Here is a 248807-nt window from a genome sequence, read left to right on the forward strand (position 1 = left end):
GAAAGCTTTGACCTGTTTTACCACAGAATGCACATAAATATTTTACACAAAAAGTTGAAGAACAGAAATCTTCTGCCTCTGACAAAACAGCACCTTGACTGCTTCACTTCCCATAAATAGAGAGGAATTGAAGCTGTCATTGCCCTGACATCAAATAGCACTTGAATTGCTCTGTCTATTTGTTACAGATGAGAAAATAGCCTGATATGTTATTTCTTATGCTGAGGAGGAAGAGCCCCCCCCCCCCTGAAATGTTTAGTGTTGAGGCTGTTTGAAACTGCGTGATCTGTTCCAGTCAAACAGCAACAATAGAAACTTAGTGGAGCCGGTTATTAAAATAATCAAGCATTTTGTGATTCATGCACCAGATTTTGTAGCCAGATTTATATATGAGAGGGGCATTTTTTTTATATATAAATAAACACCCCTCTCACCCTCCGCGGGGGGTTTCTCCTCCAAGCTCGGGTCCTAGCACTGCGCTTTTCTGGACTGAGAGGTCTGAGGTCTTTCCAGGTGTCACTTTCACTTTCCAGGCTTTCTCCAGTTCTTCTCTGAGTCCCTGGTATTTCTCCAGTTTCTCGTGTTCCTTCTTCCTGATGTTCCCATCGCTTGGCACTGCCACATCCACCACAACGGCTTTCCTCTGTTCTTTGTCCACCACAATGTCTGGTTGGTTCGCCATTACCATCCTGTCAGTCTGGATCTGGAAGTCCCACAGGATCTTTGCCCTTTCATTCTCTACAACCTTCGGAGGTGTTTCCCATTTTGACCTTGGGGTTTCCAGTCCATATTCTGCACACATGTTCCTGTATATTATTCCAGCCACTTGATTGTGGCGCTCCATGTATGCTTGCCCTGCCAGCATCTTACACCCTGCAGTTATGTGCTGGATTGTTTCAGGCGCCTCTTTGCACAGCCTACACCTTGGGTCTTGTCTGTAGTAGATCTGAGGCTCTATCGCTCTGGTGCTCAGGGCTTGTTTCTGAGCGGCCAGGATGAGCGCTTCGGTGCTGTCCTGTAGGCCAGCCCTTTCTAGCCATTGGTAGGACTTCTGGATATCAGCCACTTCAGTTATGGTCCCGTGGTACATCCCATGCAGGGGCTATGAGTATTGTTCCTGATCATGTTCATCCCTTAATGACCATATTGTGCCATCTTCTGATGTCTACTCCCAGCAGGATAAGCAACCATGTCCTAAAGCTGGAATGATCTCAGACTGGTTTCTTGAACATGACAATGAGTTGACTGGACTCAAATGGCCTCCACAGTCACCAGATCTCAACCCAATAGAGAACCTTTGGGATGTGGTGGAATGGGGGGATTGGCATCAATGATGTGCAGCTGACAAATCTGCACCAACATGTTAATATGGACTAAACTCTCTGAGGAATGTTTCCAGTACCTTGCCTAATCTACGCCACCAAGGATTAAATCAGTCCTGAATGCAAAAGGGGGTCCAAGGTGTACCTACTAAAATGGCCGTTGCGTGTACATAAGTTAGTATTTTGTAGGCACCCTTCAAGTTGCATCTTTGTGCCTGAACACTCCATGTTGTTGAGAGGTGTAAATGGATACGTAATATTTTTGTTACATTTGAGTGTATGGCAGTCATCTGTACAAATATCAGAAATTCTTGAACTTTTGGGTTATGTCTTCAACCCATTTCTTGAGTTATTTATGTTGGGACTCATTTTTGCGTTCCTTTTGAAGCAAGTGCGTAGGCTCACTAATAATTTAAAGCGCATCTTTACATGTATGTCACGTTTGTTTGTTTTTTTTTGTCCAACAGAATTTACACAAGGACAAACACCAGAGCAGCAGCGCAAAAATTAATCAAAGCCCAAGGAAGGGAAAGAGCACTTAAAGGAGTGCAACTGACAATCATGAGATTTTGTGGCTGTACAGAAAAAAAAGTGAGGTGGTGTCAGCAGCTCCTGAAGGTAGAAAGGGAATCCCCTGCTATGGTGTTCTTTTTTTTTGTTTTTACAGCTTAATCCCTCCTACTTGGAAGAATATGGGATTTTAGGGTCAAAAATTTATTTCAATAACAAACGCATAAGACATTTTTGAATTAATTATAAAGTAGTGACACCAGAATACTTGTGAGTATACTCGCTCAAAATAGTTATGTACAAAACAAAGAAATGGGATCCAAAGTACTAAATCCCGTGGTACTCCTGTGGAGGACAATGAAAGGATGACTTTTCCCCTTCAAAAGGCTTGTAGAAATGATTCAAAGCTGTTTGATTGTCTTTATGATAATAAACATGCTCCATTACATCCATTACTTTTATGATTGTGTGGTAGATTGTATGTGTCGAAAACCTTTCAGTTCTAATGAACAATATTTGTTCATTCCTTATGAACTGAAAAATACTTCTGCTGATTTTAAAATAATTGACCGTAGCTGCTGCTTTAGAGTCCTAGTTAACTAATTTGAAAGACTTTTTTTTCTCTTAATAATTGAGTCATAGAACCAGATTATTAGCTTTGACCTGCTTTGACCTATTTTGAAAGGGCCTTTACTTTTTTCAAACAGTCCTCACAGGAAATGTTCCTGTATTGCTATCAGTCCTCCACAACCAGAGTGGCTACACTCAACAAAGTACCTGTCTTATAATCAACTTTTAATTAACACCTTTTTTAATGAGTGTATTTATTTTCCAATTTTTACTGCAATTTTTATTTTAATTATTTATTTCGTACTATGTTTGTTGTTTCTGTCATGTATTCTTTTCTCTGTTCTATGCTGGAGAACTGTTCTACCTGATTTGCCCACTGGGACTAATAAACTTTCTTTATCTCTCTATCTGTTATCAATCTATTTGTGAATTTGCAGCCAAATGATGTCCCAAATGTTGTAGTTCCAGAAATGACCACTGGGGACTGGTTTCAATAGCAAACCATTTTCATTTAAAGTCATTGAAAGTCTTATTCCTGTGCGTAGTCTGAATCCCCCCCCCCCGCCCTATTTTCTAAATAAAATTGGAGAGACAAAACACATCAGCTTTTTGACTTTGTGAAAGTTCACATTTGTGCACAACTAACTGTGTGTTTTTTGTATGTTTGTGCGTTTGTTTTTGAGTTTTGGGTTTATTTGGATTGCCTGTTGGGTGGACAAAACAAAAATCCCACTTTACTGTGTTCCATCCAAATGGCCATTTTTTCAAATAACTGAGTTTAGGGGAATAAAGCTGCACCATGTCAGACTTTTATCTTGACACATAAATCATTATCTATTGAGTTAATACATGTTTATGATTGCTACTAAAGTCCGAATCTGATGATCTTTTAATCTATTTTTTAAAAACGTTCCCAGTGGTGGTTAGTTATGATTATGAAGTTTTTAGGCAAAGTCAAAAAAACGTATGTCATTTTCAGAAAATAGTTTCTGCAGAGCAGCAGGAGTTCGTTAGAAATTTGTTGGGTAAGAGTAAGCCCTCCTTCCTGGCGCCAAAAATGGCGAGCAATATCGGAGCAATCCCGATGTACAGTTTTGAGGCAGGTGCCAGCTCAGGGGAGAAAAATGAAGACGTACATGGATCCATTTGTCTGCAAGTGTATGCATTTGAATGGAGCATAGCAGGGAGATAGTGGAGGAACAAAACAGTAACAACAACAGCGAAACACGTTTAAAGGATATTTATATGGAAGCATGACTTTTCAGCTCTGTGGATTTTACCACCGCAGGCTTTATTTTCTCTTTTTTATCCCCGTTGGTGTTGTTAGTCTTATTTATGTCCAACTCATAAGTTTGATAGTGTTTCTGTGGTTTGTTAGTCATATTTGGGTTTTTTGCCTACAGAACAGAATAAGGTCATTTGGACTGTAGGTACTTTTGATTTAAAACAAATGAGATGCAAAAATTAAGATGCATAAACAGTAGTTTTATGGTATAATCATTTTATTGAATGCAATTTGTTGTTTAAAGTGTAAGTCTTGTCATTATTTTTTATTTTTCAATGCCACATTAAGCTGGTGTCATTAAAACACCATAAAGTTTGAAAAACAACAAAAAGGTTGACGGTAAAAATATTAAATGTAGACATTAAGGTATGTCGAATCCCACTCTGCAGTTTACTTATGACGAGAGGCGTCCACATGAGCTCCATGAGGCATTTGTGGATAACTTTTCTGTGTTAAACCCCCCAATTTTTTCACTTTTCTTTCTCTCTAGAACAGTCCAAGGAGTTTAAATAAAATACAGCTCTGTCATTTAATGACCTGTCTAGGGCAGTGTAAAGGAGAGTTGAGTTCATTTCAGTAAACTCCTCGCGCACACACGGAAAGTTGATTACCGCTTATGCCACTTATGGTCAAGGGAAGTTATAAAAACAGCAAATTGTGACATCATTAAAGCAGCACCAGGGTTACGAGGCCTAATGGAAAATAGCATTTTGTATTTTCCTTTCATTTCCTGACAAATGCAGGGACTCTTAACATGGAAATACACTAACTGCTATAAAAGGACAAATCATGATGAAATGCTCTTTAAGAGACTGCATAGGTTCTGACATCCCTCCAATGTTTTGGCAAAAGTCAGTGTTTTTTTTTTTTGGTTCTTCTTCCAAACTTTGAATTTTATCTACACATTTAACTTAATCCTGTGTGTCCATTGATTTATTCTTCTCTTTCGTGCATTAGGAATCCACAAAAGATCATTTTGCCACATTTTCAGCTCTTGCATAGAATAGGCCAACAAGTAGAACTGTGAGAGGAAGAGACGAGGAATCCCACAGACAAAAGCACTGACAACACAGAATGGGATGAACTCAGCATCCTTGTCACAGTTAACCTTATGAGCTGGGAGTCAGGACAGCCTGAGCTTGCAGCTGATCGCGGACACCGGCAGTAGCAAGCCTACGGTGCAACCCATCTGTGCCTGGTATTACAGCAGACTTACTCCCCATGGCCAGAGCCACCATGCAGAGTAATAGCCACAATGACAGAGTCGCAGTCCTGAGGGGGGCCAACAAGTCACCCACTGGGATGAGAATGGCAGTCTGGCTAACACAAACACAGAAACACCCAAAGTTGAGAAAAGGAAACCAAAAAAAAAAATAAAATAAACATTTATAGGAATGTAAAGTGAACATGCATTCTGGCATTTGAGAAACTTTATTAGCACATATGCCTGAGCTAAAAATATTAATCCACCCCGTCATAAAAGCTGTGGGATAAACATTTGTGGGACAAGTTGTTGTAGTGTTGCAGTTTTGTGTGTACATCCCGTTGTGAGAGTGCTACAGTAGGTGAGTGGATGCAGTTTTGACTTTATGACTGAGGGTCCAATAGGAGCACAGTTATGATGTCTATTATCAAAGCTATCCAGTCTTTTCCCAGCGTGATTTCTGTTGCCTTCCGTCGAACCGGCATGCATCAAAGGCAAGAGAATAAAAAACATTTACGAAATAGCTGCAGGCAGTACCGATTCCGTTTGTGAAAGCATTTATCATACATGACATTAACTGTATGCCCAGGATGATGAAAAGAATTCCAAAACACATATTGATATGAAAATATAAAGCATCGCTTTGCTTTTGCTGTCAAGGCCTTTTGTGTTCTCAGGAGTTCCAGCCGTGCTCATTACCAAATTCTTAATTTGAATGTTATGGTAATGTAGAAAAAAGCTTTGAGTTCTTATTTTTCAAAAATGACGCAATCCTTTTTTCTGCAGAAGCATCAGCTTCCATCTCCATTTGTAACACTTGCTTTTTGCTCCTGTCTCTTTAAATCACAACCTTGGGAGAGAAAAAAAAAAGAGTAAGCTATTGTTCTTAAATGAGCGGCCCATTTTAGCAGTGATGTGCGCCACGATAAAATGTGTTTATGGAAAACCTCTCACCCTGTTATTGACTCCATATTGTTGTATTTTTGTCCCGCACCAGACTGCAGTTTTCCTTTCTTCCTGCGCCTTTAAGGGAAACCTTCGCCCCCCCACCACATCACACTCAAAGACTCACTGATCTATTTGAAAACAGTGCCACGACCCCCTCACCCTTCCCAAAGAAAAGTGATGACATCACAGCAAGAGAAACTTAGTTCAGTAGGACTAACAAAAATCCACTAAGGCAACTAAAAAACAAGTATCAGAGATATCTAAAGGAGGTTTTAAAGTTGTTATGGGATGGCCACACGGCGTACGGCTTGGCAACAATTTTGTAGCAAAGCGTGAAATTAAGCAATTTTTTCCATTGTCCCAGATTATGGTTAAAGAAAACTTTTGTTTAAGCAAGCTACACAAATTTCACACACATGGGACAAGGTTGGGTCTAAGACCACAACCAACCTTTTGTTGACCTTTTGTTAACTTTGGGAAGAGGCCACCGTTCGGAATTTTTTTTAAAAATTACCCTCAGGTCCTTCGACAAATTTAAAGTCCTCCCAGGGATTCGGATCTATCCCCGTCTAACTTCTCGACCATCAGTGAGAAACTACTTGAGGAAAAAATATTGGATATAGGAGTTGAAGATTTTTAATGGCATTAGTGTGGCGAGCTTCCAAAAGTGCAGTTTGCCACTTTTTTTTGTTATTATTTTATTTATTATTTTATTATTATTTTATTTATTATTTATTTTATTTATTATTTTATTTATTATTTTTTTACTAAGTGGCAGCAGCCACTTAGTCGGTTTGGGCGGGTCAAAGGAGGAGCGGTGAGGGTGGGTAGCACCTGCGTGCCACACAACACCGTTTACGGCTTTAATTTTCCTCGTTTTGGGACTGAAAAGTCAAGTCGTCTTAGCTCGCTTGAGAAATTTGAGAAGGTTGCAGATTTCCTGCTGCTGTCAGGTTTCTTGCTGGTTTCAAGATGCATCACCCACCTTCAAGAAAGGGCAGATATGGATTGCAGGCAGGCCAGTCAAACTCATGGAACCATTGAGTTTGAAGTGGAGAAATATGCAGCATGAGTCTGAATGATAGACTTTTCTGACCACAGAACAAGAGGTTGCTCTTTCTGTTCACGGGGAACCATGTCTAGGGATGGTGGCTGTTCTGCTGAGTCAAATCTTCTTCACTTCTTGACTAAGAGTTTCGGGTTAGGTTTCGGATGTACGCCGAGTCAAGAGAAGGTTGTTTTCAAGAGCACTTAGAACCTGTAGGATAATATTTGACATTTTACAATTCTGATTGCCTGACGCCTTGGCGTTAAATCCATTCAAACCACAATTTCCTGTTTCAGCCCTGACACAGCATCCTCAATAGTTTTACAAAAGATGGAACATTTTGTTTTGATTTGATGTTTTTTCACCTTGTTCCTTGAGATGACATCAGTATGATTTCCTGCTCTATAACCTGAATTGAAATAAATCTTTTTTTTAAATTTATTTCTATAATGTAGAATTTTCAGACGCACTGCGACAGACTGGCGACCATCCAGGATGTCCCTGGGTGTGGCCAGGATAGGCTCCAGCAGCCCCGTGACCCCAAAACTGGTTTAGAAGATGAAAAAATGAATGAAAATTTTCAGACCTCATTTTTTAAATTAGGAAAAAAAAGGAGTCAAAATATTACAAAATAATACACTCAGACCACATATTACAATACAAAAGTTGCTATTGTTGTTCACCTTACTATTTATGTTTAATGTATGTGAATAATTACCAGTCAAATTACTTTATAAAAGTAAACGATGTTATTTTAAATATACTCAGTCCTGATATCCTCATTTGTCAGAAGAATAGAATCCCATTTTATTTATTTATTTGTATATTTACCCGGAGGGATGGATTTTATTTTTATTTTTCCTATTTGATCATTTATTTTTGGTGTTATTTTCCAGCATTCAATTCATTTTACTGTAGAAAAATGAAAAAAACAACAACAGTAAAGCTTCCCCTATGTTGCAGAAGTACATGGTGAATGTTTCCCTTTTTGGGGGATAAGTTTAGGATAGTTGCAAGAAAAGAATTTGAGTAAACAAAGAGTAAATGAATAGTTATCTGAGTGGACTCCTACTAAAGGACCTTGGAGACAACTACACAAAACTTTTATTACATAATTGAACGGATATTTGAAAATAAATAAATCTATTCTGGTCTAAAATAAATAAATATAAACCTCCCCAAACGCTACTGACCGTTTTCCCAGCAGCTCCCACACTGACCACCAGAGGTCGCGTTCGAGCAGCTGTTGAGTGGACGGGAACGCATGGATGCATGAGAGCGCTCCCACATGACAAAACTGCTGCGCGTCTGGAAACCAGGAACGGAGGACGGGCGCTTTTGGAAGCAGCCGGTGACAAGTCCGCTCCTGCAGCTCTTCTTCCCGCTGATCCATCCCCCCAAAATACGGCCTGGGACGTTAGTACTGCTTTGACTCTGCGCCTGCTCATGCAGGGAGCTGTCGTCTGCTTGATCCCTCAGCCCAACTGAACTTTATAGGGATGATAGTTTCAGCGGAGCATCACCGCGCCGAACGCACAGATAGAGCAGGAACAGCAGAGAAATAAGAACCGCTTGTTTTCATCTTTTTTTTTTTGCAGTACTTTTGTTTTATTTTATTTTGTTCGGGTCGACTCTCAAAGCAGGAGGAGAGGGAGAGACTGTGCGTGCGTGTGCAGGAGAGAGAGAAAAATCGCGCAGGTTTTTTGGAGCTACGCTTTCATGCCGTCAGTCTCACGGACTCTGAGATGGACGTCAGGTTTTATCCAGCTCCCCCAGCAAGCGTGGGTTCATGTACGTTACCGACTGACTCCAGCTTGGACTATTACCACTCCAACAAGGTAAACAATTCTCTCTACTTTGTGAAAGTCGCCGGCGCGTGCCAGCTGCGACCGCGCACAATGGCCACCACCATGTCATCATGGTGATGTGCTGCTGCACTCTGACTCCCTTCGGGGCGGCTGTTGGTCGCACGAAACCTCCAACAGCAAGTTGTCATTCAACTTTCAAGCGGCTCGCCTGCGTTTGTTTGCAACGCCACCTGCTTAGCGCGTGCGCTGGAGCCAGGGTTTGCAGGATTCTGCTGGTGCGTCCAGTTCAATAGCTGTCCTGCGAACGGAGGCAGAGCGCACCTCTTACGCACACCGCTGTAGGCTTTTCCCCTCTAAACCACTCCGGACAGACACATGTAGCAGTGGGTTCTTCAATGACGGGACTCAGACCTCCAAATTGTTTGTGTTTGTTTCAAAAAATGAATGACCTCGCTTCTTAAACGCCCCAATGTGTGGTGTGCGCAAATTGGAGACGGTCAGGGCCAAACTAACCATATCCCTTACATTGCAGTTTGACTAAATATTACTGGTAAACACGAGCTAAGATAGGAATAATTTAGTTTTCTTTGTTTAGAATAAAGCATAATTTTTGTTATGTTCCTCCAAATGTGGTAACCTGCACTGCTGTGTGCCAACATAGGCTATAGCTCTCATGGACTTTACCTTTATATATATATAAAAAGTATTAAAGTTCCTAGCTTATGCCAAAAACGTGTTATTTAAACATCACTTTGATGGCTGTAACTCTTGTTTAGCGTGTGTTCAAGTGTTTCATTTGCTTAATTTACTTCAGTTAACCCTGAGGAATAGATCATCACACTACATCTATGTTGTGAGCATTATTGCATTGCAGGGAAAATCTTTAGTATGCATTAAAGGTAACGGCAAACTCAGAGCAACAAGAATGTAAAAGTCAATAAGGGCTTTTGTCTTTGTTGTGGTCAAGGTAAAACCGGAGTAAACAATTATCAGTAACCACTCAGGGCAAATGAGCTTCTCCGTCTGAGTACCTGGATAGAATCCAGCAGGCTGCTAAGTGAAGAATTATAGAAGAGTACAATATTTGAAATGTTAATCTCTCCTGTTCAAACACGCAGAAACCTCAAATAAACATATATTTGCATGGATTAACACCAACCGGAGAGGTTTGGATGTCAATACTGGCGTAGACTAGTTCCCATCTAAAATAATCTGTAATATTGCTTTTTTTTATTTTTTATTATTTGCTGCAACATAAATTATTCTGTGTTACGATGAAACATCTTGTCAGGCTTTTAGTGGTATGGGAGCAGTTTTACCCCCCTTTTAGAGCAGACGTGACACTTAAAAGCAGCTGCACAAAGCCGGGTCTTCTTTTGACCCGCAAGTTCTAATCGTCTGATATTAACAAAATGTCAACTAGTTTCACAAGCTAGTCACTTTTTGTTTCAAGGGCAATATTGTTGCTACACCTGTGACTAATATGCAAAGTAGCACATTACTTCCTCTGTACCTTTCCTCAGTCACGTCGTAACTTGGTAAAGAGACTTTACGGGACACCTTAAGAGCAGTTTTACTTCAAAAACAGGCTGAATGTTGTTGACCTCGCTGAGCAGGTTAAGAGCGCCACGTCAGTCAGAGGCATTCTGCCCTATAGGTTGAGAGACTTATGTTTGCTTTCATTCCACAGACACCATTGGCACGTTATTTCTAGAAAAAAGGGGCTGCACGTGCGCTGTGGGGGTAGGAGCAGGCACCAAAGTCTAAAACCATCCCGACAGAGGCCTCCAGCAGGGGCACATACGCTGTTATTTACACCATAGGTCAAGAAAATGAGCATAACATGAAAACAAGTGGTAAAATTATACGTCACAGAATAGGAAGTGAACACAATATGATTTTTTTTTTTTTTTTGCAAAGCATCCTGTTCTACTGGTACTAACTCTAAACAGGTATTTTCAAATAGGACTGTTGAAGTGGCTGTGAAATACATGTACAGTGTGTCCACCTGCCCCTCGCTCTTTTGTCTGACCTGAAGGGGTTAATAATGAGGAATGTTAAGAATGTGCAAGCTGAAGCTGGTTCTAGCTGATTGACCACATTCATGCTGATGGTTGATTGATGCATGGCAGCAATATGGATCACTCTGACAGAATGATTGAACACTGTGGATGTATGAATGTGCTGTGAATTTAAGTAAGGGTTTGCTTGCAGTAACGCAGTAAACAGCAAAGATAGTTGTTTATTTATTTTTTAAATCTTACACTCAAAAGCCAAAATTTATATATGTTTTTGGACAAATTATGTATTTTTGTACTTTTTCTATAATGACTTGGGTGGGTAAATGTTGATCTGACAACAAACCAGATCACTCTAAATAATAATAAGAAAAGCTTTAGATGCATAGTTATCAATATTTGAACATCAATTGATTCATAAACAAAACTGGTGTCAAAGCACATTTTTTTACACTCTACTGCAGATCGACTAGATCTACATGCATCCACGTTTCAGAAAAAGGCTAACACAGGGGGACAAAAAACAAAAAAAAACAACTGATTTGTGTTTCACTGGAGCCCCTCGGCGCTGTTGCTCTCCTTTCCACTCCATCCAACGTGCATTGTCCTGCACTTGCACAATCACAGTGACTCATCTCTACTTTTCGCCCAAGATTTCTCTTAATCTGTTTGAAGCCTCTCTGTATCTTTCCGCGCTGAGTGGGAGGCTTATTTGCTCGCCGTACACTCAGCTGTGTATACCAGCGCTGAGGGGCACTTCTTCGCAAATGCCTGTTTTAGTGGGAGACTGTTTGTCAAATGTATTATGACTTGTGCATGCCCTAAGGCAGAATCAGTTCAGTGCAATGAAGTTGGATAAATTACTGTAGATGCACCACTTTCTCCGTATCCCTCATGTATCTAGCTGCATCGTGCCCAAGAGAGAGCCTCTCATGTAGTTATGCTGTAGATACTTTGTAGGTTATAATCCGGCAGTTTGCAGACTGCCTCTACTGTATTGTTTTTGCATCCAGCTTGTACAATTGGTGATGGTGTACCCAGAGGCAATAATTGTGTCACTTATGGCTAGGATAACCTTCATATGCACAATGATCCAGGTTTTCCTGCATTTGTCTCTTTTATGCCTGACTTTGTTTTTGTACATGAGTGCAAAAATGCAACAAAAAGAAAGAGAAAAAGCAGCAGACACACGTCCACTCAAACAGCAATGAAGCTATTTTTTGCAGAGCCTGTACCACCCCTTCTCCAGTGGTTTGTTCCATTTCAAATGCTATCCAAATCAGTGTATTAGTCATGGGATACTTCAAAGTATCCCAAGTATGGACAGGCAAGAAAAAAAAGGGGGGGAAAAAAAATCCATTTTGAATTCACAGAATGTATTTTTTTCTTTTGCTCTCGTCGAAACAGGACCGTAATAGAAACCGAAAAAGGAGAGCTATTCTAGTGGAACCTCATTCTGTACACAGAGAGATGTTAATTACAAAGAGGCAAGCATTCTTGGTTCTGCAGTCCGGACTTGGGGTTTTTCATTATGCCCATTCATAACATTCTGCTGACTGGGCAGTCTGAGCTGCAATATTACAAACCCTTCTCACTGGGGGAAAAATGTTAACCCATGCGGGACTCAAACACACGTCCAGTGCAGTTCAAATTAGACAGTTACCTCCTAACAAATCAGCAATCTTAATGGAAAACACTACAAAGTTTCAATTAGAAAAGGGAATCAGTCTGGCCTGACAGTGTTCATAATCAAGCTGCTCAGTCTCTGCACTTGTCTTCCTCTCTGTGTCTCACTTGCTCTCCTTTACCTTCCCAGCAGCAATGTCAAAAGGTTGAACGGAGAAGCTGGATCGCCTGGGGCTGATTGTGTCTTTGACTTAATGATAAGTAGCTCTTCTTCGGAGCAGAGGAGTCTGGATCGTATTGGGTGTTTAAACAGTTCCTTATAGCAGGAATGAGGGGGACGGTGACAGCTGTAAAAGAAAAAAGGATTTTTATTTTTTGCAGATCTTAATTATCTTCATGATCTGGTTGTGTATTTTTAAGCCACATTACTACTACTGCTGGAAAGCTGGACTAATGTGGCATTCCATTGGAAATTTGAAAGAAAATGTTCAGTTTACAAAACAATTATTTTGTTATATTCATTTAAAGACCCACTATAATCAAAATAAATGTTTTGGGTGTTTTTAACATGTTCTTGTGGCATTTTCTCATGATGGAGGACACATATAAAGAAAATTAAGCTCAAAATGGTGCTTTTAAGTATTTCTTTATTCAAACTGTGGTGAATCAGGAGCAGACAAAAAAAAGCTGATTAAAAATAAGGTTATTTGTGGTGTAAAGGCTACAATCGGCAGGCCCTAAGCTCCCTGCTCCATTCTGATGCATTCTTTTTTGGACAATAGATCCATGGACGTCTTCTATTTCCTCATCTGAGCTGGCATCTGGCTCAAAACTGATCCAGAAATCGACACAGGTTTTGTTGATTTAGTCAAAAAAACTGCATCATCATGATTAAAAGATCACTGGGGATGCTTTTAAAATAGATTGAAGATGATCGGAGTGGATCTTACAATAAGGATTCACTTGATGTTTGCATGAAACTGCAGGTGACTTGGCTGCACGGTTCTGTTATCTCTGATCTATATACCAGACATGACTCAGAGGTGGCAAACATGTCAAAAATAGTCACAAGTCATGAAGAGGCTTAAAATAGACTCAATAGGTGATCCTGCATGATTTGTTATAATCACTAGAGGGCTGTCAGAAGTTAGTGCTCTGTCTCCCCCTCTGGTCATCGGCAGGAACCATCTCCAGAGTTCTGCATGCACTTCATCTCCCAGCAACCCCAGTGCACAGTTCCTGGATGCTGAACACCTGACTCTCATTTGCAATCACTCAGTACAATTAAGCACTGTACTGAGCCTCACTCACTGCAAAGTATTGTTTGTGCCTCTAGGCCTGCATTACTGAGCGTTAATATCCAGAGGTGATCTTCTGATTTTCTGAACCTGTTTGCTTGCCCTGAATCTCGCCTGGATGCCGACTACTCCTGTTTCATCTCTGATGCTCCCATTGACCCTTCCCTGCCTGACCCCGATTTAGCTTTGTGGGCTTTTAGCTGAGCTAATAAACCTGCTGCATGTGGAACCAGCTGTCTGGCCGTTTTGTGACGGGGGTCGGAGAAGCAGAGGGTTCTTGTGACGACTGAACTGAATCAGGACAGCTTTTTTTTTTGTTTTTTCCCCCCAGCTCTTCTCTGTGTGTTTTATGATTGACTCCGGCCTCAGTAACTGTGGTGCGCTTATCCAAATGTAATCTGTCACCCTGCAACTGTGTTACGAAATGCTGCACGGCTGCTTGTGCGCCAAACCTTAAGCCATTGTGAAACATCCCAGCGTTGCAAGGTGTCAGAGTAATTCCAAAGCTGACATTGATGGCAGCTGGGAACAGCCCCGCCCTGGCTCATGCCCATCATTAAATCACATTAACCCTAATTATCGCTCCTTGAAACCCAAATACTTCACTGGAGCTTGACTCTTGTCAGGTCAGATGTACATTGAGGGTTTCCTACACTTGTGACCCATGTAAAGTCAAGCTCGGTGTGCGAGGGCTTTTATCTTTTCTTTTAATGTCGGGGAATTTGCCCTGATTCTGGCTACCAAACCAGTCCTTCCACACACCCCCACCCCCTTTATACAGCCCAGTTTTCCTGTTTTAAATTCACTTCTTGATTGGATGGGGGATGGGTTGGTGGAGGTTAGCTGGTTAGTGCAGGGAGGGGGAAGTAGATCTAGTGTGTGCATAAAGATAGGAAAAAAATGAGAAAAAGAGAAAGATGGAGAATCAAATTGGGGAGAGATTTTTAGGGGCTCTTTATTTGTCAGCCCACGGTTGTCTGTAATGTCATTCAGCATTGACGAAACGAAAATGAGCCTTGCCACCAGATGTGCTCCAGTCCAGATAGAAACTGGAAAGACAGAGGTTTATTGTTTTAGTGCATTTGCTGTGGTTCAAACCCAAACTCCATGAAATGCTGATTGATGGATTTTACCGAAGAATGTGTGTGTTTGTGTGTGCAGCAAAGACAGATTTGCTTTATCTGGTTTATTTAAATGTTTTTAGTGTTTTGTCTGCTCATAAAAAAGCATTGACTGTGGGTTTTTCTTTCTTATTGACAGTAGCTTTGGAGAAAAATGAACTTTTTATTCACAGATTGGGCTAAAAATATTACAGCATGTTTCTGATTTGACATTTTTGCAAAGTATGTAAACAAAAGAGGCTCTGTTTATCCCGCTAACCCTGTACCTCTCTTGGGATTAGCATGTTAAAGCATCCTTTGTAACAAGACGTTTTTCACATTGTCGTCGCATTGTAGCAATACAGTCAAATATTACTGTTCAAACTGCTTTTACTTTCTTTTAGGCAGCTTGATTTTTGTTTTCTTCTTCTCTTTCCGGATCCCCTTTGGCAACAGTAAACTTATAGTTACTAACATTTAGCTTCATCCACATGCATGTGGTGGAGTCAGTAGGTCAGGAAGTGTGTTGTGTGCACTTATCTTTTTTTGCAACAGTTTTTGAATCCCGACAGTAAAGTGTGCGTCCCAAATCATTCGCAGTAATTGTTCCTATTCCTCCTTTTTGATGTTGCAACATAAACATGCAGATAAAAAAATGGACAAATGGATTTATTTATTTTTTTGTGCTAGAAAAGCTTCGAGACAGTGAATTTTCATTTGGGTAATTGCTTCACGTCACTCATAAATAAATATAGTGCAAAGTGATTCTACGAGATGATGGAGAACACTTACTAGCCATGGCAGATTTGTGCAAAGCGGGCTTTGAAGCATGAATTAGCATAACTATTGTTCACCAAAAGGAAATTTGTATGAAAAATGTGTAATTAAAACAGGTACTTCAACTTTTTGTTTCATATTCATCACTGCACAAATTTAACAGCTCATACAGCAATACGTTCGATCTGTTTCTCTAAAGCCACAGACACACAGAGCAGCTAAACTCACTAATCACTTTAATGCATGTTTAGCCTATATGGTGTTCACACTGGACATGCAGGAGGGGGCTTCTTCTTCTTTTGCAACTGTTTCCCAGCGCATGTCTGCCACCTACAGTTGGAAGAGGCTTGGTGCAAACTGTTGAAGTCCAGCCTTTTTTTTCACAGCTCTTTTCTGATATCTGAATGACTCAGTGCTGTAGAATTCCGTCTGGGCACAAACCGCTTTGATCAAATTCTCCTTCATAATCAGTTTTCACACTGTTTATGATACTACTTGAGTTAAAAGGGACGCCATCCAGACTTCACTACCAAATCCAAGTCCCTGATTGGTCAAAGTCCAACCTGGTTTAACCTGCAACGTGAGCTCAATGGCTTTATGTTTTGCACGTGTAGCCAAATAACGGTATAAGAATTTGCGTAGCTACACTTGAACACAGGAGTTTTGAATGCGGAAGGACGAAACCCGCATTTATGAGCATTTAAATAGACTTCTTCGAAAGCAGTGTGCTTGAACGTGCCTTGTCAAGGGCGTTGTGAACGTTGCTTTAGATTAACATGCTGATGACATTTTTTTCCTATCAAATTTGACCAAAAAATATGTTTTAAAAAGTCTGACGAGAAGAAAGCAAATAAAAAAAGGAAGGAAAGAATTTATGGTGTGATTTTGGGACACCTTGACACGTCAGATTTTGAAAGAAAGCATCTATGGAAATCTTTGGTCTGTTTAGAATCCAAATCACTCACCAAGCAAATTATGTTGGAGATTCCCCTTTTTGTTGTGTGACAAGGTAGACTAACAGTGGGTACTGACACAGATTGTATAAAAACCACAAAGAATTTATTTTCCTGTTAGCGCTGCAATCCTCCTCCATGCCTCCCGATGGGAACCTCCGAGGAAAAGGTCATAGAGGATGCTGCAGTCCAACAGATTCCATACGATAGATGTATAAAAACAGTGATAAACACTGTGTCTGAGCTGTTAAAGAATGCAGCTGTTGGGTGTATTAAGAAAGACTCGCAAGCCTGGGCAAACATGTTTGCACGTCCTGTGCAAACAGAGCTGGAGATGGCTGGTTCAGGTCCACAGTCCAAGTCCAAGGGGCATGCAGAACACACAATTACAGCTTGACATATGCACAGTGCAGCGGGCATAAACAAGCATATGTGTGCTGTCATAGCATACATTTATAAAAAGCACAAGCGTTCATGTGAGCACAGACCACAGACATGTTCTCATGTTGTGCAGCAACAGATTATGTTCAAGGTTGAGTGGGATCTCTGTGTCATTATAAGGTTATGATACATATATGTGCATGTTCAGACAGTTACATTTATTTATCGTTGTCTAAAGACAAATTCACTTAAGCTGTTTATTTTTTCAAAATAATTCTGTGGGATTTCATGTTTTTGGGACCAAGAGGCAATTCCTGTTTCGAAGACGAGGGGGGAGGGGTCACTCAGTCCAGTTATCATATACAGTCAATAATTTTGATATATCCCTTGTGCTATCTTGTGGGGTCCAGATGACCCCACCCTTACATTGACGTGTTATCCCTACTATGACAAAGGTGGAGAAGAGTTCATGTAAACCATGGCCATCAGTGAAGATCACAAATCATTGAAGAAAAAGGTTTAGCGCACTGTCCAGTGGGGTTCAGACAGTGCCTCCAAGGCACGTTAATGTTGGGAGTGGGGTCAAGTGGGGTCAAGATAGCACCAGGAATATAAAAGACGTTGTGTCATGTAATTCCAGACACAAACAGCAATTATTCATGTCTCATTCATGATCAATTTTTAAACAATTGGTGCTTCCGTGAATCAAATAGGACCGTACTTATTAGTCACTAACCCTGATTGATCAAAATTCAACTTTTTGAGTTTGTACGCAGAGTCCGAAAACAGTTGTAGAAACTTTAGTGGAGACTCTTGACCGTGAGAGTTTTAAACACAGAGGTCCAAAACGCACATATATGCTCATTTACATAGACTTTGCAGACATAGCAGAGGCTGCTGTGAACATAGCCTGAGCCTCTTTGAATCAAGTCTAAATGTGAGACTCCTCTGCCTCCCCTCCCTATTACTACAAACCCACAGCCCCTCTGGACCCTCCATACCTCCGTCTAGTAAATTCCCTTTGGCTCTTTTGGGCTTTGTTTATATTTTTGCCAAAGTTGTATTTTACTTTCCAGATATTTCCTTTCTTGTACATTTTTGCTCCATATTTGCTTCCCTCTTCATGACTAATAAAAAGTCATGATGCTCTGTAATTATTCAAAAAACTCAATCAGACTTTGCTTCTTCATTTTTTGTGTCCCAACGCGTGAAGGAGTTTGATGTTTACAGTGTTTCAGGCCTCAGTATGTTGGTATGTGGAGTGTGAGTGCAGCTGAATTTGAGTGTGTTGACTGTGCAAACACAGCATTGCTGGCACTCCTGGTTTCACTTAATCTTTTACACAAAGGCGCTGGCATGTGGCACAGCCCTCAGACAGATTCAGCCACAGGGGGAGAGCAAAGGACAAACGGTTGTGTACGACTTCCAAAAAGTTGATAAAGTACTTTGTATTTTAAATCATTTACATTTATTTTCTTTAAATCACCTCCTAAATGATCTCCTGGTTTGTTTTCAGAGATTTGCAGTTTTAAAAACTCCCTAAAGCAAGCATGGCGTGGTATATGAGTGATACCTTGCCGGGATCTCTGGTCGAATCAAGACCCTTTTCTGAGTTGTTTTGTACACAGACATGCTGCCAGTGTGGACGGACGATTCATTTTCCTGCCATCCCATAATTACCCACAAAGTAAATGGGAGGACCGCTTTAAGATTATAGTTTAGGGTTTTAGAAAAGAAAAAAAAATCTTGACAGGCTTCACATGATTGCCCAACAAGCTCTTTTAAAGAATCTTCTGATGTTTTAACTCTGACTTGGAATATAAATTGGAAATTTAATTACTACACAAGAATGCTGAAAAAATAAAAACCTTCATAAGTTATTTAATTTTGTACCAAACTGGCATGTTATCTGAAGTTGCTTGTGTTTTAACTGCGGCAGTTCTGCTTTTTTGTGAGAAAATATCACCTCTTGGCTCAGCAGGCCGTCATCTGCAAAGTGTGATATCTTTCAGATGCAGAAGCATTGTGTCCCAGAATGTCATGAATAAATATCCTCACTTGAAGTGAATTGTTTTTGAGCTTTTCGGAAACAGCTGGAAACCAGGAGAACGAATCAAAAACCTCAGATCGCTCACAGGATTTTGTGCAGACATCAGTCAGCATGTCTTTGGCGGGAGAAATGCATCCTTTCAGGCGTATTCCTCATAAATAACTTCAGAGAACTGGTATCAAGATTTGGAAGTGGCCATTCTATGCCGGATCTTTTGGTCTCTTATTGGTCTGGTTTGTTGCACTTCCTGCTGCTCTGGATAGTAACAAGGTCGGAGGATTCCAATTACTTAAAAAAAGTCGAGCAGCCTGTTGGAGTTCAAGACACACAACTCAAGCTGGTTTCCTATTGAGGATCGTGTCCATTTGGAATGTAATTAAATTGGTTTGGGTGCTTGCCAGTGAAAAAGTGCATTTCTTTCTTCCCAACTCAAATGAAAATGTCTTGTGTTTTGCTGGAAAATACCTGAAGGGGGCAGAAAGCTGTTGAATATTTGTAATACAGCTTACAGTGTGCAGTTGAAATGAGTTTCTGAGATGAGTTATCCGTTGTGGTTTCCCCTTTGACATTTCAAAGGTATGCAGCTTTTGAACCATGGATTTACTGTAATCAGTTTTTTTTCTGTTATTGATGTGGGGTTGAGTTATAAACTGTAGATTGGCTTCTCTGCCATTTCACTGGCTTTGCCATATCACAAACCACAAGGCCACGTTGCAGAGGCAGACTTTGTAATAATGTTTATATTTAGTCGCATGTAAACTGCAGTCGTCGCTCCGCCTCTACATATTAAACTGAGCAGAGCTGCTGCTCAGCGTATAGTGTGCGTGAATGCCTCTAAAGCCCTCTCTGTCCTCTCTGACAGAAATCAGACCATGCTGGAAAATGTAAGAGATGCAACCGAGCATTTTGATTTATGGCGCAAAGCAAATGTTGCCTCAGAAAATACAGTACAGGTTTTTGTTGGAAGCTTTAGACTGTGTTTAAAATGTATATTTCCACAGAATTTTAAAAGTAATCCCATTGGACATAGGGAAGGGTGGGTAAAATGCATTTTATTATCACATTTCTTATTTTTTAACAATAATAACTTAAAAAAAAAACCAATTTATTATTTGACCAAAAATGGTTAAAGGATGCTTCTTTAAAAAACAACAAACCACCAAAAGTCGAATTTAAATAATAAAATGATGACACAAATATATAGTTTTTCAAAAATGTATATACATATTTTCAAAATTCTATTGGCTGAAATAATAATATCTCAAAGTTTCCTCTGATGAAACAGTTTCAAGCTCAAAGAGGAAGACAGGCATGAGAGATCTCTGTTCTGGCTGATCTACAGATTGATTCGGGGTGTTTAGTAAAGTCATTCTCACTAAATCAGTCTGCTGGGTCATTATCATCACATTCCCTGGCATGGGTTCTGACAAATCAGTTGAGGCTCTGCAGGGCGCCTCTTAAGTGACCGTCACATGACTGACAGGGGAAACCAGGGTTCTGTTTTTCCACTGCTCCTGTGTCGGCGGTGCCAAAGTTCTGACTTTTGGGATCTTCGAAACTGCATTTATGAAAGGAGCTGAGAAGATGCTCTGCTTTTTAACTAGTGAGGGACTCATAAGCTTGGGTTTATTGGGTCCAGCCATGTTTGCATTATTTGGGTGTAGTCATAGCAACGTGAGCGTGAAGCATGCATCTGATTTAAAAATGAGCAATGTTTTTGCTCACTTCCTTTTTGATCTTTCAAATGTAGTGTTTTTTTTCCAGAACGTAGCTGTGAATCCATATTGAAGGAGGTTCATGATAAAGCTGTAAACACTCTCTCTGGGTTTCATTGTGCAAGCATCTGTAAACCAGACCAGAGATAGCTGAGGAGGAAGCTGAAGGTGAAAAGATGGAGGGAGAGATCATTATCTGTCAGATACAAAGAGGGAAATTGAGCAATTCTGCACACTTGAATGCAAAAATAAAAGAAGTGAATATTGTACATGTAGCTGTATATCACACACACTGCTCACAAACAAACCAAGTATCCGTCTCCCGTTTGCACGTGCTCACAACAGACAGATTCTTCACATTTGAACTTGTGCACCTGCAGAAGAAAAGAGGGCCTTGTTCTACATCGACAGCACTGTTCTTATCTTTGTTGATTTCGTAGTAAATGACAGGTTGTTGAAACAATATGAGCTGCTAAGGGAGGGTAATGTACAGTTAATATTTTACCGACACATTTGGAAAACAAAAGTTACAATGATTGCTTAGATTCTCTGCACATGTTGTCGTAGTACAGTCTGAAAGCTGTTAGAAAACGCAGAGGCCGTACGTGATCTGTGGCTGCAGTGAGGTTGGTTTGAAACCACTAAGAGAGAAACTAAAGTCAAGTTGGACTAAAACAAAAGGGTGGTGTCCAAAGAGGAGAGGAAGATGAGCTGAAAACTCACAGCTCAAGCATGTTTTCCTTGATCACATCCTGTAGATCACAATCACCTAAACAGTAAACTAAGGTTTGTATGCATGTGATTCACATTGAAATGAGGCACAAAAGGAAACAAATTGTCATGGTTTTTCTTTAATGTTACAATGGTAAAAGAAAATATTTGTGATTTTCTGCATGTCTAATTTATCACCTCCACAAGCTGTGACCTCGTTTTTAATTGGGGAACTGCTGTAATGTCACAGCATATTTTGAGAAATCCTACAAACAAGTTAAGGTTGTTCTATAAAGCAACAGAGACACTGGGCATCTAACACGCGTTCAAGAACTAAACTGGGGTTCTTTGACATACGTTTAGTCCATGGTGTTCACACTGGACAAGCAGGGAGGGGCTTCTTCTTGTTCTTTCTCTACTGTTTTCTAGCGCATGCACACTCCCTAGAGTTGGAACAGGCTAAGTGATATAAAATCTCGCAAATCTCTCTCGCTTGGTTCATAGAATTCCCACAGGACACAAACAGCACATATTGATTTCTCCCTCACGATTGATTTTTAAACGGTTGGCACTTCCATGAATCAAAAAGGACTCCATCTATTCATCACTATCAAATTCGAGTCTCTGATTGGTCAAAGATCAACCTGGTTTAACTTTCAGCGCACATTTAATGGCTGCGTGTTTCATACAGAGCCTGTAAACGGTCTTAAAAAATGAGTAGCAACGTGTAAATGCAAGGGTTTTGAACCAGAAAGCCCTAAGCCCTTTTTATTGGAAGTGTGAGTGTAGCTTTAAAGACCCACTCTGATAGAAATTGTGTTTTTGGTGTTTTTAACATGTTCTTTTTCTCATGATGAAGGACACATTTAGAGAAAATTAAGCTCAAAGTTTTACTCCCCGCTTTGCTCCATTTTGATGCATCCATGTAGACAAATAGATCCATGTACGTCTTTGTTTTCCTCGTCTGAGCTGGAATCTGGCTCAAAACGGTACGACTGCATAGCTCCAAATTTGTTTACCAATTTTGTTGCACTGGTACTGTTGTCTTGGGAGTGTGAGGGGATTTAAGATAGCAGGAGAGAAACAGACGGATGATGGGAAGTGGGGGCGAGGTTGCTCCCACAACTCAAGTGAATGAACTACTGCTGCTCTGCAGAAACTATGTCCTAGAAAACAACTTTTTTATTTTGGCTAAAATCATCATACTCGTTATTAATTTGGAACAATTTAACAGTAGACCAAAAATGATCATTGTGTGACTTTAACATGTGAGGTTATTCTGGTGTTTTTGGAAACCACAGCCAAGCTGTACAAATCAAGCTAAGCAACAATGCAGCCCAAGTGGTAAACAAGTCTCATGCATGACAGAGGTGATGGATGAGCTAATTGGGGATTAACTGTTAATAGCTGGAAGAGGGGAGACAAGTGCCAAGCCCCTTTCAGTGCCAAGCACAGAGGCAATACATATGTCTTCCTTCCGCGCTTCGTTCAGCCCTGTCTCTCACCTGTTATGCTTTTGTTTCAATCCTCCAGAATTCTCATCCTCTCTGTCTCGGCTGGATTCCCCCACCCCCCCTCTTCTCCCTAATTCCCTTTTATTCTCTCCCTCCCTCAGGATGATTCTCATCAGCTTGTATTAGTTGCAAATGCAGAGCTAAGTAGCTGTGACAACATTCTTGGATGCTCCAGCTGCCGCAGATTTATTGAGTTATTAAAGTAATGTACTGTGATTAAAAATGCTAATTTTCCCTAAATTGCATGCCAGCTTACATACTTTTTTTTCAATGGCTGATTTAATTACATGGAAAATGAAACAAGGGCTGATGATTCAATCTTAGCAGCCAAATGCCTCTCCATACAAAAATGAATTACCCCCTGATACTGAATTATTGTCTGGGCTTCAAAAATGGGATTCTTACAGGCTGAATAATCATAGTTAATTCAAACACTGGTGAGCACGAGTGCACGTGTTAGACAGTATTTGGTTCAAATAGGACACAAACAACACCATGTGTGTCGGAAAAGAAGGCCAGACATGTAAGTGTTACAAACATGTCAAAGGTAAAACTCTGCTCAGCAGATGGATGTCAGACGTGCTTGTCTTAAGTCTGTGTCGCACAGCCACTACACGCGTTTTCCACGTATAAAATGTCGGACTTTATTGTCACATGTGATGTACGTGAGTACTAAGTATTTCTTGCGTTTGTTGATGCAGATATCCGTCGAGGGTTTCAGCCGATGGGTCTTTACGTGAATTCAGTTTTGAGCTTTTTAAAACATTTTTGGTCAGTTGAGAATTACGCAGTTTACTCATATTTTTCATAGTTTATACGCAATTATTACGTACATTTTATGCAATTGTTTGTGATTTTTGTGAGATGCATACTCAAATGTGTGGCTTCCCACGGCCATTCCACATATGTCTAACAGACTATTCACGTATGTACCACCGATGTACAACTTTAATATTATGCATATGGTGCAAATAACTCATTAAATCGACAAATTAGACGCGCAAATCACTAATGAATTGTGTATAAACAGTGCCATAATCACGCAGTTCATGTTCTACATGTATTTACATGTTCTCTGCGTGGCTTATTTGTACTTCTGTGGTATTAAGGTGGGTCATTTCTGTACAAAATTAACATAATGATTAACATAATTCACATATATACACGTATGACCAATTTTTATCCAGGAAATATAAGCAAAATGTACGTAGTGTCTGAGGGATACGGCCTTTACCACTAAAGGGCGCTTAGTTCAACCCTAAAAGTTTTCTTTCCACACTTAAAGCAAAGATTTGAAATAAAGAGGGTAAAAAAGAAAGTTTTTCTTTGCGGTTTTGTTATTATTATGCATTGTGTCCTCTCTGCTCCGAATAATTTTTCCTCCCTTTGGGGGATTTGCTCAGTGCGCCTTCCTTGGCTCATTTCGGCCTCTTATCATGCATTCATGTATTCGTTTATATAAAGCACAACACTGCAGCACAAATCACAGTCTTTTATGACACCACCGTGCACAGCATTTATTCTTTGAAATCTGTTAAAAAAAAAAAAAGCAAAAAAAACTTTCACCTCAAATAGCCTGTTTTCCCCTCCTGCAGTCTCTCTGCAAAGCATGCAAACCTTCCTCAGAAAATCCCAGGATTTTATTGCTCCTTCAACTACAGAAAACTCATTTTAATTAAAATAATGAGAGAGAACTTCCTCCTTGGACTGCTTGATCTGCGCTGAAAAGCTTTTGCTGAGCATCAGTTATTCCAACCCTTATAACTGTCTTAAAAAAGACTATGAAAAGGTTTGGACTCCCTTCAAATATTTCACTGCAATTTTCCTTTTCTTCCTAATACAATCTGTGCGTGAACACGTGGGAACACCCGTGACTGTGTAAGACGTCATTTTCCTCTTGTTCCGCATAAAACAGCAGTTTTTTCAAATCTACAGAACGCCTCTAAATGGGTCAAACTGCTCTATACGTCACCATCCCATACCGACGACACACTCGCTCAGGTTGCTCATAGTTTAATTCCTGGTCAGCATTTTCTTTGGAATGACCAGAAGTAAACATAAACTGTTATTTCATTTCACTTTTATGACGTTTTAAAAGAGCGTTCAAGAAAAAAAGGAGACCTCAATCTTCTACACTGCAAAAAAAAATCTTAAGAATGTATTTTCTGTCTTGCAAGAAAATTCATATTTTTTCAGACGCACTGTGGTGAAAATGGTGACAAAAATAGACTTCTGAGTAGAGGGGTGGATTTTTAAAGAACTCCTGCCACTCTGCTGGGTTTTGGGTTTGTTTTCTGGCTAAAGACGACGTAATCATAATTAAAAGACCACTGGGAACATTTTTAAAATGGATCAAGAGATGATTAAATGGGACTTTTATAGGTTCTCTCATTATCAAGATGATCTTAGTTTGACTAATTTTATTCTTGGTGATTTGAATTTTTTTTCCTCAAGATAAGAATTGGTAAAACCATTTTTCGTTCCCTATTGGCAGATTTTTTGCCTATGTAAAGATTTTTTTTAAAAAGTTTATTCATCTTTGTCTCATTTCTATTAGGGCTATTTTGCAATGCATAAAGTAAAGGACACTTATCAAAATTGCAGTTATCAGCTGTTCTGTTGTCACGGAGCTGCTGCGCTTATAAGAAAAGGGAGAGCTGGGTGGATGTCAGCCATGTTATTTCTGATTTATTGTTTGATTACAGTATCTCCATCCTGTTGAAGTCTGACTATATTTTTATCCGTCACGTGAACTTTTTTCTTCTTCTCCCACAGCTCATCGTGCACGATCATTTGCACAAACACAAATGCACAAATTGAGGGATAAATTGGTAAAAGTTGAGCAATAACCCTCCCCTTTCCCCCAGCATGCTGTAAGCAGTTTGAATAAAATTGGCCCCTCCTGGAAAGAAATAATGATATCCATGACTGGGGTGTGAGCGCAGGTGTTTGTGGTCTGGTGTTCATATTTCACAAAACGGAATATAAATTAGTGCATTTACAGCAGCAAGAAACCAAACTGCCCTGAACTAGAATCTCTGCAGCACCAATGTTTCATGGGAAGAGGACCTTAAAAGCAGCTTTTATTTGCTTTATTTTGTAGATAGATGAAAAATATTTTTAGGACCACACCACAGTGACAAAAGAACCGAATAGCTGAGGGTACTTTGTTTTTCTTTTAGTGGTTTTAACCAGAATCGACCCACCTGCCTTCAGACCACGCTGGTGTCTGAACAGGATGAAATCCGTTGAAAAAGTCAGTCACCGATATCACGCCTCCCCCAGGGTGCTTTAAGCTGACATTTATTGTTGTCTCTTGGCCCCTTGCAGAGACTGAAGTCGATCGCATGAGTTCACCTGGTCACTCAGGTTGTTAAGAAAGCATTTGAGTCACATCAAATATTCGCCGGGGGGGGGGGCAACCCTTTATTTTTTTTTACAGAGAAAGTCGATAATTTCATCTTATAAAGATTTCAGAAATGCATGAAGTATCATTTGGATCAAGCAGCTCGCTGAAAAGTCTCAAATGAACTTTTTCAGAAAAAAAGAAGAAGAAGAAAAAAGATTAAACCAACCAGAGTGATGTCTGAGTTTGCAGCACCTCTCTGGTGTCGGCAGGTACATTTGAATATCAACAGCCCTGGCTGAAAGGTTATGACCCATAAAGATTGGGAACGATTTGAGCGAAGCGTGCCGAGGGGAGAAATGTCAGAGTGAGAATGGCAGGAAATATGTTAGTGACAAGGAAAAAGCTGCCCCTAGTTTTCTAGAGCCCAGATGAGTAAAAATAGGGCATTGGGCAAGAAGGCAGGAAACCAGCAGAGCAAGGCCTCTAGTAGGAATTTCTTCTGCGGAGCAGAGATAAGGGATTTAACTCCCTCCTGTCTGGGCCGACCAACTTCAACATGCGATCGCCAATCGCTTATGCAGAGATGGACAGAGGATGAAGAGATTGAGGAATCAAATGAAAGATTTCAAAGCTGAGTGATGTTTGTACTTCTCACCATGTACACTTTTGCGCTGGTGTTAGACAGTTAACATTTGGGCGTACACTTTATTTAGGCAAGAACCTGCATTTTATAACTAAAGATAGCATAATTACCTCATTTTCTGCTCAAAAAGTCGCTCCAGAGTTTAGGTTGCAGCAGCCAAAAACTGCTTAATGAAGAAAAAACATTTATATAAGTCACATTTTTGGGAGAAATTGAACGAAAAACAGGAACAAGAATGGACATTTCCTCTTGAAAGGCAAAACATAATAACAAAATAGAAAACACAATAGACTGGATATCTGCACTTCACTACCGTAACACACTGATGCTTATTTAGCTTCATGAAACGTTCGAGGAATCTTCTATATTAGTGCAACATATGAACATTTATTAAGATAATATCATGAAAACATGCTAACAAGTCAGCTTAAGTCTTTATTTCGCTTTAAATCACTAAATCCATTGAATTCTTCATGCTCTATGATGCTTTGAAACATTTCTGTGTAGGCAGGTGTGAAGCTATGGACACACCGGGCATGTGACGGGCGCTCTTCAACGTGCATTCAGCCCACCGTGTTCATACTGGACGAGCAGGGAGGGGCTTGCTCTATTCTGAAAGATGAAAGACGTGGTGTCATCGAATTCCGTCCAGGCACAAAAAGCAATTAGTAATGATCAATTTTTAAACGTTATGCACTCCCGTGAATTAAAAGAGACGCCATCCACACATCACTACTAAATCCGAATCCCTGATTGGTTAAAATTTCCCCTCGAGCCAGAAAAGGAAAATGTGCATAGCTAAATGTGAAAGCAAGAGCTTTTAGCACGGAAGTCCAGAAAGCGCATTTATGTGCGTTTCTGTCGACTCTTCATTAAAAGTCGTCGCTTGAATGCGCGTTGCCGAGGGTGGAGTGAACAAAGCTTCTTCTTCTACACTGCTGTCAGTAGCAAATGCTAACACGCACACCTACAGTGCCCTCTAGTGGTTGTTAATACCAAAATATCAAACACATGAGCCAATTTATTTTTAAAAAAGTGACATTTTAAGTCGCAAAAGTACTCTGTCACAAAAATACACATTTCAGCATAACACTAAGAAGTGGAGGGCAGCATATGTTTAGTAGGAGGTTCTTCAAGTTAGAGACTGGAAGTTAAACAATGAGCAGCGGCCTTATCAGGCTGACGGCAGAGCTTCCAATCTGACTGCTGGAACTATTAGAAAACAAATATGACCTCCACATGACTCATCTCAGCTGTTTGATACTATGAATAAGCAAGTTTTTATATAGAAAGCTGGCAACTTTCTCACAGCGTTGACGCATTAGCCTGATGTGTGCATTAGCCACAGCCCCCATGCTCCTTCACTGTCACTTTGTTGCACTGATCACACAGCTTTATTTGATTTGCCCTCAGTTACGTGACATCTCTGACGCGACATTTATCAGGATTTTTTGGGCTAATCACATTCAGTCCATGGTGGAGGGGGAGATTGATGGCCCGGAGGAGGGGAGGCAACATGGTGATTATCATATCATTGATTACAGTAATTTGTACATGCTGAGACAGTTGTTTAACTGGTGGGGCGTTCACTGACAGCTACACAGATGACAATGTGGCCACTTCTTATAAACTGTGGGCGGCACTGGAGTTCTTGATGTACAAGAAGAAAGCTAGAGTGTGCCAAGCAGCAGCTCAGGAAACCAAAAACTCAACAGCTCAACACTGACGTGACTGATTTTTACAATGTAGCTTTTGGTATTTATTGCTGAGAACAGTAATTAGGGGTTTTCTTACTGTTTTTGTTATATGGTTTTCATTTCTAACAGTGGAAAAAATAATCTTTTTTTCTGGTTTATTAAAAATGGGGGAAAATTGGAAAGAATTATCTCCATTATAAAGGTTTAATACCTCTATATGGAAAAGAAATGAAACTTATTTTGAAAAGCTCATCTGGGAGATTAAGGCAACCATAAAAAAAAAGAAAATATGACATAAAGGTCAAAATTTTATGAAACTAAAGTTAAAAAAAAATATGAGAAAAAGGCAAATGTTACTACAATAAAATCATAAAATAATGAAAAATAAGTTGTACAATTCTTAAAGAAATAGAACAGTTTCGTAAACTGTATAAGTCAGAATTTCAAATGGAAAATGTCACTTTTTTCCAAAAATACAATGTCAAATTTAGCATTAAAATATTTTAACAAAGACAATGAAACATGTGTTCTGTTCAAATTGCAGACAATTCAGATTAATCAGAACAACAGTCGTGTCAATGGGCTTCATACTGGTGATTGTATGATAAACACGACATCATAAACAACATAAAGTCATACAATTCAATAGTTGATGGCTAAACTAAACTAAACAGACTAAACTAAACAGACCCTCCTTTTCAGTAAGCAAAAACTCTTAAAAAGAACGGATTCCAGGAAAAAAGAAGACACCTCAGGGGTGTCCACATGAAGGAGGGATCCTCTCCCAGGACGGACATGCGTTGTACCAGAACCCTTAGAGAAGGATTAGCTTATCTAACTCTACAACTACATGCTTAAATAGTCCAACAGATCGGCTTCATCCAGATAGAGTTTTGGGACGGCTGGGGGCGCGAGACGAGCCAGAGGCGAGGTCCATGGTCAGGTACGGGAGCATGGACGAGCCAACTGGAATCTGGAACCACCCCCGCTCTCCTTTGGGGTTAGGAGGTGGGAAAGAGGGACAATACATAAATCGCACTGCAGCAAACAGAGGCATGGAGAACGAAATGATAAATAATGATCAAGACTAAAGGAGAGGAGGGGAGGCGAAGTAGATGAGAATAGAGGACAGAGAATGAGTTCAAAGAGGGTTTGCGTAGAAAACGACTGGCTTATGTAAGTGTCCCTATAAGTGTCCTTGTTGTGTCCAGTTACAGTCATAATGAGGACACATCCTTCCCTCCAGCCATACTTGCTATGTGAGACAATAACCTAAATACCTGTCAGTCTTTACCGTTTCCTCCTCTCCAGGCGTCTTTTTGGGACTCCATTTTTGCGATCTTTCTCTTCCTCACATTTGCACTGTTCTCTTTTGCTACTTATTACCCCCCACCCCCCACCTACACTCCCTCATGGTCACTCTCTTAAGTGATTGCTACATTTCATCTCATGCTAAATCGACTGTCAGCCCGGTGAGCTATCATTATGCAAATGATGGGCAATTCAATTTCAGTTGGTCGGAGGGGAATTTCTAATTAGGGTGAGGCAAAGCACTCAAGATGGAGAGAAAGATCTAAAGGCAGAATAGAGACAGCCGCGCTGTAAACCGATAGCCGAGGACGAAGAAGAGGAGGCCTGGAGAGACATGGCTCCAAGGCGAGATATATCCATCCTCAATGTTAACAGTTGCACTCTTCAGCTGACAATGAGTCTCCTTCCTCTTTTTCTCCTCTTAGCCAGGATATTTTCATTAAATGTGCTGTTGTATTTTAATAGATCCTGAAATTATATTGAAACTGGAATTTAGCAAAGAAAAAAACAAAACATTTTCAAGTCCTGCTTTGATCATCTTTTGATTTATTTTATAAGCGCTCCCAGTAGTCTTTTAATTATGATGCCGTTTAAATAAATAAAAAACTTGTGTCGACATAGTTCCTGCAGAGCGACAGAAGTTCATTACAAATTCACCTCTGAGTTGTGGGCGGGACTGTTGAGATGGAGTAAGCCCTCCCTAATTTCCCATCATCTGTTCATGCTGTGTCCCACCAGCTTTCAGCCCCTGACAGCCCCAATATAACGTTACCGGTGCAAAATAAAAACGGTGTGCAACATCAGAGTTATTTAGCCGTACAGTTTTGATCCAGATGCCAGCTCAGGTGAGGAAAACAAAGACATAAATGGATGTTTTTTACTGCAAGTGGATGCACTAAAATGGAGCAGAGCAAGGAACTTGTGGCCTACCAAATGTAGCTCGTATGTCACAGCTACAAGCTTTTTCACCAACAGAATTTTTTCATCTGCTCCTGATTCATAACAATTTGAGTCAAGAAATACTCAGAATTGCAATTTTAAGCTTAATTTTCTTCATATATCTCCAACTTTAATCGGAAGATGCCACAAGTACATGTTAAAAACAACCAAAACACAATTGGAGTGGGTCTTTAACATTAAGCTCAAAACATTATTTTATTTTCAAGAGGTTGGGATAGGCTCCGTCAGCCCCTTGACCCTGAAAGGGAAAAACGGTTTAGAAGATGAATGAATAAAAATGACACTTTTATCATTAAGTGATGAAAAAATACTGATAACTGTACATTCTAAATATGAATTATCAGCCACTCACAACATCAGTTATCTCATAACCTGCAGACAGTCACACATGCATCATATGTAAAATTGAATTCTGAGTCTTTTTTTCACAGCTCTGCATGTAATAGAAACATCCGTTTGCAAAGAGTCGGTATCATTGATAAATGAGGATTCAAACATTCAGTCATAACAATTTAACCCCAAGAAGCCTATTTCCATATCTATTGATTAACTAAACAAAAATGGCACTTTTGTTAACAAAACATGAATTATTGGAGTAAAATCTTGGATTTATTTAAATGAATCAGTAAAAATCTTTTCTTTAACTTAACTTTCACTCAAAAGAAATTCTATAGATTTACTTAAAAGCCTTGCGTTAAGAAGTTATATGCAATCACGTTGAGTAATTGTTGCAAAGCATGCTTACATATTATGAGCTACGGGATCCCACAAGGATAAATATTGTAGTATTCTGCTCAAACGTGTTGTCGAATCCCTGGCCAAAATCATTGTTTAACGCAAAATATTAAATGTATTCATTGGTATTTATGCAAGCATTTGAGAAATACATGAAAAATCAAAAGAGGTAAAAAAATAACAATGTGCACTTTAGGAAAAGTATAAACAGCCAAAGCACCAAAAGACTTAGAGTGAATAAAACATTGATTAAAATTGCTTTCTATACGATCCTCTTCTTTTTTTTTTAAGTAAAGATGTATATATATATATATATATATAATTTAAATTCATTAGAGCTTTGGCACTGGAGTACATTTGCAAATTGTTGGATTGTACGGAGGTCCACAGCACCTATTAAAAGTATCCCACCTTTTACAAGAAGTGTGAGAACAGCAGTTGTGCGTTCAGGCCAATGCATTATCACTGCGGCATGTTTATTGCTTGCACCACAGATTCCTTGCATTACATTTGAGAGAAAAACAGTAGTTAAAAGAGCTCAGGTTTGTGGTTGGACTTAACGTAATTAGACAAATGAAAGTGCGGTTTCTGCAAGTTTGTATATTAAAATTTGTAAGAGATTTTTCTTAAGTTGTTGGCCTGTCAGAGTGGACCAACGCTGTGTTCTCTCTTTATTTTGATGGAGTATCTTCTGGGGTTTTTTCTATCCCATGGTTGCACTAAAGCATGGGTTTGTCTGTGGTTTTGTTTGTTCAGCATCCCAGAGGGACGGCGTGTTTCCTGCGGAGAAAAAAAAAGAGGAGAGAAAAAGGCAGTTAGTCAAACTTTTCCGTCTTGATGAAAAAAATGTGCTAAATCCAGCAGGATGCAAAGGTTTCTGGTTTGTGCACGTGCAAACTATTGAGGAATTGATTTGTGTGGCTGTTCATTTTTGTGTTTTGCACCAGTATTTGCACACATGTAGGGGCCTGAATGTGTTAGGGATGAAGCGCGCTCACCCAGACACATGCATGTGCGTGCAAATGTGCACACTCAGAACAGAGGATTCAGCTGAGATCAGCAGCTCACCCTTGGCTGTCAAATATTCTGTCAGCACAACCTAAGAATCACAATTGGACTCTTTGGGAGGCATTAATTCAAAGCACCGTAACAATGCACTCTGAAACCAAATCAACTGTCTGTAGTCAGCATATCACCTCTCAACTAACTCCTTTGCTTTATCTCTCTTTCCCATCTCTTTTAGATGCATTTTTCTGCTGATCCTTTGTAGCAGTATTTTTCTGTGAGCTTTCACGTCTGAGTGCTGCATCAAACTGAAAATCTGGGTGTGGAAGTCAAGTATCAAATGTCCTCATTTGAGATTGCTGTCAAATTCTGATTCTCCTCTTTGACCAAGTTTGGAGTCTTGTACCTGACCGACAAGAAAGAAGCCAAAAGGGCTCAAGGTCATTAAATGTGTGATTCCCTCCACAAATGAATGCATTGTAGGTTTCTTTGCCTGTTGATTTTAGTTTTCCATCGACAATTCCTAGCCAGATGACTGCTTTTTACATGTCCATGTACATTTTTGCATGTCATAATCCCAGCAGATCAGCGGTTTCTGAAACACTCAGACCAGCTCAGCTGACACTAAGACCTGTGCCACTCAGGATTAAAATGGCAAATACTCACGTTAATATTGCATTTGAATGTGTACACTGCAAAAGACAGATGCTTAAGAAAGTATAAAGATCTTTGTTTTGGAAAAAAATTGTCTTATTTTCTGTTTAAAAAAGAAAATCCTACCAAGAAAGCAAAACACGTTGGACTTTGTTGGTTTACAAAAACAGAAATTATCATTGTAACGCAATGCATCGTGGTCTATATTTGTATTTGCGTCGTGAGAATTGATGCACAGAGACTTCTGGGATCTATATATATATGTATATATATATATATATATATATATATATATATATATATATATATATATTTAATTCGTCGTGATATTTGTCATAACATCAGCAACTCTTGTCTTTCTTAAGTGAAGCTAGTTTAAAACGAGTTTTTTTTTTTCAAAGTGAGTAAAAATGCATTTTGGGACAATTTCCTAAAGCTGTGTTGCACAGGCTCCATCTTGGTTCAGAACAGGCGCTGGATGTTGCTGTTGACAGTGGTATTTAATGCAAACAGTAATGCAAAATTTAGTACAAATATTACAAAAGAAAATGTTTGGTTTAGTGTAACAGTAGTAATTCTATCAAATCTATAAGTAATTCGATCAAATCTATATCCTACAATAATCTGAGGTTGACATGACTTTCAGTGTGTCTTCCACCATCTTAAGGCTTTAAAAAGCTCTCATCCTAGGAATGTTTCAGTCAGTGTTCCTGAGGTGTTGCATGTGTAGATCTACAAAAATCCCTCCAGCACAGTCCTGTGAAGGAAATCTGGAGACGTCACACGTTTAGTTTGTTACTTTCTTCTCTCCTCAGCAATTTGTTAAGGCACCATTCTGTCCAGCTTCTGTCTATATTAAAGTAATCTTTGCTCTTGCGTGTACGGCTCATGAATAAAAAGAGAAAATCCCCTGTTTTTTTGTATTAGCTAAAGCTTTTCCCAGCCATCTGCTTTCTTTGCCTGTGTCCAGAGCTTAGCTGCTTCTGCTGTCGGTGGTAAAATGATGCAATGTTACTCTTTTGTTCTTCAATTGCCTCTATAAAGATCAGTGTTTTTTTAAATAAGAACAAAAGCAATGAAAGAGCACTCCTAATTAATGCTCTCCATCTTTCTTGTTTGACAAAATGCAAATGGAAAACGTGTGGGAGAAGGTGATGGAATAAAGCAAACAACTACAGGAATAATTTTTCACTCTCAATAATTATTACAGTCATGATGTTTATCTTCAAAGCGATGGTTTAAGGCTGATTCATCTGATTTTATCAACCTTTTTTTCAAGATGCCCTCTACTTAAAGGGCGAAAATAATCTCTTTAATATAACGTGGATGTAAAAATGAGGCAACTGCAGTCAGTAAAGGCCATGTCACACAACCACTACGTACATTTTGCACATTTTAAACATATGTACTGTCGTTCTTTTGTGGTAGGGGCGTGATAGAAGTAACTCATAAAAGTTTCTTGCGTTTGTCATTCATCGATGTGCGCAGATGTCCATCAAGGGTTTCGGCCGATGTATCTTTACGTGAATTCAGTTTTGAGCTCTTACAATTTTTTTTACGCGTATCTTACGTAGTTTACACACAATTATTACGTAAATCTTGTATACGATTTTTGCAAGGTGCACACGCAAATTTGTGGCTGTCCACGACCATTTCACGTATGTCCAGATATCTCTGAAGGCTGATGTCTACTGGGCTGATGTCTACTATCTGCGGTGTGTCTTCGTTGCCTCTCCATTGTATTGTGTTTACACACAAATAATAGTACTTTCATTAATGGATCAGAATGTTTTCATTGCTTCTGTCACGTCTGTGTTCCACCTCCGACCCTCCGCCGAGCAAGATTTACACAGGAGTTCTATTTCTATTTCCTTTATGCATCAATTTTGCCGAAAAAAGCCAGGGAACCAGTAACACACCCGGGTTTCAAAATAAAAAACTTCTGTTGTACTTTCAGAATAAAACTTTATGAGACTTGCTTTCATAATTTAAGTGATTTGCTTACGCGACACACTTAAACACTACAGATGACACCACCATGGACGACCAAAGTTTAATTGTGGAGGTTCAAAAACACAACATTACATGTGACACAAAACATGTACTTTACAAGGACTCAGGAAGGAGATGGCATGGGGTTTGATCGTTTGGTCGTCAGGGGATCTCAAATTAAGAACTCAACATTAGACTGGGGCCAATTTTGGTGGGGGAAAAAATGGATAAACAGAAAAAGTTGTTCTTAATAACCTTAATGATCAAGTGTCATTTGTACAATTAAGCAGGCCCTCCAGATGTTTTCCCAGTTGCTGTTGGAGGTTGCTGCCCAGATCTTCTACTTGTTTAGTATTTGACAGACTTATTTCATCAAACTTTTTCTTTTGCTCTGGACAAACAATGTCAGCTACTTTCAGCATACATCCTTTTTACAAACTCCCCGTCACTTAAGGATTTGCTACGCTTGGCCATTTCCAAAGCCATAACGTAGCTAGCTTCTGTCACAGCTTCACTGGATTTAGCCATTTTCTTAAATATTATTTGCTGTGCAGCATAGCCTCGTTGAAGCTTGAAAGGGTCTTTTCTTCTCGCCAACACAACGTTTTTCCTCAAAGGAACCTGCTCTGACTCTCTTTTATTGAGGGCCACAAAAAATCTTCCCGCCGGCGCCATTGGCCCCCGGGCCACACTTTAAGAACCCCTGGTTCCACCTGGCTTAAGTCTTGAACGAGCAAAGAGAGTAGGACAAACTACTTGACACGGGGGTGACAGGACCAACCACTTACAAACGGCGGCAGTGGCTCAATGATCGAAGGGTCAGCGGTTCGATCCCCACTCCCCCCAGCCAACTGTCCTTGTGTCCTTGGGCAAGACACTTCACCCTCCTTGCCTCCAGCGTGGCTCCACTGGTGTGTGAATGCGTATGAATGATACCAGTGATGGTCAGAGGGGCCGTAGGCGCGAACTGGCAGCCACACCTCTGTCAGTCTGCCCCAGGGCAGCTGTGGCTACATCAGTAGCTTACCATCACCAAGTATGAATGAAGAGTGATTGAATAATGGACACAATGTAAGCGCTTTGAGTGACTTGAAAAGCACAGATAAATCCAATCCATTATTATTATTATTACTTCTATCCGATATCAAACTTTTATATCGCTTATATGGCTTACATACTGTATCATGTTCAAATTACGTAATTGATGCGTGAATCACCAATGAATTGCATATAAACAGTGCAATAATCACGTACGGTCCATGTTCAGCGTAGATTTACGTATTCTTTGTGTGGTATATCCATACCAATTTTGATCCGTGCAATATGTGCAAAATTTACATAGTGGCTGTGTGACATGGCCTTAAACAGTTGCGTGGAGCTGTCACCACAGTCACTAAGCTGAACTGTTTAGGTGCTGTTGACTCTCCCATCACATCTGAAAATCTGCCCTGTTATCCACTGAAAACAGTGTTCCCTCTCTCGTAGTCGCATCAAATCAACACAAATGCCAGGAAAGTTCACAGAAAGATTAAACACAACAGACGTCTTATTTCAGCTTCTGTGTGAAAGTTTATATATATCACACATATTTACTGTGTTTTATTAAAAACTCAGCTTCGCTGTTAGCCCTTCTTGTGATTTGTAATGTGGGTCACTTTTTTAGTGCTTCAGCAGGAGTCAGTTCCTGCAGGCTAACACACAATGTTTATTTTATGCCAAACATAAATGAGGTATGATATTGTATTACCTTTGCCTCTCCTCTATTTTGAAATCAGAAAGAAAATAGGAAAAGGTAATTTACAATCTTATTTGAAGAGCAGAAGAATACACACATAGAGCTATAAATAGGGAATTGCACATTTTCTCCAGCGTGTCTGCTGTATGTATTCTGTCCCAGTGTAAACTGCCATCTGTGTTGACCAATGGAACAGAAACTACTGGAGAAATGTAAACACAAGACGCAGCAGCAAGAGGAAGGGTGGAGACAATGCAGGGGATCAGAAAACACAAGCAGGCACAACCAGACAGGAAGAGCATGGCTGAGCTAGGCTGAAATAAAATGTTAAGCCTAATAAACAATCATTTAGCACTGATGTGTACGCTGATGCACATATGGAAACACACAAACTAGCAGTTTTACACTGAATATCAACAGACAGAATAGTTGTGGTTTTCCATTAGGAGCCACATTTCAACATTCAGTGTTGTTTGGGCTTTTTTACTCAGCAGTTTGAGTGTCTGCCATGGCAGGAAGCCTCCTGCTGCATGTTTGGTTTCAGCTGAACTTTCTTCTACTTAAAGACCCACTTTGATGAAAAGGCTGTTTTTAAGGTTTTTAAGTGTCTGCAAAAAATGTCGTTTGAAAAACTGCTTACTTGTGACGTAGAAAATACGCTGGGCGGACCACAAGCTCCCTGCCCCGAGTTTTAAGCAACAGGGTTGGGGACGGGGGCGGGGTTGCTCCGCACCAACACGGCCCACCCACAACCCAGAGGTGAATTTCTAAAGACCTCTTGCCGCTCTGCAGAAACTATATCTTAGAAAACAACACAAGTTTTGTCCATTTTGGCGAAGAACGGCATGATCCCAATTTAAGCACCAATAGAAACGCTTTCTTTCATCTCATTTCTTCAGAAATATCTTACTTCTTATGCAATTCTGTCAATTTATAAAGGTTTTGATTTAGTTCAAAACATGTGCTATGATTTGAAATAAAAAAAATCTCCAAGATCCATAAACCGGAACTCACAGATGGCAGCAGAGATACTGTGGATAATTTAACATCAAAAGATTGTAGTTAATCCTCCCAAATCCTTGCAGTGAGGAGCTGGTTATGTAAATGTGAGAAGTTTACTAGAAGTAAGTGTTGGTCAGATTATTGTGCACCTAACCTTTAAAAATCTGATTTATTTTTTTTGCTATTTAATATGGAAAAAGATTTTAAAAAGTCACTGATTCAGAGCGCGTATCATGTATTACCACTTGTCAGGTTGAATTACATCACAATCATCACCACATGTCTAAAGGAAAGTGATTCATCACTGTGCATTATTCAAACTGTTGTTGCAGCATGCATCTGTTTGTCAGACACCAAAGTTTCCATAAACCACTGAAAAAAGTGACTCACAGTTTGTTATTGACTGTTAAACCAGACCTCATATTGTGTTTCTGCAATATTTCCTCTGTAAAGAAAAGAAATACCTTATTGAAACAAATATTTGGATGTTTTGTGCCAATAATATTTGATAAAGCATCCATGCACTGATGAGTACAATCCTGAAAGTGTCGTGTGCGTCATTTAAAGCCTTGTTTCCACTGATCGGTCCGATCCGGTCCGGTTTAGAAGGGTCCAGGCGAGCATTTCCACTCAAAGTTGGACCGTGTATGCAAGGTGAAGCTAACAACAACAACAACAACAATGGAGGTCAACCAGCAGCTCATTTTTGTCCACTTAGCTTTTGGTACTTCGTATGTACAAAGCCTTTGATGTTGTTTGCAAAAAGATTGCGGGCAAGGAAGAGGAATACAGCCGCTTTCCTGGCGCTTTCTTTTGTTGTGATGACCTTCAGCCAATCAACAGGCTTCAAAGTAGCTCCACCCTAACCGATCCGTTCTATTACTAAATAGAATGAAAAAAGCGATTTGGAACCGCTCAAAATACCGGACTGGCCTGAATTGGACCATGCTGCTCAGTGGAAACAGGGCATGTGTGATGCCCGTGTCACACAGGAGAAAGTATCACGAATGAACGACGTTAAAACCACAGAAGACCGAATAAACCACGCAAAGAACACGTAAATCTATGTAGAACATGAACAGTCTGTGCTTATTGGTCTGTTTATACGCAATTCATTAGTGATAGGTGCATCAGAGGCAGAATCCCTCAACTGACACCTGTGCTCACCCACAAATGACCAATGCAAGAAACATAGATGGAAAATGCGCAAAATGTACATAGTGGCCCTGATCACTCTGTGTGTGCACTGAATACATTCATGCCAGCGTTTCCCTGAGCATTCTCCTCATTATTTCTAGGGTGTGATGTGTTCTGCCTTTCTGTTAATCTAAGAAGAATGCTGATTTCAGACGCACATGTGTTCACTTAAGGGCAGGTCTGCAAAAATAATAGAAGAGTTAACAGCTAACGTTACAGCAGATACAGCTGTGCCTCTGAATTTACAGGGGCCTCACAAACCAGCAAGAAAAAAGGCAAAGGCCAATGCTGCAGTCCTGAACTATATTTCAGTGCCTGCTGGGATTTAGCAGGCTTCAGATTTGTAGCGAATGTACATACAATTAAAAACCCTAAATATGTATTAGAAATTCAAGCCAGAGACTCTGGATTGGTGAATCTTGAGGGAACTGTAAAATGGAAGTTGTTTTTTTTGTTTTTTGGAAAAATGCATTTAAAAAAAAGGAAATATGCATGTAATGTGCATGCAGTTGTTCAAATGTATTTTATTTACTATGCCTGAATACCCTCCCATCTCCTTAACTGCTAAAAAAATGATCTAGTGCCCTGGATTCATCATAGATCATAGATTTCTCAAAATAAAAATCTAATAAATATGACCATTTGCCTAAGACTATTTATCATTCCATTGTGTTCTGACGATGAAAACTTGGCTAATTTATTTTAAAAAAAAAAAAAACATTTTTTTCCCCACATTTAAATTGGTACAATGTATTATTCAACAATCTAGTGGGCATTGCTGGTTTTTGCAGAGACTTCTGGGAAATTTCTAGGGCACTGGATTTTGGAATTGGACATTTAGGCAGCTCTAAAAAAAAGGTGAATGCTCTATATAGTGCACTAAGTAGTGAAGGAATTTGGACACAACCTGTGGCTGCATCATGGCAAAAATATCAATTGCTCCATAATAGGCATGGAGTTTAATTTCTGCAGAAAACATCAACAAGTGTCTCAAATTCCTGTTTTATTTAATATTTCATCATTAGGATTATACATCATTTGGAACCAATTTAGATGGAAATGTTTTGTTTCTAGTTTGACTCATTTGCTGCACCTTCTCATAACCCGAAGCAGGCAAGTAAGTCTCTGTAAAAACATGGCAGATTGTCACATGACAGGGTCTGAACCAACCTGCTGATCCCTCATTCAGTTGTTGGAAGCTCAGTGTCCAGCAGCCTCTCACTGGCTCTGGGGTTCAGAGACCTGCCTGCTCCTTGCGCACTGGTGCACAGGTCTGTGTTTTGCTTTTGTCAACTGTCTGGGGAAGTCCCTCTTCTTCTCAAACATAGCCAGCATACAGTAACTGACACAAAGTTCAGAGGATGCCAGTCTTTTCCTGATGTGGTGCTTCATCTTCCTGTTGTAGATCACCCACGCTAGCCAGAAACTGTGAGTCAGTTGTTTATTTTTCAAGAATGTGCCTTTGTTTGCCTGTTACTGATCAATATTTCTGATTGCAAAGCATAAGCAAAAAAAAAATAATTATCTCCCCCATCTCCTCCTGTGATCTGAACTGTGGGTGTAAAAAATTAGGACAGGTTAGAGAAAGCATGATGTCGAGTCAAGATGGCAAATGGCTTGGAGCATCTGCTTTGGCAGAAACATCAGAGAAACCCTGAGCTGGCTCAAAGAAAAGAGGTGACAATAGTGGGAACCAGCAAAGTGACGACTGAAAAACTAAAGCAAGGAGTCAGAGAACAAGTGTTAGCAGACAAAGCTTTTTTTTTTGCACTTGCAGGCTGGTCCAAGCCAGCGAGGAAATGCGAGGAGTTCGGCTGTTGCCGTTCTGAGTGCCAGTGCTCCTAATGAGTCTGTCAGGCCCAGTTAGCAAAGCCAGACCTGCTTGTGTCCCTTCCAGGCCGCAGACAGCTGTTATTAGCCCTGTAATGGCATGCCACAGGGCCAGATTAGCCTGGCATGCTGGAGAAATATCAAACATTCACTTACTGTGGCTCCTCCAAGCAGCTTTTCCGTGAGGCATTCATTTAGCTGTGATTCTTGCAAGCCATCTAACAAGCCTCACAAGAAAAGAAAGGGGGGAAAAAAAGTGAAGTTTCGTTTGTGTGCAGCAATAGCCTCACTGTTTCAAACCTTTAACTTGTTTGTTATCTGCGGAGAAAAAATAATCTTTAACAGTCAGTTTTACTGTTTGACGCATTGTCTTTATTAACGCTGCGTCATGCTTAGATAGTCGTGCAATCTTGTACTTCATGAGTTCAGGAAGTCAAAAGCCCACACAAGAAAAATCCACACTGCTGCAAAAAGATATAGTCTTTGCAACGAAAGCTTCCTATGAGAAAGCAAAATGTGAGAATAAGAGAGTGTGAAGGTGTCCCTGACGGACAGGGAGGGGCTTCCAGTCAATAAGGAAGTAAGGATAGAAATAAGGTGCAGTGGCGAATGAATGAGAAGGATCCTGGGAGGTGATCCTGCTGTGAGCTGACTTCTCCTTCCCTGGCAAAGGACCAAAAGTCCCCAGACTTTTGCAGCCTTTTTTTGGAGCTCTCGCTTGTTGCAGCTGCAAACCACAAGTGTAAAAGACAGGGAGGAGCTGGCCATCTCAGAAGGCTTAATTTATCATCAAAGTGAGGTGCAGAAACACGCGGTTGAACGATGCAAAGGAAGTCTAGCTATGGAACTGAAATGCAGCCAAATATGCAGCAGGTGCGCGTTCGGCATCGCCACGAAGCGGTGTGATGCAGCATGGCTACCAGTTTGCAGACTGATGAAACTGAACGGGAGCCATGAAAACAACTGAGATGACTGTTCCTCCTGCCTGTGCATGCTTTTTCTTAAAACCCACAATGCAATGTTGACTGCGGCGTGCAAAAGTACGAAAAACAGACTTGAAATCTGTCTCTTTCTGCCTCTCCAGGCCAGATACGGCACTGCGGATCGAGGGGTAAGGCTCTACAGCTCCCTGCCTATGCGCCCAAACCCCGACGGCAAGAGACTGCCCTCTACTGGAGTAAGACTTGTCTCTCATAGCCTCCCCTCCTCACCCATGCCCCCCCCCCCTATCAATCTCATTCATCTCCACATTAAGTGCTTGCAGCGTACTTCTGAGGTGAACTTCGTTGGCCCAGGAAGGCTACCAAACAGTATATGAGGAAGTAATGACTGGCACCCTAAATGGGTGAATTAGGAGGTTGTTTTTTTTTTCCATGTCAAAAAATTATATTTACTTATAGATTTGGCCCAATCCCTTATTACAAATCCATCTTTGACTCTGCAATCACTCACTAGAATATGAGCTTGATATGGGAGCTCCATGGTGGCTTCCCAAAGAGGTTATTAGGTATAAACCAACTTTGTAAAAAGCCTTGAAACCAAAAAATGTGTTTTTGTTTCTATTTTTTGTTGTTTTTATATTTAATATCCATGGCAAAACTGCAGTCTTTGGAGATCCTTTTATAATTTGGTTTTTGCAAGGTCATATGAAAAATTGTTCCTAAAGTTGCGGCACTTTGACTTTGACAAAGTATGAGAGAAGTCAGTCAGCGTGTTTGTGAAACCTCCCCTTTCATTTTTTTTCTTTTATTAAAAAAAAAAAAAATCTTTTAGCTTTGTGAAAATCATAATTAGAATCTAGTGTGCCTTTCTCTTAAGCATTTATGGAACAAAAGCGAGAAAATGAAAGAACAATAGAGCAAAAAGAGAGAATTTAATTTCCTCGTTTTTCATGTTTTACTGTGTTCAAGTTCTTTTTGAATTATCTCCTCAGTGCTCCAGGGCTCATTGAAAGGAGGGGTGGGGGAGTAAAGGGAGACTCAGGGAAAGTAAAAGCAGTGTAATATTGTTGGTACGCACCTTTTTTCTTTTTTTTTTTAATTACAGCAGAGATTGTATTGATGTCTCTAGTCCCATGTCCTAAATCATTTATCAAGAGGCAGAATGCTAACAAAGCATTTCTAAGAAAGCCATCCTCTCCTGGGGCCTGGAATCATATGTTATCTAAAGGGAACAGTGTTCATGCTTTTCAGTGGAGACACTCACTTATGCTGCATTCACTCCGGACACGATTCGCACGTCAAATATGTGTCTGCCGAGTCTTGACGGTTTGATGCCCTGGCCGTGGAACAACCATCAATGCTTTTCTGGACTTCATTTGTTGCCACATCATGGAAAACATGGATGATGTCAGCTTAGGCTAGCTTAGGTTTGGAGAGCTCTACAGAGGCGCTGGCGCCGTGTCAGGATCACCAGATCCGTCAGAGTCTCTCCCGGTGCACTTCACTACTGGGCTACGGCCATTTTATATATATATATATATATATATATATATATATATATATATATATATATATATATATATATATATATATATATATATATATATAGGCTTTCCTCTACTTAAGCCAAACACAAATTATAACTCTGCACCCGAAGCTGAAATGAAGCTTTGGATCAACATACGTCTATGGCAGCAGACATAGTTTTTTTTTCCAGCAACAGCTTGAAGGTTTAATCTTTTTGTGGATCTTTGTATTTGCAGAGACAATATGTGCTATTTTTGCCTCCTCACCCCCTCCTCCTCCTCCTCACCGAGCGCCTCCTCTGTCATTTCCTTAAGTCTGCTATTACCTGACTTTGGAGTCAGTACAGTAGCAGGGTGCAGCTACAGTGTGCACTGAGAGAGAGGGAGGGAAGGGGGGTATAAACCACTTAACATGCAGGAGGAAACCAAACGTTTTTCCATCGCACTTATCAGGTGCAGCAGTAAGAGCAAGTGTTGAGGTGCACGAGCCCCCCCCCCCCCCCCCCCCCCTTTTCAGCACACACACACGTGTTCTCCCTCCTTCCTACACACCCCTTTTATTTTCCCCTGATTACTATCTCCCCCCCCCCCCCCCCCCACTAACCACTCTCAGTTCAGTTAAAAGAGGGCTTGGCACTTCCGTACCCCTCCCCTCCCCTCCCCTCAAACTAACTTCTAACTCCTGCTTTTCACCTCTGTGTTTCCTGTCAAGGTGGGCTGCCCACCTCCACCTCACCGCCAACCGGCTCTGCCCCCACAACCCTTTCTGTTTTTGTTTTTTTCAACATCCTTAATAGTTTAAAGCTTGCGACTCTTTTTCTGAAGTATTTGGTGCAGGGAGCGTCAGCCGCACACTCCACACACACACACACACATCTTGTTGGTGCAGCGCGTTTACTGTTGGAGGGACACTTCTGCTTCATTAGTGACTTCAAATGGAGAGTGTTTCGAAGGAGTTTGACCCAAATAAAACCTGCTGGAATGCAACAAATATGGCGATTTCCCTTAAGACAGGAGACAGGCCACATTTAGAGCTATGTTAAAGGAATCTTAAAAGGAAGGTAAACTTTCTTCACTTTGAATGGACTCAAGTTCTACTTTTCACTTTTTGAAGGGTCACCATAAGTTCAAAATGGCATTCATGTATCCACATCTACATTGCATCTCCATGCACTGTCTAACAAAGTTAATATGCAGTAAAATGTAAAAGATCGGCAGCTCACCACACAACAGTGGCTCACAACACCCCCTAAAACCAGCGGCTGCAAGCCCAGCTTTTGTTCTTTGTCCTTGTAGTGTTTGGAAAAGCATGTCACAGACAAAGGCCGCATGGTGGTATGGTGGTTAGCACTGCTGCCTCATAACCAAATAGCAAATATCACTCAGAGCTTTCTGCAGTTATGTGTGTTCTACCTGTGCTTGTGAGGGTATTTTCTGGGCACTTTACCTTCCTGCAGCCTGAAAACAAGCATGTCAGAGGGATTTTAAATCGCTCAATGGAAACCAGTGTGTCTGCTTTTCCTTTGTTCCATCTAAAAGTGGCCCCATCGTTAAATTAGAGGCTGTGGAGGGCAATTCTCTGAGACAGACTAGCAGCCTGTCCAGGAAGTACCCCACCTTCGCCCAACAGTTGTCAGGATAGGCTCCAGCAACCATGTGACCCCAAAATAAATATATAAATAATGGTTTAAGAAAATGGATGGGTGGATGGATGGATGGATGGATGGATGGATGGATGGATGTATGGATGGATGGATGGATGGATGGATGGATGGATGGATGGATGGATGGATGGATGGAATGATGGAGGGTAGTTCAATGAGACTGAGTGCAAACAAACCAGGATTTTAAAAAAAAAATGTACTTTTTCCTTTTTTTTAATCATTTAACATTCAAGATGTCACAGGAGACTCCTAAATAACCCAGGCTCTTTGACATACCATAGATCTTTGACCGTTTACCCAATCAACGTGAATCAGCTGATTCTGACGTGGACAAAAGTGTTTTTTCATAGCAGCATTGCACCGATTTGCAGCACATTAGTATTGCATATCAGTGCTAAGCTCATTCACTCCATGACAAATGCCGCTGCTTAATGTTGATTGGGTGGATGGATGAAGAGTTACGCCAGTTGAAAAAAGGAAAACACTGAGGCTAAGGACAGTTGGTGAACTAAAAGTATAAAAACTTATAATGGTTGTGAAGAGATCTCTCTCACTCTGTGCAAAGACCTGAATCTGTTAGCATAAAATGTACAAAAATGTTCTTAAAGTTTTGTCTCACTTTGGAACTCCTGCTGTACAGCAATGATTCTATCTGGTTTTGTTTGATTCTGTTTGCATCACATAAGGGCCCATTGTCCTCATAAACAGAAGAAAGTTCAACTCCTGGCAGAATTTGTGTTGTGTCAGCAACCTGTGTGTCCTTTTGAATACATGTATAACAACAATACATTCAAGTCCCACTCCAATCATCTTTTGCAAAAATGTTCCTATATTGGTCTTCAATTATGAATATGGTGTTTTTAGCCCAAATCCAAAAACCTGTGTCGTTTTCCAGGAAGTTTCTGCAGACTGGCAGGAGTTTGCCAACAAATTGTAGGCGTAACCGTTGGTGCATATCACCTCTCTTCCCGTCATCCATCTGTTTACACGCTAGGTAACAGCCCCTAAAGCTAACATTACCGGTGCAACTAAAATGGCGAGCAATATTGCAGCTATCCAGCCGTACAGTTTTGAGCCAGATGTCACCCCAGATGAGGAAAGTGAAGATGTAAATGAATCTATTTGTCAGCAAGGAGATTCATCAGAAAGGGACAGAGCAGTGAGCTTGTAACATGCTCATACAGATTCTACGTCACAAGCTTTTTCCAGACATTCTTTTTTATTTGTTCCTGATTCACAGCAACTTGTATAACCCTTGTGCTATCTTATGGGGTCAAAATGACCCCACCCTTACATTGACGTGTTATCCTTACCATGAAAAAGGTGGATGTCAGTACGTCAGTACAACACAACAAATTGTGGGAACTTGCATATCCATCCATTGCTCCACAAGTGCTCAAATTTTGGATACTCTATACTTCAATTGTTTTTGGTTTTTTACCCTTTGAGATTAGGGATGTAAATAATACATGCTCTTTGACCTACCATAAATAACTTGTTGACCTTTAACGTGATCGGCATGAATCAGAGAACACTTTTCACATTGGCTTTGCATCGGTATGCAACTCTTTACTCAACAGAATCAGCTGATTTACGTTAATTGCGTAAGCGCTTAACGGAAGTCAGCACAAGGCTGCTTTTCTCTGCTTCAGAATCTGCTGAAATTACGTTGATTTCGGAAACGGTTGAAGAGCTACGTTAGTCGAAAGAACGTGAACACTGGAGCTAAAGTTCAGGCGTTGAAGGGTGGATGCAGACAAACATAAAGTAGAACACTCGTATTGTTTACAGTGACGTTAGGCGAATAAAAACCTACTGATGGGACTTTTTGGTTCAGGTTGGATTCTTTGTAGAGAGGCCTGAATGTTCTAGCTGTTGCTGTTGTTGTTGTTTTTGCTGCACTGTTGACAGTGCTACAGAGGGTAAAGGATCAGAATTTGCTGTAATGCAAAGATGACAGGAGCGTCTCAGTCAGGACTGACTTCTGCATCTCTCACTCTTTCTGTTGCTTTGTCTCTCTGTTCCCTCTTTTTTTTTTCTTCTCCCTCCAAGCTGATTTGGAGCCTTGCATAGTCAATTATATAGGGAGTGGGAGATGGAGTGGGGGCTTGGGCTTCCATATTTTGGTATGATATTAATATTGCATGAGTGCTATTCTGTAGTGAATATCTAAGAGACTGCCTATTAAGGCAGCAGCAGGAGAAGAATGTGACAGACACATGCACAAACACACACACACACACACACACACACACACACATATCCCACACACACACTGAAAGCAAAGGAGCTGGGGAGAATCAGTCGGGATCAGGCGCAGGTTGTCGTAATTAGTGCTTTTCTGATTTATTTCGGTAGAATAATAAAAACGACTCATTTTCCTGTTTAATATGTCATGTTTGTTTGTCTTGACATGGCTCACATCACACTCTGTAGCAAGTGCATTTGATGTGAGTGAGAACTGAGGGATGCTCCATTGTAATTGTGCGAGGAATGGAATATATTAGGCAATGCACTGACAAAATAAAAACAGGAAAACGAGTTCCTGCTGTACCAAAAAAAAAAAAAAAAGTTAGATTGCATATTGCAAAGCAGGATTGATCTGACAGCAGGTTATTTATTTCTTGCTGCTGGGTGGGTATCAATGATGCATGCACTGTGTGTCAACAGTGACAGGCTGAGAAGGTCCCTAGTGATGACTGAGCGGCTCAGTGTGGACACTTATGGCTCTTTGGGTGTTAAGTGGCGATGACACTGTGTGCTATGTTATAGACATCTCATTTCATGCCACCACAAATTAACTAAAGCCTCAGATTTTTAAAGGTTTTCTGATTTAAAAGAGAAAACAAATCTATAAAATACTATATTGCAACACTTACAAATTGTTTTAGTGGCTGAAAACCTGGAACAATGAGTACATATGTTTAAACAATGACTGTATTTTCCGCACTATAAGGCACACCTAAAACCTGTAATTTTTTTTTCAAAAAACAACAGTTCGCCTAATAATCCGGTTAATTGTGGTTGTGCTCACTGATGTAAAAGTGGTTTTGAGAGGTACGCGGTGCTTAAAAATAACTTGTAGCGGTGTCTGACTGTTTATTTACGTGTTAGTAACAAGTTTGGGAGTTAGCGCGGTTACGTTAATGTTTGTTTAGTGGAATCGCTCGTTTTTTTTTTACCTGTGGTGTACGATTGTGTTGTCGTTGTTTTTACGCGTTACCAACAATTTTGGGAGTTAGCGTTATCACAGGGTTTTTTAGTGGTATCAGTCTCTCTTTTTTCACTACCTGTTAAGGTTGAGAGTTATAGGTATTGTGAATTTGCTAATGTTTAGCGACGTATGACTGTTTATTTGACTAAAAAGGGTGGGAGTTAGCGTAGTAACGTTGTTTTTTTGCAATCAAGGTTAGGAGTTACAGGTAGCTTTTGTCAAAATGCTAATGGGGCTAATGCCACTAACACATACCTTGTTTTTGTTTACGTGTTACTAACAAGGTTAGTAACACACTAGTTAGTACCAATTTTCCAAAGCCACAACTTAGCTAGCGTCTGTCACAGCTTCACTAGATTTAGCCATTTTTGTAAACATCATCTGCTGTGCAGCATAGCCTCATTTTAGTTGTTGGAGCTTATTGTTGCGCTCCTCGCTAGTAAATTTGTCACAGTTTTTATGATCTGTAACATATTAACGATTTATATTGATTTCTTTGAGCATTGCATTTACCTGCTTGCAAATCTGGCACATGACTTTATCCAGCCCATGAGGTACGACAAAGTGAGGATTTGTTCACTTAGCTTGAAAGTGTCTTTTCTTCTCGCCAACACAACGTCTGGGAACCTGCTCTGGCTCTCTTTTATTAAGGGCCACAAAAAAATCTTCCCACAGGCCTCCATTGGGCCCTGGGCCGCACTTTGAGAACCCCTGCTTTAGAATAATGGGGAGTTACAATTTGGCCTTCACCTTTAACCCTCCTGAAAGTGGCTTTTCTTTACAGCAACCCCACTCTTGTTAAAGTTTTGCCATATAATGTCTTGAGTCTTAAAAAACAGCTCTTGGGTTTAACCAATCCCAAAGTCAGAGAGCTCTTGCTGAGCTCACCGTCATCACAGTGTTGAGTGACCTTACAAGTACCAGGGGGAGTTTAAAGAGATTATTTGTTTTGTTTTGTTTTAAGAGGTAAAGATTGCCGATTATGCATTTTTTTTAGTTTTACTAAAGTTGACCAAATTTCTTAAAAAATCAATTCCACTCTGGACGTGAAAAGAAGAGCAGAAGGTAATGAAACCTTGGTTTCGTAGTGCTCATTCTTAATGTGTAATATATCAATGCAATAGGCTTTCTCTGAAATTCATGTAAAAAAGAGCAGATGAAAAGATTTTTTTCTTTTTTTGGATGTGGGGGTAGGGGGTTACTAAGAAAAAGACCTGCCATCTATGTATTAGTGCTCTGTAAATATTACATGAGCTCCACATTCGCTCAGTTGTTTGGCATTACTTCCACTGGATGGGTATATTATTTTAGAAACATGCCTTGTTTATGGAGAGGCATGACCTACTTTCAGACACTCCTCTCTTTCTTTCTCTCTGGTATTTTTTTCCCCTTTTCTTTCCCTTCTTTCTCTCATTCCTTTTACCTCCATTTTCCTCCCTTGCTCTCTTATCCACTCTCTCGGTCTGCAAAATCTCAAATGCTTGTCCCTGCTGAACAATTACAAGGCAGAGAGACCCAAATGGAGATGTTTGTAGAAAACAACATGTGTATAATTAAGGTTTAATGAGCTCTTGTCAGGGTGGAATGTGCAATTAGATTGGTAATAGAAAATTCTGCCTCAACGTTCGTGACAGAGACTGGCTGTGGAGTCAGCATGGCAGCGAATGAAAGAGCAGAGAATTTTTTCAAGTCCTGTCCACAGAGGAAGACAGCACTGGATGCTGCATTTAGATTTAAATACATGCTAAGTTCCCGAATACAGATAGAGGGATTTTTTTTTTCCTTCTAGTGCTAAATTGTGTGTTTTCAACCGCAGATAATTGCCAGGATGGTTTCTTTAAAAAAAAAAAACATGTTCCTAAAAAGCTGAAGGTAGACTTCACTTGTGCAGAATAAAAGCAAAAATGTTTTGTAATTTGAAAAGGAAAAATTTGTTTCCATAAAAAACATTTGGGAAGCAGTTTTGCAATCAAAAATTGTTGTGTTTCCTGGCGATTGAGAGGGCACAATTTGCTGCTGAGGCAGGAGAACAGGAGCCCTAGAATTGGTTAAGTGAACGCATAAATACTACACTTTTTTTAGAGTGAGTCATTCTTACTGCTCAGTTAAAACTCTGACAAGACACCTGAACTCATGAATTTTTTTCTGAAAACCGTCATTTTGTTGCTCAATTCTGTTGCAATACTGTTTTAAGTTTCAATAGCTTTAATTTGTAAGCCTGTCTATATGTTTTCTCTTGTGAGGAGAGTTTTTTTTTTTTGGTTGCCATGGTGATGTGTTCAGTAACATTTATGCGATATGTCTGTGTCCTTTTTGAACATGGAATGCAGAAGAGTGCCACTGGAGATTTGGACACATTTGGTTTGCTTAAAGTGAACCAGACCAGGAACCGCTCTCGAACCCGTCTTTGGGAGGTGGTCTCGGTTCGATTCCAGTCGGACTGAGCTTCGGTTCGCTCTGAGATTCCTCAGTCTGAAAACAATCCGTCCTCAGAGCAGAACAACTGAAGCAAATGGCCACTATAGCTGGTCGTTGCGTGATGTAATCAGATCAGTAGCGAAGAAACCGATGAGCTGCGGAAAGCAACAATTGTCAAGGAACGATTGTCGTGTTGTAAAACAGAAAAAAAGGGTCCAACTGTTTATTTGTTAGAACGTTTAGTTTAACACCACTGGAAAGGCTTCTTCCATGCTTTTTTGTGTCTTGTTACGTGGCATGCGGCCGCCGTCATTCTATAAGCTACCTTGTAGTTCCGTAACAGAGTTCTCATAAACAATGCTATAACACCACAACAATGAGACACAACACCTTACTTAATTTGGTCGGATGAATGCAGGTTCATTATAACAACTTTTAAGGTGATCCACATCTCTCCTCACTGTTTTCCCAACAGGCTGCACGGTGGCACAGTGGTTAGCGCTCTTGCCTCCCAGCTGGGGGACCCGTGCATGCGTGGGTTTTCTCCGGGGACTCTGGCTTTCTCCCACTGTCCAAAAACATGCTAATTGGTGACACAAAATCATCCCTAGGTGTGAATGTGAGTATAGTTGCATATGTGATTGTGGCCCTGCGTCAGACCTGGCGGCCTGTCCAGGGTGTCCCCTGCCTTCGCCCCCAAGTGAACAGGTTAGGCTCCAGCAACCCCGTGACCCAAAAAGGGAAAACAATGGATTAGAAGATGAATGTTTTCCCAACAATCTATATGTCATAAAAACTTAATCTGAGTACCTAGTGAAGTATCTCAAAAACGATTCCATAATTTCTGCCTCTTGTTGCTTTGCTCCGCCCTCATAGTTCCTGGCCAATGCCTGAAGAGATCTTCAGTCACATGGTTTGGTTTAAAACAGGGAGGCTGCTTGACGGCAGTCTGAATACAGACCAAACGCAAGCTTCAGGACTCAATCCAAAGCTGACTTGGTCGGGACCAAATGATTTTTTCAGTCTGAATACCCCCCCAAACAAAGCTCAGCAGTGGATTTAAATCCTTTTAAAGGACAGAGGATTAACAGTTTGTTGTTAGACAAACTGATATAACAACATTTTAATGGGGTTTAAAACATTTTCTTGCATGAATTTAGCTATATTTGTTTTTCAGTTCTGCACAATTATTTCTTTTTTCAAGGCTTTATTTCTGCCATGCGCATTTTTAAATGAGGTGAGGGCCAGTGAAGCATGTGCCCCACTGCTCATCGTCTGCCCTCATCTTCTCTTTGACCGTCTTTCTCTTCACTTAGAGAAAGGAAGCCTTTGGGTCGGACAGAGAAGATCCACGCACACAAACATCGTGTTTGGCTTTTTCTGAATTACGCCTTTGTTGGCTTCTTATGGGACTGCCATTGAAAGGCTCCTATTGTGTTGTAACTACGATGATGTAATTTACTAGATTGAATGGATATACGTATATATACATATTCGACGAAGAGAAGTCTGCTAAAAGCGATCACAACCCCAGTTTCAAAGAAATCAGATCATCTCTGCAGAAGCATTGGAAGCTTTCATTTAAAGATCCTACCCGTTAAGTGTTCCATCTGTGTCTCAGAATCATTTTTGGTGGTTTCCACATTTCTGAGCTCCACCTGAGTTTGTGCTGGAAGTCAAGGTTAGGCAGAGTGTGAGAGCTGACTGTCAGCGATGTGTAAGCTTTGTTTTCATTGTGTTAACAGGAGAACAATGGTACGATTGTGCGCCCATTTGAAACCTTACACCTACCCAGAGCTTTCGGGGTTCAGGGGTGGGGGGCCATGTGTGTGTGTGTACCTTTAGCCTGATGAACTGTGCACTTTGAAAGATCCATCCAAACACTGCTGTATTTATCTCATCTTTGTTTGATTTGATGTTTAAGTTTTTTTTTTCCTCTTTAATTCTCTTCTTTATAATCAGTTAAACATTATTTAAAGGAGTCATTTAGGGAGCCGGCCACCTCTCGAAGCCCCTCACAGTGATTGACAAGACCATAAAGCCAAGCAATAAATTGAAGATGAATGTTATATCTGAACACTGATAGAGGCAATTAAGTCCATCATAAGCTATAGAGCGAACACTTTTCCCTCGGGACTCATCCACTTGCATGATTTAACATGATCCCCAGCTAAATGCTTTACTTTATTTCTTTCCTCTGCTGGCTGCTCGCTATTCTGAGTAAGAATGGAACTTTTTTCTTGTCTGTCTACACAGTTTAGTCTTTTTGTTTTCGCCCTTTTCTGTCATCATGCGGCTATCTCTTTCTCTATCTTTCAGTCCTCCCCTTTTCATTTCATTTGTCATGGTAATGCAAAAAAAAAAAAGTCAAAGAAATATCTGCCGCTCCATTTTATTTTGTGCTTTTTCAGTCGAGGGACAGGGGCATTTCTCATTTTTGTGTGCTGCTCAGGTTTTAAAGGTAATGAAGACCATATTTCATCTGCAAGGAGTTATATGACCGGGCGTGGCAGAGCAGGTCTGTTATGGGAAAATAAATATTATGGAGGGTCTAACTTTGTTATCTTTATCGCACTGGGATCAATGTGTGTTTTATTGGACAGGATACATTAAACAAACATCCAGACCGTTGTTGGATAAACATACATCCGTGCAAGCATGCAACACAATACACAAATGCTCATGGACACACACACACATATCTGTGTGTGTGTGTGTGTGTATATATTTAAGTATCCAGCATATCTGCTTCATGGCTAACCATCCCCCATGTTGCTTTGCCCTTTTCTTTCTTTATGCTCGCTAGTCTGTTTGCCTGCCAGTGAGTCATTGAATGCTCTAATGACCACAGTCCTGACACAGGTATTTTGACTGCTGCCTCTTTCCATCGGCACACTGACTGACATGCGATTAGTTACGGTGAGCTGCAAGTTAAAAAAAAAAATACTAAGGAGCCGCTTGCTGTTACCATGAAAAGACTCCAGGAGCGGGGTTAAGTCCTCCTCCCCACGGCTCTCCACTCATCGGCCCTTATATATGAGCATCCCCCTGCAGTTGCTGCTGGTTCTGTGATTTGGTAGTCAGTTCCTACAGTAAAGCCCAGCTGGGTTCATGGCATCCTCAGGAGCAAATCCTCCCCTCCAGATCAATGCTGTTTAGCGCTATTTTATCACAGGATGCTGCAAGACTTATGCTCTGGAGGAAATTGGTCAAAAAAAGGGATCCGAGCATTGTCTAGCCGTGTTTGTTGATCATGTTCTAACAAATCTGAACAAATACAACCTAAAAATAATTATGGGAAGGAGTAACATGCTTCCATACAGTAAAATCCATCTGTAGCTTTTCAAAGATTAAACTAGAGAATCTGTAATGTTTTTTGATAGGACAGCGTCTCTGGCCATCTTTTGATCTATTTTAAAAGGCTTCCCAGTGGTCTTTTATTTTTGATTGTGCAGTTTTTAGCCCAAATCCAAAGTCGTTTTCTAGGAAATAGTTTCTGCAGAGCGGCAGGGGTTCATCAGGAATTAGCCTCTAAGTTGTGGGCGGGACTTTTGTGCGAAGTGAGCCTTCCCTCATTTTCCATCATCCATCTGTTTAGAAGGTTCAGAAGGTATACAAAAGTGGACTTTGGCACAAACAATATAATGCAGCGAAATTTGACTAGAAACCGTTCCAAGGCTAAGACTCAGCAACATTTTTATCAGCTAAATATCATGTAGGTTAACAGTAACGTGGATCACCTCTGCATTCAGCTCTCTCAAAAATGTATTGCCGTCTTTTAATTCAGGAAAACCAATTGCAAAATGTTTATAATGTGTCCCATTATATATAAAAAAAAAAACTTACACCACCTCTAAAACTATAAAATATTTTGTGATCATTGATGGAATCATAAAGTTTAACCGTTATATATATCCATGGATTTCCAAACTGATAGGTAAGGTGAATCATTTTCAGACTGAGGAGGTTGAACTTTTGTTTTTTGTTTCAAGGAATAGCAAGTGTTCAAGTAGTATAGTTCATTCATATTATAAAAACAGTTGTATTGAAATTTCAATTGACAGAAGCTAAAAGCAAAAAAAAAAGATCATTGCCACTAAATGGCAAAATAAATTATGTCTAGCTTAATTTGGAAGGATTTTATTTAAACATAGTCTGTTAAACAGGAATTTATACATAAAATAAACTTTCCCTTTATGTTCTTCCACATCATTTATTAGGTTTTCATTTTTCTCTCCTCCATCCATCTCAAAAGTTCTCCCCCGTTCATTCCTTCACCCAACTTGCCCCGTCTCTTCACTCACCTTCACCCTCTCCTTCCACCCCTGCCCCCACTCTATTTTCCTTTGCTCAATTGTTTTGCTATAGATTTGACCGCCATGATTAATGACCTCGGAGCCTCCGAAAAAGCAAACATGGAGAGACACGCTGTGCTCGTTCCATTACAAGCCTCCCTTCCTCTGTCCCGTTAACTGCTTTGCACATTTGCACTAAACATATTTAGATTTGTCTGCTTTATCAGAGCTAAATTTTATGAGCATCTCTTTTTTTCTCCATCCGTCTTATGCCATATTTCTGGATAGGATCATAAAAACAATTTTTTTGCCATGGATCTGAAAGCTGTATACGCTGCATATCAAGTATTTGCCTCAGAGGTCATAATCCAACGATCATCAGACGTATTAACAGAATTCTACTGAAAGTCAGCAAGTTACTGCACCTTGGAGGTACATAGGTACAGCATTTAAAGAATTACAGCATTGGAACTTATTGTTTGATTCCTATAAAAATAAAAAAACAAAAACGATATTTATGTCCCACTGCAGTCCTGGACTGCAAGGAGCAGATTGTTTTTGCAATTCTTCTTTCTTAGAGCGCTCAAAAACACTCCTTTGAACACAGCCCCCTTAAAAAAATGATAACATCATAGCAGGCAAAACTATCCAAAAAATGAATAACTCCAAAATCTCTTACATGCTGCTGCAAAAAAAGTCAAAATCCACTAATGAAACGAAAACACACGTGAAGAAATCCAAAGGCAGTTCTGAAATTATAATGGGATGGCCGCAGTTGAATGTTTTGTTGAAGCGTGTTCAATTTGGCGATTTTCACATTATCCCATAATATGGGAAAAGAAGGGTTTTTTTTGAGCGATCTTCACAGAATTTCACACGTACATGCCACAAGGTCAAGTCTACAACCACAACCCGAGTTTCCTTGACTTTTGACCTTGGAAAGAGGCAGTCATCTTGTATTAAAAATAACAAAAAAAAACAGATTTAGTAGCTTTAACAAATTGAAACTCTTCTTGTGAATTTTGATCTATCGCCTCCTAACTCCTGCAGCATTTGAGAAAAAATATTGATTTTAAAGTTAGTAAACTTTGAACAGCCAGCTTGCAAAAGTAGCTGAAAAACAAGCTGAATGAAACCATGTGATATATATGAAATGAACAAAACAAAGTTTAACAAAAACCCTCCATCGCTAAGACAATCCAAAAATGTCCTTTTTAAAAAAGGTTGCTATGGATATAAAACCAACAGAAATGTCTACATTTAAAAAAAATAAATAAAAAGAAGTGTTTCTAATATTAAATTGTCATATGCAGCTTTGACCAGGGTGGCAAGGGCAGTAGTGGAAAGGACTGAATCAGCCGCTCAGCCAGTGAGGGAGGGGTCAAAAGGGGCCGCTGGGGGCGGTGGGTGGTTAGCGCAGGCTAACCACCCCCACTCGTGGCTTTAATTATTAATATATCTTCATTTCAGACAACTAGACATAGCTTTTCTTGCTGTAAGGAAAGACAGTTACATGCCACTTATGTTATTTAATGAGATGGTCATTTCTTACTTTTAAGTAAACAAAAAAAAGGGTAATTTTGTGCTGCATTAAATACTTTAATTTAGTACAACAAACAAGTAAACTGCTTAAAAGTCGTATCCTAATAATAGTTTTTCACTCAAATCACCTACTGTTGCTGTTTTTTATGTTTACAATGGTTAACTTAGCACTTATTAAATCTGAAAATAATAATCTAATACATTTTTCCCTTGGTGCAAATTCTGCTTGTTATTTTAACAAGTGTGCCCTGAGTGACTCGTTGCATCGTGCAGCAGAAGCGCCGCTGCCGACTGCTGACTGCTGTTTACTCTTTGACATTCGACGTAATTGTTTTGTACTTACCCTGTTTTGCTCATAGAGATGTGTTTGCAGGTGTGAAAATAACCTATTCTAACCCCATCACACATTGCACTGTTTGATTAGGGCTGCGTGTAAAATCACTTTCCAAGAGCAATAAAGTCGATGATTTCATTTTTTATTGCAGAACACAATGATTGTTCTTCTAGCAAACTAATAGTCCTATCAAGCTGAAATCGTTGCACTAGAAATAATAGCTTCATCAGGGGATGAATAATAACGATGGTTTTCTCACTGAAGAAGGTAATAAACAATATGCTTTTGTATCATAATTTACTTTATGCTATCATAGATTTAAAAAAATATATTAAAAATAGGAAAAAATAGTGATGAAATACTTGGTATCTTTGATCTTCCTGGGCAAACCTTGAGAAAAACCTTTTGTAACTTACAGAGACAAAGATCCATCCGAGGATCTGACCCAACAGCAGCACCTGTAATTCATCTTAGCCGCTACGAACTGTCTTGAGGAGTGTTTTGTTTTCTCATAAATGGTTGCTGCCAAGTAGCATCAGACGGCGAGGCAGTGAAGGCCTGCGGGAGTGTGGGTACAAGTGTGTTCGTATGCTCGTGTCTGTCAGGCTGTTGCCTCTGGCTGTGACCCCAGTGTTAATCACTCCACAGTCAGAACAACCACAGGCTCTATCATTGCTACTTGGAGGCGTCCCACTCTCCACGGCTTCCGTCTCATTCACCATTGCAGAGCTAACTCTGTTATTACTTCTCAGTCTACACCCCCCCCCCCCCCTCCTCCATGCAGTATCTTCCCAAGCTTGACCTTCCACTTACATTGAATTGCCATCTCCTTAACCATTAGCTCAGGGATGCACCCTTGTCTTTCTTTTTTCTCCCGCCATAGCCCACTGTTACTTCTTTTCTAGTTCTTTTCTTTCTTCTTTGGGGCCTTCTAAATTTCTTAAGTTCATAATTAAAAGCGGCTTCCTGCCCTGGTTTCCTAAAGAGCTGATGGCTGTTTTTCACTGATTTTGGTCTGTGTTGTCAAACCAGGACACCTGCTAATGTAGGTGGTTCTGGACCAGTTGGTTGGTTTCAAACATATGTCACTTTTCATCTAATGTGAATTTAGCTGTTGTAGCAAAAGTGATTCAGGTTAATGGAAACAAAAAAACATAAAAACATGCCTTCCCACGCCTTGAGAAGAATGCCATTTGGTCTTGAATAAAAAGTTCTGAGAGGCCTGGAAATTCCTGTTGCAGAGAAACTGCCTGGCACAGCAGATTGCTATCTGGGTCAAAGTGCCCGCTGACCTTCCTGTCATTCGCCATTTAGTTACTCTACATACGCCTGGAAGTCTGTTCATGAGTCTGCAGAATCTAGCACAGATAGCTTGACATCAGCATGCTAACAATGCAGTTTTAGTTTAGCATGCTATGCTAGTACCCCCTGATTAGCTAAAAACGTAGGTGCGGCCGAATGTTAACAAACCTTCTGTGGCACAGCAAGTAATCTAATTAGGACACAAAAAATACTACATTTAATGAAGTAATATCATATTTAATGACAAAGAGAAGTAGTTTCACTGACTAATTGACAATCAGTGGCAGGTGAAGCTCTGAATATGGGGAAAAGAAACACTGTATATTTTTTTTTCCCCAACCAAAGATTAACTAAAAAAGAAAACTTGAATGGGTATCTTTCTGGCTGAAGCTACATTCACACTGAACTCGATTCGATTATGCATCAGGATGTCCAGCTGCAATGTTACGTCATTGTACAGATGCAATCAGAGGTCCCGTGGCGTGATTTGAGCGTTGGCCGTGTTGCACAGTCTGGTAGCAGCGCGTTTTGGGTGTAGCAACATGATTTGCATGTTGTAGTTCAAATTTCAGAATTTTGGCGAAAAAGACATTTCGCCTCAACCAATTAGGGACTAAACTTTGGGTAAAGACATGTTGATGATATGACCATTGGGTGGAGTCCAAAACCAACATAGCAGAGAATCTGTTCGTTTTTCTCCTGACCTTTACGATTGAGGCAATAATAAAAATACCCTCATTTTATTTTTTCCCTCCTGGGACTATTGCGGGACAGCAAGTCATCAAACTGGGTCACAGAGATGTGGAAGTACCGCTGAAAGCGGCCGTTATTCAGTTGCAGAATGGATGATGAAGCTCAACGTACCACAAAAGTCTTTGAATGATTTCATGAACGCAGGAATGGAGACATGATTTCTGAAGCTTTTATAGACCTCTTCAAAAATAAATAAACCTGATCTCACGACACCATCCATGTCTTCCATGCACTGTAAAGGAAAAATACAGTCAAAGCTTCCATGTAGTAACTTTTGACGGTAGCCCCTCTCACACGCAGTGCCAGCGTCTAGTTTGTGAAAAAGAGGCATCTGATGCATATGACACGCAAATCTCCTTCAGTGTGAATGCGGCATTAACCCTTGTGCTATCTTAGATGACCCCACCCTTACATGGAAGTGGTCTCCCTACTATGACAAAGGTGGATAAAGGTGGAAAGATTTCATGTAATCCATGGACACCAGTGGAGATCACAAATCATTGAAGAAAAAAGGTTCAGCGCAGTGTCTAGTGGGTCTAGATGACCCAACTCCCAACATTAAAGTGCCTAGCATAGCACAAGGGTTACACTGTCTTCATACAAAGGAGAACACTTTGAACTCTGTCCCAGTGTTGTGAATCAGTTGCTTTATGATATGCCAGGAATCGCACCAGTTAGGTGTATGAGCGCTCTGGCTAACACACACTCAAGCTCCGGGCAAGCTGGGTCGAACAGAGTTTCACAGGCGTTGACAGGGCCTAATTATACATGTCTCTAATGAACTGTAATTACTGACATCCACCAGAGCATCAAGGTCTATAAGCAGATAACTTGCAGTCATTAGGACGCTGTGTGTTATACTGTCTCACTGCTGACTGACTGAAATTTGTCTTTGCTGTCCTCTGCCTCATTGCTCTCTCATTTTTCTCCTTTTAGTTTGATGGTGACAACATGTACATGAATGAAAACAACCAAGAGTTTCTCCCGCCAAACCAAGTGAGTTCAAATTGCTTTTCCCCTCATTTCATCCAGTCCTGATTTTGGTCTGACTTGTTGTGGACTCATTTTCTCGTCCACCATGGTGCATTCTTACCCAGTGACAGTGCCTAAAAGCAACCGCAGGACTTTCTGACATCTGACAAAAGCAGTTGAATCTTTCAAAACTCTTGCAGATCATTTGTCCCTGTGTTTTTCTGATGGAGAACAGCATTAGGCATGCTTCATGCTTTCAATCATCCTAATGTGAGGAGCAGTGCTTACGGTGTGGAACACACAGTTAATTTGTTTTTTTCTATTGCTTGAACATGTCATTTCAAATGATTCAGATATTGTAGCATTAAATAGTTTATCAACGTGCACTGTAAATTAAAATTATTAAAATGCATATATCTACAAAAAAAAGTAATCTACAGGAAGAGTGGAACGCCTGATTTTCACTGGTCCATCTGCGGTGCGTCTTCCTTGCGTCAAGTTGATACAATAAATAGAGCTTTAATCAATCGGAATATTTACATCGCCTCCGCCATGTCTGCGTCTGAAATCCGTTCTTCTGCAAACATTGTGTTTACGCAGGATTTCTATTTCCAGTCCATCGATGCGGCGATTTTGAGGCAAAAAGCTGGAGAGACTGAAAACTGGTCTGGGTTTGAAAATTAAAACTTTCAACATGAAAATGTAAAAAAAAATTTTTAGATTTAAGGTGACGTGCCCGGGCAATAACAAACATTAACACTGTGGACGTCCATTTTTGCAACGGACAGCAAAAGTGTAATTTTGGAAATACAAAAACATAACTTAATTCACGATACCAAAGATGCATTTTACAAGGACCCAATGGGGAAGGAGAGGGCATGGGGTCTGATTTGCAAAGTTTTGGATGTTGATGGCATGGGGGTGGAGCCAGGATGGAGAGGGGACGGACTGGAGACACAATGGATACAATGAAAATGAACTGACAGTTGTGAGATGGACTCCCCACCAAAGACATATCAATGGACAAAGCGGGTGTTACATCACCCATACACAATGTCTTACCTCTGGCTCCAGCGAAATCAAGCCAATTCAGTCGCCATTTTTGCGCAACACGGGCGCCGCCATTTGGTGCCAGTCGACAGTGACTTGTCCGAGTCAGTCTGAGTCACGTTTCTAGGGCAACTACTGCTGTCACCAATCATATATATATATATATATATATATATATATATATATATATATATATATATATATATATATATATATATATATATATATATATATATATATAGATATATATATATATATATATATATATATATATATATATATAGCTAAGGTTAAATGTATTAACCTTAGCTATCCAGACTATCTCAAACAATATCTAACTCCTTTTCAGTCTTCTTATAATTTACGTCATGCAGATCAAATTTTTTTTGCTGTTCCAAGAGTTAAAAAACAAATTGGAAAATATTCATTTAATTATAAGGCACCCTCCGACTGGAACAATCTTCCTCTATCCATTCGCTCTTTAACCTCATTCTTTGCATTTAAAAATGCCTGTTTAGTTCATCTTCAACACTCATGTAACTGTTTTTGATTTAATTTGATTTCTTTTCTGCCTTTTATTTATTATCTTAATTCCTTACCTTAAATTAATTACTAGTAGGTGCATTAAATGCCTATGTTTGTGTGTGTGGGTGTGTGTGTGTTTGCCTGCCTGTTGTCTTGTAAATTTTAAGTTCTTTTTCGTCTTGTTTTGATATATGTAAAACTTGCTCAGCTGTATCTGTCGGTTATTTATTTATTTGCTTGTTTTGTTGTATTTTGAGGACCCCCTTGAAAACGAGATGACACATCTCAAGGGGCTTATCCTCTAAACAAATAAATTGAAATTGAAATTGAATAAATACATATAGCGACGCAGCGCAGATGGACCTGTGTAAATCAGATACAAGACTCCTCAGTTATTTTCATATCCTTTGCACTATTCTACTTTTAAGTACGACTTCTTCTTAGTTATGCCAAAGGCTTTTAGGGCTTTTCTTCAAAGTTAAGCACATCACAGTGTGTTAAGTGGATAAGCAATTATGCTTCCCAATAGGGTTGGGCCCTTTGTTAGAATTTCTAACCAGAAATTGCCTCTGCATCAAGGAGAGAGTGTGGATATACTGTATTTCTCTATTGTGTGCAACTACTTGCAGTTGATGTGCACCACTCTTACAAAATGGAAAATGCCCAAAAAAACAAAAACAGAAATTAATGCAATAGCCTTTTTTTGTTTGTCTGCTATCATTTCTTTCAAAAACTAAAGATGAAGAAGAATTAATGATATCTCAACATTTAATCTACACAGGAAAAATATCTAACAGTTGCTAAATAATAGTTTTTTTTTAATATAAAATACTAGTTTCTTCCTTAACGAAAAGAGAATCTCCATCAAACAGAAAATCCCTCCCTGCAAATCCATGGGACAATGAGAAGTTGTCCCACGTGTTTTTTTTTTTCTTAATTCTTTATGTTATGTGATTAATGATGATAAGTTTAAGGTTTAAACATGTATGTATTAAATATGGTAAGATTGTGGGGGGATTAATAAGACTTTTCTTCTACTCACTCCTTTTTTGAACACTTTATCACTTAATATTTATCATATTTTTTTAACAATTTAATTTTTTGCGAGAGAAAATGAAATGAACATAAATAAAAAATTAGGATTTATAAGACAGTAATTTCCCTGCATTAGTTATAGGTTTTACTTTATTTTGAAAAAAAACACAATTTTCCCCAAGACATTTTCTTGTTAGTAAACTAAAGTCTTTTAACGAACAGCACTTTTAAATGATTACTATAAAGAAATGAAAACAATACTCTAATATTACTTCAATTTCATAAATAACAGAGATTTAATTTTTCTGCCTTTCTCCTTACAAATAGAAGTATTACTGGTTTTTAATTGAGTTTGAAACTCTATGTTCATTGAAATGTCAGATGCTGTAACACAGCTGGTTGTGAGCAACTGGGGGAGCATATGGTTGCATTTGGACAGGGGGATTTGTGGATTTTGGGAATAAGCCCATATGACACACTCAGAGGAGGGGGAAGTTTGTCCCTGTCAATTACAATTATTTGAACCAAGCCCCAGGCTACAATAGTTTGATGTGTCTGCATTTGGCGTAAGTGTAAGTGAGTTTTTTAATTTGTTGAAATATGAGTGGTGTCCCTGAGTTGCTCGTGTAGCTGCTAGTATTTCTGTTTTCTACAGATGTTGACCTAAATCCATCTGACAACTGACTTTTTCCATTAGGCTCTTTTGGCATTTAGATTTTCACAAAATTGTGAAAATACTATCTTTATTGGTCATTTTGACTCCTCACAATAATACTTTTTCACACGTCGGGGAGATTTTCAAAACCACGACTCATAGGACAGATAAAGCGTTGAATAGCCGGTGAAATAAATAGGCATAACAAGTGAGAGGGAAATAGAAGGAAGGGTTCACAGAAGCATCAAAGGCAGACAGAAGAAGAAATAGCGTGAAGGACTGTGATGGGATGAGAGACGATTTAGCTTTGCTCTGTGTTATACTTTGTTTACTCAAAATCCCCTCACATTTGACATGTGCCTTGCTCTATTCTCCGCTTCACCAAGTTTTGCCTCTTCTTCCCCCTGACAGCTGGAATGGAGGAGGCCTGAGGGCTGGACACACACTCTGACAACAAAATACACGGATTGCCGAAACACAAACATTACTGATGCAAACTTCTTGTGCGATTGGATTTGAAAAAGGACATTAAAGCATTTGTTGCAAACACGGAACATAAAGATCAACACTTAAACTAACTACTCAATGGAAAGTAGAGAACATGACTTCATCTATTTGCAATGAAATCTGAAAAATCTGCAATAGTTGCAAAGACAGATGTAGGAGTTTTTACACCCACATTTCCCTAATTAGTGTGACACCAATAACAAGTTCAGTACCAGTCATTTACAGGTCTGCGTGAACAAACAACTTAGTGTGCATATGGGGGCAAATATCTTGATGAACATGCAGTTTCCACAAACAAGACCCCATCCAGACCAGGAGAACCTGGCTGCAGACATCAATGTCCAGAACTGGAAGTCCTCCCGGATTGCCCCCAAAAAGCTTTCTTTTAACTGGCAACCCTAACAGTAACATTAGGGTTACCTTTTAAGCTCATTGTACAATTCTTAACACTTTTGTGTTAAAGTAAGTTGTATAATTTCCGCTTTTGGCCAATGATGTCAGGCGGCATCTTATCTGCGGCCAAGTTCCTCTCATCCAGATTCCTACCAAGAACCTCCATGCTGACAGGTTTTTGCAAGAACAAGCACCAAAAGGCAGCCCTATTAATCTGAGTGTTCTCTAAAAGTTCCAACTTTGTAAAGGCATTCCCAGGGGTCCTTTCATTTGCTTTTTTAGCCAAAATAGAAAATAAAAAATGTTGTTTTCTCTAAATGATTTCTGCAGAGCGGCAGTAGTTCATTAGAAATGTGCCTCTTAGTTGTGGTTTGGGATCATTGCTTAAGCCTCATTTGCCATGATTTTGTTAACGCTCTCTTCTCTCTATGCCGTTCTGAGCCAGATGCCAGCTCAGACGAGGAAAACATCGACGTACATGGACCTATTTGTCTACTAGATGCATCAGAATGTAGCAGAGCGTTACCGTAGACTCTCTGTCACAACTTCAACCTTTTTCCGACGACAATTGTTTTTCATCTGCTTCTGATTCAGTTTGAATTAAGAAATACTCGGAAATGCAATTTTACGCTTAATTTTCTTCATGTAGGTCCTCCATCATGAGAAAAATGCCACAAGAACATGACAAATACTTAATTTTCATCAGAGTGGGTCTATGACTTACTCGGTAAAACCTCCAAACCTTTTTTAAAAATGTCTCCAAAAAAAAAAGCCTGTTCAACTTGCTTAACAATGCAGGCTATATTTGGAATCACTGCATCAAGACTGATTTTATTCAAATAGCGTTCCATGTGAGCTGCCTCACCACTGTTACTTGTTCTGCTGTGGTGGCATTGTTAAGGACAATGGTTTTTTTTTTTAACCAATCGGATCATCCCATAAAACACACACTGGTCTGTTGTGTGTTCATATATGTAGACACAGCCTTCATGTAAAGTGTTGCTGAGAGGTGTTATTGAAAGAAAAAAACAGGGATTTAACTAAAGAAAAAGACTGACTTTAATAATAATAAATTATAAGGGTGTGGGATAAAAAAAATGTATATTATGTCTGAAAAGAAACTGCAATTTCATGGTCATCTAAGAAAAATAATACATTAAAATGTTAGATAAGAATATAAAGTCACCAAGACAATCCATTATAATTTTTCCTGCAGATTCTTTCCAGCATCTTCACCCTTTCTTGCACTAATTGCAATGAAGGAGACACTATTTCTCTCCTGCATTGCAACCTAAGTTTGGAGCAATTCAGCATTTGACTGACATGATCACTGCACACTTTTGTTTTCTATCACTGAATTAAATTCAGTCTCAAGCGGGTTGTTGTCGGTGCTTCACGCACCAAAGCCCCCCGTGCTTTCGAATTTTAATCGGGTCAAAATTGGGTTAAAAACACATTAGGCGAGTATAAAATCGATTTAATTTTGACTTATTTTCGAGTTTTGAGATAAAAATCAGCTTTTCTGTGGAGGTATCCGGGAGTTGCAATAGCTGCCGGGGTAATTTTTATTTATAACTCTTTTTTTCTTCTTCCACAAATGTACTGTGCAATTTGCACAGTTGCCACATTATTCTCAATGTGTTCCATCTTAGGCACAAAAAAAAAACAAATCATACTGCCTAAAGCTGACTTTTCTCTGCCACTCTATTATCTTTCTTTACTTATTTTTTTCCATATTGCTCCCCCTCTTTTTCTCATTTTGTCATCATTTTTTTTTTTTTTGCCTTCACGCCCTCTGTTGCATTTAAATGCAATTGGGTCAGCGTTTTAGCTGTGTGAAAGTGGTAGGCTGTCTCAGTTTCCTCTAGTAATTGCTCCACTTAATGGCTCACCTACCTTAAGTGTATAAAGCACACGCATGTAGTCTGCGAGCTCGTAATCGCATGTGCTCAGGAGATGAGTAAGAAGGAAAGAGGGTCAGTGCCATTCTCGCACCATTGTTCCCATGAGCAGCGTTTCTCTGACCCTGGCTGTATTGCATCTTCCACCTGCAGCAGACTGACAAAGTGTTAGCGATTCGATGACAAGGTTGTGGACTTTTGGTCTGGGAATCAACAAGGTCTATGTCTGACCCTGAGGCCGCTCACCGGTCCTCGGAACATTGTTGGAAAGAGAAACTAAAGGCTGGAAGCGCTTACATCACTGATGTCTGATCTAACAAAACTGCCACAGTGGAAATTATTAGCGCACCCTGCAAGCAGAAAGACCTTTTTTTTTTTTTTCTTTCTTCCATCAGAAAACCTTCACCTTTAGTGAGCTTTCTGGAGATGATATTAGGCAGAAGATTGACACCATCAAAAAATAAGAAGACTATAATGCACTGCTGAGATGCCTTTGCATACTTTGAGAGCAAAGTGAAAGAAGCAGCGTACTTCATCAGCACTTTCCCTCAAAGTTGCTTTCTTTTGATGTGCCTCTCCTTGACTTGAATGAATTAATTTAGCAGAACTGCTGTTTGAGAGAAATATGTCACCGAAGAAAAAGTAAAAAGGACAAGTAGGAAAAAGAGAGAGGGGATGGGGACGAGATGAAGAAACTGCACAGGGGAATAATTCGACTAATGGAGTGACTGTTTGGATATTCAGCAGAAGTAGGAATGGAGATTATGATCTTGCAATTAGCGTAACAAGGTTTTATTGATTGGCTGCTGCTGCTGCTGTAGCGTCTTTGCTGGCAAGACACTGCATGTGGTTTTAACATGCACAACGTGTGTGTGCCAGTGTGCGTTTGTGTCTGTGCGTGCAGTTCAGCCAGTCACACAGTCACAGTAACATGAGTAAAAAATCCAGCTCTGACATCCAGTTGTGCGCCTTTTCTGATCATCAAAGCTGGAATTTAGTAGAGTTAAAAAGTCTGTTCCTATGACATGATGAGGCAGAATATTTTCATTTCCCGCTTACTTTCAAAGTCCCAGTCTGGTCATCTTTTGATGTTTTGTAAAAATGTCCCCACTCGCCTTTTAACCATGATTTTGCCATTTTTTGGTAAGATTTAAAAATCTTTTAAAAATCATTTTGCAGGACATAGTGTCTGCAGAACGGCAGAAGTTTATTCAAAATTTACCTCTAAATTGTGGACAGGACTGTTGGTTTAGAGCAACCCCAACCCCTCTTTCCCTCCCTGTAGATAAGCAGTCCATATTTTATTAGATCACAAATAAGCTCTTTTTCCCACAGCATTTTTTTCCTCTGCGTCAAAATGAATTGAAGAAAACATTACCAAATTTTCCTGTTTTTGTTTTTTTCTTTTGGGGAAAATTTGGCAGGAGGTGCGGCTTAAATGTGACTTTTGAAAAAAGAAATAGCAACAACCACTAGAGGGCACTGTAGTCTAAAGGTCAGTATAGAGGTCGTGTCATTAAGCTATTATGAACATTTTGCGCATCGTTCATGTATGAAATGTTGGTCTTTCATGACACATGCGTGATACACGTAATCTTAAGCGTTTCTTGTGTTCGTCATTTGTCGATGTGCACAGATGTCCGTCGAGGGTTTTGGTCGGCGGGTCTTTACTAGAATTCTTTAACATTTTTGGTCGGTTGAGAATTAAGCAGTTTATGCGTATTTTACATAGGATATACGCAATAATTACGTAAACAGAGAAGGAATGGAGCAACGAATGAGCCGCGGACAAATATAAAGCAATGATTGTCGTGTTATCAAACAGAAAAAAAAAAGAGTCAAACTGTTTATCTGTTAGAAAATTTATTTTAAAAGAGCTGAAAACGCTTCTTACATGCTTTTCTGTGTCTCGTTACCCGACATGTGCGCGGCGCATTTGTGTTGTCATCCTATAAATGGTAAATGTCATGTGCGGGAGGCTCGAGAGCCGGTAGGACCCAGACGCAGAGACGGGAGGCCAACGGGTTCAGGACTAAAGGTTTAATTAACAAAAAAAGCTGCCGAGCAGGATGACCACACAAAACAAAAACTTACTGTGGCGTGGCAAGGGATATGGAACAAGGACGCTAGACAAGAAGACGTTAACAACATGAGCAGAAGTTAATGGACCAGCACAAGAGGTAGGCAGAGACAAGACTTATATACAGACAGGGCAGACAAGACACAGGTGAACACGATCAGGGCAGATGGGGACCAAGGAAGTACAACTCAAAACAAGACAAGACAGGAACCCTTTCAAAATAAAACAGGAAACAGAACCAAACAAGACAGAACAAGAACTTAAAGCAAAACCCAAGACAAAACAAACTCAAACCATGACAGTAAATGGCGTATAATTATATAGCGCTTTTCTACCTACAAGGCCCAAAGCGCTTTACAGTCACAGACCCATTCACCCAGTCACACACACATTCACACACTGGTGGCGGGTCCGCTGCCAAACACTGGCGCCAACCTCCCACCAGAGGCAAGGTGGGGTTCAGGGTCTTGCCCAAGGACACTTCAACTCATGGGTGTGCAAGGCAGGAATCGAACCTGCAATATTATAATCATGGGTCAACCACCCTTCCGCTGCACTTCGGCCGCTACCTTGTAGTTCCTTAACAGAATTCTCTTAAAAATAATGCCAAAAAAGCACCACGATGAGACACAGCAGCTCATTGTAATATAATCTGATGAATTCAGACTCATCAAAACAACTTTTACATTGCTCCTCACTGTTTTCCTAACAATTTATTTGTAATAAACAATTATCAGCATACCTTCTTAGGTATTTTCTTGGCAACTGCCTTGCAGCATGCCTCCACTGTACCAAAGTAATAGGTGTTGTACATGACCCGGATACAGGCGTTAAAAAATGTATCAGCAAAATATAAGGTTGAAATTAGTGAATGATCTCAAAAAGGACTGCAAAGCGCGGGAATTCCTTAATTCTTTCTCTTGTCTCTTTGCCCAACCCTCATAATTCCTGGCCAATGACTGAAGAGATCTGTAGTCACATGGTTTTGTTCATAAGCTTTGTTTCGAAACAGAAATAGCCGCTTGACGGCAGTCTGAATACAGACCAAAGGAAAAGTTCAGAACTCGGTCTGGACCAAATTATTTTCCCAGTCTAAACCCTAAAAAAGGAAACATTACATTGAACGCATTTATGCACATTTTGAAAGACTTTATATTTTTTCACTTCCTTTTTTGTCATTTCTGAAAACTAAATGAAATATTAAAACAGTATAAAAAACAAAACAAAGATTCAGCTTCCACCTAAAGTTCCACTTCCTGGCCAATGATGTTCAGCACCATGTTGTCTGCAGCCAGGCGTCGAAAAATGTGTGTTGAAAACAACAAAAAGACAATTTTGCTTAGATTGGGTCTATAAATGGATGCATTTCCTCCTTTTTCTCAGCAAAAACAATAAAATTGTAGTTTTACTTCTTGAATATTTGAACTATTTGTTTTCCTGTTGGAGGTTTATCTTCATACACTAATCCTCAAATGAAGCTTTGTTAGTATTTCTATGCAGCAGAGCATAAGGAGCTGTAATCACAGAGGACACATGTTAATAAGGAGGCCAATGAGGTTCGACTGATGTGCCAAAGCAGCCCACTAATGCACGATTTTCTTCACATTCATAAAAGGTTTATGGGAGTGGGGGCTCTTGTCAAGCGCGCAGAGCAGAAGTGTGTGACATTGTTCGAATGCCCAAACTTTCAGGAACTCCCATCTTATGAATATGATTAAGGCCATCTCCGAAGCCCCCACGTGTTTCCGATGAGCTGTTGTAGAACATGATCCGGCAGTCTTTTATGCTCAACCTTTGACAAATCTATCACCTCTTCTCTCTGTGCACTGAATTAAAGACCCATTCCACCTTTCTAGTTTGGATGAGTAATTCCTCTGTTTGGCCACAGCCCAAACCCCAGCCAGCATGTCTGGGATGGCGGTGAAGCCTGATTGGTCAGGTTTAGTCGTGTGTGACTGACAGGAAGCCTGCTGATTGGGGGAGACAGAATCTTCGGATGATTGCACTGATTAAAGCTTGGCGGCGGCGTTTGGTAAACTCCCTCCGTTCGGGGTCCCTGCACTGGTGCCCTGGCCCTGCTGGTCTGAATTACAGCTTGCACACATTAGTCTGATTTACAGCTTCCTCCCGCTGTTTAGATTGAGGCAAAGGTACTAGAGTGACAGGCTCCTCCTTCAGCGAACTGTTTCTCTGGTGATCCCTACAATTACACTTCACTATCCCTAACCGACCACCATCTACTTTTGAAACAATCATATCCTCTCTCTTTTATTTTGAAAGTTTTTAACTCATTTACTTGCTTTTTCTGTTATTCGCCCACACTTTTCTTCCATTCTTTTGGTGTTTCTCCCACCTATAACCTCCTGCAACAGCCTTTACCTTTCCTACCCCACGATCCACCTCTTTTCCCCCTCCTTTTTTTTTCTCTCTCTCTCTCTCCCACTCCCTCTTTCCATCTTTTGTGAAAAATGAAAACAAAGAGCAGCCTGACAAAATATTTCTTTAGCTGTTCGCTGACAAAGCAGGGAGCGGAGACAAAAGCAAAAAAAAGATTTGGAGGCACATTTGCGGCAGCCGAGGAGGAAAGATGAAGCGATCTCCCCGCTGGCCTTTTAGAAGCTCTCCTCCTCACCTTCTTCATCCTCTTGCCCCCGTTTAAAAGCACTCTGTTCTACTCGTCTGACATGGCGCTAGGTATAAATGCACGGCTGCATGGTTGGGTAAAGCCATCACTTTGGCAAGCTGTCCATCCTCCCGTTGCCCTGGGTGATCCGATAAATCTAACAGCAACTATAAGGTGTTTTTGAAACCTTTCACCCCGCTGGCTGAAATGGTTAGAGACCAAACACTCTTGTGCCAGATTAAAAACCAGAGTTCTCCTAAAGGCATGAACTATACAGTTTATATTAAGCCTTTTAGAGGCTTTTATTTCTATCTTTCTATCTTTTAAAGATAGAACTTGTTAAGTTGGCCTTGAATCAGGTTTTTTTTTCTTCTTGTTATCCTGAAAGAAAAGGCCTGTGGGCTATTAGGAAGAAAAAAATGTTACCCAGAATCACAATTCATTAGCAAAATACTCCTTTAATTATTGATGCGCCGTTTTTCTAGGTGTGAAAAAAGCCCCCAGCTGACAGCATTCCAAGTTGGCTCTCTTCCTTCAGAGGGATCCGAAACAACTCCTCAAATTAGTTCAACAGCGTCCAAAGATAAAAGTCTCTTATTTCATATTTAAAACACCTATGTTGCCTGTATGTTAGTGCGGCGTAATGTTAGAAAGATGGAGGATGGCGGGGCATCTGTGGCCTGCAGCTTTGTGCGGGGAAGTTTCCAGATAACATGATGGGAACCCTGACCTACATAAAGGTAAATGTGTCAGCTTTTGCCATAAATAAGTTACTTTAGCGATTAGCAACTGGCAGAGAAGTAAAAAAATAAAAAGAAATAAAGGAATGAGGAAGGAGGTCTATTCTCAGAGGATCCATATTCCCTTTAGAATACTCAACAATTTTCCATCCACTGCTTCTTGAGGTTGATTTAGATAAGTTGTCTTTATTTAGCATCTTTACTTCTAAGTAAAAAAAACTTCATAAATGTAAACAGTCTTCATCTTTCCAATGAAAACGGTGATTTTTGGGCTTTAACATTTTCTTTTAGCATTTTTATAACAATGGAGGACATTTATAAAGAAAGTTAAGCTTAAAATTGCGTTTTTGAGTATTTCTTTCTTCAAATTATTATGAATCAGGAGCAGTTGAAAAAAATGATGATTAGAAGAAAACTACAATAGGAGGACAAAAAGATCCATGTGCGTCTGAGTTAGCATCTGGTATAAAACTGTACAGTGGGTAGATCGCTCCAACATTTCTTATCTTGATTGTTGCACCAGTAGCTGTTGTGAGGGGCTGTAAGCTAGCGGGAGAGTGCGTAAACAAATGGGTAATGGGAAGTGGGGACGGGCTTACTCAACACCAACAGTCCCACCCACAACTCAGAGGCGAATTTCTAATGAACTCCTGCTGCTCTGCAGAAACTATCCCCTAGAAAAACGACACAGGGTTTTTTTTTTGCCTAAAAATTGCATAATTATAATTTTGAAAAAAGCTACTGAAAACACTTATAATTGGTCAAAAAATGATCAGAGTGGGACTTTTAATGATTTGGTCAACGTGTTGTTGATATTGAGGACAGTCGTGCATTAAGTTGCATCACAGACCCGGTGAGAGACAGACAGGGAGGTTCATTGACACTGAAGTGCCGTCTCCTCCTCTCGCCTCCACTCACAACCAGCCTCTTATTGACAATGGCACCAGGAGTACGAGGGTCCAGATGTTTGTCTCCTGCTCCCACCAGCTGTGCCAGCCTCCGATACACAGCCTCACTGACTCTCAAGCAGGGACATAAGACATGCAGAGTCCACACACACAAACGCGCACAAACATGGCAGAGAGTCACCTACTGTAGGGTTTTATTCAAAAACAACAACAAATATTTGGTATTTTTAAGCATAAATCCACTATTTCGATCAAATGAAATAAAACACTTGTGGGCTCATAAACGCACACACGGTATCCACTTTCTCCAGCCACATGCTGTATAGACCCCTACGGTTGTTTGTGGGTGACGGGGTCCTAATAATTCGGTGAATAATACACATTTGTTTGGATGACTGCACCATCAGCGCACCCTTTGTGATTTCCAACATTGTTAGAATCGGTCAGCACAGAACCTCCAGCCCTTCATCCTGACAGTTTTTCCCTTTATTTTTGCCCATTGACTTGCAGCTTTGTCATTCAGACACAGAGGTGCCATTGTCCACATGTTGGTGATGATATCTGACAGTAGGGCATAGACAGAGGACCACTGTGGGATCAGTAATTAAACAGCATTTGTCTGACTAGTTCTTTCTGGGATGCTTCTGTTGCAGACAAAAAAAAAAGCAGCAGTGTGACGATAAGCAAAGTTTGAAAAAAGGCTTCCCCCTCTTTTTTTTTGAGACATGGTTGCTTCCAACTGGAAGAGACAGGAGAGAAATAACACTCTTATTTCTGCTACATTGTAATCCAAGATTCACCCTGTCAGGCAATAAGTTTGATTATCGTCCTTATTTGAAATCCTCACACCCCATCACACCACCCCCATGTTCTTCCCTCTCCATCCTCTCCTCCTCTTCCTTCTCCACACCCCTCCCCCACCATCCACAACCATATCAACATCCCAATCACTCGACATGATTATTGGGAAACCTGAGAAATCTGCTGCTTTGTTTTCCTACCGTATCACTGGAGATCAGAGTTTTCCTTGAAACTGCAGCATCTGTGGATCATTATAGGAGCTGAACTCTCGTCTGTTGACATTTCACGTCTCCTGTGTTACATACCAAAATATCATTGTAATTATTACATATGTTATATCAATAATGGTTAAAAAATTGAACCCCTATAGGAGTGACACAAAATAGAAAGAAAAAAAAAGAATAATCCAATGTCTTTTTTCTTTCAAAAGTAGTGAAAAGAATTAAGCAAACGTGGATAAAAGACAGACTCCAAAATAAGACAACTTTTAAAGTCACCAACAAGAAGAAGGAGTAAATATTCTCTATATCAGGTGCTCAAAGTTTTGGGACGATTTAGGAACCCAACATTGGACTCAACCATTAACTTTGTTTCCATTGACTATGAAATTGTGGAAATTAGATATGCAACAGTAAATGGGCCTAGTAGAAAGACTACAGAATCGAAAAACCTCAAATTTATTTAAAAAAAAAAGGTTTTTGTGCTTGGAAGAGGTGTTTTTTAATTAAAATGGACATATTTGGAAAACTGCAACGGAAACACTTTATGTCAAATTAAATGAGTGACCAACAACGAGATGGCAAAACGCCTCTTGGTTGGAACTGGCCTCCTTGGGCACTGCACAGCAGGGGCCAAAAGAGGTCCCACAGCGTCCCACAGCTCATCAAACGTTGAGCGTGTCATGCAGAATTGTTGGATCCACAGCTCCTCCACCAACCGCGATTTCCCAAAATCACTTCATCCGTAGCTGCTCCCACGTGTGAGGAGCTCGCCGCTCCATAGCCTTAATAAGACGAAGACGCCTCCTTTGATAGATGATGATGAGTTCTTGCGCTGCGGCAGAAATTTAAATGAATCAGCTGTAAATCATTGTTCACATTCGTCGCCATACTTTTGAATGACCTATAGCGTGAGTTGGTTTGTGTTTATTTACATTTAGGATTTAATGGAAATCTAGAATTTTTCTACAATTTTAATAGAGTTTTGCGCATATGTGCATTGAAAATGCATCTTATGTCAGCCACTTTCATAATACAGTGGCACAAATTCTTCTTCGCTCATTGACTCCGCCTGGATATTTCTCCAGCTACCCTGAAACAAGCTTCTGTCACGGTCACACCCAATTTTTGAACATTGTCCACTGTACAGCACAGCAAATGTTAACTTTTTCAGATTTACTTCTCACTTGTACATTTTTTCATAATTTTAATGATTTGTAGCAAAGCGACATTTTATGTTGAACTCTTTGAGCATTGCGTTAACTTCTTTGCAGACCAGGGACGAGACTTTGGCCGCCCCTTGAATGTGTATGTTGTATGTATGTATGTATGAAGTGTATGATCGTCCACTTAGCTTGAAAAATGCCTTTTCTCCCCACCAAAGGAACTGGCTCAAACTCCGTTTTCAATGCCACAGTCCCACAGGTCCCTTCTTCTCTTTTGAATGACGTCATCATTATGTTGGTTTTATACTAGTTTCGTGGGCATCTCTCCAAAGGATTTGGGGTTTAAAATTGTGGTTCATGTTAGCATAGAAATTTTTGAATCTAGAGTTTAATCCAATGTGAATAATACCTTTACCTCTTGATGTCTGAATTTATTCCCAGCAGTGGAGGAAAAACATTTATTTTACCTACGTTTTTGCTTTCATGTGTTGGTAAATTAAGGTAAATTTGAAGCAAAACTGGTTTGATTTATGTTTATATCCATAGGTGTCAAATTTGATAAAAGTCATGGCTACACACCAGTAAAAGTTCAGGCAAAGTGACAAATTATTCCAAGAAATGCAACAAGAAAACTAATTTGAATGTGAAGAACTCTTGTATTGAATGCTGCAACTGTGACGTTAAGTGCCCTGTTTGGATCCAACCACAACGGAAACCCCTTTTATGTGAAAACGTTTTCACATTTTTAATGTGAATCATCTCTTTGTGTTTCAAATCTCTCTAAAAAAAAAAAAAAAAACATACGTACATAGAGCTTCTCAGAAGCCCAAAGTGCTTTGCAGTCCCATTCACCCATGCACACACACTTGCACACACTAGTGGCAGCTCCGCCCCTTAATTCTGGCACCAACCTATAACCGCCAGGAGAAATGTGGGGTTCAGTGTCTTGCCCAGGACACTTTGACACATTGGCGGGCACGGCCGGAACCAAACCTATGCAGATCAAAGGTCGACCGCTCTATCTCTGCACCATGGCCGCCCCCTACACAATAGCTGATGGAATACTTGGTTTTTTTTTCTTTAACCCCATTTTGCTTCCTGTTTATTGAGACTTTTGTCTTTGATTGGCACTTTTGACCCCTTTAACTTGAGTCGAACCATGGATTTCTTTTTTTTATATGACCCATTTTCAACCTGGTTCAATCAAAAGGTTTCTCGTGCTGTTCTCATTTGTTATTCTTTGGAAGTTTAAAGTTTCAGGAACATTTCTCAACAACGTTGTCTCCTAGAAAAAAAAATTAAAAAAAGTTTGACACATTTAAAAAAAGCTTCATCTTTTCACCTGAATGAAATCTGTTGGAACTACAGGTGATAGACGAAACGGCAACAACACAAAGGGAGATGATAAGATATTTTCTGAGGATCTTTTGGGGAAAAAATGTCATTGAATGTTAGCATTGCTGTGCTAAATAACAAGACAGCATATGTGAAACAAAAACATCATTTGATAAAGCCTCCATAACCTCAGTCTTCTGAGCGACAGTTCTTGCCATCCTTCAGCTCTGCGGTGTGCCACTTTAAATCAGCAGTTTGAGGGGAGGTTGTGTCCTGTTTTTGCAGAAGGCATTAGTACACCACTCACAGCCTCATGCAGCCTTGGGTTAAACACAAATTATATGATTTCTGTCATCCAATCAAATCAGATTGACCCCTGGACCTGTTAGATGAGTCAAAAGCATAATGAAATATGACATGGCACAAAAGCTTTGATTCTAATCTGTTCTGACACGTGATCAGATGAAGATGACCTCCTGACCCTGACTGACAAGTGAGACGAGTGCTGGGAACAGGATACACCAGGGAGAAGGAAAAGAAACATGAAAGAAAAGTGTCTCTGTGCAATTAGAAAGGCTGGTTTTAGTCAATGGAGAGTTAGTTCATCATCAAGTAGGAGTTTAGGGTGAACGGGAGCATTTGCATCTTTGGGTATTTTGGTCATACTTTTCATTCACTCCATATTTTCTTTCCTGTTGCACTTCATTGCCTGGAAGGACAGCATCCAAGTTCCCAATACGGTTGTTTAGCATCCTCGTCGTTGCATTTCCAAACACTTTAACAGTGATGGATAAATAATTCAGATGGGGCTTTTTAAGGAAGAGATGTGATGAATGACCGGGTTGGGATGGATCGTGAATCCTGAAGTGTTTTTGTCTGGACAGAGCAGGATGGTGTTCGGCCGGCCCAGAGAAGAAGAGGAAAAATGGAGGTGTAGGTTAGCTGTAACGAGATCCTCTGCCCCCCCACGCCCTCAAGCTGCAAGAGAAAAGGCTCTGTGGCGTGTTGATACCCCCCTGACATGATATCGTAGCAGAAGAACAGCTATGGCTTTAATTAAGCCCAAGACGAGCGAGACAGGAGATGGATAGATGAAAACACCAGATGAAAAAGAGAAGAATAACAAAAAACAGCTGGCAAAAAGCTCCTAATGTTTACATTAGTCAACTGAAAGTAAGCTCTTTTTTTCTGCTAAATGAGAACTGTGTCACATTGAAACAAGAGTTGTTATGTCCTCTGGTAAACAGGATCCTCCGTAATCTTGATCGAGGAGATCAGAATGAATGAAAACAGCCAATGCTTTTAAAAATCCAAAGATTAACCCACAGTTTTCAAGCCAGACCACATGAAAAGTTGAGATAACAGGGCCTGAGTCTGTGTTTAGTGCTTTGAGGGGGTGATGGGAAGGTGTTGGAAAATCGAGTCTTTGGAGTGATGGAAGTACTGCTGGTATGTGAAGGATTTTAAACATAAATCAACACTGACAAAGCTCTCCAATGGGCAGATAAGTGCACATTAATGTTAAGACAGATATGTCATCATCTGTCTTCGAGCTGCCTGTTCTGCCCGCTCCTGGAAAGAAATATGGACTTGGGAGAACTCCAAACTCTTCATCTGTGCAGAACCAAAGAAAATCAGCCTGATATTACGGCTGTTTCACTCCTCTTCATGTGTCACTTTATAAAATGTTCACTGTGTTTTTCTCCACTCATAGAAACTGTTTTGCTATAGGGTTGAAAAAGAACTGAGTTCCTAAATGAGGGATTTAAGAAATCTTCAGGTCCTCAGAGGATCAAGAATTAAATTATTGGATGTATAAAATGCAGATGCTAATAAAAAAAAATTCCACACAATTAATGGACCATCAGCGTTTGTGAGAATCAAAGCAGATGGGGCTGAAAATGGGAAATGATTATTTAAAGCACAAAAAATTTTAACCCGTCTTTCTGAGAGTGCATACTCATTTTAGTCACCTCAAAACTATGCAGAAAAAACTGCAAAAGGCATCAACGTCTGGAAGCAGCAGCTACATTCAAACTATCGTGAAGCCATTGGAAAAAAGACGGCATGTTGTTTCTTTACAATAAACACGGCCAGGGCAGCTTTTTCTGTTCAGTGCTGCATGTGAACAGGACTTCTGAAACACTATCCGCCTCCCAGATGACCTCAAAGTGATGCTTACCCATAATGCAAAGCATCATGTTTGGTCACAATCAATTACAAGAAATTAATGCAAATTCCAAACGCCGAATCTCTTAGGTGTGACGGTGAATGGGGTTATCATCAGGGATTGTCTTTCAAGGGCAGTGCCGGGCCTGGACACAAACCACAAATACATCTTATATGCTTTGATTGGCAATTATAATTGTAATCAATTCCTTGGTGATGCGATAAATGTAAATAACAACAAATCAGCTGAAAGGAACACTGTACTTTTCGTACTAAAAGCCTTATCTTTTTCAAAATATGACAGTGCAGTTTACAATCCAAAGTGCAATATATAGGGATTCATTCTGCCGCATACAAGGTGGGGCGTTTTTGTGAATATGCTAACGCGAGTGTGGCGGGTTTTGGACTGTGTTTTTTGTTGCAGTCACACCGGCTGCGTCGACTCATGTTCAAGCAGCCACTTTCAATTAAAAGTCTATGCAAATGCGCATAGACCAAAGTTTTCTAGCTTCCGCATCCGGAACGCTCATGATCACGCGTCACTGCTCAAGTTTTTAAAATCTTGTTGCGGGCTTACTTACAAATTGGGCATTCACTAACGCGGAACGCGGCACTATGACCAATTGGGGACTTGGGTTTGATAGTGACTTGTATTTATTTATTTTTTAATGAACTATTTATATATTATATTATATTTATATATTTATATATTATTTGTTAAGGTAATAGATTCAACCCCTGAGACATGGAGAATCCAAATGTAAACCCCACAATTTATAATTGATCCTGAAGCATTCAGTTTCCCGCTGTTTTAATTACAATTGGACATAGAGTATTCGAAGTACCTCCTGCATTTCAGAATAAAAGTCGATCTAGGTCCCTTTCAAAAATAATGCATGAGAAGTTTACCAGGACAAACAGGACCACAGTACGTTCTTGAAGGTGCCACACGCAACGCAGCTGCACAAACAAGGTTAGAGGTTAGCGTATTCACAGTAATGTCAGTCTGTTTTTTTTTTTTGTTTTTTTTTAATGTTGCAAAAAAAGGTTGAAAGACAGGTATAATGTATACGCTATCATGGCTAACACTTCTAATGTGGCTAACATGTAGCTGTGACAGACTGTGATCCTTTACGTGTTCATAGGGTTGGGAGTTAGCATAGTCGTCCTATTGTTTGTTTTGCCGTTTTTAAGGTGGCTAAGTTGTGCGCAAATTACTAGGTTCTTAGTAACGTTTGTTTTAGCGGTATCAGTCTGGTTTTTACGTGCTGCAAACAAGGTTGGGATTTAAAGTGATTGTAAACATGCTAACAAGTTACCGTGAACGCAGTTAATAAAGTACGACTGACACACTTGTCATTGACTCTTTTGTCTCATAGTTCGGTGAGCCTTATGGCATAAATTCAAAAACAGACGACAAAATGCGGTAACAGAAAAAGAACAAACCAATCAATGAGATCTTCCTTCTTATGTGCACAAAAAGATTTGATAAAAAAGCTAAATGTTATTTGACAGAAAAACATTTCTAACATTGATGTCTGGCTTAATATGTAGTCGGCGGTATCCCAACTCTTGATTTCCACAGACACCACAACAATAATGTAATAAGAAGAAGAATATACAGATAATGAGCCATTAGTCGCAGTCAATATCATCACTTCAGACAGCCTTGAGTACTCAGGCAGTGTTACAGACGGAAGGAGAGATCTGTGCCAAATAAAAGACAAGCTGGAAAGCTCCCCAATCAATGTTATTTTCTCTCTCAGTCCCAGACCAACTGTCTATTCATCTGCTTCTCTCAAATGAAAGGTGTACTGCTATGTAACACTTAGAGATGATAAATCTGTCTCTTAATTAAAATGTTGCAGATTGTGTTTCACGCTCTGCAACATGAAACCGTGTGTTCGCCTTAGTGTGCCTGAAATATGAAGCAAAAATGGGCATGGTAAAGAGAAAAAACACATTAAGAAAAAAATAAAAACCCTAACACGACCTAATTGATCCAGCAAATCCCAGCTTTTTTGGCTTGGTGTTGGGCATGGGGAGGTAGCTTTCAAAAAGGAGAGGGGAGTATACATTACTTTTGGGGTGCACATCTGTATTTGCAATTTCACTCTGCACAGAGGCATATGAATAATTTATCTCGCCACAATCCAACTGGGAACGTCCTTGATATTTACATTTTATCATCAAGGACACTGGATGAACCTTCACAGCAATCTAACATATGACACTTCTTCAGTCCTCGTCCCCCCCCTCCCCCTTCCACGACCAAATGCAGCCAAGCAGGAAAAATGTCTCATGTCACTTCGATGTTCTTTGATACACCGTGAAAAACCAGCTGATGGATGAACACGCCTCTTAGTGATTAGGCATCCCTAGATTACCCGGCGATCTCCGGCACGCCGAGGTGGCTCAAAGGGACGACAACTCACTTGGCACAATGGCACCAGTGTTTACAGCAGACAATTTCGTTTCCTTCCAACAATTATGAGGGGAATTGAATCTCAGGAAATGTTCGTTTTCTCGTCCATTAGACCTCACAATAACACCATCCCCACAGGTTTAGGAAAACATCTGTCTTCAAAGGACAATGCAGAGAATTAATATCAACTTGCTTCAGGGTTATTTTAGGACAGAGGAAGACAAAATGAGGGAGCCAGATCAGTTTTAATCTTACTTTTTCTTTTTCTTTTGGGCATACCTTCCATGCTGGTTGTCTGGCTCGATTTTTTTTTATGACCATGAAATATATAATTGAGATTTTCCCATTTAAATTGGTTCCTCACTCTGTAGAATTTTTCTGGATGCATTTAAATTCTGCTTGAAGGTGGAAACCAAACGAGAGTCTGTTTCAGAGTGATATAAATGGAAACAAAAGCCTAGCCAAGCACAAAGTATTTGAGGCACTTCAAAATGAACAAACATCAACGTTAGACAGTAAATGAGCTTTTGTTAATTATTTCTGAAGTTTATTAAAGTTTGTTTGCATTAAGATGGGATTTTAATTTCCAAGGAGAACGCATTCTTTTGTCAGACGGGATTTTCTTTTTATAGTTAAAAAAAAAACAAAAAAAAACGTGTTTGCCTTTTTTTGGCAAAACAGAATTGAGCGATAGAAGGAAAAGAATACATACTCCTGAATCCTTTCTCCTCTCCTCCATCTCCTCATGCCCCTTATTTTCTAAAAGTATCTGTTTGAGAGATAAATGACCACTCTGCTGCCGAGGATGACAGCCTACACAAAGACGATATTGAATTGATTTCAGAAATGTTGCAGAACTGACTGTTTGATGTATACTGCTAGACATGAATCATAAAAATTCTATTAAAAAACCCTTGAATGGCTGACACCAAAATATTATTTGTGATGATTAATTTGACTCAGTCATTACAATGCGAGTCAAGTTGAATCGTCTCAAAAAAAAATTGCTTTTCATTCCCAGTTGAATTTCCCTGCTATTTCTCCTTTCTTCTGGCTCCACAACTCTAATCTGATTGGACTTGTGGTGTTAGTGCCAATTTACACAGAACATGTAAATATCCTATTATTCCCAGCTCTGTAAAGTGGACTTTTTGTGATTGATAGATATAGAATAAAATCAGTTTTTGTTGTCACTAGGGCTGCATAATATGAGGAAAAACTCGCGATTTGCAATATCAGTGATCAATAATGCGATGACGACATAACTTTCGATACATGCACAAATAGCAAAACAACCAAAAAGCATAATTTCCATTTCACTGCAGCATTTTAATTTAAATAAGCGTCAACAGCTTAATTTATACTCCAGATGACCCTCATCTACGTAGGAGGTGAGCATCTAACATAAAAGGGCTCCGCCTGATTGGTCAAATGCATAAAGGGATTGATTTGATTGGTAAAATGCTTCAAGCTGCCAGAAGATGGTTTTACCACATTTAAGTTAAGTATTTAAACATTTTGCGATATGCATATGGCACAGCTTGACATCATGATAACGATAAATTTGTGATTTATTGAGCAGGCCTAATTGTCACGGTCCACATGTACGATGGGATTAAATACTGAAAGATATGAACGGCAGAACTGAGAGCTTTTTTATATAAAATATGATGGTAAAAAAAATAAAAAGATTAAAATATTTACAATTGTTGCGTTAAAACTGCAATATATTTAATTTGACATTTTATTTTCAAGTTGTAATTTTTTTGGCAAATTTCAAAATAATGTGCAGAATTATAACTGCAAGTCATGCAGTTAGGAAAATATATCAATTCAATTAAAGACAAAGTAGAAATGGGGCCAAAACATATTTATTAAAAACCAAAAAACAAAAAAAAGACAATTTAGAAATGTTTGCAGTTTTTTACATTTCTAACTACAACATTTGGATTATCGTCGTCATCTGTCTTTGGCTGCCTGGTTCCGATCTGTCCTTTTTTTTCACAAACCACCTTCAAAAATAATTTACCAATGAGACTCAAACTTGAAAAAAAGCCCAAACTAACACCAACCCGCCACCATGCAAAGTGTTTGTTAAATAATGCTACTGTCCCTTATAGGTCCTTAAATTAAATCTCTTTTTCCCTCTTTTCTTTGTCAATGGATAGTCCCCCTACAGATTACCATTGCATTGACTGTTCCACATGACATTGAGGTTTCTCCCACTTCCAGGTGATCAGTTTGTGCTCGAGATTAGATTTAGATTTCTTTAAAATCATACTATGGATAGTTTTGACTTTTTTTGGTTTCAATATGTTTGGAAAATGACGGAAATCAAATGTTCACATCAACTAGGTGGACTTTCATTTGTAACACATTACAGCAGCGAATGAATGACCCTAATTCCCTCTTCTTTCATCTTGTTAAATAGGATTTTTGTCATTGCTTTTCATGTTTTGTCTGTTACTTTTACTCAGAGCTACACGGGTCAGACGGGTGGCGGTGGAGGAGGCGGTGCCTCCAGTGGAAGTGGAGCCGGGGATGAAGACTATGAGATACCACCCATCACTCCCCCCAACCACCCCGAACCTCCTCTTCTGCACCTGATGGAGCACGACTCCGCAGGCTACCTCTGCCATTCGCTGCAGCACAACGGGCTCATAAACCCTTATTCCTACCCAGAGCTGCCCACACTCATGATGTCCAACATGCTGGCGCAGGACAACCACCTTGTCTCCAGCCAAATGCCCTCGGTGAGTGGAACTGTCTGGGCCGGTGCATCACATGAGCGCTTCAAACCATAGCATGAAACAAGAAGATTTGGAGGATTTCTGCAGAAACGACTTAGGCCCCGTAGAAAGAAGGCACAAATTCTGACTCTATTGGAAGATTTTCTTCAAATGGGAAAAAAAAAAAAATCTGCCAATGGGGCAAGACAAATGTAAGAAAAAAACTTTAGTCACTAAGACGACATGTTTTGTTTTAAACTAATGCTATGTTCACACTGAACGGGATTTGCACGTCAAATTGCCTGTCCAAAAATGTTTCCATGAGTTGACGCCCCAGACGCATGTGGGGGCGGAGCTACTGCCAAACGTTTGTAGCCCGATTGCTACATGGAGCGGCCTCTGTGTTTATCTCATTCAAATGCATGGCAGACACGGATGATGTAGAGAGATCAGCTTTGTTTCTTGTAAAAAGCTCTACAAAAACATTCACGTCTACATGTCTGGGTGAATGAAATCCTTCAGTCTGTCCCGGTACGGTGGGCTTCACTCCCGCTGCAGGAGCATCTACTTCTGTGCCTCTGTGACCCAGTTTGATCACCTTCGACCAAACAGTAGCTGGGAGAGGCTCCGGCAACCACACACCCCCACAAGGGAAGCAGTGGGTTGAGAAAATGGATGGTAGTTCAAGACATGAGCCTTCGTATCCATCAGCCATGTTGAATTTATATTCTACCCACTGATTGAGCCACTGAAAAAAACCCAAAGCTGAGTCCCTGATTGGTTGACGCAATGTGTCAACTTCGCCAAAGTCTAAATGTTTGAACTCTGGATGCGTTGCAACACTCAAAACACATTATTTTGCTATTAAAAACACCTTCTCAATTTTACTTAATAAAAGACCATTACTCTAGAAACAGGGGCCCTTTTAGTTTCTAAAGATTCAACGTTTGTAGTCCAACCTTTTAAGCAAAAATTTAGATTAGAAGCTGGGCTGGGGGGAGGAGTCAATTATTATTTTGTAGCAGCTCCAAAAAAAAAGGTAATCAGCAACAAATCTGCTCTAACATTAAGCATCAGTCGACATGTCAGGTCTCCAAACATGAATATGTGCTGATTAGGGTTTCAAATCTGAACAGAAACCATTTTTTTTTACACATTAGCATCTTAATAGCAGGTCAAAAGCAGATTGTACAGGCTGTCTCTGATATATCCAAAAATAAACAGATAAACATGGAGTACAGAGATTTTTCTTTAATTAGAATAATTATTTTTTTTTCATATAACTGTCACTCTCAGGTCCTCTGAGATCTAAACACGTGTCTCTATGTTTTGTGTGACTGCAGCTCCAAGACTGCAATGACAGAACACAAATGGTAAACAAAGTAAACATAAACAACATTCCTTTGTTTTTAGGGGTTTGATGGTCAGGAACCTCAAACTGCCATAAATGACTAGATATCAGAAACAGCTCCAGAAATAGTCTGAAGGCTACACTTTTAGGGTAACGCTGTAATGTTTTGTTTTGTTTTCGTTGAGCTTTATTGTTTTTTATTAATAAATAATACTGTTTATGCATGCTAAAATATGGAGTATGTTATTTACATTATTCGCTTTACATTAAAAGAAATAGTGATGCATGTTAAGGTCAAGCACAGTCAAACCTGCATCACAAACAGAAGAGGTAAGGGGAAACAACAGTCAATGCTTGTGTTGCTGGAATCAGTCCGGATAAGGATCTGAAATCTAAACACGCCTTGCATTATATAGAATGGAACAATATTCCCCTGATGTATTGGATTCATGTGTCATTTATCTTCATATTCATTTCACAGTTTGGTCATGACCTTTACTGTGGAGACAGTGCTTGATTGGCCAGCCTTTCTCTCCACAGCCAGTGTGTTTGTTTCTGCTTCAGAGAGTCACACTCTGCTTTTAATAGATTGAATTCAGCTGGCTGTGTGATAAAAATGCATGAGGTTCGAGGTGTTCAGCTTCCACGCACTGAACATGGATTTAAAACATGCAAGCGGCAGTAAACTGCTGTTGCTGTTTCCATGAACCCTGTTCTTTGGTGAGGGCTTTTTTATTTATTTATTTTTGGGAAAAACGCAAAGGAAGGTTTCTTTTCTAAGAGGCTGTGCGATGAGCTTCATCAAGATGAGGCTTTTTAGAAATATATTTCAAAATCCACTCAGATGAAAATCTTGTTTTTGTTGATTTTGACATGTTCTTGTAGCATTTTTCTCTTAAAGGAGGAAATATGTAAAGAAAGTTGGGCTTAAAATTGCATTTATGAATGCTTCTTTATCCAAATTGGTGTGAATCATGAGGAGATGAAAAAATGCAGTTGGAAAAAGCTTGTAGTTGTTATGTAAAATCTACATTCGGGGGGTGTCACAAGCTCCATGCTCCACTCCATTCCCATGCATCTACTTGTAGAAAAATAGATCCAGTAATGTCTTTGTTTTCCTCGTTTGAGCTGGAATCTGGTCCAAAACTGTACGGCTGGATAGCTCCATTATTGCTCGCCATTTTTGTTGCACCGTAAGCTAGCAGGAGAGAGTATAAACAAAGGGATCATGGGAAATGAAGGGAGGGTCACTACTGCCCACAACTTCCAATTAACTTCTGCCGCTCTGCAGAAACTATTACCTACTAACGACAGCTTTTTTTTTTTACATTTTGGCTAAAAAAACCAGCATAATCCGAATTAAAAACCACTGATCAGAGTGTGACTTTAAAGTTGTAGCCACCTTTTTCCATTTTTTTCCCGTCATCTGCGATCAATATTATTTTTCAAGTTAACTTTTTCTTCGTTTTTCAAACTCCTTACTCTCATTCCAATTGCTCTTATAAAGCAAACGCTCTAAATCAAATAATTTCCTCGACAAAACGACCAAACCATAGCTGAGGTTCAATTTCTGCTGAGAACTGAGTGTCTATTAAATGGGTGCCTCACCTTGACACAGTCTGTTGAGCAGAGTAATTAAGCAAACTCTGCAGTTCAAACATGAGATGGTATCATTATGAATTCCTCACTTGACATGGGTGGATAAATAGTAGGAGTTGGTTCTAATTTAAGGCTCTCTTAAAAGGCGACTCTGCACAAGGCTGCACGTGTTAACATTCTTGCGTATGTGCGTGTCCAAGTGTGTATATGTATTTCTCTGTCTTCACTATAAACAATATCTCCGCTGTTGAAATGGATCCACTACATCTGGAGGTCAGGCCTTATATTCAATCTTGAGCACAGTGAGAAAAAAAAAATCCATTAGGGTTCATCTTTCCTGCATCAGCCATTCTATTGTGGTGCTGCAGTGAGATCTGTTTTCATCAGGCAGATTCAATACGTGAGCTGGGCAATGAAAAGAGTGCGATAGAGTGGTGTGGGAGGGAGGGGGGCAACAGGGAGAGAGAGAAAAATTGTAAAGAGAAAAAAGGTAACTCTTTTTCAAACTCATCACATGCCTCCATTTTTCTTTACTTGCTCCTGCTTTTTCACAATTCCACATTTTAGAAATTATTAAGTCCAGTGAAAGGAGGCCATTCTTCTTCCACAAACGCCTTAAACGCGTCCCCCCGTCGGATTCAACCACGAGGACATTTGCAAGTAATCCAATGCAGGTGCAACACTATAAACATAAAATAAATAGGTCGGTTATATAACGGAGAGGATTCAGACTTGAGCGGCGCTACGGCAAAGGTTGATCATAGTCAGGCAGCTGTTAAACAAAATGGATGAGGCGTGTTTGTTGTGCCGAGTTTAGATACACATCTGTGAGTGGATTCGGAACGGCTAAACTGGTAGGATCACGTGATCCGGCAGGGTCGCGGCTCATGTTGTTATGCTTCCTCCCTCTTTGTTACAACTGTACAAAAACATTTTGTTAAAGATGTAAAAGCTTTCAAAAATGCATATCGTGCAAACATTGTTACAGGTCAAGGCACTGTCAGGGAAACAGGAAATATCAGTTTCAATCCAAAGGCTGCCTTTATTTTATTATTGAGAAGATAAAGTTGACTTAAAGACACAAATCAGCAGAAAAAAAAGGTTAAATGTGAAAACACAACAATAACACTGTACAATAATTCACAGTGTAACAGATGACTTTTGCACATTTTTGCACACTTTTTCACATTGTTACCTGTTTGTAAATAGTCTTTAATAGTCTTTAGTCTCTTATCTTTACTTGCTACGGTAACAAACAAATTTCCCACGTGTGGGATCATTAAAGTACCTTTGATTTTGATTCTGATTTTGAAAATCAGCTGAAATGATCATTAAGAGAGGTACTTGTTATCTACAATTTGTATTTATCTTTTAACTAGGTTTGATAATAAAGTTAGCATAAATACTATATTTCTCACACTATGGGTAGCACCGTCAATTAATGATCTGTATTTGAACTAGTGTTTTCTATAGGCCGCACTGGACTAAATGGCGCGTTCAGTGAGACAAAAGAGTCTGAAATAAGTCTGTCAGTCAGTCAGACTTCAACTGCGTTCACAGTAACTTCAGACCTCGTTTGTCACACTACATGTTAGCCGCATTGGGATGTTCGCAATACCTGTAGCTCACAAATTTGTTTAGGACACATGAAAAACATACTAATATTGGTTAAATAGACCTACTGTGACTACGCTGACTCTCAAACTTGTCAATAACATGCAACAAAGTCTGACATGTTTGTCGTGTTAGCGTATTCACAATACTTTATACCATTGTCCGGGTGAATTCTCGATTCTGATTGGCTCCTGGGTGTGCATTAAAAAGCGATAATGCACGCCTAAAAAATAAGTTCCGGTCACCTAGCTTAAATGTTTTATATCGCTGCGCTGGCGTCTTTAAAACAAACTTTAGCTTCATCATCTGGACAAAAACAAGCGGTAAGAGGTGAACTTTCTGCCTGAGCTGATGCCTAATACCCATCGGAAAGATCAGCATATATATCGCTTTCTTTTGCTGCTGCATTCGGTCAGAGCGTCGCCGCACCACGTAACAAATAATCCACTTTTTGTAAAAAAAGTGATCCAAACCAGAAAAAAAACAAGATATAGGACTAAAAACTGGTTGAATATTTATTTATTTTGTAAGTAACCATGGAATAAGCATGTTAATGGCCTTCGAAGTGTGCATTATCAGAATTAACGCATGCATCGCAACGGACGGTTCAGGCTTCCGGCGTGTGTTAATTTCCGATAATGCGTACTTCGTTTTACATTGACCTTTATGTAACTCACAACCTTGTTTGCAACACATAAAAAAAACAAAACATACCAACGATGCTAACATTACTGTGACTACGCTAACTTTCAACCTTCCTAGTAACACACACGTCGCATAAACACATCGGCAATACTGTAACTCCCAACATGTAAAAGAAACAGACTTATGCCACAAACACAAACGTTACTGTGACTATGCTAACTCTCAGCCTTGTTAGTGACGTATTTAAAAAACATATTCTGACACCACTACGTCACATTTTGACAGAGCACCATGTACCTCTCACTTTGGCATCTGTAAGCACAACCAGAATGAATCGTTGCATTAGATGCACTCTTGGTTTTTTCTTTTTAAGTAGGGCTTTAGTGCACCTTATGGCGCGGAAAATATGGTAGGTCCAATGATACTTTCTAGAAAAGTCAGTTTTTCTGGGCTTTTAAGAACAGAAGTCCGTGTTGGCAGCAAACTGATGGACAACATCAATTACAGCAAATACACAAGAAACTTTTATTTAGCAAAGAAGTCATTAACCAGCGCTCAGAAATGATGTTGCCTATTCTGGTGATTCGTGTCACATTGGAAATCCGAGAGCTGTAGCTCATTTTGTGTTTGATTGTTCTTGTCTGGCATGGAGATGGTAATCCAACAGAATCCCACTACCCAGCCTAAAAACAACTGCCCTCCGTCTCCCTACGACCCCTACGTTAAAAGCCCCACAATCATCACAGAAACTATGTCATCACTCCATAACAGAAAAGATCCAGAAGATAAATGCAAGCCAGCGCTGGGCCTCTCGCAGAGGCATCGTGTCAGCTTACATGTCATCTCATATGTGCTGAAATAATTGTTTTGCTGCCAAAGGCATGGAAGGAAAAAGATCCTGGGGGTGATTTGGAAATTGCTAAATACAAAGTTGGATAAGAAGTAGTTAATTAAAGTGGAATGGAAGAAAGTTTTGAGTTGATGCTATAGTGTTGGCAAAAATATGAGTCAGAAAATATCAATACATGTTTGTTTTTAGTTACATAGTTACTGAAATGATCTAAAATTCGGTGTGCCTGTTAAAAAATAAATTAATAAATAAAACGCACCAAAGAAATGAGCTGTGTCACCAGGTAGTTTGATGGACCGGCCTTTTATTTCTTTCTTTTTTTTGAAAACACAAAACTCAATTTCATTAATTCTGTGAGAAGCCATTTTTCCCTTCCTCCTTTTCCTGGCCTGATGGTTATTGCATTGTGCTCTGCAGCCCCTTCTGGACAAACCTGATATCTTTCAGAGAGTCGGTCCTCTCTGATGCCCTGGCGCTCTTGGCAGGGTCTCTCTTTCTTAATGCCCCTGCTGTCGTAGCATCTACAGGTTCCAAAACACATTAGACACTTAATAGCCCCGCTCAGGTTGCATTGATCTTATCAATGCAGCATGGAAAGATACACATCTTTGCCACGGCGAGTGAATCATTTCTGTGAGTAAAGTGGCCTCATTGTCGTCCGTTCCACCGTCATTTATGCAGAAAGAAAGAAATGGTTTAATTACAGGCAGGATAAGTCTACACAGCCAGGAAGTGTTTGACAGAAAAAATGTTTATATTTTATATACAGATGTCTCACATTTAAATGACAGGTGTTTGCAAGTAGAATAAAATGTAGTTGTTTTTGGTTTTTGTTGTGTGTTTTTTTTTTTTTTTTTGCACTTGCAAAGCTATGCAATATTATCTGTCATTGAGCCGGTTCGAGTGTGATGTTTTGAATATGTAAGAGACGATGAATGCATAATCAGCAGGAGGATGCCACGCAGGAGAGCCAGACAACCAGGTATTATCTCATCTTCAGTTTTCAAGAACACAAGACCTGAATCTGCCAGGAGCAGGGTCAGCGGCAGGAGGCTCCGCCCTAAAGAGTCGCTCGCTACGCGCGGATTGAAACTCTTTCTTTTAATTTCTTTTGTCATAACATTTCAGTGTAAGAATTCCCTCGCAGGCTCCTTAAGCTCAGTGGTTGAGGTTAATCATGGAGTAATAATACCACCCAGATTGTCATGTTGAGTTGGATTGAAGCCTATGTTTTTCTCTCCTGCTTCATTTTTCCTCACAAGGTATTAAGTGCTCCTGGCAGGTGCTCGCTCGGCGAGCCTTTGTGAATGAAATATGAGCTGCAGTGTCAACTGAACTTGTCACAGACAAGCTGGGATGAATTAATGATAAGGGAGCAGAGGTGTGTTTTAATGTTTTCTCCGTCCCTGATGGAAGGGTCCCAATAAATGTATTATCTCAGCCTGCATGGTTTTTGGAATAAGGTGCATCAGAGATCAAATGACGCTGCTGGGGGTGGGGGTTTGGGGGGGGGGGGGGGGGGGTTTATCAAGCAGTCTGTTTGATAAAAGTCTCACAATTAAACTTGTTTACATCCTTTTTCCCAATCTGAACTTTAAAGCTGTCCTACCTTTTTGCTTTCTGGACTCTGCTCTTTGAGGCTTATTCATTCAGATGAAGAAAACCCATTTCTCCTTTGAAAGACCTTCATTTTCAGTCATTTTTAAGGGGATTAGAGCCTCCGCAGAAAATGATGGAATGTCTGTCTCTTTTCACCACAGTTCAACAAGCCCACAGATGGAATGGGACTTATATTACTTATATGAGGTGCGGATGATTTGGACTTGATCAATGCCTCCAGTGCAACAAAATCACTTGCTTGCTTGATGGCCTCTGAAATTCTACGAGAAAAGCGATGGTTATTCTTCTCCTTTTCTTTTTTTGAGGGATATTTTATTTTTATTTTCAAACTGTCCTTTAAGCTAATGCGCCTTTTTGATACTTCCCACCTCCCCTCGCCCATAAACGAACCATCAGAGCCATAAATCACTGGACAAACACAGACTTGTGCAAGCCATGAAAGGTTCAAAGATTTATGTAACACATTCGTGTTTTCCACTTCCTCATTTTAGTACTTCACTGGTAAAGCCTAGCTAATAAAAGGTCCTATTAATATTTGCTGTTGCTTAGCAACGGCAGGGAGCAAGTAATAGCATTCTGTGGAAAAATAGATGACCGATAAGGAAAAATTCAATTCTTTTCTCATCTCCCGGGAGAAAGTGCCTTATTTCTCTGGCAATGTGATATGAAACTGTAGTTGTATATTATGAAATATCTTAAAAGAAGTATAGGTTATTTTCCAATTTCACCGTTTTAAGAGGGATTTTTATTGCAGATCGGAATGGCAGCTCATCTGTTTTCTCCACCCTGATAAAGTCAATTAACCTACAGGATTGGGTTTGTTTGGAGGATAAGATGCTGCCTTTTTTTAAATCTGAAATTCTAAAAAGGTAGTGTTAAACAACGCCCACCCTCCCAAACCTTTTGCATTATAAATTGCATTATATTTGTGCTGCAGGTGTAATAAAAACTTGCTTTGTACGAGCAGCTTTTGCAGAAGAAAATGCACCCCCCCCCCCTTCTAATAATGCATCCTATCGCTGCAATCACAGGTAATTGAAGATCTGGTACTGTGACAGTGCTCAATTCCGGTTATTTATCACACCCCACATCCACAAAAAACAAACTGAGTTTGGAGTTATCACACATGCATGTTGTCATCTTCCTCCACTCAGATGTGATCAACCGCGGCGTTCAAGCAAAAGACAGAAGCCCGAGAAACAAACGCAGACTCAGCTGCAGCAGATAGCCAGCGTTATGAAGCAGATACAAAGATAAGGGATTTCATATTACACTTAGCCACGTGCTCCCGCTGAGATTTATCATGGCATATTGCACCGTGCACCGTGTCATTCTGCTTTCACCGCCAGGAATATTCAGCCATGGCGGCTGTGGAGAGCCAAGTCATCTCTCTCTGGGATGCCCCCCCACCGTGCCACCAGCCAGCATAAACGCAGCGTTGATGTGCACAAGAGCGACTTCATTCAGGGTGATTAAAAAAAGCACATGGGAGGGGGAGGTGGCCCTCCTTTTTGTCATCAAAAACTGTTAGGTGATGTCATAGTTTCTTCATTGTTACTTCATTTTCAGATTCAGATTTGCTTTCAAATTGGCTTTAAAGACACTCTATTTGTTTTTGTTTTGTGTTCTATCCAAAGCACAACAGCCTCCTTCCAAATGTAGATCGTAGAGTTTACATCACTTTCCTGGAATAAACAGACGTTTTAAAAAATTCTGAAAACCTATTAAAGATTATTCGGGTTCTGTTTTTACTTTGCCATTTTTCTCAACTCACACTAAATGAAATATAATGTTTTAGACAAAATTCCGCTTTAATAAATACTCATTTTACAACCATACTATTGTGGCATGGCCTTCATTACATGACACATACTTAAAGTCCCACTCTAATCATCTTTTGATCTATTTTCAAATCGTTTTTTATCATTAAGTTGTTAATCAAAAATCATAAAACCTGTGTAGTTTTCTAGGACATAGTTTTTGCAGAGCGACATTCAAAATTTGCCTTTGAGTTGTGGGTGGGACTGTTAGTGTGGAGTAAGCCCGGCCCCACTTCCCGTCATTCTTCTGTGTCCCTTCTCTCCTGCTAGTTTGCAGACCTTCACTACCCCAACCTAACAACAAAAATGGCGAGCAATATTGGAGCTATCCAAGCCATCCAGTTTTGAGACAGATGCAAACTCAGACGAGGAAAACAAAGCCATAAGGATCTTTTTGACTGCAAGTGGATGCATCAGAATGGAGTGGAGCAGGGAGCTTGTGGACCGGCGATTGTAGTTTCTACGTCAAACCTACAAGCTTTGTTCAGCAGCATTTTTTCATATAGAAATACTCAGAAATGCAATCATGGGGAAAAATGCCACAAGAACATGTTAAAAACACAGAAAACACAGTTTTCATCAGGGTGGGTTTCTTTTCAAACACGTTTGCATGACTTTTGTGTTCATTACTCATGCATCTTCCGTTGTAGCAGTTGTTGTGCACACGCACGCACACACAAAACAGTGTGTCTGACACAGCAGTCAGGAGTCTCATTAGTGGCAGCGGAGAAGCAGTGCCTTCTGCTGTCAGGAGTGTGTGTCCTCGCCGCTCCTCACAACCGTCTCCTGCATGTCATGTCATGCAAGGCTCTGATTCTCTGAAGCTGCGCTTTGTGAGGTGAGCTCAGAGACACGCCCGGGCTGAGAGGCAGCAAGAAAAAGGGGGGAGAAGAAGGAGAGGGTGAGGTAGAACAAGATGAAGCGGGGTGTGGTGGGGGGGGGGGGGGTAAAAAAGGACAAGAAAGAAGAAAAAGAACAGAAAATAGAAGGGGGTAATAAAAGCAAAGGAGACTCCATCTAACATTATCAGTAATGAGGAACATGGAGGACGGTGCCGAGGGGGACATCATGACATTACTATCTGCAAATCAACATCTGCCTTTTTGCTGAAGCAGATTGACTGTGAGGAAGATTGTAAAGGGGGGGGGGGGGGGGGTCAACTCAATCAAAGCTGGAAAAAAAAATCTGTGTTTCTGATCATAGAGCTGTGTTATGTTCACAATAATTCATTTTTTACCTACTTTATTACTTTTCATTATATTTGTTCTGAATCCCCCCTCCCTGCTAGATGTTCACCTTAATCTAGTCTTGGAAAGAGAAAAAAGCAAGTGGACTTTGTGAATCTGTGTTCCTGTTTGTGCACCTAGGTTGACTTTTATTCTGAAATGCAGGAGGTATTTAGAATTCTCCATGTCCAGTTAGAATCAGTCATCAGTGGTGGAGTTTTCATTCGAGCCGGAAACTCAAAATAAAGTTCAATTGTCCTGTATTCCTGATTTTGTTTGTTTAATTGAAGGGGTTTGTTTTACAAAAGTAGAACTTCCTGTAGTGGTCTTTCTTCCAGAATTATCAAAAGAATATGCAACATAGGAAAAAGAAGCGTGTGTGTGTGTTATTAATAACCATAGCTTTGTAGATTGAATGTTGCCTGCTTTGTTTTGGTTGGTGGATTCCTTGCACTTCCAGAGGTTTTGTCACTCAGGTCCAAAGTAAATTCAGCAGCTTGTTAAATATTTCTACAGTCAGTTTAATAATGTTTCATCGATGGGGATGTCTGACAGTTAGAAAACAGACAAAATGATGTGTTGATAGTGAAGTTAACTGCTGTCCTGCACCAGAACTCTGTTCTCCAAGGTGTTTCTCTGCTTTTATGTGCAAATCCCTGACTTGAAGGACTTTAGCAGACTGTAGGACTTGTGAACAACATTCATGATCTTATTTTTTTAGCTCCAAGACATCGCTGTGAGGTCTAAAAATAAAATGCTTTTACTTTGAAAATGCAGAAACACTAGCTTCCTGTTATTGTTGCCGTTTGTGACACAAAATAAGAGCTTTGATGTGACTTGGACTAGCCAGCCAATGTAGTCACAAGAGGGCCACTAGCCCGGGTCTCCATGTGCCTGTCCCCAGCCTGGATAAACACAGAGGGTTGTGTCAGGATGGGCATCTGATTTCAGATCTTAAACAGATCCAATATGCGAGAAGGATGCTGAGTCAGCCTGCAAGGCAAGAGGTCTGGAGGAAGACCGAAGAGGAGCTTTCTGGATGCAGTGAAGGAAGTGTGAATGTATCTGGTGTTAGAGTAGAGGATGCAGAAGACAGGGTTAGATGGAGGAAGTTGATTGGCTGTGGCGACCCCTGAAGGGAAACGCCTAAAGGAAAAGAAGATGATGTGACTTGGACATGTCACTACAGAATTCCAACTTTGCTTGAACTGAAATGCCGATTTTTTTAGACTTTACTTGGATCTGAGCATCCATCCATTAATCCATCTTCAGAACTTGCTGAATTCATTTTGGGGCCACGGGAGCCAACCAGCTACTGTTGGGTGAAGGTTGGGCCACAAACTCAGACCTGTGGTTCATTTAGACACAATGATAACTGAAGCAGGTCTCTGGACTGTGGGAGGAAGCCTGGAGAAAACACACAAACTTCCCACAGAAAAGTCCAAGCTGGGATTTGAACCAGGTTGGAGCTGAGAACTCCAACCACTGCCCCACCATGCAGCTCTGGACTGTAGCAAATATCTTAAACTTACAAATTCTTCTCTTAGTTTAGTCTTTAGATTTACAAAAGCTCTGCGTTCTGCTGCAGTCAAATATTTTATATTTTCTTTGTGCGTAAGATGTGAAGTACCTGAAGTGACCTGGCTGTTATGAAGCAACTTCTATGAAGGTAAAAAGAACAAGAGTTTAAAAGTTACTGCTATAATTAACAAGTGGAGCGTATTTAAATGAATTTTTTCGTATAATATTTAACACAATCAGTGATTTGTGTCTGATTTCGCATCACTGTTTGTGTTCATTCTCTGTCATCCAGCGTGCGTCTGATGTCAGAGGGATCCGTTTGGGTCTAAGCAGCCTTTGATTCATGAATCCATTCCCTTATTAAATCTCTCCAGTGTGTAAATGACCCTTCTGGGCAAATAGAAGCTTGATCAACCAAAGACATACACGCAGAGAGACAGGGAAGGAGTGAGTGAGGAGGAGGAGGAGGGAGCGATGCCTCAGAGCTCTTTGAGGAGCATAGTTGTTACTACTTTGCCCTCAGGGTGATAGAGAAGAGGCTTTGAGGGCTGTGAAAAGCGCGGTTTGTTCCCAACCTAAAGGCATGTTTAGCACCTTGTTGCGTGGCTGCTGTGCTTTTGAAGGATCAGTCTGGAACGCGCCACTAATTAAAGCTGTCATGGCCGGGTGCCTGCAGGGATAATGTTCTATTATTATAGTCATTTGTTTCAATTAAACGCTGGCTGATTTTACAATAGCAGCCAAGGACCTGTGTGAGTGAGCCATCACTCCAAACAAGATGGCTCCAGTCAAGCAGGCACTGGGGAGGGAAATCTGGAGAGACACAGAGGCATTGATCACCCAGGGGTAAATTGGAGCCGAGAGGAACGGGACTGAGAAAGTGTCTGGAAGTGCACTTAGCTATCAGTTTTTATCCACAGTTTAAAGTCAGTCTAGAAAAGCTGGACTGACTCCTACGGTTGCCCTGAAGGGCAAACCACACCAACAAGTCACACAATGCAAAACCATATAATAAGGCAAAACAAAACATAAAACAGATGACATTACATTTTAGAAAGGAAAAAAAAAATGAAGCAAAATGAAAGTGAAACGTTTCCAAAAAATGGTCATTTCTAGGAATCAAAATAAAATGAAAAAAATACGAAGCACAACAAGGAACCGAAAAAGGTATGACGGACATCACTGATTGGATGAAGATTTTTGATGTTAGAGATTTTTTAACCCTTGTGCTATCCTAGGCACTTTAACGTTGGGGGTTGGGTCATCTAGACCCACTAGACAGTGCTCTGAACCTTTTTTCTTCAATGATTTGTTATTTTCACTGGTGTCCATGGATTACATGAAATCTTTCCACCTTTATCCACCTTTGTCATGGTAGGAATAACACGTCAATGTAAGGTTGGGGTCATCTAAGATAACACAAGGGTTAACATGTGCATCTTTGTTAAAGTTTTATGATTATTCCAGAGCATATCCCGAGTCGCCTCATACCAAATGACTTCTGGTTGAAATGATTGACAAACATCACCAGCCAATCAGTGATGTCCCAAAGTACATACCTTTTCCGAAAGAAAAAAAAACATTTTGGAAAGCAAGAGTATTTTTTGTTGTTGTTAAGATATCAAAATGAAATGCTACAAAAAAAAATCAAACAAAAGAAGGAAATGGAAAAGGTGGCTAACCAGTCTTTTGGCATGAAGTGATACTGAATAGGCTCTGGAATAATCAGAAAACTTTTATAAATATGCAAACATTTGAAAACAATCAAACCTCCAAACTCACCTCATTAGTGATGTGCTGTACAGAGGTGGAGCTAGGGTGGAGAAGGGGAGGGGGCAAATGCCCCCTAGAAAAAAGCGTAGCCCCCTCATATTTTGAGTCAGTATTAGTATTATTATTAACAAAGATTTGGAAATCATCAAAGCAAAACGTCTGTTTTGACATTAATAACAACAATAATAAAACTGTTTATTTTTGATCCAGTCTGCTATTCTTATTTGCCACCCTTTCAAACTCTATTGCCCCCTCCCTATATAAAATATTCTAGCCCCATCACTGGTCCCATAGTAACGGCCATTTCCTGTTTCTTTATGTGTTTAGTTTTTTAACATTTCATTTTGAATTCTGGAAATGTTGTTTTTCCAAAGGTTTTGTTTATATATCATTATTAATCTGCTTTTTAATATTGTGATATTTAATATATTTTTTGAATTGAGTATTTTGTTGCTCTGATTTGCCCTTCAGGGCCACCGTAGACTCCTGATCCTTGAAGCGCCTCATTAAAAGGTGACAAAGCCGATTTACAGTAGAAGATGCTAACAAGTTGAAACACAAGGAGGACACCTAATGATTCTGCCTCGTCAAAAGTCGGCTTTGTTATGATGGCGAAGCTATAAAAGCTACAAACCAATCACCTGCCTTTATTTAAATCGCCAAACAGATGGCACTCTGGTTTAATAATCATAAGGACATAGCAGAGTTAAGCTGCTGTGCTCTGGTTTCTCCTTGAAGCTGTGTACAGGGCGCTCTCCTCCTTCTCCTCCTCCTCCTCTTCTCACATCTGTGTGCTGCTGGTCAAATCCCCTTAGCTAAATCAAATGGTGCAGGCAATCGGAGCGTCCGTGAAACCATTTCAAAGGTAAGGTCAGCAGGAGCAGGAGGAACAATGGCTTTGTGATATTCCATCTCTCACACAATGTGCTACACATAATTGGAAAGCCTTTGTTATTTGACTCCCATTTGACTATGATGTACAAGATGTGAATACAAACACGACAGGCGTTAACAAAGGGGGGGTGGAGCACTCTCACGCCAAGTTTCCTGCTTTTACATCACAGTTTAGATCAGGCTGGGTTCTACCAACTGAGAGCAATATCTGACTTTGGAGATGGACTTGTCCACTTCAGGCTACCCCCCCTCTCTGTTTCCTGTTTGGTTTCCCATGATGTCTTTTTTTCTCACCTGTGATAAATCCGACTTTTATTCATAATGTTAACAGATTTATCCCACTTAAAATGATCAGGGAATTGATGCATTACGTTGTATAATGGTCTAATGACTGAAGGCCGGGTCACACAAACACTATGTACATTTTGCGCATATTGTGCATATGTGAATTTACGTGGAAAACGCGAGAAACACTGTCGTCTCTGTGTGAAATTTTTACAGATGTATCACAAATGAACCATGTTAAAGCAATGGAAGAAGTGATATAAAAGTTATACATCAGTGGTATACCTGCATGAAGAGTCTGTTAGACATCCGTGGAACGGTCGTGGAAAGCTACAAATTTGCGAATGCATCTCGGAAAAATCCCACACAACTGCTTTAGATTTACGTAATGATTGCGTGTAAACTATGTAAAATGCAAAAACTTTGATCTCAACCGATCAAAAGTTTCGAACCCTCGACGGACATCTACGATTGACAAACGCAAGAAACACCAATGAACTACGTATATCACGCATGTATCACGAAAGACTGAAACTTGATACGTGGAAAATGTGCAAAATGTACGTAGTAGCTGTGTGACACGGACTTGACATATCGGATTTAAGTCTTTAAAAAGTCCAGAGTTTTTGTCCAAAGGAAGAGAGCGTTCACTAGTTAGACCCCGTCACTGCCGCCTCTTTCGGACCGTTTCCCGGTTGACACCATTCGGAATTAGCATGCAGCACCTAAGACAGCCGGCAAACTGTGTCAGGTTCTTTTATAATATTTGCACAGCCATCTGCAGCTAGCTTTATTTAGCACTGGCTTGATGCTGCCGTCTGATAACATCATGCTTTCTGTTTCTCGCACAGGTGAAAGCATCGTTTAAAAGCACTTAAGAGACATTATGGGAAAGGACAGAGGAATGACTGCTAGAAGTACATTATCACAGTAGGAGTGCTTTGAGTAACCTGCATTAGTTCTGTTATGGAGTATAGAGCTGGCTTTAGTCCTACTTAGCAATAGGACTTTTCTACAAATGTATGCCATCAGCTGCATACTTGCAGTGGATCCGTTTATGCGTCTGTGTTCTAATGACTCACTGCTTCATTAGTTAAGACAGAGCATGGGGCCTTAATGAAAACAGAGCTAATGGGATGAGACACAAGAGTGAGTACAAATAACTACAAATGAAACAAACCTAAAATGACATTGTGCATAACATGAGGCTGAGCTCATAGATCTGGAGCGACAGCAAATCCTCATCTTTTGAAATTGTCTCAGGTTAGACTGAAGCAGTCGTGGAAGGGTTCCTGAATTTGCCTTATTTCCTTTTTTTTTTTTAATTGGTTGACACCAAGTACTGCAGCGATGTATCTTTCCTTTTGTGAACTCCTCTGCTCCTCCTTGTTTATATTAAACATGGTGTGACTCAGATTAAAGGGTGACAATTCTGCCTCCAGGCTGTTGCTATGGCAATGCATCTGCTATAGCTATGATAGGCCGTTCATGTTTGATTAATTGGTTTCTTGTTGCCTCTTGGTTTGTGAGGACTCTTAAAGACCAAATCCATAGAAAATGTAAATGAAAAAAAAAGTAGTTCCTTTTACATTTATTTTTCTGAAACTGATGTTTTAGGAAGTGTCGGAATGGCATTCTGAACTAGGATGGGGGAGTTATTTGAAATGCAAAAGCAATGTCTTTGTTCACGGCTGGCTTTTGTGAGCAGCCGCTGAGGCAAACACAGAATCTAATGTCGTGTGAATATTATGAGTTTTCAAAGCGGGCCAGAGCTGCGCACAACATTACTTGGTGGAGCATTTTTACTCGAGCAATCTACTGGGACCAATTATGATTAGAGAGCCAAGCCTTCATCTCTGAACTTCTGCTCCTGTTTATCAAGACCTCATCTGCTCAACCCTTTCAATTTGATCTTTTTAGCTCTCCACTAATGTGTAATGTATTATTTAACTCATAAATGTTTAAAGGAGCTTACAAATGCTAGTTCATCACTTTCTGATCTGTAAATTGCCAAACATTCCCATTTATGCATTGCATTAAAAGCATCCTTTGGTGCTTGCTAATGTTCAGTCCGCATGAATCTTAAAGGAAAACCTTTGATGCAGTTATCATTGCAGACTGAAGATGCTTTGGAGCAGAACACCGTGTTGTTTTGACTCTGTAATTACAGGGGGGTGTTCTTCATGCGGGATAAGGGGGGGGGGGGGTCCACTCTCCAGCTGGGTGCGGCAGTTTTGTTTCTATTTGTGCTTGCAGGAATAGCAAAAGGTGTTGTTTAACGTTGCACTTAGCGATATTTCTTCCTTTCCCAGCCGACTGTGAGCACAATTTCCTCACAGGGGGTTGATGGGATTGTTGATCAATACCATTGACTCTGTCATTGCTTTACCAGCTGCTAAGAGCTTTCGTTTCTTAAGAATTAATTTTTGGGAGCGGAAGGTATAGTCTTCCCTCCTTGTCATATACAACAGCACTAGAGAGGTGCTATTTGTGCCTGAAGATGCATCAGAAGTTAACCCAAAATACAGATTCTCCAAGCAGAAGACTAGAAGCTCTATGAATGACAGTAAGAAGAAAAGTTTAAATAAATACAGTTTACTTTAAAGGGGCAATATTGTGCATTTCTTATGCCATTCAAAATAAACTCTATCCACGTAGATGATATTATATTACCTTTGGCACACTAAAGAACACTTTTTTTGATGAAATATGAGTTAGTTTTCCTACCCAGAAGCAAGATGATTGGATCTCTGAGGCACCGTCTTTCACTCTTTATGGGTGCCGCCCATTTCGTGACGTCAACCTAGTGTCCTCAGTGTGTCTGCTTTTCGCCCCCAAAACAAACATCATCCGAAGTTTTTGCAAAGCTAGATGGGCATATTGCGCATAAAAAGAAAGCGTTTAGCCGTTCACCATTAGCTCCACAGAGAAAGTGTGTGTGTGTGTGTGTGTTAGTCTGGTGGCTGTGCTGGCAGTGCAGACTCTTCCTGGAAGGGGCTGTTCTTCATTTTGCGACATCACAATGTAGGAACCCACTCGTTTTGGGGTTTGGGAGGGGCTTTTTTTTGCTCAGAGCTCACAGGAATACTCAGAAATGGGTGAATGGATCAAAATGCTGCTTTGGGGTTGTACCGTAATTTAGGAGGTTGTGTAGATTTGAACATATTTATGTCATCGATTATTCATGGTGCAGAAGATGTGACACTTAGACTGCTTCACACGTTTTGTTTTAGTTTCTTGTTGCCAGAAGGAAACTTTAGTCAATGGGTGAAGCTTCTGTTTTAAAAAAGAAGGAGATCAAAGTTTTCTTGAAGTTTGGGTCAGTACAGTAATTCGATCTGTGAGGTTTGCTCTGTTCTGTATTTATTTCCGATGAGCATTAACTTTATTTCCAATGTGGCAACGTTTTGCACAACCCATAGAGATCTTCTTAAATGTAAAACAATCGTTTAAAGATTGCACGTTTGGCAATCTTTTTCCACACTGAGTATTGGAGAAGAATGTAAAGTTGGTGTTCTTCTCTTGTCCCAGATGCAGGAGATGGCTTTGCACCACCACCAACAGCAACACCATCACCAGCAGCCCGACGGCGCTCTTTATGACCCCACCCGTAACCACCCCCTGATAAACAACTCACCTTCAATACTGCCAAACCCCATGAGTGCACTGACCCAGCTAAACCCTCTGGTCAGCCGGAGTGCACTGCCTCACGGTTCCCCCTCACCTCCCGGAAGTAAATCAGCCACACCTTCCCCTTCAAGCTCCAATCAGGAGGAGGAGACTGATCCTCATTCGAAGGTACTGATGTGGCTTCTCTGGCTTTGCATTGGTGAAGGTGGAGCAAAAGGGGCTGGCAGTGCTTTTTTTTAGGGGGTTTACAAAGCTAAATGCAGAGGTGATATTTGGGGGAGTTAGGAGGTTTGTGGGGATTTTATTGGGTGTCTGGGAAATGAAGACAGGGGCTTCCCTGCTTCTTTGTGATGTGTAATAGTGTGGAGATAAAAGTTGAGCTCTAATGGACAGCAACTTTCCCCTTTTTTATAAATAGCATTATGAACCAGTTTATCTTTTTTTTTTCTCACATGAACAATTATTTAAATAAAAAGCTGCTTTTACAGAGATTTAAGGGATCATTTATAAGCAATTATTGCTTCTTTTAGTTGATATCCCCTTTTGACACTTTCTAAAATGTATTTTCTCATATATAGACTCGCAAAATGCAGCCATTATTATTATTTTTTGTTTACATTTAGTCACACAAGCAGCCTGAATTGTATTTGTTTGTTTTTTTCAAGTTATTGGAATATGTGGTAAATCGTAAAATGAGTTGAGCAACAATGAGGTTCATTGCTAAAGGAATTTGTATGATCACTTAAAAACCTCGGAAATTGTTAGGATTTGTTTGTGTTAAAAGCACTTCAATTGAGAAAACATGGCACTCAAACAAACGACAATAAACAATTCACATCCTTGTTCATATTTTTTTTAATTCAATAATCCTATTTAAAAAAAATAACACTATCAGTTGGATAAAATATTTTTTTTGCACAGAATTGAGAAAAATGACAGAAAAAAGGCAGAAAAACTCACCTGTGATTAAAAAAAAAAAAAAAAAATTAGTTTTTTATGCCATTAACTCATATGAAGCTTGTTTTAAAGGTTCACGTGCCTAAAGCAGAGACATAAGTAACCAGCTAGCTAATGTCTTTTTTTGATTTGTTTTGCCTCTCAAAGACCTTTCAAAAGCTAATGCTATGTTAGCTTTACACTCATTTAGGCTTAAGCCTCTTTTTTTTTGGTTTCTTTTTAGGCACCTCCTAATATTCTTTCAAATGTTGTTTTTTTTTTAAATAAATATACTATATATTTCAGTAAAGTCTGACAGCATCAAAGCCGTTCACTTTTAATTTATTGGCAAATAGCAAAGAAATCCTGTCAGCTATGCTAATATGCTAACATGGTCAGCTTAAACCAAAGTTATATTTCCTTTGATGGAGATATCCACATACAAACTTAAAGACTAAAGCTATGTTCACTTCGCCCTCGGCAACACGTGTTCAAGCCACCGCTTTCAATTAAAAGCCTATGTTAACGCCCATAAATGCCTGTTTTTGGACATCCATAGTTTCTACAACCGCTTTCATAATCTATGTTCAAGTTGTGCGACCAGTGAAAGCGCATTGTAAGTTCAACCTGGTCAAACTTCTTCCAATCGGGGACTTGGTTTTGGTAGTGATGTATAGATGGCATCCCTTTGAATTAACAGAAGTGCCGACCGTTTGAAAACTGATCGTGAAGGAGAAAAGACTGTGGTTTGCGCGCGGCTAGAATTTTATCACCTCAAGTCTTTCTTATGTCAGAATAAAGCTGTGAAAGAAAATGCCTGGAGCAAAATTAAAATGAGATTTGCATCGCTTACACATTTGGCAACAAGCCTCTGCCAACTGTAGGTGGCGGACATGAGTTGTTAACAGTAGAAAAGAAAAAAGAAGCCTCTCCCGGCTGTCAGCGTTACCACAAGTTTAGCGCATTCCTGAATGCACGTCAGAAGCCGGGTGTGTCCGCAGCTTAATTGCTTTTGCCTTAAATATTTAAAAATACAAATTTACAGTCTTGCTCTATGTATACTACTTCATATCAGACGGATTGTCTTGTTTAGCTTGATTTTATTGTTAGAAAATGTGGAGAACAGCTCTCGGAAATTGCCCAGCATTTCAGCGGATCTGTCCTTACGTCTAGCAGGCAGAATACAAATGAGAGTGTAATTAAACTGGCCCTTTTTTTAGCGGGTTTCACACTCCTTTCTGCTTTCAGCAGCAGCACAGTATGACAAGATGAGGAACCTTTAGTTTAAAAGTCTCTACAGTACATTCCTGTCTCTATACATACATCTGCTGTACTTCTCAGTGCACATGTGAATAAAAACGATTACCATCTCTCCTACCACTAAGTAATTCCGTTTGCTCTTTCCAATTTATTTTGAGACCACATCAAAGCCAGAGCAGATACATCAGGCAATTTAAAATTCTTTTCACCCCTGGCATAAGAAGTCTGAATTTATGAATTGCTGAGCAACAGCAAAATGAAGACTTGAGAAGTTTGGATAAATTCAAAAGCACCTGTTATTTTTTTGACAATGTAAGGTGTGTGTGCGTGTGGATTGGAGGGGGTTACTGTTGTTAGGGTCCTCTGTGAGAGTTGTTGTCAGTGAAACATTGCTGCAATATTGAAAGTTTGCTAATATGAACAGGGGAATTAAATTATGAAGTTAATGAAGTCAGAATGCCTCACCTGGACCTGGTGTTATAAGCGTTCATATGAAATGTAATTATTCATTCTGGCTTTTTGTTTTTTTTCCCTGCTCACAATGTGTTTGAGATTAGTGTACTCGATTTCAGCGTCAATCATTTTTGTGCGCTGATGCTCTTGCAGATCACAGGGGAGAAGCGGCCATCTTCGGAGATCATGAAGCCCAAGCCCAAACCCCCAAAGAAGAAGAAAAAGAAGGACCCCAATGAACCGACGAAGCCCGTGTCGGCGTACGCCCTGTTCTTCAGGGACACCCAGGCGGCCATCAAGGGGCAGAACCCCAACGCCACCTTTGGAGACGTCTCCAAAATAGTGGCCTCCATGTGGGACGGCCTGGGGGAGGAGCAGAAACAGGTACGTCCACACACTCAAAGCGCAGAGGCTTCAGGGCAACGGCAGAATGTAAACATCTGAAGGAAGAAACTATATGACTGTTTGGACTATTTTATTGCACTTCCACAAAGAACTAAACATTCAGAAATGGTAGGAAAACAACATAAATTCAGTGCTTGACTTTCAAAGTTTGAGGTCATTAGTTTTTGCAAATTTTCATTTAACATTTGGTTTAAATCTTATTTTCCTAAAATTTTTCATTTTATTGTTTTTTTTATAACTTAGGCAAGTCAAATATCCAGGTTATAATACATTTAATAATCTAAAAGATTGACCAAGCTAACTGCTTACATTGATAATAATAATAATAAAAATAATAATAATAATAATAAAGAAAACCACAAGGTCACTTTACAGTTACAATTGTATTTTATATGTAATACTTCAATTTTAGGTCATGAGCCGGCAACCTTCCACAATATAAGCCATTTGGTTCAGTTTCCTGCAACATTTCATCATAAAAGAACCATTTGGTTCAGTTTCCTAAAATATTTCAAAATAAAAGAACCATTTGGTCCAGTTTCTTACAGTTTCAAACTCTCACTCCACTGTTTAGAAAAATACACTTCATGTATATTTTTGTGATCCTTAAGCCATTCATTTAAATAAATGATCTTTTAAATATTTGCAACAGTTGAATTATAGTGAGAAATAATTCGTTTTTTATTGATGAAGTAAAAAACATTTTTTTGTATTTAACAATTGAAAATCTTTTTCACTTTTGACAAAAAATGTCTCACTTCCACTGAGCTGTCCGGTCCGGTCCGGTCCGGTATTTGGAGCATTTCGATTATAAAATGGATCCATTAGTCAGACTGAATCGTACCATTTTTGGGCCCCTGTTGGTTGTGGGTCCATAGAAAAATTGAACTGATCGGTTAGAGTGGAGCTACTGTTGAAACTCGTGGCTGAGGGACCTACAATTCAGTTCAATTCAACTTTACTTAAATAGCCCAATATTTTAACTCAGTTGTCTCAACAGGTTTCACACCGGGAATTGTACGAAACATAAAATCTGTCATAAAATACAATAGGTGATTCCCAAACTAAACAGACTACGCTAAACTGTGCATGTGCCGTGACGGTCCAGCATTGCTCACCTGATTGCCAGGACCGTTCTAAACGGGACCGGACCAATGCGGACCAATCAGTGGAAACAAAGCTCAAGTTACTTTCAAAATAAAATACACCTTGTGTCAAATAAGACACAGGAAGAAAAAATAAACCTCAGTAGTTATGTCTAATTTGCAAATGTTTTAGAGGTCAGTTAACTGTAAACCTATACAGCAATAATACTCTTAGCAGGAGTCAAATCTTTATGCACACATTGCAGTTTCATTCACTGTAGTAGTCATGTATTAGCCTTCAGTTAGGAGTTTTGACAGTATTTTTAGCTTTAACGGTCAGACAATGATACATGTGCAGAAAGACTTTGTCATTATAAGATTATTAATCATTATATATTTAAAAAAACACAGAATCTTTATTGCAACTAATTATATTTAAACCTTTCCTTCCATGGGGATGGGATGAAATGAGCAGAACAATGAGACAGCCTGATGATCATGCTCAGACTCATATTTTTAGAATATCCAGTCAGGCCACAGCTCATTGGGTGTCAAATAAAGGCACCTGTCTCCATGACAAAGTGCAGCCCATTCTCCACAGCCCCAGCCGCGATCTGCTGAACCCCATCCAGCACGTGTCTCTTTTTCCTCCCACAGAACCTTCTTTATACGCTGGACTTTGGAGGCCGTCTGTCCCTTCTATTTGCAGTTAATTTCTGCCGCCTTCACAGAGGCTCTTCACCATGAATCTTCATTTCGCCACTGACACTCTTGAATGTGAATTCCTCATTTCCTGTCCTTTTATTTATATCTGTTGCCTGGTGATTTGATCATGCTGGGAATACAAGATTAGCAATTGCCTTGTCCTTGGTTTTGCCTCAAGGACATCTGCTCCAGAAATGTTATTGTTTGTGCTCCTTAACTCTTCGCCTCCTGGCTTCTCTTTCACTTTGTGCCCCCCCCCCCCCCCCCCCCCCTTATCAAAGGTGCATTTGTCCTTCACAGTTGAACCCGGGAACAAAAAAGAAACAAAAAAATGAGGCTAACAAAACCACAGCTCCATTTATTAAAAAAGAAAAATCCCCCCTCCATTTAGTGTGTCACTCCACGGCTAAATTTTTGATTTGTTTGTGCATTCATGTGTTTAATCAAACGTGTCACCTCGCAGGACACATAATTAACTTGAGGTAATGATGCCATTATGCAATAAAATATAGCACCCCGTCTGGGCAATAACCTTGTGATTGCTTTAATTATTCTCACCGACTTGCACAGTATTCATGACAGTGCAGCAAATGCATGACATTTGAAAATGGGATACAGAAGAAATTCTTAAATTCTCCATTCCTAGCAGGAATCATACAGGTATGTATTCTAATATTCAAAAAGTGAAAAAAATAACACAGTGGATGGGAAAGATTTTCCATTTTTTCTACTCAGCTCTTTAAAGTCCAACTCCGATCATCTATTGATTTATTCGCAAAGCATTTCCTGTGGTATTTTAATTATGATTATGTCTTTTTTTTTTTGTCAAAATGTTTTGGGAAAATGTTTATTAGCTTCGCATCTGAGGTGTTGACGGGTTTGCTGACATGCCGCGTCCCCTTCCCATCATCCCGTTTACACACTCTCTCCCTCTAGCTTTCAGCCCCCCCTCACAACCCCAACCTAACATTACCAGTGCAACAAGCATGGTGAGCAAAATCGGAACAATCAAGTTGTACAGTTTTGAGCGGTAAGCAGCTCAGACGAGGAAAATGTAGCCGTACATGGATCTATTTGTTTACAAGGGGATGCATGAGAATGAAGCGGAGCAGGGAGCTAGTGGCCTGCCATGGTAACATCTCCGTCAATGCGACAAGCTTTTTCCAAAAACAATTTTTTCATCTGCTCTGGATTTTTCAGTGATTTGAAAAAAAAAAATACTTGGAAATGTTAAGAACATGTTAAAAACACCAAAAATACTATTTTCATCCGAGTGGGACTCTAAAGAGAACATTCCCTCTTTTCACGTAGATTTGCGTGTTTAGAAATAAAAAACGTGTTTTGCTCTCATCAGATCTCACATTCAAGTGAATGCCCAGCTTTTATACTATTTCCTAAATCTTGTATTCATTTTTATACATAAAAAGTTCACTATGGCTAAAAACTAAATTCAGCTACAATGGATTCATATTGGTAAAAAGTGTAGGTGGATCCTGAAAAATGACACGTTTTGCTGGTTTGGAGATCCAAACATATCTTTATTGGGGGATTACACAAATAAAAAGATTAAACTGACATTTCTGAAGCAACAGAGGTAGGAACAATTTGAAATAATGATCAAGTATTCAAAAACATTAATAATTTAAGTTTGAGCTTTGTGAATGTGGGGAGGCTGTCAGATATCAGAATAGAGTGGAGCAGGGAGCTTGTGACTTGCTGTAGTAGCTTCTACATCAGACCTACAGGCTTGAAAAGAAATACCCTGAAATGGCATTTGTAAGCATTTGTAAATCTCCTCCATCATTAAACAAATGCCACAATAACATGTTAAAAACACCATTTCCCTCTAACTTTATCTTTAAAAAGCTTTCAAAATTCACATTTAGTTTCCCTCCTCTTTTCATGCACTGGGACACTATTTGATCTTCTTCTACATGGGCTGTCATGTCATCTGGATGGGACCTGTGAGGTGTGTTTCATGAAGTTGCAGTCAGACCTTGTGGAGCCATGCAGGAGCTCCAGAATGTAAACATGACCCAGAGCTCCTGTTTTCAATTACCTATAGCTGTGCTCCAACAAGCCACCAAGCAAAACTCATTTAAATGCAGTGAATGTGTTGTTTTTTGATAGGAAATGATAAGAAGTTAGACTTTTTTATTTTTTCAACTCCTGTGATTTCTTTTGTTTAGCTCCAGCTTGTGTTCAGGCACATTGTGCAGCACTATCCTTGAGCTTGGCAGAACAAAGTCTCCACTTTTCTTTCTTTATTTTTTTTGAGATGCATGTTTATGCTCATATTTTGTTTTTTATTAAAATGTTTTTACAGCACTTTTTTTTTTTATATTCCCAGAGGCCTTTGCTTTATAGAGCAAGATCAATGCGTTGTTGGACTGCGTTGTTCCTGAAGGTGACTTCTTGTTAAAGCTGCCCCAGAAAACAAAAGAGTTATTTATTTGTTCTTTTCCTTTTTTTCTGAGCAGAAAAGGAACAGTCGCATGTTTTTACAGCAGTGATCACGAACGGTAATGAAAGGTTTTGTGGAAGCAGGAGGACAGATCTTGGTTTGAGTGACCCTGTGTTTTGGATATCTTTATTGGTAGAAAATCGGCAAGAAAAAAACATTTACCGCTATGGGCATCATTTTGAACTGCATCAATTCCATTAAAAGTATTTTCTATGTTTTTTTTTTTGTATTTTTCTGCTGTTTTCATCGTCTCCGCCACCTTTCAGTCTTGTAGTTCCAGGCTAATCACTCCCCTCGGTGTCAGCGGGGCGCAGGGTTATTGTCTCCTGTAATTAACTGCTTATCAAACAAGAACAATTCATTAAGGTACAATTAGGGGCTAATTCAGGCGGGACACCTCTGTCAGGAAGGCGGTGGAGGCGCGTGCTCTCTCCGCACAGCGTTGTTATTCTTAATTCACACTGACCTGCAGTCTTTGACGGCTTCAACCGCTAATGAATCTGCACACTTTGGAATAATTAGACATCCTTAGGCCCGATCATTTATTTAAAAGTGTCTGTCGCCGCGTGAGTCATTCGCCGTGCTAAATTAATTTGAAAAGAAAACTGCTAGAAGTCGTTGGAGGTTGTTAGAGATGTGCATGTGGATGTGTCGGTGTGTAATAGGTGAGTTTGTTTGTTTTTAACTCCCGTTTTATTTATAAAAGCCTGAAGATTGACGGAAGAAAGAGGAACACTGTCATAAATAGGGATGAGTTGATAGAGTAAACAGCATTTTGTTTGAGTAAGAGATTGCATCCACGTCTCGTCTGGGTGTGTTTGTCTGTTTGTGGATGTGCTTGCCAACCTGTGTGCGTTTGGCCTCACATGAATGCTCGATGGTGACTCTTTTGCAGGGTTTTAAAAAGCGATGACGCTCCCTGACCGCCTCACAGAGGATCAGTAATTCCTCTTCGCTCTCACATTAAACTGAGATCTGAGTCTTCTTCATTGCTTTAAGGGGGAACTTTTTGCAACTTCCTGCATCAAAAAAGGCAGCGACAACTTTTATTGATTGACGCCTGATGACATTAGCTTGTCTCACATGATGCCTGTTCCGACTGCTTTTTTGCAGTTTAAAGTATGTTGTTTGTTTTTTTTCCCTCTCCTCTATTTCCTGTGAATGATTTGCAGGGACATCAGATCTGCAGTCCTCTTGGAAAGCTGTACACATAGTGACAAACAGCTACTACATTTTGTTATTTTTGCACAATCTGTCTTGACGTTTCATTTCTAAAATGTTCTAAGAAGTGAACGGCTGACATGCGCGCCGTTAAATCTCCTTGATCGTTTTTCCTCGTCGTCCTCCTCGTGAGGCCAACGTTTGGTTCATATCAGTGAACGTGGATCGCACGGCGGTCATTGTGCTCCTTAGCTTTGCCTCCTGTTTAAAACGTTGTTGTTGTGTTTGCCCCTGCAGAGCTACAAGAGGAAAACAGAGGCTGCTAAGAAGGAGTACCTGAAAGCCCTGGCCGCCTACAGAGCCAGTCTGGTTTCCAAGGTAACAAGCAGGGGTCACATCTTTGATATACATGGGTCAGTGGTGATATAAGGGATGATAAATTAGACAGAATTCCTTTTAGTCTCATTTCAGGGAAAACGTCCACTAGCTGCAGCACGTTTGTGTGTGTGTTTGTGTGTGTGTGTGTGTGTTTTTGTTTTTTTTACTAAGTGCATGTGTGTGAGCAGCTTTGCATGTGCTCAGAAGAGAGCAGTGAAAATTAGGCCTGAAACACACCCGATTTATAACCTGGGGAGAAAGGGAGAGTAAAAGTCCTCATAGGTGTGTATTTGTGAGTCATCAGTGTGCGCATGTGAGAGTGGACATCATTTGCTGTCCTCCCGGTGTTTGTGTCCTCCCCAGTGGGCTGCTAATGTGTTGGCTGAGGTTCGCTCACACCTACTGCTCTCCCTTTGAAGCAGGTTAGCCTAGAACATAAACAACAAAAAAGTAGAGACGTACGCTGAAACGGCTCTGAAAATGTATGGATTTAAATGCCGTTGCATGTTCAAATTCAGCCTATAAATTGCATTAGCATATAGCGAGCACCTCCTCTTCCTCCCTCCTCCCCCGGGTTGTAGCACACTTCCTCTCAAGCTCATGGGCCGAAAACAAGCACCTTGATTAAAGCATGAATAGTTAATTCATCAGCCTCTTCAGCGCAAAACACTTTCTACTAAAACGACTATTCTCATCGCTTGTCTTTTGTGCAATTAGACATTCATGGCAGAGCTCCTACACACAGGCTTGATTGATGCCATATGCTGGTAGATTGCTAGTCAAGAAAATTTGACTGACAAAAAAAAAAAAAAAAAAAACCTGCAGACCTTCACTTCACTCATTCAGGAGCAGCCAATCTGAATGCAGGACTGCATCTCATCATTCAGCACGACTCCCTCTTCTTTTAATTATCAGTGAAGGAGTCTTTTCAGCGTGAATCGAGCTGGGTGGAACTGAACGTAATCGCTGGATCATTTCAAAAGATTTACATTCTCACTGTGCACCTGTTGCCTTTTTGTTCCGTGACACTCGGGAGGGCGAAAAAGAAAAGTTTGATTGCGGCTATGTGTCACCGCGCATCCTCAATGCTCATCGGAAATAAAACACGGAATGATTATTAAAAAAGTTTACCAGGGAAAAGTGATGGATAAGAAACATAAAGCATTGCAGTAAAGGAGAGATGCTTCTGCAGAAAGTGGCTGCGTGCCATCCAAACTTTATTTAGACTGAAAAAACGACAGATCACAGAAGCAGCACACATTTGAATCAGCCATGATGTAACATTTTCCTATTGGGTAAGGGTTTTTTTGTAAAAAAAAAAAAAAAGGTTCATATTGTATATATTCTGAAGATTGCTCTTATTTTTTAAATGGGGGGTGGGGGGCAGAAGACTTTGGAAGGGTGGCAAATGAGAAGCATTGCTCCTCTCAGCACAAAGTATTGTGGATCAAATAAGCCAACTGTGTAAATCAATGAATTCGAACTGTGGTATTTAGTCAAATCTGTCAATACTATTTTCTTAACACACGAGTTTTCCCAAAATAAAAATGTCCTCTTGCCATAGCATGGAAACAGCATGGATTTTGGTAAGGCTGGGGTGCTGACGGCTCAGATCGGCCGACAGTTTGAGGGAGTCAAGATTTCATTTAAAAAATTGCTTTTTTTTAATTTCTGCAATGCCTTATGAAGCTTGTACTAATGATTTCTCAATCTTTATAATTATACTGGTGGACTCCAAAACTTGGTGGGCAAAGCTTTTTGCTGGGGGGGGGCTACTGCCCCCCTTTGCCCCCCTGTTGCTCCGCCCCCGTTGACGGATGGAAGAATGGATGGATGGATGGGTGGATGGATGGATGGATGAATAATTGAAATGTTGTTATATATATAAAGGAAACTAGAAGGGTCTATATCATGTTTCATTAAGCCTTTCGGAGTAAATTATATCTATATTTATGATATTTTATTACATTTGGCACACTTTTAAAAGAAACATGAGTTATTTTCGCAGCTTATTTTCCGACCCAGAAGTAAGACAACTTGATTTCTGAGGCTCCGCCTTTCTTTCCTTGTGAGTGCCGCCAACTTCATGATGTCAACCTCAGAGCAGAGGTTTTTAAAGAAACACACGGAAAAATATTTAAAAAAATCACTTTGAGGTTGTTTTCTGTGAGGAATTAACATTGTAATAAATTTAAAAACTCAAAAAAGTTGATTATGCATGATGTAGGTCCTTTAAAATGTTCCAATTTAGGCTAAAAAGTATTCAGTTTCTACATTAGTCGTATAGGATCTACTGTATAGTAGATTTGCTGTACTTGCACTCAAGTATACTTAATAAAATAAACTTCAAGTGTAGTACTTTGTGCTGTGTAAGTGTCCTCTGCAGCAAGAGATGGGTTGTTTCCTCACTAAATGACCATTAGCTCTATCCTTGAGACAGACATAAGATCATGTTCTCCTTTCTATCTTCATGCTTCACGCTTTATGTATACAGAAACTCTTCTGATGTTTCATGGTATACATTTTTGAGTAAATACATTAGAACACTGTATTGCTTTGACTGATAGAAAGCAGAACTAGTATTCAGGAATGTCTCTAAAACGGTTCTTATGCTGTCAAGCTAAGCCTGGATTTTTTTTTGGTGTGTGAAAGTGCTTCACATTAAGTCCAGAGCTGTCAGCTGTTCAATGCCTGAAACTAAGCAAAACAGCAAAGAGCAGCTCAACCTGCTGTCAAGTCAGAAGCAAAAGTCCTTTCACCTTCAGTGTCATTGTTCAAAGAAGAGTGAAGGACGCACAACAGAACATCACTTGAAAATTTGTTATGTTTTGTCCATCGAAGCAAAAATTGAAACGATTCTTGAAACCTTTGCAAACACTTTCAACTTGTTACATGGTGGCTGTGTTACTTTCTCTGAGTTTGAGTTCAGGAGACAGACAGCAAGAGACAGAAAATTATGTTCCTGCTTTTAAGAGAAAAGAATCGTGTTATTTTCCTCATTTCTGTAATGTGTTATGATAAAAGTGGAAGAATTAGAAACAGGAAACTATTTAGTAAATTCGGAAGATGACACAAAAACAACGCGCATCAGCAGATTCTTCAAGATTAGACTGACTTTTTTGAAAATCGTTGGCGTTGTCATGGATGCAGACGGCGGCAGTCAGGCGGCAGACAAGGATGACGCCATTATGAAATCGGGCCACAGCTGCGTGTCCGTAGGGGCGGAGTCCGCGGGATCGCTGGCCGGCAGCAGCTCTGATTGGAAGATGTGTAAATGTCTCCGTATGGATATGGTGGCTGTCCATATCCAGTGTCACCCGGCGGCATGTAAAAATGCAACCAACGCTTCCCGATTACAAATGCCGATGCGTGGCCACCTGCTGATTTTAGCTGCAAAAACGGTGGCATTTCAGCAGATGTGAGATATGGGAGATGTGCCGGCAAAACTCAAACCCATCATGGATGAACGCCTCAAGCTACATTGACAACGCCATCTGAAACGCTCAGTTACAACGACCACATAAATGCGCTTAAGGCCTGTTCCAGGCTTCCGTGTTCAAAACTCTTGCAGTAACGCATAGATGTGCAACTTTCCATTCGACTTTTTTCAGGCAAATGGAAAAAACGCCCTGCCATCAAACGCAAGTTAAAAGTTAAACTTGGTTGACCTTTGACCAATCAGAGACCCTGATTAGTGGTGCTGTATGGATGACGTCCTTTTTAATTCATGGAGATGCCAATCATTTGAACATTGATTTGAAATAAATAAATACGCTTGTCCCCTGATGGAATTCTATGGCACCAAGTCTTTCAAATATCGGAATAGAGCTGTGAAATAAAAACCTGCAGAAAGTTTGCACCAACATGCCTCTTCCAACTGAAAGTGGAGGACATGCGCTAGGAAACAGTAGAAAAGGAATAAAAAGGAAGAATCCCCTCTCGTTTTGTCTAATGTGACCCGTGTTTTGCCCCTACTTGAATGTGCGTCACATACCCGGCGTAGCGTCACAAACAGAGCGGTTTTCATTTTGTGCTTTCAGACGTATAACGATCCAGGGGAAACAAAAGGTTCCCAAACGAGCCAGGCTTCTCCACACATGATGCCAGGAAACCCGCCGCTCTACAGCGTGCCACACCCCCCTCAGGCGTCGTCACCGTACCTGGGGCCGGGGGCCTTCCCTCTCTCTGACCTGCAGAGCTACGCGGGACACGCCCCTCGCCACGCTCTGTCCCAGACGCTCAGCCAATCACAGATGCTGCCCAGCATTAGTGCCTCGCCCCCTTCCTCCTTCCAGATCAGCCCCCCCCTTCACCCCCACCAGCAGCTCTCCCTGCATCAGAGCTCGCTCCTCAACCAGCCAATCCGCATGCAGCAGGTCCAGTCCCAGTCAATCATTTCTCAGCAAATGGGGATTCAGGCTTCTCTGCACTCCCCCCCACCCGGGCAGCAGGTACAAAAGCAGAACAGAGACCCACGGTGATGTGGTTTGTTTCCATATCCAAAAAATAATCCAATGCTTTTGTTGATGCTCTCCTGTTTAGGGGTTTTCCCACCTCCAGTCAGAATACCAGAAGAGCATCGGCGGTTCCCAGTCTCCAGGAGCTCCTGGCTCTGGTCCAGGTCCTGGAGTGGCTCAGACCCATGACTGGGATGGTGAATACTGCAACCGCGAGTGTGGGAACCACTGCAGGTGAGTGCACATGGACTGAAAACCTGAACAGACACACCTGATCTGACCGGTCGCTGCAGAGAAACAAGTATGAATGACGTATAGCACGCATTAATCACGAAAGACTAAAATTTCATATGCGGAAAATGCGCAAAATTTATCATAGAATCATAGAATTTTAAGGGGGTAAAGACCCACTCCGATTAACCTTTGACCTATTAGCTTTCCCGTAGTCTTCTAATTACGATTATGATGTTTTTAAAATAAATTGAAAAAAAAACTGTCGTCTATAAACATCCTCCTACTCCCCCAACATCCCTCTCTCTTCTTTCCTTTTGTTCTTTTCTGTCTGGTCCAACACAAACAACGGTTAAAAATATAAATAAAATAAATAAAGTCTAAATTACTAAAGGGGTATGTTCAAATATACACCTTGTGTGTCAGAAGATTCATAAACCCCTGTTTGAACAGTAAAATCTGTCCAACACAAGAGGCCTTCAGCTCTCATCTGTTTGCTCAGCTGTTGGACAGGACCAGTTGAAGAAAAGAAAAAACTCATTTTCTAGGACAGAGGATCTGTTTACAGTCTCTCCCTCTAGCTTACAGCCCCTTATTGACCCAACCCAACATTAGCAGTGGAACAATAATGGCGAGCGTTATTGCAACCATGCAGCCGTATAGATGCCAGCTCAGACGTTCATGGACCCATTTGTCTGAATGGAGTGAAGTGGGGAGCCTGTGACCTGCCTGGATTTTCTACGTCTGAAATACAATCTTTTTTTGAACAGAATTTTCTCGTCTGCTCCTGATTCACAATAATTTGACTAAAGAAATACGCACAAATGCAATTTTAGGTGTTATTTTCCTTACATCTTTCCTCCATCATGATGTTAGAAACCCCATTGGAGTGGGTCTTCAGGTTTCTGCCTAACCTTGATTTTGTCATTTGTGTCTTTCTCTGAAGTTGTCTCCGTCGTTCGGTTCTCACCTGCTCTCGTCTCCTTGTGATTGCTTTGCAGTGGCAGCATGATAGGCAGGGACAAGCCGCTCTACCTCACCTGAAACTGAAGATCAAACTCTGCTGACAAAATACCACACCAAGGAGTCCACTCTCATGGCCACTCTCCTCCTTCTCCTCTCCCACCCCCCCAAAAGCCCTGATCTGATGCACACTCGTACATACAGTGCAAACTCAGCACACACACACACATTTACAAATACACACCCCCAATTTCTGAACACAGCCACCTTTTTTTTTCTTGTAAATGTAACTCTTTTTTCTTTTTCTTTTTTTTTCTCAGTTTCTAGACTTTGTGACCAGTTTTTGGACTAGATGACTACTGTCTGTACCGCTTATCGTATTAGCAGTCCTCTTACTGTTTAAAGATTTTTTTGCCAAGCACTTAAAAAGCATTGCCCCCCCCCCCTCCATTCCACTGCTCCTGAGTCTCTCTGGTTCAGGGTGGGTGAGCTCCAAAGCTCCCCAATTCCTGGTCCCCATCAAAGTCCCTTCAGGGGCCCCATGCAGCTTTAATTAGATTGAAAGGAGAAGGGGGGGGAAATCCCCTTCTTCCTCTTTAATTCTTCCACTTTATTTTGATTTAGCTTTTTCTATATTGTGTCTTATTTATTTCTGGCTTACAAAATTGTTTCTCTTTTATTTAATATTTCCATTTTTGTTTTGTTTTTTTGTTGCCAATAAGCAAACGGGCCCTGTACTGTAGAGAAATGATGACTTCTAGTAGGCCTTGATGTTATGGTAGCTTTGCTTTAGGGCCCAAAAATTAATACAAAAACCTAGTGGGGAAAAGAAGAAAACAAAAATAATCATGTTTTTTATTTGTTTTTTTTTTAATAAAGACTTGTTGAGGTCTACTGAGCTGTCACAGTGTGATTGTAAATATCACTTTTATGGCATCAAACTAGGAATCGGAGGTCCAGGTAGATCTATTTCTTCTTTAATATTACATGTATGTTATCGTGTGTGCGAGCGGGTGTGTGCGTGTCTGTCTGGACGCTCCTGGCGCGAGCGGCGTGCAGCGGCCGGCTCAGCGTTTCGAGTCCTTCCGGTGAATTTGAACAGGCCTGTACAGCTGGATTTCCGAGGAGCATTTCACACTTTCCTTCTTGCATTAAATCTGTGCTCACTGGTGTGTTTTTTTTTCCAATAAAGTTCAATCTAAAACTGAATACACAATATGTGTCCTGCAGATCATTAAATGGAAAGAGTCAGGTGAGAGATGGAGACAGCAAAGCAGAAAGAAACGCTTTGAGATTAAATGAGATGTAACATTGCAAGTTGAAAGAGGAGAGAGAAAAAAGGGGGGAAAAAGGCTTGCCCGGTTTTTTTTCCCCCCTTTTTTTTTCTTCCATCTTGTCTCATTACTATGAATAGATGATAAACTGCAATATGTGAATGAGTTCATCACATTTGTATCACAGTGATTTTTTTTTTCTTTCTTTCCTTTTCCTCCCGGTCGGCATTAAAAATCTCATGTTTATAACTTTTTGTGTGAATAACAGAAAATGCATTTTGCTGACTGGTTTTTATCTCATCCGTGTAGCTAAACTTCAGTTTTAGTTGCAGCAAGACAAGAATATTTTAAGTTGTGAAAAAAAAAAACAAAGTGAGAAAAATCTGCCAATTGTAGTCATTTTGTTTGTAAAGCTAGTATGAATATTTTAAATGATTATCAGTATATTGTTTTCTGCTAGATGCCCATCAGCGTTTTTACAAGTTTTCTTATTTATGAAAAACTAAAAAAAGTTATATCCCTTTTGCTTTTTACAATGGAGGTGACTTTTTAATTCCTATTTTATTTTATTTTTTTGCTCTGGTTTGATATAAAAATGAAACAAAAAGATGATCCACAACCATGATAACTTCATTATTTTTTTTATATTTTAGGTGCTGTTCCTTTCTTTTTTTTTTTTTTTTTTTCTTGCCAGCAGCCCCCGTTTGTGTCACAATCCTTCTTTTGTCTCCAACCTGCATAATAAAGAAAAAAAAAATAAAACTTGAAAAGTGAACATCCTGCTCGGCTCTTCTTTTCCCCGCGGACTCCGTCTCCTTTTTTTTTTTCTGTCCCTTTTTTCCTCTAATTAGACGATCACACCTTCCATTGAATGTCAGATATTTTAAAGATGCAAACACCCCTCCCCTCAAAGTTTCCCTACTTCAGAGAGTCACTTATGCATCCTATATTTATATAAAGCCCCCAATGGCATGGGCTAATTAAGCCTGGATGGTCCAGCAGCAACCGTGGACGTTGCCAGTAAACGATTTCAACAAACCAAAGAGAACAGATGCGAGGAAGACGTTTGCTTTGCTTGCGAAAGTAGTGCATCGTGGGCGTTTAGTGCGAGATAAAAAGAACGGATAGATGCAGCGCGCGTACAAACTCAGGCAGCCGTCCAAGTGCTGATTTTACCCCAATTGCACTCAAGTCGTCTTAAAGACTTCAGGAGGAAAAGGGAAGGGGAGATTGAAATGGAAGTGTCACAATCCCTTCATTCAGCCTGCTTTTCATATTATGCTTGCCTGCTGTCTCTTCTTCGGTGATATTGAATTGGCAAATGGATCATTATTGGACAATTGGAGAACCTGCCAGTTTGTGATGTGACACACATTATATGAAAATCACAGTCATACATTCTTAATGCAGTGTCAGATGAAAAGGGGTTTGGGTGCAGCCACACAGACCTGCCTGTGTGCCTTTTGTGTGCATGTGTTTGAATGAATATCTGCTTATGAATATGTGAGCACATCCTTTCTGAGTCTGGGTGTTGCCTCTCTTCTATCGCCGTAGGCATAAAAAGGTGGTGAAGGCGACAATATAAGCCTCTTTTTTTCTTCTGTTGGAGAACACAAAACCGTATTGCTTTTTTTTTTTTTTTTTTCAACGCCAGCCGCCATTGTCTGTGGTAATACCACGGTAAATACTGCAAGGAGTAACCATCAATTTCAGTGTTCGTGCAGTGTCCTAAATTCTTTTCCTTCACCTCGGAGTCAAAGTCACAAGGCCAGCAGGAGATGTGTTTTGTGTTGTGAAGAGGTGGACGCTGTTTTCTGTACATTTTAGATGTAAACCTGTCAAAAAATTAGAAGACAGACAGCTTCTGGGACTATTTTATTACCGCTTAAAGTCGGATGTTGATGCCTGAATTTATTTCCTGCTATGAAAAAAAAAATTACCAATATTTTTGCTTTCAAGTAGATGCTAAATAAAGGCAATTTTGGAGCCGAATTAGTTTGATGCATATTTGTAAAGGTTTAAGACCCAAAATGCAGAGAAAAAAAAGACAAGCCGTATCTCTGCTTGAGAGTTTTCACAGGTACGATGGTCGTCAGAGGTCAAACTGAAGGCAGTGAACTCCAAAAACACTGACAGAGCAGCAGCTGTTTGCTCTTAAAGCCAAAACGCTCAAAGTTTTGCTAAATGCAACTTTGGGGGCTGTGGTGTAGAAACAAATGGCAGGAAATGTGGGTGGTTTTAACAAGAAACGAGTTGCGCTTTCTCTTGAGAATCAGTTATGGTTTCTTTTTTATGCTGGCTTTTTATTCAGATTTGCCGAATATTTTTGCCTGTAGAGTTTTCTCCCCACTAAACCTGAGAACAGAAAGATTCATCCGACACCATTTTTGTTTGTAACCGTGGTTCAAAAATGACTGACCAAACATTTTTGTTCAGTTACCGACTCTTGTGGGGTGACAGTGACATTATTTGAAACTGCACGTAAAAAGGCAATAGAAAAAAGAAAGTAACGCCGCAGTAAAACCATAGCTGCAAAAGACCTCACATAGGGGGAAACTGGAGGAGCACAGCACACTTGTGGTTTCACACCTTAAGGTATTTATGTAATGCAGAACACACACTAAGTCCCTACAGGCAAAGTGCTGCTCTGGACGGTCCGACTGACTTCTTTCTCACGACAACACTGCAAAAACAGAACCCTGAGAAAGTAGAAAGACCCCTGTTTCAAGAATATTTGTCTTATTTTCTGTCTTTCAATCATAGTTAGAGAAAAGAAGTCTTGGTGACTAGAATTTTCTGTTTTTATTGCTTATTTAAAGAAAATCTGCCAACGGGGGAAGAATTTTTCACTTATTTCTACAGGGCCCTTTTTGCAGTGTACAGTATTACATTGTGTTCTACCTGTAATGAGTCAGAGCTTGAAGTTTTGGGTTTAGGCAAACGACTTTCCCTTGGAGTCATTTTGAAACATCAGGTGATGAGAAGATTCATTCAATGAATATCTTAATATGAAATATCTTCAACTGCTTCACATCTTTTGGGACCACAGCTAAGCAAGAAAATGACCATTTTTTTCCCTAATTCTTACTTTTCATAAGGTTAGAATTTGTAAGATTTAATCATTTGGAGTTCTGGCTATCAGAAGTACCACCTTTCTGTTTATTAAGCTAAAATAAATGAGTGACCCCCTTCCAATTGCTCTTTGAATTTGGAATAAGAGAAAAGGGACCTTAACACTAGCAAAAGTGAAGTGAAATGTTTTCAGGAGCTCCATGTGCCTCCAACCAAGCAGTTGTGCAAAAGCAAAAAGAGACTCCATGCTTTCACGGATACATGAGAACTGTGGTGGAGACGGTGCTGCAAGGTTAAGCTTCCCCTCTCTTCCACTCCTCACCGCTTGGTTTCTACGACGATACGGGATGAGAGCTCTTGACCTGCCGCCAACCCACAGGATCCCCTGACTAAGAGGTGAACGAAGCAAAGCCACAAACTTTCCTATATCTCAGCAGTTTCTTGGTTCTTGACTTGAAGTGGGGATGAGTAAGATCGAGAACCGCACAGATAACCATTTTCTCATCACCCCTGCCGTCGTCTCTGAAAGGCTGGTCTCTTTATGCCGTGGATCACCTCAGACTGCGGCCGCAAAAGCACGAGCAGCCGAACGCAGTCCCTTTTAGATTCTGGTAAAGTCCCACGGCCATCGTCATTTGATCTATTTTTAACAGCGTTTCCAGCTGTCTTTTAATTATGATTATGCCCTTTTTAGCCAGAACCAAACTGTCGTAGAACATAGTTTCTGCAGATGCGGCAGTTTGTTCAAAAATTGCCTTTGAGTCGTGGGCAGAAGTGAGTCCGCCCCCAATTCCCGTCATTCATCTGTTGACACTCTCTTCCACTAGCCAATCACAACCCCAACCTAACATTATCAGAGCAACAGAAATGGCGAGCAATGTTGGAGCCAGATTCCAGCTCAGATGATGAAAACGAAGACGTACACGGATCTATTTGTCTACAAGTGGACGGATCTGAAAAAGCGGAGCAGGGAGTTTGTGGCCTTACGTCGTGGGTCAACCTACACCTACAAGCTTCTTCCAATGACATTTAATTTATTTGCTCCTGATTCACAGTAAAGAAATATTCAGAAAAGTGCTACAAGAACAGGTTAAAAACACCAAAACCACTATTTTCATTGTCAAGGGTGTTTAAACACCGCAGCTGTTGGAGCAAAATCCTCCACACACACACACACACACACACACAAAAAAGGGAGAGCGTCAGAATCCATCCACTGGGTTAGAATCATAAAGTCCTGGTCCAGATGTCTGGGATTGGAGGCCCGTCAACTCCGCCTTGCGTATGGCACACAACACTGTTTTGAAGAAGCTCGAGCACGAGATTGGGAATGGATTCAACGGAATTTTGTGCAACATGCTGGCGTGGTGTATGACGGACAGTCTTAGTATTTGGCTGGCAGAAAAAGGTCCTTGTTCTTAAAAACACTTCCATGGCAACCAATCTGTTTAAAACCGTTGCCAACATACAGTAAACATGGTATGACAATATATTTTATGGCAGTGTTTACTTCTTTAACAGCAGTATTGCCTGGTAAATACAGATAATTGAAATAATAATTACATATTCAAAACTTTATTTAAAAACTACCAACTTTAATATGCTTTCACATTTACTATAATTACTAAAAAATACATATTTCTTATTTTTAGCTAACTGAATGGTTATTCAATGTAATTCTTCTCTATAACGTAGCTATGATGCTCATTTAAAATGGAAACTCATTGCAGCATTTTCACACATGAGCAATTTTCTGATCCTAACTTCGTTTTGACACCCTCAAACTGTTTGTTCATCTTTTAATTTGATATTGCAGACCTCAGAAGCAGCAGTCCTCCTGATCAAATGTGCAATTCTCCAACCCTTGACCTTAAAAAGTGTTGGTCAGGTGTTGAATTTCTGTCGTTGGTGTCTTCACAGTTGCCATTTCCTTTTGAACAAATGAGTAATCACTTAGAGGTAAAAACCACAATTTCTTCCAAAATCACACAGGAACTTTTTCAACCTAAAATACAAGCAACTAAGCAAATGCTAGTAGCAGAACTGTGGGTTTCATCACACCACACTTCTGCTTGACATTTAAGTGAATTATCATTAAAGTTTTGTTTTATTTTTTCCTTACCATAAGCTGTAAAAGTATCAGCTCTTAAGGTACAATTCAAAGAAAATGTCTGCTGATTATGTGTTGCATATAAACACAGTTGGTTGTGTCTAAAAAAATGTGGACTCTTTCAAAAAGAATACTATGAGTGTTGCTGGGTTGTCTTTGTTCAAACTTAACATAACTTGGTGAGCTAAAACTTTTGATACGCTGAGAATTTCAGTTTGTTCTGTTTTATGTTTAGCGGCTTCCACTGTTTTAGAATTTTAGAGTTTTCACCATCACGCTGGACACAGGTAGGAGAGTTTTGGTCAAGAACTCAGTGAATCTAGGTTTTCGAGTTTGTTACAAGCAACAAGCCTGCAAGCAAGGCCAAGTGGGCCCCATATGGTTTAAAAGTGGGCAGAAAATGTGGGCCCCGAATGGGTTTGTCCACGAAAAATGTTCATCCCAGTTACAGCTTTTGGGTGGAGGGTTACTCTAGCCCTTGTGCTATCTTGTGGGTCCAGATGACCCCAGTAGACAGTGTGCTGAACCTTTTTTCTTCAATGATTTGTGATCTTCACTGTTGTCCATGGATTACATGAAATCTTTGTACCTTTATCCACCTTTGTCATGGTAGGAATAACACGTCAATGTAAGGGTGGGGTCATCTGGACCCCACAAGAGGGTACAAGGGCTAGAGACTAGAATGATGAAAGGATTAATACGTTTGTGGAGAAATTCATATGAAATGTATGAAAACGAGCTCTTTTTCGGGAAGATTTGCATCGGCCACGTCTTCAGCCAGAAGGAGCAGAAGGCAGATAATGTTCCACGAGAGGAAACACTTGGAAAGGATTTTTATATTTTAATAAAAAAATGTCCCTAAAGGCCGATGCACACTGTGTACATGTTGCACGTTGTGCATGGCTGAAAATTGGTCATACATGAATGTACGAGGACAAAGTGAGAAACATTGTCATCTTTACGTGAAATTTTCACAGATGTATCACGAATGAACCACGTTAAAAGCACGGAAGACATGTGAATAAACCACGCAAAGCACACGTAAACCAACGTAGAACATGAACAGTACGTGATGATTGTGCTGTTTATATAGAATTCTTTAGTGATTCTTGCATCAACTAAGCAGTGATATGTGTGATAGAAAAGTTATACATATGTGGTACAAGCATGAAAAGTCAGTTAGACATATGTGAAACGTATTTGCGTATGCAGAAATCACACAAAATTGCACAAGATTGACGTAATAATTAACACGTAAACTGTGTAATTCTCAATCCACCAAAACTTTTGAACAGTTAAAAACTAAAATTCACGTTAAGACCTGTCGAGCGAAACCCTCAACAGACATCTGCACACATGGACAAATGCCAGAAACATTCATGAATGACGTTCATCACGCTTGTATCACGAAAGACCAAAATTTAATTAGTGGAAAAAGTGCATAGAAGCGGTTTAACACAGACTTCTGTTGGGTGCGAACATTTGGGTGGATACAGTTCCAATAATGCGTTCGAGATTATTTTTTTGTGTGTGAGTATAAAATAAAATGACAGAGATACATTTTGGCAACAGTTGTTAGTGAGGTAGAACGCCTTCCCCTCTCCTTGATCATTTATAGAAATTACAATCCCACTCTGATCATCTTTGGATCAATTGTAAAAGCGGTCTTAGGGAATTTTAATCATAATTCTGCTGTTTTTAGCTCCAAAATAATCTTAATTGTTTTCCAGGACACAGTCTCTGCAGATGATATTCATAGACGTGGGGGGGGGGGGGGGGCACATGGAGTAAGCCCACCCATGCTTCCCATCTACCATCTGTTTACACGTTCCATTGCTAGCTTACAGCCCCTCACAACCCCAACTTACCATTATTGGTGCAGCCAAAATGGTGAGCAATATTGGAGCTGTCCATCACCATTTGAGCGAGATGTCCACTCAGACGAGGAAAACCAAGACAAATATCAGAATGGAGCAGAGCAGGGAGCTTGTGGCCTTCCCATCAAATTTTCGACGTTCTTTTTTCCAACTGCGTTTTTTCACCACGATTTGAATATACAAGTATTGAGAAATTCCATTTTAAGCTGAATTTCCTTGTCCGCCATCATGAGAAAAATGCCACAAGAAAACAGATTTTTTGATTATTTATTTTTTTTTTGTTCTACTTTACTGCACATTTTTTTGCACTGGTGCAGTTTTCTTAAGAAACAATGCCTTCTGCAGGGATGTGAAGTTTGACTATGAGCTCACAGAAAAACAAGCTGATTACAAACGAGACGGTCTTGTTTGTTCACGTTAACTCCGTAGTGCCGAACACGTGATCTCTGTTCTGACTGACCAATTACAGCCTCCATTCACCTGCAGAATCCAGGATGCCTCATGAATGATTGCAATTTTCATATTTCCAGCAGAATAAATCATGCTTAAAGCCTTGAAGCATTTACTCATGCCTGTGCCATAAACTTCTTTTCTCCTTCCAAAGGACACTTATTTTTGTTAGATACATCTACATTCATTGGAATCAAATACACCAGAGTGCTTTCTCTCTTTGCTTTGGTTTTATCTCTCCCTGCGTCTCTTCCAAGTAATGATACTTTCAATCACTCGAAAGTGTTTTCAATCAGTCTCCCTGGTTTTAAAGAAATTGACTTCAAAGGCTTAGAGTAGGTGAAAAATGTGGATGGAATTCTAACTTGGGATTGGACTCAAAAAAAGAAAGAAAAAAAGTCAAATTATTCTCTAAGTCGTTCACGGTGAGTTTCAGGTGCTGCACAGAAACAATGCATTGTTTCTATAGCTGAATAAAAAATATTTATTAGTCATTTTTGTCTGACCAGAGCAGATCATAAAAAATCTTATTCTATTTTCCTTTATTTATTAGGCAAAAAATTAAGCAAAAGCTATAATGTTACTGTATAATGTAAAAGACATTATGCATACTTTAAAATGTTTTGCACAAGCTAGTTAATGTATATCTTGGAGTATATGTGACGTTTTATTTTTTTTATTTTTTGGCCAAGGGTGCAACTAATGGTTTTTTTTTTTTGCATAAATAGCATCAACCACTAGAGGGCACTGTAGGTGTTTGTATGAATATTTTCTCCTGACACCATCGCAGAAGAAGAAGTCCCGCTCCATCTTGGCCGGGTTGTACCCTTTTTCTTTTTATTTTTGGCTGCTTTGATTTAAAAAGTAACTAAATAAGATGCAGTTTTTTAAACAACTGAAAGACTTTTGTCCTTAAAATATGCCAAATCGTTTCCTATGATCTTAAACTTTTCACCCTTTATTTAACCCTGGAGAACCCAACAACAATTTTCTTCAGGGCTTTTAACAGGAATTAAACACATTTAGTTTGGGTTTTTTCATTTTAGGAACCAGCAATTAAAAGAAGCCCCCCAAAAATAAAAATATAAAAACAGAAACAATTCAAAATCTTAAAAAGAGAATAAACACATTTAAAAACCAGGGCCAAATTTGACCCTGTGGGTTCTCCAGGTTCTAAAGGATAACATGTTACCATGACCCACATGCCTTTCAGTTAAAATAGTTTGAATTTGCAAAGACAGAATTTAGAAATTAACCGTCATGAATTGTAACACTTACATCCTATTTTTAATGAATTCTGGGGAAAGTGAATCGTTGCATCCTTACTGCCTTCCATCATGTTTATGTAAACGTGTCACACGACATTTAAGAAGGAAAGATTACACCAAGTTTAGTACGAGCCAACTGAAAAGTTTTTCGTCATTGTTAATAGCAAAAAAAAAAAATATTTTTCTTTTGTTGTTTTGTATCAAACTGAAACAAAACTGTGACCCAGAAATGGAAGTTTAGGGGGAATCATTGCATCCCTAGTATCCACACGTACAAGCTCTGTCTGTGAATTTCCTTTTTTGTTAGACTCTTTTTGGTTCATCCTGTGGCTGCAGCTTATTATATCTCTTTCCTACACAAAAGAAAATAGTCAGCTGCCTGCTTTTTAGCATTATCAGAGAGTAAAAAAAAAAAAAAAAAACACTCCAAACAAGGTGCCTTGTGGGACTCCGCTGCAGAGAGAAGGACACAATATGATGAAGAGTCGTTGATTTTTAAGTTCTGACCACAGCAGAGGACAGACTGTGTAACAGCTAACGTCCTTTTGTTTTCTTTTTTTGGCTGCTGACAGTCAGACACGCATGATGGAGTTTTTCTTTTGAAAAAAGTGTGTCAGGATCTTGTCTCCTTCCTTTCACGAGCTCCGCCGTAAAACGGGTTATCTGCTAATGTCTTAACAGCCCAGAACTGAACTCACTAATCTAGAGGGCCCTTAATCGGAACCATTAATTCATATTAGAAACAAAGCAATTTATTCCTTCATTAGTAACTTTAATTGCATTTGTTGGGCATGTAATGACTTCAGTTCGGTTTTCTTCTCACACCCACATACATGCAGCTTCTTAGCCTCTCCTTTCTCCACTTGACAGCCTGGAATAACAAACACAGGAGAGTGCATGTGGAAAAAGGCACTTTTGAATACATTTCTTTGAAAAAATGGATTATCTAGTTAATGGAAACTGCTCAGTAACTGCTGCTGTGAGGAATGCATTCCACCTAATTGAATTAGGGTTTTCATTTCTGTGATTTCTGTGTTTGTTTTTGGCAGCTGCCATCTGTTTGCCTGGGACCAGCTCTATTAATAAGCCATTCAGATTGAGAAAGGGCTTTATTCCAGCAACTGTTTCACACCACCTCTCCTTTTTCTCTTTCTCTTCCTCTGACTCTTTACCCCCCACCCCCACCACCATCCCTCGCCCCCCCCCCCCCCCCCCCCCCTCACTCGCACAAAATGATTGTCATGGAAATCATCAGAGGTGCCAAACTGCAGACAAAAGAAGGAGCTTGAACACACACCTGAGCCAAAAAAGAACAGAACTGGAGTCTAATTATGATGGGGGACAATTAAGTCTGTGCATATTTATTGACAGGGGACTTAACACAAGAGCATATGTTCATGAATAACAAAAAAAAAATAAATGAAAAGGAAGAAGAGGAGGGTGGTGTTAAAGCCGTTGAAACCGATTCGTCCTGATGCTTTGACGGGGAAAAAAAAGCTACTTAAATATTTGAAAAAAGTTTGGCTTTATTTAAATCGGCATTTTGATTGTCAGAGATGGAAACATTTTACTGTAAAAGGGAAACAAAAACACCATATTTGTTGTCAAACTCTTTCCTTTTCCCATTTTCCTTCATCTTTTCCTCTTGATGGCCACAGTATCCTGTCAATGCTTCCAGAACAAGGAAGTCCATTCTGAGCTGCGCTCTGTATTCTGATCACACACACCTCTCCTGCAGTAATACAAGTCTACTTTAAAATTCATAACTACATTTGGAAAGAATAAAAGGCTGCCCTGATGGAATATTTCCAAGGAGCTTACTTGAGCGAAAAATACAATTCGCTTTGGCATATTTAATAACCCTAACCTGCTCTTAAAGACATACAGCAGTAATAACAAATAATAAAAAAAAAAAAGTCAAGCAATGCCCTAGCATGAAATGAGGGGCTGTAATTTCTGCCTCTGGGAGAAGAAAAGAGAGCGATGAAGGAGACAGAAGATGAGGAGAAGCCTTGTCAAAGTTAGAGAGTCAGCTCAAGTCTGCGCTCTTTTCCTCTCCTCTTCTGCCTGGGAGGCAACTTTGAGTTGAATCCAACAACCTAGATTGATTAAGCTCGGATGAATGACTTTGCAATGACACCAGGACTCAACGGCAGGCCCGGCCCGTCTCTCTGTACATATTTGACATGCCTTTCCAGGAGTCCCTATAGGGAGGGTGATTGCACAGTTTGCGCCTCTGGATGCCGTGCGTGGCTGAATACTTTCTTGTTGTGGCTGTCCAGTTTGTCCTGTTTGATTCCTATTGGTGTAAATCCTTCTCCTGGAGGAAAGGCCAATCAACGAGTGGGAGAAAATAGATATGACCACAACAGGAATTACTCAGCTCTCCCTCTTAATCTCATTTATCTCCATGCGTTTGTGATTTTTAGGAGGGACAGAGTTATGAATATTGTGGGATGTCCTGTTCTGAATTTGGTTAAGGCTTAAGCACTCACTATCTTCTCCTCACCAATGTCCTCATTTGAGCTTTTCCAAGGAGGCACAGAGACCCCTACTGTCTGCAGAAGGTACAGCAGGCCGCCTCTCACACCAATCAGTCCTCTACTGCCACCATGCTGCAGAATATTAATCCTGACAAGTAATCCCACGAGCATGAAATTTGGATTGTTCTCCTTAACCCATGTGCATCCTAAGCACTTTAACATTGGGAGTTGGGTCATCTAGACCCACTAGACAGTGCTCTGAACCTTTTTTCTTCAATAATTTGTGAACCTCATTGGTGTCCATGGATTACATGAAATCTTTCCACCTTTATCCACCTTTGTCATGGTAGGGAGAACACGTCAATGTAAGGGTGGGGTCATCTGGACCCCATAAAATAGCACAAGGGCTAAAATAACCAGAGTAAATCAAATATATACATTTAAATGATCATAAATGGGGTTAACAATAATTTTTTGAATTGCAGCTCAAAGGAGTGAAATTTTAAAAAGTTTTACTTTAAATAAAAATGTAAAAATGAACTCCTTCCCTGAACACCAAACTGTTGTTCTCAAACCTTGTCTGTGAGATTCTAAAACCCCCAAAGTGAAATCTTCCCCCACAAACACACACGTCCCAACCCAACGTGTAGAAAGCGGTTGCAGGGGGAGCTGGTGTGAGTGCGAGCTGCAACAGTTGTGGTCAGTCTGCCGTCACTTTGAGGAAGCCCTAATGGAGGCGTGTCGCATTAAGTGAGGCCTTTTAATAGAGCTGGAGATGAGCTGGAGATGAGCCCGTTATTGAGCGCCGCCCCAAAGAAATGAATTCCTCATAATAAAGTGTTTATTTTCTCATCTGAAGACGGCAAACGCATTATAATGACTTCAAAAGTGACCACAGAGTCCTTTTGTCATGGAGATCCAGCCAAAAAAATAAATAAAGAACTGGATTTGGAAAGCCTACAGGATGGAAAAAGACACAATGCAGGTTTCTGACCAGACAATAGTTGACATTTGAGTTTATTTCCAGCTATAAAAAAATTTCATTTATGTTTTCGCTTTAAATTAAGGTAATTTTAGAGCCAAGTGGTTTGATGCATATTTGCATGAAATAGTTTGATAGCAAACTACTTTAAAACAGCAGATTTTTATATAAAATGTGTCAAATCTGGACCTTAAAAGATCCCATTCATTTTCCATCTTCATCATCTTAGCTGTGTGGGAAATGCATCACTGTTAGTTTCATCCGGAGACACTTTGTAATGATGTTTGCATTACAGACTCTCTCTTTTTTTTCTCCCTCTAACCCATATTAAAATTTCCTCCCACTTTATCTCCCTCTGAAGAGCCCGTCCATTTTTGTTAATCAAAACATATTCAAACAATCTCCTCCACCTCTCTAGTAGAATCTGAGAGGCTGATTGGCAATTTCAGCTGCAAAACTATAGTTCAGTGAAAGAAAAAGAAAAAAAAAAAGAGGGTGAATGCTAAACTGAGTGCTCCCTGCTGTTGCCATAGCAACACCTCAACAAGCAGCACAGAGAAGTGATAAGGGAAGAGAGAAGATATGATCAAATGTGAACACTCTATTCAGATGCGTTATACAATTTAGGATGTTTTTACCAGAGTCTGCTGTGGATTTGTTGTTCGGGCAGATGCCTACAAAAAATAAAAAAAAAATGTTTGTGTCTGAAAGCAATCACAAAGACGGACATGGCATCTGCTCCTCACCGATAACTGCATCTACGCTGTAAAAGCATGTGACAGAGTGTGCTTTGCATGCAGCAGGCCTGTTTCCATCACACACCCTGCTGACTTAAGCATCTCCTCCTCATCATCATCATCATCATCATCATCATCATCTTTGCTCTTGCCCGTTTCATCAGATCAGTCTGGACTCAATAAAACTGTCAGATCACCAACAGGGACTGTTAAATAGAGACAGCGTGAAGGCTGATGGAATGGCTCATTAGAGATGATAAGATAGAAAATTTGCTGCAGAATAAGAAGGGCTCACTTAAGAAAAAAAAAAAAAGAATGGAGGCTTTTTTTTTTTTTTTTTTTTCCAGAAGACAGATCTGTAACTTACAGCATTATAAAGATCACGTTCAAACCCCGGGAAGGAGAAACAAAATGGGCCAAAGCAGATAAAAGTTAACAAAGTTTATTACACTTTTATATACAAACAACGCTGCAAGGCACACCTTTGTTTAAATAAGAATATACACGTTTTCCTAGAGAAAGTTTAGGAGCGAGGGAGAAACAAAGAGAAAAAAAGAAGAAAAAGGCCTCAAATTACTAAATAGATGACAACAGATGATCACATCATTCATGTAAACGACACATTTTGTTACGCTGAAAGTCATAGAAAGTCTCTGCTAAGGAGCTGACGTAGTTTTTTTGCTGTTTACCGACGTAAAGGTCGTGCCACACAGCCAATACACACATTTTGCACAATTCTTCACATATGAAAAGTCTGTCTTTTGTGCTACATGCGTGACATACGTCATTCATAAGTGTTTCTAGCGTTGGTCATTCGTGGATGTGCGCAGATGTCCGTTGAGGGTTTCGTCAGACGGGGGTTTTGTCTTTACGTGAATTTGGTTTTGATAAATTTTTAGGTCGGTTGAGAATTACGCAGTTTATATGCAATTATTACCCAATATTGTTTGATTTTTGCAGACTGTTCACGTGTGTACCACCGATGTATAACTTTTATTTCGCATACACGGCGCGCAATTCACGTTTAAATGAGGAAATTGACGCACAAATCGCTAATGAATTGCATATAAACAGTGCAATAATCATGCACGATTGGCGTATTGCATGAGGGGTACATAAATGGGTCGATCTTTCCCCCCTTCGGCAGTAAATCCCGAGATGCCTATGAGCGTACGTCTCTGTACACAAGGTCATCACCGTGAACCCCCAAAGGTGAGAAGGGCTTTTGCTTATTCTTCAGCGGCATAACAACCAGCTGGTGCAGCTCCAGCAGAAGGAGGAGGAAGAGAAGGTAAGCAACCGTCTGGGTGAGGCCGTGCATCACTGCTTCTAGTGTTCTGTGCGTGTTTTACTAGAAACCTCTTCTGTGGTTTTTTTACGTGGTTCTTTTGTGATAAATCTGTAAGAAATTCAAGTAAAGACCACAAACTTTTCTCACCAATTCTTCCATGCAATATGTGACACGGTCTTTAAAATGATTGTGATCAATCAATTAAAAAAACAGCAATCAAAATATAGACTTGATTGATGCTTGAAATTAAATGAAGCTAAACGAATAAAAGGCTACAAAGATTCAGCCTGATTTGATCCTTAAGAAACATTTATTCTTTGCATTCATTTCGACATTATCGAAGTCGTGCTCTTATTGTAGATGCTGCTAGTCTTTTTTTAGGTCACAAATTATGAATAGTGTTAAAAAAATCTAATAAATTTTTTACTTTTTGCAATGAAAAATACAGTTTTACAAAAAGCAACCACACTTTGTCTTGTAGATCTGTTTTTGCAGTAGTTCCATTTAGAACGCTGATGATGACGATGATGATGATGATGATGATCGGACACTCCCCCTCTGTCACTCCACTGAAGCTGCTTTTATGAAAAAAAGAAAAAAAACACGTTTGTCCTACGTCAATCAGGACACTTTTTGTGGAGGTTTTCTTTTTTTAGACGGAGTGAGAGATGACAAAGGCCTGTTGTGACTCATTAAATCAAACTAAACTAAACTAAACTGGTGACAGAAAAGAACAAAAATAAACTGCTGTTGTGTTCATTCAGCTCAGCTTCGACACGTCAGGCACCTCGACTGGCTAACTGACCAACATCCCCGTTCTTCGTCTGTCCGGCAGCACCACTGGGCGCCCCGACTTGGGGCGATCGAACTAAAAGGTTTCGTCAGCATCGTTTGCCCCTCGGCCTGGCTGTGGAGAATTTTTCTGAGGCTGTCCTTGTTTTGACGCTCTGATAGGCCGGTCCTTCTCACGCCAGGAGCCCCAGCCGCCTGACCTTGGCCGACAGGAAAGAATGGATGATGAACACGAGCGTTTTCGGGCAGCAGTGAAGATCCAGCTGCTGAGGTGAGGAAACGGAGAGAGAGACAAAGAACCTATTTAGATACAAACAGACAAAACGACATGAAAAGGAATTTCACTTAGAGGAAAATGAGGTCAAAATGGTGAAAAATGAAATGAAAACATTCAACATGTCTAATATTAGGTTCAGTTCGAAGACCCACTCTGTTGAAAATAGCTGTTTCTGTGTTTTTAACATGTCATTGTGGCATTTTTCTCATGATGAGGACATATACAAAGAAAATTAAGCTTGACTTTGCATTTCTGAGTATTTTTTATTCAATCGCCCTGAATCAGGAGCAGACTCACACACATTCTTCTTTTAAGTTGGGGATGTGAGCGGCTGCAAGCTAACGGGAGAGCTTGTAAACAGAAAGCTCTCAGCAAGAGAGAGAGTAAGAGGAGCAGTACTGCTCCGCTGTAACGGTTCCGCCCACAACTCGAAGGTGAATTTCTAAAAAAAAAAAAAACTCATGCTGCTATGAAAAAACTATGTCCTAGATAACAACAGGACTTTTTGATTTAGGCTAAAACGTTATAATCATAACTAAAAGATTACTGGGAACACTTTTACAATAGATATTTTATGAAGCCTAATGTACTGGTTTGTGTTGCTTCCTTTTCCCATTAAAATTGACAGAAAAAGTAAACAATCCCTTATTGTTGGGCTTTAACGTTGGGACATATTTGACTTTCCTATCAAAATTAATATTACATTTAGCCACATATCTTAAATGACTTCTTTATTTTAGTTTGCTTTAGTTTTAAGAATTGTTTCGACTTTGAATACTGCATCTGTAATTTTAAAATAAAAAGGTATGTCTGACAAGCTCAGCCTCAGGGCCTCCAAAGTCGAGGAACATCATTCGAACTCCGTCATCTGATGACATTCGAAGGCGCTCAAAGGGCTGCTGGAGGAGAATGCTTTTCCTGACTCCCATTTCTTCTGTATAAAGTGTGAAACCCTCGTCGATGTGCACTCCCAAAGTACACTCTTTCCCGTTCCAACTGCAGGCTGCAATGGCAGAAACAATAAATAAAGGTGAAAGGTGTTTTTTTTTTAAATAAAATAAGAAGTTATTTATTTATTTATTTTTCATAGTAGCTTCTAATTTTTATTTCATTTCAAATACAATTAAGACATGCTGAGATCATTTTCTAATAAAGTTTTCCGCACTACCCCCATGCAAACAGCAGAGGGCGTTATGAGTATAGGAAGTGAAACTGGATATGCTCAAATGTGCAATTGCAAAAACTACATCCACTAAATGTTTTGTTTTGGTTTTTAAGTTTTGCTTAAAAAGCCATAAAAATTGAAAATAGTCCGATTAGATTAACCTAGATTAGGATAAATACAGAGAAAAAAATCCAAAGTTTCAAAAGTTTATATATATATATATATATATATATTTTTTTTTTTTCTACTTTAGAAACTTTGGATTTCCGTTCTCCTTTTTCCTAGAATAGAATAAAAATCCTTATAGAGAAAAAACAGCAATCCTATGGGATCTGCAGAGAATACCTCTGGTGTTGAGTCACGAAGAAACTGCACAGCACGCCTTAAGAGCAACATGAAAACTTATTTTCTGGAAGGTTCTGTACCCGTGGTGACCTCTTTGATGAGCTCAGCAGCGTTGTGGCAACCCTCCACCAACAAATGGGTCCAAGCGGACAGCTCTTTCGCAGAGTCCACCCGGAACACGTGAGTCTCCACACCCTGTCTGGTTCCTGATCGCAGGCCAAAGGACAGCTCAGAGTCCGCATGCAGGCAACTTTTTCCTGGACCGGAGTGGACCAATCTGAGCGCATGGGGAGGAAATATTACTGGACTGCGGCTGGAAAAGACACCTGTTAAGAACTATTACAGATGCTCTAGCCAAGAAAAAAAAGATGGAAATGAGGCATGTAAGAGAGGAAGAAGTGAGAAAAATATGACTCATAGATTCTGCTAAAAATATAGTTTTTCCCCAGAGGTGTGATGTTGTAAAGCAGTTTAGATGTGGAAGGAGTGAACATGTGTAACAGGGAAGAAAAGAAAGAGAGCAAACTGGTTTACTGGACGGCAGAAAAAAAAGATGAGAGCAAAAGTCCTAAGCCACACATCCATGTGAGAACCTGGTGGTGATGAGCGGGTGGCTCTTGGTGGGGCTGCTGAGGCTCTGCTTGTTTTCAGGCAGTGATGGAAACAGCAGAAGGTCTTTCTCCGTCAACACAGCCAGGACTGCTTTCTCTGGACCCTGACGCATCTGCACACACAAACACCCACTTCACAGTCAAGTTAATCACCGAGACCTTTTGCTTTGCAAAGAATCTGCTCCTTCTGGATTCAAGGGAGCAGTTGTTCTCTAAACTTCAAATGCATTTGAAGAATCGTCCACATGAGGATGCCTAAATAGCTTCACATGTCATTTCTCACAGACTCTCTCACATTCCTAAGCAAAAAGCTTGAAGACAAACATCAAACTCTTGAAAATCTTGAACTTAAATGTGATTTAAAGCATTTTGTTGCTTCTGAAAGAAAATCAAAATGTAATTGATGGTATGTTTACAACATTTATTATAACTAATGTTTCCCATATGCCTTTTTGTTATTATCTACTTTGCGATGTTCTCTTTTGTGGTGTCTTCTTTGCAGGATAGGCTCCCAATAGTGAAGCTTTAACACCTAAAGGTATTTTTTTAGTGAGGATTTTATGAAAAGTAACAGTTGTCCAACACATATTTTTAAGTTTCAAATGTGTTATAAACAAACATGAAAAACTATTCTTCAATCTTTAGAGGGCTGTGGAGCATTTCCAGTGTGTGTAATAATCTCAGAAAAATCTAAAGCAGCGATGTCGGGTAATCTTAGATTGCTAAACAAAGCATCCAGCAGAGGTTGGTACAGCATGTAGAGGAGTTAACAGTCAGTGTGTTCTGAGCGGCTTCACAGGGAAACCACCTGATCTTGAGTTTATTTAGTAAGTAGCAAAAAAAAAAAAATGTGGGTTAGGTTGTGAAGGAAAGCTATTTCCAAAAAATATTCCTATCAGGGAACAGTGGATGCAGTTTATTTTTCTCAAACAGAAGACTGTTTTTGTTCTGTGTACACAAACGTATTCTAATTCCGGTATTCTACTAACCTGCTTAGTTGAGGCTTGTGTTTTGCTGCTGGACAGCTGAATTTCTCCCTTTTTGATCTATCTATTTTTAGGTATTTTTTCGGTGCAAAAAACTAAGGCAGAAAAAAGTTACTTACAAAATGCATTTATTGGTTCTACATAACAATAAATAAAATTGACCTATGTAGGTGATCTGCTTATTAAAATAAGAAAAACTATTAGCTCCCAGGAACCAAAAACTGGCCTGAAAACAAAACATTTTAACTTGCTCTTTTTTTTCATGTAGTTTGTTACAGTCGGGTGATGCCGTTACAGGTATTTCTAACAGACTTTTCACGCATGTCCCACAGATGTATAACTTTTACATTGTGTATAATATGAACACATAACGTTAAACTTAGGTGAAAAAACTAACTTAGTTAACTTAAGTTAACTAACTGACGCACGAATCGCTTATGAATTACATTTAAACAGCGCGATAATCACGAACAGTTCATGTTCTCAGTGGATTTACGTATTCTCTGTGCGTGGTTTATTCGTACTTTTTCCGTGGTTTTAACGTGGTTCATTAGTGATACATCGGTGAAAATCTCATGTAAAGACTACAACTTTTCTCCCTTTTTCCATGTATTTTCACATATGACCAATTTTCATCCATGCAACATGCACAAATGTACATAGTGGCTGTGGGAAACGGCCTTTATATTTAAAAAACAAATGGAAGTGGCCAGAAGTCTGCTGAAAAACAATAAGACCATTCACGGCTAAAAAGTCAAAACAGAATTTTTCTACTTTATTTGTCTTTTTTTTTTTACTACTGCTTCAAAATGAATGAATCAAAAGGGGAATCCTGATTTATCTCGTTAACATGTGACCTCCACACAAACACATTTCCTACCTGTTCTGTCATCCAGCCCACATGCTTGATTTGTACACCAGGCTGCATGATCTTTAATTCCTCCTTCACTTGCGGTAACAGACTGCCAGCAGCAGCCTGGATGGCGTTGTACCACGACTGAGCCATGGCTGGGTCTTTAGCCCGCAGGAACACAGAGTTCTTTCTGTTGAATGAAGTCACCTCAAAGTATCTGACAAATGAGATGAAAGCAAGAGAGGGAAAGAGGAACAGAGGAGATGGGGAAGTGGGGCAGTTGGAGAAACCAAAGACAAAATGATGTATAACTTGAGGGGGAAGAAATGTTCAGTAACATAAACGTGACTAAAACCAAAACATCTTGAAGCACAGAGTCTCGGATTACTTGGAATTGACGTCCGCATTGATTTTCTTGCTCAGAAATGTTTGACTGAATCAGAAGTGACAAAGCAGGAAGTGTTTGACATGTAGCACCTGTCTTCTGTGTCCGGGGGGCACTGTTTCCGTGACACCTGGCACATCTTCAGAGGTACGCTGCGAGGCTCCTTCCCCTCAGCAGGAGAGAGCTCGGGGTCCCTCTGAGGAGTGGAGGGAGGAGAATCCCAGGGGAGAGACGCTCCGGGGGATCCAGAGCTTTTAAAAAAAGCAGACATTTCCTTGATGTACTTCACTGCAGAAGAGGAGAGAGGGGAGTTTGGTTAAAAATGGCTGATGAGGCAAAAGACAGACAGAGCTGATTATAATTTGATTTAAATGGGGTCCCACTGAGAGGATGAGTCTTTGTCTAATAGTTTCTTATAGTTAATTGAGAATCCTAAAGACAACTGCTGTTGGAAGCTTTCCTGATTCCAGCTCTTCCTTTAAGATGCAGGAGTGAGGATGTCCTGGGCCCCAGCTGGAGGCACAGATGAGGATATAATTCTGGGATAGGTGCCCAAGCACAGCTGGACTATATGATCCACACTTTTAGACATTCTTCCTTCGTGAAGCAACCTTTTTTAGAAATAGGGGAAACTGAATGAATCGGCAACACAAACAAAAATTGTCATTAACTCATGAAGGCCGTGTCCCACACCCACTAGGTACATTTTGCGTATGTTGCACAGAAGAAAATTGGTAATACGTGAATATACGTGGAAAAAGAGAGAAACGTTGAGGTTCTTTACATGAATTTTTCACAGATGTATCACAAATGAATCCCGTTAAAACCCGTTAAGACCCGTTGGCCGAAAGCCTCGACAGACATTTGCGCATATCGACCGATGGCAAACGCAAAAAACACTTGAGAATTATGTATTTCCTGCATGTATCACGAAAAACCAACATTTCATGTGTAATGCGGAAAATTTACGGTCACCCTGTGATTCGCGTTCAAGAAATTTGCAAAATGCGGATTTGGTTCATGGTGTTCACACTGGGAGGGGTTAATAGAGGGAGGGGCTTCTTCTTCCTTTTCTTTTGCTACTCTTTACTAGTGCATGTGCGTCAATTACACTTAGAAGAGGCTTGGTGCGAAATGTAAATGCGGTGCAAATCTCGTGAATCTTGCTCCAGGTTATTTCTTTCACAGCTCTATTCCGATAAATGAAAGTTCTGGCTGGGCACAAACGGTTGGCACAAATCTAAGTCTCAGTCTAAGTTGGACCTGGTTTATTGGCCGCACATGAGCCCGAAAATGCTCGTCAAAAGTCTTGCTCTCAATGTGTAAACGCAAGAGTTTTGAATGTGAAAGCCAGAAATGTGCATTTACAGAGACTTCTCAATGGAATTGGTGCTTAAGGGCGGTGTGAACATAGCTTCCGCATTCCAGAGCCTTTTTGAACATTTTGTGTGGCAGTGCTTCATATCTATATTTTAACCCTTGCTCTTTTTTTCTTTCACATATATATTTTTCGTTATATCATACAATCGTTCCACAATAAACCTGAAATTACACAGAAAACTTCAATTCTGAGTAGTAAGTTTGTCATTTTTTACCTGCAATAAACACAAAAAATGGACATTAAATTGGTTTTATGTTTTAGAACAAAAATCAAAAAAGTGTGGAGACAAAATAAAAATAGATGTTTGTTTTAAACTAAAAACGTCAAAGCTAAAGACTTTTTTGAAACCCTCAGGTCATATTTTGAATGAAAACTATACTTCGATAAAGAGCTGATGGTACTATGGGTTAATATCTTTTGTCACAGTTTAAAATGTTGCAAAAATAAAAAGGTAAATTGTTATGAAACTATCGGAAGAAACGCTGACACCAGGTTTACTAATTTCTCCTTTTAAAAATCACTGATTTTTATCATCAATTATATAACCCAAAGACTTTTCATGTATTATTGAGACATGATTCTGTGAAGAACAGTTTTTTTGAAATGACATTTGCCTCACACCCCTGCACATACGCCTACACACCACCACCACCACCACACACGACTTCTGCTGCGGTTCAGGAGGCTTTGGTATTGGTTTAGCAGGAGTAGCCTCTGCCAGAGTAAAAATAGCCCAAAGGACACAGTAAGGCAGGAGGCTGGAGGCAAAGCTCTGGTTTCACTGGGGAAGAGGCAATTGGCCTTCTTGCGCACCACAAAAGCAAAGTTGCTAGAGGGCGAGCAGAGGAGTCAAAGCACAAGACGGCATTAAGAAGGCTTGAATTATTCCCAAAATAGTCTCTTTTGTCAAAAACATCATGAACACAACTGGTTTGATGGATCATTTCACTGAATCTAAACACAAAAGGTGCACCAGTTATAGAGGTGAAGGTTATTTTGGTACCAACTCACCATCTAATCAATGTGACAGAGAAAGCACTGAAACTGGTTTTTATTCATGAGGCTTTTGGGTTTTTGTCTGCTCTGAAGTAGCTTTTTTTGTACAAGAAGATTCCGGGTTTCAAAAACAATGTTGACAAGAATGCTAAAAGACACCTGATGAAAGCCACTACAGCAAACCTGACCATGATCAGAAAGAGACATGTTGAAGCTGATGAATAAAGTCTGACAGATGCCGTCGCTGGCTGTCTCCAGCCTTTCCTTCAAGAGGATTCCACTGAAAACAAAATATGTCTTTAATCTAAGGAAAGACATTTCCTTTCAACTTTAAGCATAGATCATGAGTTTCGGAAAAAAGGGTTAAGCGAAAGCAACAGAAAAAGTATGAAGTAAATGATCAACATTTAGTATAATGGAGAATACTTGTACTGCAAATATGGTTTTATAAACGATCCCAAACCCAAAAACCTCCTCAGTTTTTAACATTTCTTCTTATACTCAAAAATATAGTTCTACTTTGTCTCTGTATCTACAAGGTTAAAAAACTTAGTATTTAAAAAAAAAAAACAATATACCAAACAAAGAATCCAAACGTTATGCCCTTTTCTGCAGCATGACTGAGATGCTTTTCAAATAACCATGACTAATCAAATAATGAACTGATTAATAAGTAAATAATTGAAATAATCATTGGTTGCCACTCTCTAATGAAAATGGCGTTTTTGGTCATTTTAACATGTGCTTGTGGCATTTTCCTGATGATAGAGGGCACATATAAAGAAAATTAAGATTAACATCGCAGATCTTTTTCTCAAAGTGTTGTGAATTGGAGCAGATGAAAAAAATGGTGTTTGAAAAAGAGTTCATTTGTGATGTAGAAAACATGCTGGGCGGGCTATAAGCTTCCTGCTCCACTCTGACATTGATCGCCACTTTTGTTGCATCTGTAATGTTGGGTTGGGGTTGTGAGGGGCTGTAAGATAGTGGGAGAAAGTGTGTAAACAGATTTTTAATGGGGGGGAATTCTAAAAGGAATTTCGAATGAATTCCTGACGCTCTACAGAAACTATGTCCTACAAAATGACAGGTTTTTTGACTTTGTTTTAAAATGGCATCATGATAATTAAAAGAACAACGGGAATGCTTTTAAAATAGATCAAAGGTGATCGAAGTGGGACTAAAACACTGTTAAAAGAAAACCTGTCACTCAAAGACTCTATGCAACTCAAAGACTGAAATATGACTGAGTCACAATAATGCCTCTTGGAACAAATTCCTTAGTATTTTTGTTAATAAAGCGAATGCAGTAGTAACTAAATTAATAAATCCCTGAACGCCAAGTGCTGGAGCCGGCTGAAGAATTTTTCTTTTCTAAAATCAGACTCAACTAATATAAACATATTTTGCTCCATAACCCGTGTGCTATCTTAGATGTCCCCACCCTTCCATTGACGTGTTCTCCCTACCATGACAAAGGTGGATAAAGGTGGAAAGATTTCATGTAATCCATGGACACCAGTGAAGATCACAAATCATTGAAGAAAAAAGGTTCAGAGCACTGTCTAGTGCAGGGGTGTCAGAATCCAGGCCCTAAGGGCCGGTGTCAAACATGTTTTCCCACCAACCTGCCATTGAAGCTCCTTATTGGCTTATCGCACCTGATTCAGGTAATCCGCAGCAGACGAGGCAGGAATTCTGGAAAACCAGCAGGATGTCGGCCCTCAAGGCCTGGAGTTTGACACCCCTGGTCTAGTGGGTCTAGACCAACTCCTAATGTTAAAGTGCCTAGGATAGCACAAGGGTTAAAGAAAAATAATTTAAGAAGTAGTCTTTGTCTTTATTTACAGAGAGAAAAATGAATCAGCGTATGTATGAAATATGAAATCAGTCGAAAAATCCGTCCATGTTTGGTTTGTGTAACTAGGATCTTGTACAGAGAAATGAGCAGCCAGTATGCACACACTTTGAAGTAGTTGTCCTGCATGCGTAATATTTCATAGAAATGAGCTTCTGTCCATTTGTTCCTGTGCCAACAAACTGATGTATGCGCCATGGGAAAGCCGAGCGCTCCTTCACCGAGGCCGTTCATCATTTATCTGGTCAATCTCAAAACTGAGGGAAAAGACCACAAAACTAAAAATAGTGAAATTACTGCTCATCTCAAGAAATGAATATTTAATACAAAGACCAGACAAAATGTATTTGATATCCGGTTTTATACCAGTTAACATCTATGACATTTAACAGATTTTTTTGTGTAAATAAAAACCAAACAAAATAAAATGATGTACTGGTTTCCAACAATGATCCTAGATGATATTAGATTCAACAATATGGCCACATTTTAAATATAATCTCATTACCATCCCTCTATTTGTACTGAGTGAGGCTGCATCCTTGGAAGGTTGGAAGCTTTTCCACGTTCTTGAGGAAAGCTTTGCCTTTCCCCCAAAGCTTTTGGAGAATTGAAAGCTGTTTTCAACTTGTAGGACTAGTCACAAAAAGACATGACCTCTCAAGGGCTAGAGTGCCTTTGGAGTGAATAAAGGTTTTAACCATAATAATCTTTAGTAATTTTAATGTTATTTATGCCATAGTCTTGACTTTTATTGGCTGCTCGGTGTGGATTAAAAAGTGATAATCCACAGTGATAATGTACACCGGTCACATAGTCTAAATGCTCTGTATCACTGCGCTGGCTTCTTTAAAACAAACTTTAGCTTCATCATCTGGACAAAAACAAGCTGACAGAGGTGAACTTTCTGATCTGATGTTTTATTTAACCCATCGTGATGATCAGCATACATATCGCTTTCCTAACCAATCGCTGCGGGCTCAGCAGTTACCCTGACGACGCGCCGCACCACGCATCAAACGCTTTTTGTGAAAAAGCTATTTAAATAAAAAAAATAACAAGAATAAAGGACTAAAACCTGATCGAATATTTATTTAATTCACAAGTGACCTTGGTATAAGCGGGATAGTACCCAATGAAGTGTCCATTCTAAGGAATTAACATGGAAGCAACCGTCCATCGCGGTTCGGCTTCCACAGCGTGCGTTCATTTCTGATCATTGGCACCTCTTTGGGCATTATCTCTTGATATGAAGATGTTGTAAAAGCAAATCATCGATGTAAAACATTTTATTGAATGACGTTTCCATCAGAGCCTTGAAAACCGATAAAGACAAAGTCCAAAATAAAGTAAAAAATAAAAAGAAATAGATATATTTATATGAGTTCTAAGAAGGCGGAGCTAGATAAAGCTGAAAAAAGGTGTGACAGGTTGTTAAAAAGCCAGTCTGGTTGGGAAATAGTGAGACGGACAGTGCAGACACAGATTATGCACTTAGGCTGCAGCCAGAAATGTTGCCATGAATACCAGCGGTGGCACATCGCAAAGCTAAATTTAGCTGAGATGGCACTGCTATGACTTTAGCTGATCTGGCAGCAAAAGAAATTCCTTTTGTTGTATAAATGTGAAGGGAAAGTTTCTATGTCCTGTTTGGTACTGGGCCATTAACTTTCTTGCTGTGAAAGTTCGTACAGTTTTATAGAACCTCACAAATCACAGGAAGCCATTGGGGTTCTGACACTTAAATGTGGTTAGATGTTGCTTGGCTGAACTGTAACCACTAAGAATACTTGTCTGAAGTCGAGTCCTGGCTTCTGGACTAAAGTCTTCTTTCTTGAAACAACCAGCCTCTCATCCAAGTGGATTCATCAGTCCAAAGTACTTTTAAGACATTTCAATATTTGGATTTCAGCCAGAACTGAGACTGTGACCTTTATACCAATTTACTGCAAATATGAAAAACATTGATAAGTGTGAGTCTGAGTGTGTTTGTGGCTGTGTGGGTGTTTGTGAGCCCCAGCAACCTCCGTTACCCCAAAAGGGATTCAAAATGTTTTGAAGATTCAAAATACTGAGAGATAACGGCCCTACCATAGATTGTCTAGGGTGTACCCCCTCATTTGCCTGACGATGGTTGGGATAGGCTTCAGCAGCTCTTTGACCCCAAACAGAATCCAACATATTCAGAAGAAAGACAGATAAAAACATTAAGAGCTAATATCGCCCTGCGATGGACTGGCTAAGATGTACCCCGCCTTCGCTCAGTGGTGGTTGGGATAGTCTCCAGCAACCCCGTGACCCAGAGAGGGATTAAGCCTGTTTAGAAGATGGATGAGAGATGAAGTACACAGCACTGATAATTGTTTTTCCAACAATTTCATGGCATCAGTGGACTGTGAGGCTCAGGTAGGACTTTCTAAATTCCCACACGTCCGTTTGATGATGATTTCCCAGAGGAAAAATCTCATCCATTAAATTCCAGGCTTGCAACACCTGAGACTAGAAGGTCTAGTTTCAAAAATCTAGGACTCAGAAGTTTAAAGTGCTTGTTGTTCCAATTCGGAGGTTGCATACAGTTACATTTGTTATGTAATGATTTAATCTATAAACACTGAAAGATCATTAAATGTCTTTCCGAATGACAGCAGTGCTTATCGTTAAAAGGTTTAAATCCTTCTAAAAATGTTTTTTTTAAATATTTTCATTTGAACTTCTTTTTACGTCATAATGTCTTTAAAAAGAACAGTAGGTCTTGGATATAAACATTTCTTCATCTGGAGGACAGAACAACAGGGGTACTGATTTATTGGACCCAAACAATGTGATCCAGAACAATTCTTCCCTGTTCTATCCTTTTCAGTGGTTACTGTGGGAGTAGCTGGAATGTCTACGGCAAGCCATTAACCTCAGAAACACACTGTTGGCTCTGTAGACTGTCGCGCAAATAACGCTCAATGTTAAATCTCTGTTGATAGATACTTGGACTCTTGGACCTGAATAACTCCATAAATAACAGTAGAAAACAAGAGAAACACCTGCTGTTTCCAGTCTATTGAAAGGTTATTACCAGTCAAGGTTAAAAAATAGAACGGAAATGTCAAGCAGACAAAAGTAAGATATTGATCCAAGCAGAATAATGTGGCTTTCACGTGCTGTAACACCATGATGTATGCCAGGTGAACAGAAATCAGTGTACTAGTTTTCCCTCTGAAGAGTAACTACACTTCCTCTACCACACGTGATCCCCTCTTGAGGCTGGTTTAGGATAAAAGAAGCTGGAACCAGGCCAATTAAACAACTAACCACTTGGGGGCTTGTTGTCAAAGAAAGTCAGTTATATCGTTTTTATGTAACAGACGAGCCATACATAACTTGCACAAAATCTGGTTTCAAACTCCTTTTCCACCCATGCAGTTAGATGTATATCTTAAAAATCTCAACAAAGAAACTCATAATTTTGTTAATATTAGAAATTAAAATAAAAGGGCAATGGAGCATAAAGCGCAAAACCTAGATCTATATTAACCCAAGGCTGACCAATTAACAATGTCCTATCTCTTTTGCTGTTATTTACAATTTATGCTTTTCTTTTTTGAGAGTTGGGTTCTGAGTATTAGCACCATTTGTCATATAAATATCTTTTTTGGCAAAAATTATTTCTCTGAAAGAAATATACCGAAGGAACCCAGGTGTCTCAATCCCTCTACCCTGGTTATTTAACCGAACCTTCTAGTTTGCATCACATTTAAGAAACCAAATTAGTCAAAAGCATGTAAGTTACATTTAATTGGTAAAAGTAGATTTTAAAGGGATGCATTAATCTTTATTTTAAAAAAGTAATTAAAAAAAAAAACTTAAAAACCATATTCAAATTCCACTTCTTTTTTTATCTACACAAAATAATCTCCAGTAAAGAAAGCACAGTTCTGTTCCAGATACATTTAATTGAATCCTCTTATTTCTTAAATTTGACTTTAATTAACCCTAAAAAAATAATAATAAATAAATAAAAAGCTGTGGCGAGAATTGACCAAATGAAACTTTAGCGTACGTTCTTACGACTACGGTAACTCTATAACAGTTTACAATTAATGGTTCTGAAGCAGAGAAAAGCAGTCTTGCGCTTTCAGCTGATTCACGTTGATCGTGTAAACAGTCGAAGAGATACGGTATGTCAAAGACCGTGCGTTACTTAGGAGTTGACAGTGACATCGGTGGTGTTAAAGGGTTAAACAGTCGAACCTATTCTGGAACTACAGGCGCTAGGTAACAAAAATCAAATTCATTAAAGCCTGATGTAAGGCTTTGACTTTAGAGCTCTTGGTTCTCTCATCGGCAATGCCCAACCCAGCTAAAGGCAGTCGTTTCATTTGTTTATATTTCACCAATCTGAGCGACAGAACTGAGGGCCAATCAAATCTCTGCTTGATGCGTTTAATGAACTCCAGAACTTTTAACGCGGCCCAACAGCCAAGTTAAACTCAGTCCGCGACAATATGTTTAAAACTCAATACACAAGTGAATGTGTGCATTTGATGTAATTTCAACATTTTTAAAGTACAATAAGTCTGTGGATTCTTTTTAATAACATTGTTATGCTGTTGCTAATAAATGATGAGTATTTCTCGTGGTGGTTTTGCTGATGGTCTAGTCCGGTTGATACGTGGTGAGTTTCTGCTTCATGCAGGCGTTGAGACTTTAAACGGGATCTTAGGTTGGTCTGAATGTTCTGTAGATGTGAGACAGACTGATCACATGCAGACACGGAGCCAAACACACACTCACATGCTGCAGTGAGTGACGGGCAGTGGGTTTTAAGTTTTTACAATCACTGCGCGATTCACCTGCTGCCTGCCCCCACCCTGTGCTTTCTTCCTCACACATCCCGTCCCCGCAACTGCGCGCTCTTTTTCAGAGACGGGAGCGCGCAGTTTTAGGCACGGCAATTCACAGGTTTCCGGCTGGTACAAACTCTGTGAAATAATAGATAATAATAAACTGACTTTTGGCATCGCATCGCGCCCGAGAAGGACTGGTCTAATGAAAAAAAAAGTATAATTAAAGATTTGTCTGCGAGCCACATGTGACCATCAAAAGAGCCATATATGGCTAGCGAGCCATAGGTTCCCGACCCCTGATCTAGTCCAACTATTGCACAGGTAGTCCACTTTTTTTTTGCACAGCTGGTCCAATTTTTAAATAGGTAGTTCTTGCACAAATAGTCCGCTTATTGTACCTTTTCAGTTTTAGCAGCCCTCTTGTGTGTGTGCTTGTTGAGTGCGGTGATGGTTTGTGGGATAGGAACAATTTGTTCGTGTTCTGATTGCTCTGCACCGCTGTCCTTAAGGTAACAGTTGAAACAGAGTGTGTGCTGGGTGTGATGTGGCACTGAGTATGTGTTGGCCCCTCTTGAAACGGTAGGAGTTGTGTAGTTCAAGTAGAGAGCAGTTCAGCCCTACTGGCTTTAGATTTTACCTCTGAGGTGTAAATTCGGTCTTACTCCTTTTTCCTAAACAGAACACCTGTTCACTTAGCCATTAGTTGTGGGAGGTTTGCTCTTTAAGAGCCATTTGTGGGAGACCTTACATGCATGTCGGAGCTGGAGATAAACCTCCATTGGTTTTTCAAAATCCTGAAAGAGGCATATAAACTGACTGTCACAACACAGCCAATAGTTGAAGTCTATTACCGATGCATTCATGTTTATCTCGATCAAAGCATAGATAGAGTGGCGTCACGCCAGAAAATGCTACATTGGTCTACACAAATTTAAGGATTTTCATCTAAAATTCATTCATCTTGATGGTGTATCAACATTATTGTGTGTCCCCAATTTCCATTTTGACAGAAGCCTGTTCTGGGGCATGAAAATGAAACTCCCATGGCCGTTTAAAAATGGCTGATGCGGGCAGATTTTAGAGTTAAAAAGAGGACTGTCGTAGTGTGAATTGCATACATTACCATTAACACACACTTAACTGAGAGCACACTACTACACACCAAAAACTGATAGAAAGATTCTTGATTGGCATTTTTATTCAAAAAATGCTTACTTTTTCCTGCATCTGCACTTCTTGCAGAGAGCTAGAAATGATACGCCTTTTAGCAGAAATCATTATCATCATAAATCATGTGCTAAACTGACTTAAATCTCTGAAAGTGGCTGGTTATACAGGGAAAAAAAACTTTGAATCTCAAATGAACTAAAAACAATTGAACATGCTTCCTTGTAAATCCATATTTTTTTTTAAAGAAAACAAATTAGGGAAATGTGCACAAAGAAGAAAGTGTGTAAACAGACACCAATACAGTGGCTTACTTTTCTGTCTTACAGCAGTACCAGTCAACCAGCCCAGGTTTTCTCTGCACTGTATGATTTAGATTAGTAGTTCATTCTTAAAGCCCATCTTATTAAAATCATGGATGGACGCCAACCTCAGGGGGTTTTATGGTGCGAGGGAGGTGAAGACAGAGTACATGCAGCCACTGGGGAATCAGACTTTTAAAACAATTCACATGCTGCCAGAAACTGATTTGATTACTCTGCAAGGCGAGCCAGGAAAGGTAATTATCCTCATTCAACAAAATGAGAGTAAAGGAAACTTTACTTTACTGGATTTGGTACAAGACCAGAGTAAAAGGAGATTAAAGATACTTTTTTTTTTTTTTTTACGTTTTTACTTTCTAATGAAAATAATCTGCACACATATTGCAGATAACTAATGTGCATGGGCTATGTTGATTTCTAAAATAGAGTTGTGTCTATTTTTACATAATAATTAAGTAATTCATCTTTGTCATGGGATTTATTGATACTTAATGATTCTTTATTATGTCTGATTAAAGTTATGAAGCGGATAATAATAAATCATGTAATAAAAATGGTCCAGTAGAACAGGTTTGCTTCCTTCCACTCCCCTTTCAAGCAATCTTTGATTTAATGTCTAATTAACCTAAGTTTGATACATCTTTGTATGAATGTATAACTGCTGATTATATTGTTTTGTGCAATGTTCTTTCTTTATTTGTTGAAATAAAACATTTCAAATCAAAAATCAAATCAAAGTTTTTATTTCATTTACTGTCTTTTTCAGGGTATCAGTCACATTTTTTGCATAGTTTGGCCAGGGGTGCGACTTATACTCAGGAGAGACTTAAGTGATTATTAAGCAGTAAATATGGCTCATATGTTAGTTGTTTCCATACCTACAGGTTGCCTCTTAGTGGTTGTTTCCCACTAATACCCCCTAGAGGGCACTGTAGGTGCATTTATCAGTATTTTCTACATACAGCAATGCAGAAGAAGAAAAAGCACCATCCAAAACAAACAAGGAGGAGAACATGATCGTTCTCCTGAACTGAACTATATGATATTTTTCTTATTTGCATCGAGACGGTATTATTCTTGTTTTTATTTTTTCCTTCCTTAGACTAATTCGGGAGAGCAAGTCATCATGGGTTAAAGAGAGACGGAAGTACCGCTGAAAGCAGCCGTCATTCAGACGCAACTCCTGCAGTAGAAGGTAATGATCGCCAAAAAAATAAAAAGTCTGTGAATGATCACATGAACCCAGACATGCAGACATGTTTACTGATGCTTCTGTAGATCTCTTCAAAATAAATAAAACTGATATTGCAACATCATCCATGTCGTCATGTATTGTAAACGATATATACGCTCAATGTTTCCATGTAACGTTCAGGCTAGAAACGGTAGCTTCACACATTTTTGGACAAAGTGTAAAGCATCAAATATGATGTGCATGAAAAGTGAATTGAATGGTGTTCGGTGTGAAAGTTAGCTTTATGCCGGGCTAGGCAGAATTGTTCAGATGCGTTACACTTTTTTTTTTCTCCTAAAAGTGCGACTTATGCCGAATCCAAATTCTTCCTCTACTTCTCCGGCTTCTCCCTACTCCTACATTTAGCCCTCCAAACCAAGAAACATGCAAAAAAGTGTTTTCAAATTCAGACATTACTGCCACGCGATGACTTCATTAATATAGCAGCCAGCGCTCTGAAAATACATAAAATCTGTGCTACAACTTTATAAAAGTCAAAGTCATGCCAAAACAAAAAGTCAGTACTTGGATCTAAATGTAAACTTCTGTAAAGAGAAAATGCGTTTCTCTGCAGGTGGCAATGTGACGTTGATCCCCCTCCTGGCAGAGGAATACCCACCTCAAGTTCACTACGGCTTCACCTGAAAGAAACCAGTTCGGACACCACTGCAGCTTCAAATGCTCCTTCAACTGGAGCAATAGGGAGAAGCCAGAGAGGCCGGGGAGGAATTTGGAATCAGTCTTGTACTCCAACTTCTATATGTTTTTTTTCTTCTTTCTTATGCATTTTTTTGGCTCCTGGAAAATAAAGTACTTCTTTACACAATAAAACCTTTGAATTGTTTTTACATAAACAAAATGCTGGTGCATTTTATTGTACTGCCACAGAACTTTGGGTAAAATAATGTTTTTTCACTGTCATGATGGGATCAAAGTTCAACTTCTGGTTCCGGGTTAACAAACGGACACATATTGCCGGCTTAACTACTTTACATAAGTAGGAAGTAATTCATCATTGTCATGTGATTTATTGATACTTAAGCATACGTAATGACCTGAAACTGTGTTGGTAAGGCATTGATGACAGATGAAAGGTTATGAACCGGATAATGATAAATCATGTAATAAAATGGTTACGGTAGAACAGGGGTGGGATTAAATAAGTTCGCTTCCTTCCGGTCCCTTTCAAGCAATCTTTGATTTAAAATTTAATTATCTTAAGTTTGATACGTCTTTGAATGAATGTATGAATGCTTATTGTATTGTATTGTTTTGTGCATTATTCTGTGATTGCTTGAAATAAACCATTTCTAATCAAATAAAAAAAATCAAAGGTTATGTTCAGAGAAGTAAAGCGTTTATAGAAAAGAACCAAAATGCTATGAGTATGTCTTTATTTGAAACAATCCACAAATACTGTATTTTCTTCTGCCTTCCTCTAATCAAGTGCATGTTGTTCAGCTCTGTGACACGGATGATTGGAGTTTGGGACTGCAACTTATCAGGGCCCCATGATCGGTACAGAGGGCTTCCGATGGGGCTTGTTAAGCAAACAAACTGCCACAGAAAGTTAAAGGGCCAGAGGGAAATTTGTGATATAATAAAGCTTTGTTGTTTTGGGTGTAAATCCTCCTCTTTGCTGAGTCTGACCGCATGGTTCTTTACAGGCCAGCACTTTTGAGAGAGAGAAAAAAAAAAACAAGAATAAGGTTTAATGTGAGAGGTTCTATGTTTTACAGCACATGTGCACATGGTCAGCAGTTACAGTCCAGACTGCAGAAAATCAATGATAATCTTCAATGACAGTCTCAAAGCGACACCGAAAAATCTGAGCAATTTAAACAGAATCCACTGTTCCAATAGGAAAAAGAGGGTTAAAGAGCCACTGCGATGAAAATCATGCTTTAGGTGTTTTTATTAACATGTTATTGGGGCATTTTTCTGATGATGGAGGACATATGTAGAGAAAATTAAGATTTAAGTAGCATCTCTGAGTGTTTCTTTATTTAAATCATTGTAAATCAATTCAAATCAATTAAATTCAATTTTATTTATATAGCCCAAATTCAAAACAACAGAAATCTCATTGGGCTTCGTACTGTACTTTCAGCTTTTACTCCATGGGTTGCACAAAAAGATTGCATAAAAATGTGAAAAACTAAAGCATTTTTTAAACACAATCCCTGGTAGACTACTTCCATGGACTAAAAGCTGAAAGTCTGCACTTCAATGGCATCTGAGTTGTTTTATTCACACTTCACTGTGGTAATGTACAGAAACTAAATTAGCAAGAATGTGTCTTGGTCCAAATATTTATGGTCCTGACTGTACAATCAAAAGGATCATAAATGCATATAATTAAAAAAATCTGGAGCCGGGTGGGTGGCTGCCTGGAGTGCGGAGCGGGTCTCCCTTGGGGGGGTCCTGGCTCGTACCTGGGGTTGGGGCGGGGGGATGCCCGGAACTTCTGGGTGGTGGTGGGGTGCTCGTCTGGGGCTGTGGGCGTCCTTCTCCGGTGGGGCCCTGCGTTGGGCTCTTCCGGCGCGGCGGGGGGGCTGCTTTCCTGGCTGGGCTGGGGCGGCGCTCTCTTTCCCTCCGCGCCTCCCTGCTCTCTGGCTCTGGGGGCCTCGCGGCGGTCCTGCTGGCCCTGGCCTGGGTGGCGGTCTTGGTCGCCCGGGGGGCGGTCGTTCCCTGCCTGTTCCCGTGTGGCGTTGGGGGAATTCCGGCTGCCGCTGCTGCTGTGGCGGGGGTCTGGGTGTGGGGGTGGCTGGGCGCTCCTCCTCCTTCTTTTCACATTCCACCATCCATTTTAGAAGAACATAAACACTCACCTGAGCACAGGTGTTAGCTCACTTTGCACTTATAGTTTGCATGATTGAATGAATTAAAATATTTCACACTAGTTGGTTTAAAGGCATAGGTATGCATTCGTGAACACTATCTGTTTTGTGTACATGTTGACATGTGAACATTTTTTGCAGCTAGCAGGTGTGTTGATAATATTTGAGTGTGTGTGAACAGGCCCCGCCCTTTTTGTACTACATTTGAAGTGTACCGTAATGATAAACAACCAGTAAACCTGTCTGCTTTATGCTGCTTCATGGTCTTACCCCCCCTCTCACTATCACCCCCCCCCCCCTGACATCCCTCCCTCTTCTTCCCTTCTTTCCTTTTCCGTCCGGTCCAACACCAAAGATTTTCAATCATGGTTGAAATGAATAAAAGTTTGGCCTCAACTACAAAAGGGGTTTGTTCAGTCATACCTTTGGTTTGTCTGAATATTAATAACCCCTCTTGTTAAAGTAAAATATGTCCAACACAAGAGGCCCTCAGTCTCATCTGCCTGCCTAGCTGTTGGACAGGACAAGTTAAAAAAAAAAAAATCTGGAGCAGATAAAAAAATAATCAGTTCGAAAAAGAAAATAATCAGGCCACAAGCTCCCTGCTCTGCTCTATTCTGATGCATCCACTTGCAGACAAATAGATTTACTGTATGTACGTCTTCGTCATTTTTGTTGCACCGGAAATGCTAGGTTGGGGTTGTGAGAGTCTATAGGCCAGCAGAGAAGCAACAAAACCTGGTAAAAGAAAACTTTTACTGAGCAATAAGTACAAAAAAAGTAAACCCCTGAATTTTAGAGACACTAAAAACATTTATTTTAATGAAAAATTTCCAGGAAGACGACCCCAAAGTACAGATTATTTAAATCACATTGTTATTTTGCTGTAAGACCAAAAAAAGACCCAAAAACAGAATGGAGTCATTTTTGGTTCTAACAGTCCAACAAGTAGACAAAGTGTGAGGCTCTTTATGACAAACGTCTGCTCGAAATTTCAGCGGTCAACAAGACATTTGAGGGTTCATTAAATGAAAAAAATGTCAACATTTATACAGCAAACTCTATGGTGAAAAGGATTCTCTGGATTCATGTGATGATTGAACATTGTCAAAACGGATTAAAATTAAAAAAAAAAAAAAAGGTACCAGAGATGCAGATAAATATGTTTCGCAGCTGACAGAAGGAGCTAACACTCCACTGCTGTATCCGTGTGCATGTTAGCGATGCGCGAGCAGGAATAGTAGAAGGAATTTTTGAGCGGAGCTGGGAATGACGAGCAGCCGGCCCCCCCGTCATTGTCATGTTATCAGCACTGCAGGAACAAACAGTCCTTAGCTTATGCCATACTAAGTTAAAATTGTAAAAATAGTGTTTTCATTTCTAACATATACATAAAAACAAATTCAAGATATTTGATCAAATCAATCTCCTAGCTCTTTATAATTTGATAAAGCTGCATTCTTCAAGCTTTGACAAAAAGTTTGGTCTTTTTGTCAGACAATACAACAGACAATAGGTCTTGGACTGTTACACGAACCCCTTTGGCAAAACAACAACAAAAATCTCTTAGGTAGTCAAATAAAGAATCCAAAATTAAAAACAAGTTTTGCTATCTATAATGAATATTAGGGTGGTAACGATGAATCAATTTATATTCCAACTATCTGACCAGATGAATCTGTCTGAGGCAAGTTGTTAATCAAATCAACCTATATCATTATGAAATCATTTCACAATGTAAGTATTCGATTACATCCATTTTGGAAAACACCATTTGGATTGAGGCACAGTAAGTTTATTTTCCTCTAACGTTCCATGACAGTAGAGAAACCGCATGTGGCTAAAGATGCCCTGGATGATTTTTAGGTCATTGAATCGGGTCATTCAAAATGAACCAATAGACACATTGAATTGTATCAGCGATAAGTTCATAAATGAATTGTTACACCCCTAATGACAATACATTCTCCATGATTGGTTCAAAACCTTAGTTTCCACCTCAATTACAGTTACCGAATTAATGAATATGCTTCATCTTAAGAAGTAGAGTGAATAAATGATCTAATTCCATTGAGTTGGAAGAGGGAAGAATCTAAGCGGCATGCAAATGCATGACTCACAGGCTGTCACTAACAGTTATGTTCTTGTCTCTGGTTGCATGTGAAATCCTGTGTAGTCAGCACTGCTAAAAATAAGCAACCATATAAAAACAATATATGAGACTTACTTTGAATGTAGTTTTGTCATTCTTAGTCACGTTTGAGTTCATTTACGTACTGTATTTCCTCAGAGATTTGAGTTTCTGTTGATTGCCTGTTAATGTATTTAAGGCCAATCTTTATATTCATCACCACCAGAACCCTGTCTGTCTCCACCTCTAGGTCATGTCTCTAGTTCTTAAGTTGTCAATCTCAAAATCTTTTACATGTTTCAAAAATCTAAAGTGTGTTGTATAATCCGGTTCACCTTATTATTTTTGCATACTGACCCTGAGCTTTCTGTGGTAAAAATTGTTTTAGCACATTTAAAGTACCGTAACTATTTATTGCGATTTTTGCCATCTTATGCGATATGCGAATTGCACAGCTTGATATCGCGATAACGATAAATTTGCGATTTATTGTGCAGGCCTATTGAGCTGTGATACGTACTGTGCTTCAACATAATGAGCAACAAAAAGTGAGTGTATTTTTTAGTATTTTATGTGTTACAACTGCAGAATGCTGAGAGTTATTGCCAATGAGATGAATAATATTGTATTTATCTGTCGTTTTTTAAACTCTTGTGAAGACCTGATTATTGAAGATAAAAGTTGCAAACATGAATAAAAACAGTTTGCTAGAAAATAATGTTTTAGTTATTACTCGTTATATGACTGTTTTGGTTGCTTCATGCACCCTATATCCCAGTTGATGTCAAAATTGTGGTACTTAAATCATTTTCTTTATACTAATAGGTGTAACCAATTTAGGTACAGTATTTTCCAGACTATAAGTCGCACCGGAGTAAGTCGCAGGAGCAAAAAAAAAAGCATAATAAAGAATAAAAAAAACAGACAAGTCGCTCAAGAGTGCAGGTCCCACTTTTGGGAGAAGGGGACAACACTTCAGAACAATTCATGCCATTCATGCGTCAAATTGATGTCTACAGACTTTTTTGACACGCATCAAATTTGATGCTCAATGTTTGTCCAAAAGTGCGTTCATAAATTAGATGCTTCTGTCATGTGAGTGAGAAGCTTTCATCAAGTTTTTAGCTCTATCGCTACATGGAAGCATTGTCTGTATATCTCATTTACAATGCATGGAAGACACGCAAGATGTTGAGAGATCAAGTTTATTTCTTTTGAAAAGCTCTACAAAAGCATCAGTAAACACATCTCCATGTTTGGGTTCATCTTTACTTTCTATACTGCAGGAGTTGCGTCTGAATGACGGCGCTCTCAGTGGTACTTCTGTCTCTCTGTGATCCAGTTTGATGAACTGTTGTCCCGCATTAGTCAGAGAAAGTAAAAAAAAAATCCAAATTATTAATGTGTCGATGCAAATAAAAAATATATCATAAAGTTTAGATTCCACGTTTTTTTTGGACAGCACTTCTTCTGTGTGTCAGTAGCAAATACGGACACACATGCCTACAGTGCCCTCTAGAGGTTGTTTGGGGAAAATAACAAATATATGAGTCTTTATGATTGAACATAAATCTCAAATAAAATTTTGCTGAGTGGACAAACTGGAAAAGAAAAAAAAACGTGGCTTATACTCCGAAAAATACGGTTTACAATATCAAACCATTTTGAAATAAAGTTATGCTAGCTAGCGTGCCACAGTGGCCTGTTTTCTATGGAAATAGGTTTTTTATGTAGTACATCAATATTGTAAAAACAAAACCTAGCTCAGATAAGATTCATGTTTACATAATGTCAAAGACTTTGCTTTATAGTCTTTCTTGAAAAGATTTTTTTTTCCCCTCAACTTTTGTTGTCACTTGTCTTTTGATTGGTATGTAACAGTTAAAAAACGGTGCTAAGTCTAACCTTAACAAACTTGTTATATCAAAAATTAGATTCCAACAACAAAAAAGGGAAAGTTTTGTTTGAAGTGGCTCAGCAGGTGCCCTTTACCTTGTCCGTTATTGAAGCCAAGAATGTGTTTAGCTTCTTCTCCTGTTCTCCTGAAGTGCAACACATGCTGCACTAGTACATTGTGTGGGGAACACAGTGGGAACGCGTACATACAACACATAAGCCTTCACATCTTTCAATAGCTACACTTTTTCTCTTAAACTTATCACCTGTCACATTCAACTGCTTTGCCATCTTTTCTGTCAGACCTTGGTTGCCTAGGGAACAGCTTTACAACAAAACACCTAACCCCACCACTGTCTCTTTGCTGGACCCATACACTCATGTACAGTTTTGGAACTGAGTTTGTGAGTGTTTTGCACAATATGGTAATGTGCTTTTTATTAGGGTCTTCGATTTAGCCTCAAACAAATGTAATTAAAAAATAAAATCAACATTAAAACAATATAGAAAGCTGGTTGAACAAGTAGAAAGGCCAAAAAGAAAACATAAAACCCATATCAAGATTTAGAGAACAGACACACCACACAGGTAATGTAATAATAAATGTCTTCTCATAACCGTGTAAACACACACAGTCTGGCTGTAAATGTCGCTGGTAGAAATTGAAGGCAGCTGCACTTCATGCTGCCATTTGGTTTGTTATATTTATCTGACCCCCTCTGTCCTCTCTCATACACGCACATTGATTATCCCAACACGTACTTTGGTGGAAATGATGACAATAAGGTCAAGTAGAATTCTAGCTCCTATTTTTTTTTTTCCAAATCCCCAAACTCAAATTCACATTTCACTTTACAACCTTCACGCTCACACCTGGGAGCCGGCCAGTTCTGCCCTTTTCTTGCTTTGTTGCTGCTAAGCAACTATGTAGCCCATTGACATCCTACGATTTAGTAAAACTCAATAGAGTACAACGGCCAAACTACTTCCAGCTGTGCCATGCATGAACAGGTGGGAACCTTAAACCCTCACCACATAAAAACAGAACCAAGTACACCCCCCCCCCCCCCCCCCACTGCAAAATGTTTAATATTTCTTCAAAAGATGACAAAACAAAAAAGCTGTGTGGAAATCCAACCAGGCTTCTGATATCACTCCCAACTCCACGTATCCAGAAGTTTTTGTAGATATCTTACTGCTCCTGAGGCAGTTTCACCTTGATCTCTGTCAATGTGAGGAATTCCATAGAGCAGTCGCCTGAAGCACAGCCTTATTGTGCCTCTTTGTTGCTGTACACATGCAAGCTCCAGCCTCAAATACCGCAGTGATGCCAAGTTTCTCCCTGTTTCGAAGTATCTTTAAAAATACCAAAAACAACTGAAATAACACAATACCTCTGACATGTGTGTTATCTTAGCTTACAAGGACTTTTACAACAGCCAGATGGAGCATACAAACATACCAAAAACCAGCTGACACCTTGTTGTCCAATAGAGTTACTTGGATTCCCCCAAAATACTCAGACTTTACAGGAAACATCTCTTGAAATCACACAGGTGTGCTCCCAAATAGACACCTAACCTCCTCAGAGTCCCTTCTAGCATCACTCATCTACTACATGTAGGTCCTTCCGATCAATGAGGCCATTCCTGACATGACGGATCACAGATAAACCACTATCTACACTTTTAGATTAGGTTAGATTTGCTTTATTGTCATTGTCTGTTGTACAATGAAATTTTAAGAGATACTCTGCCTTTCTTTTGATGACAGAGGATTTGACATTTTTTGGTCCAGAAGTTTTCTCTGCAGTCTGAGGCAGATCCATGATGCACGTTAACCAAAACAAGATCTGGTTGTTTTGGTGAAAAAAAATTGTAATTCTTTGCAATAACTGCTAGAGTTTATTTCCATTTTTGTATTAGATGGAATTATCTCAGTTGCATGGTCCATCAGGGATGGCTGTCCTCCAGCCACCCCCAATGTTGCATATATTCAAATTTCAGACATGCATTTGATGACTGTGCATGGTCGTGTTATATGTTGCCAAAGTTTATAAAGAATAAAAAATGTTATTCATCTTGTATCATTTACTTCTCAAATATTCCGCACAATAGGAATCATTAGATTATAATCAATCGTCTATTTTCAATCTTCTGTCATATATGGAGCATACCAAGCTGTTAGGCGCTTTAAGGGATACAAAAAAGTCAGAGTCAAGATAATTAGTCAGACTTTATAAGCTTTGTTCATAGTAATTCTAAAACTTGTTTGTAACACGCTACATGCTAGCCACATTAGAAGCGTTACCCACGTTAACCGTGTTAGCACATTCACAATACTTGTAATTCCCAACTTTGTTTGCATCATGTTAAAACACAGACTGATACAGAAAAAGAACATTGACTATGCTGACTTCCAAACTTGTTAGTAACACATAAAAAGAACACACAATCAGACAACGCCACACGTTAGCTGTATTGGCGTATTTACAAAACACCCAACCTCGTGTGCCACTCGCAAAAAAACAGACAGACTTTTGAAAAGAGCGCCGTGTTCCTCTCAAAATCGCTTCCAATTAGTTAATTAGGCTAGAGACGCTACGCTAGCCTGTTACCGTTGTTCCATGTTCGTAAAGGGTAACGACATATTGGAAAGGGTGCTAAAGAAAAAAAAAAGAACCACATTGCTTAACAGATTTAGTAAAATGACCGCGGCAGGCCTAATTTTGGCCCGATTTTAAAAAAGGAAAAAACTCTGATTATCACAAAAATAAGACCCAGGCTGTGGTATTGATGTTTTTGTAAAAGGTGCAACAGATAAACGACATTTCAAAGTGCCGCGGATGGACGCAATAAGCACTTCAGTCCACGGCCCCGGTGCGGCGAGGTCCGGGTGGAAGGCGCAGTAAAGCACACAGCGGCTGTAGCTTGCAGGGCCGGTCGAGACGTACCGCCGCAGTGTAAATGTACCCTAAGGTCTTTGTTTGCCGCTACAGAGGGAATCCTGGCTATTTTTTCTTCCTCCACTTGGCTTGCTTAAATACAATAGGTCATCCTCCAAAAAAAAAAAAATTGGTGGGTCTCCCCAGAAAACATGGAAATAGTGCAAAGTCTAATGCTACCATTGACTTTGAATAGGCTAGAAGATCCGCCTAAGTAAACTCATCCAGATCTTCCTAAAATGCATTCCATTAGTTCTCCTTTATTAGCTGACAGTAAAAATTTACTTGTGAACAGTCACATCCTTGTTTTTCCACCTCTGTTTGTACAATTGTAGCACAGTTGATAGCTGGCATCTGGCCCTTTCCAATATGCCATCTAACTTTGCATACACAACAAGCTGGTGTAGCGATTCTAGCCTATGGAACTCATTGATCGCTTCGACATTAGAAAACACAACCAGAATTAATCCATATATAATGCGCTCCGGATTATAAGGCGCACTGTTTTTTTTTTTTATTAACGATGGCTTTTGATTGCAACTTATAGTGCGGAAAATATGGTATTTGGCAATATATTGTCAGAGTATTTAAGAGACGTTAACTGGAAAAATGCTGCAAAAAATACTTTTTACACTGCTGAGCAAGACTCATTCACACAATTGTTTTATGGTGTAATTTTGCCCCTTTTCACAATTTAAACATAAACTGCAAGTCAGACAAACTTAGAAATGATTACTGTTTAGGGAAACAGAACATGCACATTAGCAGGAAAACAGATGCGAGTCACAACAGTAGTCTTGAAATCTGACTCTTTAGTTTCCGCACACCAGTTTGGGTGAATTCAAATTGTGTTTGTCTACTAGAAAATCTGAGCACAGTTTTGATCTAAAAGTTTGTGATTGCTCTTACAACTTACTGGCAAATACCCCAAAACAATCAGGGAGTTAGTTAAGCATTGAAGTTTAGATGTCAAGTGTTACTAATGTTTCCATACATTAACATTGTCTAATTTATGGCAATAAATACTTGCTTTCCATATTCCTAGTTAAATATGAAATACAAATCAAGATCTTTCCTATCCTCTCTATCTATCTATCTATCTATCTATCTATCTATCTATCTATCTATCTATCTATCTATCTATCTATCTATCTATCTATCTATCTATCTATCTATCTATCTATCTATCTATCTATCTATCTATCTATCTATCTATCTATCCATCTCTATACACATATACATATATAGGAATAACAACTTACAAGGCTCTTTTCTTAAAACGAAAGAAAGACATTGTACCTTCCAGGATGACCTCCTTGCCAGTTTTTTTGAGCGCTTGCACTGCCTCATCATGCGTAGCCTCCCGTAGGTCGTAACCATTGACAGACAGTATGGCATCCCCGACGTAAAGTGCCTCAGTTTGGTCAGCTGCCAGGCCTTTAAATATTTTCGAGATGAGGATCGGCATCTTGTTTTCTTTACCTCCTAAAGGGCAAAAAAAAAAAAAAGCCTTTAAAACAATGTTTATAAAGGTGGATATGTTGTCATTACTGAATAATGCAGGTATCATGCTACACCTCTAGTCACCATTTGAAGGTAGAAAAAAGACTTGAAATGGTGTTATTTCTATTTTAAAGATCCCAAAACAGTTGCAAATATACTTTATGTATACATTTTCAAATTTGCCAAAAGACTGTACAACAAAAAGGGCTTGGATGAAACATAAAAGAGATGGCTGGTTCCCCATTCTTATATTACAGCTATTCTAATTTGGACCAATGTGATTATCATATTCAAGTATCTAAGTCAAGGTTATTATGTGACTGTGGTTAAGAAAGAATATAGGCACAGAAAATACAGCAGTAATTACCTTCCTGCACAACTTCTGCAGCTTCTTTTCATCCACTCTTTCTATTCCTGTCTTTAAATGAAGGTCAGACAGTAGGATGTAGAAACTACTGCTTTACTGTAGACCTTCATTCTTTATGAGAAACATTATAATTAGTTACCACTGGCAGTCTGGATTTAAAGCCACTGAAAAATGATCTAAAGGAGGATTCTGATTATCTAAAAATGTATGTAGCATACAAAAATGAATACTTTTGATAAACCTTAGACATTAAATGCTGTATATTAACCACTTTATTGTTGAAAGAAAGCTCCTATGATGAGGCCTTAGGGAAAAAAAAGTCTTCTCATTGCATCATTTCTGACATAAAAAAGTTTTTTTAGGTATATCAATTTGAGAAATAAATGTATTTGTTCACCTTTCAGCATATCCCTTCAGGGGTCGCCACAGCTAATCAGCTTTCACTGATTGGCACAGGTGGATTGGCAGAGATTTTTACTCCAGATGTCCTTCCTGACACTACCCTGTATTTTATCTGTGCCGGGGACCAGAACAGGGGGGCCCCGACTTTGGCCCTCTTGTGGCTTCATAGTTGGCAGTAGCGCGACAAGTCTTTCCCAACGACCCACACTGGATGAAGGTCATCACGCACCATAAGAATCGAACCCTAGTTTCCCATAAGCCAGTCCTAAACCCAGCCAACTGAGCCATCCAGATCAATACATAATTTTAAAAATAAAACAGAAAAGGTACTTGTTTTAAATATCAGCATGTACATTTTAGAAATTGGCAGCCACTAAACAGTCAGTGAACACTGCACCTTACTTGTGCACAATCAAATCCTAGAATTCATTAAAAATAAAACGTTAAATATTGCAGTTCTTCAAACGACCACTATAGGTTGGTTTCCATTTCTGATTACTCTGGTGCTGTCCCCCACTGGCCTGCCTTGCAGAGGTGGGCCACAGCACCGGTCCTTAGACTTGAGAACTGTGAGCTGGACCTCATTGTTAACAGGAGTACATTCTGCCCCCTGCTGTATCTTGTTTATCGCGTCTTAAAATATAACCCCACAATAGGTGAAATCCGACAACTAGGATTATAGATCTTATAAAGGTTGCACACTTTATACACTTTTCTCAGAAAGACATCAACATCTTCATCTTTTATCTCCAGTTTAAAATCTCAAAGTTGACAGCCAATCAGCACGCAGAACATATTGTGCAGTTAAAAAGATCAGCAAGGCCCTGTGACAGACTGGCAACTCGTCCAGGTAATCCCCTGCCTTCGCCCACGGGTGGCCAAGAAAGGCTCTGGCAGAAGATGAATGAATGAATGAATGAATGAATGAATGAATGAATGAATGAATGAATTAATTAATTAATTAATTAATTAATGATCAGCAAGACTGTGAAAGGTGACCCACAATATAGCAAAGAACCACTGTATCAGTAACAGATCAACTTATTCTCACTGCTACTCATGACATTGGCCAGTATGAGGCAAATGCAAGTAAAAATGACAAATTTACTATATTAATATTTTGTTTTACAAATTACACGACACATAATACCTTGTAATTAGTAGTAGTACATACTTTTATTCGTTTGTTTCCTTTTTTGATATAATTAGCACTAATACAATACCTACTAACTGAAATGAATTCAGTTCGGATATCGAGTTTGAGACTAAAGGTATTCATTTTTTAAATAAGTTTCAAGTATTTCTGTTTTTCTCTGCCAAACTGATCCTCCCACAACCTGATAACATGCTAACTTGCCCTAAAAACATGGTTTTTTTTTGTGTGTGTGTGTCTGGCCTGGGTTGTACTCTGATGAATTGGCAACATTTGCAGGGTGCTTCTCTACTAATGACAGCCAGAATACGCTCCACCACCACTACCATGATGAAGCCGGGACGCAAAATCAATGAACGAATGGACAAAACCCTCAGCTGAATTGCTTCCCTGGAAACATGCATCTACAAGCCCTGTGAGAGCAAGACTTGATAAGACAACTTTATCGGTTCATCACATCTGACAGAGATCAGCACAAGCAGCCAGGATCACACTGTTGCCTCCACTCAATTTAGAATCACTGGGAAAGCACAGATGCACTTGTTCCAACTGCTAGAAGAAACTTGCATTGCAATTTCGATGGCTAATTTTAACACAGCAAAAATAACTAGAATTCATGTTGACTTGAATTTTTTTAAACACATTACTTGAGGCTACGAAGGATTTATATCAGCACCAAAAAAATATAGAAAAACACTTTACAGACCCAGATAGTTTTGGTTTAGAAGGATTACTTCACAGCATCAGTGTAGGAATATTTTAGGGTAAAAGCTAAATAAGAGTTCTTTTTTTTTTGTTGCCAAATAAGGAAGACAGACATACAATATGCATTCGTTTCTCTGAGAGCAGCTTTTAGTTTCGGGTGAATACATCAAACAACTCTTTTCGACAACAACGGCCAAGTCATCCAAGTGTTTAAATCACATAAAACATGCATGGCTGCTTGAAGATTTTAGTTACATATAAACCTGACAGTGAAATAGTTATTAGGGATATCTAAAAGGCTGACTGATAGTTAATCAAAGAAAAAAAAATATTTAAAGACTCATTCTGATCACCTTTTGATGTATTTTAAAACGTGCGCAGTGGTCTTCTAATTATGATTAGGCCGTTTTTAGCCAAAATCCAAAAACATGTAATTTTCTATGGAATAGTTTCGGCAGAGCAGCTACACGCTCCAGAGTGGTGACTGTTGGCGTGGAGAAACTCCACCGTCCCTTTCCATTCCACATTCCATGCCACAAGAACATGTTAAAAACACAAAAAACCCGATTTGCATTAAATACATGTTGTTTCAGGACAACATGGATGCCTACCCTTTAAAATTAGTTTAATATTGGACCAAATTATTTTGTTAAGTAGCTTTCAAAATTGTTTTGTCTGTTTCTAAGTCAGTTTTATTTTAAATTATGGCTTTTATTTTTAGCTTTGTTGACCATTTATGATTGAAAACTAAAAATCTTTCCCTGAAGTATTTTGTCCATAGATCTATTCTTGTTTATGCACCTATGGTATAAAAAATGGATGCATTTTTGCATAGGCAACCTACACAAAAAAACACAATGAAATTTTACAGAGCAATTCATTCGGCAAAACACTAGAAATTATGAAACAGACTTAATTCTCCTTTTAACAATAAAAATAGCGATGCATAGATAGTACTGAAGTGTTTATTGCGTGTTGTGGTTCGATAAACTTTCCTACATTAATATCGTTTTAACCAGCTGATCAAAGCTGCCCAGTTCAAGAAATAAAATTCTTACTTAAATTGTTTTTTTTTTTAAACTTATTTTGTTTTTGTTTTTTCATCTGAAGCGCATTATTTAAAGCGTTCTTGAAAAACGCTTTAACGGTAGCTTTATTTCCAACCTGTCATGATGGTTTAAGCCTGTTTTACAGTTTTTCTCAGTCGCTTTAGTACAATTCTCAGATCAGAATTGAAGTTTGCAAATACGTGTGTGCATTTCTCAAAACGATTTGTACAAACAGCACAACACTATGGATTTCTTGCAAAGTCCTGTAACCTGCTCAAAATCTTTAGTTTATCTCTCAAAACTAAGTCTATATGTCATTGAACATGTCAGTGCCATCAGAATGTCAAGTCCTTGTGTCATTGTCTACGAACAAGACAGTCAAATTACTTAGTCATGTTGTCAATATAACTGTGTACTTTAGAGGGAGGTTCTGATGTAAACTATGGCTAAAGTTTTGATGACAATTATTGTAAAATGTAAGTTACACCTTTTTTGTTTGATTGCAAGAGACTGGACAAGATTCCCATTTACACTTTTATTGTTCATATTGTAATTTTTTGACAGACCATGTCATACCAACATAGAAAAAACCCACTGCAAACAGTAACACAAAGGGAAAAGAAAGATAGGACAATATTCTGTACAACAGTACAGGCAGTGCAGTAGGAATTGGTGTGGTCTTCCTACACCTCTTGTCGTTCCTGTATGTTAGGCCACAAATTCTCATCCACATCACAGCGAATATCCTCTCTTGCAATGCAGCGAAATATGTTTGTCACATTATGACAACTTGGTCAACCATTTTGCAGTTAATGACTTATATGATGAACTAATGACTAGGTGTTTTGAGGAGTAAGACTATTGCACAGTGAACTATATAATACATTTTGATCCACATGACGTAAACAATTGATAATGTAACAAAGAGCAGAGAATTGTACATAATCATTTGCATGGATGTACCAAAGCAATTGCAACTTGTTCAAAGAAGTGAGAAACTGCTTATATGATGTGCACAAGTGACATCATGATGTGAAGATTGAACAAATAGTTTTGGGAATTTCATTCTGATCTGAGAATTGTACTAAAGCGACTGAGAAAAACTGTAAACCAAAGTACCACAAGAAAATACATTTTTATAGCATAAATAAAACAATATAAAATGCTGTAAAAATAATAATGCAATAATAATAATGGTGCCTCTCTGTTAAAGGAAAGAAACCATCCGTTACTGAAATAACTAAACCAAAACTTCAGATTGACAGACAGACAGACAGACAGACAGACAGACAGACAGACAGACAGACAGACAGACAGACAGACAGACAGACAGACAGACAGACAGATAGATAGATAGATAGATAGATAGATAGATAGATAGATAGATAGATAGATAGATAGATAGATAGATAGATAGATAGATAGATAGATAGATAGATAGATAGATAGATAGATAGATAGATAGATAGATAGATAGATAGATAGATAGATAGATAGATAGATAGATAGATAGATAGATAGATAGATAGATAGATAGATAGATAGATAGATAGATAGATAGATAGATAGATAGATAAATTGTCCTAAAACACAAACTAAGGAATCAGGCCTGGATAAAAAGATGTCACTCCTGGAAAGAAAACCTTTTGACAGCTGTAATTAGCATCACAGGTGTCTTCAAACATGTAATCAAGCTGTCTCCCTGTTAAAAGGGTGACAAGTCAGTGCGCTGTTGGGTTCGATGTCAGATTGTATATTCTTCTTGCTGTCTGAAACGAGGTGTGCTTCATGTGAAACAATGGAGGACACTACTGTTGAAAGCTAATCATGACAACACTGAAATATACTGAAATGCCTATTGATAGGCCACAACACAGGAGACAAAACTGGAGCTTTTTGGGGCAGCTCAGCAGCTCTGTGTCCACAGGCTTAGAAAGGATCTCCGACTCAGTTAGAGGGTCTACAATACATCTTCCTTTATCTATGATAATAACCTTTGGCACACTAAAGAAAACATTTTTTAATGGAATATGAGTTATTTTGACAGCTTTTTTTCCTACCCAGGGGTAAGACGACACAATCTCTGAGGCCCTGACTTTCACTGCTTGTGGGTTCCGCCCATTTTATGACGTCAACCCAGAGTCGGACTCTGCAGCGTGTCCGTGTTTTGCCCACAAAAACAAACAACATCCAAACTTTTGCAAAGATAAATGTGCATATTTTGGATATAAAAGGAAAGCGTCTTTGGCGATCAGTACTAGCTCCAAGGAAAGTGGGTGTGTGTGTGTGTGTGTTAGCCTGGGGGCAGTGTTGCCTGCCAGACTCTTCCTGGAAGGGGCTGTTCTTTACTTACTTACGTCACAATGTGCGAACCCGCTTGTTTGTGTGGATTGGTAGGGGCTGCGGCTCAGAGTGCAGGTTTTTAGAGGAATGCTCAGAAATGTGAGAATGGATCAAAATAGCGCTTTGGGGTTGTTTTTTGCAAGGAATTAACATTATAACACATTTAAAAGCACAAAAAAATTGATTTTGCATGATGTGGGTCCTTTAAATCCTTGGTGGATTTGCTGCATCTGCCTCAGTCTGTGCAAGCTGTAAAGAAATCTCAAGATTATCAAGAACAAAATGTGGCTCTAAGTGTCAGAAAGGTTGCTTGTCAGTGACAAAATTTTGGTTTTCAAATAGGATAAGCAGCAACAATACAGCTAAAAACACAGAAGAATAGCTTAGAGCAAAACTTCGGACTACCGGTACTCTGAAACTTCTAACCCTTGTGCGTTTTTCTCCTTCATTAACAGAGGGGTTCCAACCATTTTGTCTACGTCAGTACATTAGTACCACTAAAGCCCTCATCATTGCACTTCCTACAGTGCCAAATGCATTTCTGTCTTCATTTGGACAGGCAGGACAGATAGTCTTGTTCCTCTGAGTCAGCCAGATGATGATGGAGTTCCAGTGACAGAGGATGTCATTGCTGTCAAAATAATTCTCCAGCATCATAAAATGTATCTTGAGTGCATTAAGACAGCAGCTGAAGACGTAAGTACACAACGGCGCCAAGAGCCAATGGCTTTCTACCTCTTCCACCTAGGTCCTTTCAATTGCTCACTTGTTGTGCACTCTGAAACGCCATTTGCTGACCTGACTGCTGAGTAAACATCACTGACATGCTGTAGCGCTGCTCCACAACACATGTCCTCCTCCACCCCTCCCTACTTTAATTACTCCAACTTCTCATGTCGAAGAGTTCAGTACCTTCCAGCTGTGGGCTTGTCACTCAGCAGACTTGTGGGTGGCAGTGACTGAGATCACGTGAAACTATTGGAGCGACTGATGGCAGGTAAATTAATGGTCCTAGCATGCACAGTACTGACATGTGCCTAATTAGGCAAGTTTGTGCTAACACTGCAATCGACGGGAAAAATGTTGCTTTCAAAAAAATAAGAAAAAGTCAACACGGTCAGCACTTCACCGAACTGCATCCATCACGTTGCATCCCTTGCTAATGACCAACAAACACGGAAAAGGCATCAATAAGAAACTTCAAAGCAACGAAGGGAAATCATGCTGATGAAGCACACAAAGGGGAGAAAGTACATTTGCAACAAAACATCTGTTATGTAAGACTACACCTGGGCCTTGTTAGCTGACAAACATATATTTTCTAAGAATTTAAGCATAAAAAACAAGTTACAGTGTTTACCAAAGATGCCTGCTAAACTTCCCCAAGAAGGGTTATTTAAAAACATCATTAATAGTAGGGCAAATGCCTGCAGAAGGATGCCCCATTACCACGTTCTAGAGACCTTAAGTCAAGCTTACAAGTCTCCTTTCTTAAATTTAGACATGTCAGTAAAGGTTGCCTCCATGCTCTCTGAGTCTAGGGTGGGCTCCCTAAAATTAACACTGGTGGAGTACTCTACTTCCAGCCACATAGCTTTCATCTTTAGCCAATGACAACTGAGTGCTGTGGATGGCTGATCTCCCAGCTCAGCTGTTCACAATGTGGCGTCAGCTGGCCTGCAACATCTTCTGCCATCCTTCATTTGCGTTTCCCATCGTCATTCTATCACTTTTCCCCACTCCTTAACTTCCACTTTGCACGTTTGAACTCTTCAGCTCGGTCCATATCCCGTTTCAGCGGTGGCTGGCTTTTCCAGCGCCCGCTTTCTATCTTTCTGTGCCTTCACCCTCCATGCCTTCCCCGCCTGGCCGTAAACCACCAGCATCTCAACAATGTCGTCAACAGGCTGCCAGCTACAATTTCGTTTTAATAGCATGCTGCCCTATTTTAAAAACCCTCCATTTCCTAACAGAAGGACATTGCTTTTATGTCATTAGGGCCTGGCTTTGTTCTGTTGTTAACTGAAGAGGAGGGGGACCAAAGGGAACTTGCCACAAGCAGCTACACTGATGAATACACTTGGCAGCTTGACAAGAGGGTAAGTTTACAATTATCTGTCAAATCAGCCCATCGAGTCGGGCAGCTGTCAAATGATTACTTGTTAACACCAACCTGTTTGGAGGCTGCATCTTAAAAATACAAAACAAATTCCTTTCAAACCTTCTACTCTTGTAGTCTTCTACACACTGCCCGTCAGTAAGAAATCCCCACCTTCACATGAGTAAGAGGAACCTTAAATAGGCACTTCAGGTAAAACTCCACAAGTGATCTTAAAATCAAATTAACCTTGTAAATTTGCCTATTTCTTTCGAGAAAATCTGATGTGTCTGATGAACCCATAAAGTAAGAGTTAAAAAGCTATTTCAACATTCTCAAGACAATTAAGACAAAATATCTATTCACCTGCACCTAAATCCATCATTTTTTTGTTGATATAGCTCTCTAGATCCTCCATGTTTTCCTACAAATGGAGGAAATCTGATCCAGATCAAGAAGCCGTGGGTTCTTGGGTTAGTTGCTTTCCTCAACTATGCTATACAACAAACTGGATCAGTCTAGCTTGCAAAATATGGATCATGAACTGTATCAAAACTGGACTGAGTGACCCATCTCCCCTCACGTTCCAAACAAGAAGTACCCGCCGGCTCCAAGACGCCAAATACTATAGACTTTTAATGAAAAAACAAAACCAGTCTGTTGCTATATTGTCAGAGTAACCATACTTGCTCTGATACATTTTTAATATGTTTTTGTTAGTTCTACTATTTTATTATATATGTTTTTCTTAATAGGAAGTTGTTCAAGTAAAAAAAATGATCAATCAGATGCCTCACTACAAATTAGTAGTGCCTGCTGGCACCACATACTATACTGACTGACTAATAGTTGTTTATTTTTTAATAGAAGTCTGTCGCTGTGTCCGAATTCTTTCACTACACACTATATAGTGCGTTTGCCATTTTGTAGTGCTTTTCGAATCTACAATTCAAAAATCGAGTGCCCTAGAAATTTCCCAGAAGTCTGCGAAAAACCAGTGTGCATCCATGCTCACTAGATTGGCGAATATAGACCACAATGCATTGCATTTGAAATTTTTTTGTCAAAAAATGTATTTACATTTATTTTCTTAAAAAAAATATCAACGTTTTCATCTTCACAAGACAGTGGACTCATAGATGATCATCGCAAAATGCTCATTTTAATTAGATTTTAAATTTGTGAAATCGATGACGTCATATTCGCCTTAAAAAAATCGTAGTGAGCATGGTGTCTGAATTGCTTTTAAAATCCAGGGCACTACATAGTGCTGCAGTTTATAGTTTTTTAGTAGTTAGGAATTAGGGTGGGAAATCAGACATAGCGTGTGGGATTTTGGGTTTTTTGGGACCAGCGGATACTTCGTGTTTGGAACAACAGGGGAGGGGCAACTCAGTCCAGTTCTCATATACAGTCAATGATCCAAACACTTAGATTTCTTTTGATTAAAGGTGTATTTCTGACAACTACAACACAATAAACAACATGACAGTGGATATTCAAAAACGTCCTCAATGTCTCTTTGAGGTCCTATCAGAGGAGTCTAAATGTGGAAGCTATTATCCAAGTGAACATATAAAAAATACAATTATGTATTTATGCTTTACTCCTCAGACTACTTTTTGCCGTATAAATACAATCAAATGTTCAAAAACTGTTATGAAAATGAAAGTTTATTATTAATTAGAAACATTTTAATAGATGAAAAAAAAAACATTTTTGCTCATTAATTTAATTATTAAATGAGCACTTTAAAAAAATAGGTCAGTAAAACAATTCTTTTACTAACAGTTCTTTCTTTTATTTTGTCTAAAAACTGAACTGAGAACACACATCCGGTGACTTTTCGGCGCTGAATAGGTTCGCTTTAAGGTGAGGCTTCGCCCGATAAAAACCTCATCTGTCATCATTATTTATGCTAAATATTGAGCCCTCACTCATACTTTCCTATTTTAAAGACAAGTCTGTGTTTGTAAAGCTACATTCATGACAGTTTTTCGTGAGTTAAGTTAGAAGTTAGCTAACTTATCCGCCGTGTCACGTCGTCGTTGAAAGCCGCCACGCTCAAACTGGAAAACTTGCTACCGACTGCGCAGAAGTCGGTAGTCCTTCTGGTTTTGGACCCCCTCCGGTCCGGACGCCGGGCTTACCTTTGATACTGATGCCCAGTCCGCCCACATCTTGCTTGGTGACCCGCACGGTGCGCTTGACGTTGGTGATGGTTTCTGGGACCGGGGACGAGCTCAGGTTTGGGGGGTCTCCGTTGACAGCACCTGCGGGACTCTGGTGGCCGGGCTTCGCGGGCTCGTCGGCGCTGTCGCCGGGGTTCAGAGTGAGCGCGTCCTCGGTCAGCGTGGCCAGCACCCGGACCCAGCGGTCCACTGTCACTCGAAGTTCCAGCAGTCCCGTTTTCTGCGTCTTCATCGCGGCAGCCATGTTCAACGCATTCCTGGAATAACTCTAGACGGGCTGGCAGCCCTGTGAGAGGGGGTGGAGGAGGGCTGGGGGTATGGGGGCATGCACAGATACACACTCAGGGACACAGCCTCGACTCTGTCCCCCGAAGAGCCCTATCCAGTTGGAAGAAGTCAAGTTAATCGAGGTTGATACGATTAGCGACGGTGTTTGACACACACTCAAAGTTCAAAGAGCTTGTTGAATCTCTCCATTAATCATGATCTGTGTGGGGCTGAGTCCCACATAATTAGGTTCCCCCTCCCTCATTCATTCGGTTAGACATGTATTTCTTGCACAGCCCTGCCTTAGATCAGTGATCTAAGTCCCAATGTCCTCAGCTCTGCACTCATACAGATGTTCTGTCAAAAGGGAAAGAAAGTCTGCATATCCTCTAAAAAGACCACCATCGACTCTCGCACCGGAGCTCATTTTTGGGCATGAAATCCACAAAGAGCCCCCTGTTTGAACATGTCCATTATGAGTGTGGGCTTAACGGACCAAATAAAAGCAGACTTGTTGAGCGTTCACTGGAATATTCATCAGAAAGGGAACTCTTCCGACTTTTCTCTGATGAGCTGATACGACTATGGGTCTTGGCAGTGTTTGGCTTTTAGAACTCTTGTGTAAACTGTAAGTGAGCTCTCTGATCGGTTCCAAAGCAGTCACAAAAGAAAAGTATATAGACTGCTTTGGTTCGTCCAAGGCCTACCTGCAATAGAAACTAAAAAACAAACAAGCCATGGGTGTGACATCACTCTTTTTGATAGATTGTAGAATAAAATTTAAGAAAGAAAGTACAAAAATTCTATCAACACTAGAGTAATTTGGCTTTAGTTTAAAATCCCTTTCAGCTTTACGTCTTGCACCGTTTACACCACCCTCAGCAACACACGTTCAAGCAGCCACGTTCAATGAAAAGTCAATATTCAAAACTCACATTCACGCATAGCTGTGCACATTTTTACACCTGTTTTTAAGTTCTAACTACAAAACCCAGGATTTTTGAACGTGCATTGCAAGTTAAACCAGGTGAAACTTTGATCAGTCATCTACCCTGATTTGTTAGTGATATATAGATGGCGTCACTTTTAGTTCACGGAAGTGCCAACCGTTTGAAAATTTATCGTGGAGGAGAAATTATCAATTGCGGTTTGTGATTGGCCAAAATCATATGACACTGAGCTTTGAAAGAAAAAGCCTGGAGCAAGATTCATGAGATTTCCACCACCTTGACATTTCTCACCAAACCTCCTCCAAATGTAGGTGGTGAACATGCGCTAATAAATTTTAGAAAAAAAGAAGTAGCCCCTCCCTGCTTATCCAGTGTGAACACCTTAGGATAAAAAATGACAAAGTGCTAAACGCGGGTTCTTGAACACCGTAATGTAGCATTGCAGTAGCAGAGGTAAACTTAATTAGGCAGAACAGAACAGACTCGAGTCACTGCAACAAACTTGTAGCATGCTTTCACACTTACAACACTCTTAAATCTCCTAGTGACTCCACCCTCTTCAGCTGCCTGTGTGTTGGCAGTCCAGGTTGCATTTGTGTTTCAACTGATGAATTGGAGAGAAAGACCCAGGATTTAGTACTAGAAATTACACTCTTCTGGTTGAGCTGGGGCAAAACGGTCATTACCCTGACTAAAAAAATGGACAGTAACGTTTACGGATGGCCCAAAGTTCCATACTGCTGAACACAAAAACAGCAAAAGCATCTGATAAGTTAATATTTACTTTGGAGAAACTGTCCACTATCTCCCCGGCCTGGAAAAGAAGGGCTTTTAAAAGTTTATTCCCAATCTTTTGTCTCCCCCTAGTGATTGAGGGAGGGTATTACAATATAGGTTGTTGTTTAATTAAACTAGTGGGAAGATTTTTTTTCCTTTATTTAACAGTAAATTCTAATATTGTGAAAGAGTAATTCATTTAGCAGTTTCTGCTCTGAACTGTCTCAGATTTTGCTAATGAAGCGACTGAAGAAAAGGTTTTGGTTTATATCAAATGATCTGGTTTGCAGGTCCCTTGACTGTAAATCAAGCCGTCAATGAGCTCAGCGGTTTATGAGGTGTTTGTGTAGATTTCCCATGTACAGCCTTTACCAAACACGGTGCTATGTGAGCAATATGGTCAGACATCTCTGCTTGGACTTCATTTCTTGGAAGGATTGTGTTGCAGTAGTACTGTTGTGATGCTGCTATGGACTAAGACGGGGTGGGCGCCTCTATGTTTGGTCCGGCCCACTGTGCAATATCACAAAATCAGAGACGTGTTATTGTTGTTTTTTATTTTTTCCAATCTGGCCACGCGATCGAGACCCACATAGAACATGACATTGAATTCTACCCTTCTGCAGTCTGTCAAATAGACCATTTTTTTTTGTTTTCAAACAGTGCACTCTGTTCTGTGTCCTTATTGGCTGGAGACCTTGTCAGTTAACCTCCTCCGTGCTGTGTCACACACCTCTTCAGATGTACATTAATGTAATCCTGGATTTAAGTTCTATAAAGGTTTGAACTTTCAGAGTTAAAAGTCTGAAAAAGTTTGTGTCTGTCTGAGAAAAGTGTATAAAGTGTGTAGTAAGGAGTTTTCCTGCCATAAAAAATCTGTAATCCTACTCTGCAGATTTCATCGATTACGGGTTTATTCTTAGAACGTAACTCCCGCAATAAACGAGGGAACTCTGTACCGGTGAAAAGGTAATGCAGATTTACGTCCAGCTGCAGTAGAAGACACAAGAATTTGACTTTTTTTTCTATTATCACTGGATTAGAAACAGACGTGCAGCACAGCTGCTCATTTTATTCGTGAAGTTTAGCACAAACTGAGATGTGTGAGGAGCTGCAGTCCAGTTAAAACTCACAGAGTGTGTGTTTTTTACTCCATAAATAGTGTTGTTTATGTTGTTAAAAAGGATCATGAATGAATGAAACTTTATTCATACAGCACTCTACAGCTGCTTCAGGTTACCAAAGTGCTTCACTATAAAATACAGACAAAAGAAGTTTAAAATTAGACACATCAGGAATGAAAAAAGCTATGTGGAACGAGGTACGCTGAGTCATTGATGCAACTGGCTCTAAAATGAAAACAAAAGCCTTAGTTTGGAAATACAAAGTCAAAAATCTTTTAACATAAATTTTCATTTTCAATCCAATTTTTATGTCATGTTATGTTATTTCTAAGGTTAGAGTTAGGGTTAAGGTTCTATCGAATTTTAGAACCCTTTGTGGCCGTCCAGTTAAAAAGCTTGCCCACCCCTGGACTAAGGCTACTTTTTAAATATTATTAAACTTTTATAAATATACCCATTTTGCACACACAAGCAGTCTGAGATGAAGCATCTGGAGTTTTTTTTTTGTTTCAATGTTTGAACCTGTGAGAAAAAAGTCCACTAGTTTTTAAAGCAACTCTCACAAATGCTGTTCACCTGTGCATAATCCTGATCACTGTTGAATAATGGACTCTGTTTAGTTTAAAATGACCCAAATAATCTCAGATTGACAGGAAAAAGAATCACCTGATTTTCTAGCATCGTTTTTCAATTCTTTTTTTTAAATTCATGTTAGCACATAGCTACATATAAATATAAATATGGTAATCCTTTTGGTTACGGCAGAAAGAGGCTATCCTTAGTTTATCCACACACACACTCCCTAATTTACATAATTTCTCTTTAGTAAGATATAAATCAGTTTAATGTCCGAAGTTCTTTGTCATGCATGTAATCCAAAACTCCAGTTTTAAGATACCGAAATGGTAATATGATTTTTCTGATGACAAAAACAAGTTCTGGGTGTGTTTTTGGCTTACAGAATAAAAAGAAAGGAATTTGTTAAAGTGGATTGAGCACAGGCTTTAAATGTGTAATTTTGTGAATAAATATTCAAAAGATAAGATACAGATTAAAAAAATCTATGTATACATATATTTATGCAAATGTGTCAGCTGCTGACATTACACTGCCATAATCTGTCCACGGATTAAACGCGTCATGGTTATTCATATCTAACCATATGGCCAGTTAGATAGATACCCTAGTCTGTAACAAAGAAACAACACTTTTGAGCGCGGAAGTAAAAAACCTAACTTGGACAAAAAAAAAGTCATTTTCATTGATAAACATTTTATCAGCTAAACCTGTCAAAAACAAAGAAATAAGGAAAAATTATATGGAGCCTTCTTTGTTGCTGAATTCTCTCAAAATATTCATCAAGAACAATTGCTAAAATGCACCAGATAATTAAAGTGATTACATAAACAGCTTTTTCTCAATGGTGAAGCATTCTAAAATGACGACAGAAGCACCCCTCTCTGTTGTGGTTGCATTTTTTCTTGCAGTTCACTTCATTTTTCAAAGAGGATGGACGTTTGTCTTCTTGCTACATTGCCCTCAACTGATCATAAATCTAGGAAATGCTGAGGACAACTGTGCATTATTATTCATGTTGTTTTTTACACGTTGTCTCAGAAAAATGATGTCATACATCTGTTTTAGTACGTCCCACACACACATAATGAGAATAGGAGATTTAAATATCTCAGCAACAATGGAAATGAGGCTTTCATGTTTGACTTAAGCAGTGCATCTACCTAATGATGTTTTGCATTATGACAAAGGCTTCCATCTGACCTCCTGTCTATACATCTGTCGGCTTATTACTTTGCAACGTTGACGACAGGTGGCCGGCCTATCTTTGACTGCAGCTCAGCTTATCGTGGTTTAAAGCAGTATTTAAAGGGAGCAGGAGGATTCGTCACAACGCTCACACACAAAATTAAAGTGTTGTCCTTTAAGAAAAAATGGGTGTTTCCTGCATCCCACTTAACTAGAAATTTTTGTTTAGCATTTCTAATTGATTATTTTTGAAGTACTTTAGAATAGAATAAACTTTATTGATCCCACAAAGAAGAAATTGCCTCAATTACAACAATAGTTGTTGTTCAGGCTCTATGAAGCGTTGTAGAGTGTTAAGGAGTTTGAAATGAGACAGAAAATGTGCTTTAAGTGATTTTAGTTTATAGACTTTTAAATGTTTCATGGATAATTTTATTTATTTATCTATAGGGCTAAGTATACAAAATAGATGAATCGAGCCAAGCTTAATAAATCAATAATCGATCCATAAAAGTAGCGATCGATCTTTTATGCCTTTCCTTTTAACGCTACTCTCATGAGATTTGGTGAGATTTGGCGAGATCAAGATTGAAAGAATCATGATGTACAACTGTAAAACTACTAGATAGTTGACAAAGTACAAGTAGAAGTTTAATGGAACATGACTAATATACTCTCATATATGAGTTAAAGCAAAAAAAAAAAAAATGGAAGCAGCAATAAATAAACTGAAAAGTTCATAAAACAAAATATCAAATGTTTTTGTTTTAGAAGTCGTTTTCTATGCCTTTTTTAAATTCTAAAATGAATACACATGAAGGACGTGTCTTGTTAAAGGCCCTCTCTGACAAAAATCTTGTTTTATGTGTTTTTAACATGTACTTGTAGCATTTTTCTCATGATGGAGGGCGTATATGAAGAAAACTAAGCTTCAAACTGGATTTCAAAGTATTTCTTTATTCAAATCCTTGTGAACGAAAAAATCCAGTTGGATAAACTTGTAGATGTGACGTAAAACGTCCAATGGCAGGCCACAAGCTCCCTGCTCTGCTCCATTCAGATGCATCGGCTTGAAGACAGATAGATCCGTGTACGTCTTTCTTTTTCTTCGTCTGAGCTGGTGTCTGGCTCAAAACTGTAGGGATGGATAGCTCCAGTATTGCTCACCCTTTTTGTTGCACCGGTAATGTTAGGTTGGGGTTGTGAGAGACTGTAAGGTAGAGGGAGAGAGTGTGTAAAAAGATGGATGATAAATTACTAATGAACTACTGCCACTGTATAGAACCTATGTCCTAGAAAACGACCCACTTTTTTGTAGTAAAAAATTGCGTAATCGTTGTCGCTGGAAACGCTTTTACTCTAGATCAAAAGATGATGAAAGTGGGACTTTAAGGCGTTTTTGAAACATAAATTGCACTTTTCGTAGAGGTTTGAGAAAATTACAACCCTCAACTCGCCAAACTGCTCAGTCAGACGCCAGTGTCCCTATAGACTGGACAGTTGCTTTGCTCTGCTGACTAATTTCAGCCTTCCCTTGTGTCTCTAAACCCCCCTCGCTCCTGACGTCCTCCAAACATCTCTGTATCCCACTAACCCTTCCCTCCCCTCCTCTGTCACGGGCAACAGCTCCAGAGGTCCACCATATGGACCAGTGTCTGAGCGGCTGACTGCTTGCCTCTCTGCATCGTGTGTGTGTGTGTGTGCCCCACCTGCCTCATCTACAGGCCAACCAGAATGAGCTACTAGATAAACACATCAACTGATAAGGGATAGAAAGAGGACAGACTGAGCTAGATGTGACAGTGATTTTTCTTATCTGTTGAATGACGGGTTGCATTGTTGATAAGCACCTGAAAGCCACTGACAGAAGGAAAGGCAGAAGACAACGAAGAAGGAATAAAACTAAGAAACAATGATGCGTAGATTTTAATTGATTAAAACACAGACATAACACATTTTTACTATGTGAATGTCATGCTGTGTAGTAAACAGTCCTCAGTGGCTAGACGCATCATGCGCCCTCTTTGACGCCCCGAGACAGGATAGTAATGAATGAAAATGTGAAAGGTGATTATGGGAGGTCAATGAGAAGAATACGTCTCAGGCCTGTACACCTGTGGCCCACCTTCTGCTATCTGAACCTTTGAGGTTTTTTTTTTTTTCCGCCACCACAGTCTTCGGTTACTCATTATAACCTACTGAATAATGTAAACGTACATATGAGCGAGGGATCTATATAATAGGGCTATATCTCTCTCCATCTGGTCATGTGTTTATAGTCCCCCTCCTTAATTCCAATCTATCTGTTGGACAAAACCTCATCAGCAACAACCCCCCCCCCCCCCCCCCACACACACACACAATTCAACAATTATTCCTCTCTAATATTATAATGCCTGATCTGCAAGGAAATCTGCGCATATGGGTCGATGCGAGAGCGTGCTTGCCTTTATCTTTGCATTTCAGTGGCTGTTTGTTTGAGCTGCCGGGGAGCAGTTTGCAGCCTCAGGAGACTTAACCAGGCGTCTGCCACCTGACCCTGTTGACTCCGACCATCCTGGGCTCAGCTGATACACGCGTCTTGTGGCCTTGACATGAGCAGGACAAAAAAGCATGAAGAGTGGGAGGGTTGCGAGGACAGAAGGAACAGCAGGCAATGAATGATTATGATGACTAGGGCCATCTTGCTTGCCTCGGTAGCCCCCTCTCCTCCTCCCCTCCCCTCCCACCACCCTGGCCTTGGCCCTGGCTCTGGATCTGCTCCCACATGGACAAGTAATCTGGCCCAGGTCAGCGTGGGTCGTGTCGGTGAAGTGTCACCACCAGGCAGGGTCTGCTCTGTCAGCTGTTAGGGATGACAGGAGGAGAGGCAATCAGGGAAAAGCAGAGGAAGAGTAAAATTTCCCTTAAAAAAAAACCAACAAAGCATAAAAATATAATATAATTCATGATGCATGGAAATTGTAAAATGTATAAACAACGTTAGAGACAACAAGAAAAGCACTTGGATAATATTGGATAGAGAAGAATTGGAACAAAGGGAACAGGTTTTGCGGAGGTGTCATATCAGCCAGGCCTTATGCAACCTACGAAGCACTCGCAGATGGTATGACTGCTGGGAAAGTAGGGTAAACAGGCCCAGCTAATGATTTGCCCTTCTTGACTTTGTGCATTCTTTGTACAGGAAACTAAAGAAAAAATAACAGTAGAAAACGTTTCCTCTTGAGGATTTAGAGTATTTCTGGTGAACCACTGTCTGCAGGCAAACACATGGGCTCATGTACACATGGGCTACATTTAGTATTGGCACTGTTAGCTCACTACTAGACAATTAAGGCATTTCCGCTTGGACCTCAAGAGTGTATGACACAGGTCAAAGACATGTTTTTTACAGTATTTTTTTTAATGAGAGTGGCGTTTATTGTTAATTTAATTTTTTTTTAACCTGTTATCTCTTTTGTGCTAGGGTACTTTGGACTCCAATCTGGAGAAACTGTGGTATTGTAATGTATGAGGAAGTCTGGAGTGACAGAGCAGTGTGTTATGAGGGACGTAAGACAGCGGTGAGGTTTGCTGTAGAGGTGACAGAGGAGCGCGAGGTGGAGGTGGGATTACATAAGGGATCAGCTCTGAGCCTGTTTGCAGTGTTGGTGGACAGGCTGATGGCTGAGGTTATCACCATGGATTTTGATGTTTGCGATATTGTGATTTTTAGCAAGAGCAGGAAACAGGTAGAGAAGAAGCTAGAGAGGTGAAGGTTTGTCCTGGAAAAGAGAGGAATGAAGGTTAGCTGCAGTAAGACGGAGTACATGTGTGAATAAGAGGAACCCAAGTGGAAGAGTGAGGTTACGGGGAGAAAAGATAAACAAGGTGGAGGATTTGAAGTATCTAGGCCCAGCAGTCCATAGTAATGGAGTGTGTGGAAAAGAAGTGAAGAAGCGAGTGCAGGCAGGTTGGAATGGGTGGAGAAAAGTGTCAGGTGTGATGTGTGATCGAAGAGTTTCAGCTCAAATGAAAGGAATGGTGAGACTGGAGGATACTGTGGTGAGAGCAGCTATGTTAGCCTAGAGACAGCCTAGAGACAGCGGCACTGAGGAATAGACAAGAAGCAGAGATGAAGATACTGAGGTTCTCTTTGGGAATGACCAGGATGAATGGGATCAGGAATGGGTACATCAGAGGGACAGCACATGTTAGAGGTTTTAGAGATAAAGTCAGAGAGGTCCGACTGAAATGGTTGAGACATGTCCAGAGGAGAGACAATAAATATATTGGTAGAAGGATGCTGAGTCTAGAGCTGCCAAGCAAGAGGTCTAGAGGAAGACCAAAGAGGATGTTTATGGATGCAGAAAACAAAGACATGAAGGTGTTAGAGCAGAGGATGCAGAAGACAGGGTTAGATGAAGGAAGCTAAGTCACTGTGGAAACCCCCGAAGGAAAAAGAAGACGTTTAAAGGACTCTGAAATGTTTAAGCATTGAATACAATTGAATTAGTTTCTGTTATATACTCTATTCTTAGCAAGAAATTACAGACTAAGACGAATCAAACCAACTAGAAACGTCAGAGTTGGGCAGTGTCTGCATTTCCTGAAACAACCACTGATCAGAAAGGATAAGAAACAAAGAAAAGATGAACCAACTCCCCCAGTTTAAGGTGCACTATACTTTGCTTGTTTTTATCTGTACCAATGTAAAGGTCAAGTTAGCTTTCAAGAAGGAGATGGTGAAACACCTAGGCCTCCCAAAGGCACATGTACCAATAATTCACAGAAATTCTTTTTTTCTTAGTTATACCATGGTCCAGCGGTAAGAGGTGAGCTTTCTCTCTGCACTGATGCTTTATTTAATATATCGTGACAAACAGCATATATATCGCTTTCTTTTGCCGCTGCACTCGAGGTCCCCGCCTGCTGAGCGGCACATCGTCACGTAACGCACATCTTAACAAATAGTCCACGTTTTGTGAAAAAAGCGATCCAAACTAAAAAAATAACAAGAATAAATGACTAAAACTGACTGAATATTTATTTCTTTGGTGACCATGGTATAAGCGGGTTTATGGCCTTCAAAGTGTGCATTATCAGAATTAACGCACTTCGCGGAAGCAACCGTCGATAATGCACACTTCGTCAACTATTAAGCCTTACTTGTACAAAAGGACAGTGAAAGTGTAAAATAGAATGCCATTTCTTTACTTGTTTTTTTCAACTATTAGTTTCTTAACCTCACAAAGACATATTTATGGCATAGTAAGACATCATAAAGTATTGTACAAGCTTCAAGGAAGGTCAAAATCCTGAACTTGGCTTCAAGCTAATCAGGGAATGAGAGTATTGACTTAGTGAGAGGGGAAAAAAATACTAGCAACAACTTTGCAACACCTTGGAGTACTGTTTGTTTAGACAGTCGTTCAGTCGGCCCATAGGTCAGGTCAGCTTATTTGCTGTGTAACAGCCCTGCTGGTGTGATTAAAGACACTGTGACAAAAGACGCTGAAAGGCAAATGAAAGAGGGCACTGGCCAGCTGTCACACAGAGGGGCCATTATGGCAACTGAAATCCCACCACCGTCACAGGCTTTTTCTTCGTTGACTTCAGCCTCCTGCTAACGGACTAGTTATCTCTTTGTTAACCTGTCACAAAGCTGGTTGACCAGACAAGTTAGATTACTGTCACCGTCAAAGGCTGTGCCTAAAGCACAATCAATGAATGAGTGAGTTACTTAATTAAATTAAAGGTAACTGATAGAAGTCCACGCTGATTAGAAATTTAAACACTGAATTGGAATTATCTGTAGAATTAACGTTTATTTACATGCAGAAAAATCCTTGCATGGAGTACCGAAACCTTAGAACCGTTAATCAAATCTCTAGACGTGTATATAATTTTGTTTAACTGCACATTTTTGAAACATTATATTAGAAGGGGCTATTTCGATCATGACCTTTTCATTACCTTGTGTTGTGTCTCACCTGTATTTATTTATTATACTTCGTGTGCATCTGTCAGTGACTGTGATGTACAGAGCTGACCACCAGTTCCTCTTTCCTCCATTCCTGGCAAATAAGATCCCATTTTAAATGATGGTGACAGGAAACTCTACTTCCCAAAGTGGAAGGAGACAATAGAATTAGAGTATCCCAATGTAAATATAAAAAACTTCCATAATGGAGTTTGGTTGTTTTAAGTTTAGATTTTTTTGATGAAAGCTGTCTGATGTTTATGGATTTGATTTAAAATGTTTCATTTCAACAACAACTGTACTTCCAATTCAATATGTTCCTTCAGACCTAAGATCTGACTAGAACTTAAAGAACCAAAGAAGATGCCGAAAGTTTGACTTCTGCACATATTATATAGCTTTGGATTCTCCAGTCATAAATAATAGTGTTTTTTGCACATTAGGGCACATTGGAATATAAGGCGCCTTGTCGATGAATGGTCTATTCTCAAACTTATGTCATGTATAGGGAGCACCAAACTACTGTATAAGACAGAAGAGTCCAGAGATAAGTCCATCAGTCAACCGGTCAGACTTCATTAACTGCGTCTACATTAACTCACGCTACACATTAGCCAGAAGCTTAAACACGTAACACATCAAAAAGACTGATTGCTCTAAAATAAACGTTACTGTGACTACCCTGACACCTAATCTTGTTAGTAACACATAAAATAAACGCAGTCCGACACTGCTACACATTAGCCAACCTGTGTTTGCAACTTGTAAAAAAAAACAAATCCAGACTGAGCTTTTGACAGAGCGGCGTCTACCTCTCAAAATCCATCAGTAATCACAACCAGAATTAATCCATAGATAAGGCGCTTCGGATTATAAGGCACACTGTTGTTTGGGAAAAAACTAAGGCTTTTAGGGGCAGAAAATACAGTATGTCACAATTGCTACTAGAAGATGTCACTGTTCAGATCAAATGTAAGTATGCATGCAACCTAAAAACTGCACATTTATCAGCAGGTCACACTGAGCATCAAAACCATGACCTTGCTCTACAGGTAAACCCTGTAGAGTGAATGCGCACAGCTCTGTAGTGGTTCCAATCAGCCATAGGTCCCCTTTACTGCCGCGGTGGACCTTAATTTGTTATTGTAGCAGAGCAGCTGTGCGGCATGCTGCAGATAGCAGGTGGCAGCCTGGCAGGATGGAGTGGAGGATGGGGGAGCTGGAGGGCTGAGGGGAGGGAGGACAGGAGCATGTGGCATATGTGGGTGGCTCTAGGAGGGGAGGATGGAGAGGTGACGTGTGTGTGTGTGTGTGTGTATGTGCATGTGTGAAAAAGACAACTCACAGCCTTCGTTGCCAGCATCAAAATATTATGCTTGCAAGAGAAAAAAGAAGAACACGTGAGCGTCTGGATGCACTCCAGAACCACTGTGTTGACTGCTCTTGTTATTAATGTTTTATTGTGAAATTCTGCAAACACGGAACATTTTTTCTATAAAACAAAATAAAATACCCTAAATGCATCACAGATGTTCCTTCTTAACTGGCATCACTTTCTGGATGCATTTTAGGCTTTGTGAAAAAAAAAAAAAAAATGAGATCATCGCAGCAACATGTTATGGTCATAAACGCCTTTTCTGTGGACAGGCTGACACGAGGATGAGCTGAGCCGGTGTCCCCAGCGCGCTCGGAGTTAATCATCACTGAGTCACCGATCTGTTGTTGGACGTTTGCTGGCCGCTCAAGTCTGTCTCAGTTCCGCTTGAGGAAAAGCCGCCTGGGTGATCGGAGGAGAGTCGCTTCGCTGCTGTGGCTTGTGTCTCCGTACGTCTGGATGGGAGACGGCGTTTCACAGGCACTTTACTTTGGGAAACAGGATTGATGAGAGTGACCACTAACCCCTCTGGCCAGAAAAGCATGCACGTTTGAAGACATGGTTGGAATGCCAAGTGACACAACTCGTAAGTGAGCAGAGATTTATTTCTTTACTTTACAGAGCTGGTTGACTTGATCCACAGGTGTCTGCTGGACTTTTTCATTTATTTTAAGGCAAAGGCTGTTTATCTTATCCTGAAAATTGAAACCCGACTATATATATATATATATATATATATATATATATATATATATATATATATATATATATATATATATATATATATATATATATATATATATATATAGAGGAGAGTGTACAGAAAAGATGGAAGGAGTATTTTGAGGAGCTGATGAACGTGGAAAACGGCAGGGAAAGAAGGGAGGAAGATGTGGTTGTTGTGGAGCAGGAAGTAGCAGAGATTGGAAAGGATGAGGTTAGGAAGGCTCTGAAAAGGATGAAGAGCGGAAAGGCCGTTGGTCCTGATGACGTACCTGTGGAGGTATGGAAGTGCTTAGGAGAGACAGCAGTGGAATTTCTAACGAGGTTGTTCAATAGGATTTTAGAGAGTGAGAAGATGCCTGAGGAATGGAGGAGAAGCGTTCTGGTTCCGATCTTTAAGAACAAGGGTGACACGCAGAACTGCAGCAACTATAGAGGAATAAAGTTGATGAGCCACACAATGAAGCTGTGGGAAAGAGTAGTGGAAGCCAGGCTTAGGAAGAAGGTGGAGATCTGTGAGCATCAGTATGGTTTCATGCCCCGTAAGAGCACCACTGATGCCATTTTTGCTTTGAGAATGTTGATGGAAAAGTACAGAGAAGGTCAGAAGGAGCTGCATTGTGTGTTCGTAGATTTAGAGAAGGCGTATGACAGGGTGCCGAGGGAGGAGCTGTGGTACTGTATGAGGTCGTCTGGAGTGGCAGAGAAGTATGTCAGAGTAGTTCAGGACATGTATGAGAGAAGTATGACGGTGGTGAGATGTGCTGTAGGTCAGACAGAGGAGTTCAAGGTGGAGGTGGGACTACACCAAGGATCAGCTTTGAGTCCTTTTTTGTTTGCTATGCTGATGGACAGGCTGACAGACGAGGTAAGACAGGAATCTCCCTGGACAATGATGTTTGCGGATGACATTGTAATTTGCAGTGAGAGTAGAGAGCAGGTGGAGGAACAGCTAGAGAGGTGGAGGTTTGCTCTGGAAAGAAGAGGCATGAAGGTCAGTCGTAGTAAGACAGAATACATGTGTCTGAACGAGAGGGATCAAGGTAGAAGCGTTAGGATACAGGGGGCTGAGGTGAAGAAGGTGCAGGAGTTTAAGTACTTGGGGTCAACAGTTCAGTGTGATGGGGAGTGTGGAAAAGAGGTGAAAAGGCGAGTGCAGGCAGGTTGGAGCGGGTGGAGGAAAGTGTCAGGAGTGTTGTGTGACAGAAGAGTGCCAGCAAGACTCAAAGGAAAGGTGTACAAGACAGTGGTGAGACCAGCTCTGCTCTATGGGTTAGAGACGGTAGCAGTGAGACAGAGACAAGAGGCTGAGATGGAGGTAGCGGAGATGAAGATGTTGAGGTTCTCCTCAGGAGTGACCAGGTTAGACAGGATAAGGAACGAGTACATCAGAGGGACGGCTCATGTTGCCTGTGTTAGCGACAAAGTCAGAGAAGCCAGACTGAGATGGTTTGGACATGTTCAGAGGAGGGATAGTGGATACATTGGTAGAAGGATGTTGGAGATGGAGCTGCCTGGCAGGAGGGCAAGAGGACGGCCAAAGAGGAGATACATGGATGTCTTAACAGAGGACATGAAGTTGGCTAATGTTAGGGTAGAAGACGTCCATGATAGAGTGAGGTGGAAAAGGATGATTCGCTGTGGCGACCCCTGATGGGAAAAGCCGAAAGAGAAAGAAGATATATATATATATATATATATATATATATATATATATATATATATATATATATATATATATATATATATATATATGAGGCTGAGGGATATATATATATATATATATATATATATATATATATATATATATATATATATATATATATATATATACATAATATGTGTATCTCATCAAAGGATAATATGCTGTTTATTGGTGATTAAGACAAATGACTATATTGGCAAACATAGCCCTAGCCATTTCTTTGTCTGCAGAGGTCTAAGGCTCATTAAGATCCATTAAAACAGTGTGGATAAACTATGCATAACACATAGTCCATTGGATGTGTTATCCCTATTACAGCCCTCAGATGACTGCCATTATGCTCCTATTTGATGAGTAGCAGCTTGTGGTCTATGTGTCTTTTCAGAGGAGGATTTGGAGCCTTTAATCCACCGTTTTTTTTTTTTTTTGTATTTCTCCTTCCACCATCTGGAGTTTACAGCCCTTTAAGACAAAAAGTGGTGTGAAACCATGGGCTGCTGCTCAACGCCAGAGGGATTCCCCACTGTCACACCCCCTGTTAGTCTTAGGTTTCTTCCTGCTTTACATGCCAGGTCAATGGTCCAGCTCTCCCATTCATAGTCAGCTGGGCCTGAGGGCTTGATGGTGGCATGACTGGCTCTCATCTTTTTTTCTTTCTTTTTTTATGAATAGAAATTAAGTTTGGAAGAGCTGGATTTATGATTCAATCAATATTCCTCCATCCTCTGCAATGACTTTGTCTGATTGAATGTGATTCGGGTGGATGCTGAACTCCTGTACTGAGGCTGTGGATCTAAAGGCTGGGCAGTGCTGAGGTCTATAACTGCAGCCACAGAGAAGCAGGATGATATTACTAATGCTGGTGTTGCTGTGCTGACATGGAGGATGATGATGATGGTAGTGATGAGATTGGTGAAACCACAGTGGAGTGCCCAGCAGGGAGCACCAGGGGGTGCGTTGCAACACAGAGCTGTAGGCAGCAATTGTGACTGAATTAAAATGATTTGAAAATATGGATTTATTGTCTTCGACAATACTTTACTTTTTTTATACAATAGTCTGGGTGAATACTCAATTCTGATTGGCTGCAGGGTGTCCATTATACATTAAAAATGGACAGTGATAATGGAACCTAACAAAATTCCCGGAATGTTCTATACTATTGTGCTGGTCTAAATGCCTGTTGGTAACCGGAGCAACAGAAATTTGAAACATATATACAAACACTTTGGGACGTCAGTGGCTAAGGCAGTTAAGCAGGTTGTCCAATGATTGAAGGATCGGTGGTTCAATCCCCGCTCCCCCGAGTCCACCATCGTTGTGTCCTTGGGCAAGACACCCTACCCTCCCTGCCTCCAGCACTGCGTGTGTGTGTGTGTGTGTGTGAATGCGTATGAATGTCCCGGTGATGGTCAGAGGGGCAGTAGGCACGTTTTGGTAGGCATGCCTCTGTCAGGGGAGCTGTGGATACATCAGTAGCTGACCATCACCAGGCATGAATGAGGAGTGAAGACATAATGGAGTTACATTGTAAGCACTTTGAGCGTCTGGAAAAGTGCAGATAAATCCAATCAATTATTATTAAAAAGTCTGGTCCACTTCTTGTGAAAAACAAATAAAACCTAAAAAATAACTAGATTTAAGCGCTAATATTTAATTTAATATGTATTTATTTTGAAAGTGCCCGTGGTATAAGCAGGATAATGCCCTTTGAGGTGTCCATTATCAGAAAATGAATTGACTTTGTGGAAGCAACCCTCCGACGCAAATCGGAGGAATGTTCACACCTTCGCGGTGTCTCTTAATTTCTTATAATGGACACCTCAAAAGGCACTATCCCAAACATATCAAACACTTTATGCAGAAATGACCTGATGGCAAGAATTAATAGTCAGTGCTCACTAAGAGAAAACACATTTACTTTTGAACAGCACTCATTCATTTTTATCCCAGTTGAATTAATTGGAACTTCTTAAAAACATGTGGATAGTTTAGAACTGGGATGTTTTTCCCTTTCTTCTGGTTAGGCTATATAGTTGGATTCCAATACTCTGACATTAAAAGGGGAAATAAATGACAAAGTAGACCCGGCAGGTTTGCATTAGAGTTCTAATTGGTTTTGGCTTAAACGGACTGTTAGTGTTGCCAGACTTTGTGTTTTGGCATGCAGGAGAATTTCCTTATGTTGAAGGTAGAGCGGTAGACACTGATCTTTTCAGTTTTTTCACCCCTGAGGTGTTGTTTTTTTCCTATTTTTCGTGCCCCTTTTCCAGAAATGTGTGCTTAACTGTGTGACTCCATGAGCATGCCATAAATGGCTGTATGTATTTCTATTATGTCATGCATGAGACAGGCTGTGTTTTTGTTCAAATGTGAGAGCTTGGCTTTGCATTTGTGCATTACAGGCTGAAAGCCCAGTATCCATCTCACTCCCCCATGGTCTCTGCGTGGGTCTTTTTCGATCAGGACTGCCACCTGTTAGTGTTTTACTCAGGCCCCAGGGCTAAAATGACTGTAGAACTTTCCAGATTTGCTCATCCAGCCTCTCAGAGGCCTCAAATCTGGCTTTCATTTCCTACCAGGTCACCCATCTGAGATGACTTCTTTAGATCAGTTCCGATGAGTCAAAATTTTTCATTGGTTTTAACAAGAAGTTAAAAAACCCACTCTGATGAAAATTGTGTGTTGGCATTTTTAACGTGTTCTTGTGACATTTTGATGATGGAGGACGTATATAAAGAAAATTAAGCTTAAAATTTGAAAACAAATTGTTTGACCAAATCGTTATAAATCAGAAGCAGACGAGAAAATGCTATTTGAAAAAGCTGGTAGATGTGATGTAGCTACTACAATCAGTGGGCCATAAGCTCCTCGTTCCGCTCCATTCTGATGCATCCACTTATAGACGACTAGATCCGTGTACATCTGGTTTTTTTTCATCATAGCTGACAACTGGCTCAAACTGTACGGCTGGATAGCTCCAATAATGCTCGCCATTTTTGTTGCACCGGTAATGGGATTTTGGGGGTGTGAGGAGGATATAGCGGGAGAGGGTATACTGTAAACAGATGGATGATGGGAAGAAGGAGTGGGCTCACTCGGTGGCAACAACCCACCCACAACTCGGAGGTGAATTTCTAAAACGTTCCTGGTGATCTGTAGAAACTATGTCCTATGAAACGAAACAGGTTTATTGATTTTGGCTAAAAATGGGCATAATCATAATTAAATAATCTGTCTGAACGCTTTTACAATAGATCAAAAGATGACTGGAGAGGGTCTTTATGGAGTTCATGGAATTATGAACAACGTTCTTGCTAGTTTAAATTGCTTGGTCACTATCAAGTGTTGTGTTTTTTGTGGGAACCTATTTCTTGAAAGTATTGACTTGTTAGGTTACATTTTGTGTTGCACATGTGTCCACTCAAACACTCCAACAACAAGTCTTGTGTTTTCAGTTACAATGAATTGGCAGTTAGGAGACACTTTAACTGCTTGCGCCCTGTCTACTGCGGAGGACATTTTGCAGTAAAAATGGTTTTCTGATGGCGTCCTCTGATAGGAAATGAAAATCAATGGGTGCATTGCAGCCTGTTGTCAACTTTCCATGGGCTAAATCTCACACGCCGCTGCAAAGAGCGTCTTTTTCAGGCCGACACAATCTGCCATGTTGCATGTTTTGTGAGGCCTCCAAGTGTCTGTTTCCAATTTTGCATGCTGTTTCCTTCTAGCACTTAAATCATGGCAACTTGAAGCAAAGCTTTACAAAAGAAAGGAGAAGGAGAGGGAGGAATGACCGAGCAGTTAAAGGAGCAAAATGGTGAGGGAATGGTTGCAGCGAGGGATTAACTGTCAGGGAAAATGTGAAGCTAATTGAAGCCAGTCTTGCACAGCTGTTTCTTGTTGCTGTGTGGCACTGCGTAGAGCGACTCGGAGGATAGGAACCAGATGGGATCTTGTGCAGAGGATTGCCCCAGCAATAGCAGCCTTCAGAAGCTCCAGCCGCAGAGGAGACGGAGGATATTAGGGCGTCCGTGCACGCCTGCCTCCCTAACAAAACGTTCCAGCCTCTGAAAGATAACCCAGCTGCGCTTTTCACTCTGGATTTTAGGTCTCCGTGGACTCCTGAGAGTTGTTAACTCTGTCGTTTTGTTATACTGCCAGCCAATGCTATGACCTCTGTATTCAGGTGTCATCAGGTAGCGTAAAGATTGCTTTGACACATTTGACTACTCCAAAGACGGAGCTTCCAGAATTTGAGCGCGTTTTTGCACATTTGCCATATGGCTTTTTGAGACATTCAACAAAAGGGCTTTAAAATGTCTTTGTGTTTGTCTGTTGAAAGTGTTTCATTTAGATCATCAGGCAGAAGAAAAAGAACATGTATCTTTCTGGATGTGCTCAGGCATTTATTTGCTCATCTTTTAGAAGTAAAAGGATAGAGAAAACGGGGGGGAAAAAAGCATCAATTAACTTTAAAGTGTTATACTACGTACACACTGGGCATGTGTGTACGTAGTATAAGGACGTGTTAGACGCACGAAATAAGGGGGGAAAAATTTTTGTCGTCCGGACAACCTGGCAAGTAATATTTGGTTGTCCTCCCCAATTTTTGGTTGTCCTTCGATACCAATATTCAACAGCAACGAAACCTACTCAGATGTCAGTACTTACATCTTTATTTCGTTTATACATCTAATATCAACTGCCTCTTATGATGGACATTTAAAAAACTCTTAAAATATTAAAAACAAACATCTTACTCAATATTGAAGCATCTGGTTACACAAAGTATTGCCATTTAAATCAAATTCTGTTACGGTCAAATGAAAATATTTTATCTTACTCTATAATATCAGAAAATTGATTACATTAACCAACACTGTAACCTAATGAGTATTTTTGAAATTTAGATTAAATTTACATTTAAATTTATTTGCGCTGCAGTAGCAGTAAAGACTAATATCCCTGATCTTTTTTAGCAAGACATGCAGGTGCAGTGTTGTCATTTTGCGATGTCTTCGGGCGTACTTGGTTCGTTCGGACGTCACGTGACATCGTTCGTGTACACTCGGTTTTATCTTAAAAAGTCGGACGTCGGTTTCCCAAAAACTTTGAAAAATAGTCGAAAAATACCAAAATGTTAAATAAAAGACCAGGTTGTCTCACGGACAACCATCAGGTTCATTTATGGTTGTCGTCTGTGAAATCTGGTTGTCTCGGACAACAGGATAACCGCTTATTTCGAAAGCTGGCTTTTAGCATAGGCAGTTTACACTGTGAAGGGGTGCCGGAGCCTATCCCGGCCACTCTTGAGCTAAGTCAGGGAAAATCCTGGACAGGCCACGGCCACAGTCACACACCCATGCACCTTCACACTTAAGGACAATTTAGAGTAACCAACTCACCTATGAAGCATGTATTTGGACGGTAGGAGGAAGCTGGAGTCCCTGGACATAACCCACACGAGCACAGGGAGAAGCAAGCTTCACACAGAAACGTCCCCCATTGATTTTCTTTTTCGGGTTCCCCAATCAGAACTTGAACCAGGGCCGAATTGCTGTTAGGCAGGAGCGCTAACCACTGCGCCACAAACGGCGGTTCATTATTGGAAAAAAAATGCTACTCAGACGTCACTATCAAAGCCGAGTCCTGATCGGTCAAAGTTCAACTGGTTTAACTTCCACTACACGTTAAATAGCCGCATGTCTCGTATGTAGAGCCCAAAACTGGTTTGAAAAACTTTGAACGCAAATTTTTGAGCGTTTACATAGACTTTTCATTGGACGTGGTCGCTTGAACGCACATTTCTGATCCCGGTGTGAACGTAATGTTAAAGAAAATAAACCATTAAAACAGAGAAAGAACTTTATCTGGACAACATGTCTGCTCAATGCCTATCTCTGTGTTCTCACTCCTCACGCCTGTCAAAGTGAACATTGGTAACCCTTTTCTCCACACCTTCCTCTGTTACTTCAACACTTTTTTTCCTCGCCTCCTGTTACAGACTCGTATTTCTGCCATCTTTACTCCCATCAGTTCCCTCCCTACATTTCTGTTCTCACTCCCCCTTACCCCTTATCCATCTTCCAGTGTGCACTCATCTGTTTTGGCTGCCACGCTGAGTTCGGCTGCAGCTGGCTTGTCATAGAGCAGAGAAAACCCGACGTCCAGCTGTGAGTGAGTTATTATGGAAGATTCAGCGTGAGAATTTTTAGCGGCATGTCTGGCGAGATGTAGACAACATGACACTTTCAAAGCCAATACCCGTGTTCCTCTTTCAGTTTGTTCTTTTCACCAGGGTTTTATTGGCAGCGTTGGGTCTATTGTCAACAATGCTGTAGACCTAAAAGGGAGAATTAACTCCATATTTATCACCATCGATTATCTTTAGCCTGCAGTACAAACATTTGCAGCAAGCAGATGAGTTTCCCATCATGGAAAATTATTAAATAAATGAAGATAATGTGTAGCCTTGACACAATTATGATTAAGAACAAACATGTACTGTCTCACGGGGTTTAATGACCACAATCTCCCATAAGCTCTTCCTCACCCTGTCTGTGTTTTATGACTTTAGCAAAGTCCTCCTCATCCATCCCGGATCCGATTTCACTCCTGCTGGGTTTTGTCCCGTCACAGGAGAGATCCCGTTTTTGCTCCACAGCATGCTCCCACTGCACGCTGTCCACTCTTGCTCGCAGCATGAAGTGCGTTCCACGCACTGTTGTTTATGTGTCTTGTCCGCAGCTGGCGTTCCTGCTTGTTGCCTTAGCTTGTTTGTCCGCGCAGGGTGCTGCAGCGCGATGTCATGTCAGTGCAGAGTATGCAAAGCAACACCAAAAGCAGGTGCTGCCACAAGGCTGTTGTGCGCTCCATGTTTGGCAGATTCAGTCTCCAACTCTAGCGGGAGAGATTACAAGAGCAGCAGGCGGTTTGAGCGTGTTTGTTATGTCTTGAGATGGAAAAAGAGGAAGAACAAGTTCAAGTGTAAATACCCACATTTTCCACCACCCTTCTTCTTTTACAGTCGGGGAAGCGCACACATTTTAAAAATGGTATCGCAACAACTGACAAGTCCAAACATCCCGAGGCTTTACCTTGGGAAATGCCAACACATGCCTCTGAATGCTTACACGGGTGTCTGTGAGCAAAGCCAGCCGTTATCTTCCTTCAGCTTTTAATTGAGCCCTTCAGAAATCCCCCAAACTATTGCACACACACACCTACACACACACACACACACACGCACACACATACAGAAAGTAAAGCCTGGAGGCTCTGTCTGTGCAGGGCCAGGTGTTCCCTGCTGCACTGCCAGATGAACCACCTGCAGATCACAGGTGTGGCAATCACCTGGGAAGAGAACAACACAGCTGCCCCTGCAGCCTTAGGGGGGGGGGAGATGGAAGGTTTGCATGGAATCAACCTGTGGAAGCAAAAACCTGTGCACACCAGGCAAAAGAAAATATGGTAACTCCAAATCCTAAGTGGTTTTTCCCATCACCTTTCTGTCAGAGGGTACATTTCCATAGCCATTTGAGCCATGCTGATGATCCTGACAAGAGAGAAAATGATTAGACTCCTAATATGTAGTGTCAATTAGATTAGATTAGATTAGATTAAATAAAGTCTTAGTCTTTGAACTTTTTTTTTATAAGACACAGCAAATTAAGGCAAAATATGACATTTTCATTATGTCCAGCAGGAAAAAAAATACAACCAAATAAAAAGTTATTTTTGTGCTTTGTTAAATACAACTTTTTTTGTAGGGGTGCATCTCATTCACTAATCTTTAAACAGCCAGACTTGCTTATTCAGAATAACCATTTTTGTATTAACTTACATGCCTTAACCCCTTGAGACCCGAGCTCTTGTTTGAAATGTTTTTTTCTTCATAGTCACAGGGCCCCAGGTAATCAGATTTAACTACAGTGAAAATAAAACCCACAGTATGATGTTCTCATATGTGGACGCCAGGTCTCAAGAGGTCAAACTCCAAAAGTTTCCTTGTTATAGCTTTGCCTTGTCACTGCTCGCTGAATCGGTCTCCCCACCTCTACATCCCACCCTTAATTTCCAATTGTGGCACAATTTCCTTTGCCTCGGCATGTACGAATAATACATGCCAAAACAGTTCGATTAGGTCGGTAAGGTTCAAGAATTTCACAACTGCATTTGGTTTGATCTGCTTTTACATGGCACTGTTCAGAAACAAACTATCCCGAACAGCTAAGCAGGAATCGCTGCTTATTTGAGAATGATATTGCACGACTACTACGTTCTTGAGTCCAAGAGCGCAGGTAAATGTTTTTGCACTTCATGTTTTATTTATTTTTAATATTTAAGATTAGAATTACCCCACAAGACAGGTATCAGCTTGTTCAGCACACTGTCTTGTGGGGTCCAGATGACCCCACTGCCAATGTGAACGTGCCTTGGAGGCACAAGGGTTAAAAGGAGGATAAGTCTAAGACACACACACAAGCAATTATTTAAAAAAAAAAAGGAACATAACATAGTTATGTCTATACAGACTTCATGTAGACTAAAAGAAAAAAAAATATTTATGAAGGACTTTAATTTATTATAAGTAGGCCAAGAAAAGCCACTATCGCTGCCCTTTTTGTCCTTAGATTGGAACTGTAGTTGGACTGCCGTTCCTCCACTGATTATAGTGTCTTTAACTGAAATATGTCTACCTCTGAACAATGTTTTTGTAACATTTGTGTGTGGGCTTGACAGTGTCTAAGTAGGTGTATCCTGCTTTAACAGCAATGTCTTCCAAACACGGAGTTGTTTATGAGAACTGTTCATGTTTATGTGCCGACAATTAGATGAAGCTGGCATCAGAGGGTCCGCTCGGGCCCGCGCTCTCATTTTCCAATTAGCAAAATTGTTGCATTTAAAAATTTAACTGAGCAGCTGGGTAAACGTCTCGGCCGGTGGATCTGTTATACACATTAATGGAGGGAGTGACTGGAGAGACTTTCAGAAGTGCATGGATGTTGAAAATCGTTTAGGCAGAGTTATTGGTACGAAGGGATTGGCGTCTGGCTATGTGCTTGGATTCACTGTGTGGAAACTTAAGGAAGATGCAGCCAAGTGAGCGTGTGACCCAACGCTCATAAATTTTACGCACACATACAACCTCTCTCACACTAACACTTACACTTACCCTCCCTCTGACTCACAAAGGGCCTCTCCTTGATGCTTTCGTACAATCGTCTCATCTCATCCTTTATTTTACATATAAATACACACTTGTTGCTCCCGAAGAGCGGCCGTGTGCCTCCCCTCCATGTGCTGTAGTGTAATTGGAGATCTGATGGGTGAGATGGGTGAGTAGGCGGGTCAGGCTTTACTTAAACTAATGGCTCCCAGCAGTGTTGAATAGCCAGACACACTGGAGCCGAGGCCTGAGGTTTTGGAATGCCACTGCCGGCTCAATGCCTGCCTTTCATCGGCACCAAGTGAAGGAGGGAAGGAGAGAGTGAGAGACCGACAACTAGGGAGAAAAGAGGGGGAGGAAGAATGAGAGCAGGGACGAAAATACGGGACTTATTTGTTATGGTTGATTTGGGGATGACTGAAGGAGAGGGCACAATAGCGTTTAAGTGGTAAGAAATTGAGAAGAGGGCGGATTGGTAGAGTGTCAAGAAAGAGGCGGGTTTAGGCTTGTGGGATGTCAGGAGGGGGTACATTACCAGTCATTGGTTGTTTTGTATCAAGGAGCTATTGCAGCTTGTTACCATCAGCTCTTTTGTTTTAAATGTCTTTAGAAAGAGTTTCTAAGTGTAACTCTGGAGCAAAACCTTTAAAAGGCTTTCTGTTGGATGCACAATAAAAGTGTAGCACATTAACAGTTTGACTTTTTAGCAACTTGAAGCGTCAAAAACCAAAAGAAAACCAAAGGTTTGTCCAAAAATTAAAGCATACAGGACAGAAGACATCTGAATCAGATGCATGGGATCCATGGGATTCCATTTTAACAAGAAGGATTTAAACATTCTGACTATGCAATAACTGTAAAATTTACAGGCAATTGCACAGAAGTAGGGCGGCCAACCTCTAAACAGAGGATCATAGGTTTGATTCCCATCGTGCCTGTTCATATGTTGAAGTGTGCTTGGGCTAGACACTGAACTCTACATTGCTCCAGATGGTCTGCTTAGCTTTACATGGCAGATCTGCCACCATCAGTGTGTAAAGCTGTGTGCATGAGTCAATAGCACTTGTGACTGTAAAGCACTATGGGCTGAAATCAAGGCAGAAAAGCGCTACACACATGTGTACGCCAATTTATTTCAAATTTTGATTTAGCTGGAATTGTGTCATGTTATTGTTTGGTACATACTAGTAGGGCTAAAATACATGACAACTTTTTTCAAGTTTCATTCACCATAAAGGGAATTGTTAAATGGACCATTTAGTCTGATGTTCTTGTGACTGCTGATCCCAACTTAAAGGGCCTATATCACGCAAAATCCATTTTTGGAGCTTTTAAGTGTGTTTTAATGTTAATTTCTCACCAAAAAACAACTCCAAAGTGGTATTTTTGATCCATTCACACATTCCTGGGCTTTCCTCTAAAAAAAACCTGCTCTATGAGAACCAGCCCCCACAAAAACAAGCAGGTTCTCACATTGTGGCATCAAAAAGTGAAGAACAGCCCCTTTCAGTTAGAGTCTGCCCTGCCAGCACCCTCTCCAGGCTAACACACACATCCGCTAGCAGTGATCAGCAAAAATGCTTTCATTTTCTATATGTATTATACAAAAGTTCGGATGTTGCTTGTCTTCGTGAGCGAGACGCAGACCCGTTGCCAAGGCCGGCTCTAAGTTGACGTCATGAAATGAGCGGAACCCACATGGAGCGAAAGCCAGTGCCTCAGAGATTCAGTCAACTTGCTTACGGCTTGGAGAATAGTTAATAACTAATATTCAATAAAAAAATAATTATTTTGTGTGCCAAAAGTAATATATTATCATGTACATGGATAATGTTTACTATAAAAGGTTCCAAAAAAGCATCATATAGACCCTTCAAAGACCCACTCCAATAAAACTTGTTGTTTTTAACATGTTCTTGTAGCAGTTTTCTCATGATGGAGGATATAAAATAAGGAATTTAGTATTAATACTGGGTTTCTGTTTTGTTTTTTTATTTCAAACGTGCTGAACATATAACATATGGCAGATAAAAAAAAGATCAGGTTTGTGACACAGCAATTGCGATGGGTGGGACTAAGTCTCCCTCCTCCAGTCCAATTCAGATGTGTTTACTTGCAGATAAACAAATCCATGAATGTCTTAATTTTCTTTGTCTGAGCTGGCATCTGGCTCAAAACTATACGGCTGCATAGCTTTGATGTAGCATGCGTTTTTTATACCAATATTAGTGGTGTTTAAATTATGATTATTGGGTTTTTAATCAAAATCCCACAACATGTCCTCTGTGTCTATAATCTTTTATACATGGGCGTGGCCATTGGTGCTGAGCTGAGTAGCTCCGCCCTCGATCCACCTTTTCTGCAAGCTGTGTCTTGCATGAGTGAAGAGCTCGACACATAGTGTGTGTGTATGTGTGTGTGTGTGTGGGGGGGGGGGGGGGGCTAAACCATATCGAGTATGTTTAGTATGAGCGGCCAACAACTAAATTCAGAATTTAGGCTTTTACTCTCTTAAAATGCGTGCGGGCAATGCAGTAATATGTCCTCCTCTCTTCTGCCACACCTGAGCTTGTTCACGCTGGACGGGGCAGATCAGGGAGCTTGTGCAATGCTCATGTTGCTGCTGGGCCGTTGTGACATCACAACAGCTCATTAATTCAAACCGAGCGTCTTTGCGACAGTTTGATTGACAGCAATTTAGAAGGAAAAATACTTCAAAATGCAAATGATTCTTTTTTACATTTGCTCTCTTTCATAAGAAGAATGTACATGTCGAAAATTCAAAAAACAGGTTTGTCATGGAAACAACAAGAGCTAAAAACTGCATAATCATAATTAAAAGTTCACGGAATGGTTTTAAACTAGAAAAATAGTATAGTTGGAGTGGAACTTGATCTTTTTTGTAAAGAGTTCTGGCATGTCCCTGAAATGGGAGGCTAAACATTCCCATTTATCATTTTGAAGGAATACTGTAAATTACATCAAATAATAACAAAACATTATGATATATTATTATGCATCAGAGTGCAAATGAGACAAAGATTATTACCTCCAATGATACTAGATTTGTTCTTTGAAAAAAAATATCTCCTGCCACTTTACTAATGTGAAGTTACTGAAATTTGTCTGAAAATAATATGTAAAATAATACTTTGCCAAAAATATGTTTCTTTTATTTTGAACATAGAGTGCATGAAAACATTTAAAGGGAAAAATTCATAAGACATTTCCTGCATCGTGGTTGTTAAAGAAAACTGTCTGCAACATAGAAAAAGAAGAAATCTTAAATAGTAACTAATCTGCAGTCTAAAACTGCCAGTTTCTAGGCAGTGGTTCTGACAGGCGACATTAAATGATCAGAAAGGATTTATCAGTCTAACACACTAAAAGAAGGGAGATGTCACCACCTGTCACAGTAGTGTCTAATTTGCTTCACTCAGATCATTTATCCTTTCATGCGTGTTTATAGAAAAAGGAACAGCTGTCTCATTAAATAACCTGGGCAAGCTTAACTGAGCTGTGCATGCAGACATAATAAAACAGACAAAAAAAAAAGGTTTAGGACTTTGCGAGTGTGGGTTTTCCCTGTGTTCTGCCTGCGATGCAATAACGTTCCTTAAAAAGTTGATTTTAAAAGGCCTATATCATGCAAAATCAATTTTGTAGCTTTTAGGTTTATTATAATGTTCATTTCCCACAAAAACAAACAAACCCCAAAGCTGTATTTTGATCCATTCATGCATCTCTGGGCATTTGTCTAAAAACCTGCGCTCTGAGAACCAGCAAAAGGGATGCTCACTCACATGACATGCTCATGTTCATATACTCCATTCCAGCCTTTTTTTTAGTTCATTGTCATGTTTATTGTCAGACTAGTTAATATTGATTTTATGCAAAGGATGTAAATATATTTATTTTGTTGCTAAAGTGTGTTTATCTATTTATTTCAAATGGATTCTGTTGTTTGTCTAACAAAATCTCATTGCTAACTGTGCCCGATTTGGTCCATTTTTTTTGTTTCTTTTGAAATAATCTTAAAGCCCTATGTTGGCTTGGCTGAGGCAGCCTGAGGATTTTTTCATTGATTTATTGATATGGCGGCATGGTAGTACAGTCGATAGCGCTCTTGCCTCCGAGCAAGCAGGAGTGGCTGTAAAAAAAAACACACATGCGCGGGGAGAACATACAAACTCCACATACAAAGGTCCCTGTCAGGATTTGAAACAGGAACTTCTTGCTAGGAGGCAAGAGCGCTAACCACTGTTCCACCATGCCACCCTATCAAAAAATCAATCGGGTACTCTAAAGTGTCACTATGATGTGCATGTGTACAGTCGCCTAATAGCAGCTAGGACAGGCTCCAGCAACTCCGTAATCCTAAAAGGGATTGAGCAGGTTAAAGAAATGGGTGGATGGGTCTAAGTCCCATTGATGTAACTACACAGGAAAGGTATTTGTTCATTCATTCATTTCTTCATTCATTCATCTTCTTCCGTTTGTTCCCTTTCGGGGTCACAGGGCTCCCGGAGGCTATCCCGCCCACTTACGGGCGAAGGCAGGGGACACCGTAAACAGGTCGCCAGTCTGTCGCAAGGTCAGGAAAGGTATAATATTAATAAAATAACTTATAAAACTGTTAACTATTTTAAAATAAAGGTAACGTTTCTATTCATGTTTGTGCAAGAGCAACTCTACAACTTCAACAAATAACTGCAGGCTTTGGAAATTTTACACAAACACGACCAACATATAAGTGTTGAGAAGTTAAGTTATAACTACAGAGAAAGAGGTTTTCACAATGAGGTTTAATTATCTTATGTTTAAATCAACATATGACTTTAAAAAAAAACATATTTATTTTCAGATTTTTCTTCTTCTTCACATTTTTAGTTAGATGTGTGTCTTGCCCATCTTGCCTTAATTCTGTTTCGACAATTTTTCAATTCGACAATTTCATTACTTCATCATTACATCTTAACGCTAGAAGGCTGAATTAAAATTAGTAATTTAAAACACAGCTGTTTCTGCTAGAAAGATCCGTTGGATGAAACACTTGTATCTTGCTAATAAAATTTGACTACATGATAATTGTACATTTAGTGCTTTTGTTAACAAATCTTACTCAACGAATCATAAGGTCTTGTATCAAGTTGTTTCAGTAAAGTAAAAAAATAATTTTGTCCTTTCTTTATAACATTAAATGATCTCATATTTCACCAAAAGTACCTTAAGGTTTCTGTAAAACCTACATCTCTCACATGGTTGCATACTTTTTAGATGACGTTCTAGACTGTATGTTTCGTGGTTGAAAATGCCCATCAATTGTTGACTTTTTTTTTGTTCCAACACAACATTGCAAGAAGAAAAAACCTGTATACCTTCGCTTTCATAAAGAAAGCGAAGGTATACAGGCTCCAAACTTGACTTTTCCATATTCGCTTTCTTCTGTTCCATGACAGTTATGGTAGCGTGGTAATGTCTCGTTTTCACTGAGTGGTACGGTCCAGTCCGGTAATATTATAAAATGGACCCATTAAACTGGGCTGAATCGTACTATTTTTTGGGCCCTCGTTGGTTGTTGGTCCATAGAAAAATGGAACAGACCTGTTGGGGCGGAGCTACTGTTAAAACCCATTGGTTGGGTGAAGGTCATTATGACAAAACAAAGTGCCAAGAAAGCAGCTGTATTCCCCTGCAATCTTCTCTCAAACAACAATAAATGCTTTGTTTATACGAAGTACCAGAAGTCGAACGGAAAAATAAGCTGCTGGGTGACCTCCATTGTTGTTGTTGTTAGCTTCGTTCTGCATGGGCCCTGACAGACTAACATTAAGTGGAAACGCTCACTTGAATTGCCTGGACTATTCTAAATGAGACCGGACCGTACCGCTCAGCGGAAACGAGGCTCAAGATAAGTGGTTAGCTATCTCTAACACCCTTACAGTAGTGATTGATAATTAAAAGGTGCCCCGTGATGACGAACAGACCCAAGTGTCAGAGGTTCTTTATTTTATGCAGCTTTTACTTCCCCAACATATGAACCTGTTAGAATTGGCCTACACTGTTCAGTACAATCTTTAGCTGTGGTTTTTCATAGGAACTGGAAGTCTTTTTTTTAACCGTGTCTGCACATGGAAGTAGGGATGTGTTTGACTGGTTAGATTGACAACATCTATGTTTGAGCCTCTACCCTTTGTTTGGCAGAAACCGTTTGATGGTGGAACTCCTTCAAAATAAGAGCTTTTGGCAATAGTTGTGGTGATTGGTCAAAGTTGCAGTTTTGAGAAAAAGCGGCGGGAATTGGAAATCGCAAAATACCGGAGGGACAGAACAAAAAGGGGAGGAAAAAGAACAGATTGTTTCAATGTTTGCTACAATATAAAAGCATACAAATAGAGCCTATTGACTTGGTGCGATACGTGCTTCTAGTTGGGATCTTTTGGGAACTTTGTCATCCTTCAATACTCTCTAATTTACTCTTTCCAGAACCAACGCATACAGTAAACAGGAGATTTACACTATCTGTTTTTTGTTTACATGACATTATTTATCTGACCCCGTCTAAGGAGAGAAAAATTGCTCTTAGTTTGATTACTACAGGGAAGCATCATATTTGATCTCTGACATTTGTGTCTTTACTTTACAGTAAACTGTCCCATAAGCAGACGCGTATCATGAAAATGACGTGTTCCCATTAGATAAATGTCCTGTTGAGGACGTAATGGAAATTCAGACCTTGCAAGATCTGACAGGGAAATCTGTTTCTGCATCAGATTAGCAAACATTTAGAGTTGGAACAATGGTAAAATAGAGGCAAATGGAGAAGGCGAGAGGGAGGGAGAAAATGCTGGTAAAATAGATAAAGAGTAGGATGTAATGATGCTCTTGGTTGGGAAAGTAGCAGCGACAGATATGGACTCCTTTCCTTATTCTTTTTCAATTTGGGCTACTGAAACTAGTGAGACTACTGAATTAAGTCACATTTTATTAGTGTGTTTTTGCTTTTGATTTACAGTTTTAAAAGCAAGTTATCCATAGTTACGACTGCTATTTTGTGGAAATATTGTTCAAAATGAGTGCTGACCATAAAAAACATGAAAAAGTAAACAGGCAATGCTTGTTTTTTTAGGATTAGAACATTTTAACTTTCTCATTATTTCCGACATCCATTATGTTCTTCCTTTGCATTGTCTTCACTGGGTAATATTTCGAGATTATACATAAGATGTATCACGGATGAACCCCGCTTAAACCACGGAAAAAGTCTTGTGCAATTCATGTTATACGTGCATCAATTACGGAATTTTAACGTGAATATATACTTGATATGTTGTCATGATGGAAGATCCAGCCATGTTTCATCATTAGTGCTTTTAGTGATGGAAGGACGTTTTTGTGCATTTTTTACCTTAATACAGACCAATTATCCTGTCCATTTAGCAAAAAAGCAGACTAAAAGGTTCCGCCCCTCCTTCCCTTTCAAAACACTGCAAGATGTTTGTATTCCAAAGAGATCCATTTTGGTCTCTGACCACATGATGTTCTCCCAGTTTTTCTCTGGATCGTCCAGATGGTCTTTGGTAAACGTTAGACATGTCTAGACATGTGCTAGTTTAAGCAAGGGGGACCTTTGGAGCACTGCAGAGTTTGAGTCCATGACGATGCAGTGTATTACTAATAGTAACCTTTTTTACTGTGTTCCCAGCTCTCTTCAGGTCATTGACCAGTTTCCCCGTGTAGCTGGGCTTTTCTTCACCATTTTCAAAATCCCTTGTGCTCTTGGTCATGGTGGAGAGGTTATAATCTGGCTGTTTAGGGCTGTGGACAGGAGTGTTTTTAAGTTGAGTTCAATCAGTTTAAAAAGGTGCCATTAATACAGACATCGAGTGGAGGAAAGAAGAGCTTCTTAAAGGAGTAAAAGTTCTTGTTGATGCAAAATAAACATTTTCTGCACCTTTACACAATATGTTTGCCTAAATTCATTTTTTCTCATTGTGTTACTCAAACTAGAACTTTATCTATGTTGAACATTACAGAATTCTCTCATCATGGGACAATAGCAGAATCAGTGACTGACAAAGGCTTTTTGCCCTGTTGTATATTTTGTCAAACCCAATTGATCCATAGGGGCAGCTTGTCCAGAAGCCTCTAGGTTGGCAGTCAAATTTAAGACTAATGGCATAAACAAAGACAAAGAAGAATTAAATAATTTTTAATAAATTCTCTGCCTATTCAAATTTTGGCTCATGTGAGGGATAATTGCAGACAAAGTGTGTATCATCAGAAATTAACAGACAGTGAAACCCTGAACAGTCCGATCCAAATCGTTCATTTCTGATAATGCACACTCCGAAGGCCATTATCCTGCTTATACCATGGTCACTTACAAAAGAAATAAATTAGTACTAGTACTGTAATGTTGTTATTTTTTTGGTTTAGAGCGCTTTTTTCACAAAAAGTGGACTATTTGTAACGTTGTCACACTAACATAACATTGGCGGCAGAGCCAGCGCTGACCTCGACTGCAGCGGCAAAGGAAAGTGATGTATATGCTGAAGCTATGTGACCAGAACGTCTCACTTTTTAATCCACACCCAGCAGCCAATCAGAATTGAGTATTCACCCGAACCATAGTATACAAACCATTAATGTCTAAAAACGATGGTAGTATATGTGTTATCATGAAAATAATTTACCATACAATCAGTCATTTGTCATCAAATCTATCCCTTGTATGTCCAGACCTAAATGACTAGTTTAAAGTATACTTACCCAAATTGTTTTTGGGGTTATTACTCTTAAGCCAGATGATGACTGGCTTTTCCTCTTGGGAAAACCTAGAGATACTATGATTATTCACAAGGACCACTTTTCTTTTTTTTCTTTTTTTTTTACTAGTGTTTAAAGTGTCAACACCTTTTCATTTGCACTACTTTGATCCTCAGTAGCACCCATGTTATTCCACCTTACTTACAAGCCTGTTAAAAACAATCAAGCTTTATTAAAGTGCTGAATAATTTTGAATGGCATCCTCAATGAAACAGGTGTGCAAAGTTTCAGTAACAGTTAACTTTTATAACTTAAAAAATCCTTGTGTAGATAATCTGCTCAAAAAATGGATGTATTAGATTTTAAACAACATGCCTCTGATGATAATGTAAACAGTCTTTGGGGTGTATCTCTCAAAATTTGTGGAACAGCTACTGTAAACAGCGTAATATTGACTTGGTTTTACAAGTTGTCAGGTTTAAACAGTGTTCAAGAAGAAAATACTTACTGTTGTTTATCAGGAGATACTATAGTGTAAGTAGTGAAAAAATGTACTGAAACATTCTACAGCTATAATTTCCTGTCTTTTCCTTAACTGAAATCCTTCTCGTATTCCTTCTTAGCTGTAATTTTTCAACTTTCTTAGTAAAAATGATGTTTCGTTTCCTTCTTCACTCATGCCATCTTCTGTTTTATCCATTAAAAAAATATCTGTTTACATTTCCTTAAAGTAGAAATTCGGCTAAAGGACGTGTGAACAGAACCAGATGCTGCATACTTTCTTGTTCTGTAGCTCTCATACTACTCACCTATCACACATGCTCTCAATGGCTAACAGCTGTTTCAGGCTTGTTAAAGCAAAAGAAAACCATGAATATATCTGTTGTAAGACAATGTGAGAAAACAGTTCATCTTATTTTTACACCTACTAGTTCATCTTTTACAAAGTTACTGTTAATAAGAGAATAACCAGGGTGTCATGGTGAGCTGAGTCTAAAACCACTTGTGTATTTTAACGGACGAGAACTTTTTCTTGATGTAACCGGTAGCAGTTAAACATGAAAACCAGTCTGTGAAATACATTCAGGTGTTTTAAAGGCAAAGCAGACGCCCAGATATTGTACACAGATTTGTTCAGCTCTGTTCCAACTGATTTCAACCATATGTGGAAAAACCCAGTTGAATTCATTTCAATGGGTTATGATTACAAAGCCAGCAGGGGTGTTAGTTGGAGTTCTTGCGCATTGATCGCTTGTTGCAATTTTTTTTTTATATACAGAACCTACAGGGAGGGCAATCTTAAATTTTAGCGTGTATTCAGACTGGAAAAATCATTTGTTCCCGACCAGGTCTGCTTAATTTGGTCTGGATCGAGTCCTGAACCTTGCGTTTGGTCTGTATTCAGACTGCCGTCAGGCAGACTTTCCTGTTCCAGACTAAAGCTTGTAAACAAAACCATGTGACTAAAGATCTCTTCACTCGTTGGTGGAGGAATTACGAGGGTTTGGGCAAAGCCACTAGCGGCACAAATTATTCAGGTCTTGTGCTTTTAGTTCATTCAAACTTTATATTTCGCACACGCCTGTATCAACGTCAGTCTGCAGGAGGATTACTGGCAAGAAGACGGCTAAGAAGGTAAGCTGATAAGTGTTTATGACTTATAGATTGTTGGTAAAACAGTGAGAAGCAAATTGTATCACGTTAAAAATTGTTTTGATGAGCCTGAATTCATGATCTTAGTGTGATGTTTTGGGTAGGGCCGAAAAACCTTGTACTTTGAGCAGAACGATCTCCTATACTCTTGGACAGACTTCCTACTAGTACAACGTCAACAACTTTTGTCTGTTAAGTGTGTATTTTTAATTTTAAACCCTACGTATTAATGATGCGTTCTACAGTTTAGCCACTTTGTGCCCGTATATAAGCCCCAACAGTGTCAGAAGCCTTTTTTCTTAGCAACAAAGTATTTATGCACAAAAGGTCAAGATGGGGAAAATGCTCTCTAAAATCTTCGGCAACAAGGAGATGAGAATATTGATGCTTGGACTTGATGCTGCAGGAAAGACAACAATCCTATACAAGCTAAAACTTGGACAGTCCGTGACCACAATCCCTACAGTAGGCTTCAACGTGGAAACGGTCACCTACAAGAATGTCAAGTTCAACGTGTGGGACGTCGGAGGCCAAGATAAAATTCGCCCTCTATGGCGGCACTACTACACGGGCACCCAGGGCTTGATATTCGTGGTGGATTGTGCGGACAGGGATCGGATCGATGAGGCGAGGCAGGAACTTCAACCCCATCAATTCATCTGATTACATTTCAATAAGTTGCTGTGTCTCATTGTTGTTGTGTTATGGAATTATTTTAGGACTATTCTGTTAAGGACACTACAAGGTAACTTTTCGGATAACGTCATACCAGTGCCGGGTGCTTGCCATTAAACGAGACACATGTAAAACACGTTTTCAGCTGTGTTAAAAAAATGTTCTAACAAAGAAACAGTTGGACTTCTTTTGATAACACGACAATCGTTGTTTTACATTTGTCTGCGGCTCATTTGTTGCTACATTCCCTCTCTGTTTACGTCGGCTACGGTGGCCGTTTTGGTCCAGTTGCTCCGCTCCTGGAACGGATTGTATTGAGGCTGAGCAATCTCAGAGTAAACTGAAGCTCATTCTGATGGGAAATGAACCAAGACCACCTCCAAAGATGGGTCCGAGAGCGGTTCCTGGTGCCAGACCAGGGTCCAGACTGAAAATGTGTTTATTGGGGGAAACAAACTTTGGTTCACTTTTAGCGGACCCAATGTGTCCAGTCTGAACACACCCATAGATTGTAAAGCAACAAGCACAAAGAATGCCAATGTGTAGCTGCCTGTGCGAAACTAAGGCGGTAAATAACTAAACTTACTAAAGAGGATGGTTGTTCATCTTCTTAAAGGTTGTAGACTTTAAAGTAAAAATGTTTGTGGACATTTTTTTCTACAGGCATACTGCAGGTGACGGGTCTTAGCAAATACTTATATAACATTCAAGGGTAAGTTAGAGTGAAGTGGGTGACTTAACGGCTTTTGATTTGTATAACCCCCCCAATTTCTGCGGAATGCACAAGGAGCCTGTTAGTGCTGGGCGCACCCCTTGTGGACTTCCTGCACAGCCTAACTGTTAGAATTTAGGAAACTAGCAAAGTGACCATCCTACGGGCTTCCTAAAGACACTTGCGTATCACTTGCAAACCCTGTATATGTGCGGCATTCACGCATGGTTAGTAAGGAGCCCGCACTCGGACCTTACTAACGACTAACGAGTGCGATGTTAGGTTACTGTACGACAGCATACCCTGTACGTCATAAGTGTGTGCAGTATGTTCCATTTTCATGACCTCCCTCGATGTGGCTGTATGGGTCAACCGTACGGGCGCACATGACTGAAGCTTTGCCACTTTATGTAGCAAATCAGTTCTAAACACAGGCGGTATGTACACTCTGTCGCTTAATCAAGCATCAAAACATTGAAAGAAGAAGGCCCTACATGTGCATAGAAAGGACTTGTGTTTAATTGCACGCTCGGTTTTCCCACCATGAGCCGTGTCAATTCTCTGTGGCATCTGTCAGCCCTTTTAGATTATATCTGGACTTTTTTTTTTTTTTTTTGCCTGTAGCCTTATTGCAAATCTGCTAAGCCAGGAGGTTTTGCTTGTGAACACGGCTTGCTTACCACCTTTCTAAGTTGGTTTTCACATGTTGGTCACCACATGCAACTGCAGATTGCTCGGCCTTCTGCGTTTCTCCATCATTTCAACCCTCTCCTTCTTTTCATCCTCTGAAACACCTGGCCCTGCCTGGGAGCCTGCTGGCTGACCAGATGTACCATGAATAGACAGATAGAAGGAGACTGTGGTTATTGTGGATACTTATTAAAAAAAAAAGATAATGACAATATGAAAACTCGATTTTCATTTTGTAATAAATATTGTTTTTTTTATATGTTGGTGTGCCTTGGGGGTGTAAACAAGAGCAGATGCTCTGCCTCTTTTTAATAGTATTTGCTGAAGGAAAGTCACAATACTCTCTGCTAATGAACTATTTGCACTTATCTGACAACAAATGCTAGTTCGGTTCCAGAGCTGCTTGTCTGAGAATTCACAGGTTTTTGTTCCACTGCCTTATTAACAAAAGATGAATGTCTTAGTTACCTAGTGCTTCTAATGGATTCAGTAGGTCAGTCTGCGCTTTCCTTGAGACGAGGACGAAATAAAAGGGCAGGAGTCCATTAAACTCACAAGCCCCCCAGTTGCAGGCCGGCACCATTATCTTAATCTGCAGCGTCCCTGCCGCTTGTGATCAGACTGTGGGCATAAATCAGAGAGTGATTTAAGTTTAACTTAGCTAAGGTGGAGCACAGGGGATAAGAATGCAAAAGACAAATGCAGAAGAAAAAAAGGAAAAAACTCATTCATGCTCCTCAAGTGCCCCCCCCCCCACCCCCCATTTGTTGTTTGAGACAAAGGCTGGCTTGAATGAAAGGAGCCTCTCAAAAGAGGTGGGGTGTTTAGTATAAAAACATTTTGAAGGAAAAGTCCTTTCGTAGGGGTGGTTGTGGTTGGAGGGGGGTATGGAGCAGCCCCCCCCTTCCACACACACACACACTGCCGCCACATATGCGCAGATGCACACACGCGTGCTTGTCTCTCCAGCACAGCCTCTTTTCGGCTTTAAGGTGCCAAAGCAATTAGTTATGTTAATTGTAGGGTCCATTGCCGGTGAATGTAGGTTTGTAGGTTGAATAGGGCTAGTCAGCTCACGATTGGCCAGAATCCATGATGGGGAGTGGGTGGTGGTTCAGGGAATTGAAGGAGGAGGAGGAGGGGGGGGGGGGTCGTTGTGACATTGCTAGAGAGAGAGCTCCTCCCATAAAAACAGAAGAGAGTGCAGTGTGTGGGAACAGAAGGGAGGAGCTTGGTCTAAAGGAGAAAGACTGAGAGGGTGGGACAGCTCAGAACTCCAGAAAGCCAGCTTGAGGGAGGACGCTGGAAGCAGGACAGGCGCGAGCAGGAGGACAGACTGCACAGATAGTGAGAGTGACAGGGAAAGCATCACATGAGGAGAAACCAACAAACAGGAAAGATAGGAGGAAAGTAAGTAAGAGCGCATGTGTGTGTGTCTGTGTGTGCTGTGGAGTTTGCTGGTCTGCTCAGTTATCTGTCTCCATCTGGGTGCCATCTGTGCCTCTGGCTCTAGCCTTGGCCACACTGGAGCTCACATATGTGGGAATGCAAACACATGCCAGACATATGAAGGCACGAAGTCATAGAGGGAAAAAAAAGCAACAAAAAGCAGAGGAAAGGAAGGCAAAACCCCACTGCTAGAGCCGACTTCATCCAAGAGTGGACTCTGCTAGAGCCAAAGGTAGGAGCTTGTGGGTCCGACGGCTTGTTTGTGCTGGGAGATTTCGGCAAGTGTTTCGGTTCTTGCTCCGAGATGGAAGGTGAAAGTGTCTGTAACGCACGGTGTGTGCACTAGTGTGTGTCCATGTGTTAGTTCCATCCTAATTCCCAGAGCCGCTCAGTACTGTACAGATGGTGCCTCATCCTCTCTTCTTTATCTCTTCATCCTTGTCGGCTAAGGTAGAAGGGAGACTTTTCCAACATGCGTACAGATACTCCTCCTGCCATATGGTCAAAAAAATCCCACTTTTTTTGAAGAAATCTTTTTTTTTCATGGTTACATTTTGAAAACAACACATACCAGGATAGCATTTTTGCAAGCTTTCACCTGCCTTTTATTTATTTATGTATGTATGTATATAATATTTTAAAAAGTCTGTTCTTTTGGGATGTTCTAGATATTTTACATTCATTTACAGCTAAATTTCCCCCCAAAATGTTAATTTTTCCTCATAAGCCTCAATCCTATCTGCATTTTCTTCCTATCCCTACATCAACAAAAGTAGCATCTTCTTGATGCACCTTGTGAGTTATTTCTCAGCTGTCAGTCTCTCGCAGAAGTAATCCGTTTTTCCACATGGCAGCCAGAGCAGAAGAAAGTAGGGAAAGAAGACGTGAGCATCTGCTGTGCTGTTCCAGACATATGGAAAGAGGAGGGAAACTGCTGCGTCTGTCTTTCACGCTGCGTCTACTTGTTACACATTAATGGGATCCCAGTGCTATGGTGCCACTGTTGTTTTTTTGTTGTTGTTTTTTTTAGCCGGGTATTTTGACGTCCACTCCATGGAAAAAGCCTTGTTGACTTGTCTGCAAGAGATGTTGGGCACAATTCAGAAAGAGATGTGTCATGGGGGAAACAGAGGAGAGACCTGGCCATTGTCACACCAGGCCAGACCAGCTCATCAGGGAGATAGAGAGCGACTGATTGTCGACTGCACAGTCTCAAAGCAGAGACCCCGTCCTGGTCTGCTGGACTGTGTCACACTCCAGAGAACAGAGTCTGAGTTGTGTATCTGTGATTCAGCACGTTTCGGTTTTTGTTTTTCGGGGGATATTCCCATTCCTGGAAGGAAAAAGAAAAACGAGTAAACAAGATTTAATTATATCACAGAGGGCAGTAGGAGTTTTTGGTGCAGCTTTGAAGTTTCTGATCAAAAACTCGATAAGTGCATGTTTGAGTTTAGAAAGCAAGTGTGTTTCCATGTGTGGACCACGTGTCTTGCAGACAGAGTGTCTGCTGAGCCGACAAGGTTTCTTTCTGCAGCCCTTTCTGATCTCAAGCCCAGCTTTGAGCTTCTCTGCTGAAAGAGTCGCAATAAATACAGAATCAGACCGCAGTGACCCTTGCTCACATTCTCTGAAGAGTTTATCACAAAATACCCCCCCTCACACACACACACACAAACCCTTTCAACGTGTACACACAGAACAGAGCAGCTGCCTTGTAGAGATTGCTGCAGGAAGTGCTCTATTAGTTCCAGTGGCAAGGGCAGTGATATCTGGCCCCAAGGGTTCGGTAAGAGCCTGTGTACTCCAGTGTGCGCACTCTTGGATGTTGGTGTGTCTTTTCCTGCTGGGCCAACAGAAAGCACTTACCTTGTGGCACCTTTAATGTTTATCATGAAGAGCATCTCTTGGACTCATAGAACAGCACCCAGTATCTATACAGATCTAGAAAAGGATGTCATGGAGGGATTTAAACCCTTTATATGACATTTTGACTCTTTTGATCATTGAGGATCTAAAGAAAATGGCTGAAAGCCTCTGAAATGTAAATGGGTAGCTTGCTAAAACAAGAATTCATTGTATAAGTTATGTCACAACATTCGACAGACTTGACAGGGGCCACTCAGTGTCTCATCATTGTTTACCTTCTTTAGAGAAGTGACAACACTGTTGTGTGTGTTCTGAAGCTGTAATTAAACTCAAGGTGGCACACAAGACAAAGGAAGCAAGAGATGTTGTGTTGACTGAGTAGAGAAAAGCTTTGTCTTAGGTGGGATAAATGTAACACAAGTATCGCTGCAGACACACAGAGCTGTCTGGGTTTTCCTCATTGATTTAAATGAAACTCATTGATTTCTTGACCTCTAAAGCTACATTTACTCCGCCATCGGCAATGCATGTTCAAGCCCACAATGTCAATGAAAAGTCAATGTAAACGCACTTAAAGGCGTGTCTTGGGTTTCTGCATTCAAAACTCTGGTGTCCGCGGTGCACATTTTTAAGACTGTTTTCGTGCTCTACATACAAAACCCGCGTCCATTGAATGTCCGTTGAAGGTTAAAGCAGTTGAACTTTGACCAATCCAGGACTCAGCTTTTGTAGTGATGTAATGATGGCGTCCCTTTCAATTCACAGAAATGCCAACCATTTGAACATTGGTCATGGAGGAATTTTATGACATCAAGTGTTTAATATATCAGAATAGAGCTGTGAAAGAAAAAGCCTGGAGATTTGCATGATTTGCACAGCTTCAACTGTTCACAATAAGCCTTTTTCCAACTGTAGGTACATGCGCGAGCATAGGGGAGCGACAGTCCTGTGTGAACTCAACATGCTGAACTCCCGATCAAAACTGCACATTATTGAACGCGTGTCACATGCCTGGCATGAACGTAGCATTAGTTCGTCTGCGTCGCCTCACAAAAAATCGGTGGTGCTGCTGTTTAGAACAGAATCTACTTTCCTCTTCAGTCCATCAATTTAGTGTTGTCTCTAGCACTTAGCGACTTGCTGCTCTCAGTGTTGTGTTTTTGCAGAGAAACCTACTATGACATGCAGAAAATACTAAGAAGTGATGTGATGTGATAGATGAGAAAAAAATAAACAATATTTAATTAAAAAGATGTTAACTTATTTTTAACCTTCATTTCTTATTAAAAAAAAATCCCTAAAAAGTTAAGCTCCTGTTGTTCCCACCAAGTATTTCACTGCTTACCTGTTGGTTCTGCTCATTTTAGCGGAGTTACAAGTGTCAGAGTATTTCTGTTGGAATGATGGTACAGCCTGGTTGGATCTAATCTAATAAAGCAGATCACACCTGATTTATAACAGGTCTGTTTTAATTTGAGTCTTTTTCAGAAACTTTTGTGTCTTTTACTTACGTTTTATCTACTAAAACTAAGATCATCTAAACTTTATTTGAAATTTTCAGCAGTAAGCTTTCAAATACTAAAACCTAATTAGTTATATGTCTATCAAGCTGGCATCTAAGAAGGTTCCTGATCGTCTGCAGCGCAGGTTTAAACGTACTTACCTAGAGGTGACAAGTGTGTCGACAGCTTTTGTCTTCCAGAAAGATAGAGTGACAGTCTTTTGTTTTTCTGTTTTTGTCTTTTGCCATTGTTCTCGCTTGTGTGCATGTGTGTGCACATGTGCCCCAGGCAGACTTTTACACAGGTGTGCATGTGCTCCTTGAGGGATAAATGCCCGGTTCTCGCTCAGCCGACAGACCCTGCACCTGATAAATGAGGCTAAAGGACGTTTTAGGCGAGCATGCAGACACACACACACCGTCACACACGCCCAGCTATGTCACTCTTCGCCTGCCAATGTGCGCAGGTTGCACTGTCCCAATAAAAGAAGCTTATCAAAGTAACCACTGGGTGTTCCTTGTGTTCAAATTCCAGTCTTTCAAATAATTTTAGTATATTTTACATTTTTTCAGAGGTACTATACTGTTAACAGTGATAACATAACACAACATGGGCGACCGCTACCAATGAACAGTCCATGTAAACGCCTGCATTCATGCGTTTCGGGGTTCCGCGTTCAAAACTTTTGCATTCACGCAAGTTTTTAGGTCAATTTTTCAGGCTATTGGTACAAAAACATGGAAGTTATCAGTTATGAAAGACAATTGTAGCAGTTTGTGCCTGGCCAGAATTATACACCACCAATTCTTTGATATAGTAGAATAGAGCAGTGAAAGAAAACGCCTTAAGCAAGATTCACAAGAGTTCTAATTTTTTTAGACAAATTTTAGCAGAACTCTCTGTTTTATTACGTTTTTCAAAAACTCACAAGTATTAAAGTAGTTTTTTATATATTTTTGTCATTTTAGACCTGTAGTGGAGTGGCTTGAGCGTCTTTACCATGCTCCTGGCCTCTCTTGACCTCATACACGTGGACACCGTCCTCTCAGTCTGACATCTGCCCAAGCTTCCCCTTTTTCCAGCATCAAATCAGCGCACCTTTTTTTCCTGCTCATTTCCTTTTTTAGAGCTCTGTCTGCCTCACCATTCCTCCTTTCATTTTCTTTTTCAGCTCACCGCTAAGTCAATTTCAATCTGCGGGTCAGTGGCATTCTGGATTACACCAGTGTTTTTGTAATTATCTCACTGAGTGATGAGGCTACGCAAGGATTTCTCTCACCATAACCCCGGGACACCTTAGGAATTTGTTTCAAGGATTTTTCTTATTCCCATGCATCCATAAAAGGTCTACAATGCTTTTGTTTTTTTTGTTTTTTACTTAGCATCGCTCTCTTGTTTTCCCTTCTGTCAACCTTGCCACCTCCCCACTGCTCCATGTCCCTGAATGAGAAGCAGTGTTTATACTGTTTTTTTTTTTCCAAATATGTGGTCTACAGGACTGGAAGGTGGTAATAAGAGCCAAAGAAAACAGTCTTACTCTGACAACCAGACTTTTCTTCCTGAAGAAACTAAATGAAAACAGTATTTTTATTCTTTGTTTCCTCTTCCATCCTCCAGTTTTCTTTCCCAATTTCATCTCCGTCTTTACTGGCGCCTCCACCTTGGTGACTGATTTCTTTAGCGGTTGGATTAAACTCTTTCCAGCTTTCTCAAACCTATGACAGCATGAGTAAGATGTGAGTTGTTGGCAGTCTTAAAAGTGTGCACTGGGACTTCTCCATCTTTTTTGTGTTTTTTTTGCCTGATCAAGTCAGGAAATTTAGCTACTGTTCACACCGGGCATGTAACACGCTAAAATGTAACGCACTTTTAGCATTACAGTAGCTAAATTAATGCGCTTTTAGCGTGTTACGCTACCGGTGTGAATGTAGCTAATTGTAGCTAAAATCCTAATCAAGTTAAGAAATTTAGTTACTGTTATTAGGGTTGGGCGATCTCCCTTAAATTGGCAGTTGACGTTGTGTACAGTAAAACATCAGGATGGACGATGATATCGTCGGGGGGGGGGCATTTTTCGTTATTAGATAATTATTATTCATTGATTTACTTTATTACTTTATTTTTTTTATTTCCCAAATAATGACTCATCCGTGATGAAAAAATAATGTCCAGTATAAACTGAGGGAAGTGACTTTAACAAAAAAAATAACAAACAAAATAGTAAAGAAGCAGTCCGCTCCTGCACTTCATTAGTCAAGTGGACCGGTGGACCGAGCGACCGTGTCTCTGAGCAGAGCAGCCGGACTTATAGCTTTGTGTTTGAGGGGAAGAGAGAATGCTTTGTTACGTGTGCGCTATGTGTGGCAGACTTCGGACTGCGATCCGTCCCTCAGCTCTAGGTGAACGAGCTACCGAACTTAGGAGAACTGGTTCTCCCGGTAAAAGTGGCCCGGTAAAAGCTCGGACCGCCAGCTCACACAGCGGCTTTGGGGTTGTGTGTTAGCTTTTCAAAGCAGAAATATCGCTCAGTCCTTAGAAACTGTTCAAACAATCACGTGGATTTGTGTTTCGTGGATTTGTGACAGAGCTGTCGTGTCCTGACAAAATAAAGGCTGATGTTATTCCCACATATTTACTTGCAGCCAAGATGCAGATTGCAGCATTTCCCGCATGGATTTTATGTTCATCAAACAAGGCTAAATGTTGTTAGCCCGTGTTAGCCTTCTCCTAATCCTGGCTTCTTCCGGCTCCGTTCTTCTACAAAAAAAGCACTGACCACTCGGCTTAAAATAAAAATGACTGCACAGGCGCTTCATAATAACCATAACATTAATAAAAGCACGTTTAGAAAATCATCTCTTATATAACCGAGCTGCCAGATATCTATGTATGTGGCACCTTCGCTTGTTTATAGCAGAACTCATTTCCTCTTCTGGTATTTCAAACACTTCGCTACTTATTCCGACACTTTCGGTCGGAATAAGTCATTCGCATGTGCGAATGACTTATTCCGACCGAAAGTGTGACCCATGTGAACGTTTGTTATAATCGGGCCCATGTACACGGTTCAATTTTAATCCGACCATTGATCCGATCAAGATGTTTTGTACATGGAACCACGGGTTATGGTGTCGACTCGCAGCGTGGCGGGGATGATATCGTCCATCGACACAACCCTAACTGTTATGCTATGTTCACACCGGGCATGTAACACGCCAAAAGTGCATTAATTTAGCCACTGTTATACTATGTTCACAATGCATTTACAGACTTTTTACTGAAAGTGGTCATTTTGATCTCGCATTGCAGATGGCGGTTTGAACGTATAGCTAAGTGTAGTTTTTTTAACCAATATTCAACTATTTCTCTGTCAAAGAAAACCAGGTTTTTTTTACCTTTATTGTATTTAAAGAAAATTTTTGAACTAATGATTTTTAAAAAGCTTGAGTGTAAGAAAACGGTTGTAGCAACTGTGAAGCAAAGAATGAGCCTGAATACAATGAAAACATATAAAGATATCGGGAAATTGCACCTGTTTTTTTTACTTTTTCACAACCAATTTTAGAACTGTTTGTTTTACGCCCTTAAACCTGTTGTTTAAATCCGAGGTTATAACCATTTACTCTGCAACCATGCTGGATTATCTGCTGCTAAATTGCCGTCTGCATCCTTGCGCCGTGTGTGTGGGTGGAGGTCAGGAGCGAGTGCGAGATACAGGAACAGATGTGTGCTGTATTGTGGCTGTGTGCATGGACGGACGGGGACCAGGTGCAGCCTTTGTCTCCCCGGCATTTAAGTCCACTCGCTCGCATTCAGCTGCCTCGTGCCACCCCTCCTTCCTCCCCTCCTTGGAGGGAAGGCAGAGATGTGTGTGCGCTCATGTGTGTGTGTGTGTGTGTGTGTGTATTGTGGGCTGGAGCTGCCTTGGCCTGGAGGAGGCTACAACAGTCCCTTCTGCTCCCCTTCCTCCCTCACAGGTGACTGTTGGAGGTCCCAGCTGGCTAGCTCTTGGCCGATTAGATCCATATGGTACAGAAGGGAGGAAAAAAGCCTGCTTAATCTTTAAGTCAGTTACTGTTGTTTTGCCTTTTACTCTATGTTTATTGGTGACTTTAATATTAAGGCTCTGAGAGATACGTCTTCATTTCATTGGATAAGAATTGAAAAAAACATTTGATTTCTTAATTAAATGCTTAAAATCTTCAACTTAAGTTAAATAAACATTAAAATATTCAATTCTGTGATGGTGTATTTGAAGCTACGCTAACCATATAGACAAATTGAACACAGAATATTCTTATATTCACAAAATAAATCAAATACAGGTGTAGCGCTGATGGAAATTTTAGGCTAACCTGAGTTTCTTGCTAGCCACTAACTTAGCCAATACCGTATTAAATAAAAACAAAGCAAAACCAAAAAAAGAAAAATCATAAAAGTATTGCTACTCTTGATTAAAAGGTTAGTTTTTAGCAAAAAATATTCATTCTTATCCTTTAAAATGTCTTAAATACTTTTGTTATTGAGTCTTTAATTACACAAGTACATGCTAGATAGCATGCTAGCTTTTAATCTAGTATGCTGTGACTAGCTTGACATACTTTCTTAGATAGTTTCAGCTCTATTTTCCATGATATAAAGAAATAATAAATAAATTTAGACTTTTTAATTTGTAAAAACAAATAATTTTACTTTTTTTTTCATTATCTATGGATATGCCATGAAAAGATGTTTGAGGGAAACTCGTTAGAGATTATTCCTTGCGGGGAAAAACCCAGTGTTTATCTTCTACAGCAGTCTTCCAACAGGCAGTATTTTTGCATACCATATTTGTGTGTGTGTGTGTGTGTTGGTGCTGACTTGTTAACATGAACCCACACAGATGGATCATTGCACATGCCTTGAATTTTCTCTTTGGTCAGTGATAAATTAGCCAAGTCTGTGTTGTATCTTCTCTCACTTCATCTGTATGACAAGAGCAAGATAGCGGAGAGTAAACCAATCCTAGCTCCATACCTCACAACTGAAAGCCTTTCAGAGTTTAGACTGAATTCAAACAATCATTTGTTAAACCTTAACACTGAACACGTGTATTTAAACTGTGATGATTGTGTATTGAAATACAGAAAGTTATCTCTCTGTTATTTCAGGTATTTAGGTTCAAGTACAAGTTCCTAAAACATCTTTTTATTCGTTATTATATTAGATTAGTTAGTGGAAACAGAGACATTGGCATCTTCTCTCCCAACCCTCTCTCCATCTGAGTGTCCTCCTGAATCATCACCTGCGGAGGCGCAGGCAATCAAAGCCGAATAAATGTTTTAATGCAGACGAGCGTCACCTGAAGCTGAACAAACAAGGAACACCTGTCTAGCAACAGCCGTCACCGCTGATGCATTTTACTTTTCCACCCCTGCGACAACAGCTGTTATAGGAAGCAACATAAAACCAAGTGGTTGATCAACAAATCTATCAGTTTGAAGCTATGAAAGTGAAGATCAACACAGAGGTAGGAGCAATAAACATTGCTCATAATAGTCTCAAATGTCTAATTTATTTAAAATTGGTGAAGATGTCAGTTTTTTTTTTCTTTGTTTAATGTGAGGTTGCCTCGGTTGCTAAACGTTGTCTATTTGCTGTGTTGATTTGTGGTGCAGGATTTTGTGTGCTCTTTGCTTGGTTAGGGCCAGGATGACAGGTGGCATTTAGACCAGACAAACACCCCACATCCTTCTTTAAGCCAGCATTCACCTGAGTTAACATTAGACCACTTTGTGCACTGTGTGTGTGTGTGTGTGTGTTTGCTGTGACAGCTGCCTCCCCTGACAGTCCTGTGACTTTATATGACAGACTCAGGTGCTTGCAAGTAAAATGAAGTCATCCAGCTATGCATGCCCTCTTAATTGACAAGCAGAGGCAATTCTCTATGGGCTGTCAGCTGTACGTGCACACACCTGATGTCTCCTGTTTCAGCTATTAAGTCTGGCATGACTAACAACCGATCCCGCCACGTCTTAAGATCGCAGCTGCGAACAAATATCTCACTTGGTCTGAAGTATAAAAACACATTAAATGCTGTATTTTTTTTGTATTATGAGTTGCAGTTTTTAATGTATTCTAAATATGTATTTAAAGTAAATAGCAACAGCCACTAGAGGGCACTGTAGGTTGATGTATCGGTATTTGCTACTCACAGAAATGCAGAAGAAGAACCGCCGCACTTAAACTGTTTTAAAGCGACACATGAAGAATTTGGTGATTTAAAGTGATGTAACGAGTTTCGTTGACTTGTTGGCCTTTTTTTTCATGCTGCGGTTATCTGAATAATTGTTTTTATGTTGTGCTAACATACTAGATTCCTCCTATGTTTCATGAGGTTTAATAAGCATTAATGCGTTATGGTAGTGAAGCATTCAGTCTAAAATTATTATCTATTTTGTTATTGGGATTTGACCGAAATGTTTGTTCTTGAACCAGTATTTTGTTTGATAAATTTCTCCCTAACTATTTTCTCCGTTAGTATGGATTTTTTGGCTGGTGCAACTTCTACTCCAGAGCGACTTATATTCAGAAATATACAGAATTCAAAGTTTTATATTTTTGTGAGATTTCCGATGAACCAATAAGCCTTTCCAAGAAAAGGTTATATATAGTTTATAGAATATAGTTTGTTTTAATGAAAAGGTGTATGCTCACCGGTTTATATGCACACACACACATTTACATTGTAAAGTGTTGACACTAGGACCATATGCCCAGCTGATTCTGGTATTGAGACGTCATTCTAATTTCCTGGTCGTATGGACAAAGTGTGCGCGCGGAGCTTTTGGAGGTAGCTTGGGTGCGCACGGCAGGCTGCTTCCTGCGGTGCGCTGGCAAGGCCGCGTGTGTGGTGGGTACGTGTGGCGATCCAAATGTCTAGGTCCCTCCTTCCTGCCTCCTGTGTTGGTAAACAGGTGGAATGGTGGTAGGCCAGCCACATGGCTGGGAACGAGTGAAAGGGGATCAAGAGGAGTCCATGTCACAATGTTAGCGAGTCTCGAAAGGCAGTTTAAGACTTTATAGTATGCGTATATTTTGAAATTCTCTTGGGTTTAACCCTTTGACAGCTAAAAACCTTTATAAACTGGAACCCTATGGTTCAAGGCCATCAAGAGTTCATAGCTCTGAAAAAGATATAAAGAGTCCGATTGAAGCCAAAAGCCCTTGAAACCATGAAACCGCATTTTAAAAGCTGCTCTCTCCTGACCCGTGACCTCGGAGATCGCTCTTGTCTATTAATCGTCAATTCTTGAAGCAGTTAAAAAAAATAAAGAAAGTCTGATCCACTCTAAATGGAGACGGGAACCAGCCCCGGCAGACAAAGGCGGCTTCTGATCCCACGTCTCCCCGCTACCACTCCTCCCATTACACTCTTTCCAAACTCCTTATCTGGTGGTCCATTCTCCATCAATAGCATATTGAGAAGTTGCGTTTAACATTCAAAAGCTTTGCAGATCTTGTTAGTAAAGCGTGAAATGGCTCGTCTCTTTCTCTCTTTTCAGTCTTTGCCCCCTGCTTCATTTACTGGGGATCTCTGAGGGGAGGGGGGGGTCTCCACTCCCACACAATAGACTTCTTCAGCATTTCTTCTGTTATTGATCTGAATGGGTGAGAGTGAGGGGCTAAACTTTAGACATCTGGCTCTTTGATGGGGGGGCAGGGTGGTGTGTGCTGTATGATGTGAAGTGGGGGTGTAACTTTTGTTTTCTCCTGCAGCTATAGTGCTAAAGCTTTTGTATTATTTAAACCACTGAGTGGGTAGTTAAGCTGCGTCTTTTCACACATATTATGTCTCTTGTGTTTTTTTTTTCTGTTAATGCTTATCTTAGATGAATGAATAAAATTGTTTTTTTTTTTTGTTTTTTTATTACACTTTTTTGTTTTCAAGAAACTTTCCCACCGACCCAAAACTGACTCTTTCCCTCTGTGTGCAGACAGTAGAGAGAAGAAGAGCCCTGCCATGCCCGGGTCGCCTGTGGATGCTAAGACTCATTCCAGATCAGCCCCCAGCAGCAGCTCCAGCTCCGCGATGCCACCCCTGCCCTCCGTCAACCCCAGCGGCCCTCGCCCGGCCTCATTTTCCACAACAACATGTAAGGTCTCTATGAAGGCGTTGACTGAGAGGTCTCACCTGTTGACCTGGAAAGTAGATTCTGGAATTTTAGAATCTTAGTTTGCTTGTGTTGCATTTAAAACCTAAACCTTCTAAAGTCGCAACTTTGACCCACATTTAGGTAGAAAAGGCATCTGGCTATTTAGGAACATCTTTCCATCTCTTTTTGAATCGTTTTCAGTGGTCTCTTGATTATGATTATGCCGTTTTAGTTTTAATCAAAAAATCGGGGACCTTTTCTAGGACATTATTTCATCAGAAATTTCCCTCAGACTTGTTGTTGTAAGCCCCCCCCCCTCCTTCCCATCATAAATTTGTCTACACTTCCCACCTAGTTTACCGCCTCCTATTACCCCCAACCTAACATTACATGTTCATCAAAAATGTTGAGCAAAATCAGAGCTTCACAGTTTTGAGCCAGATGCCCGTTCAGACGAGGGAAACAAAGACGTACACGGATCTAGACGTCTACAGGTTGATGCATCAGAATGGAGCAGAGCAGGGAGCTTGTGGCTTTGCATCTGTTCCTGATTCACGATTTAAATAAAGAAACACTCTGAAAGGCAATTTTAAGATGAATTTTCTTAATATTTGTCCTCCATGCCACAAGAACATAAATACACCAAAAACACCATTTTTTATCAGAATAGGTCTTTGATCCTAATTTCATCCCGTCATCTGCTGCTCCTCCCCAGTGACCAACGGGAACCATCACTCCCCACCAACCCTGAACGCAGTGCCCTCTCCGCCACAGCGTTACAGCAACGGGCCTTCCTCCTCTTCTTCCTCTTCGCTGGCGAACCAGCAGCTGCCGGCCACCTGTGGGGCTCGCCAGCTGAGCAAGCTGAAGCGCTTCCTGACAACGCTGCAGCAGTTTGGCAACGACATTTCCCCCGAGATCGGAGACAGCGTCAGAAGCTTAGTTTTGGCCCTTGTGGTAAATTATTAGTTGCCCTTATAATTTTTTTTAATCATTATTTGTCTCCCTTCGTAGCTTAAATAACCTTTACTCTTTCTCCCAGAATTCCACAGTTACCATTGAGGAGTTTCATTCGCGGCTTCAGGAGGCCACAAACTTCCCCTTAAGGCCTTTTGTTATTCCTTTTCTCAAGGTAAATACATGTTTCTTTTTCTTTGCCATCATCTGAACTCAGATGATTGTGGTAAATTCACAGTTTTTTAATTTAAATCTTCTCAGCCTCTTCTTCTTTAAAGAATCTCATTTTTAACAATCCGGATTAGTCATAATAGGAAAGAGTATTAAATGGAGCGACCGGCGAGGAGGCTTTTGGTTCACTTCTATAACTAAACTGCAACCTACCCATCATGCTTTTTTTGTTTTAACTTGACGAGCAGCAGATGAGTGTGTGTTGAGCAGCCTCTCGAGGCCCTTTGTATCCAGGGGGGGGCCTGCAACTGGATACTTTTTAGGAGTTCCCGTCTGTAAAGCAGCCCATAAATTTTGGGTTTGTGGTACATCAAGCGCTCAGAATCAGTTTTTCCACACTTCCCTGGCCCCCCCACCACTACCACCACCTTGGGCGCCCCTTCATCTGTCTGTCAGAAGCTGGGACAAAAATCCTCCTAGTCACCCCCCCCTTCTGTTAATTTATTACTTCATTCCAGCTGTTTGAGAGGAAGAGGAGACAGGACAGTTTGAACAAATTCTGAGCGTGCGCTGAAAGGAACGAGATGGAAAACCAGGAACACGGAAGTGTGAAAGACGCCTATGAAGCGTTCCCTTCTCCTTTTGTGTGATCTAAACCGTGCCACATGCAGACGCTGTCCTTTTTTCAGGAGCGTTCAGTTGACGGGGAGCCGCCGCCGATATAGAATCCACCCCGCTGAACGCCCTGGAACCAACACGGCACATGTGTCGGCGTGCTCTCAGGGAAATGAAAGGGGCGTGGTGGAGATGCGGATGGAGTCAACCTCCATGAGACTTATCGTCTTCTAAAGAGAGAAGGGGAGATCATTTCAAGTTTAGTGACCACTGATTAAGGAAGCTGTCAGATTTAAGAAAGGGGGGGGGTGTTTTATTGAAGCTTTGAATAATGGCTAGAAGTACTCCGCAGTGGGACAAGGTCAGCCATAAAATGAGGAGTGTACGGTTATTTATTTGGTTGCTCAAGAAGAAGGAGCAGAAGGAGTAAGGAAGCGGTTTAATTAGAAACACACTAGAGTCTGTTCCTAATTAGGCAAGCACAAGGAACAAAAGTGAGAGGGAAAGAGCTGGAGGGCGCTCGGATAGCCATGGATATACATCAGACGGAAGGGTGGGAGAAGAAGTGGAGCTTGTTTATCATTTATTCTGTCCGTGTTTTTTTAAAGCCGCTGTACCATCTTGCATGCCTTTGCTGTGACCAAATGATTGTGCTCAGCATACGCACGGGGGGGGGGGTATGGAAACCAACTGCAGTGGCAGCTTTGCCGTTTCCATTTAAATTGGAGAAGCCGCAGAACGACTCCCAGCTTTAGCAGTCAGTCCATGTGAAGGCTTTTCTCTCAGTTCAGCGGTGGACTCTTACAAGTCTTTACAATTGAAAGCTCACAAATGTTAAACTTTTGTTGTTGTTGTTTTCCTTGCTAGGCGAACCTCCCCCTGCTGCAGAGGGAGCTGCTCCACTGCGCACGGGCAGCCAAGCAGACCCCCGCGCAGTACCTGTCCCAGCACGAGCACCTCCTGCTCAGCACCACCCTGGCCTCTTCTCCCGACTCGTCCGAGCTGCTGATGGAGCCTCCTGAGACGGGGACCAAGAGACACAGCCCCAGCAGGTGAGCGGGAGTGACCCAAAAAAAGGAAAAGAACCAAAAAGTGGATGTCCAGTCTCTCCCAACCATCTCACATACATTTTATGGAAGAATTGAGGCAAAAAAAAATGTGATGTTGCAGCTGTTTTTCCTTAAAGATGGGAAGCTTTTCAATACAAATTTTCAACTAAATCAGTTAAAATGTTCCCAGGTATAGTTGGTTTTCCCTCCAGGTTATTCAAATACTTTTTTCTGTGATCCTCACAAAAACTTATTTTGAAATATTTTTTTCATTTTTGTACAAGAGCAATTTACAAAAACGTTATATTCATGTTTATAATAAGTTTCATTGGAACTACATAAAAAACGTGAAAACAAATTAAATCATTTTTCTTTCCTTTAAATCCAATATGTAACTTTAACTAAATGGATTTATTTATTGTTCAGTGAATAAATGGTTTTATTTTAGTTCAATGTGTTTGTTGGAGACTTCACCTAAATCCTGTTTCTTTTATTATGTTATTATTTATTTATGTTTAGACTCAACTTCAAGTTTTTCAAAAGTGAATCAAGTGTGAAATAGAATTTGTCCTTCAATCCATCAAAAACATTGGCAAACTGTCAGAACAGATGTTTACGTTTGTTGTGCTTCATGACAGTTACCAGCAGTACAGTACGAGATGCCGTCGCATTAACGCAATGCATCATGGGAGATAGAGTAAAAAGCAGTGGTGCTGATGCGGGACAGGCTCACATCTCAGAGTTCCGTTATTTCCTTCACTTTTTCCACAAAGCCACTAGAGGCGCACGGATGATCCGTACGGATCTCTAGCCCCGGTTCTGCACAGACGTGTGCCGCGGAACCCCCCCCCCCCCCCCCCCCCCCCGCGCTTCATTTAAATCTAATTGTCTGTTCTGCCGTGTGTGGGAGGAGCCACTGTCACCGGTGCATTTTTTTTGAAGAGCTCCACAAAGACATCGGCAAATACTCGGAGTGAAACCTGCGACTATTTTGATGAAAACAGAGCTGATATTCTGGTGATCATAAATGTTTTTATATCCTTGAAAAGGAGTTATTTCCTGTGGCACAGCGAGTGAAAATGACTGCTTTAGATTCTAACTCTTAATGAGACAACATTATGGAAAGGTGTAGCGCAAAGAGAAGTTAGCTAAAATGTGTTCTAGGTCTACAAAAAGGTTTTCAAACTTTGCAAGTGTGAGGCTGCCCTCATAGTCATGTGACCTCTAACCGAGAGCTGCTGTTATCTGCTCAGGCCCAAAGAGAACGGCTTCCACGAGCGCCCGCCAATCGCCCTGGAGCCCGCAGCAAAGCGGATTTGCACCATCAGCCCTGCTCCCCGACACAGCCCGGCGCACCCGCTGCCCCTAACGGCCCAGCTTCACCCGACCCCTCCACCCCTGCAGCACTACACCCTGGACGACATAGCAGCCCCGCACATCCTGCACCGTGAACACAGCCAGCGGGTTCTGGAGATCCGGGAATTGAAGGACAGGCCCCGCCTCCCAGGTGTGTGACCAGGCGCCGGTTTGAGAGCAGCACTAAAAAAAAAACGGAATAAATGTGAAAGAATCACACATCTGTGCGTTTCTATAACATGAAAGCTGCCGTGCAAACCGGAGTGGCAGACGGAGCTTTTCCAAATTGGTATGAAAACATGTTGTGAGCGCGGTAATGGGTGGTCTGTGTGTTTGTGGACTCAGACTCCGTGTACCTCTGGAGTCCAGATATGTGTCTAAACAGAGCCATACTGTCCAGGCAGGGAGGGTTGCTTCTACTCCGGTGTGGATCTGCTCTCTATTTGATGCTTGTCAGCACTCAGTGGAAACAGCAGTAGCTCACACACACACACACACACACAGACACACCTTGACGTGCTCGTGGTAGAGGTGCTGCGTTTACGAGCCCTCAGTCCCTCGTCTGACAGCCTCCCGCCCGCCTGCCGCCACTTAACTCACACACACACATCAGTCCACACTCCAGGCTTTGAACTGATGAACACAGATGAGGAGCAGGAGTCAGGAAGATGTAAGGAAGCCACTTCCAATCCCCTCTTGTTTGGTTTCCCGCCTCCATAGAAGGAAAGCTGTCTTGTGTTTGGAAGAATGTTTTTCCCACGTTTGTGGACATGAATCCAGATGTTTCTGACCTCTGCATGAGCATTCCCCGGAGTGTGTGTGTGTGTGTGTGTGTGTGTGATTAGACACTGCTTAAGTCATGCAGTGATGGAAATCAGATAGTTGTGTGTTAACAGTCTACAGTGAGTGTCAGCCTGACTGCTTTGTGTTTAGAAATGGAGCCACTCTACTCAGCCTGAGTGTCTCCCTACTGGAATGCTGGGAGCTCCAGAAGGGGAGGCGCTGTGGGAGAAATTTGGGGAGTGCATGTGTGTGTGGGTGTGTGTGTGTGTGCGAGGTTGACAGCTGACTTCCAGATGTGTGCCGGCTCCGAGCTATGGCAGTCTGTTTTGCATCAAAGTCCTCTGTTTTTTCTGTTTTACTCCACTTTTGTTATTCAAACCCCCCTCCCCACACACCTCCAGTCTACCATGGATCTTTTCTTTCATTGTACCTCTCCTCATTCCCACCATTTGTTCATTTTTGTGTGTACGTTGGGCTCATTGGAGTCTAAGATTGTCACAGAAACAACACAAAAGCTGCTTTTTCAGTCCAGCTATCTCTCTCTCCGTCTCTGCGGCTTCTCTTGGATTCAGAGGAATGTTAATGACAGCGGCCTGCGGTCTGTCCTGTGTGTTTTAATCAGGCTCTAACGGCGGCTACCGTGAGGAGCCGGTGGACCACAGACTGACAGACAGGGAGTGGGCTGATGAATGGAGACATCTGGACCATGTAAGTTCTGCAGACGGGCACCACGGCTGCTGATACGGAAACCATGGCGTTTTTTTTATGGGATCTGAGCTTTTTACAGCAACGAAGGTTTTTATCCACGCACAAACACACGGGTTTGATTCATTTTCATCCAAACAGAAACCTTTCCATCCGAACCCATCCTTTCAACATGTTTTCTGATTGGTGACGAGTCAAACACTTCATGTCTTCCAAATGTCGTAAACCTGAAAATCTCCCAAAAACTGCATTTTACTTAATTTTGGTATCTACAGAAGACATTTAGGGCTTTTAAACAATACCAAATATAAATGGGGCGGAGCTTTGGGAATTGTAGTTTTTGGTGGATTTGAAAAGAGAAATTTGGACGACATATTTTTTTTCCGCTGTTAGTCAGGAAAAGGTAAGGAAAAAGGAAAAGGTTACAACTACAGCTACTTTGCGAAAACAAGCCCCTTAAGCTACGTTCACATCGCCCTCAGCAACGTTCAAGTCCCCACTTCCAATGAAAAGTCTACGGAAGTGCGTAAATTCATGGCATCCTTTTTACATGGAAAATTGATCATGGAGGAGAAATTAATAACTGCATTTTAGAACCAACCGGAGTCCCATATATATATATATATATATCGGAATAGAGCTGTAAAAGAAAAAAGCTGGAGAAAGATTCACCAGGTTTGCACCATCCCCACATTTCCCTCCAAGCCTCTTCCAGGATCCTCTTCTGGTATCAATCAATCAATTTATCAATCAATTTATTATTTGTATAGCACTTATAAAAGCCAAGGCAACCAAAGTGCTTAACATAAAATCCAATAAAATCCCAAACAATATGATGCAATAAAGAAACAATCACAATAAAACAATAAAATCAATTGAACAATAAAAGAAATAAAACAATAAAAACAATAAAAGAATAAAATTAATAAAATGAACAAGTCCCACTAGATACGCTCACTGAAGTTAAAAGCCTGAGTAAAAAGATGTGTTTTTAAAAGAGTCTTAAAATTACTGACAGTTCTGGCAGACCTCACAGAATAGGGGAGAGCATTCCAGAGTGTAGGACCTGCAACTGAAAAGGCTCTGTCTCCCCGAGTCACAAGCCGAGTCCTGGGAACCACTAAAAGCATTTGATCTTCAGACCTTAGGACTCGACATGGGCGATAAACATGCAAAAGCTCAGAAAGATACTGAGGTGCCAGACTATTCAGACATTTAAAAACCAAAAGTAGAATCTTAAAAGAAATTCTAAAAGACACAGGCAGCCAGTGAAGTGAGCGTAATATCGGGGTTATATGCTCACACCGTCTGGTCCCCGTTAACAGGCGGGCCGCTGAATTTTGAACCAGCTGGAGACGGCGGAGCAGAGACTGATCCATACCACTGTACAGAGAGTTACAGTAGTCCAGTCTAGAGAAGATCAAGGCGTGAATCACTTGTTGCAAAGCGTGAGGAGGTAGATATGGCTTGACTTTGCTAATTAGCCTTAAGTGATAAAAACTAGACTGGACTACAAGACTGACCTGTTTGTCAAATTTAAAATGCCTGTCAAGGTTTACCCCAAGATTTCTAATGAACGGAGCATCTGAAGGGTCCAGGGGGCCAACAGCCCTACAGCAGCCTGTCAGCAAGTCAGACTTTCCAAAAACAAACACCTCTGTCTTGTTTTTGTTCAGACAGAGGAAGTTCAGCTCCATCCAAGACTTGATGTCTGCTAAGCAGTTCTGCAATCTGTTGAGACCCTCCACTCCTCCAGATTTTAGGGGAAGATAGATCTGGATATCATCTGCGTAGCAGTGGAATGACACATTATATTTCCTAAAAATGGACCCCAGTGGCAGCAGATAAAGTGAGAATAAAAGCGGGCCTAAAACTGAGCCCTGGGGTACACCATATTTGAGCGGAGCCTCTGAAGAAGAGCACTGTCCTAGTTGGACAGAAAAACTCCTGCCACATAAATATGAACTGAACCAACTGAGTGCTGTGCCCTTCACACCGACAGACTGCTCCAGTCGGGATAAACAAACACTGTGATACACTGTGTCGGCTAGCGACAGTCCAGTGTGAACAGCAGAGGCTAAATCCGCGTTCAAGGATGAGCGTCACATAAGCAGGGTGAGGGTAGCATCAGAAATCATTCCAAAATTCCTAATCTGTTAGCAGATTTTCTTTTAAAATGCAAACAAATCTGCCATTAAGGTAAAAATAAGTCTCAGCAAGAATTCTAATACTTAGAAAACAATTCTAGTCACTAAGTCATGTTTTCTCAACTTAGATTATTCCGCTACTGAAAAACTTTCTTGATAACATTTTTATGGCAAACCAGAAAATAAGACATTTTTTTTTCCTGAAACAAATCTAAACATTCGGTTTTTGCAGTGTTTTAGATTTCTGCTGTGTGCTAAGATAATGGATGTGTTTTCTGACGGTGTTTAAACAGATTTCTTTTCTTTGTTTTGAGTTTAGCAAACGTTCCCATGATGAGATGGTGTTATTTTACACAAACAGTCCACATTGCAGCAACTCTTTTGTTCCTCTAGGTGCTGAACTGTATAGTGGACATGGTGGAAAAGACACGGAGGTCAGTGAGCGTGCTCAGACGGTGCCAGGAGGCCGATCGGGAGGAGCTGAACTACTGGAGGCGCCGCTCCAACGAGCAGGAGGACCCTCGCAAAGGAGGATCGGGCTCTGCTCCGTTCTCCAAGACGCACAGCCCCCACTCTGCAGAATCTGGTAAATCAGTTTTAGAATCGGGGCTCTCACTGCTGGCCAAGAAGCTGCTAGATGTCTGAAGTCTTTCCATGATGGCTGCTTATACTTGTTTCTAGCTGAGTGTTGCATTAATAACAGAAATTAGCTGATAGAAATGGTTGTCTTTCCTGTGATCTTTGCAAAAATGGGTCATTGATCCAGTTCTCATAGGAAAAATCCTGCTCATGATTGTCTTTTATCTTTTTGCCTCTAAGCAGAGGCATCACATTTAAGAAGCAAAGACTGGAGCTTCATGGTAAAAAGTTAGTAAATATGGAAAGAGGCTTACAGAATCAAGTTGGAAAACTTGTTTCACACTCACTGCGCCATCTAGTGGTCCTTCTAGAAACTGCAGGCTGAGTCACACGTCAGTGAGCCCATTGGCAGTTGGTCCCCGTTCTGCTGTGTACTGGCAGTGCTCTCTCTGAGCGCCAGCCTCGCCATCCTCCTGCTGCTCCCCGGTTACAGACAGGTGCTGGGACTGGCCCCCGCCATATCGGCCACAGAAGGGCCGTCCTGCCGTCCTGCAGGTTCAGAGAGCCAGAGCTGGCGAACTCGCCGGCGTGCCATCTGGGCCCCCAGCCGGAGGGCTCGCCCGCTTTTCCTGTGCTCAGAGCACACTGGTGATGGTGGATGACGCCAGATGAAGGAGGGGGGAAATAAAAGGCGATTGGACATGAGGAAAACGCCGTTGAGCCAGGCAGCATTGTTGGGGAAGAGGTTTAAGCGCAAAAACACGAGTGAAAAGCGGGGAGGGGAGTTTTAGGGAACACTCAGAATGTTGACACAGCTTGTTGGTGTGCAGATCTCTCCAAGCCAAACACATTCCTTTCTAAAGCTGTCAGATCTCAGATCAGGCCAAAACTCTGACAACCAGCAATTACACCGCATGTGTGGAGAAGATCTACGGACAAAACAAAGGACAAAAAACCTGAACTCCCCCCACTGAGTGGTTACTTTCAGGCACATTACATAAGGAGTGGAACATTTGCTTGCAGTTTAGGGGACTTATCTTCCTGCTTTTTTTGTCTTTTCCGCAGACTCGCAGAGAGATTTCGCCCCGAGGCCCGGCTCAGCATACGTTACAGATGAGATCTGGAGGAAAGCCGGTAAGGACGCCATCAAAATAAGATTAATGTCAAACCGCCATGTTCTTTAAATGGCCTGGAGGCCGTCAGGCGGGTCCTTAAATGTGCCTGCCTTCGTGTGCAGAGGAAGCGGTGAACGAGGTCAAACGTCAAGCCATGGACGAGGTCCAGAAAGCCGTGGCCGAGGCGGAGCAGAAGGCTTTCGAGATGATCGCAGCCGAGAGGGCAAAGATGGAGAAGACGCTCGCCGAGGAAAAGCGGAAGGCTCAGGAGGACGCCATCATGGTCATCAATGAACAAGAAGATTCCAGCGAGGTGAGGCGGAGTTTAGGGAAAAAAAACACACACACACTTTGCTGATACTGCAGCTGTGGAAAGTTTCTATCAGCAGGAAGATGTTTAGAGAAAAGGACTGATTGAAGAGGGAAAAATAGGATCACGGCAACAGGAAGCCTGACTTCAAATAAATGCCGGAGCAGTGAGGCGCGTGCTAAATGTGAAAGTATACACCTTCGTTTACAAGCGTCTGTTTTCGACCGAATCACCTGCTGGTTAGTGTCTGTGCAGAAACTAAACCGATCCATTAGACTCCCACTCCTCTCACTTTCAAAGTCTTCTCAGCGCTCTTTTAACCATGGTTCAGGTGAATTTTGATGCTGATTGGCTGCTGTGCAGCATTAAAAAGTGATAATGCACGCCTAAAAAAGAAGTTCCGATCACATGGCGTAAATGTTCCATATCACTGCGCTGGCTTCTTTAAAACGAACTTTGGTTTCATCATCTGGACAAAAACAAGCGGTAAGAAGTGAACTTGCTCTCTGAACTGATGCTTTGTTTAACCCATCAGCAAATATAGCTTTCCTTTGCTGTTGTGGTCGAGGTCGGAGGTCAGAATGTAACAACTTTTTGTGAAAAAAACGATCCAATCCGAAGAAATAAAAGAATTAAGTTCTAAAAACTGATTGAATATTTATTTCTTTTGAAAGTGACCATGGTATAAGTGGGTTAATGGCCTTTGAAGTGTGCATTAATCAGACCTAGCACACTTCACAGAAGCAACCATCCTCCACTTTCTGTTGGATGGTTCAGGCTTCCACGGCGTGCGTTAAATCCTGATAATGCACACCTCATCGGCCATTGACCTTTACTTATGACGTTTTTAGACAAACTTGTGTCTTTTTTGGGACATAGTCCCTGCAGAGCGGCAGGAATTCATCAGGAGTTGTAGGACGGTATTGTAATTGCGGCGCAAGCACATTCCCCCTTCCCATCACCCATCCATTTAGTGCATTTTTTAGTGCAACAAAAATGGCGAGAACTATTTGAGCTCTCCAGCCGCACAGCTTTGAGTTAAAACCATTTAGTCTACAATGAAATGCATCAGGATGAAGCGGAGCGGCCCGCCCAATAAAATAAAGAAACATTTTCTTGTCTGCTCTTGATTTACAACGGCTTTAATAAAGAAATACTCAGAAATACAATGTAAATCTCAATTTTCTTTCTATATGTACTTCATCGTGAAAAAAATGACAAGAACGTGTGAAAAACACCAAAAACGTCATGTGACTTAGGTCAAACCACCATCAGAAAGTAAATTCTTCCTTCAATTATTAAGTCAAATGGATTTTTTAGTCCTCGTTTCAAATTCATAAAAAACAAAACATGAATAAATTAGATTTCTTAAATTTACATTTTCCATGACAGGAAGTGTAGTTCCACAATCAGATGACTTCTTTAAAAAAAAGGAAAAACATAGGAGTCCACAATTTCTTTTTATTTCTTCAACTCTATTTGACACTCAGTAAATGGATTCAGCATGTGTGTGTGTGCGTGGGGGTGTGTGTGTGTGTGAGTGTGTCACTGTGTTTTAAATGCAAATGTGTAGATTTTTTGGAGCAATTATAATGTTGGAAGATGCATCATATTTTTTTTTTTTGTAATATATGATTTTATATCTCAAACAGATGTGATATCTTTTTGTATTTTTAATCTGAATAAGAAACCGTCTTGTTCCAAACTCTTCCTCCCTTCATGAATAAGATGAACATAATGCATTTCAAATTAAAAGCATGTCATTTGTGTGATTTTAAGTTTATTAATTGTTGTAACCGTTTGGGGAAAAACTGACTGACCAGTTTCTTTTTCTCCTCCTCAGTGTTGCTGGAATTGTGGCCGCAAAGCCAGCGAGACGTGCAGCGGATGCAACGCCGCCCGCTACTGCGGGTCCTTCTGCCAGCACAAAGACTGGGAAAGACATCACCTCATCTGCAGCCCGGGACTTCAAGCTCAACCCAAGCCCGTCTCCGCCATCACCGCAAACAGGGTGGCTGCCATGGCGACGGCAGCGGCTCCCGGAATGTGTCCCGTCGGCCCCAAAGCCTCCGACGGCGCGCCTCCCTCCTCCAGTCCCGCCGCAGAGCACAATCCAGCCGCTTCTCGCTCGACCACTCCCTCCACTCCCGCATCCGTCCCCGAGACCAACGGACACTAGGAGGCGGAGAGCTCCACCTTTTCTCTGTGTTCATGGACGGAGCCGAACGAGGAGGAAACGATCTTTGGGCGAAGTTAGGATAACAGACTTTTCATCATATTCTTTGGCAAATAAATAAGTACAGATTATAGACGACTGTTTTGAGTCATGCGTCAGCAGGGATTTAGCTTTGGCAGAAAGCAGAGTGTCATTTTGCAGCGTGTCCACGGCACCATCAGATCCCCGTGACAGATGGGAAAGTGCTTCTAAACATCCAAAACCCGAAAATGTTTGATCTGCGAGAGCTGGGAAGGAAAACTCAAGACCGATCCCAGTTTATTTGTGGGGGGGGGGGAGCGCTGAAAGGAAAGCATGGAACTCCCACGGAGACAGACCTTCAAGTCCTTTTCTACTCGTTTGGTGGAAAAAGAGGAATTTGGTGTTGGTAAATGTAAAAATGAAATGCCAGCACCGGCTCCAACGAGTCTTTGTCGTGTAGGAAAAGTGATCTCTGCAGTTTCTCTGTATGCAAAAACATCCATGTGAATTGGTCCAGTTGTGAAAACCGTGAAGCAAATGATTTTCATTTCAATTCAGCCGTTTCTGTCACACCAAAGTCTTCAATCGTCTTCAGCGTCCGTCCGTCCATCCGTGTCCTTGTCGTCAGCTAGCGAGTGTCATTTCAGAGAATCGTCACTTCCACCCCAGACGGATGGTGGTTGGATGAAATCAAACCTGCGGACGCTCAGTCGTGCAGTTTCCAAATAAAGACCCAGAAGTAGTTGTTGCATTTGTTGGAGGCCTACGGTGGTGCAGGTAGGGAGCCAGGACTCTGTCTCACAGAGAATCTCAGGAGCTAAGCTGTATTTGTTTGTACAGATTTTTTTTTTTTTTTTTTTTGTATTATTGTTATGTCACAGCTACAGAATTTGAGTGAGGAACTTGGATTTATTGTCCTCTGCTGTTGCAACTCAGAACCCCTGGGTTGTAAGAAGACTTTGTAAAAAACAAAAAAACAAAAACTATTATGAGAGAAAACCTTTATTTTGTGAACCCTGTTTTTTCCTCCTTCATCCTCTAGACATGTTCTTTTGTTCCGAGGCATAGCTTTGTATGAAAAACATATCTTAACATGAAGTATGAAATAAAGAAGTAGAAATGCTTCAAAAACTGGGTTTTTCTGTCTGATTTTTGTGAATGTGATCCTCAGAAAAGCATTTAGTTGTATTGCTCACTGGCAACACTTTTTTCCCCCCAAAATGGTGACTTTTCTGTTATCTCCATAGCAACCATTTGAGGATCTAGTCGTCATTTTCTTTAGAAAAATCGGCAAAAGTCCATTTCTAGATTTCCTTAGCAACAGAGGGTTTTTTGTTAACCACCCCCATCATGTGTCATATCGTTTCGTTCAGCTTGAGCCAACGATCCGTGTATTAGAACTCCACAGTCTTCTGGTTAAAAATGGACGCAGAATGGAAGCGCCACTTTTGCGAGCGCACCACGCTGACACCGTTAAAAACTTTAATGCCAACATTTTTTCCCCCAGTAGCTTTTCAATGATGCTCGAGGGGAGAGAATGAAATCCCTTGAAGGAGGAGGATTTAAAACTGTTTTTTTGTTTTTCAATTCAAGATGGCGGCCTCTTCCCGGGGTCAAAGGTCAGCAGAACTTTGGTTGTCGTTGTAGACTTAGGCTGTGTCCAAATTCCTTCCCTACTCACTATATAGTGCGTTCCCCATTTTGTAGAGCTGTCCAAATCTACAATTCCAAAATCGAGTGCCCTAAAAATTTCCCAGAAGTCTCTGCGAAAAACCAGTGTGGAGTGATGCTCACTTAATTGGCAAATATAGACCACAATGCATTGCGTCTGAACATTTTTTGTCAAAAAATGCATTTAAATGTGTTTTTAAAATAAACCATCAACGTTTTCATCTTTAGAACTCAGTGGACTCAAATAATCGTCGCAAAAACGCTAATTTTAATTAGATTTTAACTTTTTGAAATCGATGATGTCAGTGTTCTCCGTTTAAAAATTAAAAAGTAGTGAGCATGGACTCCGTGTTGCTTTTAAAATCCAGGGCACTACATAGTGCCTCACTGTTTAGTTTTTTAATAGTTAGGGGTTAGGGTGGGAATTCAGACACAGCCGTAAGCTGGCGGCATGCAGGTGAACCTTTATGAAGACTGCTTGAAGGAAAGTTGTCGGAAGACGGGAGAATCTGCAAATCTCACACTGGTCCACAAAATAGCCATCCCATAATGTTAAAAATGTTAAAACTTTCTTTAGTGTCCCCAGCCTGTGTGTTTTGGTTTCGTTAGTGGATTACGATTGTTTTTTTCAGCCCCTTAAGAAATTTTTGGCCCCATTTGTGTTTTTTTAATGGTCTCCAGCTTTGATGTCATCATTTTCTGGGGGGGGGTTGTATACTAAATAAAAAAAAAAACTTTTCACCTGGTACTAGGTGTGTGTGAATTTTGGTGAGTTTTTGAGTTTGGCAGGGGTCACATTTGGCTCAGTAGGTAAACAATCCTGTCCTTGTGGTCCAGGACTTCTAATTTGGATCATTTGATTGCCATTTGAGCCGCAGATCAGTGACTTTCAGGTCATCGTTTTGCTACAAAGGAAGCAACCTTTGCTGCGTTCATCATGATCCCTCCCTAAACTGATTCGATACAAAATTTAAAAAATACTCAACTTAAGAAATGTTTTATTTAACTGCACGATAAACTGGGCTTTTAAAAAAAAATACATTTCTTAATACTTAACCCAACATTCTTTCTTTTGATTATACCTTTTTCTTTTGATTAACCTTTTTAACTGTACCAAATAGTGTAAGTGGAGGATCTAGTTAACTATTTTAATTAGAAATGAGTAAAAGTAACAGGAAGATTCTGCTCTTTGGGATAAAATCTCTACATTTCTTCTCCTTTTTGTCCCTGTGATGTAATAAATTATTAAAAAGACTTGTTAAAAATGCGCATCATCCATTTTAAATATAGATTATGCAAGGATGCTCTGGAGAGAGGATAATTCAGGAGTGAGTATATGATTGTCATATATAAGGAATAGAGTTCTTACACAAACGTAATACAGAATCTCACCACTAGGTGGCAACATAACCCAACATTTCATTCCAAGTGGAAACAAAGTCACTCATTTCTAAATTCAATGTGGATGTAAATACTTCCTGTGAGATGGGAGGTCTCCATGGTTCCTGGTGAGCTTCAGGTTTCTCCAAATCTCTGAATGATGGCAGCAGCTTTTTTTTTCTTTTTTTTAAAGATCCTCTCTGGTTTCCAGCTTTTCCTCATGCTGAAGGAGTGAGCAGATTGCTCCAAAATCACCCATAAACTGTTCAGCTTAGCTCACTTTGAAGAGCTTACCGTGCAGTTCCCTTCATTTTTGTGTTTCAAACCATTTTTGACCCTATGGATGAAAATGATGTCAAAAGTAAAAAGATTTTTTACATGACAAAAAAAGAAAATATTTCTACAAAGTCCAGGTGAGTCCCAGACCCTTCAGGTCTGCTGTTGGAGATGAGAGGGACTCTTTATTTTACTGCCTTTGTTGCATTAAAAAAAATGAATGGATAAAAAATAAAATGCAAGTAAAGTGCATTATCCAGTAACAAAAAAAAAGGAAATTTAAATTAATTTGTTGCAAAAAATAAAAGTGCATTATTCATAAATAAAAACAGAATCAATATGAGTTGAAATAGTTAAAAAAAAAAAAAAAAAAGATAAATATGAAGAAAGCATCCATTGTTGCACAATTGAAGCCATCTAACAGAAGAGGTCCAGGTTTAATATTTAAAATGTTTATTACAGTTGGATAAAAACTGTTCTGGAGTTTTTTGGTCCTTACCTTATAATACTACTACTTCTACTACTACTACTACTAACAATAATAATAATAATAATAGACTATTATCCTTAACTCATTTCTTTATGTTCTTGGAAATACGTAATGAAATGTAAACAAGTCGGCCTGTTTATCTACGTCTGCATGTTCTGTCCTTTGTGTTCAAAGAATGGTAAAAATAAATCCTAATTGTTTACTTTTTCTTCCTAAATTTAAGGTAATTAATTCTTCCTCCCAACTGAAATACCATCATTGATTGTTTTACTTTGATGACTCAAAGTTGAACTTTTTGACCCCCTCCCTCCATCCGCAGATCCTCCACACTGCCAACTTTCCTGCATTCACCTGCTGGCATGATGTTTATCGATGGAATTAATGTTTCCAAATGTTTTGTACGCCAACCAGCAGCTGTCAATCAGGATTCAGTTAAAAGTCAACCTAGTTTTATGTTAAAGTAGATCCTGCTTTCATAATGTGCCTTGTGCTATCTTGTGGGGTAATCTGGACCCCACAAGATAGCACAACAGCTAATGCATCAATGGATTATTAGTTAAAACGAGAGCTGCTTTGCTGTCCGGTCTGTCACACAACCACCACGAACATTTTCAGCTAATTGCAGGGATGAAAATTGGTCACACTTTGAAAAATTGTGGTTCTTTACGTGAAATCTTTACCAATGAATCACGAATGAACCATGTTAAAATCACTGAAGAAGATGGAAGAAACCACACAAAGAGCAGGTAAATCCTCGTAGAACATGAACTTGTAAGGATTCTGTGGTTTGGCTTGGTTTCGTTGTCCTTGGTCCTTTTTGTCAGTCACACCAGTTTCATGATCCACAGCTGTCTTCGGTGGAGTAAATTGTCCTCAGCCTATTTTAGTGTCTGGATTTCTGTTCATCCTTGTCATCGGCTCTTTTCGGTTCTGTTTTGCCACCTTCTTGTTGCTCCCATGGTTTTGTCATGTTTCAGTTTGTTTAATTCAAATCTTTGATTTTCTGTCGACAAGCCTGGTCTCCTGCATTTTGGGTCCTCCACCACCGGTTCCTGACAGAACTTTGTGGAATTATTGCGCTGTTTATGTACAAATCATTAGTGATTTGTGCATCCATTACGTAATGTATTGTTATCGTGAAATGTGCGATAGGAAAGTTAGACATTGGTGGTACACTAGTAAAGACTCCCTTAGAGATACATGGGACGATCGTGGAAAGCCACAAATTTGCAAATGCATCTCACAAAAAATCACACACAGTTGCTTAAGATTAGATGTAATAATGATGTAATAATTGGGTAAAAATTAGGCGTAAACTGCGTAATTCTCAAAACCAAATTCACGTAAAGACCAGTCGACCGAAACCCTCAATGGACATCTGCGCACATCGACAAATGACGAACGCAAGAAACACTTATGAATGACGTATATCACGCATGAATCACGAAAAACTGAAATTTCATAAATGGAAGATGCCCAAAGTGTTCGTAGTGGCTGTGTGACACGGCCTTTTAAATCCTGCGTGGAGGATAAATTCCATCTGCCGTTTGACTCGGCGTCCTGATCAAATGACCAGATTGCTGCTGACAGCAGGCCGTCAAGCGCTGCTCTTGAAGAACAGGAGGGGCTTCCATTGACAGGAGCCTCGGTTTGACGGCGGTCACCAAAGGAACGGAGCACCTGGTTGCTGCGTTTTGAAACGAGTCTCTGCAACAGCGTGGACCTCTGACATGACGGTAAGCTGCTCTGATCCACAGAGAGAGCTAGTCTGCAATAGCCTGTACAGCTGAAAGGACAAGTGATGCAGGAATTCAGAGGCAACGTGCCCTCTGAGCTCCCGTTAACTCTCACACAACCAAGCCTTCAGTCTGAGACCACAAAAAACGTAAACGCAGAGGCAAGAAAGCGAAGAACAGCTGCTGCTGTGTCACTTTTGAGCCCGGCCTTGGGACGTCTCAATTGTAAAATAATATATACATATAACAAATGGATGCAATCAATTTTAGTAGAGTGTTGTGTCACACATTTGATCTTGTAGTTATATAAATGAAAGAAAAATCATTAAAGCACTGACTTTCTTTTATGTTGAGTTTGTTAAACCAGAGCTTTCCATGCAAAGAGAAAAGTTCACCTTTGACCTTAAGTGTCTTCTTTAGTCTAGTGCATTTTTTTTTTAGTAGAAAAAGCCATTAAAAAATAAAATTAAAAAACTGCAACGGGGATGAGTGTGGAAAGGCAACAGATGCTGCCGGGTCACCTTAGCCGTGGCTCTTGGCTTTTCTGAAGTGATGTCCTGTGTTTGCACACATCACAGCCAAGGACACCTGCCTGAGAGAACAAAAAGGCCTTTTTTTCCCCCTATGCTGCTGGAAGAGATGAGCCAGAGGCTTCATTATGCTGGGAGCTATGATTCTGAGTAAATGAGCAAGGTTTAAGTTGGACTATTCATTGCTTTGTTGCACACGGGGAACAAGGATTGCATTCAATAGAAGACAAATAAATAGAAATAATACAAATGATTTAAAAGTTAACACTAGAATGACTGCACTTGTGTTTCGTTAGCATGATGCTGCAATACCTAGTATGTCTGCAACATATATTCTCTGCAGCTGTGCTAGTGTTAAAGAAGAATAATGCATTCCGCTGTGGTTTCACCCATTTTCTCATTCAGCACTAGAACACAATCCCTATATTGTCTGGGAAAATGGAGCAGCGTTACACTGAGCTACGTCTTTAAAATAGACTATAAATCAGATGGAAAGCTGCATCTGGAGTCTGCTTACAGGACAAACTGAACAAAAACACCCACAAAGTCCACATTAAGGGGCATGCAGAGAGAAGCTGCATGCAGTTCTTCAAAGAATCTGCATTTCCATGAGGTTCTGTGGTCACATCCTGCAAACGTATGTATTATGTTAGTGAAAACACATGTTGAACTGAACTTGTTTCAAATTGTGTATTCATAAAAAAAAGATCTATAAAATTATCCAATTATTTTGTTTCATCTGAAAATTACAAGATCTATTAATATAAATACTTAAAAAAAAAATTGCAAAAGAAAAAAACAATTGACATGCTTCCATGCATCCATCTTCTCAACCTGTGGAATCTCTTATGGGGTCAAGGGGCGCCAGAGCCTAAAGTCCGTGTCACGCAGCTACTACGTACATTTGGTCATACGTGGAAAAAGTGAGGAAAGTTGTGGTTCTTTACCTAAAAATTTTCACACGAATAAACCATTTTAAGACCACGGAAGACGTAAGAATGAAACACACAACGAACACGTAAATCAACGTAGAACACAAACGGTGTGAATTTTTACTCTGTTTATATGCAATTCATGAGTGATTTGTGCGTCAATGACGTAATCTTAATGTGATATGTGTGCCGTGTACGTGAGATTAAAGTTATACGTCGGTGGTACATGTGTGAAAAGTCCATTAGACGGTCGTGGAAAGCCACAATACATATACAGTACAGCCAAAAAGTTTGGACACACCTTTTCATTCAAATGAATGGGATGGTGTGTCCAAACCTTTGGTCTGTACTGGACAACTGGCAAAAATCACACACAATTAATTTTTTTAATCATTGCGTGTAAATATGTGAAATAGGGGTTAACTGTCTAATTCTCGACTGAACCAAACCCTCGCAGACATCTGCGCACATCGATGATTGACGAATGCAAGAAACCCTTTTGAATCACGTATATTGAAAATGTACATTTTCATGATTTAAATTTTAACTTAAAATATCATTACATACATGGAAAACTGCACTTAGTGGCTGTGGGACATGGCCTCAACCTGGCTATTTTTGGGCAATAGCGGGGTACATCCTGGACAGGTTGCCTGTCTGTTGTAGGGCCACATAATCACACCTGGGGTCAACACAGAATAAGGAATTCACCTATGTGGCGAGGAGGAGGGAGGAAGCCGGAAAGCCCAGAGAAAACCTACACAAGCGAACATGCAGACTCCACACAGAAGGGGCCTTGCTGGGATTTGAACCAGGGCCATCTCACTATGAGTCAAGCATGCTAACTACTGCAACACCATGTAGACCCCTGACATGATTCATTTGAAGGAATTCACAACACATAACAGTTTCTCTCTTTTCAAAAGAGAGAAAGTTGAGATCACCATAATATTATGATAGGACGAAGTCACTGACTCAACAACATGAAATGATTTAATCATGATCTGAACTTAATTGTAACAGTCAGCGATAGTACTTCCACACTCTCCTGCAGTCTGGCTCTTTCCTGTCCTCATGCTGAGCTTCACATAAACAAGGATGCACAACTCTATGGTTGAGATGATTCCTTTTGCCTAAATGTGGATTTAACCCTTGTGCTATCCTGTGACCCCACCCTTACATTGACGTGTTCTCCCTACTATGACAAAGGTGGATAAAGGTGGAAAGATTTCATGTAATCCATGGACACCAGTGAAGATCACAAATCATTGAAGAAAAAAGGTTCAGAGCACTGTCTAGTGGGTCTAGATGACCCAACTCCCAATGTTGAAGTACCTAGGATAGCACAAGGGTTACAGCTGCCTGTCTTCATTTGATCGTCTTGTGAGGCCGTGCCACATGCAGTTCTGTGGTGGAGGAAGCACAGGATCCCCTCATTAGCAACCCAATGGACACTTTTCCACAGTCTAAATTTGAAATCTCAGGAAGCTGTCAAGCGAGTCCTTGCAGCCCATATGATGACAGTCGCTACTGTAACTCATTTCTCTTTCCACTTTTGGATACACAACCACACTTACCAAGGAGGTCTCTTGAACACATGAGCATTTTTCTCCAAGCTCTAGAAGGATTACAGGCAGTAGTTTTATTCATTCTCACTGCCTGTCAGGAATTGTTGGTATAAACTTTGCTGGAACAAAGACTACCATATTTTCCGCACTAAGTCGCACTTAGAAGTCTTCCTCTTTTTCCAAAAACCAAAAGTGTGCCTCATAATCTGGAACGCCTTTGCCATGGACTAATTCTGGTTGTGTTTACTGATGTTGAAGCGATATGAGAGGAACACATGCTATGTCAAAATGTTTGGTTGAGTGTTAACATGTAGCGGTTTCAGACTATGGCTATGGCTAAGTCCTTCACTACTACATTTTGTTGTGCTGTCCGAATTTCCAAAATCAAGTGCACTAGAAATTTCCCAGAAGTCTCTGCCAAAAACCTTTAGGAATTGCTGCTCACTACATTGGTGAATATAGACCACAATGCATTGCGTTTGAACAATTTTTGTGAAAGATATGTATTTAAATGTTTTTTTTTACTCGCATCCGTTAAACATCAACAAAAGTCCATCTACTTTGATTTTCACATTTCACCAGAAAGGAGTTGATTATTTGTGGCAATTAGTTTTAAATATTACATACTTACTTTAACAATCTATTTTAAAATGTTCATTTCATTTTGAGAATCTTGTGAGCAAAATGTAGAGACGTGAGTAATGTTTTTTAATATTGGAACGGCTCTGCATAGCAGAGCAAGCAGCACAGCAAACACTGGTCACTAAAGCCTTCGTCACGTGAGCCCGCACAGGGGTTACGCCAGTGCAGTGGTTTTTTATGGCGTTTATTCAGTCTCAATAATCAGAAATGCACACATTTCACAAATACCCCTTGTGCTATCTTAGATGACCCCACCCTCACATTGACGTGTTCTCCCTACCATGACAAAGGTGGATAAAGGTGGAAAGATTTCATGTAATTCATGGACACCATTGAAGATCACTAATCATTGAAGAAAAAAGGTTCAGAGCACTGTCTAGTGGGTCTAGATGACCCAACTCCCAATGTTAACGTGCCTAGGATAGCACAAGGGATACACACGCTCTGATTCACAACTGTAAATTTATGCAAACATGCAATATCAATTTGGGAATGCACACGTATTTCACAAATGCACAACCTGTTTTCACAAACACACACGTTGTGTTTCACACATGTACAATAAGTGTTTCTCACAAATGTGCCCGCTGTGTTTCACAAAAATGCAATACATTTTTCAGAAATGCACAATAGATGCTTCACAAACATCATTTTTAGGTACACTTGTAATATGAACTCACAGATTGTGCAAATGTTAGAATGTGCATTCACAAACCCGCTCTCATTTGTGAATCTCCCCAAATTTGTGAGAGATTTTTCTACGGTGAATATTGAGACTCCCTTCATGCTGCAGGTCAACTAATGTCACCATTGGCTAATGACTCTGTCAATCAAACTCATCACCAAAGCAGACGTGCTCGCTTTCAGCCAATCAATGGCCCCTTAGACTTTCTCCAGCTGAACTCCATAGTTTTTGGCACTGACTCCCTTAAATTCAACAAATCATTAAGAACTAAATTAAACATCACCTGAGATGACTCCATGGGTATTTGGTGTTTTTATAGTTGTGTATTAAAAGGAAATTTTATGCAACACCAACAGTAAAAATCCTCCCATAAATGTATGCTTTATTAAAACAACTGATTTATTGTTTTTATACTACTGTAATATTACAAAAAGCACAGTTGTTTTCCTGCCTCATTCATTCTGTCTTTTCATTGCAGCCTTATGTCAGATCGGAAAACTGAATAATAGACAAACGCAAAATAAATGGTAAATATGTGTATAGCGTTTTACTTCTGTCTGTCCAAAGTGCTTTACAGTCACAGTCCCATTCACCCATGAACACACACGTTCACATGCTGATGGCTCCGAACACTGACGGCAAACTGTAACCACCAGAGGCAAAGTGGGGTTCAGTGTCTTGCCCAAGGACACTTCAACACTTGGCCTGGCAGAGTGGAAACCGAACCTGCGATATTCTGTTCAGAGGTCGACCACTCTACCACTGCACCATGAACACCCTATATTGCCTATCAAAATGTAAAGTGAGGACATGTAATATAAATGTCAAGAATCTATAAAAAATAATAATAATAAGCATGACTTTATTGGCATTCGCTGAGTAAACTAAAGCAACAATCAACCCACTTCACATGGGATTACGCAGTCTGCAGTGAGGCAGACCAGTCATTCATTCATTAAACAGGAAAAGATTTAAAACAATCAAGCCGACTCTGTTTACGCTCAAGTTCATTCCAGGTTTTAGTGAACACAAAAAAGAAGCATTTCTGTTTGTAGGAGTTCCTAAATGCTGGTAAAGAGAAGACTTCATTTGTGGTAGATCTCTAAACCTGAGTTTTGGAACCATTGCAGTTAGTACTGCTGAAGCGTGAGCATTTAAAACTGGGTAGTGCAGTTTGAGACCATGGCTTATTTTAATAAATCTGAAACAATAAAGCATTTGACAGTAATAATACAGAGCGATGATGAATCCAGCCCAGGAGGCTCAATTGGTTCAAGAATTTCATTTGAGACCAAACAAGCAGACAATAAGATGCAGCAGACAAGACGATTGCATGAAGATATGTTTCAGAAACTGAGACAAATGTGATTGATTTTATGAATTGAACCGGAAATACATAAAATAAAGCAATTTTGAGATCTTTTTAAGACTTATTAAATAAGACATTCATAGTTAGCCAAACCAGTTTCTGATTGCTGAAACACAGAGATTAAAAAAGTTAACAGGAAAAAGTTGCAAAGAAATTGATCTTGTGCCTATTGAACAGTGGAGGAAACACTGGACTAATACATACAGTACATCTAAAAATTGATCATTCACTGACAGTGCACCTTATAGTGCGGAAAATATGGTAGTTACACCTCCATGACCCAAAAAACTCAAGTACCTGTAGAGTTCAATAAAAGTAAAGTTCGTATAAAACAGTGCTTCTCAAATAGTGGGGCGCACCCCCGATGCAATGCCAGGGGGGGGCACACAGAAGTGGCAGTTTTAGGCACAGGTAATACTGGCAATTGTCCAAATTTTTTTTTTTTTTTTTTTTTTTTTTTTTTTTTTTTTTTAACTTGTCCTGTCCAACAGCTAGGCAAACAGATGAGAGCTGAGGGCCTCTTGTGTTGGACATATTTTATTCTAACAAGAGCAATTGTCCAAATTTAACGTGGGGGCGGTGGTGACAGTGGCTCAGTGATTGGAAAACAAATCTGCTCCACTATGGTAACACTTTATATTAAGATTCCATAACAAGCTTTGTTAACCCATTAACAAGCATTATAAATGAATTTATAGGGTGTTAGTAAGACATTTATTAGTGCAATAAGTCTAATAAGGTTTATTTAATTACTTAGTTAACACAAGCATTATTATTAGGATGTTTTCAAGATGCTTATGATGCATTTACTGATATTATAGGTGCCTAACAAATGTGTCAGTGTTAATAAGCTTAATAAGATTTATAAACAACCTTTGTTAACAAATTAAGAAGTAGAAGTGGCTCCTGTAGGTTTATTGTCTTCGTTCTTCAAAAATTACTGGCTTGTGCAACTTTCTTGTGGACTTTGAAGCAAGGCAACAGTGGTTGAATGCAGTTGGCATTGAATGCAGAGAACTGTCTCCTGGTGATGGGATTTGCAATGAATGTTTCACTCAGGATAGATGCTAATACTTTATCCTATTAGCTATGATGCTACTCATCCAACACCAGTATATATGTTTTTAACCAAAAAATTCATTTGTCTGAATTAAATTATTATATCTTTTACAGAACGATTTGTGTATGTTTAGTCTGACTTAATGTCATAAATTTCTTTTTACAATCTTTATGCTTTGTGGTTGTTTGTGGTAAAATACGTCCACACTTTAGATGAGGTGCTGCAAAACAATTAATAAACTATTAACAAAGTTAATTAATACATTTGTAAAGCTTATAAGCAGTTTAGTAATATGGATTTAGAAGACAATGGTCTGACTTTAGATGTTAATAAATCTTATTAACACTTTCAGGTATTTGCAAGACATCTATAATACTAATAAATATCTTACTAGCATCTGACACATTAATAAAGCCTTTTAATTTGTTAAGTTAGTTAATAAAACTTATTAAGCTTATGAACACTTAGGCTTGTGTGAGACATCTATAATGCTAATAAATATCTTACTAGAACCCCAAACAATAATAATACTTCTTAATTTGTTAACAAAGGTTGTTAATAAATCTTATTAAGCTTATTAACACTGACACATTTGTTAGACACCTATAATATCAGTAAATGCATCATTAGCATCTTGAAAACATCCTAATAATAATGCTTGTAAATGTGTTAACTAAGTAATTAAATAAACCTTATTAGACTTATTGTACTAATAAATGTCTTACTAACACCCTATAAATTCATTTATAATGCTTGTTAATGTGTTAACAAAGCTTGTTAAGGAATCTTAATATAAAGTGTTACCCACTAGTTTTCTATTATCTGTCCTATCACAGAGTTTGGAACAGCCTGAAACTGTGAACTGGCGTCCCTGCAGCTGCGCGCTCCCGTCTCCTGTCACACGCGGCTGCGTGTGTGAGAAAGAGAGGGGAGGGGTAGTGGGCTCAGGCTGCGAGGTGGAACGCGCAGGCGAGCACGGCAAGCGCTGCCTGGATTGCCCAACACCTGGATCATGGCATGCCTTTAGATTCCTCAGCTCATGCTAATAATGACATTCTTTATGAACTATTGTAGACATTTTGATGTTGTGCTTTATATTCCACAAATGTATTCTTTTCCTGCCTGTAGTTTAGTTGGTGTCAGTATTTGACATAAAGACAGCAGGTAATGCAGGAAAACAGGGTTTCTGTGTAGCAAAATTAAGTTAATATTGTTGAAAGTGGATTTATATTGCTTTTTTCTTTTGTTTATGTCAAAAGATACAATTTTTGGTATACTTACACAATTTTTATAGATAGTAACCTAAGAAATTGTCACTGCGCGAGTGAGTGTGTGGGGTGGGGGGTAGGTTATAGGGGGTGGGGGTAGGGGGGTGGGTGGATTTAAACATTTTCCTTGGGGGGCCTGGCAAAAAATAATAGAGAAGCACTGATATAAAAGGAGTTCTTTCGCATCTGTTTTATAATTTCAATACCCTCTTTTTTCTTCTTTATTAATGTTGAATGTCGTTTTCCCGTGCTGGACTGTTCAGAACACCACCTCTAAAAATGAAAACACTGACTACAGGGGTGACACTTGGCTTTCAGTGCTTTGAAAAATTGATAAAGATTAATGAGCCTTTCCAAAAGTGTGGGGATGCATCTTCCAAGCCTCATTTCCTCCTCATATTCCTTCTGCCTTTCCAACAAACAGCCTATCTGAGTGCAGAGACTCTTCCATTCGCCTGCAATCAAATATTACGCTCCAACCAATAGGGGGCAATTATTTGCCAACCTTTATTTCTTGTTTGTGCATATTTGGCCGAAACAATCGCAGCAATTATGCTTTTCTGTCAAAACACACTGGCTGTTAAAGGGACTGGCACTTTCATTAAAATTCAGAACTCGTTGGTTGCTCCTTGCAGAGGGAAAAGGTGGCATATCCGTGCATTTCACTGTTTTTTGTGCAGCACTGGTTCAGTTAAAAATAAACTGGATGCATGACGACTCCCAATTCCCGCTGCTTACATTAGAGTGACCCAGCTCTACATGTGGACTGTATTCTTTCTTCTGCAGCAAAACCAACCAAGCATAAAAAACAAGAAAAATCTTACTTTTCCTGACAGACAAAAATAAGGAGTCACATTTTGCTACGGATTAAATACGTTTCTGCTTTTTTAATTAATTTCTCTTCTTTTAAATGCATTTTTTAGCTTTTGAACTATTTTTTTTCCTTCTGTTTACATACATTTTTTTGTGCTTTTAGTTATTTTACTACTTTTAAATTCATTTAGTCTATTTTTAAATATATTTTCTACTTTTTAAATACATTTTTTCTTAAAAATACACTTTTTTGCTTTTTAAATTTTCTGCTTTTTAAATACACTTCCTTCTATTTACATTCATTTTTTATGCTTTTAAATATATTTTCTGATTTTTAAACATGTTTTTACCTTTTTGAAATGTTCATAACTTCAGGATCAAATGAAAACAGCAGAAACATTCAGCTGCATAACAATAATTTAGGAAACATCCTGTTTTCTGGAATAATGCATTTGTTCCAACATCCAGTAAAAAAGGAATTCACACTAAACTCATGCTGCCTAAAAGTGTGAATATGAGATAGCAGGACTATATTTTTATGATTTGCAGCATTGGACTACAGATTCTGGACTGTCATCTCATCATATTAGTCTCTGAAATGTCTTGTCTAGAAAAACAGCAGGAAATGCACAGAAATTTTAAGTTCAGGTTATTTAGGAAAATAACATCCTCACTCATATGTGCCTCCATGCTGACAGCAATTTCTCAATAAGCTGTATTTATAGAGCAAAGCATCCTGATAAACACTTAACATTTTATATAAATGGCAAACAATGACATAACATCCACAATGAACTAAAATAAATAAAAAGAAATTCTGGGTGTAATGGAAATCTATAATTAAACAGTCGAGCCTCAAATTTCTTTAACTGGCAGAGAAAAGCCTGAAACTTCATTTGCAAAGAACACAGAATTGATAAAAAAAAAGTAGATTTGGAGGTCCAACAAACACAAAATAATGACACAAGACTGAAAAGCAAATTCTTAAATAAACCAAAGGGCTGATTAAGTAACAGAAAGCAGCTGTGATGATTGAAAACTTAAAGCAGGTGTGAAGATGACCTGAACACAAAACACGATGGGAGTAACCTGAAAACTAAAGCCAAGGGAACTTCAAAACTTCACATAATTTATCTGAAGAATAATTTAAAAAAACAACAATCAAATAAAATCTTACATTTGACATAATCTTTGTCTATTAAACCCCTGTCCATTCTGACATACCTACGCAAAAAGACTGCAGTGGATTATATTTGAACCACAAAAGTTCATTTTAGCTCACACCTTTGCTTGTACTCTTTAACTTTGTGTCTGACTATTGAGCAAAACAAAAAGAAAAGTCAAAAAATTCTGTCATTTTCCTATGATTAAAGGGTAAAATCTTTAGCCTATGAAATCAACAATGTGGTATTTATGCGTTATGTGCCATGTTAATATTTGTGGGAACATTTTGAGCATCTTCATTAATTTATTATCGCAAATCCATTTTGCGCAATTTCAATGGAAACGCAGCGTTTAAGAGGTAAAGGCGTGGAAAGAGGTGGTAACTCACAATAAGCTCACTCCTGTTTGGCGACAGTAGTTACCATAGATACGATGACTCTGAGCAATCCGGACCAATCACTGTCAACTGACTGCGCCCAACAGGAAGCAATGGTGAGGGATTTGGCCTGATTTCGGTCAGGTGAGGCATTTTCTATGGGTGACGTCACACCTCGATTCGTCCGTTGTTTTTACAGTCTATGGTTTCCACGCATTAGACTGTAATGATGGATTGATCATTTTTTGTTGCCATCACACGTGTGATTTGTCCGCTGTGATGACATTTGGTCCTTTTAATGTTACAGTAAAAAAAAAAAAAAACTACCATGTCTCAACCTGTCTCAAAATGGTATTTTCCAATATTGATATAATCAATTTATTTTATTTTGAAAGCATTTTATATTTCTATAGGTCGATTTGATTTACAACTTGGCTCAGACAGATGGATCTGGTTGGATTGTATATAAATTGATTAATCGATTGAGTGGCGGCACGGTGGGGCAGTGGTTACCGCCTCACAGCAAGAAGGCCCCCAGGTCAAGTCCAGGCTGGGGGACCTGAACCAGACCTGAAACAGGACATCAATGGGGAACCTTTCTTTGTGGAGTTAGCATGTTCTCCCTGTGCATGCGTGGGTTTTCTACGGGGTCTACGGCTTCCTCCCACCGTCCAAAAACATGCTTCACATAGGTTAAGTGGTTACTCTAAATTTTCCATT

The 248807-nt window shown here is 40.1% G+C and overlaps 3 protein-coding genes and 1 long non-coding RNA gene across 15 annotated transcripts; 2 read left to right on the forward strand and 2 right to left on the reverse strand.

The window, feature by feature from the left end:
• Positions 1-8118: 8118 nt before the first annotated feature.
• tox2 (TOX high mobility group box family member 2) lies at positions 8119-117711 on the forward strand. Of its 5 annotated transcripts, XM_011474912.4 has the most exons (10): positions 8119-8725; positions 42033-42125; positions 59874-59933; positions 82918-83193; positions 101899-102165; positions 104800-105030; positions 110764-110844; positions 114885-115295; positions 115387-115535; positions 116534-117711. In XM_011474912.4, exons 1-10 carry the CDS (start codon positions 8633-8635, stop codon positions 116574-116576), a joined length of 1704 nt encoding a protein of 567 aa, XP_011473214.1. In that variant the 5' UTR covers positions 8119-8632; the 3' UTR covers positions 116577-117711. The 5 variants fall into 5 exon arrangements, with proteins under 5 accessions (XP_011473214.1, XP_011473216.1, XP_020558860.1 ...); XM_011474914.4 differs by lacking the exon at positions 101899-102165 and having other exon boundaries at positions 8125-8725; XM_020703201.3 differs by lacking the exon at positions 59874-59933 and having other exon boundaries at positions 8125-8725.
• A 13463-nt stretch (positions 117712-131174) lies between these two features.
• Positions 131175-171364, reverse strand: snta1 (syntrophin, alpha 1). Its single transcript, XM_023954910.2, has 8 exons — positions 170832-171364; positions 160361-160546; positions 137546-137741; positions 137096-137285; positions 135212-135342; positions 134699-134895; positions 133924-134111; positions 131175-133097 (listed from the first exon to the last, which is right to left on the reverse strand). Exons 1-8 carry the CDS (start codon positions 171115-171117, stop codon positions 133005-133007), a joined length of 1467 nt encoding a protein of 488 aa, XP_023810678.1. The 5' UTR covers positions 171118-171364; the 3' UTR covers positions 131175-133004.
• cbfa2t2 (CBFA2/RUNX1 partner transcriptional co-repressor 2) lies at positions 170476-233258 on the forward strand. Of its 8 annotated transcripts, none has more exons than XM_078947992.1 (13): positions 170498-170553; positions 183365-183678; positions 199211-199296; positions 219985-220143; positions 220859-221100; positions 221186-221275; positions 222754-222938; positions 224189-224442; positions 225697-225782; positions 228320-228512; positions 229571-229639; positions 229743-229933; positions 231774-233258. In XM_078947992.1, the coding sequence occupies exons 4-13, from the start codon at positions 220011-220013 to the stop codon at positions 232107-232109; spliced, it is 1779 nt and encodes a 592-aa protein (XP_078804118.1). In that variant the 5' UTR covers positions 170498-170553; positions 183365-183678; positions 199211-199296; positions 219985-220010; the 3' UTR covers positions 232110-233258. The 8 variants fall into 8 exon arrangements, with proteins under 8 accessions (XP_020558862.1, XP_078804118.1, XP_078804119.1 ...); XM_078947993.1 differs by having other exon boundaries at positions 199211-199286; XM_020703203.3 differs by lacking the exon at positions 199211-199296 and having other exon boundaries at positions 170476-170553.
• On the reverse strand, positions 176693-192323 carry LOC144992302 (uncharacterized). The gene is made up of 3 exons (XR_013656171.1): positions 192077-192323; positions 178203-178600; positions 176693-176965 (listed from the first exon to the last, which is right to left on the reverse strand). It is a non-coding gene; the product is annotated as an uncharacterized LOC144992302 (long non-coding RNA).
• Positions 233259-248807: the final 15549 nt, after the last annotated feature.

Source organism: Oryzias latipes, chromosome 5, assembly GCF_053564925.1.
Source record: "Oryzias latipes strain Hd-rR chromosome 5, Olatipes_Hd-rR_3.1".
NCBI lineage: Eukaryota > Metazoa > Chordata > Actinopteri > Beloniformes > Adrianichthyidae > Oryzias > Oryzias latipes.

Bases quoted from the DNA above. Each gene is read 5' to 3' on its own strand.
- tox2 (XM_011474912.4), top strand. From the start codon at position 8,633: ATGGACGTCAGGTTTTATCCAGCTCCCCCAGCAAGCGTGGGTTCATGT. The intron at 8,726-42,032 runs GTAAACAATTCT...CTGCCTCTCCAG, and splicing joins ACTATTACCACTCCAACAAG to GCCAGATACGGCACTGCGGA. The intron at 110,845-114,884 runs GTAACAAGCAGG...TTGTGCTTTCAG, and splicing joins GAGCCAGTCTGGTTTCCAAG to ACGTATAACGATCCAGGGGA.
- snta1 (XM_023954910.2), bottom strand. From the start codon at position 171,117: ATGGCTGCCGCGATGAAGACGCAGAAAACGGGACTGCTGGAACTTCGA. The intron at 160,547-170,831 runs GTAAGCCCGGCG...TTTGCCCTTTAG, and splicing joins ACTGGGCATCAGTATCAAAG to GAGGTAAAGAAAACAAGATG. The intron at 137,286-137,545 runs GTGCTACATGTC...CTCATTTGTCAG, and splicing joins CCCCCGGACACAGAAGACAG to ATACTTTGAGGTGACTTCAT.
- cbfa2t2 (XM_078947990.1), top strand. From the start codon at position 184,575: ATGTGCTGTAGGTCAGACAGAGGAGTTCAAGGTGGAGGTGGGACTACA. The intron at 184,684-219,984 runs GTAAGACAGGAA...CTCTGTGTGCAG, and splicing joins TGGACAGGCTGACAGACGAG to ACAGTAGAGAGAAGAAGAGC. The intron at 221,276-222,753 runs GTAAATACATGT...TTTCCTTGCTAG, and splicing joins TTGTTATTCCTTTTCTCAAG to GCGAACCTCCCCCTGCTGCA.